Source organism: Callithrix jacchus, chromosome 2, assembly GCF_049354715.1.
Source record: "Callithrix jacchus isolate 240 chromosome 2, calJac240_pri, whole genome shotgun sequence".
In the NCBI taxonomy this organism is placed as follows: Eukaryota; Metazoa; Chordata; class Mammalia; order Primates; family Cebidae; genus Callithrix; species Callithrix jacchus.
In genome coordinates this window covers 162,112,501-162,320,822 of record NC_133503.1, presented here as the reverse complement: position 1 = coordinate 162,320,822, position 208,322 = coordinate 162,112,501, and the positions used below count along the sequence as shown (strand labels likewise).

The following is a 208,322-nucleotide window of genomic DNA, read 5'->3' as shown; positions in this document are numbered from 1 at the left end:
GCCACTGTGCATGGCCAAAACAAGGATTATTTATTTTCCAAGAGTTCTGACCACAAGGTAGAGATCAAGGGCAAAGGTGGCACATCAAAGTGTTAAAATTATCATTTCAGTTTTCACATTTGGCAAGACCTTTCAAGACATTTGGGGTGCGGATATAGTTCATTTTTCTTTTCCCAAAGGTATAGAAGCTTATCACTGCTCAGAATGCCAATAAATTTGATTGCAAAAGTAGATGAAAACTATCCACTGGTGATAAACCGTATGTTGAATAACGCTTTGTAGTTGCAAAGCACTTAATGCAGAACATAAAAACAGCTATTAACAACTGATGTAAATTTGCTTCAAGTCTGAAGCTTATAAACTGGATATTTAGTCCTCCAGTGTTCTCTATATCTACTGGAGTTTTAAGATAAGTCTACAGCTACCAAGTTGGACAGTAGAGTGTGCAACGATGATCACATAGAAATAAATCCAAAATGCACTGAATGTTGAGAGGCTCTTCTATCTTCTCCAGTTTCAACAGCAATTCTCAGACGTCAATTGGGTGTCCAACAATTCTGACATTACCCACATTTAGAGCAAGTTAAGTGCTCAGTATCACAAAATTGCCCTCACTGCAGACACCAGCCACAAATGCGATCTACAGGCTGCCTGCACCTCTGCCCAGCCAACCATAAATTTAGGGTTCTTACAGCATTTTCATGCCCCCAAGTTCAATAATGCATTGAAACAACTCAGAACTCAGGAAAGCACTATACTTAGGAATATGGTGTTTATAAAGTGTGCAAATCAAGAACAGTTAAATGGAAGAGATGCACAGGGTAAGGTGGGAGGAGGGGGTTGTGGAGGAGAATGGCAGAGGTTTCTGTGCCCTCTCTTGGCATTCCATTTTCCCAGCATGTTCATGTGTTAACTTGCAAGCTCCCTTCCTGAGATTTCATACCCTAGACTGATTATTGGCAACCGGACTCAATCTCCAGCCATTTCTCTCCCTGGAGTTCTCAAGTGGGGCCAGTAGTTGTAGCCCTTTAATATGGTTGGTTCTGGTAACCCACACCCATCTTGAAGCTATCTAGGGACACTCTGCCAATAATCACCTCATTAGCATAAACTGGTAAGGTGAAAAGGGGCTTGGATGAATAACAAGAGACGTTCAGGAAATTCCAAGAATTTTTGGAACTGTGTGCAAGGAACCAGGGAGAAAAACCCAAATCTATATTATACAGACACACACATATTTTTTATTTTTGTTTTTGGGACAGGGTCTCATTCTGTCTCCCAGGCTGGAATGCAGTGGCATAATATTAGCTCACTGCAACCTCTACCTCCCAGGTTTAAGTGATTATCCTGCCTCAGCCTCCTCAGTAGCTGGGATTACAGGTGTGTGCCACCACATCCGGCTAATTTTTTGTATCTTTAGTAGAGACAAGATTTCACCATGTTGACCAGGCTGGTCTTGAACTCTTGATCTCAAGTGATCCACCTGCCTCGGCCTACCAAAGTACTGGAATTACAGGCATGAGCCACCACGCCTAACCTATTTTTTTTTATTATACCACACCTACTATCTGAGATTAGAAGGAAAACTAAACTGAATACATTAGCAATACATTTAAAAGCTAGAAATCTTTTGGCTATGTACAAAACCAGAAGACTTGCAGTCTTACCAGTTTAAAAAGGCTACAATCCTCAGATAATACTGAATGTAGGAACATTTTCACAGGAATTTGAATGCTTCTGCTCCCACTAGGTTGAACTTGGAATTAAAGATTTCATGATTAGAAGGGTCCATGAAAGCTCTCTAGACTATCCATTTCATAGTTTGAATAAGCCAATAGCCTTATAAAGGCAAAGAGTGAGGCCTAAATGTAGATAATCTTTACCAATCAAATGGATGCACATTTTCAATTTAACATGGGTTGATGGTTTTAAACAAGTGATCCAATGATCATTGAACTATTCACACAAAAATAGTGTTTTATAACTCTTGCATGCAAAATTACAAACAAATGCCTAACCTAGAAAGTTTAGCCTGATTTTGCTGGAGAAAACTTAATAGCGTTGAATTCATTAGATTAACTCTGACCTTTGTGTTAATTACATCAGGAGAGGGAGGTCTAGGCTGTTTTTCTTGTGTAATGGCTGAACTGTGCTATACCTCTTACAGGATTTGTCATAAACGATTCAAATAAGAAGTAGGAATTAAACCCTCGTCACCCCACCAGTTAATAAAATCCTTCGTAGTTAGACGCCTAGACATTTATTGCTTTAAAACTCGTAAATACAAAGGCTGTTATAATACTCCAAACTTCTTAAAACTCTACTCCCTGCCCTACAAATGTAATTTCATTAATTCTGTTGACAGGGTAAAGAAAGCAGCATGTGAATTTAATCTTTTTCTCTTTACTCCTCCTGCAACCCATTATGTCCCTATCAATACCACTTTTTTTTTTTTTTTTTTTTTTTTTGAGACAGGGTCTTGCTCTTTCAACCCAGACTTACAGTGGAATAGTAGGTACAATCTTGGCCAACTTATTGCAAACTTCACCTTCCAGGCTCAAGCAGTCCTTCCACTTTAGGCTCCTGAGCAGCTATGACTATAGGGGCGTGCTACCATGCCCAGCTAATTTTTACATTTTTTGTAGAAATAGTCTTTCTATGTTGCCCAGGCTGATTTTAGTCTTCTGGGCTCAAGCGATCTGCCTGCTTCAGCCTCCCAAAGTGCTGGGATTACAGGCGGGAAGCCCGTGCCCAGCCAAATATGACTCTTAACCACTCAACTGAAGCAATATCCTCACTTTTATATTTGTACCAAAATGCTGTCTGGGAAAGAAAAAATTTATTGTTAACATAATAGCTATCCTTTATGATTTTGAATACATTTAGTTATCTCAATGACTTTATGAAGTTACTGTATTATTAGCTATCATTTTATAAACAGAGGAAAGGAAGAGGAGAAGCTGAGAAATAGCTTGTTGGAAGTGGAGCCAGTATTTGAACTAAGAAAGCCTGACTTCACAAACTACACTCTTGGTCACTAAAATAACTCTCCCTAAGATTTCTTTGTGGTTGACCACACTGGATTGCACAAAGCATAGGATAATCAGCTATCTTCTTCTCTGGAATCCATACCAGCTCTTGCTGAAGTTAGAAGTGGAGGGGACAAGAGATCACAAAATCCAGCAAGATACATGCAGCAAATTGCCTTTTAGTATCTTCTCGCCGAGACTACATCATCTAGGAAATGGTTCTCTAACTTTAGCAAACATCAGAATCTGATAGTGAGTTTCCAGGTTCTTGGCATCTTTAACAAAGAATTGGACAAAATGCAGAAACAAAGCAAGGAAAGAATGAACCAACAAAAGCAGAGATTTCTTGAAAATGAAAGTATGTCCCACAGTGTGGAAGCAGACCCAAACATAGGGGCTCAAGGGATCTGTTACAGAATTTTGGGGGAGTTTAAATACCCTCTAGAGGATTTCATTGGTTACTTGATGTACAGCCTGTGTAAATGAAGAGGATGAAATAGTTACAAAGTAATTTATTCAGCATATGCTCTATGGGGAGGATATTTCCTGTCATAGCTGACCTGTGAATTAGCCTTATGTTCCCTGCCTCTAGACCTTATTTTCCTGCCTCATCTCCCCACAGAGAGAATATATTCCACATAAATCTCTATGGGAGACGGAGGGACCAAGGGTCTTTTTTCTGTCACTGTTTCATGCTGGCTTGGGGTGTAGTCCCTAGCTATTGGGGATAACAGAACTCTTACCTGGCTCTGTCTAGTGGAGGCAGGGCAGCTTCTTTTTTTTTTTTTTTTTTTTTTTGAGAAGGAGTTTCGCTCTTGTTACCCAGGGGAGTGCAATGGCGCGATCTCGGCTTACCGCAACCTCTGCCTCCTGGGTTCAGGCAATTCTCCTGCCTCAGGATCCTGAGTAGCTGAGATTACAGGCACGCGCCACCACGCCCAGCTAATGTTTTTGTATTTTTAGTAGAGACGGGGTTTCACCATGTTGACCAGGATGGTCTCGATCTCTTGACCTCGTGATCCACCCACCTCGGCCTCCCAAAGTGCTGGGATTACAGGCTTGAGCCACCGCGCCCGGCGGCAGCTTCTTGATGGACAGGTTTCTTCACCTGGAACTGGCTGGAACCTTTGTTTCATGACCATTTGAAGCTTGATAGTCTATAGGCAAGAGGAAATGAGTTTAAGATTTAATGGGAACTTCAGGGGTGGATGCCTATGTTGTCAGGAATGTTTTGTTATAGAGATTTGCAGGAGAAAAAAACAAAACCGGGCTTGTTCTAGAATCTATGTGTTTCCTTAGCACAAGCAACTCCATTTTGGTTGGGTTTGGTCTGTTGGGTCATAGTGCATAAGCTTAGTCCAAAAACCAATGGCCTCCCAGAACTCGTTTAAAAAAACTCCTTTTTGGGCAGGTTCTCATCTAGGTGACAGTGTTACCAAAACTTAGGGTTTTAGTGCCATTCTCAGTTATCATAATATTGGGTTTCTAGTTTCAGCACATTATTTATAGGTTATGGTGTCTTCCTGGTTGCACACTTCTTTCTTTCCTTTTCTTGAGACAGTGTCTTGTTCTGTCATCAAGGCTGGAGTGCAATGGTGTGATCTTGGCTCACTACAACCTCCGCCTCCTGGGTTCCAGCAATTCTCCTGCCTCAGCCTCCCATGTAGCTGAAATTAGTTGCTCCCCACCATACCTGGCTAATTTTTGTATTTTTAGTAGAGACAGTTTTTGCCATGTTGGCCAAGCTGGTCACAAACTCCTGACCTCAGGTGATCCACCTGCCTCGGCCTCCCAAAGTGCTGGGATTACAGGCGTGAGCCACCGCACCCAGTCAGTTGCATATGTTTCAGCTCCTGTCATTCCAGTTGAAGAGAGACCATATGACATTCTAGAGATGGCTGCATGCAAGCATTTACAACCTTAGAATACAGTGCACCAGAGAGACTGTTATTATGACTGTTGGGAGGATGATACCAAGAGTTCGGAGTATGCTCCTTATCTGAGGTTTTCATAAACCAAACCTCCTAAAATCAAATAGATCAGGCCGGGAGCGGTGGTCATAAAAAAAACAAACAAATAAATAAATAGACAATGTAAGTAAACTCCATGGTCTAAGTAAAATCACTCATTAGAATCCATCACTTATCAGTGTTTTGTGCCTATTTGAAATGACAACTGGTATTCAGTAGGATATAAGTCTAATGTTAAATAAGCATGGACTCATGGAGAACCAGGACAGACACCTTGTTCCTGAATCCTTAAAGCTTTTACTATTAAAAGTTCTGGGTCAGGCGCTGTAGCTCACGCCTGTAATCCCAGCACTTTGGGAGGCCGAGGCAGGCAGATCACTTCAGGTCAGCAGTTCGAAACCAGCCTGACCAACGTGAAGAAACCCCATCTCTACTAAAAACACAAAAAAGTAGCCGGACGTGGTGGCGCATGCCTGTAATCCCAGCTACTCAGGAGGCTGAGGCAGGAGATCGCAGATGCTGTGGTGAGCCAAGATCACACCATTGCACTCCAGCCTGGGCAACAAGAGCAAAACAAAAAGTGTTGCATTCCATGACTCACCATGGGAAAGATAAAATGAACCAAACTGAATACATTGGTAGAGTGACCTTTTTTGTTATTTTCTGAAATAGAATTTCACTCTTGTTGCCCAGGCTGGAGTGCAATGGCACAATCTTGGCTCACCGCAACCTCTGCCTCCTGGGTTCAAGTGATTCTCCTGCCTCAGCCTCCTGAGTAGCTGGGAGTACAGGCCACCACACCTAGCTAATTTTTGTATTTTTAGTAGAGATGGGGTTTCACCATGTTGGCCAGGCTGATCTTGAACTCCTGACCTCAGATGATCCTCCTGCCTCAACCTCCTGAAGTGTTTGAACCAGGGAGGCAGAGGTTGCCGTGAACTGAGATCATGCTGCTGCACTCCAGCCAGGGTAACAGAGCAAGACTCCGTCTCAAAATAAATAAATAATAAAAACAGGATCACCAAGCTAATTTTAATTCTTTCAGTTTACTCTTTATCGGATTTAACAGAAATAAGAAGGAAAGTAGAATAAATTGCTAAACCTCAGGAAAAAGGTTTTTACCACAAGAAATATTAGTTCTTACAAGTTTCCTATAAAGTTAAGGAAAAAGGGATTTTGATAATACTAATTGTTGTAAATAAGTGATGCAATTTTAAACTTCAATTCACCCCCCGCTGTAAAAGATGCTGAAATTGGCACTCTCAGACTTCTACTTCTTGATTTAATTATATTTACATGCTCATAAAATCAGTGTGCAGGTTAAACAGCTGATTAGATATAGTGCAAGAGAGAATTCATGAACAGACGATAGATCTGAAGAAATTACCTAGAATGTAACACAGAATCTAAAAATCTAGAGAATATGAGAAAAGACATGAAATAGAATGAGAAGGTCTTGCCAGGCGCGGTGGCTCAAGCCTGTAATCGCAGCACTTTGGGAAGCCGAGGCAGGCGGATCACGAGGTCAAGAGATCGAGACCATCCTGGCCAATGTGGTGAAACCCCGTCTCTACTAAAAATACAAAAATTAGCTGGGTGTGGTGGCATGGGCCTGTAGTCCCAGTTCCTCCAGAGGCTGAAGCAGGAGAATTGCTTGAACCTGTGAGGCAGAGGTTGCAGTGAGCAGAGATTGCACCACTGCACTGCAGCCTGGCACCTAGTGACAGAGTAAAACTGTGTCTCCAAAAAGAAAAGAAAAGAAATAGAATGAGAAGGTCTGACACACATAATATCCAATAGGGGTTCCTGAAAGAAAGATAAAAGTTAAGAAGTGTCCTGTTATGGACTAAATTTTTGTATCTCCCAATTCATATGTTGAAATCCTAACTCGAAAGGTGATAGTATTAGCCTAAAGTCTTAACCTTTTAAGCTACTAGAACCTACTGCATGCTTTCTGGGATGTGATTGTGAGGACCTATGCAACAGATAGCCGCTGTCAAACTGGGCGTTTGAGGATCTTGGTTTCTAGGCAATTTCTGTATAGAATTTTATTCTGTGTATTATTATGTTCATGAATTCAAGGGGTCTTTTATATTTTTTAAAAATATGTAGCGTTTTACCCTGCATTTTATTGCTTTAGAAAGAAAATAGACTAATGGCATGTACTATTTTAAAGATTACTCTTTAAAAAAACAAAACAAAACAAAACAAAGCCCTCTTGTTTAGAGGGGATGTCTCTTTAAAAACAAATTTTCTCAAGAGAACCCTTGTTCCACATAAGTAGATGACCACTCTCAGAAGCCAAGAGAGCAATTGTTTCAGGTTCTTTTAATTTTCTTTCCAATCTCAACAGTCAGTGCATGGAGCTGTCCAAGGTTTTTATTTCTTGCCCTTCCTGTTCCTGACCCCTTTAATCATCACACAAACAGGTGGCAGAGAGAAAGTAATAAAGAACACCAACTCTGAAGTCAAACGAACTGGGTTAGAGTCCAGAGCCAGCATTTGACAGCTGTGTGACCTTGAGCAAATCCTATAACCTTTCTGGGCTTCAGTTTCTTCATCTATCAAAACAAGGATGACAGGAACAGTACCTAACTCATAGGTTATTGTGAGGATTTAATCCGTTACTCTTTGTAAAATGTTTATTACAATGCCTGGTAAATCGCAAAAAAGGAATTTTGGAGTTCCCTAATTTCTACCGTAAAAGAACTTTAGACATGGGTTATTTTGCTACTCAACACCTTTGCTCTTGTAAATATTGCTCTGGCAATCAATACAGGATGGGGAGCAGGAGGAAGTAGAAAGAAAGCTCACAGAACTATGACTTAGGGTGTCTAGTCCTGGCTCTGCCATTAATCAGCGGTGTGATTAATAAGTTAACGGACTCCTGTGAACTCAGTTTTTTTTTTCCTTTGCTCAGTAAAAGGAAGGGCTTAAACTTCAGTAAATAACCTGTATGTTTTAGTATTTTCTGACTCCCATTTCCAACTCTACATTCAATCTAGTGATGGCATTTCTAGTTTGTAAACTAGAAAAATAAGCTTTAGCATCTGAGGATCATAGCTAAGAGTATCTCCGTAGCAGGAGATTAGGGACCCACTGACAAAGTGGCACCAAGAGAACCTGATGTATGCCAGGAATCCGGGCATGAGCACTTCTTTCTGCAGAACCTAACCCTGCTCCACCCACCCGGAGGAGCTGTGACGGTGGTTTGCTGGAAACCCCCTTTCTGTTGGGAGGATTACTGGGTCACAGTCTTCCAAGGACATGGAAGCCCTTGCTGGAGCGCTGAAACCGCTCAGCACGAGGAGTACATTGGTGCGAGCTGTGTCAGTCCGCTTTTGCCGTGTCGCCGCTCCCATTCAGGCTCTAGAAGGGATCCTCTTTGCGTCAGGCCCACCCGTCTCCCGGAGCCACTGCACTGGGTGTCCCTGCGCCGCGCGTCCCCTCTCTCTCGCCCCTCCCTCCTGGCTGCCATAGGAAATCAGCCTACGAGGTCCAGGCCGGCGTCCGGGTGCCCTACCGGCCTCCTGTCCCTCCTTCCCGGGGCCAGCCCCCTGCTCCGGATTGGTCCTTCGGGAAACGTTGCGGGGCGTCTCCGTCCCCGCTGCGGAGCAGGGGCCGAAGCCAAGCGGGAGGGCGGGGTTTGCCCTGGGCCGCTGTCGGTCAGGTCCGCCGCCCCTGACAGCTCTGGAAGCCTCAGGCGCGACAGGGGTGCCCTCACCTCGGGACATCCACTCACCGACCGCGCCTGCTCCAGCGGAAACCACTGCGCTCGCCTTGCCCGGCGCCGCGCAGAGAAGCCCGCGAGCTGGCCTCTCCTCGAAGGTAAGTGAGGGGACGCAGGGCTTGCAGCCAGCACCCCACCGCGCCACCCTTCCTCTGCTAGGCTGCAGACCTGGGTGGCTGGAGAGGAGGCGCCTCTCCTCCCCGCGACCCAAAGCAGAAAGGGAGTCCTGCCGCGGGGTGCCTGCGAAGTGGGGTCAGGAGGTTAGTTGCTTTCTGGGGCGCTTCCCCCACCCCCTGCCCGCCACCAGCCCAGGCCGATCCACGCTAGAGGCGAGGGCATTGGAGCCAGGGCCAGGGCGAGGGCTTGCTCGCGCGCGTGTGCCCGTGTCATGTGCGGTGCCCGTGTCATGTGCGGCGCCCGTGTCTATGTGTGCGCGTGTGTGCACCCGTGTCCCTGTATGGTGTGGACACTCCTGTCTGCGTGCACGTCCACACGTGAGCCAAAGAGGGCAGCTTAGCGCGTTGCGCTGCGCACAGCGGGTGCGCTGGACCAAGCCCAAAGGCACCAGCCCAAATCTAGATAGCTTGTTACAAGGGCAGAGGACCTGCGTGACCTCCCCACGCGCGCCGGCCGGTGCTGGCGATGGAGGGAACCGACATCTAACGCCGGTGGCCCAGGGGAACAAAACGGCCCATTGCACCCCACGCCGCGACTCTCCCCACCGAAATGTGCTTCTATTGGAAGACCCCACAAAATCAGGAAGAGCTTCTTTTCCTCTTCCTGGATATCCCTCCAGGAATATTAGAAGCTCCAGTACTTCTTGATACGACCAGGAAGAGATCGCAACTGGGTCTTTAAAATATCGATTCCTACCAGCTTCTGCGTGCCTGACACATCTGGGCAGATGGAAAGGTCAAGGCAATAAAGGTGCTTTTATCCCTAATATGGGCAGCGAAGATTCTGCTATCGGCACTTTTTTCCTTTCCGTTTTTTCCCCCTCCTTCCCTTCTTTTTCCTGTTCTCCCTCCCTCCTTTTCTCCTCCTTTCCCCTTCTTTTCTCCCCCTCCCTCCCTTTCTCCCTTTCCGTCTCTCTCTTTCCCCCTTCTCTCCCCTGTTTTCGTCCTCCTGAGTATAGTAGACAAGAGGGCTCTCTGTCTCCCCACCCTCCCCCACCCCATTCCTCACCCCGTTTCGAAACAAGAGCGAATGAATCACCTTCTAAGCTCTCACCCGTGCAGTTCAGACAAGTTTGGAAATTACACAAATCGCGTTTGCAATCGAGGCCGCGGGAATCCAAAAGGGAAACAAAACCAGACCAAAAAAATGGATTCCAAGTCAAGATTTCAAATGGGGATCTAAGGTGAATATTTGTTTATGGTAATAAGATTTTTTTAATGTTTGAAAAATATGTATCACACAAGCTGGCATCATCAGTATTAAATGCGATTTACAGAACCGCTTCAAAAGATGGTTTCTGTTAGTGTTGCAACAGGACTTCTAAGTCTGGTTGTCATGGTTACTGAAGAAGTCGCCCTGCACTATTGAGAGACTGGCTAGAACCAGGAACTGTTCTTCAGAGGACTTTCTCATGTACCCTAGTGTCACTATGGTAATAATTGAGTTTGTGAAAATGTACTTACTTATTCCCTTAAAGTACTAAAATCCAAGGCATGCTGTTGTTTTTTTTTTTTATATTTTCAGAGTTTGCACTCTGTGCAACGCAGTTTCCTTCTCAGACAAATGAGAGTAAACACTGCCCTCCAGCATGTTAAATGGCCCCAAATAGTCATGCAGCCCAGCTCTCTTCCCACAGCTCACTGCACGAACAGAGGACAGAGGAGGGTGTTAGATGTTCCAGGAATCCTGGCCTGAGTCCAGATCGCCTTCTCCATTTAGCATTTAAATTTGAAATCCTAATGAGCTTTCTAATTAGGAGATGAGGAATGTGGGTGGGGGTCCTGGGAGAGGCTAGTGGGGAAAAAGCTGAGTCCAACTCCCCATGGACCTGTATTTGGTGTGCAATTGAATTTGCCTAGTAAACCCTCATGGGTTTATTTTTGGCTGGACCACTGTTAAGTGGTAAGCCTGGAAAAACCTTCAGAGAAGCCTCCTTCTGTGTTAGGAAAAAATATGGATTGGATATTTGGTTTGAGGTGTGTGCTTTTTTTCTACTTACATTTAAAATAAAGACGGGTTTATATGAAATCTAAATTCCTCAGTAAAAACTACAGTTAGGTCATACAGCCCGTTATATTCTTGGTTTAACCCTAGATTTTTAGTTGAGAAGGCTTAATTTGGGGCAAGTAGTGGTACCATTTCAAATACTTTTATCAGCAAATGTTGGTTTCGTTAAAGAATCGTAATTCATTACATATCCACAATTTCCGAGCTTTGAATTCTAACATTGATAGCATGTGATTGGACAGTTTGAAGCCCTTGAACTTACAGTTTTGTTTTACTTTTCTTTTGTTTTTAGAGACTGGGTCTCGCTCTGTTGCCCAGGCATATCTCAAACTCCCGGGCTTAAGGGATCTTCCCACCTCAGCCTCCTGAGGAACTGGGACTACAGGCGCTTGCCAGACTTATTATATATTTAAAAAAAAAAAAAAGAAAAGATTTTTGTCTTAGTAGGTTAATGTTTTTAGTCTCGTATATAGTTCCATTTTGAGAAACTTAAAAATTAAAATATAACCTTAAATCCAACTTCATTCTTTGAATCCAATCACTGCATGTCTCTAGGGTTAAAAAGCTTTAATTCATTGGTTGATTTTCTTTTATTTGATGAAAGAACAGACTGTTCATAAAATTGGTTTCATTCTGTATTTTGTCATTTCATATTGTCATTCTAGAAAAAGGTCTCTAGAATTGAAGTTTTAATTTTCAGGAGAAGAAGAAAATATTCAAATTGCTTATGAAGATAATAGTCTAAAACTTGAATTAACCACAACATAGTTCTTAAATTACTTTCTCTCAAGAACTTCAAGGTTAGCTTAGCCATTATTATACAGCATCCTGAGAAATAGTAGCTAGTTTTACAGATGGATAAGTTGTGTTCAAAAGCCAAGTGATGGCTTGGTGCCACGGCTCAGGCCTGTAATCCTAATACTTTGGGAGGCTGAGGCAGAAGGACTGCTTGAGCTCCGGGGTTCAAGACCAACCTGGGCAACATGGTGAGACTCTGTCTCTATGAAAAAATTTTAAAATTAGCTGAGTATGGTGGTGCATGCCTATAGCTCCAGCTACTGGGTAGGCTGAGGTAACAGGATTGCTTGAGCCTGGGAGGTTCAAGGCTGCAGTGAGCTGTGATTATGCCACTATATTCCATCATGGGAGACAGAACAAGACTCTGACTCAAAAAAAAAAAGTGATTTCAGCTAACCACTTGGAAAATTGAGACAAACATCTAAGTGCCTGACAAGTCTATGAATATGAGCATTAATTAGCCAAGACTTAGAGAAATTCAGAGTGTGGATAGTGGGAAGAATTTAAGATGAGAGAGCAAAATAAAACTGTTAAGGGGAAAAAATTGTGAGGAGAAAGCAGATTAATAGAATGACAGTAAAAAACATCAAGTGAAAGGGGGTTGCACAGAAGAAGAACCAAGTTGCAGAGTAGGAAACTAAAAAGAACGTCACTCTTCATCTTCCACAGAGAACATTGATGCTTTTCCAGAAATCAGTAAGTGCCCTATTTAGCAAAATTCTGGACTTAGAGAATCCTTGGGAGGCCTGAGCAGCAGACCTTAGTTCATTATGGCTCCCTGCCGCCCATCCCAGTGGTGTGGGCTTAGGCAGATTTCTTTTCCGGTCTGCTGAACTAGCTGCTCATTAGACCTTTCTCCCTAATCCTTAGGCCACCACCAAGCTTTCTGCATCTCTATTTGTTGGAATCATTTAGTTGGGATAATATATGGATAGACTTGATTACATAACTGCATCTGAAATTTTTCTTTTTGCTTTAAAAAATTGTTTAAATATACATAATGCATTCACCTAATTTTATGAGAACATATTATAAGCTTATAACTAAAACAACAGCTCCATTCTCTGGATACAAACAATCATTTGGACTCTTGACTGTTTTTGTTGTTGTTATTTTCTTTGAGACAGAGTCCCACTCTGTTCCCCAGGCTGGAGTGCAGTGGCACAATCTCGGCTCACCACAAACTCCGCCTCCCGGGTTCAATCTATTCTCCTTGCCTCAGCCTCCTGAGTAGCTGGGATTACAGGTGTGTGCCACCATGCCTGGCTAATTTTTGAATTTTTAGTAGACACAGGGTTCCACTATGCTGGCCAGGCTGGAACTCTTGGCTGTTTGATCACTTACCTCCTTATGTCTGAATAATTAGCTTATGTTGCTGGTTCTTTTTCTTTCTTTCTTTTTTTTTTTTTTCTCTCTTGAGACAGGGTCTTCTTTTGTTGCACAGACTGAGGTCAGACGGGCCTGGGCTTGAAATTAAACTTAGATGTTAATTGCCTGTATGGCTTTGGACAAGTTACCAAATCCTTCTGAACCTTAATTTCTTCATCTGAAAAATGAGGATAAAAGCAGGCACCTTTTAGAGCTGTTATAAAGATTTTTTAAAATATGTATAAAGTAGTTGAAATAAAATAATAATGACTATTCTTCTAAGATAGGAATGTTTTGGGCTGCCATTAACTAAAGAATCTTCCACTTAACTAGATGTTTATTTTTCTTGCCAAAGAAGAGGTCTAGATGAGCAATTAATAGCTTTGCTTTAGCTGCCATCAGAGACCTATTTTATTCCCATCTTTCTGTTCTGCTATCCTTCCTTTTGCCCTCATATTTATCACTTCGTAGTCTCTAGGTGGCTACTACTCCTCTGTAAGTTCCACACAGGAAGAAAAGGAAAGGAGCTGCTCTAGCTGCAACTATCCCCTTTCAACAGGAAAGCACTAATTATCAGAAACGCCACACTAAGGTCTTACTGGACAAAACTGTGTCTCAGAGCTATCCCTATCTTTGAGGTTGAAGGGGAAACTGGGCTCACCAGCTACTATAACAGAAGGCAAGGAAAACAGAAGAGAGTTAGTAGTGATGTTGAGTGAGCCAGCCTGCAGTGATGTCTGCCACACCATCACTTATTGATAGGGTGGCCATATGTCCCAGTTTGTCCGTGCAACCCTGGTTTACACATGTTGTCCTAGTGTGATTATTAATAGCACCCCATTCTATGTTCACCCTACTTATTGAGCACTTGCTATTTATTGTAGGCTCTCATTAAGTAGTGGTTATGAATAAGAGAGCTAGAACACAACCATAAAATACACAACAAGCCAAGTTTACATGCAGTAAATGCCTGTTTAGTTTAGACAGGAGGTACACTGAGTTTACAAGGGAAAGAAATGAGTGTGAATTGATAAACAGTTGAGGTCAGCTGGTCGGGATGGAGAGAAAATATACTGGGAAGGTGTAACACCAAGGCAAGGGAAGTAACTGGGTTGGACAGTTACTTCCAGTTTAAAAAATGGAAAAGTGGCCCGGCGTGGTGGCTCACGCCTGCAATCCCAGCACTTTGGGAGGCCAAGACAGGTGGATCACGAGGTCAGGAGTTCAAGACCAGCCTGGCCAAGATGGTGAAAGCTTGTCTCTACTAAAAACTACAAAAATTAGCTGGGCACAGGGGCAGTCGCCTGTAATCCCAGGTACTCGGGAGGCTGAGGCAGGAGAATTGCTTGAACTTGGGGGCACACGTTGCAGGGAGCTGAGATCATGCCACTGCACTCCAGCCTGGGTGACAGAGTGAAGTCTCTGTCTCAAAAAAAAAGAAAAAAAGAAATGGTTCTAGTCTGTTCCTGCCACTAACTAGTAAGTCTCTTTACCCCTCTGGGTCTGTTTATTCCAATACAAAATGTGAGATTAAATAATCCTACAGGCCCCTCCCAGTGGCCCAGTGGTCCCCTACAAGTCCCCTAGTGTGCGTGGGTAATCTAGGGAAACTGCATCAAACAGTCTGCTTGGAGCCTCAGGTTAATTTGGTTTAACGAAATGGTAAGAAGTAAGATTGCGGAGGAAAACTGAGATAAGACTGTGCAGTGCCTCACATCCAGTTAAATAGATTGCCATTTGTTTTTGCCATTTTCTAAGCAGCGTGGCAGGAAGGTCAGTGTGAAAACAGGTGTGCTGGATGAGTGGGAAGGAGGAAAGACTGACAAGGGATAAAAAGATTTGTTTCGTTCTGAATTTAGGGCTATTTTACAATGTTCAATGAACTCACAACATACCTGGTTCAAATTGCAGAGCAGTAGTCCCTAGAAAGCCTCATTCCCATGCTCAGCTTACCTGCTGCTGGCTCCATGTCCTGAGATTTTCAGAGGCTCCTCATCATCTGGACACATTCTATTGCTAGTTGCTCTTCAACTCCAGCCTTTCCATGCCTATTTTGCTTCTGCTGGAATGTTTGTTGGCAGCCTTTAGTTCTGCTCCTAACCACTTTCCACCATCCCCCCAACCCCACCACCTCACCATAGCTCCTTCTAGGCTCCACTCAACTCCCAAGGAGAGCAATTCTTCCTGCTCTAGGATTAAATTTATGCTACTGTTATTAACATTTTAGAATATCTACAGTGTTAAATCAAGTTCAGCCTAAAGCTGCCTCTGTACATATTTTAAGTTTGGCTTAGAAGTTTCTCTGTACATTGTAAACTATAACCTAAATGCAGTTGCTAACGGACTGTAGCCTACTCTTGTGCCAATCACCGAGTTTTGGCCAATGAAAGGTGGCCAACTGTTCAAACCGTGTTCAAATAAGGCAAACGCTGAGCTGTGACAAATCTGGCTGTTTCTGTACCTCACTTTCATTTTCTGTGCATCGCTTTTCTTTTTCTGTCCATAAGTCTTCTTCCACCATGTGTCTGTACTAGAGCCTCTGAGCCTACTCTGGCTTGGGAGGCTGCCCAATTCATGAATAATTATTTGCTCAGTTAAACTTAATTTGGCCAAGGTTTTTCTTTTAACAATAGTCATAGAGTATATTAATCTATGGTGCTTCTTTATTGAACTATGGTGACATTACCAGAGTTAGTCTCAACTTTCCATAAAAAATCCCTCCTTTGGCCAGTCACAGTGGCTCACACCCGTAACCTCAGCTCTTTGGGAGGCCAAGGCGGGCAGATCACCTGAAGTCAGGAGTTTGAGAACAGCCTGACTAACATCGAGAAACCCCATCTCTACTAAAAATACAAAATTAGCCAGGCATGGTGATGCATGCCTGTAATCCCAGCTACTTGGGAGGCTAAGGCAGGAGAATCCCTTGAACCCGGGAGGCAGAGGTTGCAGTGAGCCAAGATTGCGCTATTGCACTCTAGCCTGGGCAACAAGAGTGAAACTCCATCTCAAAAAAAAAAAAAAAAAAAATAGCCTTCTGTGGCTGTTCTGAATGACTCATGTGTGACAGTTTTGCTCATACTTCTTGTAGAAGGTATGAAAATATTTGCAGTACCAAGGTTTAGAGATGAGAGCAGGTGTACCAATCTACAGCTTGAAATTGAAGCAGATCTGTCTATATGTATGTGTTACAGAACACGAGACTAAATATACCATCTTAAGCATATCCACACATGGCTGGGTGCAGTGGCTCACACCTGTAATCCCAGCACTTTGGGGCCGAGGCAGGTGGATCGCCTGAGGTCAGAAGTTTGAGACCAGCCTGGGCAACATGGTGAAACCCCATCTCTACTAAAAATACAAAAAGTTAGCCAGGCATGGTGGCAGTTGCCTGTAATCCCAGCTACTTGGGAAGCTGAGGCAGGAGAACTGCTTGAACTCAGGAGGCGGAGGTTGCAGTGAACCAAGATCAGTCCACTGCACTCCAGCCTGGGTGACAGAGCAAGACTGTCTCAAAAAAAAAAAAAAAAAAAAAAGCATTATCTACATACAAAAAAAAAGCAGTTGAGATTTTATTTATTTTTTGTTTTTGTTTTTTGTTTTTTGTTTTGAGACGGAGTTTCGCTCTTGTTACCCAGGCTGGAGTGCAATGGCGAGATCTTGGCTCACCACAACCTCCGCCTCCTGGGTTCAAGCAATTCCCCTGCCTCAGCCTCCCGAGTAGCTGGTACTACAGGTGCGCATCACCATGCCCAGCTAATTTTTGTATTTTTAGTAGAGACGGGGTTTCACCATGTTGACCAGGATGGTCTCGATCTCTTGACCTCGTGATCCACCCGCCTTGGCCTCCCAAAGTGCTGGGATTATAGGCGTGAGCCACCGCGCCTGGCTGTCGATTTTATTTATTTAGTTATTTATTTAGTTAGTTTTTGAGACAGGGCCATACTCTTTTGCCCAGGCTGGAGAGCAGTGGCACATTCATAGCCCACTGCAACCTCTAATTCCCAGGCTCAAGTGATCCTACCATCTCAGCCTCCTGAGTACCTGACACAACAAGCACATGCCACCATGCCTGGCTAATTTTTTACATTATTTGTAGGAATGGAGTTGCTCTATGTTGCCCAGGCTGGTCTCTAACTCTTGAGCCAAGCAGTCCTCCTGCCTCGGCTTCCCAGAGTGTTGGGATTACAGGCAGGAGCCTCTGTGCCCAGCCTAGCAGTTGAGATTTTAATTGATATTAATTACATTTATTTAGGGGAGAGTTTATATCTTTATGATTATTAAACGTGCTATGTTTTTCCCATCAGATTCTCATGTTCTTTAGTAAGCTTTCATAATTGTCTCTATTTATGTCTTAGCTCCTTTTTAAAAATTTTCTTTGATAACTTTTTTTTATAATAGGGATGAGGTTTTGCCATCTTGCACAGGCTGGTCTCAAACTCTTGGGCTCAAGTGATCTGTTCACCTTGGTCTCCAAAACTGCTGGGACTATAGGCATGAGCCACTGTTCCCAGACTTATTTATTCTTAGATACTTTATGAATATTATTGCTACTTGTGTAAGTGGGACATGTTTTAGTACTACATTTTCTTATTACCAGATTTTTATTGGTGAAGACAAGTGTTATGGAATTTGCACATTAATCTGGTCTCCAGTAGTATTTGTTGAACTCACTGATTAGTTGTGGTAGTTTATGAGCAGTTTACAAATCTCCTGTGTTTCCTATGTTCAAAATCTTAGTCTGAAAATAAGAACAATATTATTTATTTCTTTTCAATATTTAGTTCTTGTCTTCTTTGATTGGCTAGAGGCTACAATAAATATTGAATAGAAGCAGTGTTAGCAGGCATTCTAGATTTCTTCCTGACTTTATAAAGAAGGTATTTAATTTTGCACAATTTATTTTTGGGGATTTTTGTTTTAAGATGGAGTCTTGCTCTATTATCCAAGCTAGAGTTCAATGCCATGATCATAGCTCACTGCAGCCTCAAATTCCTGGCTTCGAGATATCTTCCTGCCTTGGCGTCCCAAAGTGCTGGGCTTACAGGTGTGAGTAACTGTGCCTAGCCAATATTTCAGTATTTTAAAAGGTGTTTGCAGCAAAGCATGGTAGCTTCCACCTATAATCCCAGCACTTTGAGAGACTGAGGTGGGAGGACTGGTTGAACTCAGGAGTTCAAAACCAGCCTGGGCAACACAGCAAGACCCTATCTCTAAAAAGTAAAAAAAAAAAAAAATTAGAAGGCGAGGTGATGCATGCCTGGAGTTCTAGCTACTTGGCTGAGGCAGGAGTATTGCTTGAGCCCAGGAGTTTGAAGTTATAATGAGCTATGATTGTGCTACTGCACTCCAACTTCGGGGACAGAGTGAGACCTTGTCACTATAACATCCACCTCCTGAGTTTAAGCAATTCCCTGCCTCAGCCTCCTGAGTAACGGGGATTACAGGCACCTACCACCACACCCAGCTAATTTTTGTATTTTTGGTACAGATGGGGTTTCATGATCGTGGCAAGGCTGGTCTTGAACTCCTGATCTTGTGATCCATCCACCTTGGTCTTCCAAAGTGCTGGGATTACAGGTGTGAACCACCGCACCCGGCCACCTTCCTTCTATTATTAAGCCACATTCTTGGAAGAAATTCTACTTGGTCATACTTTTTTCTGAGATGGAGTCTCGTTCTATTGACCAGGCTGGAGTACAGTGGCACTATCTCCACTCACTGCAATCTCCACCTTCCGGGTTCAAGTGATTCTCCTGCCTCAGCCTCCTGAGTAGCTGGGACTATAGGCACGCACCATCACGCCCGGCTAATGTGCTAATGTTTGTATTTTTATTAAGATGAGGTTTCACCATGTTGGCCAGGATGGTCTCCATCCCTTGAGCTTAACTTTCCACAGGTGTTCTCTTTCAAGATGATCAGAGTTGTGGTTCTAACTTAAGATATGGCTTGTTTCTTCTATGGTGTAAATAGACACACACACACACACACACACACAAAATATACACCAAGTATTGTTATGTGTTTTTATGTATTTGTAACTTTTTGAGATATTTGGACTCATTTAACAATAATTATACTAATCATGAACCATTTTGGACTTTAGCTGTATAGGTTGCAATCCAGTCACGCAGGATTATATAGAGTTCCATCAAGTCAGTTTGGGTACTTACAATGGGGATAACAAGTCAACTACAAAGTTGGGAATAAAGAGTGATATAGGCCAGGTATGGTGACTCACACCTGTAATCTCAGCACTTTAAGAGTCTGAGGTGGGCGGATCACCTGAGGTCAGGAGTTTGAGACCAACATGGTCAAATCTCATCTCTACTAAAAACACATAAATTAGCTGGGCATAGTGGCAGGCGCCTGTAATCCCAGCTACATGGTAGACTGAAGCAGGAGAATCTCTTGAACCTGGGAGGCAGAGGTTGCAGTGAGCTGAGATCCCGCCACTGTACTACAGCCTGGGTGACAAGAACAAAATTCTGTCTCAAAAAAAATATATGCCATTTATGTATTTACTATCATTGATAGTTCCAATGGCTTTTGTTTTTTGTGGCCCAGGCTGGAGTGCAATGGTTCAATCTCAGTTCGCTGCAACCTCTGCCTCCCAGGGATTCAAGTGATTCTCCTGCCCCAGCCTCCCAAGGAGAATTACAGGCATGCACCACTATTCTGGGCCAATTTTTGTATTTTTAGTAGAGACAGAGTTTTACCATGTTGGCCAGACTGATCTTGAACTCCTGATCTCAAGTGATTTGCCCACCTCGGCTTCCCTAAATTCTGGGATTACAGGCATGAGCCACCACGCCCAGTTCGATAGTTCCAAGAGTTAATTCAAAAAACAAGGCACAGGCTGGGCACCGTGGCTCAAGCCTGTAATCCCAGCACTTTGGGAGGCTGAGGTGGGTTGATCACCTGAGGTCAGGAATTCAAGACCAGCCTGGCCAACTTGGTGAAACACCATCTCTACTAAAAAATTCAAAAAAATTAGTTGGGCATGGTGGTGGGCACCTGTAATCCCAGCAACTCAGGAGGCTGAGGAACGAGAACCGCTCGAATCCAGGATAAGCCAAGATGGTGCCACTGCACTCCAGCCTGGGCAACAGAGAGGGACTCATCTCAAAAAAAAAGTAAGGTGCAGCTGAGTGTGGTGGCTCATGCCTGTAATCCCAGCACTTTGGGAGGTTGAGGCAGGTGGATCACTTGAGCCCAGGAGTTTAAGACCAACCTGGGCAACGTGGCAAAACCAAATATACAAAAATTAGCAGGGTGAGGTGGTACTTGCCTGTAGTCCCAGCTACTTGGGAGACTGAGGTGGGAGGCTCTCTGGAGCCCGGGTGGTCGAGGCTGCAGTGAGCTGTGATTGTACCACTGCACTCCAGCCTAGGTGACAGAGGGAGACCCTGCCTCAAAAAAACACAAAAAACAAAACAAAAAACAAGGCATGTCAAAGAATGTTCCTTTCTAATTCTGTTGCCTGCTCTTGCTACTACCACTGACTCAGGCCATCCCAGGCTGATGCTGGACTTCATGGCAGTGCCCTGTTTCACGGTGTTATGTTCCGCTGCACATTAGAAGGAGGCAGCAAGTGGAATGGGGTGAACCTAAACCCCAGACCAGCCTTGTCACTCACTAGCTCTCTGAGTTTGGACAAACACCTTATCCTCTTTAGTAATCTCATTAAGGCAGTGAGAATTTTAATATCTGTCTTACAGAGTTTGTGTGGTGGTTAAATTAGTCGCATATGTGGATGCAGCGCTGTTGTGAACTGACCCGCCCCACGTTGGGCGCCAGCTGTTGGGAACTGACTCGCCCCACGTTGGGCGCCAGCTGTTGCGAACTGACTCGCCCCACGTTGGGCGCCAGCTGTTGTGAACTGAACGCGAGCCCGGGAATCTTGTCCAGCGAGAGGGTCCCAAACCTGGAAGAGAGCGCGCACCGGAAAAAAAGGAGACAGAAAAGGCGAGGTCTGAGGGCTACATGCGCTATTCTCATGCAGCAATTTTATTTCTGCAATGTGTTTCATTATATACTTTTCTGAAGTTAAAGTTGTTTACACCAGATTAACGTACTTAAGTTACAGTAAGCAAGTTACGCCCAGTAAGTAAGTTAAGCTCAGTAAGTTGGCTACGCCCAGTAAGTAGGTTACGCCCAATAGGTCAAGGTAAGTAAATTACAGTCACGCCCTGTAAGCTATGGTAAATAAGTTACAGTTACGCCCTGTAAGTTATGGTAAGTAAGTTACCAAGTGTAAATATTTAAGTTAATATATTGCAATGAAGGTAACACGGGTCCAAAATGAACACAATGAGACAATAAACCATAAGAAGCCGAAAGTAGACACAATGCCTCCCAAGTCCTCATATCCATAAAGTAATGTCTGTTAATTATTTTGGATAACATATAGTTCCTCTCTCGGTTCCTACTTTCCCTCAGCTCGACTCCCCCAACAGGGGATCTGTGTCCAGGCTCAAGCTCACCGTATGGCGAGGCCCATTTCCCAGGGGCCTCACGCGGGAGCGATCTTCACAGATTCCCTCACAGCACAATGTCTGGTATATCTTAAGTGCTTAAAAAAGGAGCGTTCAGTATACTTTTCCTGTTACACCAAATAAAATGCTAGCAACACCACTCTAACACCAACTAAAAGAATGGCTACTTCCAGCTGGGTGTGGTGGCTCATGCTTATTTGTGAGGCCAAGATGAGGGGGATCACTTGAGCCCAGGAGTTAAGACCAGCCTGGGTAACATAGCAAGACTCTATTTCCACAAAAAATAAACATTTAAAAAATGGCTACTTTCAAATGTCCTTCAAAAGGTGCTAATACTTTGTGGTTTACATGATATCACCATTCGTAAATTATGATTTGCTTGCTGTTTGCTTGTTTTTGCTACTAATATTTATTTGGTGCCTACCGTATCCTAGGTTGCACTACATGCTAGGGGATATTGAAGATACGAAGATAAGTAGATATGAAGCAGAAGGTCAGTCTTAGAGAGGCTAAACATGATGAGAATACAAACTTATATTCTGTCAGTTCAAAGAGTGAGCAGAGTTCAGTGGAAATACTGAGATGGCGCAATTAATTCTAGGTAAGTAGAGAAAAGAAAATACCACCTGGCCGGGTGGCTCAATGTCTGTAGACCCAGCACTTGGGAGGCCCAGGAGTTCAAGACCAGCCCGTGCAACATATTGAGACCTTGTCTCTACTAAGTTTAAAAAAAATTAGGCGGGATGGGTGGTGCATTCCTGTAGTCCCAGCTACTTGGAAGGCTAAGGGAGGATTGCTTGAGCCCAGGGATTGAGGCTGCAGTGAGCCATGATTGTGCTGCTGTACTCCAGCATGCGTGACAGAGTGAGACCCTGTCTCAGAAAAAAAAAAAAGATTGGAGGAGAAAAAAGAAAATCCAAGAAAGTAAAATAGGAGGGTCTTGAAGGCTGAATAAGATAAGAGCAAGTGTGTTCCAGTTAGGGAAAAGTGGGTATAGAAAGCCACATGGCATGAAAGGACATTTTATGATAGGTGTTAAAAAAAATGTGCCCTTTGAATGAAGAGACCTTCCAAATAGGCACCCTGGCTATGTATTCACCTGGGTGCACGTGGGCTACGGCTGATAAGGGCATTAGCGAAGGGCAGTGGGATAAGAGTTGGTTTTATAAGTTTGGGTAGTTTTTTGCGGGGAGAGGGTGTTGCAAAGTAAGTTCAGTTGCAGTGGTGGGCTTGGGTGAGAGGTATTTACATTATCCTAAGAACAGTTAAGATGGCAGGGTTAGGCCAGGCGTGGTGGCTGAAGCCTGTAATCCCAGAACTTTGGGAGGTCGAGGCGGGTGGATCACGAGGTCAAGAGATTGAGACCATCCTGGTCAACATGGTGAAACCCTGTCTCTACTAAAAATACAAAAAAAAAAATTAGCTGGGCATGGTGGCGTGTGCCTGTAATCCCAGCTACTCAGGAGGCTGAGGCAGGAGAATTGCCTGAACCCAGGAGGCGGAGGTTGTGGTGAGCCGAGATCTCACCATTGCACTCCAGCCTGGGTAACAAGAGCGAAACTCGGTCTCAAAAAAAAAGATGGGAGGGTTGGGTGAGAGGTATTTACATTATCATACGAACAGTTAAGGTGGCATGGTTGGGCGAGGCGAGGGGCTTGTCCGAGTAAGCTCCCCTGGGTGATTAGGAACAATGGCAAACGCAGGCCAGTGGTGGGAGACTTCAGCCGAGGCAAGCAGAACTTAAGACTTTTAGGCTCCAGGCTTGCATATGGAGAACTGACAATAGGGGATATAAAACTTAGGAATAAATTGTATAATTGAAGCAGATCTCAGAACTTTCTTTCGAGGCTGGATATTTAACTGCAAGTCTTTGATCTTTTGGGGGAAGGGACTAGAGATAGTTGGAATCCTGGGTAAACACTGACCTTTTAGGGTCCTAGAGGTGAGATTTAATTCACTGGTAGTTAGTGTTGGTTTTGGCTCCCCTGGGGAAATGTAAACATGAAGAAGGCAAGGAGCAGGAACTCAGGCAAAGGCAAGTGCATGGGTGTGCACATTTCCAGAACTATTTGGAGAAATTCAGAAGTGCCAAGATGGTTTTGAAAATAGAACAGGAATTATGTCTCATGCTTTAAAATAAAGCAAATTCTGCTGGAGGCTACTAACCTAAAAATAAAAACAGAGGGAAAATGGAGCCTCTTACTGTTGGTGTGATCATTTTAACCTCGGCAGCCTTCCAAGGGAAAACCATAATCAGGTTGTTTTTATTGTATTCGGGCTGGAGAAAATGCTGGTTTGTAAACATCGTGTTGCCTCCAACTCAATAGCCTAAGGAATGTCTACCCGCATTTGAGGTATGCGTCACTGGGAGCTTAAGAGTGTTGTACAAACGCAATGGGGCATCTCATCAAACCCACAAGGTTCAGAAATGTTCCAGCTAGAGAGGCTCTGGTTTAGAGGCACACGGAGCAAACCTGCCTTTGTTTCAGGAGAAAACACTGGAAAGGGTTTTGCCTTTTTCCTTTGGTTGCTTTTACATTTTTGTCTTTTCTTTTTCTTCACAGAATAGTTGTTTGTGGTTATTTTTTTTTTTAGCCAAAAAAGGATGTTTATGAGAGAAGCATCTATTTCTGTATCTTCTGGTTATCTATACTGACTTTATTTATTATTATTTTATTTTATTTCTTTTGTTTTTTGAGACGGAGTCTCGCTCTGTCGCCCAGGCTGGAGTGTAGTGGCATGATGTCAGCTCACTGCAATCTTTGCCTCCCGGGTTCAAGTGATCCTCCCACCACAGCCTCTGGAGTAGCTAGGATTATCATCCCCACCACGACCAGCTAATTTTTGTATTTTTAGTAGAGATGGGGTTTTACTATGTTAGCCAGGCTGGTCTCGAACTCTTGACATCAAGTGATCCATTCGCCTCGGCCTCCCAAAGTGCTAGGATTACAGGCGTAAGTCACTGCACCTGGCCTCATGCTGTCTGCAAAAACATCTGAACAATTCAAGTCAATTCAGCCAGTGGTTACACACTCTTCCTGGGTGCCCATAATTTAAAATGAATAAGACCGAGGACCTGCCCCACAGAAATGCACATTATGGTGGGAAGGACAAGTATATACACGGTAACTGAATCACCAGACAGGATTTGAAGGTGTTGTAAATACCAGAGGAAGAGCTGAATTCTGTTTAGGGTATCAGAAAGAGAAGAGGCCAGGAGAGTAGGGGAGGTGAAGGGAGGAGAGCAGAGGGGAGGGGAGGGGAATGGAAAATTTAAGTTGAATTTGAATAATAGGTAGAATTTCAACCATTAGATGTTGTGATAAGAAATGGAATGAAAAAATCTCTTGTAAAACAAGAATTTAAAATAAATTTTCCGCTCAGCAACAAAGTAAAACCAGTTTTTATTTATTTATTCATCGATTCCATAAACATGTATTGAGCATCTATGAGGTGCCAGGCACTGTTTAGAGGTAGAGATGCAGAAAACATCATCCCTGCCCTCAGTGAAGAGAGATGTGCACATAAAAACTTATGCCACAGAGAGTCAATTATCAGCACAAAATACTCTGGGAGCACCAGCACTGTGGAGTGGAGGGAGTCAGAGACTTCACAGAGGGACAGCGATTTGGAGGATCAGTGGGAAACGAGTTGAGGAAAACGTGTGCAGGGGGAATGTCATATACAAAGACAGGGAAGCATGAAACTGCATGGGATTGTAGCGGAGCGAAGGGGAAAGTTCCCTTCACCCTCTGCAGGTTCACTGAAAAGTCACTGACATGAAGGAGATTAATAGGAGAAAAGGCATGCAAATTTGTTTAATGTGTATAGAAAGAGCCTTTAGAATGAAGACCCACATCAGCAGTGAGTTACAGAAGCTTATCTATCATCACACCTTCATGTTACAGAAAGAATGGGAACTTGGAGCTGGGTGCGGTGGCTCACCCCCTGTAATCCCAGCACTTTTGGAGGCCAAGGCAGGTAGATCACTTGGGGTTGGGAGTTCGAGGTCAGCCTGGCTAACGTGATGAAACACTGTCTCTACAAAAAATACAAAAATTAGCTGGGCCTGATGTTGGGCACCTATAATCCCAGGTACTCAGGAGACTGAGGCAGGAGAATTGCTTGAACCCAGGAGGCAAATGTTGCAGTGAGCCAATTGTACTCTGGACTGATAAAGCGAGAACCTTTCTCAAAAAAAAAAAAAAAAAGACAAAGAAAAAAAAAGAATGAATGAATGAATGAATGGGGACTTTGATCCCGGCAAGAGATTATGTGAGGGAACAAAGGAATTCTGCGGAGGGGCGATGAACCAATAGGGAACAGAGATTAACCTGTAAATAGGTCTCTTTGACAGTGAAAGGGTGGTCTGATCAGGTGTGGTTACATTCTTTTTTTTTTTTTTTTTAAGTTTTTAGTTTATTAATAAGTTTCTCGTGAAAAATCCACAACAGCCATAGATAACATCGTTGCAGCACCTGTACTCCTTCGGCTTTTTGCCAGCACCAACATTGGCCTTTGAAGTCCCCCTGACTCTCTTCATTCTGTTCTTGCGTTCCTTTCGTTGCTTTCTTGAGGTCTTTTTCTTCTCATACAGGCCATGTCCTGCAAGTCTATGTTTGGGTTCATTTTTCTTTGCATAATCCAGGGAATCATAAATCATGCCAAAGCCAGTTGTCTTGCCACCACCAAAATGAATTCTGAATCCAAATACAAAGATGACATCCGGTGTGGTCTTGTACATTTTGGCTAGTTTTTCCCGAATTTCTGTCTTAGGCACTGTTGCCTTCCCGGGGTGAAGGATATCAATGACTATTTGTTTCCTCTGAAGCAGTCGGTTGGTCATGAACTTTCTAGTGCGGATAGTTACTGTGTCATTCATGATGGCGGCCTATCCTTAGACAGCCGGGGAGGAAAAAAGAGGTACATTCTTAGTCTTGCAGTGGGGGAAGAAAAAACAATTGTTCTCCTTGGTGGGGCTGAATCTTAGGTAGATAGGAACTTCAGCTTTCCCAAAGAAGTTGTCTGTCTAAGATCCACATCCACCAAGGTCTTTGGGAATGACCTTGGGGACCAGCGGGAATGTCAGTGAGAGCTTGCAGTTTCTTTGGTTCAGCATGTCAGTGTACTGTATTTTGGAATATTGGCTGCTAAGCCCCAACAGGATGTTTGTGAGATCTCAAGTATTTGGAAATATCTCAAATATAGGGTATATGGAGGGGAGCAGGTGGGAACAGAGGAGATGAGAAATGAGACTAGAAATAAAGCCAAGAACTAGATCTTGAATGCTTTCTAGACCATGCAGTGGAACTCTAATTCTCTCCTATAAGCAGGGCAGTACTATGGTAAAGTCTGCATTTTGGAATAATCACACAAAGTGGTTTCCTGGAGAATAAAATTGAGCTGGATTAGATGGAAAGTAGGAAAGCATGCTAGAAGGTTCTTTTATCCACTTAGGATGGGATTAAGACCCTTAGAGGCTATCGCCCTTCATCAAGCCACACATGCAACTCAAAATTCAAGGAAAACCAATCATATAAAACTAACAAAACCCAAATTTGTGTTTTTCTTAGAATGATTACCTAGATGCATTGAGAAATACAGATATTGAATATAAAAGTATTTTAAGACTTTTATTCCCCGCTTCTTGGATGCTGCTGGTCTGCTGGTGCCTTAAAGCATGTGCATCTCTACCTACTGTGGAATCCCAGGATGGAAATGTAAAAAGATTGGGTGGTGTGGAAGTGGGAGGATCAACAGTATTGGGTGAAGGGATGGTAGAGGCCAGGGATGGCACCTAGATTTCCTACTTGGCCAACAGATCACACATCATTTCTGGGTTTCTGTTCCTTATCTTTCCCAACACATGGCAGAGGCCTCCTTTCAGATAGGAACGGTCCCAACCTGTTCCTGTTGCAGAGGCAGTCTATCCTTTGAGCTTAGTCCAGGCTCCAATAGGGATTTTAAAATATCCTCATGTGAGGACCAAAAAAAAAAAAATCCCTCCACAGTCTTTAAAATGCTCAGGATCAGAGTCAGCCTGTAACATACCATGGTTTCAGCACCCTTGTCGTAAGGCTCCGAGAAGCAACCCTGGGTCAGGATAGCAGGGCGCCACAGGCTCCCTCATTCCTTCCTCCCATCTGTAGTCCTCCTTTTAGTGGCTCCTTTGTACAAAGATAACCCAGTCCCCTCAGTCACTCTGGGACTGTGGCTCAGTGACAAAAGGAGAGGATGCAGCCTGATAGAGACACCAGTTCTACCCCTCTGGAAACAAGGCCCTAGGCAGCAACTAAACATGTCACTGGAATTGCTCCTGTGTTCTAGAGCACCAAGGACTCTGTTGGGAAACACATTCTTATCACGCACTTGGGTCTAGTGTTCATTGCACTGTTTCAAGATCCTAAAAGCCCTAACTTCAAGAGAAACAAACAAAAGCAAATTTAGAATGTGTACCAGATATATTCTCAATTGTAGCTTCGGCTTCCCCTCCATGTTTGTCCAGGAGCAGAGTAGGGTACGAGTTCCCATCTATGCCATTTACCGTTTTTCATCAATGTTTGAGCATCCATTTCTGCCAGAGGTTGTATTCTATAGGCAATTGGTAACTATGTCACCATTTTAACTACTTATTTGGTGCTTGATATCATTTCTTCCTAAGTCATCCTATTTCTGGATTCAAAACTTTGAAAAAAATTTACATTTTTAAGTTTTTTCTTTCTTTTTTTTTTTTTTGAGATAGAGTCTCATTCATTGTCGCCTAAGCTAGAGCACAGTGGCACGATTTTGACTCACTGCAATCTCCGCTTCCTGGGTTCAAGTGATTCTTGTGCGTCAGTCTCCCAAGTAGTTGGGATTATAGGTGTACACCAGCACGTCCAGCTAATTATTATTATTATTTTTTTTTGAGATGGAGTCTCACTCTGTTGTCCAGGCTGGAGTACAGTGGCATGATCTCGGCTCACTGTAACCTCCACCTCCCAGGTTCAAGCAGTTCTCCTGCCTTAGCCTCCTGAGTAGTTGGGATTACAGGCACCTGCCACCATGCCTAGCTAATTTTTGCATTTTCAGTAGAGATGGGGTTTTGCCATGTTGGCAAGGCTTGTCTTAAACTCCTGACCTCAAGTGATCTGCCCGTCTCAGCCTCCTACAGTGCTGGGATTATACGTAGGAGCCACCATGCCCGGCCCTTTCTTTTTTCCTTCCTTCCTTCCTTGCTTCCTTCCTTCCTTCCTTCCTTGCTTCCTTCCTTCCTTCCTTCCTTCCTTCCTTCCTTCCTTCCTTCCTTCCTTCCTTCCTTCTTTCTTCTCTTTCTTTCTTCTGTCTTCTCTGTCTTGCTCTTTCTCCTTCCCTCCCTCCCCGACTCCCTTCCTTCCTTCCTTCCTTCCTTCCTTCCTTCCTTCCTTCCTTCCTTCCTTCCTTCCTTCCTTCCTTCCTTCCTTCTTTTCTTTCTTTTCTTTTTTTTTAAACCTTGTTACCCAGGCTGGTCTTGAACACCTGGCCTTAGGCCATCCTCCCACCTCGGCCTCCCAAAGTGCTGGCATTACAGGTATGAGCCACACACCCTGCCAAAAATATCTCAGTTTTGGAATGCTGGACTCGACCATCCCAGGCAGCTGAGCCAGTTTACTGTATCAGGGAGGATTAACTCACTTTTACATACATGGTTATCAGAGACAGGCCATATTCCCAGATCACAGTGGAGATAGATGCATATTTTTAGCCCTCAAACCAAGAAAATCTGTTGTAATTATAAGTAGGCAAAACAATGTTATCATCAACAATCAAAACACACCCAGAAGTACAAATGGTAAACTTTGAAAGAACTTGAATTCTCTACTGCCACTCGGATTTCATGTCCCTCCTTCCTGGCAACGATTGGGCTTTCATGTGTGCAGAACTTTTCTTGAACTTTGCAAATATCTTTCCTTTTCTATGAATAGATGTCCAATTACATGAATAGGAACTATTATGAAGCTCTCAGAAACGTGCCCATTTTGTGGACCTCATGGTTATTTAACTTATACCCTCCTTATCTTCACAGTTATAAATAATTCTTAAATTTCAGGCTAAAATCATACAGAGGTGGGGGAAGGTATGAACTGAGAATCAGAAACCTTCTCCATGCATAATTCTGAATCTTTTTATGTTCAGGCTGTGGTCTTCTTTGTAGTTTTCTGCATTTAAATAATGCCTAGTCTCTAGAGCTCAAGCTTTGCTCATGAGCTGCCCTGTGAGATGTCAGGTCCTCATTATCTGCTTTCACTTACCTCCTTGGGGAAATTTTTTCAGTCAGAAATACCGGGTCAATTAGCAAGCACTATGGAACAGTGTGTAATTCTCAGAACTGGCTCAGAAAGCCCTCTGGGTCCCTGGTGAGCAACATTTAAATGCCTCTCCAATATTGTGTAATCACTTCTTCAATCAGCCGCACATCAGTTGCCCACTCTGGGGAGGGAAGCATGCCTAATTACATTTGCCTTTCTCTTCATCACTCATAAAGGATGAAGGTCTTCTGTGCAGATGCCTCCTGGGCCCAGCAGTTGTTGGAATACAGCAAAAGGCCCATCCATTTTTCTTTTCTTTGAGATGGAGTCTAGCTCTGTCACCCAGGCTGTAGTGTAGTGGCGCAATCTTGGCTCACTGCAACCTCTGCCTCCTGGGCTCAGGTGCCTCTCTTACCTCATCCTCCTGCATAGCTGGGATTACAGTCATGCGCCACCCTGCCCAGCTCATTTTTGTATTTTTAATAGAGTTGGTGTATCGCCATGTTGGCAAGGCTGGTCTCGAATCCCTGACCTTAAGTGATCTGCCCTCCTGGACCTCCCAAAGTGCTGGGATTACAGGCATGAGCCACCATGCCTGGCCTCATCTTTTCCTCTTAACAAGCAGTTTATTTTGCTTTCCCAAGCCAAGTAGACCTGCATGATCTTTGACTTGATGATTCTTATTCTTTAATGGATTTACGTTATTACTTACTAGGCTCCCTTCAGATGTAGGGCTAGTTTGGATTTGACAAATTTTCTCTTCATGTAAAGTTCATAACGACTGCTGATACCTACATGATTTATGATTTTCCTGGCTCTCCAGGAAATATATTACTAGGGAGGCAGGCACTCCCCAGAAGCTTTTCTGTTTCCCATCATGATGAATATTCATTTAATTTAAAAAAAGCAACTCATTCTTTTGGTCTTGGCATACATATAGGTATATACCGATAAAGAAATGTAAATACCCTTTATTGATTTTTTCTTTCCTCAGTAGCATTTAAAAATATAGAGATGCTATTGTTTTGACTAAAGAGCCTTTTTCTGAAGCCCCCAGGCATGGTTTTCTGTGAGGTGAGTTGAGGAAATGGAAACTGGTGAGTCTGACTCTGTTTGCTCAGGGATGGTACTAAGTGAGCCCCGTAGGAATTTTGAACTGTCATTCATGACAATTAAGGAAAGAAAAGCTGTATCAGGAGAGAAATCAGATGCAATGATCATGAACACAAAAGGGCTGCCTTTTTTCTCTAAGATGCAGGATGGGGGTTTAAATGTAACATCTTGAGATGAGTGCATTTGATTTCTTTGGTAGTGCAATAAAGAAGGGTATCAGAGATTCGGAAGAGGTGAGCAAGAAGTATTTTGGTAATTGCGGACAAGTCATGTAACTTTCTTTCCCTTTGTCTCCTAATCCATAAAGCGAGAAAGTAGGAGGAGAGAAGCACTGAGCTATCTTGATTTCTTGCCTTCCACGATTGTATAAGTCTTTATATTTTGGACAGTTTGGGCAAGGACAAATAGGCAGGATCTAAATAAAAGTATGAAAATGGTGATAGCTGTTGAGAACGTAAGCTGGCTGGAAAATGTGGGCAGAGATGGGAATGACAGAAAGAGAACATAAATGGTCTGGAATCAGAAAGTTACATTTAATCCAAAAATGTGGTCAAGGTAGGAAAAGGATTTTGGGGGCAGCTGAGTGGATGGTTTCCAGGAAGTGAATATTTTCTAATGTGACATTTTAATTCCTTTAGTTATTTTAACAGCTTTATTGAGATATAATTCAAATACCATACAATTCACTCATTTAAAGTATACAACTCAATGGTTTTACATATTCAGAGAGTTGTGCATACACCACCACGATCAATTTTAGAACATTTTTATTACCCTAAAAAGAAACCCTGCTTTGCTTAGCCAGCTTTGCCACTCTCTCCCGTCATACTCCAGTCAACCATGAATCTACTTTCTGTCTGTATAGATTTGCCTCTTTGGAACATTTCATGTAAATGGAATCATACAGTCTGGTTCTTTGTGACTGGTTTATTTCACTTAATGTAATGTTTCAAGGGTCATCCATGTTGTAGCATGTATCAGTACTTCATTTCTGTTTATTGCTGAATGATATCCTATTGTACGGATATAGTACAGTTATTTATCCATTCATCAGTTGAGGAACATTGGATCATTTCCACTTTTTGGCTATTACAAATAAAGCTTCAATGAGCACTCATGTACAAGTTTTTTTGTGGACATGCAAAAGAAAAAAAAAGTTCTGCATAAAAAAAGACCAGCAGCATATCAGGGTTCCAGTTTCTCCACATCCTTGCCAACATTTGTTATTATCCATCTCTTTCATTCTAGCTGTTCTAGCAGGTGTGAAATGGTGTCTCATTGGGGTTTTGCATTCCCTGATGGATAATGATGTTGATCATCCTTTAATGTGCTTATTGGCCACTTGTATGTCTCCTTTGGAGAAATGTCTCTTCAGATCTTCTGTCTATTTTTTTGAGATGGGGTTTTGCTCTTGTTGCCCAGGCTGGAGTGCAATGGTGCGATCTCAGGTCACTGCAAGCTCTGCCTCCCAGGTTCAAGTGATTCTCCTGCCCCAGTCTCCGGCCCCAAGTAGCTGAGACTACAGGCATGTGCCACCATGCCCAGCTAATTTTTTATATTTTTAGTAGAGTCAAGATTTCTCTGTGTTAGCCAGGATGGTCTCTATCCCACAACCTTAGGTGATCCTCCTTCCTCCGCTTCCCAAAGTGCTCGGATTACAGGCGTGAGCCACCATGCCCAGCTTTTTTCTTTTTTGAGACTGTTTTGCTCTGTCGCACAAGCTGGAGTGCAGTGGCACTATCTCAGCTCACTGCAACCTCTGCCACCTGGGTTCAAGAAATTTTCCTGCCTTAGCCTCCCGAGTACCTGGGATTACAGGTATGTGCCACCGTGCCTGGCTAATTTTTGCTTTTTTTTTTTTTTTATTAAGACGGAGTTTCACCATGTTGGTCAGGCTGGTCTTGAACTCCCAACCTCAGGTGATCTGCCCACCTTGGCCTCCAAAGTGCTTAGATTACAGGCGTGAACCACCATACCCAGCCAAGTTTTGCATTTTAAGTAGAGACAGCATTTCACCATTTGGCCAAGCTGGTCTCAAACTCCTGACCTCAGATGATCTGCCCCCTCTAACCTCCCAAAGTGTGAGATTACAGGTGTGAGCCAGCATGCCCGGCCCTCTGTCTCCTTTTTTTTTTGTTTTGTTTTGTTTTTTTTTGAGACTGAGGCTGTTTGCACAGGCTGGAGTGCAGTGGCTTAATTTGGGCTCACTCCAACCTCTGCCTCCCAGGTTCATGCGATTCTCCTGCCTCAGCCTCCCAAATAGCTGGGATTATAGGCACCCACCATAACGCCCAGCAAATTTTTGTATTTTTTGTTTTGTTTTGTTTTGAGACAGAGTCTCCATCTGTCAGCCAGGCTGGAGTGCAGTGGCAAGATCTTCACTGCAACCTTCATCTCCCAGGCTGAAGCAATTCTCCTGCCTCAGCCTCGTCAGTAGCTGGGATTACAGTCATGTGCCACCACACTTGGCTAATTTTTGTATTTTTAATAGAGACGGGGTTTCACCATGTTGGCCAGGGTGGTCTCAAACTCCTGACCTCAGGTGATCCACCCACCTTGGCCTTCCAAAGTGTTGGGATTACAGGCATGAGCCACTGCTCCCAGCTTCCTCTGTCTATTATTTAATTGGGTTATGTATTAGTCTGCTTTGTATTACTATAAAGGGATACCTGAGACTGGATAATTTATAAAGAGGCTTATCTGGCTCACAGTTCTGCCAGCTGTACAAGAAGCATGGCACCAGCATCTGCTCAGCTTTCGGTGAGGCCTCAGGAAGTTTGCATTCATGGTGGAAGGTGAGAGGAGCCAATGTGGCACATGGCGAGAGAGGGAATGAAAGAGAGAGGAGGAAGTGCCATGCTCTTTAAAACAACCAGCAATCCGTGCACAAATAGAGCAAACTCACCCACTACCACAGAGGACAGCATGAAGCAACTCATTAGGGATACTTCCCCATGACCCAAACATCTTCCATTAGGCCTCACCTTCAAAATTGAGGATCAAATTTTTCTTCTTCTTTTTTTTTTTTTTTCTGAGACAGAGTCTCATTCTGTCTCCCAGACCTCAGTGCAGTGGTATAGTCATGTTCACTGCAGCCTCAGCTTTCCAACTCCAGAGATCCTGCCACCTCAGTGCCACACACCATGAACTGGGATACAGGAATGATATGGTTTGGCTGTGTCTCCACCCAAATCTCATCTTGAATTGTAGTTCCCATAGTCTCCATATGTCATGGGAGGAACCAGATGGAGATAATTGAATCATGGGGACAGTTTTCCCCATCCTGTTCTTATGATAGTGAATGAGTTCTCATGAGATCTGATGGTTTTATAAGGGGTTTTCCCCCTTTGGCTTGGCACTTTTCCTTGCTGCCTCCATGTGAAGGAGGACATATTTGCTTCCCCTTCTGCCATGACTGTAAGTTTCCTGAGGCCTCCTCAAACCTCTGGAAGAGTGCTGGGAAAGAGTCATTAAACCTCTTTCCTTTATAAATTACCCAGTCTCAGGAATGTCTTTATCAGCACCGTGAGAACGGACAAATAAAAGGCATGAACCACCACACCTGGCTAATTTAAAAAAATTTATTTGTAGTGACAGTGTCTCATTATGATGCACAGGTTGGTCTCAAACTCCTGGGCTCAAGTGATCCTCCCACCTCAGCATCCCAAAGTGCTGGGGTTGCAGGTGTGAGACACCAAGCTTGGCCTGGGGATCATATTTCAACATGAGATTTGGAGGGGACAAATATCCTAATGATATCAGGTGATATTAAAACAATTATTGAGTTGTGTTAATTATAGACTCCATATACAAATACAAGTCACTTATTAGAAACACAATTTACAAAAACGTTTCCTGTTCTGTAAATTATCTTTACACTTTCTTGATTATGTCTTTTTTTTCCCTTTTTTTTTTTTTGAGATGGAGTCCCACTTTGTTGCCCAGGCTAGAGTGCAATGGTGAGGTCTCAGCTTACTGTAACCTCCACCTCCCGGGTTCAAGTGATTCTGCTGCCTCAGCCTCCCAAGTAGTTGAGACTACAGGTACATGCCACCACACCCAGCTAATTTTTGTATTTTTAGTAGAGATGGGGTTTCACTATGTTGGCCAGGCTGATCTTAAATTCCTGACCTTGTGATCCGCCCGCCTCAGCCTCCCAAAGTATTGGGATTACAGGCATGAGCCACCATGCCCGGCTGATTGTGTCCTTTGATACATAAGATTTTAAAATTTTGATAATGCCCAGTTTATCTATTTTTTCTTTTATTGCTTATATTTTTGGTTTCATATCTAAGCAACAGTTGCCTAATTTAAGGTTGTGAAGATTTATGCCTATGTTTTTGTCTAGTAATTTTATATCTTTAGCTCTTACAGTTAGGTCTGTGATCCATCTTGAATTAAATTTTCTTTATTGTGTAAGGTAAAGGTCTAACTTTATTCTTCTGTATGTGTCTCTCTCTCTCTCTCTCTTTTTTTTTTTTGAGACAGAGTCTTGCTCTGTCACCCAGGCTATAGTGTAGTGGCATGATCTTGGGTCACTGCAAGCTGCACCTCCTGGGTTCAAGTGATTCTCCTGCCTCAGCCCCCTGAGTAGCTGAGACTACAGGCACATGCCACCACACTCGGCTAATTCTTGTATTTTAGTAGAGACAGGGTTTTACCATGTTGGCCAGCCTGGTCTCAAACTCCTGACCTCATGATCTGCCTGTCTTGGCCTCCCAAAGTGCTGGGATTATAGGTGTGAGCCACCGCGCCTGGCCGGAATATCTCTTTAATTATTTTGTAGTTATATATTTTTATTTATTTTCTTAATAGCTTCTCTATAGCATACAATATACATTTTAACTTAATCAAAACCTAGTTTAGATTTATACTAACTTTATTTCAGTGGGATCCAGAAACTTTATTCTTTTGTAGCTCCATTTCCTCTTTTCCTTTGTTGTGCAATTATTCTTATATGTATTACCTCTGTATAGACTAAAAACACGACACACAATTATAATGATTACTTTATATAACATTAAGTGTTTGAAGAAGCCGAGAGAAGACAGTAAGCTTGGGGGGTCATGACAGAAGAAGGCAGTAAGCATAGGGCGGTCATGATAAGCCGTGAGAGTGCAGAGATGCCCTCTGCTCTGACTTAATGATATCCCTTCTCCTGGATGTCATCCCACAGTGTTTGCCACATATTGGTGCTCACTTGATACACAAATGAATGAATAATGATACCATATAGACATTAATAAAAGAACTCCCAGTGAGTCCCAATAAGGTGTGGAGATAAATAAGGAAGAAATTAACAGAATACTGTTAAGTAAGTTATGCTGTTGGGGCAGAGAGAAAAGAATATCTTTCTGATTTGTCAAAAGAAAAACCTTAGGCTGGGAGCAGTGGCTCATGCCTGTAATCCCAGCACTTTTAGAGGATGAGGCAGGCAGATCACTTGATGTCAGGAGTTCAAGACCAGCCTGGCCAACATGGTGAAACCTGAGCCAGGCGTGGTAGTACATGCCTGTAATTCCAGCTACTCAGGAGGCTGAGACAGGAGAATTCTCTTCAACCTTGGAGGTGGAGGTTGCAGTGAGCAAAGATCACACCACTGCACTCTAGCCTGAGTGACGAGTGAGACTGTCTCAAAAAAAAAAAAAAAAAAAAGAAACAGGAAAAAAGAAAGAAAAGAAAAATCTTAGACAAATTAAATTTAAAGAGTTTAATTGAGCAAAGACCGATTCTCCAATTGGGCAGCCCCAGAACCAGAACACATTCAGAGAGGCTCCAGGGTAGCTGTGTGGTCAAAGACTAATGAACAGAAAAAAAAAGTGATGCATAGAAAACGGAAGTGAGATGCAGAAACAGCCAGATTGCTTATAGCTCAGCGTGTGCCCTATTTGAACACAGTTTGAACAGTTGGCTGCCTTTGATTGGTTGAAACTTGATGATTGGCATAGACTAGGTTAATCTGTTTATGCATTTCACTAGGTTACAGTTCACTATGTACAGAGAAACCTTTAGCCTAAAGTAGGCCCCTTTAGGCTAAACTTAACAGATTCAAGTAGCTCCTTGAGGACAGTAACTATGTCTTATGCATTTTATGCCCAGCATAGTGCTTGGCATGTAGTAGATGTTCAGTAAATGCTGAATAAACAGATGAAGTATTCTGTGGTTAGTGCAGATCTTGGAGGATGCGGCAAGAGAGTTTCAGTCCCTTTGCTTCCCAAATGGACAGACATTACCTCTGGCTCTTCTCAGTGTCTACTATGGCTTTACACTGGTGCTGCTTCTGGTGTCCTGAGGCCATCTATTTTGTTTGTGAAAAAGTTCTGGCCTTGCCTTATGTCCCACATACCTCAGGAGATTGTCAGATCCCTTTGTGAATTCTGAGCAGGATGTCCAATCACTGAAGAATGCAAAGTACGATCTTATGGTTTAGGGCAGAGCAGAGGGAAGAAAGGATGAATTTATCATAATCAAATTGGTCGGTTGCCAGGTGGGCAGTGAGAAGAGAGAGAAGAAAACTATTAGTGACAGACTAAGGCAACTGAGAGAAAACCTGTGGAAGTCTACATTTATTTACTCATTGCTTTGGGCTGGGTGTGGTGGCTCACACCTGTAATCCTAGCACTTTGGGAGGCCACAGTGGGAGGATTGCTTGAGTCTTGAAGAGTTAAAGTCAAGACTGGGCAACATAGGGGAACCCTTTGTCTCTACAAAAAATGAAGAAAAAAAAAATTCGCTGAGCATAGTGGTGAATGCCTTTAGTCCCAGGTACTTGGGAGGCTGAGACCGAAGGATCACTTTAGCCCAGGAGTTCAAGGCTGCAGTGAACTATGATCTTGCTACTGCACTCCAACCTGAGTGACAGAATGACCCTGTCTTAAAAAAAAAGAAAAAAGAAAGCCTGTACCAGGCTAGAGATGGCATATAACAAAGTGTTCAACTTACCTTAAACCAAGTATTAAATCCTGGACATTAAAAAATGTCAGATTGTTATGAAATCATTCAGGAAATAACTATATAGCACACACTGTGGTGCTTAAGAACCCTAAGGCTGGGGCCTCCCTGCCTGGGCTTGAATCCCAGCTGGGTAGTCACCTGATAGCATCTTCCTGTGCTGACTAAAGTTCTCTGTTCTGTAAAACTGATATATTAGCACCCACCTTCTAGAATTCTTGTAAGGATTAAATAGTTAACACATAAGATATCCAGAATAATGCCTACCACATAAAATGTGTTATATAAGAGCTAGCTATTACTGATATAATAAATATTATTAAGAGCCAGAATAGTTCATTGAGATTGTCCTCTAAATTTCCATACTGCCTTGCTACCTAGACATCTTCATAGTAGCAGCCACGTACGTATGCATCTATCATACATCTTGAGCTATTAAGAACCAACAACTCTCTTCTTATTTATGTTACTTTCTTTTTGTTAAGTGATTACCATGGCAAAGAGCTGTTTTCTGCCTTTGAAAAACCAGATGCACTCCAGAGGTTACTAGAACAGAGAAGAAAATCTGATAGGTGGGAAACCTTTGAGCCCCTAGATAGATAATTCAGAGGGCAGGAAAGCAGCTGCTTTTGTTTCAAATTAGGTTGATATAAATGAATTCCTGCCTGAGATTACAACACTTTGGCAGATCAATGGGCTTAGGAATCAAAGGCTTCAAAGCTGAGGTTTCTAATGTAAATGTATGGACCTTTCAAAACGCTAATTAAAGACTGTCCCTACTTGGTTTTATTGTGCAAAAACAGCAGCATAATGAAAGATTCTTTTTGAGGCTTAAAAAAAAATCCATTGATTAGAAAGCTACAGTAGAAAGGTTGAATGTATTCCTTTATTTTCATCACTGAATACAAGAACATATGTCCTGTCCCCTCACCCCCACACCCCAATCTAAGTGTCCCATAATCCAATTGCTTGGACCCTGGTACAATTCATTTGTACAATTAAGATTTGTTTTACTGTAGAACTACAGGGTCTCTCCAGTCAACTTCCATAGTAGAAACACAGAATGTACAGTTGTCCCCTCAGTAACTGAGAAATTGGTTTGCTGACCTAAAAGGAAGAAACTGAGACAAAATTAATATAAGAGGAGGGTTCATTTGGGTTGAGCTTAAGGATTACAACTCGAGAGCACAGATTCAAGTTGCCCTGAAAATATATTCCGATTAAAAGCAATTACCAGTGCTTTTTTTTTTTCTTTGAGACGGAGTCTCACCTTGTAGCCCAAGCTGGAGTGCAGTGGTGCAATCTCCGTTCACTGCAACCTCCTCCTCAAGCAATTCGCTGCCTCAGCCTTCCAAATAGCTGGGATTATAGGTGCCTGCCACCATGCCCAGATAATTTTTGTATTTTTAGTAGAGACAGGGTTTCACCATCTTGGCCACATTGGTCTTGAACTTCTGACCTCGTGATCCACCCGTCTCAGCCTCCCAAAGTGTTGGGATTACAGGCGTGAACCACTGCGCCCGGCCACTAGTGGATTTTTAAAAGGGGGACAGATACAAAAAGAGTGGGCTGATACAAAGTTGTTTGCCAGGAATTCTCATTCATTTACAGAAATAACACTATCAGTGATTGACTATACATTCTTTTTTTTTTGAGAGGGAGTTTTGCTCTTGTTACCCAGACTGGAGTGCAATGGCGCGATCTCGGCTCACCGCAACCTCTGCCTCAGGCAATTCTCCTGCCTCAGCCTCCCGAGTAGCTGGGACTACAGGCGCCTGCCACCATGCCCAGCTAATTTTTGTATTTTTAGTAGAGACGGGGTTTCACCTTGTTGACCAGGATGGTCTCGATCTCTTGACCTCGTGATCCACCCGCCTCGGCCTCCCAAAGTGCTGGGACTATAGGCGTGAGCCACCGCGCCCGGCCTGACTATACATTCTTAAGCTACAGTGTCAAGGTTATAGTGGCAAGTTTGGAATTATTAGTTAATTTATAGCTACTTGTAGCAATAGCAAGCAGTGTCAAGAGATGATTGCATATTGCACTACTGCATTCCAGCCTGGGCAACAGAGTGAGACCCTCTTTCCAAAAAAAAAAAAAAAAAAAAAGAGATATATACATAGCTCAAAAAGGCATGATTGCTGTCTTATTTTAATATCTGTCTGGACCTAATAATGAAACAAACATGCATTCCTTAGATAAAAGTTATTTTCTTTTTTTAAAAAGTGGAACAGTTTTAATTAAGTTACCCGTTAAGCACCAAAAGTGCAGTTTCACGAAAAGGCTCATGTTTTACGTGTTTAAATTGTTTTTTATTTTCTTTACTTGAAGGTTTTGAAGGTGGGACCTACTCCTGAATCATTCTAGTGGTTGAATAAAGTACATATTCTGGAGTGCTATTCACAGTGAACTTATGGCTTGTCAAAATAACTTTACTAGCAATAGGTGGTTTTGTTGGAGGATCTTCAGTCATACAGTGAAGCCAACAAAGCCACTCAAGAGGCACCAGGCTTCCACCCATAGCCCAGGATGTGCTTCTGCCATTAATTTCAGTAGCATATATAACCTCTCTGTGGTGGCCAGAAAACCACTTGTTGTCTTCATAGCATTTGTTTCCTTATTTGTCTTCCCACACAAATATGCCAACCCTCATGTCATTTGCCCTGAAAAAAATTATTAGGTAGCTGTGGAGGCTGCCATGGCTGCTGACCTGCAAAAGTTATTTTTTTCCTTCAGGTTCCAGGAACCCCCTCAGATACCAAAATCTATGGATGTTCAAGTCTTTTATATAAAATGGGTGGTATTTGCATGTAACCTACATTTGTCCTCCCATATACTTTAAATCATCTCCAGATTACTTCTTTTATATAAAATGGTATGGTATTTGGTTTGCATATAACTTGCATTTATCCTCCCATATACTTTAAATCATATCTATATTACTTATAATACCAAATACAATGTCGAGACATGGCTTCATTTGTGTGGATTCATGTAGTAATTGACAAGCAGTTTTGCATTTTGAAACTGTGGAATTATTTTTCCTGAATATTTTCAATCAGACATTGGTTGAATCAGTGGACGTGAAGCCACAGATATGGAGGGTCAACTGGTGTATGAGGATCAATTTCTATTTTTTTCTTTAATTTAATTTATTATTTATTTATTCATTTTTTTTTTTTTGGAGACAGAGTCTCACTCTTGCCCAGGCTGGAGTGCAATGGCTCGATCTTGGCTCACTGTAACCTTCGCCTCCCGGGTTCAAGAGATTCTCTTGCCTCAGTCTCTGAAGTAGCTGGGAATCCAGGCATCTGCTAATTTTTGTATTTATAGTAGAGATGGAGTTTCACCATGTTGGCCAGGCTGGTCTCAAATTCCCAACCTCATGTGATCCACCCACCTTGGCCTCCCAAAATCCTGGGATTACAGGTGAGCCACTTTGCCTGGCCCTTATTATTTATTTATTTATTTTTGAGACAAAGTTTCACTCTTGTTGCCCAGGCTGGAGTGCAGTGGTGTGATCTCAGTTCACTGCAACCTCCGCCTCCCAGGTTCAAATCATTCTCCTGCCTCAGCCTCCCCAGTAGCTGGGATTATAGGTGTCTGCCACCACATCTGGCTAATTTTTTGTATTTTTAGTAGTGATGGGATTTTGCTATATTGGCCAGGCTGGTCTCAAATTGCTGACCTCAGGTGATCCACCCACCTCAGCCTCCCAAAGTAAAACTTTAGAAGGGTTTTACTTTGCTGGGATTACAGGTGTGAGCCACCACACCCGCCCTATTATTTATTTTGAGACAGGGTCTTGCTCTGTTGCCCAGGCTGGAGTGCAGTGGCACAATCTTGACTCATTGTAGCCTCAGCCTCCTGGGCTCAAGCAATCCTCCCACCTCAGCCTTCCAAGTAGCTGGGACTACAAGGGTGTGCTACCACTCTTGATGATCTTTTTTTTTTTTGTAAAGATGAGGTCTCACTATGTTGCTCAGCCTGCTCAAACTCCTGGACTCAAGCCATCCTCCCATCTCAGCCTCCCGAAGTGCTAGAATTGCAGGCATGAGCCACTGTGCCTGACTGGGATCAATCTCTAGACTATTTTATTTCATTTGTTTGAGACACAGTCTCACTCTGTCTCTCAGGCTGAAGTGCAGTGGCACAATCTTGGCTCACTGCAACCTCCGCCTCCTGGGTTCAAGAGATTCTTCTGTCTCAGCCTCCCGATTAGCAGGATTGTAGGTGTACACCACCACGCCCAGATAATTTTTGTATTTTTAGTAGAGACAGGGTTTCACCATGTTGGCCAGGTCTTGAACTCCGGACCTCAGGTGATCTGCCTGCCTTGGCCTCCCAAAGTGCTGGGATTACAGGCGTGAGCCACTGCGCCCAGCCTCTCTAGACTTCATTTTGACCTATAGATCAATTTGTCTGTCTTTACATACTGTCTTGATTACCATAGCTCCTGGAAATATAGGCTAAATAAGTCAAAAAGGGTCACCACCCTTAATAAGCTGACAATTTGACAAGAGTGGTGGGAAGGGAAGAGGAAGGGAGGGGAGGGAAGCCATTTACCAATATGGGGAAAACTGTGAGAGGAGCAAGTCTGGAGAAGAAAATCAGAGGATTAGTTCTCCTACTTTAAAGTAAGTATGAAAGACTATTCCCCAAAGGATAGTAATTTTTACTAAAGAGGAGCTAGATGGAGGACATGCTGAAGGTAAAGTCATCTTCTGAGTGTCAAGTATAATGCACTTAGCATGGTGCCTGTGATGGTGGGTAGAGTGGGTGGATAAACCCCTCAGTGCATGGACCCTGCCCTCAAGGACAGATTGTGAGGAGACTTAACTCACACAAATGAGCTAGATATAATATGAAGTCAAGGACCAGATTATGGGATACAGATCTCAAGTGCCACAGGATAGTAGCAGAGGGAAATGTGAGTGTGGTCTGGAGCAGTCCAAGAAGGCTTCTAGAAGGCAGTGGGAACAGGAGCCATCTTCTCAGGATGGGAAAGACTTGGACAGAGTGGAAAAGGGTCAAGATTGTGAGAATAAGCAGATTCCATTTGGGGCACAGATAATCCATGCCTGAATGGAAGAGTTGCTGGGAGATTTTAAAAGAATTGGTTCACTGAGTACGGTGGTTCACATCTGTAATCCCAGTACTCTGGAAGGCTGAGGCAGGTGAATCACCTGAGGTTGGGAGTTTGAGACCAGCCTAACCAACATGGTGAAACCCTGTCTCTACTAAAAATACAAAATTAGCCAGGTGTGGTGGTGCGTGCCTGTAATCCCAGCTACTCAGGAGACTGAGGCAGGAGAATCACTTGAACTCAGGAGGTGGAGGTTGTGGTGAGCTGAATATCGTGCCATTTCACTCCAGCCTGGTGACAGAGTGAAATTCTGCCTCAAAATAAATAAATAAATAAATAAAATAAAAATAAAAGAATTGGTTCTTGACATATAGTAGGCACTTGATAATTGATAGCTAACAATATTTCTTTCTTTTTTTTTTTTTGAGACGGAGTTTCACCTTGTCGCCCAGGCTGGAGTGCAATGATGTGATCTTGGCTCACTGCAACCTCTGCCTCCTGGGTTCAAATGATTCTCCTTCCTCAGCCTTCCGAGTAGCTGTGATTACAGGTGTGCACCACCACACTTAGCTAATTTTGTATTTATAGTAGAGATGGGATTCCGCCATGTTAGTCAAGCTGGTCTTGAACTCCTGACCTCAAGTGATTCACCCACCTTGGCCTCCCAAAGTGCTGGGATTATAGGTGTGAGCCACTGTGCCCAGCCACAATATTTCTTTCTTTCTTTCTTCTTTTTTTTTTTTTTTTGGAGATAGAGTTTTACTCTTGTTACCCAGGCTGGAGTGCAATGGCGCAATCTCGGCTCACCGCAACCTCCGCCTCCTGGGTTCAGGCAATTCTCCTGCCTCAGCCTCCTGAGTAGCTGGGATTACAGGCATGCGCCACTGTGCCCAGCTAATTTTTTGTATTTTTAGTAGAGACGGGGTTTCATCATGTTGACCAGGATGGTCTCGATCTCTTGACCTCATGATCCACCCGCCTCAGCCTCCCAAAGTGCTGGGATTACAGGCTTGAGTCCGCACCTGGCCACAATATTTCTTATATTAGGGAAATAGCTAGACATAAAACTATGTAAAACTCTTCTGAATCCAGCCCCAACTTCCACATCCCTATGTCTCCCACTCCTTTGCTACCCTTTGCCCTTTTCCTTTCCTGGGTTGTCCTCTAACACTTCTAGTAGAACACCTTCAAATATGACTTTTTAAGTTGTTTGAGGAGAAAAGGGGAATTGGGCTATGCTATTTCAACAAGTCCATCTGGGTTTATGGGTTTTATTAATGTTATCCAAGTGGATACTACAAAGGTCCAGAAGGGGGCAATGTGACACTTGGACTTAAGAGTTTTTTCACAAATGTTTTGGAATTCACCCCATATTGTCTAATCCAGGATCTCAGAAGGGCAGGGCTGGAATGATCTGTAAACATCATAAGGTCCAACACTCTCACCTGTCAGTAAAGATACTGAATCCAGAGAGCAGAAGGGACTGGCTCAAGGTCACAAAGGCATTTCGTGGGAAAGCTGAGACTGTAAACTTGTTTTGACCCTGAGTCTATATCATTCCATGACCTCACTTGGTTGTTCAGTTTGGGGGAGTATCCCTCAGAAGCAGAGTTTTTCAAACTTGTGTTATTTACTGATAACTTTTTTTAAAGATGGAATCTTGCTCTGTTGCCAGGCTGGATTTGGAGTGCAGTGGTTCTATCCCGGCAACCTCCGCCTCTTGGGTTCAAGCGATTTTCCTGCCTCAGCCTCCCGAATGGCTGAGACTACAGGTGTGCACCACCATGCACAGCTAATTTTTGAATTTTAGTAGAGATGGGGTTTCACCATGTTGGCCAGGATGGTCTTGATTTCTTGACCTCGTGATCTGCCAAAGTGCTGGGATTATAGGCGTGAGCCACCATGCTCTGCCTTACTGATAACTTTTAAAGGAATAAAATCCTCATAACTCCTTGGTTGAGACCTATTTTATTATAAATAAATATAAACAAAATTTTACATTAAAGATACTGAACATGTACAAATATAAAACTCCAATTTAAATATATTTTCTTAGCCAAGTTCTGTGGCTCACTCCTGTAATCCCAGTGCTTTGGGAGGCCAAGGTGGGCAGATCACTTGAGCCCTGGAGTTCAAGACCAACATGGCAAAACCCTGTCTGTGCAAAAAAAAACAAAAATCAGCTAGATGTGGCAGGGCACATCCGTGGTCCCAGTTCCTTGGGAGGCTGAGGTGGGAGGATCTCTTGAGACCAGGAGGCAGATGTTGCAGTGAACCGAGATCATTCCACTGTACTGCAGCTTGAGTGACAGAGTGAGACCCCGTCTAAAAAACAATTAATTAATTAACTTTACTTTCCTTAAAACTTGTATACATATAAAGCAAAACAAATTTTACCAAGTTAAGTACAAACAAAACTTCAAACTGATGAAATTTAGATTAACAGTATTACATGAAAAGTATAGATGGTATTGTTTTGTCTGAGTTAATTTGCTATCACAAGTGAATGTAGCACTTTTTTAAAACAATGACATACTTACTTGCATCACTTAGTTTCTTTAACATGATGATTCCTCAATAAAGATTTTTGGGTTGGGCATGATGGCTCATGCCTGTAATCCCAGCACTTTTGGAGGGCGAGCTGGGAGGATCACCTGAGGTTAGGAGTTCGAGACTAGCTTGGCCAACATGGTGAAACCCCGTCTCTACTAAAAATACCAAAACTAGCCCGGCATGGTGACGGTTGCCTGCAATCCCGGCTACTCAGGAGACTGAGGCAGGAGAATCTCTTGAACCAGAGGCAGAGGTTGCAATGAGCCGAGATTGCGCCATTGCACTACAGCCTGAGTGACAAGAGTGAAACTCCATTTCAAAAAAAAAAAAGATTTTTGAATTTAATTTGCATGAAGGTATAAATAATTTGAAATATTTTGATGTATCAGAAAACTAAAATCAGGAATATCTGTCATTGGTCTAGCGTACTTTATAACTACCTATTTAAACCTCTATAAACTATACAGACATAGACAAGATAGATAAAATCAGTCTCTATCTATACATATTTATGAATATCAACCTATATTTCTATCTTTTTAAAATTTTAGTCTTTTTTTTTTTTTTTTTTTTTTTTTTGAGACAGAGTCTTGCTCTCTTACCCAGGCTGGAGTGCAGTGGTGAGATCTCAGCTCACCATGACCTCCGCCTCCTGGGTTCAAGCGATTCTCTTGCCTCAGCCTCCTGAGTAGCTGGGACTACAGGCATACACTACCATGCCAGGCTAATTTTTGCATTTTTAATAGAGATAGGATTTCACTATGTTGCCCAGGCTGCTCTTGAACTCCTGACCTCATGTTACACCCACTTTTTCCTCCCAAAGTGCTGGGATTGTAGGTGTTAGCCACCCTGCCTGGCCTAATTTCAGACTTTTTTTTTTGAGACAGAGTCTTGCTATGTTGCCCAGGCTGGAATGCAGTGGCGAGATCTCAGCTCACCACAACCTCTGCCTCCCAGGTTCAAGTGATTCTCCTGCCTCAGCCTCCCAAGTAGCTGGGATTACAGGCACCCACCACCATGCCTGGCTAATTTTTTGTATTTTTAGTAGAGACGGGGTTTCACTATGTTGGCGAGGCTAGTCTCAAACTTCTGACCTCGTGATCCACCTGCCTCAGCCTCCCAAAGTGCTGGGATTACAGGCATGAGCCACCGTGCCTGGCATTCTTTTTTGTTTTTTTTAAAGAATGAGGACCTCCTCTGAAATAGATACCTATAGGTAGACAAATATTGATTATATATAAACTTCAAGTTACAAAACTAATTATGCATGTTATAAAACATTCAAACCCAGAAACTAATGGAGTAAGAAATGAAAACCCTCTTGTACAAACATTAGGTTGCCATAACCAAGCTCAAAACTATAAAGGCTTAAAGAAGATGTAATCTTATTTTTCTCACATCATCATATGCAAGGTAGCAATCCTGGGTTGATCTGGTGACTGTGCAGTGACAGGTGTAGGCTCCTTCTCTGTGGCTCTGCAATTCTCAGCACATGGCTTCCATCTTGATTGAAGGTGGCTATTTCCATTTACCCCACTGTGTCCACATTCTAGCTAGCAAGAAGATGGGAAGAAGGAAGGGGAGGGAGGTCATGCTTCTTTTTTTTAAGGTCACAATATGGAAGTCACAGTTATCACTTCTTTTTTATTTATTTATTTATTTAATTTTATTTTTAAAGACAGGGTTTCACCATGTTGGTCAGGCTGTTCTTGAACTCCCGACCTCAGGTGATCCGCCTGCTTTGGCCTCCAAAGTGATTGGATTACAGGCATGAGCCACCACGCCCAGCCACATTTATCACTTCTGCTCACAGTCCATGACCAGAACTCAGGTACATGGCCAAACTAAACTAAAGGAAAAACTGGGAAATACAGTCCTCAGTTGAATGGCAATGTGCCCGGTTAAAACTTCTGTTATAGAACAGTGGTTTTCAAATTTGGCTGCACAACAGAAGCACCTGGAAAACTTAAGAACAAACAAATAGGCACCTCCCACCCCACAAGCTAATTAAATCACAATATTTGTAGGGGGGCGCAGGGCCTAGACTTCTGCATTTTTCCAATGCTCCCTGGTGATTTTCATGAGATCAAGGCTGAGAACCACTGCATAGAAGAAAGAACAGATGAAGGGGGGATAGCTAACAACCCCTACCACACTCATTTTCACTGCTCCCTAATTCTGTACCACGCGCTTCCTCCCCCATTGTTACCCACTAGTTCAATCTGCATTTTACCAGAGCTTTTTTTGTGCATGTACAAATGCACACTACATGCATATGCACATGGCCTGTCCTGACACCCAGTAGTGTCTCCAGCACTTCTGTATCGGTGTGTCTTGGAATAGTAATGTTACTAGACGAGGCATAAGCCTCTGTATTTGTATGACACTTTACACTAATCAAAAAATATATTATTTTCTTGGCTGGGTACTGTGGATCTATCATTGCAGGACTTTGAGAGACTGAGGCAGGGGGTATCACTTGAGGTCAGGAGTTCAATACCAGCCTGGGAGACATAGTGACACCCCATCTCTACAAAAAATAAAAAATTAGCTGGGCATGTCCATGCAAGCTGTTGTCTTAGCTACTCAGGACGCTGAGTTGGGAGGATTGCTTGAGTCCAGGAGTTCAAGGCCACAGTGAACCATGATCTCATTACTGTAGTCCAGCTTGAGTGACAGAGTGAAACTCTATTTCTCTCTTTATCTATCTGTATTTACAGATATATAATTTTCTTAGCTATTGCAAAGAATGAGGACTAATGAAGAATTTGTGGTGGTGTGAGAGCTAAAGCCATCTCTTTAGCTCTCTGACTCAGCCCCTGAGTCTGTAAAAGCATTCATGTTTTAAAGCATAGATCAGTAATTGTATATGAGGGCATACATTGCTACATACAAATTAACTGATCAGACCACAACTTTTCAATGTTTAGAATAGAATAAGCTTCCCTGTAAAAGCGGCACCTGTGTGACATTTTCACTTTAGTATTTCTCTCTTTCTTCTTCGCCCTCTCCTTTAACAGAATCCACACCAACCTCCTCGTAATCTTTCTTAAGGGCAGTCATGTCCTCATGGGCTTAGAAAACTCTACATCCTCCCTTCCCTCACCTACGTACCAGTGAACACCTGTGCACGCTTGGCATACATCAAGTCAAACATGTGGTCCAGGCGAGCCCAGGCCTAAGCAATGGCTGTGGTATCGGTCAGCATGCACAGAGCTCTCTGTATCTTGGTCAGGTCTCCACCAGTCACCACAGTGGGAGGGGTGGTAGTTAATGCCAACCTTGAAGGCAGGGGGGCACCAAATGACAAACTGGGCAGTACAGTTGCTCTTGATGGTGGCAATGGCAGCATTGACATCTTTGGGAACCACGTCACCATGGTACAAAAGGCAGCAAGCCATGTCTTTACCATGGCAAGGCTCACCTTTCATCATCTGCATGGCAGGCTCAAAGCAAGCACTGGCAGTCTCTGCTACAGAAAGCTGTTTCATTGTAGGCTTTCTCAGCAGAAATGATGGGGCATATGTGTCCAGAGGGAGATGGATGCAGGGATAGGGCACCAAGTTGGTTTGGAATTCTGTCAGATCAACATTTAGGGCTCCATCAAATCTCAGGGAAGCAGTAGTGGAGGACAGAATTTGACGTATCAACCTCTTCAGTACAGATTGGGTGTTCGATATCAAGGTTCTATGACAGATGTCATAGATGGCCTTATTGTCTACCCTGAAGACACAATCAGAGTGCTCCAGGGTGTGGGTGGTGAGGATGGAGTTGTAGGGCTCAACTACAGCTGTGGAAACCTGGGGCACTGAGTAAATTTAGAATTCCAGCTTGGACTTTTTGCCATAATCAACTGAAAGTTGTTTCATGAGCAGGGAGGTGAACCCAGAACCAGTTCCTGCACCAAAGCTGTGGAAAACCAAGAAGCCCGAGAGAACTGTGCACTGGTCAGCCAGTTTACAGATTTGGTCCAACACGAGGTCAGTGATCTCCTGGCCAATGGTGCAGTGCCTTCAGGCATAGTTATTGGCAGCATCTTCCTTGTCTGTGGTGAGATGCTCAGGGTGGAAGAGCTGGTGGTAGGTGCCAGTGCAAACTTCATCAATTACAGTGGGTTCCAGGTCTACAAACACTGCCCTGGGCACAAGCTTGCTAGAACCATTCTTACTGAAGAAGGTGTTGAAAGAGTCATCTCCTCCCGAGTAGTCTTGTCACTTGGCATCTAGCCGTTAGGCTGTATGCCATGTTCCAGGCAGTAGGGATCCCAGCGGGCATTGCCAACCTGAACACCAGCCTGACCGATGTGATGGAGATGCACTCACACATGGTTGCTGCTTTGCAGCTGCCCAGCAGATGGTGGGGAATGAGGAGGAGAGGTTGTGGCTTCTCATAGTGTGACTCTTAGGTGGTCGATGTAAGAGTATCTGCCTATTATTTTCTTTCCTTCTTCTAAGGCGAGAGTGACACTTAAAAAAAAAACCACTTAATTTTCCTCCTGTCCTTAACAACTTCCACCTCTCACTTGCCTCCAGTGCTGGGTAAATATTTAAAAATTATCAGATGGGTTGCTTATTCTGTGTGAAGGGATCACTTACCAGGTATGAGAGGCTCTTAATAAAGGTTTCAAATCCACTTAAAGATTTTATGATGATAAAACTATAAGCTTTTGTTTCACAACACTCTTCTCCTTCCCCATGACCATAGCCTTGCTGCCTGTTACCGTGATAGATTTTCTTGAGTCTTGCTCAAATATGAAAGGTTTTTCTAACATCCCTTAAGGGCGTCACTCAAGTGTTCTCTGCTTCTTAGCACACTACATTAGAGCTGAAGAAAGTTATAAGGCAGCAAAAGAGCAGTTTCTGCTTTGACTTACAAATATTTTTAATTCCCTAAAAATAAACCATAAGCTGCAAATGGGCATGAGTGTTCCCGCACCATTTCCTAAATTAGTTATTTCTGAGCAGATGAAGAATACATTTTGTTTTGCTGCTCAGGGCCACCTTCTTGTGATTCAGTGCATGATTCCATTCAGTATCTTAATGCTGTTCCTTTTGTTTGGAGGCAGGCATAGGTCCTCAGAGAAGATGGGAATATTTATGTTTTGGAAATGAATTATAAATGAGATTAAATTTTTACAGGGAAGGACCTGAGTTTCTGCAGTGTTTCTATTGGGACATGACTTCATTCTCTTCCTCAGATGTTTGAAATTCATGGTTTCACATGTTGTAATGTTTACTTCAATACACAATTTTCACTTTCATAGAGCTAACAGTCAAGAAATCAAGGGCAACTGCCTTAACTCCAGATGGCCTTAGTTTTGGTTTTGGTTTTTGTATCTGTGAAAAGTAAAAGACAACACCTCATTTTACAGAGTTGTCATGTGTCATTCATTCATTCAGTCAATCATGCATGCATTAAATGAGCGCTGTTGCCTGTTGTAAATGCCTAGCATTTTATTACAAATGTTATATCTTTTGATGTGGCATTTTTTTTTTTTAAAGATGGAGCTTCCCTCTTCTTGCCCAGGCGGGAGTGCAATGGTGTGGTATCAGCTCACTGCAACCTCTGCCTCCCGAGTTCAAGCAATTCTCCTGCCTCAGCCTCCCGAGTAGCTGGAATTACAGGCACGTGCCACAACAGCCGACTAATTTTGTATTTTTAGTAAAGATGGGGTTTCTCCATGTTGGTCTCAAACTCCCAATCTCAGGTGATCCGCCCACCTCAGCCTCCCAAAGTGCTGGGATACAGGTGTGAGCCACTGTGCATGGTTGATGTGGCAAATTTTAACAATTATTTTTTAAAATGTATTAGAAACAATTTTAGATATACTCAAAAATGGGATACAGAATATTACAACCCACCATGTACTCACCACCTAGCAGAAAAAATTCCCAGCTCATGGTTAATCTTGTTTAACTTAAATTCTCTTGGCTGGGCATGGTGGCTCATGCCTATATTCCCAGCATTTTGGGAAGCCAAGGTGGGTAAATCAGCTGAGGTCGGGAGTTGAAAACAAGCCTGTCTAACATGGGGATGGGGATTTATTTTTATTCTGTTTTATTTTGACCCAGTCTTGCTCTGTCACCCAGGCTGGAGTGCAGTGGCGTGATCTCCGCTCACTGCAACCTTCGCCTCCCGGGTTCAAGCGATTCTCCTGCATCAGCCTCCTGAGTAGCAGGAATTACAGGCACCTGTCATCATACTCAGCTAATTTTTGTATTTTTAGTAGAGACAGGGCATTGCCATGTTGGCCAGGTTGGTCTCAGACTCCTGACTTCACGTGATTTGCCCACCTTGGCCTCCCAAAGTTCTGGGATTACAGGCGTGAGCCACCATGCCTGGTCTCCTGATTATTTTAAAGCAAAGACCAGACATATTATTTTATTTGACAATCATTTTTAAGGATTTATCTTTGCTCCCATTCAAAGCTTGGTGAAACCTTATAACCCTTTTAAATTGCATTTATAACATGTTTAATTTCCTTTTTAAAAACTTTGATAACAAAAATGCTTTCAGAATATTAGTAATTCTTACAAATATAATGATTTAAACATATAGAGAGCCCAGGCATGGTGGCTCACGCCTGTAATCCCAGCACTTTGGGAGGCTGAGGTGAGTAGATCATGAGGTCAGGAGTTTGAGACCAGCCTGGCCAATATGGTGATACAAAAATCAGCCAGGTGTGATGGCATGCACCTGTAGTCTCAGCGACTCAGGAGACTGAGGCAAGAGAATCACTTGAACCTGGTCACAGTGAGCTGAGATTGTGGCACTGGACTCCAGCCTGGTAGACAGAGTGAGACTCTGTCTCAAAAACAAACAAACCAAAAATATACATATATATAGACAAGGGTGAACCTTATGTGCTTTTAAATACATTTAATTCAATGCTATTTATTTATTTATTTTGAGACGGATTCTTGCACTGTCACACGGGCTGGAGTGCAATGGCATCATCTTAGCACACTGCAACCTCCACCTCCTGGGTTCAATGATTCTCCTGCTTCAGCCTCCCAAGTAGCTGGGCCTACAGGCATGTGCCACCACGCCCAGCTAATTTTTGTATATTAGTAGAGACCGGGTTTCACCATGTTGGCCATGATGGTCTCAATCTCTTTACCTCATGATCTGCCTGCCTCAGCCTCCCAAAGTGCTGGGATTACAGGTGTGAGCCACCGTGTGCAGCCACATTTCTGTTTTTAACACAAAATCTTCCCAAGGTTAAGAGATACTTGGTCATTAAGCTATTGTGTCATCTCAGACCCCACAGATGGGTAGCTCCCCTGCTCATCTGCTGCACTGGTAGATTAAACTCAAACTATCTCTTCTGTTTCATTCTATATTGAATTATTTTCATAATTTCCCTGATGGGATCTAAATTCTTACAGATATTTGACAGCTTTGTCCACCTCTGAGGTTAGCATAATAAGAAAAATATCAATGACAAGAATGTATTCAGTAAGGATGAATTAGATGGTTACATAAACTTGGGGAACACTGAGTTAAACAGACATTTATTTGCGTGTAGTGGTTTTAAAATGACAAGACTCAAAGGTACTAATGCAAATATCTAAGAGGAGTATAATGTGCAGCAGTTCCAGATGTATTTGACTATGTACCTATGAACTGTTCCTTCCCCTCTTCCTTTTGGAAAATTCTCCCATGAAACCTAGAACAGAGCCTATAAACTGCCAAGCTGGAGGCCAAATCCAGCCTGACACTTCAGTTTCACTTGGCCAGTGTTGTAAAAATATTTAATCCCTCCTTTAAAAATGGAGAGTTGAAGGGCATGGTTGCTCATGCCTGTAATCCCAGCTACTTTGGGAGGCCAAGGTGGGTGGATTACTTGAGCCCAGGAGTTGTAGACAAGCCGGGGCAACATGGTGAAACCCTTTCTTTACAATAATACAAGCATTAACTGGGCATGGTGGTGTGTACCAGTAGTCCCAGTTACTCGGGAGGCTGAGGTGGGAAAATCACCTGAGCCCTGGGATGTCAAGTCTGCAGTGAGCTGTGATTGCCCCACTGTACTCCAGCTTGGGCGACAGAGTGAAATCCTGTGTCAAACAAAAACCAAGAAACAAAACAAAACACTAAAAAACATAAACATTAAAAAAAAATTGAGTTGCCAGTCATGATGGGTGGATTGCACCTGTAATCACAGCTACAGGGAAGCTGAGGCAGAAGAATATCTTGAGGCCAAGAGATCAAGACCAGCCTGGGCAACACAGCGACACCCTGCCTCTAAATTAAAAAAACAAACAAACAAAAAATAAAAAACTGAGCGTGTACCAAAAAAATCTTGATTGCCAGTTTCTTTTAAAAAATTAAAAGACTTGGCAAAAGTAAGCCTGCATTCTGGCATGCCTGCCCTGACTGGAGCTGAGGAAGGGCTGCCTCACCACGCCAGGCATAGGCATTGTACTAGGTCACTGACAGAACTCCTGCACTGTCCTCCTAGGCATTTGAGTCTGAGGCATTGATGGCAAAGGGAACTTAAGTGTGTTGGAAGTATATACGGGAAGAGCTGATGGAAACTCATCAGACTGGATGGACTGTTCCTGGATGCTGGGTGTGAACTGGATCAGGGGAGACCTGGGCTGAGTGGCCTCCCTCTGAGACCAAGTAGGAGAGAGGTGGTGTCACAGAGCAGAACTACTGTTCTAGGAATCAACCCACACTCACTACTTTTCTATTTGCTTTGGAATTTCCCCACTGCACCTCATGGTGATCTTGACCTGTGTATTGAGAAATAAAGAGCTGAGCTAAAAGCTAAGATGGTGGAAATGATTTCTAAATGGTAAAATAGATTTTCAAATGAGATGAATTTGCTAATTATTCTCCCTGAGGGTGTACCTGCCCGAGAAGAATTATAACTAGGGACTGGCTTCACTGAATCTTGTTGCCACACATAGAGAAAACCCAGATTTTCCTTTAAGCAAACCAATCCTGGCCTTGTCAACCAAATGAAGAGGTTGCCTCGGAGGCTTGCCCAGAAGTTTTGTAAGTTAAACTCAGAAAGAGAGAACAAAGGTGAGATGGTTTTCATTGATACTATTTTCACAGTGAGTTACAAGTCAAGGAAATGAGTAACCAAATAAGCTCTGTTTTCTTTGATCTTATTTAATGATTGCTATATAGCAACAGCAGGCTAATAATTAAGGAACATTCTGCCCCCTTCAGAGGCTTTGATCTGCAGTGATATGACTATATTTCTGTCTGGTTGAGTTTCTAAGCTCTCATTAATGTCCGTAAAAATTGGTCAAAATCAAAAGGGCAAAAGGCAAAAGAACAACAACCAAAAACTCACTAACATCTGAAATTTCATTTTCAATTAGGTATGTGATCACTTTCATTATTTGCTTAGTTTTCAACATGATGAAGCTTGGCGTTTTGGACTCTACTAGAAAGTAGTCAAAAACACGTGCCATTTAGAGCAACCCCACAACCTGTGCTCAGAACTCCTATTTTCTAGATTTCTAAGGAAAATCTCTAGGAAAAAAATTATGCAAAATAAAAATGTGCATTTAAATACTCATAGATACACACACCCAAACAGGATTTATCTTTTCTTTTAGATTTTTCCTTCTACTTTTTTATTCTATTAGAAGTCATGAGAACTCAGAGTTTTTCTGACTATGCTATTTTTTAATTTCTGAGATTTGCTGGCAATTCAGGTACAATAGAAACCATATGTTTTACTTTACTGGGAGCAAAATAGTATAAGTGGAAATTCTTTTTTTTTGCGCCCCTCCCCAGAAATTCTAATAATTAGATGTTAGACTTTCTGAATTGATTACCCAGTTTTTGTGTCTTCTATATTACTTATCTCTTCTAGATTTTTCTTTCGCAATTCTTCAATTGAATTCTTTAATTTCCAGGATAGCTCTTTCTTGTGTGAATTGTCTTTAAATTTTGTTTTGTTTTGTTTTTACGAGACAGAGTCTCGCTCTGTTGCCCAGGCTGGGGTATGGTGGTGGTACCATCTCAGCTCACTGCTACCTCTGCCTCCCACATTCTAGTAATTCTCTGCCTCAGCCTCCTGAGTAGCTGGGATTACAGGCACCTGATACCACGCCTGACTAATTTTTGTATTTTTAGTAGAGATGGGGTTTCACCATGTTGGGCAGGCTGGTCTTGAACTCCTGACCTCATGATCCACCCGCCTCGGCCTCCCAAAGTGTTGGGATTACAGGTGTGAGACATTGCGCCTGACCTTTTTTTTTTTTTTGCATTTTGTTCTGGTTTTATGGATTCAATACCTTATCTTTTGTCTTCTGCTTCCTCGTGGTGCTCTGTTTCCTTCAAGTTCCTTTTAGTTGTAGAGGTCATTGTTTAGGTTGAGCATGGTTTCTTTCTTTGATTTTGGAGTCTTTCTTCAGGTGCCTCCATACTTCTTGACTGAACATTCATTCTAAGTGGAAGGCACTGAAACCTGGTTGGAAGTTCCCTGCGAGTGCATGAAACTGGCACCTGGAGGATTGTGCTGTAGATGGCTGGGTGGCTTTTCTGATGGAGAACTTTCAAATGTAGGTTTCAGAAAGTCTTTTCTCTTGAGCTAGTCTATTCAAAAGAGGAATAGCCAACCTAGAGGTTTATATGCTTGTTTTCCTCCATTCTGGAAACAGAGTGCAGGGAGAAGAAGGAAATGAGGGATTCTACAACCCAGACTTTTAGCTAATCCTCTCCTGTGCCTTGTGTTCCTGAGCTAGGGGTCGGGTAGAGAAAGTAACAACCTGTCTTTGAGGAGGGAAAGGCTGGTGCAAGGGGTGGGGGGCAGGGGGTGGGTCTCACTGCTCTACCTTCAAACAATTTCCATGATTTTTATCCTGCTTTCTTCCCCCAACCTTTGAGGTACTTGATTTCTTATAGTTTGAAGCCATTTTTGAGCACTCAGAAAGGTGAATCGAGGTTGCAGTTTTCTTCACTGTCTTTGGCAGGTTGCTTACCACCAACTTTCTTTCCATCTCCCAAAAATGTGTTGACATTTTTCAGCTGCCAACTCCTCTCTTATTCTTTTTTCTTTTCTTTTCTTTTTTTTTTTTTTTGAGATGGAGTTTTACACTTGTTGCTCAGGCTGGAGTGCAATGGAGCAATTTGGCTCACTACAACCTCCGCCTGCCGGGTTCAATCAATTCTCCTGCCTCAGCCTCCCAAGTAGCTGGGATTGCAGGCATGCACTACACACTCGTCTAATTTTTTGTATTTTCAGTAGAGACAGGGTTTCGCCATGTTGGTCAGGCTGGTCTTGAGCTCCTGACCTCAGGTGATCCGCTTGCCTTAGCCTCCCAAAGTGCTGGGATTACAGGTGTGAACCACTGCACCTGGTGCCCTCCTGGTGCTTATGTAGTTGTGGTTCAAGTATGTCAGTGACAAGGACAGCACAGTAATGAGGACACAGAATCAGCAAGTTCTTCACAGAGTCTGTTAGACTGCATTCTTTTTTTATTTGGTGAGATGGAGTGTTGCTCTGTTGCCCAGGCTGGAGTGCAATGGCATGGTCTTGGCTCACTGCAACCTCCGCTTCCTGGGTTCAAGCGATTCTCCTGACTCAGCCTCCCGAGTAGCTGGGAATATAGGTGCCCACCACCATAACTGGTTAATTTTTGTATTTTTAGTAGAGATGGGGTTTCACCATGTTGGCCAGGTTGGTCTCGAACTCCTGACCTTGTGATTCTCCCGCCTTGGCCTCCCAAAGTGCTGGGATTACAGGTGTGAGCTATCGTGGCTGGCCTCAAGCACTGCATTCTATTGAAAAACTTTATTTTCTTTTTCCTTAGGTTAAGCTAAAGTTTCTTGCAGAATTGCTACTTCATTCTAGTCTCTTATAGGCTGCATGGTGTTTTTCTGCCATGAATCTGGGGAGATCTAGTGCCACTTGACCTTCACAGAGATTCTTAACCAGATGGGTTTCAGAATGTCGTCTTAAATTTGGATGCAAATTGTACGAGTGAGGGTTTGTTTTTTTTTTTCCTGACGATAGGGTCATAGGTTTTGTTAGCCTTCAAAGGAGTTTGTGACCCCAGGATAATTAAGAATCAGTGATTTTTGCTGAGTACTGTGGTTCACACCTGTAATCCCAGCACTTTGGGAGGTGGAGGTGGGTAAAGAAAAGGAAGAAGAATTAGTGACTTAGATTTTCCTCACTTTAATTTGTGTGTGTGTGTATTTCCTCACTTTAATTAAGAACCTTTACCTTTTTCATTTGGTTTTGTTTTTTTAAGACAGAGTCCGGCTTTGTCACCCAGGCTGGAGTATAGTGGCTTGATTTTGGCTTACTGCAACCTCCAGGTCCTGGGCTCAAGCCATCCTCCCACCTCAGGCTCTCGAGTATCTGAGACTACAGGTGCACACCACTGCACCCTGCTAAAGGGAATTTTATCTTAAAAATGTTTTTAGGCAGGCACAGTGGCTCATGCCTGTAATCCTAGCACTTTGGGAGGCTGTCACAGGCAGATCACAAGGTCAGTAGTTCGAGACCAGCCTGGCCAGCAAGGTGAAACCCCATCTCTACTAAAAGTACCTGAGCATGGTGGTGCCCGCCTGTAGTCCCAGCTACCCGGGAGCCTGAGGCAGGAGAACTGCTTTAAAAAAATAAAAAAAAAAAAGTTTTTAAAAACATTCTAATCAGTCTCTAACCTAGAGATGTGCTTAGTTACTGATACCTGGCCCCTGTTAAGCCTCTGTTCTTCATCCTTCTTCCAGATTCCTTTCTCCCTATCCAGAAATAGGAGCAGTACTGGGCATCAACCCCCTCTTTACTTCCCTTAAGTATGTTTATTTGGCAACCCCATACTTAACCTTAAGTATAGAGTTAGGAAACCTTATTTATACCTAATTGTAATAATGTGATATTATTGAACAGAGTTAGAAATCCATACTTCCAAGTATGGATTCTCTCATGTTTTCAGTCAGATTTTCAATTTGGAATGTTCAAGTCCAAAAATCAAGTTTAACACACATTTATTTAGCAAACACTTTTTTTTTTTTTTTTTTTGAGATGGAGTCTCACTCTGTCACCAGGCTGGAGTGCAGTGGTACGATCTCGGCTCAATGCAACCTCCGCCTCCTGGGTTCAAGTGATTTTCTTGCCTCTGCCTCCTGAGTAGCTGGGACTACAGGCACCTGCCACCACATCTGGCTAATTTTTGTATTTTTAGTAAAGATGGGATTTCACCATGTTGGCCAGGATGGCCTCGATCTTTTGACCTTGTGACCCGCCCACCTCAGCCTAAGTGCTGGGGTTACAGTCATGAGCCACCACGCCAGGCCAGTAAACACTTTCTGTATGTAAAACCTTCCACTCTGTTTTGAGGGAAAGAGGAAGGGAGCAGGACATATACACATGAGTCAAACCCAGTTCCCACCTTCATTGAGATGGGACATTTTGGAAAATGCAAGAAGTGCTGTGGGGATTCAGAGAGGAAGAGAGTATTTCTTACTGGAGGGTGCAGAAAAAAACATCCAGAAGACATCATAATTGGGCAGCACTTCTTATCACTGGCAATGCTGTAAACCTTCCTTTTCCACATCTTAAAAATAAGATGCTGGGCCTGGACGCTGACACCTGCTCAGAAAAACTCAAAAAGTAAACATAGGAGGAAAAATCAGCCTTTGTCATAGAATGAGACATAGAAAGAAAGAGTGGAAACAACTAGCATAAGACAAGTTGTATAAGAACATAAAGTAGTAAAGGAGATAAAATATTATTATTTGAATAAATATGAGAAATTTTGAAAACCAGTAGTAATCCAGAATCTTTGTCATCATTGCTATCATATTATTTTTAAAATTTGGTTTTAAAGCAATACAAGGCAATATGTGTATTTTCCTAAACTTTAAGGAATAGAAAAATTGTTTTGCTGGAAATATGTACAGACTGTATGGGCTTTTCTAAAATATAGGTTGAGGGGTGTGTGTATATACTTTTTTCTTCTTACTAAATCACATGTAATCAAGTATCTACCACTGACATGAGGCATAACTTAAATTTGTGGAGTACTTTTAGATCAGTGCTTACAAAGCAGTTTCACATTCATTATAAATCCTGTACAGTACATTAGCATAGGCTAATAATTTTCTTACTATCTATTCTTAGGTTGAACCAGCCAAATTTTCAAGACAGCTCACGGCTTAGAGGAAGGCTCATCTAAATAAAGGCCGGCTAAAGTGACATCACAGGGATTTAATCCTTCTCTGGCTGCCTGTGTGACCAGAAGGCTGATTTGCAAGTTTCTTCTTTCCTGGGGTCCAGATTAATAGGTCTCCAGGGCTCTGCGGCCTGGCAGCAAGAGAAGCACGAAATGAAGGTCAGAAATGAGTTTCAGCAGCAGGGACTTGGGGGCCTCCCAGGGGCTTTTACACACCAGAGTGCAAGATTTTCTGGCCATCAAGGGGAATAGCAAACAGAAGCCTTTGTCCTGGGGCACAGCCACCTACCACAAAGCATCAGACTCCACATGTGGCCAGAAAGTTCCTGGAGTCCCATCAGGGCAGTGGGTATGTAACGTGTGCCTAATTGCACAGCTAGAGCTTACAAGTTCAATGTGAGGGAAAGTGGGATATGTCTTGAGTGAGGCGGGCAGCTACTGGCTGGGCTGGGCAGTCTTGGCTACCAGGTTCACTGCCCTCCTCTCACTGAAGCTGACAGGGAGGCTGCTCAGCTCTCAGGAAAACTCTCTTGAACTCTGGGCACCTGCTGTCCTCAGTTGGCATCTCCCACCCTGAGCCTCTTCTGCTCCTGCACAACCTGCCCTTGATTGGTGGCTCTTTGCTGAGATGGAGACGTGAGTCCCCGTGGACGATGACTGCAGTGTACACGAATGGAGGTGGCCTGGTGAACCCCCGCTATGCCCGGTGGGATCGGCGCGACAGCGTAGAAAGTGGCTGTCAGACCGAGAGCAGCAAGGAGGGCGAGGAGGGACAGCCCCGCCAGCTGACGCCCTTCGAGAAACTGACACAGGACATGTCCCAGGATGAGAAGGTGGTGAAGGAGATCACGCTGGGGAAACGGATAGGCTTCTACCGAATTCGAGGCGAAATCGGAAGTGGAAACTTCTCCCAAGTGAAGCTCGGGATTCACTCCCTAACCAAAGGTAGGATCTGATTTCCCAAAGGTCATCCCTGGCAGTATTGGGACCTGGCATAGGAGCAGGGTTAGGTGGCCAGGGCCGAGGAAGCAAGTTAAGTGATCTCAGTGGAGCCCCTGAAAGGGCCAGATCCCATGCCAGCTGCCTTCTGTGGTCTTCTCAGTTAATTTTCACAGTAACCTTATGAGGTCAATATTTTTTTCCATTTTGCAGATAGACAAAGTGAGATCCAAAGAAGGTAAATGTGTCTTGAGCAGTTCAATCTTAGATGTTTTTGACTCCAACATCCCTTTCCCTATACCATGCAGATGAAACCCACTCAAACATGAGAAGAATCTGTCCTCTCCAGTGAGCCCTTTAAGAAGAGGAGTTTGGCTTGGAACCAAGCCACCTCATCTCCCAAGCCCATATTTATAGCTTCCATTTATATCTGTGTCTCAGTGACAATGGCACAGTGTGGCACAGAGCCGCACAGAAGACCTCCTGATGGCCACTGTCTCTGGATAGCAGGGTCCAGTTTTCCTTCCATTCAGAGGCTGCTACTTCTGTCATATTTGAGAGAAAGGGCTTTGATCTCAGGACCTTTTCTGTTCAGTCCTTGCTCCACCCTGTCCTTGCTCTCATTGTTTGGCTCCTCACCCTACATTTGCTTGGCTACCGGTCAATTTGGGATTCTGGACTAGCAGTGCCCAGCACTTTGGCCTCAAGGAGAAATCATATGGAGAGCCCAGCACCCCTCTGCTGCTCCGACTCCATTGTGGGCACTTCCCCAAGGTACTTCTAACTTAGCAGAAGTCTGGGGATTATCATAAGGGACTTACAAGATAGAAACAGAACACTTGCGACTTGGCATAATTGACCGAGTCCTAAAAACCCATGGACTCTACCATCTCCTGAGAGTCCCTGACTGACATTTTCTCTGCTTGGACTCGGCCAGCCACCATGTCTCCAAGACCTCTCTTTCCTTTCATTAGAGTTGTCTTTTACTTCCTTATGTTCTCCAATCCCGATCCCATGCCCCTCCAATCCCTGTGCTAGGCCTTCGTAGAAAAATCTCCACACACATGTGTGCATACATGTACTCCCCCCACACTCCCACGTCACTTGAGTTTCACTTCTTCTATACTCTTGCTCTGCAGCCTGTGTATCTGGGTTCATGTCTTCACATCTTAGCTACTCTACTTACTCATCTGGGTAAATTAAAGTACTTGTCTGAGCCTTAGATACTTCATTTCTAAAATGCAGCTAGTAACAGTGCTTACTTCATAGGGTATGATAAAGGTTAATACTTGCTCAACAAATGTTAGTTAGTGGCCTTATTTTGCAGTTGCTTAATGAGCCTTGCCTTTGTACAACCCAAGATCAACTAAAGTATCTTTATCAGAAGTTCATTCCTGCCCATCCCAATACACAAATTGAGATCAGTTAGGCTGCCATTCATTACAGCCGTAATTTTCAACTGACTGCACAGTAGAATCACCTGGGAAGGTTTAAAAGAGAATTAGTGCCCAGAACCCACCCTCAGAGCTTCTTATGTGATTGATCTAGAGTGGGACTGGGCATGGGTAGTATTTAAAAACTCTCCAGATTTTTTTTTTTGAGTCAAGAGTCGCACTCTGTTGCACGGGCTGGAGTGCAGTGGTAAGATCTTGGCTCACTGCAACCTCTGCCTCCTGGGTTCAAGCAATTCTCCTGCTTCAGCCTCCTGAGTAGCTGGGATTATAGATGGGCACCACCACACCCGGCTATTTTTTTGTATTTTTAATAGAGATGGGGTTTCACCATGTTGACCAGGCTGATCTCGAATGTCTGACCTCGCGATCCACCTGCCTAAACCTCCCAAAGTGCTGGGATTACACATGTGAGCCACCATGCCTGGCCCTAGGTGATTCTAATTGACATGTAACACTAAGATATATGTCCCTACAGCAACGTGTACATACCGCAGACAGCTTTTAAAATAGTGCTTTTTCTGGTGTGTGCCACAAGTGGATAATCCAGGTACCATTTGTACTTTAAAATCAGTTATGAAATACTGTGTCAGGTTTTCATGCTACATTTAACTTTCAAATTTCATTTCACTTGAGATAACATTCATTTATTATTCATTTAGGTGAACAATAGAAGCACTATATTAGGCCTTGGGGGATATAAAGATGAAATAGATACAGCCTTCATCCTCAAAGATAAGGGAAGAGAAGACATGTACAAATAAGTATAATACAAACCAGAATTTGAAAAACATAGAAGAGGAAAGCTATGTGCTTAAAGGAAGAAAAGAGACTCTTCCACCTTAGGAACACTGTGGAAGGCTTTAAGTGAAGATTGAATTTCAGCTACACCTAAAGGAGGGATAAGATTTTGGATAGGTGGTGAGTATAGGAAGAGAAGGGTTGGGGGTTAGAGGAGAACATGAACAAAAGCATTAATATGGGGAAATGGCATATAGTACAGTTACCCTAACAATAGGAGAAGTAGGGTAAAGGGCTGGGAACCTTAGCTGATGATGAATCATAGGGGACTTTGAACATTATCCAAGGATTTTGGATTGTTTTCCTTTTTTTTTTTGAAACAGAGTTTTTCACTCTTGTTGCCCGGGCTGGAGTGCAGTGGCACGATCTCAGCTCACTGCAACCTCTGTCTCCCGGGTTCACGAGATTCTCCTGCCTCAGCCTCCTGAGTAGCTGGGATTAGAGGTGTGCACCACCACGCCCAGCTAATTTTTGTATTTTTAGTAGAGACAGGGTTTTACCACGTTGGCCAGTCTGGTCTCAAACTCCTGACCTCAAGTGATCTACCTGCCTTGGCCTCCCAAAGTGCTGGGATTACAGGCGTGAGCCACTGTGCCTGGTCCAGGATTTTGGATTGTTTTTCTCGCAATGAAGACTCTTTAAAATTTTTGTTATTAGAATTGGGCTTTTGGAAGATTAACCCTATAGTGATGAGGATGAAGGTTGAAAAGCAAGAGATGCAGGAGACAGGGAGCTATCCGGAATCCATGGTGATGGTCCAGCCACAGGGAAGAATATCCTGAGCTAGGTGGATGGCAGTGAAAATAGAAAAGAAGAGCTGGTGACGCCAAAGAGAAGAATCTGGAGGACTGGTGTGTTAATCAGTGTTTTCCAGAGAAACAGCACCAATAGAAGAGAGAGAGAGAGAGACAGAGAGAGAGAGAGAGACATGCAAGGAATTGGCTCACACAACTATGGAGACTGCCCCAAGATTCACAGTCAGCAAGCTGGAGGCCCAGGAGAGTCAATGGTGTAAATTCCAGTCTGAAAACCAACAGGCTCATGACCCAAGAAGAGCCACGTTCAGCTTGAGTCTGAAGGCCAAGAAAGACCAGTGTCCCAGGTAAAGGCAGTCAGGCAGAAGCAGTTCCCGTTTACTCAGTCTTTTTGTTCTATTCAGGTCTTCAACCGAGAAAACACCCACACAGACACACCCAGAATAATGTTTAACCAAATGTCTGGGCACTACGTGGTCCAGTTAAGTTGACACATAAAATTAACCATCACAGTTGGTAACTGATTGGATGTAGCACTGAAGATGGAAGGATGGAAGAAGGCAATGACCTTGCTTTAGTTGACTGTGTGAACCAAAACAAGGGTGATGCCTTTAATAAGAATAGGGAAATATGGAGAAAGAGCAGATGTGGGAGGAAAAATGATGAGTGAAAACACTGACATCCAGAAGGAGCTGTCTACTGGGCAGTTGCATGCACCAGGCATGGGCATGGGCATGAGGTCAGACCAGAGTTTGCATCGATTGTGGAAATGGATGCAGTCACTGAGGGGGACTGTGGAGAAGGGTGATGAGCAACTCTTTTCACATGAATAACTAGTTCTACATCCTAGTTGACATTTTATATGTGGAGTAGTTTTAAATATGCTAATGGGACCATTCACTGTTGTTCCATGAACACCATATTTTTTCCATGTCATTAAATATAGATATTTTTCAATATCGATATATATGTTTATATATCTATATCTATTTATTATCTATACTCTCATCTTTGAAAGAGGATGTATTGTTTCACATATAGCTGCAGCATAAATTCTTTAACTTAGCTACTATTAATTAACATTTGGATCATTTCTAAAGTTTCGCTGTTAATGAGAATGCTACAGAGATTACCCTTTTCCATATTTCTTTGCATATGTTTATGATTTCTCTCAGCATACATTCCTAGAAGTTAGCTGTCTTGGTCAGAGAGCATGCATTGAAACGTTATAGCCAGCTAGGTACAGTGGCTCATGCAGGCATTCCCAGCACTTTGGGAGGCTAAGGCAAGTGGATGACGAGGTCAGGAGTTAGAGAGCAGCCTGGCCAACATAGTGAAACCCCATCTCTACTAGAAATACAAAAATTAGCTGGGCATGGTGGCCTGTAGTCCCAGCTACTTGGAAGGCTGAGGCAGGAGAATCACTCGAACTCAGGAGGTGGGGGTTGTGGTAAGCTGAGATCATGCCACTGCATTCCAGCCTGGGCAACAGAGCGAGATTCTGTCTCAAAAAAAAAAAAAAAAAAAAAGGAAGAAAAGAAAAAGAAAAATGTTAACACACAGCACCAGATTGAAAGAGCAGCTTTTGAATCCTAACTCATAGAGTAGATTTATCTGTAACTCAAATCTCATAGGGACCAATGTTGCTTTTCAGCGGCCTAGAGCCAGCGTGAAAGACAAAAGATAAAACACCAGGGTAATGAAAGGCAAAAAATTGCGACAGAAGACGTGATTTGGAAGGTTACAAGGGAAGTTGGATAAAGCCAAAAAAGGAGAGGAATTCAGAAAAGAGTTTCCAATGCTGCAGAAGGGTCACAGAGCTAATCTGAGCGAAGGCTACTGCATTAGGCCAACTTTAAGCAGTTTCATACGAGTGTGGGTTCAGATTCCAATAGAAAGGAAGCAGTATAGAACAGTAGGAAAAGTGTGGATTCGGGGACCAGACAAATCCATCTGAAACACTCATTCAGTTACTTACTAGGCTTCCGACTTTAGGCATATTAATCTCTTTTACTTTTATTTATTTATTATTTATTTAAAGCCTACAGCACCCGGTATTCCCAGGCGGTCTCCCATCCAAGTACTAACCAGGCCCGACCCTGCTTAGTTTCCAAGATCAGACGAGATCGGGCACGTTCAGGGTGGTATGGCCATAGACAGGCATATTAATCTCTTTAGTCCTCAGTTGCCTCAGCTATAAAAGAGTGATAATGATTTTTAGATCTGTTGGGGAAATTGGCAATAATATATGTGAAGTACATGACATAGTAGCCACTCACAATGGTAGCTGTCATTGCTATTACTTTACTTTTTACTTAAACTTATTTCAAAAGAGTATTTAATAACAAAAAAGTATCGCTTGCTATGAATAGAAGGTGATGGTAAAGATAAAACAAATTAAAACAAGGAAAATTACCCAGTAAGAGAAAGTAATTTTAAAAACATGCTAATAGTCAATCTCAGACTTTCTCTTTGCCTTAGTTAGGAGAATTAAAGGACAGCTGAAGTGGGAATCATGTTTTATGCTGTGATTCAGTGCTATTTAAGGCTGTTTCCATGTGCTAAAATCATTTCAGCCTCATGAGTCTTAAAGGTTCCACTTTGGGAAGCAGTGACGTCATCTAGTCCTCACATGTTTCACAGATGAGGAAATGAAGGCTCAGAAGAGGCTGGCCCGAGGTTTAGAACCTGTTTACAGGAACTCACATAGAAGGAGGTGTATTGAGTACAGGGGAATTCTGTGGACCCACAGCAGGGAAGTAGGGCCGGATGTTAAGATGTTATTCATTCCATCTTCACTTTCTCTGGTGCTGTGTGCTTTCTAATTTCTGCTTTCCTTGATGAATCCATTCTATATTTATACCTCTTTCTGCAAAATGGTTTTCCACCCTTAATTATCGGAAGGCACATCATGGCCAAAATGGTTGTTGCCAGGCCCACATCTACAAAAACTCTCTGGTTTATTGACCATCTCCATCCCACGTGTTTCATTCTGTTTCAGTTCCAATTTTAAAGAGAAAGAATACACTTGCTTACTAGCCAGCTGACAATGAGCTACCTCTGAGTCAAGGGCCTGCCCATGTCAGTGAGCTGTAGCTCTTGAGTCACATGGGCCACTATTCTCTCAGCCGAGCCAAAGGTTCAAAGAAGTTTCTCTGAGAAGACAGACATATCTACCATAGAGACATTAGCTGGCTAAGCAGAGAAGTTTATACAAGCCAGGAGCAAGACAGTGCCCAGTTCTGTAGACAGGATATTATGTGAAAGGACAGAAGAAAAAAGGTGGAATAACTGAGTGTGGTGGCTCATGTGTGTAATTCCAGCAATTTGGGAGGTCGAGGGTGGTGGATCATCCTAGGTCAGGAGTTCAAGATCAGCCTGGCCAACATGGCTAAATCCCATCTCTACTAAAAATACAAAAATTAGCCAGGCATGGTGGCGTGCACTTGTAGTACCAGCTACTTGGGAGGCTGAGGCAGGAGAATCACTTGAATTTGGGAGGCAGAGGTTGCAGTGAGCCGAGATCATGCCACTGCACTCCAGCCCAGGCAACAGAGTGAGATTCCATCTCAGAAACAAAAAAATTGGTGTTTACATCCTGGCTTACTTCTTGGGTTCCATAGACTTCTTATCTCTTGTATTACAACATTAACTTCATACTTGTCCCCAAGTTTCAGAGAGCATGGCATTTTTCTGCTGCGCTGGTGGGTGCCTTGTGTGGCCTCATTGACATGCCCTCCTACACCTAACCTGCTGCAGAGTAGCTCTGTTGTCAAAGAGACAGTCTCACCCGCTGGTTCTGAGACAGTATGTGCAAAAAGAAGCCAAAAAATTGATAGTGGTTTGTACAAATATAGCCCCTACACCAAACCAACTTGCCCAGAATTGTTATCAGGTTTTCTAGGAATATAAGGACAGTTTGAATAAGTTAATAGAGGAGATTCCCAGGAAAACAGAGACTTTCAGTGCCAGAAGCAGCTCCCAGGACAGTAGTCTAAAAAGTTAAAAAATAAATAAATACAAAGCACCAACTGCTCTGGATCTCTAGAAGGGAGGCTCCAATATGGGCCCCTGCTGGCTGGGGTTTATTTTTATAGCTCACAGTTTGGAATTCCCTTGGGCTCTCCAAGCTGATAGGGAAGGTTGAGAATCATCATGAGCCACCTTTTAGGCTGATTAGAAATTTCTCTTAAGAGATGACACACTTGGCTTCTGAATATTTTATGTCCCATCTATTGCCACAAACAAAGAAGAGGCAGCAGATATGGGCGGTTTTTTCTGTTGGTGCCCTTCTGACTTCTTCCTCCTGTTACTCTACTCTCGTGTTTCTAGGATCTTTTCTTCCTCCCACTTTATTTATCTATTAATTCATTCTTTCCTTCCTTCGTTTTTTTTTTTTTTTTTGCTCCGTTGCCCAGGCTAGAGTGCAGTGGTACAATCAAAGCCTATTGTTGCCTTGAACCCCTTGGCTCAAGCAGTTTACCCATCTCAGCCTAGGATTCCAGGTGTGAGCTACCGCAACTGGCCTTCCTCCTTTACATAAATATATATATATATCTATATATTTATGTGGTGTGTGTGTGTGTGTATGTGCATGTAAGTATGTATATATGTGTGTAAGCAGATATTTTGTTCTGGACCTTTTAGGGATGAGTAAGGACTTCTTGCCTGATAAAGAACTTGGAGAAGTTAAATGGAGACAGACAGGAAACAATTGACAAGTGCTGTCTAGAGTAAGGCAGCAAGGATGTGCTTACCTGTGCCTGGTGAATCCAGGAAGGGTCTATGGAGCAGGAAAGGCTTGTGATGGGTCTTGAGATTTGAGGAGCAATTTTACAGGAGGAAAGGGAATGAGAGCTCCAGAAAGAGGGATAGGATGTAAAGTACATGGAAGCATGAACCAGTGTGGGGAGTATGTGGAGATTTAAAAGTAAGTCAAGCAAAGCTAGAGCATGAGGTGCACCCACAGAATCGTGTGAAAGAGACAAGGTGGATGATGCAGGCAGAGGCTTGATAATGGGGCATCTTCTTGCATATCTGGATTTTGTCATTTAGGTGTCAAGAAGCTATTGAAGAGTTGTGGTTTTTTTTTTTTGTTTGTTTGTTTGTTTTGAGACGGAATCTTGCCCTATCACCCATGCTGGAGTGCAATGATGCGATCTTGGCTTACTACAACCTTCACCTTCTGGGTTCAAGCAATTATTCTGCTTCAGCCGCTTGAGTATCTGGGATTACAGGCACCACCATGCCCTGCTAATTTTTTTGTTTGTTTCTTTAATAGAGACGGGGTTTCACCATGTTGGCGAGGCTGGTCTCAAACTCACTCTTGACCTTGTGATCCACCCACCTCGATCTCCCAAAGTGCTGGGATTACAGGCATGAGCCACCCGTGCCGAGCCTTGTTTTACTTTTTCTAGAGACTAAGTCTCAACTATGGTTGTCCAGGCTATTCAAGAACTTCGGGGAGGCCGGGTGTGGTGGCTCACGGTTGTAATCCTAGCACTTTGGGAGGCCGAGGTGGGTGGATCACCTGAGGTCAGGAGTTCAAAACCAGCCTCACCATCATGATGCAAACCCATCTTTAAAAAAAAAAAAAAGAACTTCTGGGCTCAAGCAATCCTCCTGCGTCAGTTTCCTAAGTAGTGTGGGGGACAGACATGCACCACTGCACCCGACTGCTCACTGGTTTTAAAAAAGTTATTCCCCCCTCTCGAATACATTCATTAAAATAGCAATTTGAAATTGTATTTTCTTAATTTAAAAATGGTTACTTAGTGGCTTTGGGGAATTCATCCTAAAAATAAATCATATATTGGAAATACTATGACCAAATAAATGTTTATTGTCATGTTATTTACAGTGTTGAGAACTAGTAATAACTTATGGGATCCAATGATGTAGGAATGGTCAAGTGAAGCACAAACGCTGGATAGAAGATTCCATAGCCATGGGAGATCATGGTTGTGAAGACTCTGTGGTAACATGGAAGGTGAGCCGAACACGAGAGTAAGTGAAAAGCCAGGTGCAAATTGAGTGCACGCTGTGATGATCAGACTTACTCTGGATTCTTCAGTGAGATTATTCACTCAACAAATACTCCTTGAGTACCTCCTATGCAACAGCCACTATTCTAGGGACTGGTGATACAGCAGTGAACAAAATAGACAGCAATCTCTGTCCTTATGGAACTTACATTCTAGTGAGAGAGAAGGTAGACAGAAATAAATGTGTAAAATATTCACTGTGTTATATAGTGATAAGTGATAAGAAAGAAAAGAGAGCAGGAGGGGAGATAGAAAGCATTGAGGATGACAGTTTTTAGATAAGTTGGCCAGGACAGCCTTGCTGAGGAGGTGATAATTAAACTGAAAGAAATGAGGGAAATGGCTATGCATGGGGGAACTCCATCAAGCAGAGGGAATAGCAGGCGTAAGGGTGCCCAGACGGGAGATTCCTACGGTACTCCTGACTCAGCTGAGGGGAAAGGGCAGAGAGTAATGGATCAGATTGTGGAGGACACAGTTTGTAAAAATGAGGAGTTTGGCTTTTCCTGGGAGTGGAACAGGAGCTATCAGAGGGAACTGGGGAGTGACATGATCTGGCTTATGCTTTAACAGGATCACTCTGGCAGCTCTGTTGAAAATAGACTGCAGAAGGCAGAAAAAGGAGAGATCAGTTAGGAGCCTATTGTATTAATCCAGGCAAGAGATAAAGGTGGTTTGGACTAGGAAGGTGGCAGTGGAATGCTGAGAAGTGGCTGGAGCTTGGCTGTATTTAAAAGGTTAAAGATAGCAAGATTTGCTAACAGATTGAAAGTGGAGGCAGGAGGTGGTGGCTTATGCCTGTAATCCCAGCACTTTGGGAGACTGAGATGGGCAGATCTCCTGAGGTTGGGAGTTCAAGACCAGCCTGACCGACATGGGGAAACCCTCTCTCTATTAAAAATACAAAATTAGCCAGGTGTGGTGGCGCATGCCTGTAATTCCAGCTACTTGGGGTACTGAGGCAGGAGAATCTCTTGAACCTGGGAGGCAGAGGTTGTGGTGAGCCAAGATTGCACGCCATTGCCCTATAGCCTGGGTGACAAGAGCGAAACTTCATCTCAAAAAAAAAAAGAAAAAGAAAAAGAAAGTGGAATATAAAAGAGAAGAGTCAAGTATTGAGAGGCTAGCACAAGAACAGTTTACATTGACTGAAATGGGGAAGCTTGTAGGAGAAGCTGGTTTGGGTCAGGAGAAATCAAGAGCTTAGTCTTGAACATGTTATGTTTGACATGCCTATTACACATCTATGTCACTAAAGAGCAGACGCTGTGAGTGCCTCCCCCGTGTCCCCTTGGGCCTGACCATTTCAGTGCTTGCAGGACTGACCTTCAGCTGCTAGTCTCTGTCTCTTTGGCTCTGTGCGTTCTCTAGCCACTGGAGCCTACTCTGCATGCATGGTAGCCCAGAAGTACAGAATGCGCTTCCTGGTGGGGTGGCCAGTAACCACTGACTGGCAAGAGCTGATGTAAAAATACTTCAGCCCTCTCACTCTCCTCACAATAAAATTAAGGCCTGATAGTGCTTAGCAGCATTCACTGGACACCTGGTTAATAACACCCTTCCTGCGCTGCCTTTCTTGTCTCACTTCCTCATCCTTCTACTAGGGTTTTCTAGGATCACTTCCCTCATAAACTGCTTGCACTTGAACCTCTGCCTCAGAGTTTGCCTCTGGCCAAACCCAAATTAAGACCACACCCAAGGGGGTAGGGTATTTATGCATCTGGACTCACCAAGGAAGTAATTGTAGAGAAGAGGTCTAAGAACTAAGCCTTCAGGTCTTCAGCATTGAAAACGAGGCTAGCGAGGTGAAGAGATGAAAAGGACACAGCTAAGGAGCCTTAGATGAAATGGTAAGAAGTAGGAAAGCCAGGCGTGTGTGTTTTCCTAGAAACCAAGTGATAAAGGTATTTTTAAAAGGAAGATTGACGCCTGAGAAAGAACTACTCACTGATTTTAGCAATTTGGAGGCCACTGGTGACCCTGAGGAGGGCGTTTTTAGTAGCATTTTCTCTTGAGTTCAGGAGAGGCTAATGTGGGGGAGAACTGGAGACAGTAAAGTGACCAACTCTTTAAGCAGTTTTACTATAAAGAGAATGTGGGTGATTTTTTCCAGTTCTGTGAAGAAGGTCATTGGTAGCGTGATGGGGATAGCGTTGCATCTGTACATTACTTTGGGCAGTATGCCCATTTTCACGATACTGATTCTTCCTAACCATGAGCATGGAATGTTTCTCCATCTGTTTGTGTCCTCTCTTATTTCGTTGAGCAGTGGTTTGTAGTTCTCCTTGAAGAGGTCCTTTACATTCCTTGTTAGTTGTATTCCTAGGTATTTTATTCTCTTTGTAGCAAGTGTGAATGGCAGTTCATTCTTTTTTTTTTTTTTTTTTGAGACAGAGTTTCGCTCTTGTTACCCAGGCTGGAGTGCAATGACGCGATCTCTGCTCACTGCAACCTCCGCCTCCTGGGTTCAGGCAATTCTCCTGCCTCAGCCTCCTGAGTAGCTGGGATTACAGGCACGCGCCACTATACCCAGCTAATTATTTGTATTTTTAGTATAGACGGGGTTTCACCATGTTGACCAGGATGGTCTCGATCTGTTGACCTCGTGATCCACCCACCTCGGCCTCCCAAAGTGCTGGGATAACAGGCTTGAGCCACCGCGCCCGGTGGCAGTTCATTCTTGATTTGGCTCTCTTTAAGTCTGTTATTGGTGTATAGGAATGCTTGTGATTTTTGCACATTGATTTTCTATCCTGAGACTTTGCTGAAGTTGCTTATAAGTTTCAGGAGATTTTGGGCTGAGACGATAGGATCTTCTAAATATACAATCATGTCGTCTGCAAATAGAGACAATTTGACTTCCTCCTTTCCTAATTGAATACCCTTTATTTTTTTTTTCTTGCCTGATTGCTCTGGCTAGAACTTCCAATACTATATTGAATAGGAGTGGTGAGAGAGGGCATCCTGTCTAGTGCCAGATTTCAAAGGGAATGTTTCCAGTTTTTGCCTATTCAGTATGATATTGGCTATGGATTTGTCATAAATAGCTTTTATTATTTTGAGATACGTTCCATCAGTACCGAGTTTATTGAGGGTTTTTAGCATAAAGCACTGTTGAATTTTGTAAAAGGCCTTCTCTGCATCTATTGAGATAATCATGTGGTTTTTGTCTTTGGTTCTGTTTATGTGGTGAATTACATTTATAGACTTGGTATGTTGAACCAACCTTGCATCCCCGGGATGAATCCTACTTGATCATGGTGGATAAGCTTTTTGATGTGCTGTTGCAATCAGCTTGCCAGTATTTTATTGAAGATTTTTGCATCTATGTTCATCATGGATATTGGCCTGAAGTTTTCTTTTCTTGTTGAGTCTCTGCCAGGTTTTGGTATCAGGATGATGTTGGTCTCATAAAATGATTTGGGAAGGATTCCCTCTTTTTGTATTGCTTGGAATATTTTCGGAAGGAATGGTACCAGCTCCTCTTTGAATGTCTGGTAGAATTCAGCTGTGAACCCATCTGGACCTGGGCTTTTTTTGGGCGGTAGGCTATTAATTGCTGCCTCAACTTCAGCCCTTGTTATTGGTCTGTTCAGGGTTTCGACTTCTTCCTGGTTTAGGCTTGGGAAGATGCAAGTGTCCAGGGATTTATCCATTTCTTCCAGGTTTACTAGTTTATGTGCATAGAGTTGTTTGTAATAATCTCTGATGATGGTTTGTATTTCTATGGAATCTGTGGTGATATCCCCTTTGTCGTTTTTTATTGCATCTATTTGATTATTCTCTCTTTTCTTTTTATTAATCTGGCTAGTGATCTATTTTGTTGATCTTTTTGAAAAACCAGCTCCTGGATTTATTGGTTTTTTGAAGGGTTTTTTTGTGTTTCTATCTCCTTCAGTTCTGCTCTGATCTTAGTTATTTCTTGTCTTCTGCTAGCTTTTGAGTTTTTTTTTTTATTTTGCTCCTCTAGCTCTTTCAATTTTGACAAACCGGACAAAAACAAGCAGTGGGGAAGGATTCCCTGATTAATAAATGGTGTTGGGAAAACTGGCTAGCCATGTGCAGAAAGCAGAAACTGGACCCCTTTCTGACACCTTACACTAAAATTAACTCCAGGTGGATTAAAGACTTAAACATAAGACCTAACACCATAAAAACCCTAGAAGTAAACCTAGGCAAAACCATTCAGGACATAGGCATAGACAAGCACTTCATGACTAAAACACCAAAAGCACTGGCAACAAAAGCCAAAACAGACAAATGGGAGCTAATCAAACTCCACAGCTTCTGCACAGCAAAAGAAACAGTCATTAGAGTGAATCGGCAACCAACAGAATGGAAAAAATTTTTGCAGTTTACCCATCTGACGAAGGGCTGATATCCAGAATTTACAAAGAACTAAACAGATTTACAAGAAAAAAAAACAAGGAAGCCCATTCAAAAGTGGGCGAAGGATATGACCAGTTACTTTACAAAAGAAGACATACATGGGGCCTACAAACATGAAAAAATGCTCATGATCACTGGTTATTAGAGAAATGCAAATCAAAACTATTGAGATACCATCTCACAGCAGTTAGAATGGTGATCATTAAAAAACCTGGAGACAACAGATGCTGGAGAGGATGTGGAGAAATAGGAACACTTTTACACTGTTGATGGGAGTGTACATTAGTTCAACAATTGTGGAAGAAAAAATGTGGTGATTCCTCAAGGACCTAGAAATAGAAATTCCATTTGACCCAGCAATCCCATTACTGGGTATATATCCAAAGGATTATAAATCATTCTATTATAAGGACACATGCACACGAATGTTCATTGCAGGACTATTTACAATAGCAAAGACTTGGAACCAACCCAAATGCCCATTGATGATAGACTGGACAGGGAAAATGTGGCACATATACACCATGGAATACTATGCAGCCATAAAAAACTATGAGTTCGTGTCCTTTGTAGGGACATGGATGAACCTGGGAACCATCACTCTCAGCAAACTGACACAAGAACAGAAAATCAAACACTGCATGTTCTCACTCATAGGTGGGTGCTGAACAATGAGGACACATGGACACAGGGAGGGGAATATCACACACTGGGGTCTGTTGGGTGGAAGTAGGAGAGGGACAGTGGGGGATGGGGAGTTGGGGAGGGATAACATGGGGAGAAATGCCAGATATAGGTGATGGGGAGGAAGGCAGCAAACCAGACTACTATGTGTGTACCTATGCAACAATCTTACATGTTCTTCACATGTATCCCAAAACCTAAAATGCAATAATATATATATGTGTGTGTGTGTAATATATTGTGTGTGTGTGTGTGTGTGTGTGTAATATGTATAAGAATGGGGGAAAGAGGCCTAATGCTAGAGGGGGAAGTGGAGTCAAGAGAGGCTTATTTTGTGAATCTTTTTTTTTTTTTTAGATGGAGTCTTGCTCTGTTGCCAGGCTGGAGTGCAGTGGCATGATCTCTGCTCGCTGCAAACTCCACCTCCCTGGTTCGAGCTGATGCAGGCAGGGGCTTGATCATGGAGAATCTTCCTCAGCCTCCCAAGTAGCTGGGACTACAGGCGTGTGACACCATGCCTAGCTAATGTTTTGTATTTTTAGTAGACACTGGGTTTCACCATGTTGGCCAGGATTGTCTTGATCTCTTGACCTCATCATTCACCCACCTCATCCTCTGAAAGTACTGGGATTACAGGTGTGAGTTACTGTGCTTGGCCTGTAATTTTTTTATGTAACTTTTTTTTTTTTTTAAGCCTGCCATGGTGGCACATGCCTATAGTCCACAGCTACTTGGGAGACTGAGCTGGAGCATTGCTTGAGCCTAGGACTTCAAGTCTAGCTAGCTTGGGCAACATAGCAAGACCCTGTCTTTAAAAATGAAACCAAAACCAAAGAACACACACACAAATAACCTATTTATGTTTAAAATATATCATACAAAAAAGTGTAAAACCGTAAGTATTCATTTCAATGAATTTTCCACACTGAAAAGACCCACGTAAGCACCACCAACATCAAGACAGAGAACATTTCTGGTACTCAGAGTGCTCCCCTCCACTAGCTCATCCTTCATTCTATTCACTACATCCTCAAGTGTAACCAGTATTGTTGCTTCTAATACTGTAGATTGCTTTTGACTGTTTTAAACTTTACATAAATGGAATCATCCAGTATGTATTCTTTTGTCTTACTTCAATTGTCCAATATTAAGTCTGTGAATACCATCCATACTAGTTTATGTGGTTTAGATGTTTCATGCTCATTGGTGCATATGCAGTAATTCATTGTATGAATGTACCACAGTTTATTTATCCATTCAACTGTTGATGATGTGACTAGTTTCCAGTTTGGGGCTATTATGAATAATATTGCCGTGAACATTCTAGTAAAAGCTTTTTTGTAAACTTTTTTTTTTTGAGGCAGGGTGTTGCTTTGTCCAGGATGGAGTGCAGTGGCACAATCACAGCTCACTGCAACCTTGACTTTCTGTATTCAAGCGATCCTCCCACCTCAGCCTCTGGAGTAGCTGGAACCACAGGGGCATGCCAACGTGCTTGGCTAATTTTTTTTAATGTTTTATAGATATGGGGTCCTGCTATGTTGCCCAGACTGGTCTCAAACTCCTGGGCTCAAGCAGTCCTCTTGCCTCGGCCTCCCAAAGTGTTGGTATTACAGGTGTGAGCCCCTGAGTCTGGCCTGTATGTATCTTTACTGGGGACATTTTTACTTATACATTTTTTCAATGACTTTTGGGGTACAAGTAATTTTTGGTTACAAGGATGAACTGTATATGGGTGAAGTCTGAGATTTCAGTGCACTTGAGTAGTGTACGTTGTACCCAATATGTAGTTTTTTTTTTTTTTCGGTCACTCAAAAACTTTAATGCTCAGCTTTCACAAACATAATCAAGTCTATCAAATTTCCAGATTTACAGCAAAATGTAGGAGCTAAAATAAAAAAGGTGTGCATTCTTCATTCTTCAGTTTTTCCTATACTTTTTTTGTTTTTGGCCTATCCTTCAAAACTGAGCACTGGGTATTTTTAACATAAGCCATGTCATATGTACAGTTTAACTCTGTTTCAGGAACAAACAAAATCCATGATTTTTCAGTAACTCATAGTGTATTCATAAAATGAAAAGCTCTCTATCAAAATACACTTTTCACTGAGAAAAAGAAACAAAATAGACAAATGGATCTACACAAAGTAAACGTTAACTCTGGTAGATTTCAGTGCAGTTCATAACAAGCATATTTGCCCTTATTCCCCCAGAGCTGCTCAACTACCAAGAATTTAAAAAATATTTGTAACTAACATTTTATTATGTTGATATTTGTTTCTCATTCCACGTCCTCAGCTAAGCTCTGAGCACTTACAATTCTCTAATTGTTGGGAGCTTAGTCAGAAGCACCTGGAACACTGGTGGTGGAAGAGTTTGCTGTAAGTAACTGCTGTGGCTGTCCACACACAGCAGTTGCATTCGTCAGATGGTCTACTTCCTTCTCATATTCACCTTGGGCTAGTAATTCTTCACCAAGTTGTATTTCTTCAAGGAAGAATTTCTGAACAGCTTCAGCATCTTTAAGGTCAGGTAACTTGGAAAGCCCAGCTCTCTCCTTGGCAAGCTTCTGTCTGTTTCTTTCTTTGTCCTCGAAGCCTGTTCTTTCTTTTTCTTTTTACTTTCTTTTTTTTTTTTTTTTGAGACGGAATTTCGCTCTTGTTACCCAGGCTGTAGTGCAATGGCGCAATCTCGGCTCACCGCAACCTCCGCCTCCTGGGTTCAGGCAATTCTCCTGCCTCAGCCTCCTGAGTAGCTGAAATTACAGGCACACGCCACCATGCCCAGCTAATTTTTTGTATTTTTAGTAGAGACGGGGTTTCACCATGTTGACCAGGATGGTCTCTATCTCTTGACCTCATGATCCACCCGCCGCGGCCTCCCAAAGTGCTGGGATTACAGGCGTAAGCCACCGCGCCTGGCCAACAGGCGCGCTGGATTCCCGGCTGCCACGGTGGAGCCTGTTCTTAAAGTTGGGGTCACTTCGTCTTTTGCGTCGAAGTAGATGCAGTACCCGATAAAAAGGGCCCACATACACCGGCGGCAATGGCATTGTTCCAACCCACCATGTTCTCGGCAACGCGGAGCGTGAGCGATGGCTGCAGGGACCGCTAAGGAGCAGTGGGCCACAAACCCTCAGAGTGGAGGGCGCAGCTCACACCTGCCGCCCGCAGGCCAGGGACTTGGAAAGCCCAATATGTAGTTTTTAATCCCTAACCCCCTTCCACCCTACCCCTTCTACGTCTCCAAAGTCCATGCCTTTTCATACCCATAGCTTAACTCTCATTTATAAGTAAGAGCAAACAGTATTTGATTTTCCTTTCCTGAGTTACTTCACTTAGAATAATGGCCTCCAGCTTTATCCAAATTGCTGCAGAACATATTATTTCATTGTTTTCATGGCTGAGTAGTCTTCTATGGTGTATATACCACATTTTCTTTATCTGCTCATTGGTTGGTTGGCACTTAGGTTGGTTCCATATCTTTGCAATTGTGAATTGTGCTGCAAGAAACATATGTATGGAGGTGTTTTTTGATATAATTACTTCTTTTCCTTTGGGGAGATACCCAATAATGCGATTACTGGCAGATTTAGATTTAGATTTACTTTTATATTTTAGATTTAGCAATCTCCATTCTGTTTTCTGTACAGGTTGTACTAATTTACATTCCCACCAGCAGTGTATAAATGTCCCCTTTTCACCACATTCATACCGATATCTGCTGTTTTTTGACTTTTTAATAATGACTATTCTGGCTGGGGTAAGGTGGTATCTCACTGTGGTTTTAATTGCATTTTTGTGATGATTAGTGATGTTGAGCATTTTTACACGTATTTGTTGGCCATTTGTGTGTCTTCTTTTGAGAAATATGTTATCCATATCATTTACCTACTTTTTGATAAAGATCTTTGTTTCTAATTTGTTTGAGTTCCTTGTAATTAGTTCTTTGTCAGATGCATAGTTTGCAAATATTTTCTCCCATTCTGTGGGTTGTCTGTTTGCTCTGATGATTATTTTTTCTGCTGTACACAAACTTTTCAGTTTAATGAGGTCCCATTTATTTATTTTTGTTTTTGTTGCATTTGTTTTGGGGGTCTTAGTCATAAATTCTTTACCTAAGTTAATGTCCAGAAGAATTTTTTTCTGTGTTTTCTTCTGAACTTTTTGTGGTTTCAGGTCTTAGATTTAAATCTTTAAAAAAAAATTGAGTTGATTTTTGTGTAAGGTGAAAGATAGGGATCCATTTGTTTTCTCCTACATGTGGCTATTCAGTTTTCCCAGCAACATTTATTAAATAGGGTGCGATTTCCCCAATTTATGTTTTTGTATGCTTTGTTGAAGATCAGTGAGTTGTTAGGTAAAAAGAAGGAATAAAACCTAGGAGTCTTTTGAAGGAATCTTTAGAGTTTTCTATATATGATCATATCATCATCAAACAGAGATAGTTTGACTTCCCCTCTTCCAATTTAGATGCCGTTTATGTCCTTCTCTTGCCTGATTGCTCTGGCTAGGACTTCCAGTAAGTACTATGTTGAATAGAAGTGATGAAAGTGGACATTCTTGTCTTGTTCCAGTTCTCGGGGGAATGCTTTTAGCTTTTCTTCATTCTGTATGATGTTGGCTTTGGGTTTGTGATATATGGCTTTTATTGTTTTGAGGTATGTTTCTTCTATGCCTAGTTTGTTGTCACTGTTTTTGTCATAAGACAATGCCGGTTTTGTCATGACATTGTTTTTGTCATGCTGGGTTTTACTGAATTCTCTTTCTGCATCTTTTAAGATAATCATATGGTTTTGTTTTTAATTCTGCTTATGTGATTTATCATATTTATTGACTTGCATTTGTTAAACCATCACTTTATCTCTGGGACAAAACCCATTTGATGTAATGTATTATCTTTTTGATTTGCTATTGGATTCTGTTTGCTAGTATTTTGTTGACTTTTGCATCTAGTTCATCAGGAATATTGATCTGTAGTTTTCTCTTTTCGTTATGTCTTTTCCTGTGTTTGGCACAGGGTGGTAACTGGCTTCATAGAATGAGTTTGGGAGGATCCTCTCTTTCTCAATCTTTTTGCATAGTTTCAGTAGGATTGGTTCCAATTCTTCTTTGACTGTCTGGTAGAATTTAGCTGGGACTCCATCTGGCCCTGAGCTTTTTTGTTGGTGGCAATTTTAATCAGTAAATTTTACTTATTCAATTTCATTGTTTGTTATTTTGTTGGCTCGGGATTTCTATTTCTTCCTGATTTAATCTGGGAGGGTTGTAAATTTCCAAGAATTTATCCATTCATTTCCTCTATGTTTATTAGTTTGTATGAATAGAGGTGTTCATAGTAATTTCCAATGACATTTTGTATTTCTGTGGCATTGGTTGTAATGTCTCCATGTTCGTTTCTAATTGAACTTATTCAAATCTTCTCTCTCCTTTTCTTAGTTAATCTAGTTAATGGTCCTTCAATTTTGTTTATGTTTTCAAAGAACGAACTTTTTGTTTCACTAATTTTGTGTAATACTTTTATTTCAATTTCATTTATTTCTGCTCTGGTCTTCATTTCTTTTCTTCTCTAGCTTTGGGTTTATTTTGTTCTCGTTTCTTTAGTTCCTTGAGGTATGATGTTATGGTGTCAATTTGTGATCTTTCAGACTTTTTGATGTAGGCATTTACTGCTATAAACTTTTCTCTTAGCACCACTTTGCTGTATCTCAGAAGTTTTGACAACTGTGTCACTATTACCCATTTCAAATAATTTTTCAATTTTCATCTTGATTTCATTATTAACCCAAAAATCACTCAGAAGCAGATTGTTTAATTTCCATGTATTTGTATCATTTTGGAGTTATGACTCCTTTTGTGAATAACAAAAGTGAATTTCTTTTGGAGTTGGCTTCTAGTTTTGTCCTCCTGTGGTCTGAGAAGACACTTGATAAGACTTGATTTTTAAAAATTTATTGAGATTTGTTTTGTAGCCAATCATATGGTCTATCTTGGAATATATTCCACGTACTGATGAGAAGAAAGCATATTCTGTAGTTCTTGGGTAGGATGTTCTGTAAATTTCTGTTAAGTCTATTTGTTCTAGAGTATTGTTTAAGTCCATTGTTTCTTTGTTGACTTTCTGCCTTGATCTTTCTAGTGCTGTCAGTGGGGTGTTGAAGTACCCCACTATTATTGTGTTGCTCATTGTCTCTTTTCTTAGGTCTCTTTTCTTAGTAATTGTTTTATGAATTTTGGAGCTCCATAGTTAGGTACACATATATTTAGGATTATAATATTCTCTTTTCAGATTAATCCTTTCATCATTATATAATTGTAATCACCTGACAGGTTTTTTCTGACCACTGCACATGCAAAATTAATTCATGGTATTGTGGTAAAGAAAGAGTTTAATTGATGCAAGACCAGTCATACCATGTATTCATACCAGGATGGAGTTATTACTCAAATCAATCTCATGAAAGGCTTGTAGCTTAGGGGTTTTTCAAAGGCAGTTTGGGGGAAGCACTGGGGCTGACCAGACCAGGTGCTTGCTGTTGATTATTTGGGTTGGAGATAAAATCATAGGGAGTGGAAGCTGAGTCACTTCTGTGGAGCCGTAGGAGTGGTTGGTGGGTCCATATGGGTCCAAGTGGAGCATTCAGTGCCAGACATGCAAAAAACTTGAAAAGATATCTCAAAAGGCTAAGTCAGACATGCAAAAAATCTGAAAAGATATCTCAAAAGGCTAATCTTAGATTCTACAATAGTGATGTTATCTGCATGAGTAATTGAGGGAGTTGCGTATCTTGTGACCTCTGGAATAAGAGCTGGCAATAATTTATATCCACATCTTAGCAGAATTCAGGCTCTTCTCCTCCTCCTAAGTCTTGTGGTCTCTTGTTAGCTTTACAAAGGTGGCTGAGTTTTGGGAGAGATTATTATCATTTAAACTATAAACTGAAGGTCTCCCAAAGCTAGCCCAGCCTAAGCTCAGGAATAGTTAAGGCAGCTTGAAGGCTAAAGGCAAGAGGGAGGTTGGCTAGATCAGATATCCCCCTCTGTCATAATTCTCTTAGTGATATAATTTTTGCAAAGGTGGTTTTTATAATAACCTTCTTGGGTTTTTTTTCTGTTGTTGCTTTAAAGTCTGTTTTATTTGACATAAGAATAGCTACTCCTACTTACATTTGGTTTCCATATACACATAATATTTTTCCCACCCCTTTACCTTGAGTTTATGTGAATCCTTGTGCATTAGGTGAGTCTCTTGAAGACAGCAGATATTTGGTTTGTGATATTTTATCCACTCTGCCAATCTCTATGTTTTAATTGGAGCATATATGCCATTTATGTTCAATATTAACATTGGGATGTAAGGTACTATTCTAGTCATCATGTTGATGATTACCTGAATCCGTGTGTGTGTGTGTGTGTGTGTGTTATTGTTTAATAGGCCCTGTGAGTTTTATGCTTTCAAGAGGTTCTATTCTGGTGCATGTCAACTTTTCCTTTCAAGATTTAGAACTCCTTTTAGGATTTCACGTATGGTTGGCCTGGTAGTGACAAATGCCTTCATCATTTGCTTTTCTGGAAAAGACTTTCTTTCCTCCTTCATTTATGAAACTTAGTTTTTCTGGATACAAAATTCTTGACTGACTACTTTAAGGAGGCTAAAGATTGGACCCCAATCCCTTCTGACTTGTAAGGTTTCTGCCAAGGGGAGGATTTTTATCAATGGCATAAATGTGTGATGATGGAAACAATTCTGTGGGAAGAGAAAATCAATGATGCAGTAGAGAAGAAAAAACATTTTTGGAGGGCTGTTCTTTTTTTTTTTTTTGAGATAGAGTCTTGTTCTGTCACCCAGGCTGGAGTGCAATGGTGTGCTCTTGGCTCACTGCAACCTCTGCCTCCCAGGTTCAAGTTATTCTTGTGCCTCAGTCTCCCAAGTAGCTGAGATTACAGGTGCCCGCCACCAAGCCCAGCTAAGTTTTGTATTGTTTTTAGTAGAGACGGAGTTTTACAATTTTGGCCAGGATGGTCTTAAACTCCTGACCTTGTGATCTACTGGAGGGCTGTTCTTTAGTATATGAGAGTTGATGGAATCTATTCAACATGTAAAAGAGTCGTAGGTAGGCCTCAGATAGGAGTAAGGATTGTTTATTCAAAGTAAAAGGAAGGAAGACAGATTCAGGTAAGTTGGAATACATGGTGGGAAGGACTTGAGGAAATTCTCCTTTATTTCTTACTTATTCAATAAAGTAGGAAGCAAGATTAGCAGCTATGAATGAGGAGTGGAAGAAGGCATTAGAGATGTGATGACAGAAAAGAAGCCATTAAAGAATTATACGAAAGTGTATGAGGCTTATTGGGCTAAGGAAAGTATGTCTGCCAGGCGCTTTAAAGGCCCACCTGAGGTTAATGATCAGAAATTCCAAGTGAGACAAGTCATTATGTTCAACAGCATGGGTACAGGCAGAGAGTAGTGGAGAGCTGGATTTAACCAGGGTCGTGGTATAGCAAAGTGAACACAACAACCTGGGAGAGAGACAGGGGAACTTAGGGAGTGCCAAAGCTGTGATAACATTAATAGAGATCTTCCTCCAGTGAATGTTACCAGCCTCCCAGATGCTCAACTGAGAATCCTTGACCTTTTCCTCATCCCCTAACAGCCAAACAACAAATCCTACTGATTTCACCTCCTATATATCTCCTCCTTCCCTCATTGAATTAAGCTACTGTAATTTGTCTTCATGCTTATATCATTTCCCTCACAGCTGCCAGAGATGATATTTCAGAAATTGCAAGCCTGATCATCTAACTCCCTGCTTACAAGCTTTCAGGGGCTTCTTACTGCCCTTAATGTGAAATGACTTACAAGATCTTGGCTATGGCTAACTCTCTAGCCTCTTTTTTTGGCTTATATTTTTCCTTCTTTTGCATATGCCAGCCCTACTCTCTTCTTTCAAGTCTTCTAAGGCATTCGTCTCTGAGGGCGCATACAACCCCAGAGGATGCCCAAAATGATTCACTGGGATGAGCGAAAAAGTGTTAGAACCTTCTTTTATATTTATTTGTGATTATATTTTTAATTTCTATGGATTATATATATTGAAAATGTGTAAATCAGTAGTACATAGATACACTTTATAAATATATATATATACATATATTAGAGTAGTGTTAAAAAATGTTGTATTATGCACATTGCAGTTGTAAGAATATGTACAAAGAGACCACATGTACCAGTTACCCAGTTTCCCACAAACTTGCATCTTGCAAAAACTATAGTCATAACATTGATATTTTGATCTAATTCGCTGATATTCCCAGTTCTTGTATTCATGTGTGCATGTGTGTATTTTAGCTCTATGGAATGCTATCATGTAAATTAGTGATTATGTTCACCATCACAGTCAAGATACAGGACAAGTCCATCATCATAAGGGACCCTCAAGTGGCTCTTCTGTGGCCACCCCCTCACCCCCATACCCTGTCCCTGACTCCTGCCAGCCACTAATCTGTTCTCTATTTCTATAATTTTGTCATTTCAAGAAAATTATATATAAGAAATACAGCAGTAACCTTTTAGGATTGGTATTTTTCACTCACCATACTTCTCTGGCAGTTCATCTAAGTTGTTGTATCGATAGTTGGTTCATTTTTATTTCTGAGTGGTATTCCCCATATGGAGGTACCACAAGTTGTTTAACCGTTCATCAGCTGAGGACATGTGGATTATTTCCAGTTTGGGGCTGTTATCAATAAAGCAACTAATGTTGTTGGATATTTAAAAAATGTTTTATTCACAAAGGAAGTCAATCAAAAAAGCTTGTAGACCATAACCCTAAGGTTTCAGGTCTTTCCTATCTCAAGATCTCCTGTCCTACCCATCCCTACTTTTAGAACCTCTCCCTACTTTTCTCTAGCTAACTCTTTGATTCCAGAGAAAGTGTTAAAAGTCCTCCCTAACCCCTAGACCAGGAGTACATCCCCTCATTTTATGCCCCCAGTATCCCGGCTCTTTTCCCCCTAAGCTCACTGTACCTGATATTTTCTATCTGCCCCTCCAGATCTACTCTTCATCCTTCTTCATTCTGCTCTCAGCCCGACTACATCAAGTCTCCTTAGTTCTTTAGGTTCCAGTTGACTTGGATCTCTATGGAGCCCTTACAGGGGAAGGAAGGAGAGAGAGGGCCTGATCTTTATTCCCCCAGCCTCTCGCTGTAAGGCTGACTCAGGCCACTTGTGTATTTAGGAAGGCCTCAGCTTCTCTCTACATAACAATATCTTCCTAGGTTTTAATATCTGCCCCCATCCCTTTGTCCTCTTGGTCCTATAGATGTATTTTGCTTGGTTTAATCTGGGTTTTAAAATTTGAATTCGTTGTTGATGCTTAATAATTGGAAGATTTTGCATAAAGTTTTAGATCTCTGGCTTCTCTTGAAAAGAAATCAGAATATTTGAAAACATTGAGCCCGCATTCCAAATAGTAACCATTGTGTGGCCTTGAATAGAGCCACCCCTTCCACTGGGGCAGCCTCTCTTTTTTTGAGACGGAGTCTTACTCTGTCGCCTAGGCTGGTGTGCAGTGGTGAGGTCTCCACTCACTGCAACCTCTGCCTCCTGGGTTCAAGCAGTTCTCCTGCCTCAGCCTCTCAGAAAGTTGAAATTACAGGCATGCATCAACATGCCCAGCTAATTTTTTGTATTTTTAGTAGAGACAAGGTTTCACTATGTTAGCCACAATGGTCTCGATCTCCTGACCTTGTGATCCGTCCCCTTCAGCCTCCCAAAGTGCTGGGATTTCAGGCATGAGCCACTGCACCCGACCTGCAGCTACTTTTAAGGACTCACCATCCCCACTGTCTCCCTGTTACATACACTAATCCTGCTTTGCTATTACCACCCTTGCCTTGGGAGTCCTGCTTTAAAGAACGTGTTGCCCACTAGGTGGGACCTGTGTCAGACTCCTCATCAGATTTGGAAAAAGGGCATGCTGTCTACTTCTGTCTACTTCTACTGTCTACTTCTGTCTACTTCTCTATCTTTCCCCTTGGACCACCTAAAGCATCTTCTCTCTGGGGTTTCGATCATCCCCTCCTAGACCCCACCTGCTCCCAGGCTTGCTGTTCCTCTCTGCGCTTCCCACACTGCTGCCAGAGTGCTCTTCTTAAATGGGACTCAGATTACAATTCTCTCACTTAAAACCTTGCTATGTTTTCTCATTGTCCTATAGACAAAGGCTGCATTTCTAAAGCAAACTCCTGGCTTATTGGACCTTTACCTACTACCCCAGGCTAATCTGGGCCACTCCTCTTCATTCTGCTTTTCCAGAACAGTGGGATCCTCAAGCATCCACCTTACGTCCCACCTGGGCAGCACACTTGCCGAGCCCCTGGGCCAAGTATGAGGCCTCTCTGCTCACTTCCTGGTCACAACTTAAGTGCCCTTACCCAGATAGATAGTGCCTTTCCATTCTCTATCTGTATCCCTTTCTAATAGGTGCTATACTTGTTAGAAGGGATCTTTTTTCCCAGTCTCTTTCATTGGACTGTGAGAACAGCACTTGTCTTTTTCACTGCCTGGTGTATAGTAGGTGCTCAGTGAACATTCATTGAAAGAGCAGATTTAGAGATCTAGCTCTTCATGGAATAGCAGTTTCTACCACTTAATGACAATGTGGAATACCAGGGCTCTGAAGTGTTTAGTATGATCATGCGTTTATGTTATGAAGCCTGCCTGTACCATGACTGCACATGAGGTTAAGTCATCAAGGCTCCTAGGGCAGAGAATTTAAGGAAGCATTTTCCCTTATAATGCCTCTCCTGCCACACTCTAGACCTGGCTCTGGGAGGGAAGCCTTTGCTAAGAACCACAAAAGAAAAAGAGAAAAAGAAAATTCGGATGGTGCTAAAGGGAGGATTGTGATGGCAGCCTGACACCCATCACCTGATTCTTGAACATTCACTGTGGGTAGAATGATGTGTGGTGGCCACAGGGAGGAGGGGCAGCAAAGTGATGATACCTTAACTGACGCCTGAGTCAGTGATGCGAGAACTGAGGAGAAGCAGTAGGTTCTTCACAGGAAATTGAAGGGTGGAATTCATTATTCTAGCCCTTAAAACAACAGCTCACCCAACAGGCTGCCCAAAACCAGGTTTCTGTTTCAGACAAAAAAGTGAAGGGACTCTTAATCCTAAAGACTAAAAAGTAGAAAAGAAAGGAAGAAGAGAGCCCCAAAGATTGCCTTTGAAGGTTATTTTGCTGGGGTCGATTGCCAGCTGAGATTATTCAAGCCCCAGAGCAAACATTCTGCTCCCGCTCCCTTAGAGCTTCCCTCCCCGCTCTCAGTATTGTCTCCCTGTCTCCCGCAAGGAAGGGCTGGCTGCAGCAGACACAGGTGAACCCTTTTTCCATTCTAGAAGCCCCAGTGGGCGGGCCTACTTTAATATACCAATAACGCTTTGATTTTAAACTAGCTGCATCTATTTTCGTGCCAATAATCACCGTGCCAAAGTTCTTCAAAGCAGTTATTTTGTAAGTAGGTCAAACAGGTACTCTGGGATCCTGGTCTGTCTGTCTGTTTACTTGCCTGGTAACTTCTTTGTTATCTAATTCAAAATCTGGTACAGTTTGAACAAAAATATGAATGATGTCTCACTTTGGAGTCAAGATGAATTCATTTTCTAACATTAATCATTTTCGTTACACAATAAATCTATATTCATGATTGTTGGAAATAGATGCTTGGTGCCACGAAGAAAAATTAGCACTGAGACAAAGGATCTTTCAGCAACACAGTTTTTACTTCCTGGACTGCAGGAAGTAGCCATCTTGCCCCAAGAGTACAATGAACAAAAGAAAACAGACAAATTTATCCCTTACGCATTTGAGGTCATCCTTACTGCTGTGTCTGATCTCTGTTGGTTGGAGCCATACCTCACAATCTAAACTAAAACTTGATTCGCTAATAACTTAAAACGTTTTTAAACAGGTAAAAGCAATAGAGAGCTGGGACATGCCTGTGAGCATGTCCAGCACAGATATCTTGGTTAAAATACAAGGACATAGAATGTACTACGTGCCTGTAAGCGTGGCATGTCTAACAGCTACATAGGATAGGGCTGAACAAAGCTAATAATAAGTTATTAGCACACTTACTCTTTAAGAAGAAAGAAAACTTTACAGAGGAACTTTTCTACTTCCCACAATGATAAAACATAGAAAACACAAATAAGCAAAACTAAATTTAAAGGAAAACCATCTGTGATCTGCCAATTAGAAAATCTTTATTTATTTTTTATTTTGGTGAATATGCTGCCATAGTTTTTTCTATGCAAATGTGTATTTGTATTTTTCCTCACTTGGATATTGAACATCTTTTCATATTAATAAATAAGTTAGCATCATTATTTTTATAGCTTCATGGTGTGCTATTATAAAATCAGATGTACCACACTTAAGCTATTCCCAGTATCACAGAAGTCTTGTTATGCATGCATCCTTGTACATGCATCAGATTCTTTAAGCCAAAGGTGAAATGGTTGGATCACAGGGTGCAACTAATTTTAACCATTTCAATACATAATAGCAAAGTACAGTCCAGAACCACTGTACCAATTACTGCTCCCACCGGCAGCACGTTGCAGTGTTGATTTCCTCCTGCCGTCACCAGCACACTGTCAATACTGGGCACTGGTGCATCATGTACATGGCATTGTGTGCCAGGCACTGAGAAAGTCAAATAAACAGTTCATGTTGGGAATGGGGCAAGAGAGGGAGATAAACAAGGGAGTTGGCATTTACAGACCAGTTAGCTGAGACTGCAGTACACTGAAACTCCAAATGCATAGAATCTGAACATCATGTTCATCCTAGGACAAGTATTACAGAGACTTCCTGAAGAGGTTCATTCTGAGGCTCACCTTGAAGGATCATCAGGGGTTAATGATGAGTATATTAAGCTATTCTTGCATTTTTATAAAGAAATGTCTGAAATTGAGTAATGTTTTTTTCCAAGATGGAGTCTTGCTTTGTCATTCAGGCTGGAGTGCAGTGGCACGACCTAGGCTCACAGCAACCTCCGCCTTTTCCAGGTTCAAACAATTCTCCAGCCTCAGCCTCCCAAGTAGCTTGGATTACAGGCTCCCATGACGGCGCCTGGCTAATTTTTGTATTTTTAGCAGAGATGGAGTTTCATCATGTTGGCCAGGCTGGTCTTGAACTCCTGACCTTGTGATCCGCTTGCCTCAGCCTCCCAAAGTGCTGGGATACAGGCATGAGCCACTGTGCCTGGCTGAAATTGAGTAATTTGTAAGAAAAAAAGGTTTTGTTAGCTCATGGTTCTGCAGGTTGTACAGGAAGCATGGTGGCATCTACTTCTGCAGAGGCCACAGAAAGTTCCAATCATGGTGGAAGATGGAAGGCACATGCACTTTGAAAACAGGAGCAAGAGTTGGGGGAGCATGCCACAAGATCTGGTTACTTTTAAAAGACCAGATCTCATGTGAACTGAGAGCGAGAGCTCACTTATTACTAAGGAGATGGCCCAAGCCGTTCATGAGACATCAGCCCCCATGACCCAAACACCTTCCACTAGACCCCTCCTCCAACATTGGGGATTACATTTTAATGAGATTTGGGTGGGGAAAAATATCCAAACTATATCAATGAGTGAAGAACAAGAGTAAAGAATGGAGAAGGAGTGATGGAGGAAATGATCCAGGTAGAGAAAAGTTTCCAGGCATGAATGTTCAGCACCTTTTTAGGGAACAACGAAAAGTTCTCTGATGGTTGGACTAAAGTGTGCATGGGGCTTTGGGAGTGGTGGATAGGAATGGTGGACAGTGGGGCTGATGAGATGGGCAGGGTCTCATCAAGAAGTATTCTCTAGGCTTAGCAAAGGAGCTCTAACTTTATCTGGAAACTTTTTTGGGGAGGCAGGATGTGGCATCAAAACCTGTGTGTAGGCCGGGCGCGGTGGCTCAAGCCTGTAATCCCAGCACTTTGGGAGGCCGAGACAGGTGGATCACGAGGTCAAGAGATTGAGACCATCCTGGTCAACATGGTGAAATCCCGTCTCTACTAAAAATACAACAACAAAAAAAAATTAGCTGGGCATGGTGGCATGTGCCTGTAATCCCAGCTACTCAGGAGGTTGAGGCAGGAGAATTGCCTGAACCCAGGAGGTGGAGGTTGTGGTGAGCCAAGATTGTGCCATTGCACTCCAGCCTGGGTAACAAGAGTGAAACTCTGTCTCAAAAAAAAAAAAACCTGTGTGTAGAAGACTCGCACTGATCCAAGGGAAGGGCACTGATGCTGAGCTCAAGCATTGCTTTGTCGTTCCCTGATGAGCTCTGTGAGCTTGGGAATAGCCACTTGACCTCTGTGTCTAGTAAAGGAAAGGAGCGGATTCAGGTCCTCTCCAGCTCTATCTATTCTCCTGTGAATTCTGGCACATCCTTTGACTTTTTTTCCTTCCAGAAAAGGTGGCCATTAAGATCCTGGACAAGACTAAGTTAGACCAGAAAACCCAGAGGCTACTATCCCGTGAAATCTCCAGTATGGAAAAGCTGCACCATCCCAACATCATCCGCCTTTACGAAGTTGTGGAGACCCTATCCAAGCTGCACTTGGTGATGGAGTATGCAGGGGGTGGGGAGCTCTTCGGGAAAATTAGCACTGAGGGGAAGCTCTCTGAACCAGAAAGCAAGCTCATCTTCTCCCAGATTGTGTCTGCCGTGAAGCACATGGTGAGCAGGGGTAACGAGTAAGAACCTTGCTCCCATTCCACCCACACTGAGAGCACAGGGCTTTCGGTTACCAACCATTAGGTGTCCCAGAGGGCTTTTGTCCCACAAAGCAGATAGTAGTTCCTTTTGAGAGCTGGAAGTCTGGCAGGGATGCTCCTTGCCTGTGAAGCAACATCCACAGACATCCAGTTACATGGCAACCTCCTAGCTTCTAGCTTCTGCAGATGTTGGCGGGAATCACTGGGAGCCGCTGATGAACATCACCCACTCCCTGGCATACCCATTTCTCCAACCTCATCTTCCACTATCTGGGTGGCTGGCTCCTCACCGCTTCTTGGTTTTGCTTTCCTTCTTCTGTCTAGGATGCCTTCATATGACATCTCACTCACATTCTAAATCCTATCCATACGTCATGTCCAGCTCAGTTCTCTCTCTCTCTCTCTCTCTCTCTCTCTCTCTCTCTCTCTCTCTCTCTCTCTCTGTGTGTGTGTGTGTGAGAGAGAGAGAGAGAGAGAGGAGAAGGAGGGAGGGCAGGAGGGAGAGAGAGACAGAGAAAGATCAGTTACACTGATCTTTTGCTTTCAATAAGACCCCCCTAGCTCTTACTACCTCTGTGCCCAGTAGATTAACACTAGTTGTGCCATTCTTTCTTTCTGTCTTTCCCCCCCTTTTTTTTTGGAGACAGAATCTTGCTCTGTCATCCAGGATGGAGTACAGTGGTGTGATACTGTAACATCCACCTCCCTGGTTCAAGCGATTCTCCTGCCTCAGCCTCCCAAATAGCTGGGATTACAGGCATGCACCACCACATCTGGCTAATATTGTATTTTTAATGGAGATGCAGTTTCACCATGTTGGCCAGGCTGGTCTTGAACTCCTGACCTCAGGTGATCCACCCTCCTCAGCCTCTCAAAATGGGATTAAGTGGGATTACAGGTGTGAGCCACTGCACCTGGTCAGTTGTCTCATTCTTATTTTAGTTCTTTGGTTACTTCTTCAGATAAATCTGGACTCCTAAAGCACACTTTATAGTTCCCCCAAGCACTGGCTGTTTTGCTGCCTCCCTATTTTGGGCCATATTCTTGGGCACACAGGAGGAATTTGACTTGCAGACCTGACCACCAAAACTTTTGGTCAACCACTCTTCTTACTCAGATCCCGGGGTCTGTCAGAAAAAAAGACTTAGTTGAATGGGTCTGTCAGAAAAAAGACACTTGTCTATTAGATGAGAGGCTGTTTCTAATTCACTTCTCAGCCTTCACGGTTGTGGGAGAGTTGGGATCAGTGAGCCACAGTAAATCCCATTATATGCCAGACACTGAAAAAATCAAACAAAATAGCCCATGATGGGAATGGGGCAAAAGAGAGATAAGGGAGTCAAAGAATTTGCTAGGGAATTTGGGACCAGAGGGCTCAAAACAGCACTAGGGAAGGAGAGAAAGAAGAAAAGGAAGTGAGCCAGAGAGAAGGACTTGACTGTAGTGGTGGTGGGTGTTTCAGACCTGTGGTTTATGACCAGTCATCATTTAAGTGGCTCTGGGCTGTGGTGAGCTTTCCCAGGGCCAGAGAATAAGCCAGACCCATACTAAGTGATAAAGCAGATGGGCGAAGAGTTGTCCACATTCTACTTGGAAAATAAGCTGGTGGGAGAACAGAAGAGAATCCAACAATAGAGGGTATAGGCATTAGTCTTCAGCAGCTCCATGCTCTGCCATTTCTCCAACTCTCTGGTCTCTGCGGGCAGGAAGTGTGTTTCATAGCCATAGACCCACATCTTATGGAGTTTGTTTATATGCCAAGACAGTGCTGAGCACTGATCTCACCATATATAGTTAGCATCTCGTATAGTTCTCACCACAGCCTTATTTTACGAAGAAGGAAACTGACACAGTACCCAACTGGTATAGTTGAACCTAGAATTGACCAGACTGTCCAGTCCAAAGCCTGGATTCTTACCTAGGAGGGCCATCAGGAAAGATGATAAACACAAAGCCATTTTCCAAGAGCCCTTGGGACTGAACAGGTGAAGGGTCCTCTGAAGATTGTCTGGATTCAGGATGCAAGGATGGAGCATCTGCCCCCAATCCACAGTGTGATCGGTGGCTAGATCCTTGCCAAATGCAACCGCCTCCCTTCTGCTGAATTCTATAAAGATGAAGGAGTCCACCCCAAAAAGCATAGCTGGAAAGTCAGGGGAGGGCTCCAGGCCTTCCCAGTCTTGGCCCAGTCAAATGATCCATCAGCCAGAAAAACCCATATATTATCTCAACAGCTAAGGATTACTGCTTCATCTTATTTCAGAATGTGTAGTTTCACAAGATGTGGGTTAATTTCCGGTGTTAATTTCTGAGTCCACATGTGTGGAACAGATTCCAACCCTTACCACATAGCATAGAAACTTTGGTCTACTTGGCGAGGTGTGGACATTACATTGGGCTGAAGGTTATGACAGGGCTTGCCGTTACGACTTCAGTTGATCCTCACTGAATTTCTGATATTCCACCATCAGTATCTCACTGTTTCAGAGCAACTGATACATTTTTTTATTTGGCATTTTACTGTAAAAATGACTTTTCTCTATGTCTTCTTCTGCAGCATGAAAACCAAATTATTCATAGAGATCTGAAAGCAGAAAATGTATTCTATACCAGTAATACTTGTGTGAAGGTGGGCGATTTTGGATTCAGCACAGTAAGTAAAAAAGGTGAAATGCTCAACACTTTCTGTGGGTCTCCTCCCTACGCTGCGCCTGAACTCTTCCGGGATGAGCACTACCTCGGCGTTTACGTGGATATCTGGGCCTTGGGGGTGCTTTTGTACTTCATGGTGACTGGCACCATGCCATTTCGGGCAGAAACTGTGGCCAAACTAAAAAAGAGCATCCTGGAAGGCACGTACAGTGTACCGCCTCATGTGTCAGAGCCCTGCCACCGACTTATCCGAGGAGTCCTTCAGCAGATCCCCACGGAGAGATACGGGATTGACTGCATCATGAATGATGAATGGTTGCAAGGGGTGCCGTACCCTACACCTTTGGAACCTTTCCAACTGGATCCCAAACATTTGTCGGAAACCAGCACTCTCAAGGAAGAAGAAAATGAGGTCAAAAGCACTTTAGAACATTTGGGCATTACAGAAGAGCACATTCGAAATAACCAAGGGAAAGACGCTCGCAGCTCAATCACAGGGGTCTACAGAATCATTTTGCACAGAGTCCAAAGGAAGAAGGCTTTGGAAAGTGTCCCTGTCATGATGCTACCGGACCCTAAAGAAAGAGACCTCAAAAAAGGGTCCCGTGTCTACAGAGGGATAAGACATACATCCAAATTTTGCTCGATTTTATAAATTACACCAGACTACTGGTAATTTACCGAGACCATTGTTGCTGCTTTTAATTTTTTTTCAAGGACAACTTGAATGGAGACATTTTTGTAATTTTTAAATAAATTTAAATTTGAGATATGCATTTTTTTTCCTCCAAAAAGTCTATTGGCTCAAATTCTGGCTTGATTTGGGATCTTGTTTTATTACCAAATTTCAGCATTCATTCATTTAATCAAGAAATATTTATCCAGTGCCTCCTGTGTGCCAGGCACTGTTTAAGGTGCTGGGGAAACAGCAAGACATGAAATAGGCAAGGTCCCTTCTCTCATATGCAGGACATTCTAGTCCAGGACAAAGGTACTAACAACTATGTTTTTTAAAAAAGAAAAAGATCAGTGATAGATGCTATGTAGAGAATTCAAAAAGGGTGATCTGATATTAGAGGCTTGCTACTTTGGATTAGTCATTAAGGAAGGACACTTTGAGTACATATCAGTTTGAGATCTGAATGAAAAGCAGGAGTGACTCTTGCAAAATGCCAGAGCATTCCAGGTAGTTGGGGGTTTCAGACTCAGTTCTCCCCAAAACAGAGCCTAAGACAAAGGCTTCCATGTAGAGTAGTTTATTTGGGAAGTGATCCCAGAGCACAGGAGAGAAGGACTGGGGAAACATGGAAAGCTAATACACAGACATATTAGCAAGTTGGACAGTGCTACAGTTTCTGGTGCTCAGTTTTGCAGGATCCTCAATGGAGCCTGATGAAACACATCTCAGGTGTCTGCCTTCGGTATGAAAGGGGAAAGCATTTAACCATAAGCTCTTGCTCACTACTGATCCAGGGTAGCCCTTAGTGTCATCTACTCTCCAGGTCCAGATTGGGCTGTGTGAGTGCCAAGTGCGTTCCCTGTGCTTCCCTTGCCTTTGTGTCAGAGAAGTCTTGGAGCAGGAGGGAGAAGGTACACCACCAGTATGACACCTCCTTTTTTTGCCTGCTTGTCCACTGGCATGGGGAGCCCAAAGTGACCATGTGACACTTGTAGATTCCAGTTCACTGGAACCCTTATCAAGTCCCCTGAAAAAAGCATTTCTGATCCCTTGGGAACCAAAACTTTTAATCTAGCCTAGATTGTATAAAAAAATAATAGCTATTGATCAAGTGAGTCACTGATTGTGATGGTGACAGAAGTCAATCTACTTCCACTTCGTGGTTTCCAGACATGTGTGTTTTAATGATAGGGACATATATCAGTCCTTATTAAAGCACATTACCAAATCCTGGAGGACAGCACCCCAACCCTGCAGGCTGCTGTCGCATCTCTAGTGTCTTAGCTGAGCTATTCCATTGTTCTACTTATGCTGGCTGCTTCTGGTGTTGAGGTATATGGTAAGATGAGGGGATCTTGTGGTCATGTGCGTGCCCATGCACCACCTCCTTTATCAAAAAAGTCATCCTTGAGGCAATGCTCGAGATATCGTGACAGTGAATCAGGTATTCTCTATGTCTTAGTGTGCTTATACAGAAAGACACATTGCAGGTCGAAAAGGCAAACCCATACCCTGAGATGTCAATTCCAATAAGGATAAATCACTCCTGGGTCCATCTGAATTCATGACTCCATGGATCGCCTGGCTCATCCATTAACAGCTCTGTTTGCTTAGTCCTCAGTATCTCATAATCAGATTCTCAGCCTCCACTAGGGCCCAGTACACGTCAGGAGTCTGAACAGTTTTCTGTTGCAAGAAGCATGGCGTTACTCCAGGATCCTACAGAGCTGTGCTGTTACCTCCTGTTGGGGCTTGCCAGAGGCCCCACACAATATTTCTATTTTATTGATGGATTGATTTATTGAGACAGAGTCTCACTCTGTTGCCAAGCTGGAGTGCAGTGGCATGATCTCGGCTCACTTCAACCTCTGCCTCCTGGGTTCAAGCGATTCTTCTGCCTCAGCCTCCCGAGTAGCTGAGACTACAGGCATATACCACCATGCCCAGCTAGTTTTTGTATTTTTAGTAGATATGGGTTTCATCATGTTGGCCAGGATGATCTCGATCTCTTGACCTCATGACTTGCCTGCCTTGGCCTCCCAAAGTGCTGGGATTACAGGTGTGAGCCACCATGCCTGGCCCCCACATGATATTTTTAACTGCCACAAACATGGCCTGAGTAGCAATTTTCTCAAAAGCCTAAAACTACTGTAATCTTTCTTTTATGGGATCCACTTGAAACTGGCAGCCCTAATAAACGGGTTGGGGAAATACACCAAATAAATAGTCCAAAGTCCAGAGGGACCTACCAAATCCTATGCCTCTATCTTAGTGTTAAGAGGTGGAAGGTACAAGAAATTGTTCCTTACTATAGAAGAAATATCTAGACATGCTCCTACTCTCTGGTCTTCTACACTCTTCATTAATGTGGCATGCCCTGGATTCTTCACGGAGTCTATCATCCACACTCTGGAACTGATAGCCAATCCACCTAGCATGCTGTCACAGTATAGTGGGCCAGCATGATGTCCTATAGATTGTCAAAATGATCAAGGTCCTTTTGGATTGTACTGTGATATAGAGAAGGAGATTTAAGATTGTTTTGGGGTAACAGAGTAAGTGAGAAATGTTGTCCATCCCAGAGGAATGTGAACTGCTTTTGGTCCTCCTTTCTGATGGAAATTGAGAAGAATGAAGTTGCTAAATCGACAGTTGCATATCAAATGCCAGGGGCTTCCAATAGATGCCACATCCAACATGGCAGCTACAAGTGAGCCTAGCAGTAGTCCACCATCATTCTCCATTATCCATCTGCTCTTCTTCAGGAGTCGGATGGTAACTTAAACAAGATTATAATGGAGCCCATTACCCTTGTATCCCTAAAATTTTTTGATGGTGACACTGATGGCTGCCATTCCACATGTGGATTGCTCATGATTTATTAACATGGCCAGGGAGAGGTTTCCATGTGGCTCTTCCTCCTATAATGGCTGTTACTTCACAGGTCTAAGACCTCCACAGGCATCTAAGTATATTGATCCCAAATATATACTTGGAGATTGGGAAAATAATTCCAAGGTGGGACCTATTATGTGATAGACTTTGGCCAGAACTCTCCATCTACATACAAAGCCGTAATGGTATCCAGTTCTGAAAAGTTCCGGGTATGTACATCATATATGCGTGTGAAAGCAAGGCCTTTCCTCAAGACCAGTCCTCCTTTTCATCATGCACTAGGTCGGTAAATTGACTTAGATCTGGAAAGTGATGAAGAGACCGTGATTTTCCCATTGTGACAGGCTACCTTAGCTTTATGCTCACCAATTTTCCTTGTTTTTTCTTTTTTTGGTCATATAAGTCAAGTAACACGCTAGTCAGCTGTCTCCCAAAACACCATGATTTATTAACCATTGTCACAAAGCCCTGCAGATCAAGGGAGCCTGATTTCCACCCCAGCCTGTCTATTATATTGCGTCCACCTTGCCTCTGACATTCAAGTAATAATACATGATCTCCACCATTCTAGTCTCATCATCCCCACTGATAATATCATGCCCAATTCCATAGCAGCGTTTCCTACCACCAACCGCTGCCTGTAGTGGGCAGCCATCACTGAGCTTTTCTTAGGTGCTGCTACAACCCTAACCAGTGCATTCCTTTTGAAAATATTTTTTTTTCTATTGATACACACTTGTACATATTTATGGGGTACATGTGATTTTTGATACATGTATAAAAGGTATAATGACCAAATCAGGGTATTTAAGATACCACATCACCTCAAACATTTATCATTTTTTGGCATTAGGAACACAACTTTTCCAGCTATTTTGAAATATACAGTAAGTTATTGTTAACTAGTCACCCTGCTGTGCTATCAAACAGTATAACTCATTTCTTCTAACTGTAAGTTTATACCCATTAACTAATCTGTCTTTTTTTTTTTTTGAGTTGGAGTCTCACTCTTGTCGCCCAGGCTGCAGTGCAATGGCATGAGCTCGGCTTACTGCAACCTCTGCCTCCCGGGTTCAAGTGATCCTCCTGTCTCAGCCTCCATCACGCCCAGCTAATTTTTGTATTTTTAGTAGAGACGGGGTTTCACCATGTTGGCCAGGCTGGTCTTGGACTTCTGACCTCAGGTAATCCACCTGCCTCAGCCTCCCAAAGTGCTGGGATTACAGGCGTGAACCACCATGCCCAGACACCCACCTGTCTTTATCCTCCACCCTGACACCCTTCTCAGCTTATTAAGCACTTTTCTACTCACTACCACCATGAGATTGACTTTTTATCTTTGTCCTTCTGTGCCTGACTTCACTTAGTCTAATGACCTCCAGTTCCACCCATGATGCTGCAAATGATATGATTTCATTCTTTTTTATGGCTGAATATTCCACTGTGTTTATATATTTTCTTTATCCATCCATCTGTTGATGGACACTTATATTGGTCCCATCTGCTATTGTGAATAGTGCTGCAATACACATGGGAGTACAGGTATTGCTTGGATATACTGACTTCCTTTCCTTTGGATAAATACTAGTAGGTGGATTGCTGAATCCTGTGGTGGTTGTATTTTTAGTTTTTCGAGCAACCTCTATACTTGTCTCCCATAATGGCTGTACTAATTTGCATTCCCACCAACCATATATAAGAATTCCCTTTTCTCTAGAAAAATACAAAAATAAAACACAAAATTCCCTTTTCTCTGCATTCTCACTAGCATTTGTTATTTTTTGATAATAGTCATTCTAACTTGGGGTAAGAGGATATCTTATTGTGGTTTTGATTTGCATTTCCCTGATAAATTAGTGATGTTGAACATTTTTCCACTTGGCCATTTGTATGTCTTCTTCTGAGAAATGTCTTTTCAGATCCTTTTCCCACTTTTTGATGGGATTTTTTTTCTGTTGAGTTCCCTGTGTATTCTGGATGTTAGTCCCTTGTTGGATGAATAGTTTGCAAACCAGTGCATCTTATATTCCGTTAGCAAAGCCAATGTTTTCCTGAGGAATGTCGTTAGACGGTTGTTCAGTCTCACGTAATGAATCCATTCTAACATTCATACCTCCTGGAACTTTCCAACCCTTTCTTCAATACTCTACCGAGGTAATTCTACCATCTTCACCTCATTTACTGTGTGCCATAATCATATACAAGCCTCGGCAGCCATCCCGACAGAATATTATGACCAAACTCAAGTGTTTTTCATTTCTATGCCTTGGATAAATGTTCTTACAGTAATCCTTTCTTATCCCGCCTTATATTCTTCCCTCGACTTCCACCTCTGGCCCAACACCCTCAAGATCATTCACACACATTTTCCCCTGGTTCCTGACAGTATATATCAGGTTCTGCAGTTCCTTCAGCATCCACACTATTTTCCCCCAGACAGGGTGTTGTATTTCTCCACTCAGGCTCTATTGAGAAGTCACCTTGGTTCTTGGTTTGGAGAATAATAAGAGTTTTGGAAGAGAATGTGGAGGTGAAAATCTGCCTCACTAGAAGCCGTTGCAGGGCCTTCAGGCAAGGAAGCATGAGCTGTTTCTGCCAGCCCCACATTAGGAAAATCCAGATTTGCAATATTTTCAGGCTCATGCACTGTATTACTAACTTAGGTCTCAGTGTCTCATTCTCTTCTTATCACAGCTAAACTTTCATAAAAATTGTCAAGACTTAGTATTTTCCAACCTTACAACTAGATCCTGGGCCTATTTCAGGTAGTTTCCTCTCCAATGCAGGAGAAAAGGTTCTCCTTCAACTTTGCTTTAAATTGACAGATGGCTGACTTGAGTCTTATTTTTTTGTTTTCCAGGCTTCTGAAGCAGTAATAAAAGTTAACCAAGTCCACAATCATTATCACTGTCCCTATACTGTTCAAGTGCCACAGGTACTACAAGATCCAATGCTTCATCTTCTACCGGTACCGACAGATGACAGTGTCAGTAGTGACTGTGCTGCTCCTGCATGCCACAGGCTATCACCACTCTCCTTACCAACACTGCACCAGGGGTCTCCTGATGTCATCACAAATTATCACATACTTAGTGGCTTAAAACAATACAAATGTATTATCTTACAGCTCTGTGAGATAGAAGTCTGACATGAGTCTCCATGGACTAAAATCAAAGTGTTTCCAAGCCAGGACTGCGCTCCTTTCTGGAGGCTCCAGGGGAAGAATCCATTTCCTTGCCTTGTTGACTTTCTAGAGACTGCCTGCATTCCTTAGCTCATGGTCATCTTCCTTCATCTTCAAAGCCAGCAACATTGCATTTCTTTGACCAACCTTCTGTAGTCACTCTCCCTTGACCACCAGCCAAGAAAGGTTCTCTACTTTTAAAGACCCACATAAGGTTGGGCCTACATAGACAATCCAGGATAATCTACCCATCTTGAGGTTCTTAACCTTAATCACATCTGCTTCTGACATTTAAGGTAGCATATTCAGATTTCAGGAATGGAAAATTTTAGTATGGATTTGGGGTGGGGCATCATTCTGCAATGAGATTTTTGTCATTTGGTGAGTGAACCAGCTCCAATCTCCCATTCTGAGTGTCTGCTTTCTAGGGCCATTCTGGATATGAATGGTTTTAGTTTGGATTCCCCAAAACACAGAGCCTGAGAAAAAAGCTTAAATGAAAGTAATTTATTTAGGAAATGACCCCAGGATGCAAGAGAGATGCATAGGAGTGAAACAAAAGAGGAAAACCAATATAAGAATGTTATTGCCAAACCCACCACAGAAATCTCCTCCTCTTTTGAGAAGACTTACGAAATGAATTTCAGAACTGTCTGCCCAGGGGATGAAAGGAGTAATCAGTTATCTACCAGCAACTTTCCACCTAGGTTAAGGATGGCCCCATGGGCACTTAACTCCCCTGGACTTCTGGGTTGTGAAATTTTGAGTACCAAGCAAGTTCTGCAGATATTTCACAACAGGGAGGATGAAGTGAAAGGTATACAGATAGAATCCAAAGAGAGGTACTATCATATTCTCTGAGAACCTGGTCAAAGAATTCATGGAATTAGTTGCCACAGCAGTGACTAGGGTAGAAGGTAGGGCAGAGAAGATCTGAAGTGGGGCCCAAAGTTTATGATGCATAGATCAAAGGCTTTAAGGCCAGAATAAACTTAGCATGCTTGAAGAATGCAAGAGAAGGGAGGGTGGGTGAAGACATATTAAGTCTTGGTGAGCATGGTACTGAGTTGAAGCAGGCAGAGATCACATCCCACAGGAGTCTGCAAGGCTGAATAAGGAATATGACACACAGAGTGAATAGTGCTTACTACTGAATAAAGTCATGCATTCTTTTTTATTATGAAAAGATAAAGCAGCCATATAGAAACCATCTGAGGATTTCTAGTCATAATCTTCAGCATCAAATTATTGCTTTTATGAGATTATTTGGGGAGATTAAAAAAAAAAATCACAGATCAACTATTTTCTCCCACCACCAGTAAAGAAAAAATGAGAAACCTATGACTTAAGAGCAGTTGCTAGAAATTTTAAAAAGAGTTTTTTTTTTTTTTTTTGAGACAGAGTTTCACTCTTGTCATCCAGGCTGCAGTGCAATGGCTCTATCTTGGCTCACTGCAACCTTCACCTCACGGGTTCAAGTGATTCTGCTGCCTCAGCCTCCTAAGTAGCTGGGATCACAGGCATGCACCACCACGCCCAGCTAATTTTTGTATTTTTAGTGGAGACGCGGTTTCGCCATATTGGTCAGGCTGGTGTCGAACTGACCTCAGGTGATCCACCCGCCTCGGCCTCCCAACATGCTGGGATTATAGGCATGAGCCACTGCGTCCAGCCAGTGTTAACTTTTGTGTAAGATTACACAGCTTTAAATTATTTAAAGATCTTGTTACCCTTGCTCTACTGACTTTCAATGCAGTGTTTCCTTCAGGACGCTCCAAGGAGCAGACAAGATAAAGTGTTTCAACTGTGTCACAAGAGGACAGAAAGTGGCTGTTTGCCTCTGTTTGAGTCTTGTGTCAATCTCAAACTTACTCATTAGTATCCATAAAAACTTGGGGGAAAAAATTAAGTACACAAACAGAGGAAACACACATTCCATAAAGGAGAGGGGGAAGGACTGAACTCTTAAAGCCATACTAAATAGTATCCTAGAATTTGCAAGCAGAAGTGACCTTAGAAAACACTAGCCTGTAAATGACCCAGACTAAGTTTCAAAGCCAGACATGACATGATGATAAAATGTGAGCTGATCAGTATTAGAAAATATATATATTTGGCTTATTTCCAAATTCATAGAACCCTAAGAGTTGATCGTGCTCTTAGAGATTGTCTAATCCAAAATTACTGCCAATGCAGGAATTCTCTCTGTAAAACCCCTGGGGATCACTAGCAACATGGGACTTTCAGGCTGGAGGCTTTAGCTGGTACTGGGCAGTTCTATGCCCACCACAAAATTTGCTTTTCTTTGATTGTCAGCCCTTAGTCTTTTTTTTTTTTTTTTTTTAAAGGAAAACAGTAACTTATTTCATAAATATTTGTAGCAAGGCTTATACATGCTTGGCACCCAATTTGAGAGTTAATTTCTTTGTTTCAAGTGTAAGAATAATTATCAGTGTAAATTCCTCCATTCTAGATGAACAGCCCCCTAAAGACAAGACCATATATCTTGTACATTTTTAAATTTCTGGCTTAAACAGAGTGCCTTGCCTATATTAGGATTTCAAATGTTTGTGAAATGATAAATGAGTGAATGAACTGAAATGAAATTAATGCTCATATTTAAAAACAGAATATTAGCTGATTTCTTGCCTAAGTTGTTAGTTTAAGAGTGAAAAAGAATACTCAAGTATCTGAAATATTTCTCTAAAACTTTATTTCAAAGTTATTCACCTCACCGTTAATAAGGTGTATGATTAATGCTCTGTGCCAGTATTAGCGGGCCTGCCCATTGCCGGCAATGGACTTTGAGAAAACCCATTTCCTGGCACCCAAAAGTTAAATTACTCTTTTCAAAACATACCGATCTCCCCAACACTTGTAAAAGTATTGCATGCACCATTTCCCCACCATTCTTTAAATCAGAACTTACATTATTAATCTACATCAGTGAACGTTAGAATGAAGTCATTTTAACAAATTATGACTGTACAAATCAAAATACTACTAGTTCATATTAGACAAGAGTATCTTACAAACACTACATTACATATTACCTTGCAATTGGAAACATTACTTTTCATATTTGTGTATGTTTATTTTAGATAACTGAAACTTCACAGAATTTAATAGCAAATAAAGTTTAAAAAATTTAGTTCTGTACATTAGCTCCAACTATCTCTATTTTACAATCTATAAGGCTCATGTCATAGTTCAGCACCAAAAATCTACACAAAACTGTTTAACCAATCTTCTTATCCATCCTGTGTGATAGTTTTGTTTGTTGTTGTTTTTTTTTTTAAAGTAAAAGTCCTACTTTCAGACCTTGAAGTGGAATCCCTCTAGGCAGACTACAAAACTTGGGTTGTATCTTCTTACTTTCATTGAACAGATACAAAAAAAAACCAGAATGTGTCACACCATTAATTTAGGTTGTCAGTCTATATGTTGAATTTATAACACTGAAGCATCAGAAGTAACCTAACAATGCCCTGCCCCTATTCTTCCCCTCCATTTTAAAAAGGCAACCAGAAAAATGTTTCATTTATTCTTTAAAATAAGGTGCAAAGAAGGATTACAACAACAAACTTCCTCATCCACACCTCCAATTACATCTCACTGTTTAGCATAATCTACCAGGAACTGACTCAGGGGCACACCTAGAGCTATATTCACAGCTCCTGCATGTACCATGTCTGCTATACCAGAGGCCTGCTCAATGGCAGGGTCTCTCTGTTCAGAGGTTATTACAATAACTTCTGTCACTGCTGGCCTGGACTTAAAAAACATTCCAGATTCCAGAGCCAGTGTTTTATTGTCCCAACTCTTTTCTTCCTCTTCAGGATTTATCAATTTTAGAAAAAGGGCAGGTTTGTCTTGCTATTTTCAAAGGTTTGTGCATATCACATTTTAAGACCACATTCCCCCAAGCTAGAAATGTTTTTCAAAAAACCACAGGTACTTTCTGTAATCTTGTTGCTCAAAGTACAAAATTCTTACATGTTAAAAAAATTTTTAATTGGAGATTAGTACCTCTGCTTTCTTCTGACAGAAGTACATGATTCATTATACCATGTTTAAAAATCAAACATCATGCATACGAATGGCCAGAGAGGTATGAAGTTTTACAGAGCCCTTAACATCATTCGAGTACATTTGGCATTGGCCAGACTACAATAGGAAGCATGTCAGCAAACTGAGCAAAGAGACTTTCCAAAGTACACGACAGTCATCCAGGCTCCATGTCAGTCACAGAAAAATTTATGTAACGTGTAATCCTTTAAAATTATCCCCAGATATTCCATTCCTCTAACCGTTCCCATACTCCCACCCCATCCCCACCCCCACCCTGAAGTCTTGCACCTCACAGAATATCTTAATGTTCCCCATTACTAATGACAGCTGCTTCAGGTTCTGCTGCTGTGGCAGGGAGTCTTGGCACTTTCTTGGCAGGGCTTGGAATATGCTAAAACGAAAGGAAAAAAGGTGTTGGCTCTTAGGATTCTTCGCCCCCTGCCCTGAGAATCATGGTACCAATTAAAGTTTCTGTAAAAAAACTTAATAAAGGACAATTCTGGAGAAGTTTATACTAAATATATATTCTATATAATTTCTCATGAAGGGAACTAAATGTCTGTCTTCTACCTTATAGTGAATTTAGTTTACAATTATCCATACGGAGGAGAGAGGAAGCCTGCCACAAAACCCACCACATACAGTATTTTACTTGTTACATCTTGTATTTGCAACTCAAACGCTGGTGGTTTGACTTGCTACCTATTTGTATAATAGCAAAAAGCAAGATTATGCATTTATCAAACTTGTAATAAGTAGATAAATAAGTAGTTTCAAGGTTATAAAGTCCTTAGTTTATAACGTGGCTTCAACACTTACTAGCTATTATAACCCTGGACAAGTAATATAACTTCTTGGAGGCTCGTCTCTAAAGGGGGACAGTATCATTTATAAACTTCAAGGAGGTTGTGGTGAGGATTAAATGAGAAAATGTAAGTCAAGTGCCTAGCATGTAACAGGAATTCAAATCATAGCTATGACTGTCACTCCTTGACAATGTGAGACAGATTCTGACGATGATCTGGGATGAGATGTGAAAGGATCCTTGTCTCTACTCCATCTCTCACCAAGACGCATACCACAAATGAACCTTCTCTCTACATCAGTCTTCCTTTAAACTCTGGTATCATTAATAAAACCTGGTATTTACTGTATATTCTTAAAATACTAACAATTCAAATGCAAAGCACTTTATACAATTGGAAATAGCACAGCTAGAATCTACTCCTAGAGCCCTTACTATGAATTACTCTGCTTTTCTGACATTTCTTTAAGTTGCTAAATCCCAGTAGGTTTCCCAAACCTTGAGATACGGAGATAGGAACTCTTTTATTTACCTCAGTTGCTGTGTTTGAATGCACAAGTCCTACTCCTTCATCCAAAGTGTCGTCATTTGGAGTGGGACGCCGAGCGTAAGTTCTTCTGTGCTTTTCATCCACCCTAACTAAGTACCACGTTCCTTCAAAGAGTGAATCTATTGAACCCTGGGGAATATAGTTGACTAAAAGAAAGGGAGAATATCTATAATTAGTTATAATATGCAACTCATCTGGCGATAAAACTAAAGATAAGTTTCATATATTCCTACAATTTTCACTGACATCAGATTAGTACTCAGTAAAGTCTTGATACCCTTAACTTATATGTAGCATCCTTAATAATATCAGCCCACCAAAGAAGCTTTTGGGTTAACATTTTTACCCAGATGATGGGTGTCCTCTCTGAGCTTCATGTTTTCAGCAAAGACATCTGGTGCCACACAAGTTCTTGAATCAAGCCTTGATTTAAGATCACATAAACTTGCCGTTATTTTATCAAGAGCAGACCCTAAAATAGGAAATAATTCCAATATTAAAAGACTTAAAATTTAAAAAAAGCATGCCTGAAAGAAGCCTAAGTAAAATGTTGCCAAATGAGACAAAACAACTTTTCATTTTTGTTAAAACTACTGGTACTGATCAGTTAAAAGATAAGATGGTACCTATTTGACAAACTTCCTATGATCTCAGACTAGAGATCTATTATTGAGTATCTGCCATAGACAAGTTAAGAAACAGGGAGAATTTGAAACTGTAAATAACTTGTCTACAATTAATCCATGGTATAATTATTTTATTATTTGTTATAGAATTGGGGTCTCACTACATTGCCCAGGCTGGTCTTGAACATCTGGCCTCAAGCAATCCTCCTATCTCAGCCTCCTGAAGTGTTGGGTTTATAGGTGTGAGCCATTGTACCTGGCCCATGGTATAATTTTAAAAAGTAATGTCGAGTTTTCATCAGTTTTTCTCTACATTTTTGCTCTTTCCTGCTCAGGGAAAGCACAAAAGTGGCCTTAAATATAGCCAAGACCATAAGCCTATAAAAATTGGATAACTTAGTCCTATCCTTTATTCAGATAAGGTAGATTTAGCTGGGACTACAGGCCTGTACCACCTCATCCGACTCATTTTTTGTATTTTCAGTAGAGACGGGGTTTCACCATGTTGGCCAAACTGGTCTTGAACTCCTGACCTCAGGTGATCTGCCTGTGTTGGCCTCCCAAAGTGCTGGGATTATAGGTGTGAGCCACTGTGCCTGGCCTCAGTTCTCAATACATTCTTGTTGAAAGATTCAGCACTTACCTGGTGTAGCATCTTGTGTAACTTTAAGAGAGTAGAGAGTGGCAGCCAAACCAGAACCATAAGAAAACACTCCAATTCTCTTCCCTGCTAATTGCTGAGGTGAGTACCTATGTAGGGTGTAAAAATAGTTAAGACGTTTAATTGATCCAAAACTACAATGTGTGGCAAGCTATGCTAGTAGGAATAAAAATTCAGGCTGTAGGTTAAGGTAGAATCTAACTTAAAGATCTTAAGGATCTAACTCAAAGTGTTAATATTACAGTAGAGAATCTAACTTAGTTTTAATATTACAGCATGTGAGTTTTCATCCTGGGAATGACAGAGCTTGTGAAAATTATGCCACAAAACAAGTTATTTTGTCAACCAGGGATTTATGGTTTAAGAATTAAAAAGAACATGAAAACAGGAGCTAGGAAAGCCAGTATGAAATTAACAAATACTTCTGGAAGAACTGTAGCCTCAACCCATACATCTTTCAAGTCAATGGACAATAGAAGATTTGAGAGCCTCAAGATAAAATTTTCTGTGATCTACCACCAACATGCTTGACACCAGATTTGGTCTTAGAAATCTAACATCTCCCTAACAAGGGGAGTTAAGTAGTAGGTGAAATTTATACTTACTGTGCTAGAACAGATGCAAGGGAACCATATACTGAAGATGTGTACATATTTCCATTTTGATTTGATACAAGCAAAGATGCCTTTGTTTTCTGATTGAAGAGTTCAGAACTAGCCTTCATAAATGCCTTCTCCACATCTCTATCAAAGTAGGTGTCTTCTAATTTAACATCCCTGAAAGATTTATTTTACAGTTTTATAGTGTTCAAAGCCTATGTTTTTATTATACTAAACAGCAGGCCTAATTAGTATTCAAAGCTGTAAGTGTATATAATTGCTTTCCCATTTATTAAAGCCAAGTAGCAGCATTTTAATTGCTATGGAAATCATAACACTTGTACATATATGGTTCTTTTTCTCAAATGTTTCAGAATCAAGTTAAGACTGCTTGATTTGAATAGGTTAATAGACCCACCGTAGTTTTGTCACTGAATAGAATACTATTTTAATTCCATAATAATGTCTATTTAATTAGAAAAGTCATGATATTATAAAACCCAAGCCTTAAAAGTCAAGTATAATTTTATCAGATAGAGAAGGGACACACGAGACACAGGGAGAAACAGAATGAATTGAACATGCATAGCATGCTAGGGATCCTAAAGTGAGAAAAACACAGGTGGAGTACAAAAGCCGACTTCAGCTGTGGCAGTGTGCAGGATGGAAAAGGGTATGGGGGCAGGGGCACTGAGAGAGGCAAGGAGAGCAGTTAAGAGGCTGCTGTAGTGAATATAGGTCCTTTGCAGTCGTTTTATCATGACAACATGAATGGAGCTAAAAGAAAGAAATCAGAACATCTGAGTCAAAATGATTAAAGAATTTGTGCAGGTAAGCTACCACCTCTCTGGACTCAGATTCTTCACTGATGAGACATATAGATTAGACCAGACAACGTCTAAGATTCTTGACTCTCAATTTCTCAGGTCTGTACAAATAAGAGCTTAACAGATATTAAAAATACTCTAATATAGAAGGGAGAAACTCATAATAGCTCTTCTTACCCAAAGGCTTCCAGGCCACTATAGATAGTGTTTTTATCTCTATTTTGGTCATTAAGGAAGTCATTCAGCAACATCCGAGCTAGAGATTTCTGAACCAGCTTGCAATATGGTGAGTGAAAGATCATGAAGCCAAAATCATTCAAGGTAAAATCTTTATCATTTCCCTCTGAAAGATAAGTTCAAGGAAACTATGAAATTCATATAAGCCATGAAATTTTAAAGTTTGACTTCAGAATAAGGCGAGGAAATTGGAAAATTTGACTTTAGAATATGGCTAGTTTAAACAGCAACCACAAATATACTGTATAATGAAACCTCTCTATACCCTAAAATGTACATTTAAAAAGACATTCAAAGATGAAACAATATATACTACTATGTCACTAATTTTCAAATTTAAGAGTCATACACATTAGCAGGTTATGTAATCAATTTAGTGGGTCAGGACTAGTATTTTTTTTTTTTTAAGAGTATTTTAAAAAACAAAAGAAAGTAGAAAAATAGCAAACTGCATAACCTGCAGCATGGGTAAGTAAGGTCATGCCATTTTTGTTTCAGTCTGGCATACACATACAATGTAACATGTACTTCTTTACTGTGGGTCCTAATAAAAAAGTTAGAAAATCCCTGTTCTGTTAATACATACTGCAAGAATGCTTCTTATCCAGAGCCACTAAATTCACTGACATTTCTTATTGAATATGATTTTTAACCCTTTCTCACAACCCCTAAAAAGCAAAGTTGGACTATAGAAAAAGTGTGCTTTATGTAATAATGTGTTATGATAGCATTGACTCAAATACTGTACTTTCAGTGCCTCATCAACATTTCCAGATTAATGATGACAGGAAAAAAGCAAATACAAATTCACAGGTCAAGTGCAAAGAGATAATGGTTTGGGGAAGATCACTTCAGTAATTTATTTTCATTAGTTTTCCCTAAATCACAGCTGTACGCCAAAACCTTGTTAAAATACCTCTCTCAAAAGATGAACAAAATTCAAGTTACCTTCTTTCACTCCACTTTGATTTTCTTACAATGGGTAAACTGACTTAGGTATTTTTGCAGAGATATACCTCATTTCCAAAGTTTACCTCTTTAAGTAAACTACACTTCCCCAGAAACTATGGGAAAATGCTGTTTTGTGAACGAGGAAAAGGACATTAAATGAAGAATGTCCACAAAGTAGTTGCTCACCAAAGATAACTAGTACATTACACTGCTCTCGACAGATACAAAAACCAAGGAAAATGGGCAAAACTCACCTTTCTGCCATTGGGCACGGATCTTTTTGCAGTAGACAGAATAGCAACGGTCTAGTGCACTGAGGTAGCACTGTATGGAGAGCTTTCCATCCACTATAGGATATTCAGATAGCATATCAGGCTTGTAAAAATCATAGGCATGTTGCATATGTGTCCCACGAAGTCCTATTAGAACCAAAAAGGAAGATATCTATATATTTCTGCTTATTGATGTCTGTATGTTAGTAAGTATACTGCATTATCTAAGGACCTTCCTTAATTATCTGATCAAGTCTCACCACTTACAGAAAAAAAAAATCACAAGATGAAGCCAATATGTGAAATGATATATAACAGTATCCATGGACAGTCCTAAGACTCCTTTGGTATACAACTTTCTATGCCAGTTTCATAAGTCTAACACAGATCACAGTTACTCTACTACACTGAAGACAAATTAAACTTGCCAGTGACTATGAACAAGTTACTATTTATCACTTAAACCCTACATTAACCCACTTGTCTGTAAAGTGGGGATGACACCACCTACCTCATACAATTGCTGTAAAGATTAAATATGGGCCAGGCGCGGTAGCTCACACTAGTAATTCCAGCACTTTGGGAGGCTGAGGTGGGTGGATCATCTGATGTCAGGAGTTCAAGACCAGCCTGGCTAACATGGTGAAAATGTTAGCCCATTTCTACTAAAAATACAAAAAACTATCCAGGCATGGTGGCATGTGCCTGTAATCCCAGCTACTTGGGAGGCTGAGAATGTAGTTAGCTGAGATTGCACCATTGCACTCCAGCTTGGGCAACAAGAGCGAAATTCCGTCTCAAGAAGAGAAAAAGATTAAATACGATAACATACACAAAGTTCTTAGCAGGTGGTAGTACCTCCATTTAATGAACACTCAGTAAGTGATAGCTCCTATTCCTATTTTCAAATTTCTTAGCATATTGTGCTAATAATTAAAAAGAAAAAAAAACAACCCACTTTTCCAAGCACGTACCTCGTTCAAAAATTAAAGGAGCATTTGGCCCAATTAGCAGAGCTACTGCTCCAACTCCACCTGTAGGTCTAGCATTTCCTGTGGCGTATACAGCAATATCTCCCGCAACTACCAGGGCGTACCGTCCTGAAAAATACTTTTTGTTATTTCACAAGAAGGTAGTCAACACTATAATCATACATGGAAATTGATGTCTGTTATATTTTCCCCAGAATATGCTTTTCCCATATTTGACAAAGAAAGAAAATGCTCTGAATTTTTAAAAAATTCATCTGCCAAGGCTCTGTCATCCATCTGACTACATCTGACTACCTTTTGAATAGACCATACATTTGTCCTACAAAATAACCAATTCACAATTCAGATAATGACAGAGAGGTTTAATATCTTTCTCAATCTATCTGACAAGCATAAATAACAAAAGTTTGCATATTGCATTAGTTAAAGCATCATTTGGGTCTATTTAACCTCAGAAAAAAATTTTGAGGGCAGGGGGAATAGGCATGTAACATACCATCCCAAGAGCTGGACTCAATCCAGTTAACAGCATTGAAGACAGCAGCTGTGCCTCCATAGCATGCATTAGTTGTATCAATTCCTTCTATATCTGTATTCCCAGACTCTTCAAACAGCTGCATCAAATTAGTCTTCACTGACTTTGATTTGTCGATGATTGTCTCTGTTCCAACTTCCAGCCGCCCAATGCAATCATAGGAAAGGTTATTTCTCTCCATAAGATTCTGAACCACAGTCATGCAAAGAGAGTTGATATCTTCTCTATCTGTGCAGAAGCCCATCTTGGCCTGGCCCAAGCCAATGGTATACTTGCCAGCATCTACACCATCATATTTTTCCAACTCTGCTTGATCAACATATTGAGAAGGAAAATAGATCTCAAGGGCAACAATTCCCACATCTTTTGGCCAGCAAGCTTCTGCATTCAAAGGAAGCGACCCAGGCATGGTGAAAGAGCTTTAGAAAGGAAAAACAGAATAACACTGCTTTAGGTTTTAAGTTGCTGGTTTTCAAGTTTGAAATTGAGAAATAGATATTAAGAGTTTAGCAATCACCTGAAATATCAGTTTAGTTTCTTTAAGTTTAGTATTTAGGGCAGTCAACTGTATACATGTGAAGTAGCATTTATTGTATGAATGGAATATTATCATTTAAAATTATAGCCTTTTAGAAAGGCTTTCATTTTATTCAAAATTGGGCACCTCTAGATTTAAAACATGATTATTAGAAGTAAACAACACTCAAATAAGATTTTCTATATTGTAAAGAACTATAAAATACAATGACATTTTGAAATATGGCTGACAAATCAGAATTACCTAACCAGTCAAAAGTTTAAATAAATCAGTCATTTATTCATCATTAACCAGCCCCTCTTTTTTTAAAAACAGACTAAAAAGTTGTGTCTAGTCTTACTTAGCAATAGTAACAAAAATTGCTAGCTACTCAAGACCACTGTTGGGCACTTAACCTATCAGAGCTTCAGCTTCTTTAACAGGTTGTATCAGTCAGGAAAAGAAAAATTACTCCAAATATTTCAAACAAAGGGGAGTTTAATACAGGGAAATAGTTACAAACTTGTTGGCTGGCCTGGAAGAACTAAGGGGGAAAGGTGGTTGTTTAGATTTCATGAGCCTACACTCCTGCTGAAGATGCTACAGTACTAGCACTTCTTGCTGCTGAGCTGGAATCCAGAGACCCAAAGTCCCACTGTTGCTGCTGCCACTGACAAGAACGAGAGATACCTTCTTCCCATCTTCTAATCTTTCTTGAGTACTTCCATCAGCCTTCTAACCAGAATCCAGATAGCATAAGAACAAATGAACTGTAGTTGCCAGGCCTTGAAGAGTCGCACAGCTCCTCGGTTTTAGAGAAAGAATACCAAAACCTAAAAGTCTACAACTCAATTTCCTTTTTAGGTATGACATAATTGGATGGTGCTACTTAGATGGCAGAATTTCATCGACCCAAAGGTCTTGGTTTATGAGTTACCTGGGCCAAACTGATTCATGAACATTCTGTATCACTTGTTTGTCAACCCACCACTAATTTGATACCTAAAAATGAAAGTCAATTCCTATATTTATGTCATTTGTCCTCTGCCACTCTGCAACTAAAGGTCTTAATGGACCCGGTGCAGTGAATCATGGCTGTAATCCTAGCACTTTCGGAGGCCAGGCAGGAGGATCACTTGAGCCCAGGAGTTCAAGACCTGCGTAAGGCAACATAGAAAGACCCTACCTCTTAAAAAAATTTTTTTTTGAGATGGAGTTTCACCCTTGTTGCCCAGTCTGGAGTGCAATGGCGCAGTCTTGGCTCACAGCAACCTCTGCCTCCCAGATTCAAGTGATTCTCCTGACTCAGCCTCCAGAGTAGTTGGGATTACAGGCGTGTGCCATCATACCCAGCTAATTTTGTATTTTTAGTAAAGACAAGATTGGTCAGGATGGTCTTGAACTCCCAACATCAGGTGATCTGACTGCCTCGGCCTCCCAAAGTGCTGGGATTACGGGCGTGAGCCACAACACCCTGCCAAAAAAAAAATTTTTTTTTTTTTTTTTTGAGACGGAGTTTTGCTGTTGTTACCTTGGAGTGCAAGGGCAGGATCTTGGCTCACCGCAACCTCCGTCTCCTGGGTTCAAGTAATTCTCCTGCCTCAGCCTCCCGAGTAGCTGGGACTACAGGCGTGCACCACCATGCCCAGCTAATTTTTGTATTTTTAGTAGAGATGGGGTTTCACCTTGTTGACCAGGATGGTCTCGATCTCTTGACCTCATGATCCACCTGCCCCGGCCTCCCAAAGTGCTGGGATTATAGGTGTAAGCCACCGCGCCCAGCCAAAAAAAGTTTTTTTAAATGAGCTGAGCATAGTGGTTCATGCCTGTAGTCCCAGTTACCAGGGAGGCTGAGGCAGTAGGATCACTTGAGCCCAGAAGTACAAGGCTGTAGTGAGCTGTGACTGCACCACTGCACTCCAGCCTGGGTGACAGTGAGACTGTGTCTGTAGAAATTTAAAAAAAAAAAAGCCTTAAGGGATACCAGCTGTATCTTCCTTCTAAACAGAAGAATCATTTTTTTTTTCCATTCATTCAAACAATGCCAATGTTACATGTTAAACATTTGGGATGTTTAATGGGAGACTTCCTTATCTCTCAAATACTCACTATTTTATGGGATGAGAGAAAAAACACATGATAATAAACAAGTAACAACACTGAGAGCCACATTATATTATGGAGAACCACCTAACCCAGCCTGGTGGTAGAGCAAGGAGTGTAAAGGAAAGCATCCTGGTTACAGGGGCCTGACTTGAGCCCCACAAATGGATAGGAGTAACTAGTAAAGCACTGAAGAAACAGAGGGCAGTGGATTTTCAACAGAGTGAACAGCATGAAGAAAGACAGATTACAAGGAATGATAAAAAGCTTTACTTGTTTATTGGAATAAAAAATAAGCCCCTGTGAGTGGGGCAAATAATAGGTTAGGAGAAGTAGGTAAGGGTTGGGTCATGAAGGTTTTGGTATGCTGATGCAGGAGGCTTCAAATTTATCACGAAGATAGTAAGAAGCCATCCGAGAGTTTAAAAAAGAAATAATATGGTGACATTAGTTGTCAGGTCAGTGTTTTTCCAACTCCAGAATCAAATTAGTGGATGGCAAGCACACATTTTAAAAAATGAAACAGAAAAGAATACACAATATAAGATTGCATGGCACAGGGTAAATGTAAGATTTTTCTTTTCTTTTTTTTTTTTTTTGAGACGGAGTTTCGCTCTTGTTACCCAGGCTGGAGTGCAATGGCGCGATCTCGGCTCACCGCAATCTCCGCCTCCTGGGTTCAGGCAATTCTGCCTCAGCCTCCCGAGTATCTGGGACTACAGGCACGCACCACCATGCCCAGCTAATTTTTTGTATCTTTAGTAGAGACGGGGTTTCACTATGTTGACCAGGATGGTCTCCATCTGTTGACCTCGTGATCCACCCGCCTTGGCCTCCCAGAGTGCTGGGATTACAGGCTTGAGCCACCGCGCCCGGCCCAGATTTTTCTTGAATCAACCTCTTAATTATTCATACTTATATAAAGTATACCTAAGTTGCAATACCAAGTATATTTTTTACTGGGGGCCAGAGTCAAAAAGTTTGACAGCCACTGTTTTATTATCACTAATGCTGTTTTACAGTCACTGGTACTGTGAATGGATGAATTAGGTAGCTGACATGGCAGTCCAGATAAGACACAGGTCATAAACTAGAGCAATTACTTACTACATGTGGAATGAAGAGGAAGAGCTTCCAAAAACATTGAAAAAGCAAAAGAACTGGCAGAAACTGTAATTGACTAGGTATTAGGGAAAGAAGAAAACATAAAGAATGACTTCCCGATTTCTCTCCTCAAGTGTTTTATGACTTGACAAGCACACTGTTAGATACATGAAGTGAACAGAGACCATCTCCACTTTGCTCTACCCCTACTTCTTCCACACAAAACCTGTTTCCTTTATGTCATTTTCCCTGGTAAGTGGAGTTCAGCCAAACCAGCACTCAGAACCACCACCAAGGAAGTGAAGAGATCAGGCCCAGACAAGTTGCCTTTGGTCCTGTCATTTCACCAACACCTACATACATTTTTCCAGTTAGGTCTACCTATCTACTTCCTTCCTATATGGGACTTAAGACATGATTCTTAACTTTTATGTGTACAATCTATAGCAGAAAACAAAGAGAACTACTCCGAAGTCAACAATCAAGGATAAATGCTAAATACTACCCATCTTTCCCCATCTCACAACTACTTACCTACATAACCTTTCCTCTACTCTTTACTCTCAAATTATTATGTTCTTTATCCAAAAACATTAAGTACTTTCTTCAGCAATCCAATGTGTGCTTCTGTTTATTGAAATCCTTTATAGCCCTACATCACATAGGTCACATATTACCCATGAAAACTTTCTAAATTTCCTTTTGCATTTCTTGCCTATCCTTCTACATCATCATACTTTGTCAATAAAAAGTCACTTTTTGGGGTAACATTTCAGAAACTGGGATTCCTCTTACACTTCCTGTTAGACAGAAGCCAATTTTGATGCTGTCACTGCTTACACATGGGAAAATAACAAAAATTGCTAGCATCAACATTTGCAGATGACAGTAAACAGCCTGAAAAAAAAATTCCCAGAAATACTACTGAAGCAATCTTTCAACCTCCTAGGAACCAAATGAACTGAGAAGGGAATAGATGGTGGTGAATCCCTAAGCAGGAGTTAAAGTAGGTTGGCTTTGCATAGTCGCAAAGCTCAAGGCCAGCACCAAAACCTTCCCATTCTTATTTGGACTCTTGAAAGGAATGCTATATCATCAATTCTCTTGGTGGCACAGAGGATGTTTTATGGAAAATTACAAGTATTACAAACAATTCAGAAGGTAGACTCTAAGTATGTGGAATTTAGCAATTCCTTATGTGTTTTTTCACTTATATTTTCCATCTTATTGAATGTGCAAGTGATACATTACAAAAATCTATGTCTAACTCTAAAAGAGCTCTTTAAAAAATTCTAACTAATCAAAAAAGCACTGTATCTTAATTTAACTGACAATGAAGCATATTAAATTTATTACATCCTAGATTCTTTAGATAGTATGAATTACAGCATTCAGTGTTTCAACTATGTTACTTCCCAAATACCTGCCTGTGTTATGGACTGAATGTCTGTGTCCTCCAACTAAATTCATATGTTGAAGCCCTAACTCTCAATGTGATGGCATTTGGAGATGGGGTCTTCGGAAAATAATTAGGTTTATTCATGAGGGTGGGGCCTTCATGATGGGATTAGCGCCCTCAGAATAAGATACCACAAGAGCTTGCTCACACTCTCGTACTTTCTCTGTGCCATGTGAGGACACAGCCACCTGCAATCCAGAAGAGCCTTCATCAGGAACCAACCATGCTGATACCCTGACTTCCAGACTCAAGACCTATGAGAACATAAATGTTTGTTGTTTAAACCACCCAGTCTATGGTATTTTGATGTGGCACCTAAGCAGATTAGTCTGGTCACCTCAACTAAGTGCAAGTTCCATAAGGTCTCCTCATGTCTTAAACTACTGTATGGCCCATTTTACCAGGCACAGCATATATACCGCTGCTAGTCAATTCCACAACGGAAGGAAAAAATCCCTAAACACAACAATCTACTTCCCAATTATATCTTCTTAACTCCTAAATTACTGGCCATATTTCTGTACTCAGTACAGGAAAAACAATGTCATCACCAACATTCAGGGACAGGAGCATAAAGACAGACTAAGGGAGGCTCATTCTTGTTAAAACCTAAAGCTGGGAAGGATAAAGATAAGGCTCTCTTAACATTCCTACTCCCTTCATCTTCAACCCCTTTCCTGTATCTCCAACTCAAATGGAAGACTACTGCTTTTCTGGATATGAGGTACTTGAAATGCTCTACTCATCCATCCTCATTCTGAGCCTCAACAAACTCTCCCCATCAATTTTTTCATAAAGTTGGTGCCCACTTTGCTGAAGCTGAAATGAAAATATAAAAGGGCTAATATGCCACTAGGCATGGATTCTAAGTTTATAGTAAAATAAGATACTAGATAGTCCACAAGAGATTACAACTACTGTTAACAGAAAAAGGCTAGTCCATAGGCTTATCTGCTCCTACATATGATCGCTCAAGTCACCAACGTAGGAGTAACCACCTTCCCAGACTTTCCCGCAAGGCTACCCTTCAGATTCTTTTTAACTCTTGAAACTGCTGTAAGCGTGCTGAAGACAGTATGGTCTTCCTTGCCTAGTTCAGGGGCTTTTAACACTATTGGAAATAAAACGAATAGGTATATATCTTTCTGAAGGTATAAATCAGTTTACAATATACTTGTGCTCACTAATAAGTTTAGTTTAGTAGCAACTAAATTTAAGAGCATCACATAGCAACACTGGCAACATATTTAATCATCTTTATAATGCTTGTACAATTCTCTATAAAAAGCTATAATGCAAGGCTTCAATTTCAGAATTAATCCATATTTGTCACACTCTGACCAGCTCTGATCAATTCTTTGTATTACAGCACTTCTAAAATAAGGTACAACTCTATTACTCCTAAATATCCTATGTTAAATACATGACGTGTTTCATTTGAAAACAAACAAAAAATGTAGGTTAACTAAAATCCACATACATCAAACATAAAGTGAATTCTAATTCTGACCTTGGTAGAAAAAAAATAAAAACATTTTTACATTGTCCAACTCAATATTATTCATCCTCTGAGGATTTCTGACAGCCAATTTGTTTCTGACAGCCAATTATATTCTTGGTAAAAAGCCATCTAATCTTTAATACTGAGCCTTTGGTTCAAATTGAGAAAGAGAGTGATTAAGTAGACAGGAAAATTAATACAGAGAAGTAATTGCTTTCATGACATTTAGAAGAACAGAAAGTTAATAGAGTTTCTGGTCTCAAATGTTACTTTTTTTTTCCTTTTTTGAGACGGAGTTTTGTTCTTGTTGCCCAGGCTGGAGTGCAATGGTGGGATCTCGGATCACTGCTACCTCTGTCACTGGGTTCAAGCAATTCTCCTGCCTCTGACTCCCAAGTAGCTGGGATTACAGGTGTGTGTCACCATGCCCAGCTGATTTTGTATTTTTAATAGAGATGGAGTTTCGCCATGTCGGTTAGGCTGGTCTCGAACTCCTGACCTCAAGTGATCCCAAAGCACTGGGATTACAAGCATGAGCCAGTGCGCCTGGCAATGTTACTTTTAACTTTCCTATTAAGCATGTGCTCGTACATTGTCCTTTAAAACGCTCTCTGAAATAGGCTAGATATAAGAAAAAAAGACTAGGTAAAGGTCTGAGGTGCTCACATTATGGTATTCATTCTTTATCCTGTCAGAGAATAGAATATTCCAGTTAATTCACTATTTTAAGAATAAAGAGATAAGTAAATCACCAAAACTTTCTAAGTAGAATTTTAAAAACCTGATGGTTAAAAAAAATTACGTTTTAAATTTTTTACAGATAATGCATCTTATTATTTTTCAGAGTACTATATGCATAAGTCTAAGGAGAATAATGAAGATTCTGTATATAATAAGATACATACATTTTATTTTTAAATTCCATCCTTAAAAAAGGAAATATTCTGTATATAACAAAATACATACATTTTATTTTTAAATTCCATCCTTAAAAAAGGAGAGAAAAGGCAACTTTTACCAGAGAACTTTGTAAACCTTTCAAGTCTTCCAACAAAGTAGTACTAACAGAGGACTCAAGTCAAATACATTTCACTAAAGTGAGGGCTCACGCCCTCTGGTGGACAAATGAAACTCCATACCCCACTTCCAGAGTCAGTAAAGCAAGGTAAGGAATTGTTAATGTTCTTTGAATGCTTCCTGCCTAGAACACAAAAAGGACCAATATAATTAATCTGAGAATAAATCTGGAAATGAAAGAGAATTGGAAAGGGGGAAAATGGGGAGGGAAACTAGGTGAGGATACTGGTGCAAGGGAAGTCCTAACCTAGCTCCTCAATGGCTGTGTTGGGGAAGGACTACAGCATCACTCCCTCCTAACTGAGCTCTGCCTCTGCTCTCTCCTCTGTCATATGCCAACAGTTATCTTTCCAAACTGCATGTCTAACCATTGTCAAGATGCTGCAGGTTGAGCATTCCTAATGCAAAAATGCAAAATCTGAAATGCTCCAAAATCTGAAACTCTCTGAACACCACACCAACATGATGCTCAAAGGAAACGCTCATTGGAGCATTTTTGGATTTAGGATTTTCAGATTAGGGGTGGTCAACTGGTATGTTTCCTTAAATATTCCAAGATCCAGAAAAATCCAAAATCTTTAACACTGCCGGTCCCAAGCATTTCAGATAAGGGAAACTCAATTTATATTTCATATTCTGCCAAGCTTCTCCTCTACTGTTTAGGCTTAGCCTCTCTGCATTAAACAAGGAGTTTCTGCAGAGCAGGAACTGTGCTTTGTTCATTTTTGTGTTCCTGGTACCCAGCCCACTAATTGGCATATGGTAGATGCTAATGTTGAATAAATAAAGTTGTACTAGACTTCTAATCTAAATCATAGTCTTGAAATACAAAAAAAAAAAAGCAGTATCGTAAGAGAAGTACTCCCTGGCAATATAAGAAAGCAATGGCTGCAAATAATTAGATTGCTAGTTGAAACACATTTGCAATTACTGTCCATTCTCACATAAGTTTTTTTTTGAGACATAGTCCCACTCTATTGCCTCAGGTGGAGTGCAGTGGCACAATATCAGCTCACTACAACCCCTGACTCCTGGGTTCAAGTGATTCTCTTGCCTCAGCCTTGGGAACAGCTGGGATTATAGGCACCAGCTACCATGTCTGGCTACTTTTTTTGTATTTTTAGTAGAGATGGGGTTTTGCCATGTTGGCCAGGATGGCCTCAAACCCCTGACCTCAGGTGATCCGCTCGCCTTGACCTCCCAAAGTGCTGGGATTACAGGCATGAGCCACTGTGCCTGGCCCATTCTCATTCATCATTAATTTTAAACATTCATCTACAGCCCAGATAAATATCTTTTGAGGCTGTAATTTAAAAAGCACTATTGGCCGACATGCTTACTGCTGTTTGTTTCTGATTAAGTGGTTCATAGTTACATTTTATTATATGTACTTTTTCTCTTATGAGTGAACACTAATTTCTAAAATTCATTTCTAGATTTTAAACATTTGTCTAATAAACACAAAATTAGTCTCCTGAAGCATTATGGCATTAACAAAATTTTAAAGATAAGGTAGAACCCTAAAAGGGCCTTTAAGAACATAGGGCACAAAAAAATTGTTATTGCTCCAGGATAACAAATTTCCTCCTTCCATTAGAGAGGAAAATTCCTTAAGCAGCATGACAGGATGCCATACCTGTGTGAAGGATAGAGAAGTGCAGTCTCCAGGTCTGTCACTGTTTCCTCCTTCGGGCACTAGGAATTTCAAATAAGAACTTCTTTTAAAGTTATAAATCATTACCCAAATTCAAATACTAATGAGTCCGATTCAAAGTGAGTTAAAATAAGCAATTCCTTATCCAATTATATTATGCAGAACAGAATTTGACATTTGCTTAGAAAAAAAATCATACCTGAAGCTTATAGGACATTTTCCCCCTTATTTTATTAGCCCTTATAGTGGTAGGTTCAGTCCTGGTAATAAACAAATGTAAGAAAGCCCACTATCATGTGAAAAGAAACCAAAGAAAACCTCAAGAAAATAAGAAGCCCATGTCACCAATTCAGGCTTTAAACCAAAGTTTTCAAGAATAGGGGAAAAGGAATATAAACAAGTTGTAATGAGTTAGCAAATTTCTAGAGTAAAGAGATCTATGCATTCAAGAGTTGGCACTGCACTTAAGAGATTGTGGCTTTGGCAGCAATTTTGGGCCTCAGTTTCCTCATCTATGAAGTTTCCTCAAAATGAAGTTAATATATTTGCCCTCCCCAGACCATTGTGAAGGATTGCTGAGATGATAAAATGTGAAAACACTTTGTAACATAAAGCACCAATACATTGACTATTACCTTAGTTCTTATAAGTGTTTTTCAAAGAAAATAAAGATATTTTTTCAAGCAAGATCTAATCATTTTCACTTATTTTCAACACTGCCACTTTCACCCTCCCAACCTTTTAGAAAGTTATTTCCCCCTTAGTGCTTATGTTAAAAAAATAAGCATTTAGACAAAGGAGCATTAAACGTTATTATGTAAATTAAGTAGAAATAATTTGCAAAGGTGACTGGAACATATTCTTCAGTCCATCTGTTTTCAAAGACTGATTGTTACTTGAGACAATAGCTTCTATGCTTAACACAGCATATACCATTTCCTCTGCTCTCTAATTATTGGCAAATTTAGCATCTGTCCTTAACAGATTCATTGGGGACTACATTCAGAGGTTATTAATATTTAGTAAAGCTTTACTATTTTGTTTACATAATTCCATAATTTAAGAGCTCTTCACAGCTGTGGCACCTTTTACTTCATTAACTAAGTTTACTACCCACCTATCCCTCCCCAAAATAAATAAATCTTGGGTGGGGCACAGTGGCTCACGCCTGTAATCCCAGCACTTTGGGAGGCTGAGGGAGGTGTATCATGAGATCAAGAGATCGAGACCATCCTGGCCAACATGGTGAAACCCCGTCTCTACTAAAAATAGAAAAATTAGCTGGGCATGGTGGCACGTGCCTGTAGTCCCAGCTACTCAGGAGGCTGAGGCAGGAGAATTGCTTGAACCCGGGAGGTGGAGGTTGCAGTGAGCTGAGATAGTGCCACTGCACTCCAGCCTGACACCTGGCGACTGAGCGAGACTCTGTCTAAAAAAAAAAAAGAAAGAAATCTTGAGTTTTTTAGGCAAAGATTACTACAATATTCCAAAAAATACTCTAATTACAGCACAATACATATTTTGAGAAAATAACCTATGTTTTGTTTTTCATTATCTCAAATTATGCTTCCGTCCTCTGCAAATTAAGCAGACCACAGAGACCAGTTCTTTTCGGTGGGGGAAAAACATGATTCCTTCTCCATGTTAAGACTATTTAAATAATACTATTTCTTCTTGATGTTCATGTATGTATATGCGTTTGACACTACTTACGTCAAAGAAATTTCCCTTGAACTGTCTATGTTCTCTCAATTTTTTTTTTTTTTTGGGGGGACAGGGTATCCCTCTGTTACTCAGGCTGGAATGCAGTGGCATAGTCACTGCTCACTGTAACCTCGATCTCCCAGGTTCAGGTGATCCTCCTGCCTCAGCGCCCCTAAGTAGCTGGGACTACAGGCGCATGCCATGATACACTGCTGGTTTTTTTCATTTTTTGTAGAGACAGGGTTTTGTCATGTTGCCCAGGCTGGTCTCCAACTCCTGGGCTAAAGCAATACACCCACTTTGGCTCCCAAAGTGCTGAGATTATAGGCATGAGCCACCTTGTCTGAGCTCCTCTTTTTATTTTGATTACTTGGATTGGAAAGGGAGGTTGGGTAGGAGAGACACAGAAAGCAAAAAAGAAATAAATAGAAGATTCAGAAAGGACTGCTGTGTCTCTTAAAGATAACATGATCCAAGACCATATGATCACTTGTGAAAGAGACTCTCAGGAGAAAGGTCTGGAGACCGGGAAAAGAAATGAAGGCAGTAAATGGCAATTTGAGGAGGAACCAATCAGAGTGGATTTAGGTTTTCTGTAGTCTTCTGCAGTTCTAGGGGATTGGGGGTGAGGTGGGTTTCTCTATTCTGACTAAACCAGTATTGCCAAAGTCTCAAGCATATCACAAGCTTATTTCTAACAGGTCTTTTCAGAGTAAGTGACAGAAGGAATCACAAGGGTCAGGAAGCAGGTAATGAATGGTAAGTAGCCGGGCAGGTTACCACAAAGCAGGTTTGCAGACTCCTAGGATGTAATATAGGCATTTTAAGTTTGGCAAAGACTAAAACACAAGAATGGCAAGACTGCCTAGGGCAAATCAGGTTTATGCAATGATGGTTTCTTCAGGAGTTAACTCAGAGCTCTGAATACTTTCTTCAGAGCTCCCTCCTTAGCCTTGATTCAAACAAGTGGTTGGAAAGTTCATTAAATGTAAGTAGTTACCTGTTGGTCTTTCTCACTATTACAGGAGATAAATCTAGGAAACTAAGAATAAGTTGGCAACCTTTCTTCCTTAGGAGTAAGCAAGTAAAAACTACTGTTAAGAAAGACTTGCCCAAACCTGTACACTCTGGTATAGTTCTCCAAGTAAAAAGCCTGGACATCCCTGCCTCCTCCCAGAGTTACTGGTCTATCAGAGATTCTACTCATCTTCAAGGCCCTGTTCTAAGTCACCTCTTTCTGGAAGGTTTCCAAGATAATTCACACAGAAAATAAGTTTTCTAATCAGGGACCTGCACGTCTACATAAGTAGGTCATTCACATCTAAGTGATGTGAATAGCCTACTCTCTATGGAAAACAAGTTATGGGCAGTCTTCTTATCCATACAGGATTCCTACACTTCTACTGGGAGAGGGGCTGTATTTTGATTTTCTGAAATCCCTTTAAGACCTTGAAGTAAAGGGTACTCAACTGCCATATTTTTCAGTGGCTGAATTTGGAGTTATAACTACTAGAGGACAAATCTTTTAGATTTAATACTTGTAGCAGCCCTCAGTAGTAAGTGCTTTCTGCTATTACTTTCTAAATTTATTTTTTAAATTTATTACTGCTCCTTGCAGAGCAGGGCTACCCTATAGGCCGTGTGTCCAGGGTAGCCTGCTATCACTTTTGAGATGAGCTGCAGCACCATAGTGTCCAGGAGTTTAAAGAAATTGGCTCTCTACTGCTACTGTTCAAGGTAAATGGTAGGTTCCAATTGTTCCCAGATCCCAAGCTGAAAAATGTAAGAAGGCCAAATGGAATCAGAAGAAATAAATGTGTTGGTCTTACATTCATTTCCATATGCACCCACACACAACTACAAACTATGCAAAGATGAAGACAAGACTTTAAGCTTTGAAAGATTAGCCTCTCCTCTACTGATATAATGACACTCAGTAGACAGACATTAATGAACATCAACACACGCCACGCATTAGGGTGAAGAGATTAAGAATCAAGACCTAGCCAGGTGAGGTGGCTCACACCTGTAATCCCAGCACTTTGGGAGACTGAATCAGACAGATCATTTGAGGTCAGGAGATCGAGACCAGTCTGACCAACATGGTGATACCCTGTCTCTACTAAAAACACAAAAAAATTAGTTAGGCATGGTGTCACATGCCTGTAGTGCCAACCTACTGGGGAGGCTGAGGCAGGAGAATCATTTTAACTTGGGAGGTGGAGGTTGTAGTGAGCTGAGATCACGCTGCTACACTCCAGCCTGAGCAACAGGGCGAGACTGTCTCAAAAAAAAAAAAAAGAAAAAGAAAAGGATCTAGTCCTATTATTAGGACTGAGGACATGTGTCTCAGCCTTTTAAATCTATACCATCTTCTTGAAAAAGATAAAAATATCACACATCCTTCTATGATATTAGGTTCTACAGTAATCCAATATAAAATTATAAGACTATATTCCTTTCTAAATGAAATTAGAGATTCTGATATGTAGCAAAACAAATTTCTCCAACCACGTCTCCTCATACCCAATTCCACTGGATTATGGAAAACCTAAACAGGTTTCAAATTATTCTAGAGGACCCAGGAAACCCATGTCACAACACTATCTGGGGCTTTTGCATTTCTTCTGAGAAAAGCTATCTAAAATGTAAGTCAAAAATCTCAAAATCAACCCACATTTAAAAGAAACAAGATGTAAAAACAATCTGAAGGAATCTTTAAGAAGAAAAACAAAAATTAAAGCAAGGCCCAAATGATGTGGCCTATAGCTCCCAACATAAAATATCCTTTTACCCTTCCCTCCCCCCAGCATAGGACACACCTTCCAAGTGCTGGGGTTACTGATTATACTAAAATTGAGCTGAACTGAGAATTGAATAAAGGGCACACTTACACACTGAGGTGAGAAATATCTACAAAGGCAGACATAAAGCAAGCCTTTCTCTCTTCCCATAAGGTATGCTATCACTGCCCCCTTCTCCACACAAAAATAACTGAAATTTAAAAATAAAGTTTAAAGAACACAAGCTCTTTAGGTGTCTCAGGTGCAAAGAACCACTGACAGGGATAATGTTAAGGACTTTCAGCTGCCTCTCATCTAATAGTCTCTGTGCAATAAAGTCCAAAACCCATCTCAGAAGGAAAAAGCTGTTAACTCTAGCAGCACTTCTATTTGTCTTAATTTTATTGTTTATCTTGTCATTGTTTTTCACGATTCATGCCTGAAACTGAGCAAATGTTAGTTAGCAGCAGCCAGAACACATCATCCTACTGCAGCAGGTCGGCAAGAGAATCCTGGGGAGGGTGGGGGGCTGCAGCAGAGGTGAGCAGTGAAAGCAGCTACTGATGCATTAAAGCTAAGGGCATAGGGACAAGCATGACAAACAGGAACAACCTCCTCCAGAGTGGATCAGAATAGTCATTTCTGTACTGCTGGTCAAGACCAGATGCGCGTTTTCAGATTCCATATACTTGCTTTGAAATATCCTTAGCTTAACTCAAAACCTACTTGTGTGAGGACTCTAAGTGCCTGTCCATTACATTATATCACCCAAGGCTGGTCCCGAAGCTATTAGCAAGAGGGAGGTGCGGGATTTCAGAACGCCAAGGAAGCCTAAATTTAAAAACGAAGACATAAAAAAAAAAAATATGGAGGCAGGAAGGCGGGAGCCAGTGATCTATGAGATCTGAAGCAACTACAGACTAATCCCCGGTACTCTCTCAGCCAGGTCTAAATCACAGTTGTGAACGCTATTTTTTTTTTTTTTTTTTTTTTTTTTGCACCTGAACTGAGGAAGAAAAGTAATGCTACCCACTTCCCTTCTTTCCATCAACTCTATATGTGGCAGCAGGACACACCCCCTGCCAACCTACCAGCCTCCGCCAAAGATCTTACCCATCCTTTGGCATCCACCCTTAACTAAGGCTCTTGAAACGCCCTGGCAGCCCAAATCTTCCATCTCCCTCCTGAAACCCCTCACTCCCCTCTTGGCGGTCACAGCTGCCTCTCTGGCACCTGCAACTCCTATGTCGTTAGAACACCTCGCCCTCAACTCTCTCTCGCGTTCTCCCCTTCGCGACTCGCCTGTGTCCTCGGCCCTTCTCAGATCCGCCACAGTTGGCCTCAGGTCCTTGGCGAGGGAGCCCCCGCCTGGCCCCGCTCACAGTGCCCCATTCTCCCTGCAAGGTCCACGCCTCGGTTCTGACCCACAGCCCGAGCTCCTTCGGGCCTAGTCAAGGACACCGCCTCCTTCTGGCCCATACCCCGCCGGGGGCGCCGCCGCAACCCAGCTTTCCTCTCACGCGCGGGACACTCACCAAACGTGACCGAGCGGCAGCAGAGGAAAGGGAGCGAGCCACGAAAAGACAGTCCCCAGCACCTCCCCTCCGCTACCAGCTTTATAGCCACCAACCCACCCTGACTCCGGCACCGCCGGTAGTCGCTGGGAGGCGGGACAGTGGCTCCAGCAGCCAATCGCGGCCGATAGAGTTGCCCGGTAGCGCCCGCCCTCCAGTCCGGCTTCTACCAATCAAAAGGAAATTAGAGGCGGTGACTAGCTAGGATTTTCCCTCGTGGCTGGAAGGGCGGGGGTAAGGGGTGGGGACAAAGTATCAGGGCCGAGGAAGTGGTGTGAGACACTGACGTATGGTGGCACGAGAGCCCACCTGCCAATGACGGAGCGGCGAGAGACGGCGAGAGCCAACGGGAGCGGAGTGAGAGGTTCTCCGACCAATTGGGGCTAGGTGAGAGGAGATGGGGGCCAATGGGGACTCCGCGTCCCACCACTGGAGAGATGGTCAAGTGTGGGAGGCGAGTTGGTCCCTGCTTGGGAGTCTGTCAGGTTGCCTAGCAACCAGAGCTAGGGTTCTCTTAAAAATTTCAGAAATACTGTACTTGATCTGAATTCAATCTTAACGTTTTCTAGCAAAGTGTGCCTAGATTACAAATTGGAGCAGAATACTTCACCCAGAACTTGTATATGTGTAAATATTTTAAATACCCAATTTGTAAATACTCAAATATTGTCTCCTTTATTCAAAACTACCTTGGCTTTAACAACAACAACAACAACAAATAAAAAACAAAAACTGCTCTTGAAACAATGCTTTCTAAAGAAACCTAAAACAAGATAGTTTCAGGACTAGGTATCAGTGAGGAGCGCGCAGAGCCTTGCCTGTGAAGGGAAGTTGATACTGAATTCAAGGATTTTTGCCAGGCCATGCACTCTAAGGAAAGGGACTGCATTTGGCCCTTTCCCCAGTATATCTTCTGAGATTGATATGTGGTAGGTGCTATATTGATAAAAGGCTGTGGAAAGAAGGAAGGGGCTGCATAGTTGTCTGCATAGTAAATCCATCAGACAAGGACTGCCTAGCTCCCCAAGAAAACAGAGAGGGGCGATTCAAGCTAGAGGAAATCACTGAAACACTATTTGGGGGAATCCAAATGAGAACACTTGTGGCTTTGCAATAAACTGCCTCTGTCTGGTAGAGAGAGAGAGAAGCCATAATACTTTGCTTTGGTGGGGGACCATGAGTGAAGTTCAGAGTTGTTTGTTAACAGGAGCCATCTCACTTTCATTAACAGAAACGCTATTGATAAAGGGTCATTGATAATTCTGTGATTCACACAATTATTGTTATGGGAGTTTTTTTTTAACCACTATAGATACTAATCTAGTAAGACTCATTCTCAGTAGCAAAGTGGCACAATATATTGGCAATGGAACCATTGTGAAGTGGTGGCATAAGGGGAAGAGGACCATTCAGTAATGATTACCATTCCACAGTATTGCCCATGGCATTCATTCTGTAATGCATGTCATTTCATACCTACATAAAGTAACTAGATGATAAACCAAAAGGGAGAGACATTGACTGATTGTGATCAACAGCAATTTGGGGTGGGGTAAGAAATTAAAATTCTTGGCATATTGGAATATGCTGAAAGGCAGTAAGGACAAACCCAAGAAAGAAGATAAGTTTTGTGCTTAGAAAGGAATCACAAATAATTCCAACTCCAGGAGTACACAATAGGAAATGATTAGCCAGATAGTCATGACAATGACCATCTTATACAACTGGAAATTTTCACAAGGCACAGACTGTCTTTTTGATCCAATTAATCTTCAATTAAGCAAAGTGAGCATCATTATTGATGACTGGGAAGCCAAGCAATGGAGAAAGAAATGGGTTAGTATTAGATATAGAAGATCTCAATTGAATTAAAAAAAAGTCACTGGATTCTATGAAATATTAATATATAATAGATTATAACAGACTACACAAATGTCAGCTATGGCTCATGCAATTTAGGACAAAGTATGCATACATTTATTATACAAGGGACTGCTAGTGTTTTGAGCCATGATTTCACACAAGCACAGTGAAGCCACTGTCATACTTGAATGTGCATTTTGAGACATGTTAAATATATGTTTTATGTATTGTTTCTAAATTTAATGCCAAATATATTATTGGGCAAGCACTGTAGATGCTATACTTCAAAGGTAAAGTAAAATGTGTTGTACTGCCCTACTCTGAAAGAAAAACAAAACCTACATAAGAGGCAGGAAGATATTATAATGATAACCTTTAGTATTATAAATTCTTCTGTTGAATATTCACTTTTTACCTACTCTGTGGAGGGCTTATGTGTGACCTCTGCTGTCCGGTAAGATAAGAACTAGCTACATGCAGCTACTGAACAATTGAAAGGTGACTAGCCCAAAGTGAAATATGCTGTCAATGTAAAATACACACGAGATTTTAAAGACTTGATAAAAAGTATCTTGTTAATAATTTTTATATTGATTACATTATAATGATAATATTTTAGCTATACTGAGTTAAATATTTTGTTAAAATTAAATTTATCTGTTTCTTGTGAGTTTTTTAATATGGCTATTAGAAAATGTGAAATTTTACATGTAACTCACATTTATGACTCCTTTTTGTGCTAGAAAATAGGATTGGGTAATTGGAAGATATAAACTGTCCTCAGAGTGCATAAAGAGTGGAGGAGAGGGAGAAGAGGAAAAAATTATAGTAAGGGGCTGGGTTTCAAACTACAACTCAAAAGCAAAAAGTAAAAAGGCACCAATCTTGGTTTTTTTTGTAAGGAGTCTACACTTACAACCTCTATCTCACTGGATAATGATGGGAAGGAGGGGGTGGTGTGGGAAGATTCTCAAATTTGCTAATTAAAGGTATTTCCATCTTTCTGGTTTAGACAGCCTTATTTTGCCTAAATATTCAGTTGATTTAAAATTTAACTCCCCATCAGGGCTGTTTCTCCTCCAGCCTTCTACTTGGCAGGATGACATCTGGGTTTTTTGTTTGTTTGTTTGTTTGTTTTTTCAGATGGAGTCTCCCTCTGTCGCCAGGCCAGATTACAGTGGTATGATCTCGGCTCACTGGAACCTCAGCCTCCTGGGTTCAAGCAATTTTCCTGCCTCAGCCTCCCAGGTAGCTGGGACTACAGGCGCATACCACCATGCCCAGTTAATTTTTGTATTTTTAGTAGATACGAGGGTTCCATGTTGGCCAGGATGGTCTCGATCTCTTGACCTCGTGATCTGCCCACCTCAGCCTCCCAAAGTGCTAAGATTGCAGGTGTGAGCCACCGCACCGACGTCTGGGTTTTATGGAAGTTACTAGATTGATATTATATCAGAAGAGGGGGCTCGGCCCTACATGTAGGTTTTCGTACTGGCTCTCTGCTGACCAGGCCCCTGTTTTGGCTTTCTCTATGCTGTACAATCCTAAGATGCACCACAGCTTTCATCTGATGCTCTCATCTGCCCTATTACAGCCCTCAGCTACTGGCTCACTGGACCCCCTTTGCAGCAAAAGTTTTCAATCCTGCCAACCAGAATTTCAGCTGTCTCCTGACAATTAGCAGTTACAATATAGTTCAGGTGCTATATAGAGAAACATGCCCAAAGGATAATGGAGTTCAAAGATGTATCTAATTCAGCCTGGTGGTAAAGAAAGGCTTCCCCGAGCAGATTTGTAAATCTTTATTGAACATTACAATGTGCCAGGCACTGTTCTAGGTTCAGACTATCTGTGGTGAAAAAGAAAGACACAATTTCTGATCCAGTGAAGCTTAGTGATGGAAGACAGAACATTATGTAAGAAAAATAATAAATGAGCTGAGGTTTCTTCGGGTAGTGATGACCCTATGAATAAAATAATGCAGCTAATGACATAGCATATGACTGTGGGGTGGGTATGTGCACGAGGTGGTTAGGAAAGATCTCTCTGAAATAGTGACATGTAAGCTGAGACTTGAAGGATGAGAAGCAGCCAGTCTGTGAAGCTCTGGGAGCCGAATGATGCAAGAGGAGGGAACAGCAAGGATAAAGTCCCTGAGACAGGAACAGGTTTGGACTGTTTGAAGAACAGGAAACAAAGATCCATGTGTCGAGCTGAGTTTTCAAGGACTAACAGGAGTTATCTGGGTTGTGGACCAAAGGGCAGGAAGAAGAGGACAGGGACAGGAAGTCGTTTTAGAGAAGGGGATCTGTACACTGCACCAAGTGGGAACTGAAACTTTAATCAAGAGTAATAAAGTGGCCAGGCACAATGGCTCATGCTTGTAATCCCTGCAGTTTCGGAGGCTGATGTGGGAGGACCACTTTCACTGGAGACCAGGAGTTTGAGACCAGCCTGGGATGTGAGACCCCGTTTCTTTAAAAAAGAAAAAGAGTAATAAAGTTGAAGCTGTGGTAACAGTGCAATCTCCCTTGTCCTAGAGTAGGTTGTAATTTTTTTTTCCGTACCATTGGGAAATAAAGGAATGAGTTCAATGGAGTGTTCTTCCCTCACTAGGATCCTAAGCTCCTTAGTTACCTGCTAACTTGTAAATATTTGAATAATAGCTACCATTTTATTGAGCATCTACTATTTTGTAGGTGTTGTAATAGGTGTCTTAGGAATATTATCCTACCCACCAACCTCCAAGAAGATATAATTCCAAGTTTACAATTGAAGAACTGAACCTCAGAGAGTTTAAGTAATTTGCCCACAGTAAATGGCAAAGCTGGGGTTCAAACCCAGATCTGTGCCAAAACTCATGTTCTTTTCACCATTCTATGTATCATAAAAAGCACAGCTGTGTCCAGAGATTAGAAAGGCAAGATGGGTAGCTTCGTCTGAGAGACCTCAGAGGATGGAACTCATTTGTTTGAAGAATTGAACATGCTCAAGGATTTAGTGCTTGCCTTTGTGGGCTCAGAAACAAACTCATATCAACCAAGCTTATGATGCTTATTATGATTTGATCAGAATGCCAATTTAAAATATGATCACCTGGAAAAGTACAGACAAATAAAACATGTAATCAAAAATGTAGAGTGTTGATTCACAAACAGGTTTTTAAAAAGCACTTTTTAGTGACTATGGGGGAAGATGGCGCTATAGAAGCAACTCAGGATTGCAGCTCTCAGTGAAGACGCAGAGGGTGAGTTCACGCCGCATTTCCACACGGATCTTTGTTGCCCACAGAACAGGGAAATTCCCAGGTGTAGAAGAGACACGGGACGCCAGCACAGCTGTCTCAGCTGATGCGGTTGTTTCGGTGGGCGCTGCAGCGCAGCAGCACACCGCACAAAACACACTGGTCTGGGTGCCCTGTGAAACCGGCAATTTGAGATCTGGGAGGGCAGATTAGCATATTCGTCTGATTAAATGGGACTTGGACAGTGAGCCAGGCCAGGAGATTCCCAGGAAACGAACTGTGAGCTGGTGCAATGGGTCGCTGCACAGGAAATCACACAGATCCCCATGCCCTTTCAGCAGGCGACTGAAACACCTGGGAGAGAGTCAACCGTTCAACTTAAAAAAAAAAAAAGGGCTCTGAGGCAGGGAGCCAGGTGATCAGGCTCAACGGGTCCCACCCCCATAGGGACAAACAAAACGGCAATTCGAAATGCTTGGGGTTGAGAGTTTCACGGCGGGCACAGCTGAACCCAGGACAGTGCAGCTCAGTGGTGGAGGGGCATCTGCCATTACTGAGACATTCTGCCCCTACTGAGGTACTCTCCCATTACTGACGCAGCCTGCTGTTGCCGAGGCAATCTGCCATAACAGAGATACTCTGCCAACAGGGTGGAGCCCATGACAACAGGCAGAGCTCGTGTCAGCAGGGCGGAGCCCATGGCAGCAGGGCAGACCCCACGGCAGCAGGGCAGAGCCTCGGCAGGCAAATATCTTTGGCTTAAGTCTAGTATTTGCTCACGTAACTTGACACTGCTTTGATGTCTTGGTTGTTGAAAAGTATAGTGCAGTAACATCAATCCCCAAATGAGTCCAAATACAAGCAACAGTAAACTCAATTTCTGGGACATATTTTTTCTTGAGATTTTAAAAAACATTTCTAAAGAAGCAAGCAGACTTGACTGAAAAGTGGTAACCTGAGGCAAGCCACAAAACAATCAAGATTTGAAAGAAAAAATAAAGATAACTTGCCAAGATGGCCGACCACTAACAGCTCAGGATTGTAGCTCCCAGTGAAAGCCCAGAGAACGAGACGACGCCACACTTTTAGACGAATTTTCATCACTCACCGATCAGCCGATTCCCAGTGGATGAGCCCCACGGGTCGCCAGCACGACTCTTGTGGCTGCCGCAGCGGTTTTGCCGGCGTCTCGGCGCAGCAGCTCTTCATGCAGAGCCAACGGGACTGCTTCCCCTACTGACCGGAGTTTGGAGCTCCGGGAAGTCAGAGCCGCTTGTTGCGGACTCAAGAGGGAAGCCAGACCAGAGATTCCCGGGCAGAAGAGCACCATCAGTCTTATCGCTGCTATTTAGGCTGCCACAGTGGGTTGCTCGGATCCCAACACTGGGAATAAATAAGTCGGACGTCGACTCAGAAAACTAATTAGAAAGGCGGTTCATCTACAATGAAGGGAAAAAAACAGCCTAAGAAGGCCGAGTATACTCAAAATCAGAACCCATCAGCAACGGAACAAGCCCTGATGGAAAAGGACTCATCAGCAACCGAACAAGCCCTGATGGAAAAGGACTCATCAGTAACGGAACAAGCCCTGATGGAAAAGGACTGTGTTCCATTATCTGAAGTAGGCTTTAAAAGGTGGATGATAAGAAACTTCTGGGAGTTAAAGGAACTTGTTCTAACCCAATGTAAAGAAACTAAGAACTTGGAAAAAAGGTTCGATGAAATGTTGAAAAGAATAGACAATATAGAGAGGAATACAAATGAACTTATGGAGTTGAAAAATACAACACGAGAACTTAGTGAAGTATGTACAAGCTTAAACAGCCGAATGGATCAAGCAGAAGAAAGGGTATCAGAGGTCAAAGATCAACTTAATGAAACAAAACAACAAGACAAGAATAGAGAAAAAAGGATAAAAAGGAATGAGCAAAGTCTCCAAGCAATATGGGACTATGTGAAAAGACCTAATATACGCTTGATTGGTGTACCTGAATGTGATGGAGAGAATGAATTCAAGCTGGAAAATACTCTACAGGACATTATCCAGGAAAATTTTCCTAATTTAGCAAAGCAGGACACCATTCAACCCCAGGCAATACAGAGAACACCACAAAGATATTCCTCAAGAAGACCAACCCCAAGGCACATAATCGTTAGATTCACCAAGATCGAAACGAAGGAGAAAATATTAAGGGCAGCCAGAGAGAAAGATCAAGTTACCCATAAAGGTAAGCCTATTAGGCTTACAGCAGATCTCTCAACGGAAACCCTACAAGCTAGAGGAGAGTGGGGGCCAATATTCAATATACTTGAAAAACAGAACTTTCAGCCCAGAATTTCATATCCTGCCAATTTAAGCTTTACATTTGAAGGAAAAATAAAATCTTTTAGGAACAAGCAAGTACTCAGAGATTTTATTACCACCAGGCCTGCTTTACAAGAACTTCTAAAAGAAGCACTATACACAGAAAGGAACAACCAGTATGACCCTTTCTAAAAATACACCAAAAAGTAAAGAGCATTAACATAAAGAAGAATTTTTATCAACAAAAGGACAAAATAGCCAGTTAATAGCAAATGGCAGCAACCCTAAATTTAAATCGACCAAATCTCCCAATCAAAAGATACAGACAAAATCTAACGGTATATCCAAAGATATACATAGACTCAAAATAAAGGGTTGGAAAAAAAAAACGTACCAACCAAATGGAGAGCAAAAATAAATAAATAAAAAGCAGGAGTTGCAATTTTCACATTTGACAAAATAGATTTCAAAGCTACAAGGATACAAGGATAAAAGGATTAATGTAATAATAAGAGATCTTAACACCCAGATACATAAGACCCATAATGAGATTTAGATTCAACGAGACAGAAAATTGATAACGATATCCGGGACTGGAACTAAGATCCAGAACAAATAAACTCAATAGAGCTCTCCATTTTAAACACACAAAATAAACATTATCCACAAATCTAACCATATATCTAAAGATATACAAAGACTCAAAACAAGGGGATGGAAAAAAACTCACCAATCAAATGGAGAGCAAAAATAAATAAATAAAAAGCAGGAGTTGCAATTCTCACACTTAATAAAATAGATTTCAAAGCTACAAGGATGCAAGAGTAAAAGGATTAATGCAACAATAAGAGATCTTAACACCCAGATACATAAGACACATAATGAGATTTAGATTCAATGAGACAACAAATTGATAAAGATATCCAGGACTTGAACTCAGAGCCAGAAGAAATAAACACAATAGAAGTCTCCATTTTAAACACATAAAATATGCATTAACCACTTTAAACACTCAAAATATTGATCGGCCATTATTGAAACCCATTTTAGGAATGAAGTAATATTCCTTTTTCCCCTCTTTTTCTTTTTTTCCCCTTCTTCTTTTTCCCTCAAAAAAAAAAAAAAAAAAAAGAAAAAAGAAAAAACTCCTCAATAAACTGCCTCCTAGCTGGGCAGGACAGTGCAACAGATACTCATAAATAAAGCCCTACCTCCCCGAGACAGAGCATCTGAGGGAAAAAAGGGGTTTTATGAGTTCTGCTGCAGCAGACTTAAACATATTTGCCTAACAGCCCTGAATGAACACCGGAGCTCACAGCTCAGCACTTGAGCTCCTATAAAGTACAGACCGCCTCCTCAAGCAGCTCCCTGACCCCCATATACCCAAAGAGTCACCTCAAAAAGGACTGATCAGACTGACATTTGGCGGGCATCATTGTGGGACACAGATAGCAGAAGAAGAAACTGGTAGCATCCCTCACTCTTCTGCAGCTGCTACAGGTGTACCTCAGGCAAGCAGGGCCTGGAGTGGACCTCAGCAGTCTTACAGCAGAGGGGCTAGACTGTTAGAAAGAAAACTAACAGTCTTCTGTAAGAAGAAACAGAAATACTTCATCATCAACAATCTGGGCCTCCACTCAGAGACCCAATCGAAAAATCAGCAACTACTCAGATGACAGGTGGATAAATCCACAAAGATGGGAGGAAACCCACGCAAAAGGAGGAAAACACCCGAAACCAGAACACCTCACCTCCTACAAAGGACCAAAACTCCTCACCAGCAAGGGAACAAAGCTGGACGGAAAATGAGTGTGATGAAATGACGGAATCAGACCTCAGAAGGTGGGCAATGAGAAACTTCTGTGAGCTAAAAGAACATGTTCTAAATCAATGCAAAGAAACTAAGAACCTTGAAAAAAGATTTGAAAATAGATTTGAGGAAATTATAACAAGAATGAACAACTTAGAGATGAATATGAATAAATTGAAGGAGCTGAAAAACACAGCATGAGAACTTCACAAAGCATGCACAAGTTTCAACAGCTGAATTGACCAAGCAGAAGAAAGAATATCAGAAGTCGAAGACCAACTCAATGAAATAAAACAAGAAGCCAAGATTAGAGAAAAAAGGGCAAAAAGGAATGAACAAAGTCTCCAAGAAAAGTGGGACTATGTGAAGAGACCTAATATATGTTTCTGAATGTGATGAAGAGAATGAATCCAAGCTGGAAAATACTCTTCAGGATATTATCCAGGAAAATTTCCCCAACCTAGTAAGACAAGCCAATATCCAAGTCCAGGAAATACAGAGAACACCACAAAGATACTCCACAAGAAGAGCAACCCCAAGGCACATAATCCTCAGATTCACCAAGGTTGAAATGAAGGAGAAAATGCTAAGGGCAGCCAGAGAGAAAGGTCGGGTTACCCACAAAGGGAAACCCATCAGACTCACAGCAGATCTTTCGGCAGAAACTCTACAAGCCAGAAGAGAGTGGGGCCAATATTCAACATCCTTAAAGAAAAGAACTTTCAACCCAGAATTTCATATCCAGCCAAACTAAGCTTCATAAGTGAAGGAAAAATAAAATCCTTTGTGAACAAGCAAGTACTCAGAGATTTTGTCACCACCAGGCCTGCTTTACAAGAGCTCCTGAAAGAGGCACTACACATAGAAAGGAACAACCAGTACCAGCCATTCCAAAAACATACCAAATGCTAAAGAGCATCAACAAAATGAAGATTCTGCATCAACTAATGGGCAAAACAACCAGCTAGCATCAAAATGGCAGTATCAAATTCACACATAATATTAATCCTAAATGTAAATGGGCTAAATGCACCAATCAAAAGACACAGACTGGCGAATTGGATAAAGAGCCAAAACCCATCAGTGTGCTGTATCCAGGAAACCCATCTCACATGCAAGGATACACAAAGGCTCAAAATAAAGGGATGGAGGAAGATTTACCAAGCAAATGGAGAGCAAAAACAAGCAGCAGTTGCAATTCTCATCTCCGATAAAATAGACTTTAAAGCAACAAAGATCAAAAGGATCGATACAACAAGAAGAGCTAATGATCCTAAATATATAGGGACCCAATACAGGAGCACCCAGATATATAAGGCAAGTTCTCAATGACTTACAAAGAGACTTAGACTACCACACAATAATAGTGGGAGACTTTAACACTCCACTGTCAATATTAGACAGATCAACCAGACAGAAAATTAACAAGCATACCCAGGGCTTGAACTCAGACTTGGAACAAGCAAACCTGATAGACATTTACAGAACTCTCTACCCCAAATCCACAGAATATACATTCTTCTCAGCACCACATCACACCTACTCTAAAACTGACCACATAATTGGAAGTAAAGCACTCCTCAGCAAATGCAAAACAACTGAAATCATAACAAACAGCCTCTCAGACCATAGTGCAATCAAGTTAGAACTCAGAATTCAGAAACTAACTCAGAACTGCACAGCTTCATGGAAACTGAACAACTGGCTATTGAATGTTGATTGGATAAACAATGAAATGAAGGCAGAAATAAAGAAGTTCTTCAAAACCAACGAGAGTGAAGACACAACATCCCAGAATCTCTGGGACACATTTAAAGCAGCATCAGAGGAAACTATATCGCAATAAGTGCCCATATGAGAAGGGTGGAGAGATCCAAAATTGACAACCTATCATCAAAATTGAAAGAGCTAGAGAAGCAAGATCAAAAAAACCCAAAATCTAGCAGAAGACAAGAAATACCTAAAATCAGAGCAGAACTGAAGGAGATAGAGACACGAAAAACCCTTCAAAAAATCAATAAATCCAAGAGCTGTTTTTCTGAAAAGATCAACAAAATAGACCACTAGCCAGACTGATAAAAAAGAAAAGAGAGCACAACCAAATAGATGCAATAAAAAACGATAAAGGGGAAATCACCACAGATTCCACAGAAATTCAAACCATCATCAGAGAATATTACAAACAACTCTATGCACATAAACTAGTAAACCTGGAAGAAATGGATAAATCCTGGACACCTGTGTCCTACCAAGCCTAAACCAGGAGAAACCCGAAGCTATGAACAGACCAATAACAAGGTCTGAAGTCGAGGCAGCAATTAAGAGCCTACCACACAAAAAAAGCCCAGGTCCAGACGGGTTCACAGCCAAATTCTACCAGACACACAAAGAGGAGCTGGTACCATTCCTTCTAAAACTATTTCAAACAATCCAAAAAGAGGGAATCCTTCCCAAATCATTTTACGAGACCAACATCATTCTGATACCAAAACCCGGCAGAGACCCAACAAGAAAAGAAAACTTCAGGCCAATATCCATGATGAACATAGATGCAAAAACCTTCAATAAAATATTGGCAAGCCGATTGCAACAGCACATCAAAAAGCTTATCCATCATGATCAAGTAGGATTCATCCCGGGGATGCAAGGCTGGTTCAACATACACAAGTCTATAAATGTAATTCACCACATAAACAGAACCAAAAACAAAAACCACATGATTATCTCAATTGACGCAGAGAAGGCCTTTGACAAAATTCAACAGCCCTTTATGCTAAAAACCCTCAACAAACTCTGTATCGATGGAACGTATCTCAAAATAATAAAAGCTACTTATGACAAACCAACAGCCAATATCATACTGAATGGGCAAAAACTGGAAGCATTACCTTTGAAATCCAGCACTAGACAAGGATGCCCTCTCTCACCACTTCTATTCAATATAGTACTGGAAGTTCTAGCCAGAGCAATCAGGCAAGAAAAAGAAATAAAGGGTATTCAAATAGGAAAGGAGGAAGCCAAATTGTCTCTATTTGCAGAGACATGATAGTATATCTTGAAGACCCCATTGTCTCAGCCCAAAAACTCCTGAAACTGATAAGCAACTTCAGCAAAGTCTCAGGATATAAAATCAATCTGCAAAAATTACAAGCATTCCTATATACCAATAACAGACTTAAAGAGAGCCAAATCAAGAACGAACTGCCATTCACAATTGCTACAAAGAGAATAAAATACCTAGGATTACAACTTACAATGAACATAAGGGACCTCTTCAAGGAAAACTACAAACCACTGCTCAACGGAATAAGAGAGGACACAAACAGATGGGAGAAACATTCCATGTTCATGGTTATGAAGAATCAATATCATGAAAATGGTTATACTGCCCAAAGTAATTTACAGAATCAATGCTATCCCCATCAAGCTACCATTGACTTTCTTCACAGAACTGGAAAAAAGCACCTTGAACTTCATATGGTACCAAAAGAGAGCCCGCATAGCCAAGTCAGTCCTAAGCAAAAAGAACACAGTGGGAGGCATCACACTACTGGACTTCAAACTATACTACAAGGCTACAGTAATCAAAACAGCATGGTACTGGTACCAAAACAGAGATATAGACCAATGGAACAAAACGGAGGCATCGGAGGCAACACAACATATCTACAACCATACAATCATTGATAAACCTGACAAAAACAAGCAATGGGGAAAGGATTCCCTGTTTAATAAATGGTGTTGGGAAAACTGGCTAGCCATGTGCAGAAAGTAGAAACTGGACCCCTTCCTGACACCTTACACTAAAATTAACTCCAGATGGATTAAAGACTTAAACATAAGACCTGGCACCATAAAAACCCTAGAAGAAAATCTAGGCAAAACCATTCAGGACATAGGAGTAGGCAAGGACTTCATGACCAAAACACCAAAAGCATTGGCAACAAAAGCCAAAATACACAAATGGGACCTAATGAAACTCCACAGCTTCTGCACGGCAAAAGAAACAGTCACTAGAGTGAATCGGCAATCAACAGAATGGGAAAAAATGTTTGCAGTTTACCCATCTGACAAAGGGCTGATATCCAGAATTTACAAAGAACTCAAACAGATTTACAAGAAAAAAACACACAAACCCATCCAAAAATGGGCAAAGGATATGAACAGACACTTTACAAAAGAAGACATACATGAGGCCAACAAACATATGAAAAAATACTCATCATCACTGGTCATTAGAGAGATGCAAATCAAAACCACATTGAGATACCATCTCATGCCAGTTAGAATGGTGATCATTAAAAAATCTGGAGACAACAGATGCTGGAGAGGATGTGGAGAAATAGGAACACTTTTACACTGTTGGTGGGAGTGTAAATTAGTTCAACCATTGTGGAAGACAGTGTGGCAATTCCTCAAGGACCTAGAAATAGAAATTCCATTTGACCCAGCAATCCCATTACTGGGTATATATCCAAAGGACTATACATCATTCTACTATAAGGACACATGCACATGAATGTTCATTGCAGCACTGTTTACAATAGCAAAGACCTGGAACCAACCCAAATGCCCATCGATGATAGACTGGTCTGGGAAAATGTGGCACATATATACCATGGAATATTATGCAGCAATAAAAAAAGATGAGTTCGTGTCATTTGTAGGGACATGGATGAATCTGGAGAACATCATTCTCAGCAAACTGACACAAGAACAGAAAATGAAACACTGCATATTCTCACTCATAGGCGGGTGATGAACAATGAGAACACATAGACACAGGGAAGGGAGTACTACACACTGGGGTCTATTGGGGGGAATAGGGGAGGGCCAGCAGGGGGTGGGAACTGGGGAGGGATAGCATGGGGAGAAATGCCAAATGTGGGTGAGGGGGCGGAAGGCAGCAAAACACACTGCCATGTGTGTACCTATGCAACTATCTTACATGTTCTGCACAGGTACCCCAAAACGTAAAACGCAATAAAAAATAAAATAATAATTAAAAAATAAAAGTACTTTTTAAAAATATTATTGACACATGCAGGTATGTTCTAAGATTAATAACATGTTCCTGTATATGGGACAAAGTGCAGGGGTTCTAACTGGCGGTTTCCAACTAGCAAACTAAATGCTACTATGCAAAAATCATTTAAAAATACTAAGTTTTTATATCCCAACCTAACCTTGCTCTCAAAATGAGAGTCACAATCTGTAGCAAATATTAAGATAAATGGTAACTAAGGGGCAACATGCCAAGAACTGTCGACACTGTTACCAAAGCTGAATACTAAAGAAAAAGTGGGGGAAAAAATGGAAAGTTTGGTTGCCATTTTGAATATTGGCTTGAGGCTCAGTTTCTGAGCTGAGAAAAGGATTCTAAATCATTGCACCCACATATTGAATACTTATAGTTTAAAAAGGTAGTAATGGCCAGGCATGGTGGCTCACACCTATAATCCCAGCAGTTTGGGAGGCCGAGGCGGGTAGATCATTTGAGGTCTGGAGTTCAAGACCAGTCTGACCAACATGGTGAAACCCCATCTCTGCTAAAAATACAAAAATTAGCCGGACGTGGTGGTGCATGCCTGTAGTCCCTTGGGAGGCGGAGGTTACAGTGAGCTGAGATTGCGCCTCTGTACTTCAGGCTGGGTGAGAGAGCAAGACTGTCTCAAAAAAAAAAAAAAGTAGTAAAACGTATGTATAGTAAATATGAAAACTTTAATATTTCTTGATTTAGATGTTTGTTTCTTGGTTCTCCTAGTTTAAATGAAGAAAAACATTTATTGCTGTATTAACTTTTAGTTTTGTGGACTTTAATTCTTTAAAAGTAGAACTTTGTGTTTCATCTCTCTGCTGAACATAAGTGCTACAGAATACAAAATTGTGGGTTTAGGCATGACCTGTTTTTCTTTGTTTTTGTTTTTTTTGTTTCAGAGGGAGTCTTGCTCTGTCGGCCAGGCTGGAGTGCAGCACGATCTCAGCTCACTGCAACCTCTGCCTCTTGGGTTGAAGACATTCTCTTGCCTCAGCCTCCTGAATAGCTGGGATTACAAGCACCTGCCATTACACCCAGCTAATTTTTTTTTTTTTTTTGTAGAGACCTCAAATGATCTGCCCCCTTTGGCCTCCCAGAGTGCTAGTATTACGGGCTGAGCCACTGCACCTGGCTGGCATGACCTGTTTTAGTCTGTGCAAACATGTGGCTACTTGTACTAAAGTGACAAATAGTTGTAGTGCGCCTTTGCTTTTTTTTCTCTTGACTTCTTAGTATGTGGATCTCTTTTCTACATTCAGAGAATTCCCTGTGAACATTTCTTGATGTCGTCCTTCCACAATAAGAAGATGGGAGCAACAGATAATCACTTTCCCAGATCACCAAACAGTGATAAAGAAAGCATATGACCTGGGTTCAGCCAGTCAGATGCATCTAAGTGGGACTTTTAATCTGAAGCTAGTGTTGGAAAGAAGCAAGGAAAGTGGACAGTTCTTTCTGACAATGGCTGCCACGGATGCACTGTCTGTTCTCTAGGGGCAAAGGCCAAGAGACTCCCAGCAGCACCAACTCTCCTGCACCATGGGCTCCATCTCTGAGCTCACCTGCATCTACTCAGCCCCTATTCTGCATGATGAGGTGACCATCATGGAAGATAAGATGAATGCCACCATTAAAGTAGCTGGTGTAAATGTTGAACCTTTCTGGCCTGGTTTGTTTGCAGAGGCCCTGGACAATGGAGAGGCCGGTGGACCTGCTCTAGCACCTGGTGCTGCACCAACAGGAAGTCCTGCTCCCTCTACCACTGCAGCCCAAGCTGAAGAGAAGGAAGTAGAACCAAAGAAAGAAGAATCCGAGGAGTCTGATGATGCATGGGCTTTGGTCTTTTTAGACTGAACCTCTTTTTTAACATGTTCAATAAATAGCCAGACTCTTAAAACACACACACACACACACACACACACACACACACACTTTGTAATGTTATATCATAACCCATATGGACACTGGGAGATTATGAACATGGAATTTTAACTGATATGTGTTATAATCCAACTATGCCTATATCTTTTTTTTAATCCATTCTTGTGAAATCCAGAAAAGTAATATGAAAATGGCATGGACCTTGTTGAAGGGGGTGGCACATGGAGAACATCATTGTCAATACTCCTGGCTTTTCCATACCCACTTACTCCCTCCTCCTCCAAGAGGAAAGACTGATTTACCTAATTTAAGGGTTGGAAGAAGAAACCAGGAAGTTGTGGCCCAGCTGGTTCCCCTCCCTCTTGGGAGCCACCTCCAGCCTACATGAGCTCTGTTGCCCTTACCATGCAGTAAGCTTGCAGTACCAGCCCTGCCCTTCTGAAAGAGGCCTGTCCTGGTGCACCCTTGCCTGTGCCTGGGAGGGTGAGTCTGCAATTCAGAGGTTCAGCTTTAGGAAACCTACTAATACTGTACACACCTGGACCATGTCCTTTGCTTTGACTCTTAGCAGTAATATAGGCAAACTTTAGTCTCACTCAGCAGTCGTTTGAGAACTTGACAGGGAGAAGAGGACAGTTTTTAAATGTAGCACTGGCAGACTCAAACAGATTCATGCAAAGTATTTCCATTTGTACTTTCAAAGTAAAATTCTAAGGCTGGGTGCTGTGGCTCATGCGTGTAATCCCAGCACTTTGAGAGGCTGAGGCAGGTGGATTGCTTGAGGGCAGGAGTTCAAGACCAGCCTGCTAACATGGTGAAACCTCTTCTCTACTAAAAATACAAAAATTAGCCAGGTATGGTGGGCATGCACCTATAGTCCCAGCTATTGGGAGGCTGAGGCAGGAGAATCGCTTGAACCTGGGAGGAGGAAGGTTGCAGTGAGCCAAGATTGCACCACTGCACTCCAGCTAAGGTGACAGAGATTCTGTCTCAAAAAACAAAAACAAAAACAAACAAACAAAAAAACCAAAGTAAAATTCTAAAAGTTTGATATGTATCTAGTTTGCTTATTTTTTTTCCTTCTTGTCTTATTCTGAATCCAATCAGGAAAGAGGAAACACAGAAATTTAAATAGGAAAGGTTTAATATAAACAATTATGCATTAAATGATGAGATTGGTATATCTGGATTGACTAGTCAAGAGAGAATTCTAAAGAATACAGGAATAGCAGATAAAAAGGAGCAGCCACTATCCCTAGGTCCCTTAGGTGAGATGGAGCATCCAAGGAAAAGCCCCTGCATTGGGCTGAGAGCCAGACTTTGTTGGAGAGAGCTTGGCTGTGGCTCACGGAATGGCACAGAAGTCCCTATAGTGGCATGTCCTCTGGAATTTGCTGGAAATTTATCCTCCAGGGTGCTGGGTCAAATTGTTGGAACTCACCAGACACACTGGGTTACAAAGCTGCTCAAGACTGGGGGCTGGTGTTGGGAAGGGGCGTGCTGCTGACCTCTGGGGTCTACTGCTTCATCCCACACCCCACACACTCAACTCTTGCAGGAGCCTGCTGAGAGGAACACAGGGAATCAGAAAGCAAAACCCCTTTTTGCCTCTTACAATGTCTTTCTAGAATCCCTCCACTTAACATCATGCCAGCTGGCAAAGGAAAAACCTTTGAAGGTCCCAGAACTGTTTTCACAGGGCAGGCAAATTCACAGAGTGAATTTGGAGCTGAGAGGAAACAAACTCGTAACCAATACCCCGGGATCTTGATTTGGCTGTATTTTACAGTGATATTAAGTTAATTGTATCTTTTGACACTATTATCCACTTTTGAAAATTCAGGGTTATCCAGCACTAAAGTAGTGCTTTGAGTCTGTGCTTACTCAAAGGCCTCTTCTGAGAATCTGGAGTTGAATTTTTGTATTTTCTGTTGTTCCCATAAGGAATGTTGAGAGCTTTTTTCTTTTCCAATAGCTGGTTATGTACTCAGACGATATTGAAAAGTTCTGCTAGATTTTTCAATCACTCTTTTATTTCCTTCCCAAGAAAATCTTGCTCCTGTTGCTTCTTCTCTTAGACTTTCTATTTTTATGGATGTGTGATTTTTTACACAGTCTATTTACTACCATTTCAGTTAAATTTTCACAAGGGAGCAAATGTCAAAGTATATTCAATTCATATTTTTACTTGGAAGTCTCTGTCCTGGTTTTAGGTGGTTTGTCTGCTAAAGGAGGTAGCCCATCCACGTTCATCCTAAGAGGCTGTTATTAGTCCATGCTGCCCCCAACTTCATAGAGCATATGTCACATTCCTAAGGGTCCCATTGAAGCCCCATCTCATTTGAGGTAAGGAAATCAAAGCATACTTTTCTCCAAAGAAACTTTCCTCACTAAATTGTGTGAGCACTCCTTTTTTCAACTTGTTCAGTGTTCAATCAGAGAAACTGAACCAACAGGAGATACATAGTAGAAGATTTACTACAAGCAATTGACTTACACAATTGTGGGGACTGGCTAGGCAGATCTGGAAGGCAAGTCATCAGGAACAGCAAGCTGGAGCTTCGAGCAGCAGCTTCAGCTGCTCGTGGAATTGCTTTTTCTTCAGGGAAGTCTCAGCTTTGCTTTTTAAGCTTTTCAACTGGTTGAAACCAGCCCATCCAGATTATCTAGATAATATCTCTAATGTCAACTGCTATGGACTCTACCAAATGCCTTCTCAGCAACACCAAATTAGTGTTTGATTGAATAACTGGGAACTGTAGAGTATCCTAGATAAGTTGAGCCTAAAACTGACCATCACACTCTTATTATGGGTTGGGTGTTATTAGAATTGTGAATCCAAACCAGTGCTTGAGTATTTCTTTTGAACATCTGCATCTCCAGCATTTCTTACAGCAACAAATAATATTTTTCCAAAAAGTGACCCAGAAGTTGGAAGAAGCTCTTCACAAATATGGTATTGTTTAATGACTGGACATTGGATTGTGACTTTTTTCAGTTCAGGGATAATTTCTACAGCAGAAGGAAAACTGCTATCAAAGAGCTATTGCTAATTATCAGTAGTGATACAAGGATGGTTTTGTGTTCAACTAAAACCCAGCTGAATTTATAATTATGTAGGAAATAAACAGTTAATATGGTTATATAACAGAAACAGTATCAAACATTGTAACTGAATTATGTATGCCTACATTACCATTGTAACTTTTAGAATAATGATTATACTATTTGTCTTATTGCTTTTTGAAGTATGGGTATTTCAGTGTACATTTTATAGATCTCCAAACCCAGGAAAGGTCTCAAAGAAGCTGGCTGGATAAAAGCCTGCTGTGGATGCCTTTTTACTCTCATAGATTGGGACGACCTAAATTTAACCTATTCTCTGCTTACAAACTCCAACTAGAGCAGCTATGTGACTTTGTGCCTTTAGACATTTCTCCTGGTCCCTTCCCGACCTTTTTAAAGTAAGCCACAGCTTTTCTGATTGAAAGAGTGAAAGGCCAGTGCATATAATGACAAACTGATGATAACCTCATATTTGCAGTAGGGGGTAGGGTGGGATGGGGTGTAAGGATCAGCTGCCATAAATTTGCACAACAAGTATTATCTCCCGATAAGATGCTGGCGAATGCAGGGGAGTGCGACTCATTGCTCACCTTTGGATATGAAGTCTATTAGGGAAGAAATGGTGCCACTATTCCCTTAGATGCAACAGTAGCATAGCCTCTTCACCCAGGCATCCCAAAACCTTGGCATGACGATTTCAGCAAACATGTCTCACCACATGAGAAGGAGGAGTCTAAGTCAGGAATAAAAGTATGGAATCATTGACAACACACACTCAGCTTCAGTTCTTAGAAGGGTTTTGTTTTTGTTTTTAGCTTGAAGATTTTCTTTTAATATTCAGTTTTTTTTCCTTAAAAAATGGATCTACACTGTTAACTGATTGAGACTCCACTGTGATTCACTTGTTTACTTAAAAACTTTTCAGGCCAGGCACGGTGGCTCACGCCTGTAATCCCAGCACTTTGGGAGGCTGAAGCGGGTGGATCGCGAGGTCAAGAGATTGAGATCATCCTGGTCAACATGGTGAAACCCCGTCTCTACTAAAAATACAAAAAATTAGCTGGGCATTGTGATGCGTGCCTGTAATCCCAGCTACTCAGGAGGCTGAGGCAGGAGAATTGCCTGACCCCAGGAGGCAGAGGTTGCAGTGAGCCAAGATCGTGCTATTGCACTCCAGCCTGGGTAACAAGAGCGAAACTCTGTCTCAAAAAAAAAAAAAAAAAAGTCAGGGATGTCTGTAAATTTCAGTGCTATATGTCATGAAAAGTAGTGTTGATTGATCTAAGGATGAACCAGAAATAATTTTTGCTATACCAAATACTGAAGGAAAAAAGATAATTGATTTATACTGTGTGGTTTTTTTTAAAGCATTGATAAGTCCTTCAGGATATTTAACTTTACATTTATTTTAAATATATTCTTTTATTATTATAAGGGTAATACAGATGGCTGATAAATACCAAAAATATTCAAAACAGCTTAATGTAAAAAACACAAAGAGATTCTGGCTTGCAGTGCCACAATCTCAATGTTTTCATAATTGCTGAGCTAACTAATGTGACTGAGTTTACAGATTTAAAAAGTGTCACTGTTAAAGTATCTACTGTTTTTATGAAGTCAAACTTATGCTGCCTCAGAAATCTCTGGGTACTGAAATGGTAACAGGAAGTGAAGCGGTCACTTTGAAATATCAGTGAGTCACAAAGAGTAAAGAGAAGGATCAGTTTGTAGGTTCTTATAAAAATAAAGGGTTAATGAAATAATACTCAACAGGAAATTTACTCTCTAAAAAGTAGTTTCATATGGGTATCAGATTATCATATTTTGGTATTTAGTCAAAATTTTGTACCTTTGGTTACTTAGAGCCAGATTTAACGTCATAAACATTATGTGGCTTTGTCTTTACTATAGATATGTGGAACTGTAACCAAATATATTGTTCTCTAAAACTTGTTGATTGCAATATAAATAAAACCCATATGTATATCTAAATGTTAATTTTCTAGAAGTTTGGAAATTATAACTATGGCATTTAAGTTTGAGTCTGTATTAGACAAATAAGCACCATGCTTTTCAAATGACTTAAAGATTTACTTTTATTTGCCTCTTAAAAAAAAAAAAAGAAAATCCGTATCTGATTCTGACGCTCACTTTGGAACTTTATACCTGTCATACTGGGTTAATTTCCATATATACCCTCTTGGTGATCAGCATAAGAGAGCATTTCAGACTAATGGGCTCCTGTTGTAGAGTTTCCTGAAGTTCCCAGCTTACCCTCCTCTTGCTCCATTACTCACTGCTCAGGATATCTCTTGACCTTCCTTGTTCTTTTTTTTTTTTTGAGACGGAGTTTCACTCTTGTTACCCAGGCTGGAGTGCAATGGCGTGATCTCGGCTCACCGCAACCTCCGCCCCCTGGGTTCAGGCAATTCTCCTGCCTCAGCCTCCTGAGTAGCTGGGATTACAGGCATGCACCACCGTGCCCAGCTAATTTTTTGTAATTTTTAGTAGAGACGAGGTTTCACCATGTTGACCAGGATGGTCTGGATCTGTTGACCTCATGATCCACCCGCCTCGGCCTCCCAAAGTGCTGGGATTACAGGCTTGAGACCTTCCTTGTTCTTAAACTGGCTGCAAGTTCTATAGTTACAGCTTAACCCCTATGCATGTCTCATATCACTTGGCTCACACATTTAACCATTCTTTTGGCGATGTTTACATTGTACTGCTTCAGCCCCACATTCACATAGACCACTTTGGATTTCCCAATGTGTTCCCACCCCATTCAACATGGGGTTTCACCATGTTGGCCAGTCTGATGTTGAACTCCTGACTTCAGGTGATCCACCTGCCTCGGCCTCCCAAAGTGCTGGGATTACAGCACTGGGTAAAGGGTGGCTCTACCTTCTCACCATTCTGAACTGGAGAACACCAAGCCAGGTAAAGTTCCACATCTTCTCTGCCAGTGGCACAAACCAGGCATTTCTCATTACTTAGGGAATTAAATACCAAAGCTAGAGTCATTCAAAGTCTTTTGTCCATAGTGTTCTGGCCTATTGCAGAATTTTCTTACCAAACCAAATTATTTGCTCTTCCTCAACTTAATCTCTATATTCCCACATTTCTGACTTGGTTTTTGCTTTTCCTCTCTCTAGAATGCCTGGCAACCCCATCTCTACCCACCAAAGTCTCACCCATCCTTCAAAACCGACTACAAATGATATTCCGCCCATGAAATCTTTCTTGATATCTTTGACTGGATGTCGTGTTGCCTTTCTCACCACCTTATACCTCTTATGGCACATAGATAACTCTTGCTTACATTTTAGTCATTCCATCAAATCTTGATTGGAAATTCCTTGGGGACAGGTGCTATTCTTGCTCATGTTTCTATTGTCTTCAGCATCTAGCACAATGCCTTGACCAAAGTAGATGCTAAAATATTTTCTGAAATAAAGGTTGTTGATCTGGGTAATTATTTCCCTAAAAATTATGTGTGATAAACTGTGCATATGATCTCTAAAGCAGGACCATGGCTTTGAGCCTACCCTTTTAACCTTACCTTTTCTGGCTCTCATCCTCTTCATCTTTAAAATGAGAGATTTTTTCCAAGTACTTGCTACATTCTTAAGTTCTATGATTTTTCGATACCTAAAATAAGAATACACCTTGTTTTCACAGTTTCAAAGTAATTTTACTCTGAGGAAGAGACATGGTATTTTACCCAACTGTTTGAATTGCTGAGATGATAATAGGTGGGCCTGCTGGGACTGCCCTACTCTACCCTGCCCTATCTTGCCTTGCCTGAGGAAGCTTGCCTACAAGGATGATTGCAGGTGACATGTGAACAAATGAAGAGAAAGAAGATAATTAAAGGGACTGAGCATGGTAGCTCATGCTTGTAATCCCAGCGCTTTGGGAGGCTGAGGCAAGTGGATTGCCTGGGGCCAGAAGTTCAAGACCAGCCTGGGAAACACGGTGAAACGCTGTATCTACTAAAATACAAAAATTTTAAAAAATATAAAAATTAAAAATAAAAACACAAAAATTAGCCAGGCATGATGGCATGTGCTATGGTCCTCACTAGGATCACCTGAGCCCAGGAGGTGGAGTTTGCAGTGAGCCAGGATCAACTGAGTCTAGAAGGTGGAGGTCACAGTGAGCCATGATCATGCCACTGTACTCCAGCCTGGCTGACAAAGCCAGACCCTGCCTAAAAAAAAAAAAAAAAAAAAAAAAAATTGAAGGCACTGTTTTGAAAAGAATTGGTGAACTGGAATTTCTAGGCCTTGAAGAAAGAGAGGGAGAATGTATCAATGAGTGAAATCAAAACAAAATAGACTTCTGGGGGGAATGTGAGAATTGGATTAAGATAAGTACTCTTGTGATTTTTAAAAATAAACTTTTAATTTTAGAGTAGTTCTAGGTTTACAGAAAAACTGTGACCGTTATATGGAGTTCCCACATACTCCACACCCAGTTTCCCCAGTTGTTAATGTCTCATATATGGTACATTTGTCGTGACTAATGAACCTATACTGACACATTATCATTAGCTAAATTCTATGCTTTATTCAGATTTCCTCTGTTTTTACCCAGTGTTTCCTTTCTGTTCAAGATCCCATCCAGGATAACACATAACACATGTCACCTTAGGCTGTGGCGATTTCTCAGACTTTCCTTGTATTTGATGACCTTGGCAGTTTTGAGAAATGCTAGTCAACTATTTTGTAGAACGTTCCTCAGTTGGGGTTTGTCTAATGTTTCTCTCATGGTAAGACTGGGGTGATGGGTTTTCTGGAGGAAGAGCACAGAGGTTAAAGTGCCATTCTCATTAAATCATACCAAGGGTACATACATCAACATGACTTATTGCGGTTGATATTAACCTTGATCATCTGTCTGAGGCAATGTTTACCAGGCTTTTTCACTATAAAGTTAACTCTTTTTCCTCTTTCTATACTGTGCACTTTAAAAGGGAATCACTATGCTTAGCCCATCCTTATAGGGTAGTATACCTCTGAGTCATTTCTTTATTTAGAGACAGGGGTCTGTCACCCAGGCTGCAGTGTAGCGGTATGATCAAGGCTCACTGCAGCCCTGAACTCCTAGGCTCAAGTGATCCTCCTGCCTCAGCCCCACCCTTCCCCCCAATACCCCACATAGCTAGGACTATGGGTACGTGTTATCACACCCAGCTATTTTTCTTTTTTTTTGAGATGGAGTCTTTGTTGCCCAGGCTGGAGTGTAGTGACATGATCTCAGCTCAGTACAATCTCTGCCTCCTGGGTTCAAGTGATTCTCCTGCCTCAGCCTCCTCAGCCTCCCAAGCAGCTGAGATTACAGGCATCTGTCCACCATACCTGGCTAATTTTTTGCATTTTTAGTAGAGATGGGTTTTCACCATGTTGACCAGGCAGGTCTTGAACTCCTGACTTCAGGTGATCCACCTGCCTCAGCCTACCAAAGTGCTGAGATTACAGACATGAACCACTGTGCCTGGTTTATTTTTTTTTTTTCTTTTTAGAGAAGGATCTCTAAAAATCAAGCAAATTCATGTGGATCATTAATAGCTGAGGTAGTGACAGGCTGCAATTACAGGTGTGAGCCACCATGCCCAGCTGACTTTATTTTGTAATATCCCCCAGATTTATCTTGTTTTTTTCATAATCTCATTGTCACTCTGGCCCTATCACCTCTCCTTCACTCTTCCATTCTGGGATGTAGCAGGATTTTTCTTGTGACAGATGAATTCCTACAAAAAAAGCATACATTTCTCTCTACATCCCTTCTATAGAAATATGACATTAGTCATCTCCTACTGTAAAACAAACCAGCCCGAAGCCCAATGATTTATAACAGCAATCATTTGTTTGCTCACCTCTGTAGGTTAGCTGGGAGTTAGCTGATTCAGAGTGAGTTCAGCCAAATGCCTCTGTTCAACATATGGGTCAGGCCAGTTTAGATCTGTGCTGAGGTGTTTTCATTCTAGGACCCAAAATGGAGGGAGTTGCTACCCCGTGTGGAGGGTTCTTATGGCAGTGAAAGAGTGCGAGAGGGCAAGCACCACTGCACAAACAGTCTTCGAGCCCCCGTTGCATCACATCTGTTAACATGCCAAAGTCAGTCATGTGGTCAAGTCCAAAGTCAAGGCTAGAAGAAATACACTGTTTTTGTTGGAGGAACTGCAAAGTCCCATGGCAAAGGGTGTGCATACAGTGAAGGACAAGGAATTGGGGCCAATGATTCAGTATACAACAGACTGTCGTAAAAGGCTCCAATTTCAGTGCAGGGAAGAACCAGGAGCGTGAAGTCAGTGAGGAAAGCATAAGAGTTGTCATTGATCTTCTGCCATGGCATTGGTGAAGTAGGCTTGGTAGAAAGTGAAGCAGAAGGGGAAAACAACAAAAGCAAAAACATGATGACGCTCCCAAATTCTCCTTATTTCCAAAAGCTGTGGCTATACTTTATCTTTTACTCCTGTGTTCTTTCTCTCACTCTCTCCCACCCAGGTCTCTGATGTTCCTGACCGAAGAGGAAAAAAAAAAAAAGGGAAGGGGAGTGTAGGCTACAACATTTTCTCAAATTTCTCCCAAATCCAATCCAAATCAATGTAACAGAAGCTAATCATAACTCACGTGACTGCAAGACAGGGGCATGTTATTTTGATGCTCAATTAAGGTATCTTGTAATGTCACCAACCTAATTGTCAAAAATTTCCTTTCTTCAGTGTGACACTCCCACCTCCACCCTGGGCCCAAGGATATTGTCCCAACTGTGCTAAGGGACAGTCCTTGTTTCTGCTGTCCTGCCACTACCCCAGCTATTAAGGACCCACATAAACTTGCTGCTTTTAGAGGCACAGATGTCTTCTGTTCTATTAGTGATAGCCCCCAATGTCACCACCCAGGCCTTGTGAAGTTACAGCTCTCCTCTCAGCAATTCATTCTGAAGCACAATACAGGCCCTTCCCCAACTTCCACAGCATGCCTGAGGCAAAGCCGTAGTATTTAATAGGTGCTCATGTGTCAAAAGCCAAATTACAAAAAATTTAGTTGAAATATCTTAATTGGCTTTTGTTTGCAATTCAGGCAACACCTCATCATATAAAGTAGAATGAGTGTTGCCATGAGCTGTACAGAGGAAATTGGTTTTATAGACAGAAAACCTCATAAAAAAGCAAAAACAGAGAACAAAAAGCAGATTGGTCATTTCAAAATTACTTTCCTTGTAAAGGTTAAAGCAGAGGGACTTCCTTATGTCAGCTAAAACTGGCCTATTTGAAGACTTGGCTATCTTTCTTTCTTCTAGTTTGTTGGAAGGTCAGGTAAACAACTTAGTTTCCATTTGGTGGTGGGAACTTCAGCACAGGTAACTTCATTTTGGTTAAATGTGTTGGACCTAGTATAGGAGATCAGTCCAAACTATTGGTCTCCAATAAATTTTATCCAGCAAATGCTGGGAGTTAGGTCTTCACCAAAACAGAACTAATAGTTACTGAGCAACTTTTATGTCAAGCAATGTGCCTTATATTAAATTCTCAAAACCTTTTAAGCCAATTAAAAAAATCTCTATTTACAGATAAACACACCAATGTTTATTACAAGGATTTCCATTAAGGTCTGTCTGACCAAAATAGTCCCATACCTTTTTGACTAACATCATTTTTGCAAAGTTTCGACAGCAATTGAGGTCTAGCATAACTGACTCTGTCTTGCTTCTAGGGCTCACAGGCTGGCTGTCCTTCCTCATTCCTGGGCAAAGGCCAAGCTAACCATAGGAGGAATTTAGTTTATAGTTTAACTTTAAAGCCAGAAGAATAATAACCCCTTCCTAAAACTGATCCCCTCCTTGTTCAAGGACTGAAACCACATTTGTAAGACTAATGAGAGACCATGAGATTAGGATTATGAAAGGGGCCTGAATTCTGCTAAAATGTAGCTAAATGATAACCAGCCATTTGTTCCCCTAGATTGTTTTTCTATAATACCTTACTGGTCAGAAGTCATGTGGCCAGAGGTCACAAGATTTGTGACTTCCTCAATTGCTCCTATACATAACATCACTATTGTAAGACCTACAACTGGTCTTTTGAAATTTGTTCAGACTTTTGCATTCTGGCAACTGAGTGACCCTCCCCCCCAGCCACCAGACCCCCTCAGTCAGTCCCATGGCCTCAACTAGAGGTAGATTCAATACATGAGGACCATTTTTCACATCCCTATGACTTCATCCCCAACTAATCAGCAGCATTGCGGGGAGGACTCAAGATGGCGCTGTGAGAACAACCCAGGATTGGAGCTCTCGTTGAATCCGCAGAGAGGTGAGTCGGAGCTGCATTTCCAGACTGATCTTTGTTGCCCACAGAACGGGGAAATTCCCAAGTATAAAAAAGATGCGGGACGCCAGGCAGTACCTCTGCCTGGCGAAGCCGGCAGCCGGGGTGGTGGCGGCAGGCCCTACCCAGTGCTCCCCACAGGGCGCGCTTGTCCGGGTTCCCTGTTGAACCGGCAACCTGAGACTTGAGAGGGCTGCACTTGAGACTGAATGAGACTTGGACAGTGGGCCAGCCCAGGGGATTGCAGGGACAGAGCGTTTGGAGTAGCCCAGTGGGACGAACAAAACCGCGATTTCAAATGATCCCCGTGCAGATGGTCCGAGACGCTCTGTGGGGGAGGGGCATCCACCATTACCGAGGCAACCCGCCCCAACTGAGATACACGCCCACTGCTGACGCAGCCTGCAGTTGCCGAGGCAACCCGCCACAACAGAGAGACTCTGCCGCAGGGCGTGGTGGAGACCACAGCAGAACAGCAGAGCCTGCAGCAACAGGGCGAACCACACAACAGCAGGGCGGAGCCTCGGCAGGCAAACAGTGGCTAGTCTGCCTCCTAGCTGGGCAGGACACCTCAACGGACATCCAAAAATAAAGCCCAAACCCCCCAACACAGAGCATTTGAGAAAAAAAGGGTTTTTTTTAATGAGCTCTGTTGCAACAGAATCAAACATAGCAGCCTAACAGCCCTGAATGAACAACAGAGCTCGCAGCTCAGCAATTGAGCTCCTATAAAGTACAGATTGTCTCCTCAAGCAGCTCCCTGACCCCTTTATATCCAAAAGACTGACATTTGGCAGGCATCATCCTGGGACAAAGATAGCAGAAAAAGAAACTGGTAGCATCCCTCACTGTGCCACAGCTGCTAGAGGTGCACCCCAGACAAGCAGGGCCTGGAGTGGACCTCAGCAGTCTTACAGCGAAGGGGCTAGACTGGTAGAAGGAAAACCAAGTAACAGAAATACTTCATCATCAACAATCTGGGTGTCCACTCAGAGACCCAATAGAAAAGTCAGCAACTACGCAGATGACAAGCGGATAAATCCACAAAGCTGGGAAGAAACCAGCGCAAAAAGGAGGAAAACACCCGAAACCAGAACACCTCGCCTCCTAGAAAGGCCCAAAACTCCTCACCAGCAAGGGAACAAAGCTGGACGGAGAATGACTGTGATGAAATGACGGAATTAGACTTCAGAAGGTGGATAATGAGAAATTTTTGTGAGCTAAAAGAACATGTATTAAATCAATGCAAAGAAACTAAGGAACTTGAAAAAAGATATGAGGAAATGATAACAAGAATGGATAACTTAGAGAGGAATATTAATGAATTAAAGGAGCTGAAAAACACAATAGGAGAACTTCGCAAAGCATGCACAAGTTTCAATAGTCGAATTGACCAAGCAGAAGAAAGAATATCTGAAGTCGAAGACCAACTCAATGAAATAAAATGAGAAACCAAGATTAGAGAAAAAAGCGCAAAAGGAATGAACAAAGTCTCCAAGAAATGCAGGACTATGTGAAAAGACCTAACCTACATTTGATAGGTGTACCAGAAGGGGACGAAGAGAATGAATCCAAGCTGGAAAATACTCTTCAGGACATCATCCAGGAAAATTTCCCCCACCTAGCAAGACAGGCCAACACTCAAATGCAGGAAATACAAAGAACACCACAAAGATATTCCGCAAGAAGAGCAACCCCAAGGCACATAATCGTCAGATTCAACAAGGTTGAAATGAAGGAGAAAATGCTAAGGGCAGCCAGAGAGAAAGGTCGGGTCACCCACAAAGGGAAGCCCATCAGACTCACAGCAGATCTCTCGGCAGAAACACTACAAGCCAGAAGAGAGTGGGGGCCAATATTCAACATTCTTAAAGAAAAGAACTTTCAACCCAGAATTTCATGTCCAGCCAAACTGAGCTTCAGAAGTGAAGGAAAAATAAAATCCTTTGCGAACAAGCAAGTACTCAGAGATTTTGTCACCACCAGGCCTGCTTTACAAGAGCTCCTAAAAGAGGCGCTACACATAGAAAGGAACAACCAGTACCAGCCATTCCAAAATCACACTAAATGCTAAAGAGCATCAACATAATGAAGAATCTACAACAACTAACAGGCAAAACAGCCAGCTAGCATCAAAATGGCAGTATCAAATTCACACATAACAATATTAACCCTAAATGTAAATGGATTAAATTCACCAATCAAAAGACACAGACTGGCAAATTGGATAAAAAGCCAAAACCCATCAGTGTGCTGTATCCAGGAAACCCATCTCACATGCAAGGATACACAAAGGCTCAAAATAAAGGGATGGAGGAAGATTTACCAAGCAAATGGAGAGCAAAAAAAAGCAGGAGTTGCAATTCTCATCTCTGATAAAATAGACTTTAAAGCAACAAAGATCAAAAGAGATGAAGAAGGCCATTACATAATGGTAAAAGGATCGATACAACAAGAAGAGCTAACGATCCTAATCATATATGGACCCAATGCAGGAGCACCCAGATACATAAGGCAAGTTCTTAATGACTTACAAAGAGACTTAGACTCCCACACAATAATAGTGGGAGACTTTAACACTCCACTGTCAATATTAGACAGATCAACCAGACAGAAAATCAATAAGGATATCCAGGGCTTGAACTCAGACCTGGAGCAAGCAAACCTGATAGACATTTACAGAACTCTCCACCCCAAATCCACAGAATACACATTCTTCTCAGCACCATATCACACCTACTCTAAAATTGACCACATAATTGGAAGTAAAGCTGGTACCATTCCTTCTAAAACTATTTCAAACAATCCAAAAAGAGGGAATCCTTCCCAAATCATTTTACGAGACCAACATCATTCTGATACCAAAACCCGGCAGAGACCCAACAAGAAAAGAAAACTTCAGGCCAATATCCATGATGAACATAGATGCAAAAACCTTCAATAAAATATTGGCAAGCCGATTGCAACAGCAAATCAAAAAACTTATTCATCATGATCAAGTAGGATTCATCCCGGGGATGCAAGGCTGGTTCAACATACACAAGTCTATAAACGTAATTCACCACATAAACAGAACCAAAAACAAAAACCACATGATTATTTCAATTGACGCAGAGAAGGCCTTTGACAAAATTCAACAGCCCTTTATGCTAAAAACCCTCAATAAACTCGGAATCGATGGAACGTATCTCAAAGTAATAAAAGCTATTTATGACAAACCAACAGCCAATATCATACTGAATGGGCAAAAACTGGAAGCATTCCCTTTGAAATCTGGCACTAGACAAGGATGCCCTCTTTCACCACTCCTATTCAATATAGTACCGGAAGTTCTAGCCAGAGCAATCAGACAAGAAAAAGAAATAAAGAGTATTTTAATAGGAAAGGTGGAAGCCAAATTGTCTCTATTTGCAGACGACATGATAGTATACCTAGAAGACCCCATCGCCTCAGCCCAAAAACTCCTGAAACTGATAAGCAACTTCAGCAAAGTCTCAGGATATAAAATCAATGTGCAAAAATCACAAGCATTCGTCTACACCAATTACAGACTTAAAGAAAGCCAAATCAAGAACGAACTGCCATTCACAATTGCTACAAAAAGAATAAAATACCTTGGAATACAACTCACAAGGAACGTAAGGGACCTCTTCAAGGAGAACTACAAACCACTGCTCAACGAAATCAGAGAGGACACAAACAGATGGAGAAACATTCCATGTTCATGGTTAGGAAGAATTAACATCGTGAAAATGGCTATACTGCCCAAAGTAATTTACAGAATCAACGCTATCCCCATCAAGCTACCATTGACTTTCTTCACAGAACTGGAAAAAACCACCATGAACTTCATATGGAACCAAAAGAGAGCCCGCATAGCCAAGTCAATTCTAAGCAAAAAGAACACAGCGGGGGGCATCACACTACCGGATTTCAAACTATACTACAAGGCTACAGTAATCAAAACAGCATGGTACTCGTACCAAAACAGAGATATAGACCAATGGAACAAAACAGAGGCACCGGAGGCAACACAACATATCTACAACTATACAATCTTTGATAAACCTGACAAAAACAAGCAATGGGGAAAGGATTCCCTGTTTAACAAATGGTGTTGGGAAAACTGGCTGGCCATGTGTAGAAAGCAGAAACTGGACCTTTTCCTGACACCTTACACTAAAATTAACTCCAGATGGATTAAAGACTTAAACATAAGACCTGGCACCATAAAAACCCTAGAAGGAAATCTAGGCAAAACTATCCAGGACATAGGAGTAGGCAAGGACTTCATGAACAAAACACCAAAAGCATTGGCAAGAAAAGCCAAAATACACAAATGGGACCTAATCAAACTCCACAGCTTCTGCACGGCAAAAGAAACAGTCACTAGAGTGGATCGGCAACCAACAGAATGGGAAAAAATGTTTGCAGTTTACCCATCTGACAAAGGGCTGATATCCAGCATTGACAAAGAACTCAAACAGATTTACAGGAAAAAAACAAACAAGCCCATTCAAAAGTGGGCAAAGGATATGAACAGACACTTTACAAAAGAAGACATATATGAGGCCAACAGTCATATGAAAAAATGCTCATCATCACTGGTCATCAGAGAGATGCAAATCAAAACCACATTGAGATACCATCTCACGCCAGTTAGAATGGCGATCATTAAAAAATCTGGAGACAACAGGTGCTGGAGAGGATGTGGAGAAAAAGGAACACTTTTACACTGTTGGTGGGAGTGTAAATTAGTTCAACCATTGTGGAAGACAGTGTGGCGATTCCTCAAGGCCTTAGAAATAGAAATTCCATTTGACCCAGCAATCCCATTACTGGGTATATATCCAAAAGACTATAAATCGTTCTACTATAAGGACACATGTACACGAATGTTCATTGCAGCACTGTTTACAATAGCGAAGACCTGGAATCTACCCAAATGCCCATTGATAATAGACTGGATTGGAAAAATGTGGCACATATACACCATGGAATATTATGCAGCAATCAGAAACGATGAGTTTGTGTCATTTGTAGGGACATGGATGAATTTGGAGAACATCATCCTCAGCAAACTGACACAAGAACAGAAAATGAAACACCGCATATTCTCACTCATAGGCGGGTGATGAAAAATGAGAACACATGGACGAAGAAAGGGGAGTACTAAACACTGGGGTCTATTGGGGGCAAAAGGGGAGGGCCAGTGGGAGGGGGAGGTGGGGAGAGATAGCCTGGGGAGAAATGCCAAATGTGGGTGAAGGGGAGAAGGAAAGAAAAGCACACTGCCATGTATGTTCCTATGCAACTGTCTTGCATGCTCTGCTCATGTACCCCAAAACCTAAAATCCAATAAAAAATTAAAAAAAAAATCAGCAGCATTCATGACCCTAGTCCCCTGTCCACCAAATTATCCATAAAAACCAGGGACTCAGGGTTCTCATGGCGGCTGTTTTGAGTAATAATGAACTCCTGCCATCTCACCCGGCTGGCCTTGTGTAAATTAGACCCTTTACTGCAATAATGCTGTCTCAGTGAATTGGTTTATCTAATTCACTGACAAACAAAAAGAACCCATTGGACAATTGCACTACTAGGTATTGCTGCACAAATGAAAACTCACATGTCTACATTAGCTTTAAGAAATAATATTCTCAGGCCGGGCGCAGTGGCTCATGCCTGTAATCCTAATCTCAGCACTTTGGGAGGCTGAGGAGAGTGGATCACGAGGTTGGGAGTTCAAGACCAGTTTGGCCAAGATGGTGAAACCCTGTCTCTATTTAAAATTACAAAAAAATTAGCTGGACACAGTGGCATGTGCCTATAATGCCAGCTACTTGGGAGGCTGAGGCAGGAGAATCACTCGAACCCAGGAGGTGGAGGTTGCAGTGAGCCCTGATTGTGCCACTGGACTCCAGCGTCTCTCTGGGTGACAGAGTGAGATTCTATCTCAAAAAAAAAAAAAAGAAATAATATTCTTGTTTGGTCGCTGGACCCATGTAGAAAAAATAAAATAATAATACTATTAATATTCATTTTTATCACATGATTTTTTTGAGAAAAAAATTTTTTTAAATTTTAGGTTCAAGTGCAGGTTTGTTATATAAGTAAACTCGTGTCATGGGGGTTTGTTGTACAGATTATTTTATCACCCAGGTACTAAGCCTCATACACAATAATTGTTTTATCTGCTCCTTTCCTTCTATCCACTCTCCACCGTCAGGTAGACCCCCATGTCTGTTGTTTCCTTCTTTGTGTCTATGCATTTTCATCATTTAGCTCCCATTTATAACTGAGAATATATGGTGTTTGGTTTTCAATCCCTTCCTATGTGGATTTGTTTGCTAAAGATAATGGCCTCCAGCTTCATCCATGTTCCTGCAAAGGACATGATCTTCATGGCTGCATAGTATTCCATGGTGTATATGTACTAAATGCAAAATGATTTGCATTTTTCTAATGATTAGTGATATTGAGCTTTTATTCATATATCTATTGGCCACATGTATGTTTTCTTTTGAAAAGTGTCTGTTCCTGCCTTTTGCCCACTTTTAAATGTATTTTTTTTTGTAAATTTGTTTAGATTTCTTACAGATTCTAGATATGAGAACTTTTCTTCCTTCAACTTTTACTTTAAGTTCAGGGTACATGTGCAGTATGTGCAGGTTTGTTACATAAGTGAACATGTGCCATGGTATTTTGATGCATAGATCATCCCATCAAATAGATCCTAATAGAAGAAGGATCCATTAGCTATTCTTCTTGATGCTCTCCCTCCCCCCACACCTCCTGACAGGACCCAGTGTGTGTTGTTCCTCCCCATGTGCTCTCATCATTCAGTTTCCACTTATAAGTAAGAACATACAGTGTTTTGGTTTTCTGTTCCTGGGTTAGTTTGCTGAGAATAATGGCATCCAACTCCATCTATGTCCCTGCAAAGGACATGATCTCATTCCTTTTTAGGCCGCATGGTATTCCATGGTATATATGTACCACATCTTCTTTATCCAGTTTATCACTGATGGTCATTTAGGTTGATTCCATGTCTTTGATATTGTGAATGGGGCTGCAATGAACATATACATGTATGTATCTTTATAACAGAATGACTTATATTCCTTTGGGTATATACCCAGTAATGGGATCACTGGGTCAAATGATATTTCTGCCTCTAGGTCTTTGAGGAATCACCACACTGTCTTCTACAATGGTTAAACTAATTTACACCCATTAGCAGTATAAAAGTGTTCCTTTTTCTATATTTGTTGTTTTTTTTTACTTTTTAATAACAGCCATTCTGACTGCTGTGTGATGGTATTTCACTGTGGTTTTGATTTGCATTTCAATATGAGACCTTTGTCAGATACATAGTTTGCAAATATTTTCTCCCATTCTGTAGGTTGTCTATTTACTCTGTTGATAGCTTCTTTTCCTGTGCAGTAGCTCTTCAGTTTAATTAGACCCTATTTATCAATTTTTGTTTTTGTTGCAAATGCTTTTGGCATCTTCATCATGAAATCTTTGCCAGTTCTTATGTCCAGAATGACACTGCCTAGGTTATCTTCCAGGGTTTTTATAGTTTTGGGTTTTACATTTAAGTCTCAATTCATCTAGAGTTGATATTTGTATATGGTGTAAAGAAGGGGTCCCATTTCAATCTTCTGCATATGGCTAGCCAGTTATCCCAGCACCATTTATTGAATAGGGAGTCCCTTATTGCTTGTTTTTGTCGACTTTGTTTAAGATCAGATGGATGTAGGTGTGTGGCCTTATTTCTGGGCTCCCTATTCTGTTCCATTGAGCTATGTGTCTTTTTTTGTACCAGTACTATGTTGTTTTGGTTACTGTAGCCCTGTAGTATAGTTCAGTGTCAGGTAAAGTGGTGCCTACAGCTTTGTTCTTTTTGCTTAGGATTGCTTTGGCTATTTAGGCTCTTATTCAGTTCCATATGAATTTTAAAATAGTTTTTTCTAGTCCTGTAAAGAATGTTATTTGTAGTTTGATAGGAATAGCATTGAATCTGTAAATTGCTTTGGGAGCATGACTATTTTAATAAAATTTATTCTTACTATTCACTATCTTGCAATGTTTTGCACTTGTTTTTGTCATCTCTGATTTCTTTGAAGCAGTGTTTTGTAATTCACATTGTAGAGATCTTTCATCTCCCTTGTTAGCTGTATTCCCATGTATTTTTTTGTGGCAATTATGAATGGGATTACACTCCTGATTTGGCCCACAGCTTGGCTATTTTTGGTGTATCGGAATGATACTGATTTCTGTATGTTGATTTTGTGTCCTGAAACTGCTGAAGTTGTTTATCAGCATAAGGAGCTTTTGGGCCAAAACTATCGGGTTTTCTAGATATAGAATCATGTAATCTGCAGAAACTTTTCTACTTCATTTACAGTTTAATTCCATTTATAAAAATATTATTTACCCCATAGTTTTCAGGTATGTATAGTTTATAAGAAACAGATTCACATATAGTTACTAAGTTGTATGTGTGTTTTCAATAATAATTGCTAACTCTATGAAAATGTGTGCAAGACTATTAAAACTAATATTTTACTTTAATTATTTACATAGCAGTCATTGTGAGTATGTTTGCTCCAGAAACAAATAATATTTGCTGTGTCTTCACTACCTCTGAATTTCTTATGCAGCAATATGGAGAAATTGTCCTGATTTTAACATTTGATTTGGAGACTAGAAATGCTGAGTTTCTCCTTTTACACCTGAAAAGTAACTTAAGCCTATTTTGGAATGAGAAGCTATTTCTAAAGTAAAAGATTGATATATGTGTACTAAGTGGTTCATCCAACTAAAATAAGATTTGTTCAGGCATGTCCTTTCAGGGAATCAGAACCTTGCAGTTGTCATCTGCAATCTACGTGATTCAGATACCTGAAATGCTAATCTTATGCAACCGGTACGACTTGTTCTACTTACTTGGGGTGCACATACACTAACTTTTATTTTTCCAGACAATTCATTGACAATCAATTTACCTTTATTTACAAGAACTAGAGTATTTCCTTTTCAAGGTCTCTTTATGTCCTCCACCTGAATAGTCCAAGAATTCAGTCCAAAGCAGGGCACTTTTGTTTTCCAGATATGAGGTAGAGAAAGATTTGAGTCTACCAGTGTGGTTGCTATGGTTGCTGTGGTTGCTACCACAGTGTTTTATTACTGAATTCCAGATCCTGAATTTGCCATCTTTTATGATGAAGTATTCACCGAGCACCTTCTACATACAAGACAGTAGGCTAGGCACCAGGAATAGAACAGGGAACACACTAGATATGGCTCTGCTGTCACGAGGCTTTTCTAATACCATGGTTCAGTAGATGATGATGTCCTTACTGGACACACAGCCAGGTTCATGTGCTCCAAGACTGGGCTCCACAGTTGCAGCTGTCCTGAAAGACACATAGGCTCAGATTTCATACCCTGAATGGCAAGGTCTTGGGAATTTTGGCTCTTAACCACTCACTGAAGTAGAAAGAATCCACCTCCATGCCCATGCACTGAGCCCCTTGTGTCAAGCCCAAGTGACCAACTGAGAATGCACTTGCCCTTCAGGTGAGTTTACCTTTGTGGTAGTTGGTGCTTTGCCTGCTAGCAGACTTTAGGGGGTTACCCTGACAGATTCCCTATCTCCAATTTCAGCAGCTCAGATTAGAGTGTTGGTACCTCTTTCCCCAAAAGCTCTGGCTCTCTCATGTAACCTACATACCTCTTTTCCAGAATTTTCATAGATTAGTGGAAGAAACTGCTGCTAACCCATAAAAGGGAGAGGAACACCTTATTGCAATCTTGGGTTTACAAAGAAAATAGAAGCCACTCAAGAAAGCCTTCACAGAGCAATTGAGACTTGTGAATCACCATCCCCAGTTGACTCCCTGACTCTGTTTAGAGAAAAAGAAAAAGTGGCTAAGGTAATTGAAACAATAGCCTGCCATCAGATTTGGGGAGAGGGCCAGGGATAAAACTCTCTGCTCAATTCCAGCAAAATCTTATTTATAGACCTTATTTTCTCTTTTTGCTATTTTAAAAGTGAAAGCAAGTTTATTAGCAGAGTAACGAAATAAAGAATGGCTACTCCATAGGCAGAGTGGACTACAAACCTTATTTTCTGATAAACACTGTGATTTTTTAAAAAAACTAGAGCAACACAGAGCAAAGTGATAATGTTGGAGGAAAAAAAGAAAGGACACTAATTTTCTACAAAAGCAAAACTATATGTGTGTGTGTGTGCGTACACGTACACATATGTGTATGTATGTCTATTGTGTAGAGTGTTTTATATGTTTATGCCACTGTATTTTTTTTAGTATGCTAAGTACTCTGATTTGATCATTATACAGCATATATATCAAAACATCAAATTGTACCCCATAAATTTGTATAATTACAATGTGTTGATAAAATCAAGAAAGTTAAAAAAAATCTATTTATGTAAAGATATTATAGGTTTCTGACAGCCTTATGGTATATTAATGTCAAAATAATTTTATCATAGAATGTAATTATTTCAGTTTTTAAAAAACACAATGTTAATTTTCTGTCTTGTTGATCTAATATTGACAGTGGGGTGTTAAAGTCTCCCACTATTATTGTGTGGGAGTCCAAGTCTCCTTGTAGGTCTCTAAGAACTTGCTTTATGAATCTGGGTGCTACTGTATTGGGTGCATATATATTTAGGATAGTCAGCTCTTCTTGTTGCATTGATCCCTTTACCATTATGTAATGCCCTTCTTTATCTTTCTTGATCTTTGTTGGTTCAAAGTCTGTTTTATCAGAGACGAGGATTGCAACCCCAGTTTTTTTTTTTTGTTTGCTTTCCATTTGCTTGGTAAATCCTCCTCCACCCCTTTATTTTGAGCCTATGTGTGTCTTTGTATGTGAGATGGGTCTCCTAAATACAGCACACCAATGGGTCTTGACTCTTTATCCAATTTGCCAGTCTGTGCCTTTTAATTGGGGCATTTAGCTTGTTTACATTTAAGGTTAATATTGTTATGTGTGAATTTGATCCTGTCATTATGACACAAGTTGGTTATTTTGCCCATTAGTTGATTCTTCATAGTGTCAATGGGCTTTTAAATGAAAAAAAAAAAAAGAATAATCAGACAAATTCAGATTGTGGAAAAGATTGTGGTCTAGATTCTTTTTTTAAAGTCCATGCTTTTGGAAGAAGGAAAAAAAGGCAAAGGAACTTTCTTAGATTGAAAGATATTAAAGAAAAATAATAATTATTTGCAATATTAATATATATGTCAACATTGATTACTGGATTAAAAAAACTACATAAAATGCTCTTGAAATAGCTGGGAAAATTAGAATATGGAATTTATTGGATGAAACTGTTAATTTTTTAGGTATTAAACTGACAATGTGATTCTGTAGGAAAATGTCTTTATTTTAGGGTATGTCAAGTTACAACACCAAAAACAAATTAGGGTGAAGTGAAGTGTCATGATGTTTGCAACTTATTATCAAATGGTTTAGCAAACAAGATATATTTAAAAATGTATAGTATTTTATATAGAAACACAAGGAGCAGAGAGAAAGCAAATATGACATACTATTAACAATGATTAATCTAGGTGAAAGATATATAAATGTTCATTGTACCATTCTTTTAACTTCTCTATAAGTTTGGAAAACTATAATTAAAAAGTTGGAGAAGTTATATCTATATGCTCTTCTTAAAATATTATATGAAGATAAGCAGTATTATTATTATTATTTTTAGAATCAGAGTCTAACTCTGTCACCCAGGCCGCTCACTGCAACTTCAAACTCTCCCAGACTCAAGTGATCCTCCCACCTCAGCCTCCCAAGTGGCTGGGATTATAGGCAAGTACCACCATGCTGGGGTAATTGGTTTTGTTTGTTTTTTTTTTTTTTTGGAGAGATGCGGTCTAGCTATGTTGCCCAGATTGGTCTCAAACTCCTGACTCAGCCTCCCAAAGTGCTGGGATTACAGGTATGAACCACTGTACCCAGCCAGTAGTATCTTTTCATTTCATTTTCCAGTTGAGTATATTATTGGCTACATTTGCATACCCCACAATTATTCGTTTTTTAAAAGCCAATATTTTGTTTTGTTCTGTTGTCTGACAATAAGAATTCAGATGATAAACTTACAACCAATCACTGCCAAGTCCACTTGAGGAATTGTCTCTGCAGATTCATTTGTAGACTCTCTAATAAGGAGTTTTACGGCCATATGTTTCATGTTTCCCCTGATGAGCCCGGTTACTGTTCCTCTTGCTGTGGTGCTTCTTCCTGTGGCAAACATTTCCTTTACCATTTTTCTTGGCCGCTTGCACTTTCATCCACTGCTTAACAGTATGGTTGTGCGGGCTGACACAGATTCTTCTGCGCTTGACATGAAGGCTGTTAGAAAGGGAAGCAAAAGGAAGTAAGTCACTGATAGAAAATACATATAAATAACTTCTCAGAGGCTTACAGGCAGTTCCCACTTTGGGACGCTGTACTCCTAGAGATGAAATTCAGACTAAATTTCTGAATTCAGTGTAGAAATGAAGCGAATTCTAAGCTGAGCACTTCAAGTTTCAATTTTGACTTTACAAACACTGCTGCCTGTGGGTCCTCAGATATTAGCAGAATATTAAAAGAAAGAAGAGGAGAAGAAGGAATTGGATAAGGAGAAGGAGGATAAAAGAAAGGAGAAAAAGGAGGAAGAAGAAAAGGAGGAAAAGAGACAATAATAAAAACCAAGTAAAAACAGTTCTCTCCCTTGACTTCAAGCTTCACCCAACAAAACCAGTTCATCCTCACAGTCCATCCCAAACACATCCTTAAGGTTGGTTTGAGGTTTCTCTGATCTGTAAGATTTCTGTAGATTCTCTCAGCTAAATGCCGTCCGTTTTCCCCTCTGATTCTCCATGGTGAGAGTTACCTCTATTCTGGCACTTAGTTTATTCTGACTTTTACCTGAGTACTTGTCTCATCTCTCCTACTGGAGTTATGCTCCTTGAAGGAGGAATAGTCTAGAAGTGTCTTGAAAAGGCCTTTTCATAGCAGGAACTTAGTAATCCATCATAGTATGAAGTAAAAATTGTTCAAAATAAGGAGAGTTTTGTTGAAAATGTTCTAGGCATTTTAATATAATATAGATATATACCACAGTTCAGAATGTGCTTTCATATTTTCATTTTTCTTCTTTTTGGTGAGACAGAGTTTTGCTCTTGTCACCCAGGCCCCAAAGTGCTGTGTTTACAGAAATGAACCACCACGCTCATTTTCATTTTTCTATATGAAGTTTTCACAGTGGGCTAGGAGAATGCTAGGGCAGCATCCACAGTTTCTGGTAACTAGAAGAATTTTTTATTGAAAAAGATATTGTGACTTCTAATTTTCCCATGAGGAGTCATCATCTCTCATCAAACATTACAAATCCTGCTGGCTCTACATATACAATATTTCTGTGTCCAGATAAATTGAAACTCCTGACCCTGTTATTCAGGGAAAAAACAGGGGGTGTAAAGAGTAGGCTGCCATTTTTCTATATGACTCAAGTAGAATCATTATCAACTAATGTAGGGACTCTTGAAATGGGAGAAAAGTGGGGAGAATGGGGGGAAAGTTACAAATGAGCTTTAACATAATAAAGCCAGCATGTGGGGAATACTAATGTGAATGAAGTGGAGCATCTTAATAACAGAACAATATATTCCCTATGTGTATTAGATAGGAGCCTTCAAAAAAAAAAACAACACCTAATTCTCACTATGGTCAGTGGTTTGCCATCATAGGAGAAAACATGGTTGTAGCACTGCTGCATAGGAAAAATAACAACAATAACAACAACAAAAAACTGGCATTGATGCTCCTACTCTTTCTAAAGGACTAAAACTCTTGCCTATCCCTGTGATGTCAGAAAGAAATTGAGCAGATAAAGATTTCAGTGACATGCAGGCTGTGTAGGGGTGGCTCACGCCTGTGATCCCAACACATTGGGAGGCTGAGGCGCGCAGATCACCCGAGCTCGGGTGTTAGAGACCAGCCTGGCTAACATGGTGAAACCTTGTCTCTACTAAAAATACAAAAATTAGCTGGGCATGGTGGTGTCCACCTGCAATTCCAGCTACTTGGGAGGCTGAGGTAGAAGAATCGCTTGAACCTGGGAGGCGAAGGTTGCAGTGAGCGGAGATCGTGACACTGCACTCCAGTCTGGGCGACAAGAGCAAAACTCCATTTCAAAAAAAAGATTTCAGTGACATGCAGATAAGCCTATAAGTTACATAGGAAAGACCTAGGACTCAAGTCCATCATAAAAATAAGAGAGATGGGATTTAGGGAGGGGTGTTGGCACTGGGGCTGAAGGAGAGACCCCGATGGGAGAGATATAGACAGAGGATTTAGAGAGGTGGAGGACCATAGGAAAACAGGCAACAAGTAGCATGTGGGCTTTTTCAAAGACTTGCTGGTGAAGCAACCTCTCAATGTAATTCAAGGGGGGAAAAAATCAGCTACCAGAACACATCTCCCAAATCTGAGATCCTATGATGTTTTAAAATCCTAAAGTTTAAAAATTTCATAAACCTCTACTTGGATCCCACATATTTTCTACCAGCATAGAAAGAGATGAAGTAATGTTGGAAAGGCGGCCTATTCCACATTCTCTTCCCTACTCTTTACATCCATATTCTGATGGGCACCAATCCCCAATCATGAGGTTGTAAGTGGAGAGTTTTGACTGTAAGAAATCATGAGGCCAATTCCGATTTTTTTTTTCCTTAACTCACAGGAAGGGAGCTGGAGATAGTCTGATGGACATAAAGGGGCGGCCCTGCCATAGAGATTTACCTTTAATATCCCCCAAACTTTATTTCTTTACCCATTCCTCTACACACAACAATGCCTCACAACCACATCTGAAAAACTACTCAGGTCTTCCAGATAATTCTATTTAAAAACCTCAAATTTTCTCACAACAGAAAATGTCTGTTTGATCAAGAATCCTCAGCCCTCTGCCCAAGATAAATAACTTTTTATTGTATTTATGTTCAGAAACATCCAGAAGCTCATAAAATGAAATCAGTGTAGAGGAGTTTGAACAAGAAAGCTGCTGTCTCAGGCATCAAAAATTACAATGATCATTTATAAGGTACGAAACAAAGGACCTATTTCTAGGCAGAAAAGAAAAAGAAGCCTAGTGGATTTACAGTAAGTTTATATATATTAATTAATTAATTGTTATTAGTAATACATGCTACTTGGGAATTATATTTCCAGTGTTATCAATGCTTTCTGCGTCTTAAATACTTTCTCAATCCTTAAAGTCTTTTTGCCCAGTCAGGGTTAAGGGACTATATTTTAGATAAGTAAAAACATGCTCCATACTAACGTAATCTGAAAACAAGAGAATCTTTATCTATTTATGCTGAACATCAGGAAACACAATAGAGAGGATCTGTAATTTGTGGTTAAAAAATACTACAGAGTTGAATTGATTTTATTTGATATTAGGTCATAGCAACTCTGTTTCTTAGCACAGGAAGGTCAATTCACAAATTCTTCTTGAATAAAGTAAATATTTTTAGATCTAAGTGATTGGCTTCCTAGTTCCTCTTCAATTAAAATTGGGTCGCTTTTAAAATGAAGACTCAAGTTTCTGATTATATTTTACTTTGTCACAGTGAAACATCAGTTCTGTTCTATGCCTTTCAGATCTCTGATACCTGCTTATCCCAAAGAAATGTCCCTGAAAATACCGTTACCAATAGCTTCCCTGGATAACCTCCAGAAACTTCCTCTGTTTTTTTTTCTCCAAGCCTTTCTGTGAGTCCTACTGGAGCCCTTACAAGTTTCAAGCTTCAAGTCTGAGCTGATATATGCCAGCGAGGTGGAAGGAATTGAGAGGAGTTGAAAATGTGGAGTTTCTCAGAGCAACTGGAGCAGGTTCAGACAGATTTAGTTTAGCTGTGTCCACCCGACACAAATATCCAGTTGTTTCTAACTACCTAGAGCATTGTCTATCCATGAATTGTCTATGAATGTTTTACTCTCTATTACCAACAATATTCTTTGAGATTAAATAAAAAACTGGTAGAATCTTGGCCAGACATATACCAAGGAGTTTTCCAAAGAAGTTGGGAACTTGGAGCACCCCTCAGAAGGCACCTCATTGGTATGTAGTCCCTGGAATGCCAGGGGTGATGCTGGTTCCTAAAGACTAAACCACCTGAGCCAAATGGAGCCAGGTGGTAACTTGAACTGAGGAGATGCTGAGAAAATTCTCAGTCCTCTCCCTTCTCCCACAAAGACACTCATGCCTTAATACAAGTTTGGATCAAGAATTGTTTCCTCCCCTACATCTGACCCTGAGCGTGATCTTTAAACTTTAATCTCAGAACATTTGAGAATCGTATAAAATTTACGGACCTTCTAAAAATGCTCACATGTTCATACACAAAAATTTCAGGAAGTTTACAGCCCCTAACCTGATGAAAGTCTTTCAACAGACCTCTTACAAACTTCCTCTGAACTTTTAAGAACCCTTGTCTTAGAGCCGTTTTTCCTCAAAATTGAATAAGGGATAAATCCCTCTGAAAGGGCGGCGGGGGGGATACATCTCAAGTTCCAGAGACCATCTCAAATCATTAAGCTGATCTGCAGAACCCAGCTGGATAAAGAGTCCCCTGGAGACTCTAGGCAGGCAGAACCCATTTTGTCACCACTGCACCCTAGCACGTAGGACAGTGCTTAGTGCATAATCATTAATTCATAAATATTTGTTGAATTTACTGAAAGAACAAGGTTTCTGAGTGACTCAGGAGCTCAGGCATAAGCAATGGGCTTATTTATAGCCCAAAGAGCATGGAATGGCTCACTAGCCTCACCTGGAGCCACAAATGGTGTTAAAACCGGCATGCCAGGGAGATGTCTGATACTCAGATGCAGTGGAGTTTAGGGAGGGCATTTTATGGTTAATCCCACCACTCCTTTAGAATGACATTGGAGACATACAGTGTTCTGAACCAGGAGACCTGGGTTCATATCCCGTTTCTGACATTCACAATCTGTACACAGGTGAACTGGGTAATCTCAGTCACAGCTATCTCCTGTGTGTGATAGGGAGATCATTTATGTCTTCCTCACAGCACTGTTGTCAGAATCTAGATTTGCTAAATACCAATGCAGTTCAGATGTTAGAGCCTCCACAGAGATGTTAAGTACATATACAAACAAAACTTTTAATAACTGAGCCAGGGGCAGGGGTGGAAGGCTTCACCATGAGCCAACACCACGGAATCAAAAGCACAGATTGGATTGGCATTTGTGACTGGATTGCATATAGCACTTTTGACAGATATTTCCATGCTTCTTTTTGAACCTTTTTTTGTTTCGTTTTTCTTTGTCTTTTTGTTTTTGTGGTGGCGGTGGCTTTTTGAGACAGGGTCTTCCTCTGTCACCCAGGTTGGAGTGCAGTGGCACAATCATGGCTCACTGCAGCCTCAAACTGGGCTCAAATGATCCTCCAGCCTCAGCCTCCCAAGTAGCTGGGACTATAGGATACATGCCACCATGCCTTGCTAGTTTTAAAGTTTTTTTGTAGAGATAGGGGTCTTGCCATGTTGCCCAGGCTGGTCTTGAACACTTAGGCTCAAGCGATACCCCTGTCTTGGCCTCCCAAAGTGCTGGGATTACAGGCATAAGCTGCCACACCTGGTCTACCTTTTTGAAACCTATAATATCCTCCTGATCAATTCAGAAAGTAGAAATGACAGCAACCCATATACTGGAAAAGGTTAAAAGCCGTGAAATATAACAGAGTCATCTTTTTGGGGGGATTTTGTTTTGCTTAGGAAAGTCATGGACACTTTTTGGTGACTGGGGGAATTTAGTCCTAAGCACAGCACCATAGGGTGGACGTAGATAGTGCACTGGTGTGGGGCTCAGGACATCCCTACACAGAGAGACTATGAATTTACTCCAGGGAGCCTGAAGCTAAAGGACAGAATATTTACTCTTCCCTCCCTTGTTTGGATGATTATTTTTATGTTGAAAACAAGCAAAGCCTTTCAACCTATTACTTGTTGGTCAGGGAAATAATGACTGCGCAGGTTCAGACCTCCCTGCTGAAGAGAACTCACATGACAGCAGCCAAGTCACAGTCCCCATCAGCTCTCTGGATGCGACACATATTCACTCTTTCCAGAAGCCTTCTGGAAATATGATGTGAAACCTCTGTACAACAGCTGGAGGGAATGGGAAGTATGGCTAAAAGAAGAAAAGAAAGAAAATGTTAAATCTTACAGTTTATAGAACACAGGCATGTTTCTCATATAAAGATTTCAGAGAAACAGAATGTTAATCCACACAAACAAGGGGCAAACGTAGCTTTGTGAATACAGACTTCAGGCAGGACATGCCCCCACTTTCTGGAATTTAAGCTGTATTTGTGAGAGAGAAAATGTAAATTTAGGCAAATGCAAAAAAAATTAAAGAGATGAAAAAAGTTGCAGACAAGGATTGTGGTGTTACTGCAGACTGATCAGAGATGAAAGGAGTGAGGTCAACATGGTGTTTCATGCATTTTGGAACTGGAAAAGCATCATTTGTTCAGCAAATGTTTATTGATTGCTCATTCTGTGACAGGCCCTGAGCTCTGCATTCAAATGTTGAAATAAACAAGGCCTAATCTGTCCTTGTGATTCTTAATAGTCCAGTGGGAGGTAGGCCAGAAACAAATAATCCCAGCACAGCAAGGTAAGTATTAAAGAGATATGTTCAAAGTGCTATGGGATTATACAGGAAAGAAGCCAGATTCAACAGGCCACGTTGTATGATTCCCTCTATATGAAAGATCCAGGATGGGCAAATCCATAAGGACAGAAAGTAGATTAGTGGTTGCCAGTGGCTGGGGGATAAGGAATGGAGAGGGAGGAATGAAAGGAGAGGACGGGGAGTGACTGCTAACAGGTACAAATATCTCTTTTTGTAGTGATGAAAATGTGCTGGAATTAAATATTGGTGATTGCATAATTCTGTGGATATATTGAAGACCACTGAATTTTATGCTTTAAAATGGAGACTTTTATTGTGTGTGAATACTGGTTGTTCCTACATTTATTAATGCATTTATTTCCTAAAACTGTTTCTTTCTTTAGCTACGCTGTGCTGCCTATTATCCAGGTCAAACTCCTAATATCCCGAACAAGGTATTGCGTTTGTCCACGTATCCACCCACCCATTCACCCATCTCACTATATGTGAATCACTATGCCAGACCCTGAAAGTAGACAGATGAAAGGTTACTAGCCTCAAAGATCAGTTGTGACTAAAGCAACACTAATGGGAAGCGTACTTTCGGAAACATGGTAGCAATTAAGAATCACAAGAAAATCTGTGTGTTTAGGAATTTGAGTTATCTAAGTGCTGATATTAATTCAAACAGTTTTAAACCAGAAAAGTACCGGGGTTGTATATGTACTTATTAAACTGGATTGCATTTCTCAAATATTAATATAAATGTAGGATGGACTCAGCTGGAGATCACTTGATCTAAGTCAGATAAACTATCAAAAGGCAAGAAGCAGGCCAGCATTTATTACATGTTAGTAGGTGCAACCAGTACCCTCCAGAGGAAGCAGAAAATATAAGAGGCCAGAAAATAACTTTGGAGAGGACACGGGAAATTAGGCAACGGAGAACGTAAACTGGGTAATTCCGAATAAAACAACTGTGAAATTCTGTTAGATAACGTCGCCCCCTAGAGGTCCCCTCCTGCATCCTCCTGTAAGAATATTGCCATTTTTGAAGAACCATCAGTCACTTCCCACCATTTCAATTATGACCGCAGAATTTCCATACAGGAGAGATTTCAGTGTGTCAGGCTGTAAAAGAGGACTATATGACATTTCTTCAACATTTGCATAGTTTTTCTTCAGATGATACTGAACACTGGTTGTTGGAGAGGTAGTTGGGGAGGCAAGCTGATAAGAGATCGAGGAGGCCAAAACCTGTCTGCAAAGACCACTTTGGTCAGAAATATAATGGGAAATAACCAGCTTATGTTCCAGAATTGGAATTCACACAAACACAAACCCGTATGGTGAAGAAGGGGTTCCCCTGAAGAGAAATATGTGCTTATTACTGCAAATAAGAGAAGCTTTGCAGAGTGGGCTTGATAAAGCAGTGAAGTTCAGAGGTATGAATGAGCAAGGATCTGAGGTATACTGCAAGGCTTTGCCTGATCCACCCCCAACTGCTTCCCTAACCCCTCCTGGAGATACTCCTTCTGCTTTAGGAAGGATATAGCCCAACAGATCCACCCAAAATTTCTCTGAAAAGTGATTTGTGAGATCAACAGATGTGTCTCCCAGCTGGCCTGAGAACAGGCAGTAAGGTCAGTTCTCTGGAGGAAGTGCGCAACCACCAGTGTGGGTTTCAAATGGATCCAGAGCAGATGCCCAGCAGAGGAACCGCAAAACTGGGAGTAAAGGTTCCAGTTATGAGAGGGATCATCCCTCCTACACTATCAGACCACTTTCCCCCAGACTCTTAGAAGGAAAGTATCCTTCTCCCAGACCCACTATTTCAGAATTGTCAAGAATATTTGGATTGAGAAATCCTGCAGCAACTTTTTAATTACTACCAGGCATGAAAGTGGGGACCCAGAATACCACAATTTCTGCTCACTAGACAGTGAAGTCAAGAGTATAGGAGTTCCATGGGTAGAATCTAATGTGTCTATTCATTGAACTGAAATCAGTATTTAAATCATATTTAAATCAGTTTGTTCTGACATTTTTGAGATTGTATCAACTTTTGCTCCATTAAAAATAATGATGTGCCTCTGTAGAGTGAGTGTGAAACAAACTAGGGAGAAGACATTTCTAACATTTGGGAAAATGTGGCAAGGGCTATGTGATAAACAGAATGAGATCTGGAACACTGAAAGGCAGAAGAGATAAATTATGACATAGAGACTTGGGTCCATCTTTATCAGGGAGGTGGCATTTGAAAAATGGATAGAATGTGAATAGGGCAGTAAATATAGAGGAGACAGTGGGTGTAAAGATACAAATGTGGAAAAGGCAGATTCATGCAAATTTGGTGGGAATTTATAATTTATGAAAGCAAGCTGTAGGAGGATGACATGAAAAGTATTTTGAGACCAGGAAGCTTTATATTTTATACCAATAACACAAGTTCAGTAACCTCTTTCTATGGAAACTTTAAAAATCAAGACATGAAAATTCACCTAAACTAATACTTCTGTGGAAATGTAGATGTGAATGACTTTACTATTATTCTCCATTCCTTGTGAAACATTTCAACAGGAGAAGAGAACGTACCAAGAATAATAAAGGACACCTATATACTCATCACCCAAATGCTATTAATGCTAAACCTTTTTCACATTTACCTTCAGTCTTATTTTTAAGTAACTGTTTCCGGTACTTTACTGTTACACTCAAGGCTACAACAAACATCCTAATGATAACAGACATTTATTGAGTACTTACTCTGTGCCAGGCACTAGTATAACTGCCACGTGTGAATTAATTTATATAATCTACACAGCAAGTATATGCAGAAGAAAGTATATTAATCACCATTTTATAAATGGGTAATAATATACAGAAAAACTACATAACTTCCTGAGATCAAAAGGCCAAGAAAGAAATGGTGGGGCTGGAATTTGAATACATACATTGCAGCACTTTTTAGACCTTAAGTTATACTTTATTTGCTTTTCTAGCTGTCTCCTTGGGGATTGAGTGAGAATTTCTCTACAGCAGTGGTTCTCAAACTTTAATTTGCATCAGAATCAAATCCATCTCTTGCGTCAGGTTTCTGACTCAGTAAATCTGAGAGGAGGCTTTAACATTTGCATATCTTACTATTTATTTATTTATGAGATGGAGTCATGTTCTGTTGCCCAGGCTGGAGTGCAGTGGCGCTATCTTGGCTCATTGCAACCTCCGCCTTCTGGGTTCAAGTGATTCTCCTGCCTCAGCTTCCCACGTAGCTGGGATTAAAGGCATGTACCACCACACCTGGCTAATTTTTGTATTTTTAGTAGAGACAGAGTTTCATCATGTTGAACAGGCTGGTCTTGAACTCCTAACCTCAAGTGATCTACCCACCTCACTTTGCTCCCAAAGTGCTGAGATTACAGGTGTGAGCCACTGTGCCAGGCCAATATTTGCATATCTGATAACTTCCCTGGTGATGCTGACACTGCTAATCCTGGAACACACTTGGAGAATCACTGTTCTTGGGGAACAAATTTACACATGGAATTGCTAGGTTGTAGCATATGCATCTTTAACTATATTTCATACTGTCAAATTGCTGTTCAAAATGATTATACAAATTTACACTCATACCTCCAGTTTGATGAGAGTTCCATTTCTGCACATCCTCAGCAACTTTTCATAATGTCACTTTAAAATGTTGCCAGTCTGATGGGAGTGAAATTGTACCTTAATGCGGTTTCGAGTTCCCTTATTGGTAAGTTATTAATCATTCATATTTTCTCTTTGAATTACCAAATCCCATTTTTGCCAGCTATTTTTTTTTACAGATTTTAAAAAATTGATAAGAACTCAAATTATAAAATATTTGGAATACTAATCTCTGGTCAGTAATTAGAAAATATTTTCTCCCCCTTGGTAGTGTATCTTTTAATTTTGAAGTATTTCTTTACAGTTTGCAATTTGTATCTTATTTAGCAAATCCTCCCATAGTCAGATGTCATAAAAATAACATTTTGTTTTAGAAAGCAAAGCTTTTTTACCCCTGTAATTTATTTTTTATAGATTATGAGTCAGAAAAAAAAATTTTGCATAAGAATACCCATTGTCTCAGAAATGTAGTGGTAAATGAAATGGTTTTCTCCATTTACAAATGGCAAAGAAACCACTTTTTAAAATGTATATATTTTTAATTTAAAAAGCCTTTTCAAAAGACAGCAGTCCTTCCATGTTGCCCAGGCTGGTCTCCAACTCCTGGACTCAAAGGATCCGCCACCCACATTGGCCTCCCAAAGTGTTAGAATTACAAGCATGAGCCACCACACCCATCCCTTTCTTCCATTTTTTTTTTTTTTTTTGAGACAGAGTACTGCTCTGTCACCCAGGTTGGAGTGCAGTGGTGTGATTTTGGCTCACTGCAACCTCCACCTCCTGGGTTCAAGTGATTTTCTTGCCTCAGCCTCCTGGGTAGCTGGGACTACAGGCCCCCGCCACCATGCCTGGCTAATTTTTGTATTTTTAGTAGAAGCTGGGTTTCACCATGTTGGCCAGACTGGTCTCCAACTCCTGACCTCAAATGATCAACTCACCTCGGCCTCCCAAAGTGCTGAGATTATAAGTGTGAGCCACAGTGCCCAGCTTCCTTTCCTCCATTCTTAAGATGAGTTTCTTTGAAGACCTAGTGTATCTGAATCTTTACTTTTGGATTAAGCTAAATCTCTACAAGGATTAAGCCCACTCTTTACTTTTTGTAATAATAGCTATATATCCAAGGTCAAGAGCCAAATAACCTCCAGATATATTTTTAAAAATACCTCTGGATTTAGCTCAGGGTCTCTCATAAGACGTGTAGAAACTGTCACAGGGTGCAACCCTGTTATTTTTTGAGATGAGGAGTTATTATTCTTTCTTCTGCTATGTTATGGAAAATTCTGTTCCAATTTCACAGTCACTTTTGTGCTGCCATACCTGCTTGTAAATATGTTAATGCTTACTCAATAGTATTTTTTTTCCTCCTCTGTTAGTACAGAGGAATCTTTCACTGGCAGAATTGTTCTCTTTCCACAACAGAACCACCTCATCTCACTGATATGTAGACATTCCTTAAATCTTCAAGTTTACACAAACACATAGGTCTGTTTCTGGGCTTCTTCTTCTGTCTCATGCTGTACTATTTATCTCTGCATCAATTCCACATGTCTCAACTAAGACACTTTTTAATAAATCTCAGAACTTGATACAAGTCTCCCCTCTCAACTTAGGCCTCAAAATTGTCTTAGTTGTTCTTGATCCTTCACCTTTCATATAAATTTTAGAATCAGTTTGCTTAGTTCTGCAAGAATCTCAGAAATTGTGGTTGAAATTTTACTAAGTTTACAACTAAGAGCTGAAAAATATTGTCTTCCTATTCATAAATATGAAATTATCCTCTAGCTATACAGGTTTTCTTGCTCCTCCAAGATCTTTTTGACTCAAATGGTAAGATAATGTTGTATATCTTAGACCTATTTTTAGGTACCTAATAGATTTTGTTGTATTGTGAATGGGCTTTTAAAACATACTTTTTTTCTAATTAATTTTTATGTATAAGAATTCTATTGATTATTTAATGTTGTCTTGTATCCAGCAACTTTGCTGAATTTTTTAATTTGTAATTGTTTGCAGTAGATACTCTTGATTTTATAGGTAAATAGTAATTTTAATCTCTTTCTTCTCAATTCCTGTGTAGGAAATAAAGGCTTTTCTCTTTTAAAATCTGTTACTTTGCTAAATGCCAAGAACAGTGCCTAGCCCATTGAAAGTTGTGGGAAGTAGAAAAGTTCCTTTTTAAAGTTTTCTTTCTTGTTAAAGAATAAGTGTGCTAATAACTTTGTAAGCCCTATCCTATGTAGCTGTTAAATATGCCATGCTTACAGGCACGTAGTACATTCTACGTTCTTGTACTTTAACCAAGATATCTGTGCTGGACATGCCTTGCTGGACATGCTCACAGGCATGTCCCACCTTTCCATTGCTTTTACCTGTTTACAAAAGTTTTAAGTTATTAGCCAATTGGGTTTTAGTTTAAATTGCAAGGTCTGGCTCCAACCAACAGAGATCAGACACAGCAGTAAGGATGACCCCAAATGCATAAGGGATAAATTTCTGTGTTTTCCTTTGTTCATAGTAGTCTTGTGGCACAATGGCTAGTGAGCATACCCTTCCTGTGGTCCAGGAAGTAAAAATTGCGTTGCTGAAAAATCCTTTGTCACAGTGCTAATTTTTCTTTGTGGCACCAAGCATCTATTTCCAACAAAAGTTCAGTACATAATTTTAAATTGCTGTGATGAATTACTCTATTTTATTCCTTGCCCTCCTGGGATAAACCATACTTAGTCATAATATATTAACTTTTGTATCTTGCATATGATTTGCTATTTATTAAGATTTTTCCACCTCTGTTCATAAATTAATCTATACTTTTATACCCTGGTATCATCCTTCCATGTTCTGGGTAAAAAGAGTATGTTAATGTCAACAATGCATTGGGTGGTGTTCTCTGTTCTTCCATCCTTTGAAAGAGTTTACATAAGATAAAGATTTTCTGTTTCTCCAATTTTTGGTAAAACCTCAAAAACTATCTAGGCCTGGTATCTGAGGAAAGATGTTTAAGTTGGATTTGTTACTGGCTTACTTGTATATATATTTGATATATCAATTTTCTAAGAAATTGTTTATTTTATCCACAATTTTTACTTTATTCTCACAAAGTTTCATAGCTTTATCTTACTGTATCTGCAGTCATGACTCCTTTTTAAAATTCTTGGTGTTTGAAGAGAAGGTTGCTGTGCAAAGTAACAGTTTAAAAATTTGGGCCAAGTGTGGTGGCTAACACTTGTAATTCCAGTACTTTGGGAGACTAAGGTGAGAGGATTGCTTGAAGCCAGGAGTTTGAGACCAGCCTGGGCAACAGAGTGAGACCCTGTCTCTACACAAAATCTAAAAGATTAGCCAGGCATGGTGGCCCACCTACTTGGGAGGCTGAGGCAGGAGGATCGCTTGAGCCCAGGAGTTGGAGGCTTTGATCCTGCCATTTCATTACAGGAAAGGGGTGGCCCAATCCAGACCCTTAAAGAAGGTTCTTGGATCTTGCACAAGAACGAATTTAGGACAAGTCTGCAGTGCAAAGTGAAAGCATTATTAAGAAAGCAAAGGAATAAAAGAATGACTACTTCATACAGCAGCCCTGAGGGCAGCTGGTTGCCCATTTTTATGGTTATTTCTTGATCATATGCTAAACAAAAGGTGGACTATACATGCCTTTCCTTTTTAGACCATATAGGGCAACTTCCTGACATTGCAATGGCATTTGTAAACTGTCATGGCACTGATGTGAGAGGGAAAACTCCCTCCCCATCCCATCCTCACAGGCCTCCACCTCCTCCCTTCAGATGGGAAGGAGGGTGAAAAAGAGAAAAAAATAAAATACCAAAGAGCTGACTCCCTTTTTGGTTCCCAGTGTCTCTGTTATCTGTAAGCCTTAAAAGAGTTGCAAATGAATGTTATCCCTACGGCTGGAGCCCAGCAGAGGGTCATGCCCCTATGTTTGCATGGCCCAGGCTCCCTCCTGGAAACACCTCTGCCAACTAATAATTTACTGCCTTTGTTTTGTCTCTGTAAGCCCCCTCCCCTGCCTGTTCTCGCTTGCGCTGCATATGAACTAACAATTCAATGAAGCCAAAAGATTGTAAGGTCAGACATCCAGCCAATTGACAATGACATAGTTTCACCTCAGTTTCCCCTTTAGCCTTGTAAGCCTACAAAAGGGGAAAGAAGCTGCTTCTCGGGGAGCTCGTGAATAAGGCTGTAGCCCCCTGCAGCTCCCAGCTGAATAAAAAGCCACTTCTTTCCTCAGTCCCGTGTTAGAGAGGTTTCTCGCTGTTCCTGCCTCAATGGGAGTGTAGTAGTGAAGGCAACCAGGGGTTACTCTTGTGGCCATTTTGATTTGGGGACTTAGCTGGCTTCTTCACTGCAACCTGTTTTATTAGCAAGGTCTTTATGACCTGTATTTTGTGCTGACCTATCTCATCCTGTGACTTAGAATGCCTTAACCTAAGGAATACAGCCCAGTAGGTTTCAACCTCATTTTACCTAGCTTCTATTTTAAGATGGAGTTGCTCTGGTTCACAAGCCTCTTGACAATTGCATTGCAGCCTGCGCAACAGAGAGACACCTTGTCTCTCTAACAATAAATAAATGTTTGGATCTAAATAATAAAATATATTTATGAACTTACAAATATAAGGTGCTTAGAAACAAAGCATTAAACTCACGGGTTAAAGAGGAAACCACAAAATCTTATTCTGAAAAACAGTAAAAGTACTATTTATTATAACCAGTGGGATACAGTTAAATTTATCTCTAAATTTGTTTAAAACACACATACGAAAAAAACGTGTGTTCAACTAAAAAACCCAGGAAAGGAAAATCAGAGGAAACAAAGCGTGCGAAAAAACATAAAGAAAAGCACATTATGGTGCTTTGCGGCTGTCGCTACTCCTATCTGTAATTGTGGCGGCCTTGGAGCAGGAGAGACTGAAGTGGAAAACCGCCTGAGGGAGCCGAAGCAGAGATGAAGTACAAAGTGACAGAAACCAGAAATGGCGTGGGCCGTCGTTTACCTGGGCGACGTCCAGCGGCCCTTCCGGCCTCTGCGCTGGAGAAACCTGTTTGGCGCCACTGACCCGGTGGGGAGGCTTCTTTAAGCCAGTGGACGGTTCCTGTGGGCGGCGCGTCAGGGTGGGGAGAGCACTGCGTGAAGAAGGTGCCTGAGTATAACAAGGGTTACACCAAGGGTAGGGTGGCGGCCGCATGCCCAGATGCCCACATCGCCCGCAAGGGCACGCCTGAACCTGGGGGAGACAGCCAGGGAGCCCAGGACCCGCCGCCGGCTGTGCTTCACAAATCTTCAGGAGAATACTAGTTGTAGTAAGCCCTCACTAGTTTTTATGATTGATCTATCCGTTTTTGATGTGGGTATGTTAAAATCTCCCACTGTTATTGGGATTATGCCATTTGTTTTTTTCTCACAGTTCTGTTCACTTTTGTGCTATATCACTTGGGGATATGTTTGCAGTCGCCCAGCCCAGGTACCCTCCTGGTCCACAGCCAGGATTAGAATGAGGCATGAGCCTCAGGTGCAGAATTTAAGGGACCGCCAAAAGAACTCTGTAATGAAAATAAGCAATATTTGGATGCAATATTTTTTAAAATAGAAACTAATGCAAAAAGTCTATGATTAGTAAATTGCTGCAATTTTAAATGAAAGCAAAATCTGACCGCATTTTCACGACTCAATCTCCTCTCTTGCGTCACAGGAGTCTGGGCCCTAGAGGAAGCTTTTTGGTGAAGTGAACTTTTTTATCTTTTGGTAAGATTCCTCTATAGCTTTTTGCTTAAATCATATTTTTCTGTTACTGACATTGCTACACTAATCTTTTGGTTTGTATTCTTTAAATTTATTTTTCTTTTTTTTTTGCGTTTTTAAATCTTCCTTTTTCTTTGCTTCTATATTTTCCATATTTCCTTTATTAATATTTTTCTGCTAAAAATTTAGTCTGAGTTAGGTCCAGAAAAAGCTCCTTTGGGAAAATTTCTACAATATCTAGTACCAACATGTTTCTTTTTGAATTAAGTATGTTATTTTACTAATGAAAGTGATTGTCACATCAGTAAAATTCTAGAATTTATAAGGTGCTGCCTATATTGTATCAGTCTTTGTCACAGACATTGAGTGTACAAGAATTAGGCTTAGTATCTGCCCTCAGGGAGCCTACAATTAGCAGTTAGTAGACTTTTTTTTTTCCCTTTAGACAGGATCTTGTTGTGTCACCCAAGCTGGAGTGCTGGAGTGCAGTGGTCCAAACACAGCTGATTGCAAACTTCACCTCCTGGGCTCAAGTGATCCTCTTGCCTTAGCCTCCCATGTGGCTGGGACCACCAGTGCACACCACCATGCCCAGCTAATTTCAATGAGACAATGTTAGAAAAATGTCTGCTCAGCCTGGGCACAAAGTGAGATTCTGCCTCTACAATAAAGACATGGCTGGGCCTGGTGGCTCACACCTGCAATCCCAGAACTTTGGGAGGCCAAGGCGAGTGGATCACCTGAGGTCAGGAGTTCAAGACCAGCGTGGCCAACATGATGAAGCCCCATCTCTACTAAAAAATACAAAAATCAGTGGGCATGGTGGTGAGCGGCTGTAATATCAGCTGCTTGGGAGGCTGAGGCAGGAGAATTACTTGAACCCAAGAGACAGGTTTCAGTGAGCCGATGCGGTGCCACTGCACTCCAGCCTGGGAGACAGAGTGAGACAGACATTTTTCTAACATTGTCTCATTGGACCTCTTTGCTGCATTTAACACTTATCCATTCCTTCCTTGAACATTTCCATATTCCTACTTACTAGTCTCTCCAGTTTTCTAAATATTGAGAACTTACTTTCTCTCCCTCTTGAATACATCCTCCTTTGGCCTCTCTTCAATAGTTAGCATTCTCAAAGTTCCATCCTTAACCTACTGCTCTTTTCTTTCCACATCTCATGTTTTAAAATGTTTACTATGTCAGTAACTTTAAAATGTTTTTTACCTCTACCCAAGTATTCTGATGTAGATTGACCTGCTGTTGAACATGCACTTGGATATCTCACAGGCACCCCGAACTCAGCAGAGTGCCAACTGAAGACGTCATCTGCCACTTTAAATCTATTACTGTTTTCCTTTTCTCATATCATTTAATCACTTTGTAGTGTTATCCAAGCCAAAAAACCATGTGTAATTCCATCTTTCTTCTGCACTCCCACAGCCAGTCAAAATCTTGTAGATTGTATTTTCCTGAACATTTTCAGATCTCCTCTTCATCCTTGTTAATACTCTTAGTTCAGGACCTCATTAATTGGCTTCTGGACTGCTGAGCCTCTCAGTTGTCTACTTTCTTCCAATGTTGTCATTTGAATCTGAGTCCCACAGTACCTTGTGCCTTCCTATATCTTAGTCTTTACCATGTATGAAATTAAGAGTTAATATGACTGTCTTTTTATTGTAAGCTCCGACAGGGCATCTTTGTAACCCCCACCACATTGCACATTATCTGATCTTAGTGCTAAATAAGTTTCTTGGACTGAACTAAGTTCTGATCTTATCAGTGTTTCATTTTTATCCTGTTTTAAGGCTTTTAATGTCAAAAATATTTTTTGCTTTTTTTCTATGAATAAGATTATCAATTTTTGGTCAAGGTCTTATGTCCCAAATTACCTACAATTGCACAGTGCTTTTCATAGGTACCATCCCAGTGCATTGAAGTAACTAGGGGTCAGTCAATATGATAAATCATTTGTTTGCTATATGTAATATTTTAAAGATGTTTTTAGTAACTGATTAAAGCCATTCCCATTTGTCTTATTATGGTGTTCTTTTTTTTTGAAATGGTCTTGCTCTGTTGCCCAGACCATGCTGGAGTACAATGGTGCGATCATGGCTCACTGCAGCCTTGAATGCCAAGGCTCAAGCAATCCTCCTGCCTTAGCCTCCCAAGCAGCTGGGACTGCAGGTGCATACCAGCATGTCTGGCTAATGTAAAAAAACATTTATTTTTTGCAGTGCTAGGATTATAGGCATGAGCCACTGCACCCAGCCTTATTCTGATGTTATATCTATTAGTTTTGAATTGTTGTCATTATTGTTCCCAGTATTAAGTGTATGGATGATTTTCCAGGAATGTGAGTCCCTGTTTTGCTTCTGTCTATGATCCAGTTTTGGTCACTAGAGGGCTGTATCGATCTGTCAGTGCTCAAGAACTGTAGGCACTACACATCGAATTTGTGATACAAAAATTAGATTCTTTTTTGTTTTTTTGTTTTTTTAGAACAAGTTCTCACTGTATTGCCCAGGCAGATCTCGAACTCCTAAACTCAAGCTATCCTCCCACCTTTGTCTCCCTAAGTGCTGGGATTACAAGTGTGAGCCACTGTGCCTGGCAGATTTTGGGTTTTAAGGAAAGGATCCTGCTATTGTAGAGAGGTGAACAGCTTCCTCTCTTACTTGGACATGTTATATGGGTTCTCACTATTCAAAGTGTGGTTTCCAGAGCCACAACAATGGCATCACCTGGGAGCTGATTAGAAATGCAGTTTGAAAAGCACTGGTACTATATAGAGAGCACAGCAAAATAGAAACAGTAAAGAAAGGTATGTGCCATTATTGGAGAAAGGATTTGCAAACGAAAGGTAAAAACGATATAAAAGATTCACTTAGCTGCTAGCAATGTCTCAAGACTATGAGTGCAATTTAAGAAGGGCAACACATAATGTTCAGAATATGGTTAAAACACATCTCTCCATTCTCACGGACCTCACACCTTAATGTAGCCAGATCATGCTGTGGAGGCCAACAGATGGCCACTGTTGTCACTTAGGGAGCAGAAAGAACTCACCAGTCCATGATATATGAAACTGCTATGCCCAAATAAAGTCCTCCCAGATACTTTTTGGAACTCTGGGATTATGTTTGGGGGCTTGGAGAGTGGATGAGGATTTTTCTTTGCTTTAACGTGGTATAGACACTAGAGTGTGGTCAGGGGACCACTTGAAGGGGTTTGGATAATTGTGTGCTATGAAAACATCCTGAGAGACTTTGTAGCAGAGTACTTAAGCATGTGGAGACTACTAGGTTTAAATTCGGCTTCTGCTACTTACTAGCTGACCTTGGGTGAATTAATTCTCTATGTCTCAATCCTTTTATGTATAATATAGGGGTGGTACTAGCACCTACCTCAGGGTTATTGTGAAGATTGCATGAATTTGTACATTTAAGTGCTTAGAACAGGAGTGACAAATAGCCCTCAGTAAATGGAAACAAAAAAGATATATGTGGGACAATATGCAAAATACAGTCCCTGGCTCATAGTAAGTATATGGGTGCCCATTAAGTGTTTGTGAAATGCACCACTTTATTTATTTTCCCTTCATTTCAAACTCATCCTTAATTGCCTGTTCTATGAAATTGAGATGTGCCCTTAAATATTTTATCCATGGCTAGCTGGCACATTGTTAAACTTATCTGTAGAAGATATTGAAGAGATATTGCAGGAAGATGGGGGTTTTCCTTCCTGGCTCCAGTATTCTCTCAGCAGGTTCCTGTAGACCCAGCTCCTGCCAGTGCTATGATTTCTCCAACACCAGGCTCCCGCAGGGCATGACAACTAGCAGCACCCCTGCAGGCAGGTTTGTAGCCCAGTGCCTCCAGTGAGATGCTTCCCTGTGAAGTATTTTCCCCTGCAAACTAGAAGGCAGATATCCGGCATGTTCTGCCAGTACAGACTAGGTGACTTTTCTGCCATTTGGTGAGCCATGGCTGGATCTCAGCTGGACAGGGTAGGGGTGCAGGAACGCTTCCTCGAGTGATCTGTTTTAGCCCTTGGAATATCTGCTACTCCTACATTCCTTAAAATTCTCTTTCTTTCTAGCCTATCTCTTGTTATAGTTAATAATTTGTTCATATTAAACTTTCAAATTATCTGGTTTCTGTCTCCTAATAGTACCCTGATTGATATTAATAATGAATGAATAAAGAACATTAGCATTCCCAATTGTTCTGGAAAGTTTAAATGTTTTGTATAAGATGAATGATGCGGATTTTCAGAAATAACTTTTTGTGTTGAATAGCTATACTGTTATCTATGATGAAGTGAAAAAATATGTATTAAGACAATATGTAGATTGTGGTCCTGTTTCTGTTTTAAAAAATTGGTGTGGGTTCCTATTTCTAAATGCTGAGAGCAAAGTCTGGAAGGATATGCAGAACCCTCTGGAGAGGGGAGAAGGGTTAAAGGAATGATGAAGAGGGACTTTCTTTTTTTAATTCTATTTTTATATTTAAAAATATATACTAAATATTTGTAACTTTAATAATGTTAGGATAAATTCTTTAATTTTTGTGACTTTTCGGTAATTTTTGTTTTCGTAAATTTTTACTTTTTTTTTTTTTTTGAGATGAAGGTCTCACTCTGTCACCAAGGCTGGAGTACAGTGGTGCAATCATGGCTCACTGTAGCCTCAAATTCCCAGGCTCAAGCAGTCTTTCTGCCTCAGCCTCCCAAAGTGCTGGGATTACAGGAGGGGAGGCCAAGACAGGAGAATCGCTTGAGGCCAAGAATTTGAGACCAGTCTGGGCAACATAGTGAGACCCTATCTCTACAAAAAATTTTTTTTTTATTAGCCAGGTGTGGTGCATGCACCTATAGTCTCACCTACACCTGCAGAGAAACTGAAGGAAGGCAGATTACTGGGCAGATTATGTCAGACCCCTTAAGGACCATTCTTGGTGAAATGGAGAGTCCTAATTGTGCAGAACAACATTGAGTAACAAATCTATGTTCGTGGTACCTTCCCTAGCCAGTGTCTTATGATTAAAACAAAAGATAAAAGTTTTAGGATGCAAACAGCACATCTCTAGCAATTACTGGTGTGACTCAGTAACCATCGTACTCTCAGAAAGGTTGTCAGTGGGAAGACAATTTGGGACTCACTGAAGCAAAACCTCCTAACTTGAATCTGTTGGGCACAAGTGAGCCTTAATCTTAATGTACAATAAAAACAGCCGGGCCCACAAAGCCCTAGATTGTGGGTTTAAATAATCTGGCTCAGGGCCACTGAAACAGGATGATAGACATGTTTATGGATTCAGTATTGAGTTCTGTGAACCAGCAGCCACGTCAGCAGATGTGGAGTGTGCCCTACCTTTGGGCAGAATCCAAGGTTTTCAATTATGGATAAAGTCACCTGCTTTCTGATTTATGCAAAACACTTTGGGAATGTCAGTTACTGAGCCATCACATTAAGATAGCCATTTAAGACACCATTAAGATAAGGGAACAGCTTTCTGCCTGAAGAAAACAAAATATATTTCCCAAAGTTCCAAATTGGCACAGGCCATTTCCCTATTTCCGTTGCCAAGGCCACGTGTCCTCAGCACTGTTGCATGTTTTCTACCTTCCTCCCTTTCTACCTGGTCTCCCACCCCCTCCCTGGAGCCAGAATCACTTAAGTGCCTCCCACAGGGCACCTCGCTTACATGGACACTTGAGTGGAAGTTTGCTAAGAATACCTGTGGCGTTACCCCTCTGTTCCACAACTGTTCTTAGGCTTACTTGTGTATTTTTACCCAGTATCACTTATTTTTAAATGGTAGAAAGTTGGAGTTTCTCAGGCAATGTGATTTTTGTGTGGCCCAAACTGCCTTAGGTAAAGCACTGAGACTAAGCCAACAGGCTATTGCTGGGTCTCTCAGCTCCCTTTCCTTATTATTGCCGACAGCCGTATCTTTTCACACCTCTGCCTTTTGCAGTCCCACCCTACCTTCTCTACCAAGACTCGGTCTCATGTGAAGTTGGGTCCTGTGTATGCAGAGCCTTCCTCATTACCCTCTGCCTTCTCCACCTGCCATTCCCTCCCTTCTTTTCTGTAGGAGAGCTGCTGCTCTAGGGACAGGTGGGAGTAGGTCAGGAAGCTGCAAGGGAGGCACACATTTAGAAGTTTTATGTAAACAATTTGAGTTGGTGGAATCACCAAAGCTAGGAGTAAAGCCTTAGGCAGACCTTTGAGAAATAGTGAAAATGAATTTTAACATCACAATGGTGAATTTTCTGACAAATGTTACAGAAACATAATGTGGCAAACTTTTGTCTTTATCTTGATAAGATAGACAGATCAGTAGAAGTTGAGAAGAGAGGGTCCAGGTTTTTTCTGCTGCTTATTTATATAAGCCCAGTACATTAATGGACTATACTGGAGTCCCTAAGCAAATGCCTGCAGGGACCAGGCAGTTAATGCAGCAAACTTCAGAAGCTCGTCTGCTTTAGCCCGTTCTTGTCACGGTGTGGTGGAATCCTTGTTGCCAGATCTGATTTTTCAAGAGAAGCTTTAAAATCCAGTTTGTATGTGTGTATGTATAAGTATGTACGTGAGAAAGCTTTCAGTTTTAAAATATTGGCTCAAATTTTTAAAAAGCAGACCAAGAAGACTTATATTCCACCTCTGCTCTAGACTTAGAGAATCTGTTCAGGGTAAAGCTTAAAGAAAAGATGACAATGGGAAAGAGTCATTGGTCAAGTATTAAGTACTGATACTTTGGGTTTCCTAAATAAAGTGAGTGCTACTTTAGAAGAGATTCCCTCTAGTTCAAATGTAGTTACAATCTCCATATACATGCTAGCAACTCACAATTTAAATGACCTTTTACACAATTTATATGGTTCAATCTCCCTCATCCTGCTTTTCTTCTTTCTTTTTCCTTCTTTCTTTCCTTTCTTCCTTTCCTTCCCCCAACCCTGTCTCTCCTCTTTTTTTAAGAGATGGGGTTTCACTATGTTGCCCAGGCTGGAAAGCAGTGGCAATTCACAGTGCAGCCATAGCTCACGGTAATCCTGAATTCCTGGCCTGAAGCTATCCTCCTGCCTAGCCTCCTGAGTAGCTGGGAATACAGGCATGCACCACTGTGCTCAGCTCTGCTCCCCTTTCTAAAGATCAGACTGAAGTTTCAGTTTTCTGTATCCATGGGGCGGATTTTTCTCAGGAAATTTACAACTTACCTAACTTGAACGCAGCTGGTCAAGTCTGTCTTTCCCTCCGGGAATGTGCACACTTGTGTTCAGACAGTTTAGCAGGCTGGGGTGAGGAGGAAGACAGATGAATAGCAAGGGCTTTACTCCAGCCTCTAGCTGGGGATTTTCTAAGATACTGTTGTCAGAAAAGGAAACACAGTTTGAAGTTGCACCTATATGGAGGGACCTCATCCTACAGGTGGCAAAAAGTGCTGGTATGCCTATTAAAATGAGGTACCTTCCTGAAACGTCTTGGAGATCTAGAATTTAAACCTATGTCATTCTCTTATAGAGAATCAGAAATCAATTGGAAACTCCTGCTTGAAGAGATAGATATTCCTGCCCACCTCAAGCCTTCCAGCACAGATTTGGGAGATATCCCCCTTCCAGTGGAGGCCTAAGTAGCCAGTGCCCCCACTCACCTTCTGAGGCACGTAGGGCCACACAGACAGCCACGGCCATGACGGTGAGTCCTGTGTGCTGCATTCCTGCCTGTCCTACTGGCACTGACAGCAACACAAGTGAGGCTGTTCGATCAGGAAATGAGGCTAAAAGTGTACTTGGGCACAGAGAAAGTGTAGAGGAAAAGTAACCAGGTGGCCCCACCCTGGGAGGTGTTCAGGGTATCTATTTCTCATGTTTCTTTCCTTAAGACCAGGCTCCTCCCCAACTTATCAAGCTCCTGAGTTCACCCTGCCTGGCAATCAGGGAATGTTAGCAGAGATCTGGCAGCTGGCAGGGTCACTGTGAGTTGGGGTGTGCATCAGAATCATTTGGGAAACATAAAAAAAAAAAAATCAATCTACATGACTTTCCTTTTTCTCTGATCTGTAAACCGGAACTCTGGGGTAGGAAACCAGTCATTTGAATTTTGTAAAAGCTCCGTAGGTGATTCTGATGGACACTTCTATTGAGACCCATTGTATAATCAGTCAGTATTTAAGTAGCTTATGGAAACCATAAGTTTCTAAGGACAAGGGTGACAAGTCATAAAAAATTATCTTTGTGGAAAGATATGGAATATTAAACCCCACTCTGGTCTTGGTTCATAGCCAATTTGTTTCCAGTGAAGCTTTTTTTTTCCCACTTGTTGCCCAGGCTGGAGTTCAATAGCGCAATCTCAGCTCATGCAACTTCTACCTCCTGGGTTCAAGAAATTCTCCTGCCTCAGCCTCCCAAGTAGCTGAGATTACAGGCATGCGCCACCACGCCTGGCTAATTTTGTATTTTTAGTAAAGATGGGTTTTCTCCATGTTGCTGGTCTTGAACTCCTGACCTCAGGTGATCTGCCTGCCTTGGCCTCCCAAAGTGCTGGGGTTACAGGTGTGAGCCACTGCATCCAGCCAGTGAAGCTTTTTATAGTAGCTTATTTAGGAGAAAGATAAGACAGGAAGAAGGGCAATGCCTTGTAGAAAAGAGCCCAAGAGCAGGCGTGAAGAGGCATAAGTGCTAGTCCAGCTTTGCTGCCAATCAACTTTGTGAATAAAACCATGGGGTAGCGTGAAGACAATTGGATTCTAATTGCTCCTCATCTATTAATAAGTTGTATAACCTCAGGCTATGTACTCAGTTTTTCTATCAATAACAAGTCAGACTAGATGACCTCCAAAGTCATGCCATGCTTCCTCTAAAATGGTGTGGTCTTATGCAGTAGCCACTAGTCCACATGTGGCTCTTGAGCACCTGAAATGTGACTAGTCTAAACTCAGATGTACTATAGGTATAAAATTCACAGTGGATTTCAAAGACTAAGTACAGAAAAATGTATAAAATATCTTATTAATAATGTTTATATTGATTATTGATTACATGATAATATTTTGGACATTTGGGGTTAAATAAATTATTGAAATTAATTTCACCTGTTTCTTTTTATATTTTAAAATTATTGTTGTGGTTTGAATATGTTTTACTCTTCCAAAGCTCATGTTGAAAATTAATCCCTCATAGTGCTGGGAAATAGGACCTAATGGGCAATGTTTAAGTCATGAGGGCTCCACCCTCATGAATAGATGAATGCTACTATAAAAAGGGCTTATGGGAATGGGTTGGTTCCTTCGGCTCTTCTGTCGGGTGAGTACACAATGCTCCTTCTCTCCAAAAGATGCAGCAACGAGGCATCATCTTGGAATGAGAGACTGAAATCATTGGTGCTTCGATCTTGGACATCCCAGCCTCCATAATTGTAAGAGAATAAATTTCTGTTCTTTATAAATTGCTCAGTATCAGGTTGTGTTGTTATGACATATATGTTGGCTTTCATCCATGGTTCCTGGCTTATAATTCCCATAACCCTTGTTACAGTCTTTTGTTATATAATAATGTTGGGGCACTTTAGGCCTCAGGAAACAGAATCTCTCTCTGACCTTCTCCTGTTTTTCTTTCACTTCCCCAAGGTAGGACTCTAATCTGATTTTGAGTCATAAGATCCTCATTCCAGAGAGTTCTGTCCCAAACTCCAGAGGAAGGAATGCTACACAGGCCAAGAAAAGACTGAACAGGCAGGCCTTACTGGGTTTAAATCATGTGGTTCTTGTCTAATCACATTTATACTTGGTTGTTAATCATGCCAAGGTAATGAAGCCTCCATAAAACCCCAAAAGGACAGAGCTGAAGATGTGAAGGTTTCTAGAGGGTAGCATGCCCAGGGAGGGCATGGAAGCTCTGCATCTCTTCCCCCATACCTTGGCTTCAAGAGATCCTCCTGCCTTGGTCTCCCAAAGTGCTGGGATTACAGGCATAAGCCACCATGTCTGGCCTTCATCTGTATCTTTTGTACTATCCCTTATAGAACCATTAAATGTGTTTCCCTGAGTTCTGTGAGCCTCTCCAGCCAATTAGTTCAACCCATAGAGGGTCTGTAGGAACCCCAACTTGGAGCCAGTTGGTCAGAAGTTCCAGAGGTCTGGACTTGTGACTGGTGGGAAGTAAAGGGTGGTCTCATGGGACTGAGCCCTCAACCTGTGGGGTCTGACACTATCTTTTGGTAGATAGTGTCAGAACTGAATTGGAGGACACCTAGCTGGTGTCCACTGCTTGGTGTATGGGGAAACCCCCTACATATTTGGTCATAGAAGTCTTCTGTGTTGATGACTTTTGTGGTGTGAGAGCAGAGGAAGTACAGTTTGAGAGTTTTTTTTTCTCAAACAGAGATATTCTGTTATAGCAGCATAAAATAGACTAAGACAATTATATATGTAATTTAAACCCAGAATATTTTAAATTACATGGGAAGATCACATATTTTCATTGGGTTTTGCTGCTTTAGAAGATCAAGAACAGGTGTCCAAATTGACCCCAGCTATCAAGTTATATTTAACCACGCTCCAATTCACTATCAAGAACCAGAGTTATCATAAGGAATGGGAGCTTTGGAGAGCAACAGACTAGCAAAGATAGTGATCCCTTGAATGAGAAGACCCACAGCAGCATTCCTGCCTTTCCACTAAGCAAAGGGACCTTGCCACAAGTCTTGGTAAAATAGTACAGAGAACTAACCTGTGGAGGTGACAAAGACCTGTGAAATTACATACACCAGTCATAACCACAGCAGCCCCTCTGGACCAAGGCTGTGTTCTCTGAAGATTAGTCAAGAGGCTAAGTGTGGTGGCTCACACCTGTAACCCCAGCACTATGGGAGGCCAAGCCTGAAGGATTGCTTGAGCCCAGGAGATCGAGACCAGCTTGAGCAACATAGGGACACTTCATCTATACTATTTTTTTTTTTTTAAATAAGCCAGGCAGTGGTATGTGCCTGTAGTCCCAATTACTTGGGAGGCTGAGGTGGGAGGATCTCTTGAGCACAGGAGGTTGAGGTTACAGCAAGCTATGATCATGACACTGTATAGCAGCCTGGGTGACACAGCAAGACCTTGTCACTAGAAAAAAAAGTTGGGAAACCTGGGCAAAAATTATAGTCTGAAAAAACCATGAAGATTTGCAAACCCAACACGAGCACCTAAACATTCACCAGCTTGCCAGGCAACTGAAATTCCCACCCAGAGTCCCTCCTGAGGATGACTTTCTTGCAGGAGAAAATAGCCTCTGTTCAGATGAAATGAAGGGTGATGATTGGCTAATAAGAGTAGGAGTGATTTTTAATCCAGTGAGACAAAATTCACACAGAATTATTGGGGCACTGACAAGGAAGGCTGGACTGAATTTGAATGAGCCTGAAATTAGGCCCCCTGTACTCACTCGTGGACCTTTATTTGCTTTTGTATTTGACAAGACAGCTTCTCTTTCACTGTGTGCATGTTTCTCCTGCTAGGAAATGTCACTTTGGCCCTGCCAGCAGGAAGGCGTAGAGTATAGATTCCAGGGACTTGGAAAGCAGAGACTCTTCCTTGGGTTGTTAGCATTCTCCCTTTCATCCCAGGGATGAAATACTTTCCTAGGGGCACTGGAACGGGTTGGTGGGTTGGGTGTTAATTACTAGAAGATAACATGTAGAACCAAAACCATTAAAACACTCATGAAATGACCACCACTGGAATTACAACCTTAGGGGAGGGTATTATGTTACTCTGATACTGAAAAGCAAACCTAACATCTGCCAATAGGAACCTGTAAACCACTAAAAACTCATGCCATGTCGTTTTTACTACGTTTTTATACTAAGATATGAATAAGAGGAATGCTGGGCACATCCGTTTTGTTTGGAGTGAGAGAAAAACCGAACCATGGGATTTTTGTCTGGAGAGAGCACAGGACAAGTTATAATTATGGGGCATGTGTGTTTGTGTTTGAGAAGGGTGCTCACTAGGCAGACATGAATCACCCACAAGCTAGGAAGGAGCCTCAAAAGGGTGGATGAACAACTTTGATTACCTAAATATTTTTCTGTGTGCACGGGGACTCTACAAAAGCAAATGAGGAGACAGAAATGTGTACCATTAGGGCCCAGAGGATAGTGGAGCCATAGGATAAAACAGTTGAGGACCTAAAACTATGTCTGGCTTTGTGTTTTCCATTTATGAAATGGTAGTGGCTAAGAATATCTAGATGTAACCTTTTAGGAAAAAACTTTAAAAAAATTACTAAGAAGAACCAGATAGTTTTTACTTTAAAAATAAGTAAATTGTAAATCTCAAATGATCATAAAAACACCTGCTGCCAACCCTGCACTGGGTAAAATGACCTGCTTGGGTTAGGAGGATGAAGATTTCCAAACAGTAGCTTTCAGAAAATAAAATTTAGTCACTGAAGCATCCTTGAATATTTGTGTTGGAAAATTAGTATATGGATGGAATACATACACACACACACACACACACACACACACACACACACACACACACACATATATATATATGGTACAATCTTGGCTCACAGCAACCTCTGCCTCCCAGATTCAAGAGCTTCTCTGGCCTCAGCCTCCCAAGGAGCTGGACCCACAGGTGCCCACCACTACACTCCGCTAATTTTCGTATTTTTAGGAGAGATGGGGTTTCACCATATCGGCCAGGCTAGTCTCAAACTCCTGACCTCAAGTGATCTGCCCCCCTCAGCCTCCCAGAGTGCTGGGATTACAGGAGTGAGCCACTGCTTTCAGTCTGGATGGAATATTTTGAAAATTATATCAACATTTAAATATCTTAGGATAATTTACAATGTAGTGGACACCTTTGATAAATCCTTTGGAATTGAGAATAATCACCTTTTAGCCTGTGTAATAGTTGAGTTCTGATTTGTAGATAATAGATTTGCTAGAGTAGGGCAGAGCCAAACGGAAGTCTCACATTAAAAACTGGGCTCCAGATACTTTATGGCAGGCTGCTGAGTTACAAATTTTAAAAATAGTATGTTCCCTTTTGATTATAAAATTATACTAGGGCCATTGTAGAAAATTTGGAACATGTAAAAAACTATAAAGAAGTAAACATTTTAAATATAAAAAAATAGCTTTCTTTATCTGTTGGCATATATTCTTCCAGGCTTCTTTCTGTGCATGTCTAGTAATTTATTCATTGACTAAACCTTGATAAAGAAACTATTTACTATATGAAAAACACTGTGCTAGACATTGAGGACAAATGGTGAGCAAAAGGGACGTGGTCTCTCTGCAGGGAGGACACACAATTAGGCAAGCCACAGTGATCAGGTCTGGTCAGTGCAAACACAGGGGAAGCACAGTGCTTAGGGCACTGTAGCAGAGGCACTTCACCTAGTCTGGGAATGAATCAGCTCCAAAACAATGTTTTTTTTTTTTCAGATAGAGTCTCGTTCTGTTACCCAGGCTGGAGTGCAGTGGTGCAGTCTCTGCTCACTGCAACCTCCGCCTCCTGAGTTCAAGCGATTTTCCTGTCTCAGCTTCCTGAGTTGCTCCTAGGCGAGTGCTACCACAGCTAGCTAATTTTCATATTTTTAGTAGAGACAGGGTATCACCATGTTGGCCAGGCTGGTCTCTATCTCTTGACCTCAGGTGATCTGCCACCTCGGCCTCCCAAAGTGCTGGTATTACAGATGTAAGCCACCATTCCCAGCCTAAAACATGATTTTTTCTGCTGCCTAGTTTAGTATTTCTTTACACAGAGGTATTGTACTTTACTGAACCAACCAACTGTTCTTCATGCTGAACATTAAGATTGTGGTTTGTTTATTTTTTGATACAGGGTCTTGCTCTGTCACCATTCTGGGGTGCAGAGGCACAATCTTGATTAACCACAGCCTTGACCCCCTGGGGTCAGATGATCCTCTCACCTCAACCTCCTTAGTAGCGGGGACTGTAAGCACACACCACCATGCCCAACTAATTTTTGTAGAGACGGGTTTTTGCCGTGTTGCCCAGGCTGGTCTCAAACTCTTGGGCCCAAGTGATCCACCCGCCTTGGCTTCCCAAAATGTTGGGGTTACCGACATGAGTCAGGGCACTGGACCAAGATTGTGGATTTTTTTCCCCACTATTATAAATAACTTCTGCAATGAATCATATTCAAACCTTTATAATCCTTTAGAATGCATTAAACGATTCCTTTGGAAAAGTAGAATTGCAAAGTAAAAAGGAATCCTTATTTGAAAGGTTTTTGATATATATTCAGGCTGTTAAGCTGAAAAATTTATCTAATTTTAATTTTTTCTCTCCAACACTTTGCACCTCTTCCCAGCATCTTGTAATGATGGCCTATCACATGTGTTACAATGGCTCTGGAGAGCACATGACAGGGCTCTTTCAACCTCAGGAAGACATTGTTAGAGATACTTTTTCCCAAGTCAGGATTTAAGGACTTTTTTGGACAGAGATTTCAAAGCCCTCAGTGCACCTTCTGTAAATAGGAAAAGGTATCCCTCCCTGGATGGACAAAGCCTCCAGACCCACAGCTTCACAAGCAGAAGGTGCTTGCAGAAACAAGGCCCCTTTTCTTATTAAAAAAAAAAAAAGTGGGGGAGGGGAATGGATACCTCTTGGAGCAGTTGCAACTGGGACGTGTGAGTTGGCAAGCAAAGCCCATCCTGCATATCCCCCCACTCCTCCTCCCTCAGCAGGTAGCCTTCTGCAAAGTGCACAACCATCTGCAGCCCTTTTTGTTTTTTCTCGAGACTCTGATCTTGTTGCCCTTGCCACAGCCTTTCATCTAGAACACGCTTCCTCATTCTTTAAGCCACAGCTCTAGTGACACTCTGTGCGTCTTTCTGCTGCCCATCCTTGTTTCCCCATGACCGGGTGGGTGACCTTCTGCTCTCACCAACCTTCTAGGCTGGGACTTGAGAGCAGGACACCCCTCCAGTTGGCTTTGCCTCCTCCAGTGCGCCTCAGGGCACAGAAGGTGCTGCATTCCCATTACTGAAAAGAATACCTGTTGAATCACTGTTACTGTATTACCTTAGGTTTAGAAACTTTTGTTCTGACTAAAAATATATGTGTTCTTTGTAAAATATATATATATAATTAGATTTTACACTATATATTTTATGAAGATATAAAAATAGTCTATAACCAGGTACCCAATTCATATTATAAACATCATATAATCATTTACATATTATAATAATTTACAACCAAAAATCCAAGTAAATGTTAACTCTTCTTTATCATTGGGATGTACATCCTTTCATATTTTAAAAATTTGTTTGAAGCGTATTTTATTTTTACAAAAATAGAGTCATATAACACTTCCTGTTTTGTGACTTTTTTTCAGTTAATAAATCAGGAGTCATCACCCACGGCCATATCCATAGATTGGTATGGGTTTTTTCTTTCAGTGGTTTCATAGTATTCAATCACATGGTTTTGTCATAGTTTATTTACTTGATTCTCCCAGTTGCTGGATATTTTGTTGATTTTGTCCCTTTCCTGGTGATTACTAATGTTATGGAAATGCTATGATAGTCATATGCCTTTTGTTCATCCATCTCAATATTTTCTTAAACAAATTCTTTTTTTTTTTTCCCAAGTCAGAGCCTTGCTCTGTTGCTTAAGTTGGAGTGCAATGGTGCAATCTTGGCTCACTGCAACTTCTGCTTCCCTGGGTTCAAGCAAGTCTCCTGCCTCAACCTCCGAGTAGCTGGGATTACAGGCGGGTGCCACCACAGCCAGCTAATTTTTGTACTTTCAGTAGAGATGGGGTTTCACCATGTTGGCCAGGCTGGTTTCAAACTCCTGACTTCGTGATCTGCCCCCCTCAGTCTCCCAAAGTGCTGGGATTACAGGTGTGAGCTGTTGCACCCGGCTGTTCTTAAATAAATTCTTAGGGCCAGGCATGGTGGCTCTTGCCTGTAATCCTAGCACTTTGGAATATGAGGAGGGCGGATCACTTGAGCCCAGGAGTTCAAGACCAGCCTGGGCAACATGGGGAAACACTGTCTCTACAAAAAATAAAAATAATTAGTCTGGCATGGTAGTGTGTGCCTGTACTTCCAGCTACTTGGGAGGCTAAGGTGGGAGGATTGCTTGAGTCCAAGAGGTTGAGGTTGCAGTGAGCAGAGATTGCAACACTGCACTCCAGCCTGGGTGACAGAGTGAGACTCTGCCTTGAAAAAAAAATTCTTAAAAGAGAAAATTGTCAAAAGGTATGACCATTTAAATCACTTTTTCATATATAGTGCCAAATTAGTTCACAGTGTTGAAAATATCTCTGTATATGCCTCTCTCCTCCAATAGTGTGGGCTCAGGGAAGGCAGGATCTCCAGTGCCTTTGCTCAGTGCTTGGCAAATAGTAGATGCCTAGTGTTCACTGAATGAATAATGAGTTGGATAACTCAAATGAGAAGGCCTTCATTACATAAGTAAAATCTTGCCAGCATGGTCACAGAAGTCTACAATTGGTACTCTTGGCCTTTTCTGGATATCTGTAGCCTAAATGGTAATAATATTTTAAACTTTCATTTCTCAGAAGAGATTGCTTTATATACCACACTGAAAATAATAAATTACTCTTGGAGGATAATTAGTTGTAAAAATGTATCACCAGAAGATTTATAGTTTTGAAACAAGGGCCAAGGGGAGTGAGAGAGAGAGAGAGAGAGAGAGAGAGAGAGGGAGAGAGACTCTGAATTTCAGAAATCTGTATTTAGAAACAAAATGGATCATTTTCCAGCTGAGATGGCTTTTAGGAGAGCCAGGTTTGGTCCCTTTCAGTGCTGTGGTTTTATGATTTACACTCTGTAACTAAATGTGTGAGGAGGTATGCCAAAGTAAACAGAGAGGAAAGAATGCAGGACTAGTCATTAGGAACAAAGTTTGAACCTAGGGTCAAGGTAGGGAATTTCCCTTGCACTGACTGTCTTATTCCTGGTTAACACTATAGTTTCCTTTCTGATTTCAATTTAGAACTTTTTTTTTTTGCATTCATGCTTTCCAGATATATGAATACAAATTGGTGCCCATATCACCATCATCAGCTTTCTTATGATACTAAAGCACAGAAGTTAGGTGACCTGCTAAGGTCAGTCAATAATTTGGCAGCCGTAGAGAAGAATGGTACCTTAAGCTAACAGTAATAAAAACACCCCCAGAGAAATCAGAAAAAGGAGAGTAGTGATCATTAATGTTTCTGGATGTTAAAATATATTATAAATTTACTGTGATTAAGTTAGTGTTTCACTGATACATAAATCCAGAAGATAAAAATTTTCATGCCAATTTAATATATTGCAAAGTTAATGTTTTACATCAGGGAAAACTGTGGATTATTCAATGAATGATTTTGAAATAAATAACTGTGGAAAAAAGATAAAATTAAATATTTAAGGCTCTCTGCTCCTCCTGTTCGACAAACAGCCGCATCTTGTCTCCCGTCGCCAGCCACATCCCCGAGACACATGGGGAAGATGAAGGTCGGAGTCGACAGATTTGGTCGTATTGGGCGCCTGGTCACCAGGGCTGCTTTTAATTCTGGTAAAGTGGATATTGTCGCCATCAATGATCCCTTCATTGACCTCAACTACATGGTCTACATATTCTAGTATGATTTCACCCATGGCAAATTCCATGGCACTGTCAAGGCTGAGAACGGGAAGCTTGTCATCAATGGAAATCCCAACACTATCTTCCAGGAGCGAGATCCCTCCAAAATCAAGTGGGGCGATGCTGGCGCTGAATATGTGGTGGAGTCCACTGGCGTCTTCACCACCATGGAGAAGGCTGGGGCTCACTTGCAGTGGGGAGCCAAAAGGGTCATCATATCTGCCCCCTCTGCTGATGCCCCCATGTTCGTGATGGGTGTGAACCATGAGAAGTATGAAAACAGCCTCAAGGTTGTCAGCAATGCCTCCTGCACCACCAACTGCTTAGCGCCCCTGGCCAAGGTCATCCATGACAACTTTGGTATCGTGGAAGGACTCGACCACTGTCCACACCATCACTGCCACCCAGAAGACCATGGACGGCCCCTCCGGGAAACTGTGGCATGATGGCCATGGGGCTCTCCAGAACATCATCCCTGCCTCTACTGGCGCTGCCAAGGCCATGGGCAAGGTCATCCCTGAGCTGAATGGGAAGCTCACTGGCATGGCCTTCTGTGTCCCCACCGCCAACGTGTCAGTGGTGGACCTGACCTGCCGTCTGGAAAAACCTACCAAATATGATGACATCAAGAAGGTGGTGAAGCAGGTGTCAGAGGGCCCCCTCAAGGGCATCCTGGGCTACACTGAGCACCAGGTAGTGTCCTCTGACTTCAACAGGGACACCCATTCTTCCACCTTCGATGCTGGGGCTGGCATTGCCCTCAACGACCACTTCGTCAAGCTCATTTCCTGGTATGACAATGAATTTGGCTACAGCAATAGGGTGGTGGACCTTATGTCCCACAAGGCCTCCAAGGAGTGAGACCCCTGGACCACCAGCCCCAGTGAGAGCACGAGAAAGAGAGGCCCTTACTGCTAGGGAGTCCCTGCCACACTGAGTCCCCCACCACACTGAATTGCCCCTCCTCACAGTTTCCATGCAGACCCCTTAAAGAGGGAGGGGCCTAGGGAGCCCCACCTTGTCGTGTACCATCAATAAAGTCCCCTGTGCTCATCCAAAAAAGAAAACATTTAAATTCCATATTAAATATTTAAAGTGAAGCATTAAAATGTAAAACCACCCAAAGGAAATATGGAAGAGGTTTTTTTCTTTTTAAGTTTTAGAGCAGAAGGTCTTTCTAAGCATAAAACAAGACTCAGAAGCCATTAAAAAAAAAAAAAAGACCTTATAAAAAAAGTGAAATTTCATGATGGCTAAATAAAACTCATTAAAAGACAAACGGTGAAAAAAGTATGCCGGAGGGATGGTATTTGTAAGGCAGAGGACAAAAGGCTCTTGTATTGAGAGGTCTTGTATAACAATAAGGAAGAAGCCAATGGCTCAACAGAAAAATAGGCTGTGGATGGCTGGTGCGGTGGCTGACGCCTGTAATCCCAGCACTTAGGGAGGTCCAGGCAGGTTGATCACCTGAGGTTAGGAGTTTGAGATCAGCCTGGCCAACATGGTGAATCCCCATCTCTACTAAAAATAAAAAAATTAGTGGGATGCGATGGCACGTTCCTGTAGTCCCATCTATTGGGGAGGTTGAGGCAGGAGAACTGCTTGAACCCAAGAGGCAGAGGTGGCAGTGAGCCAAGATCGTGTCATTGCACTCTAGCCTGGGTGACAAAGCGAGTCTCCATCTCAAAAATAATAATAATAATAATAAAAATAATAAAAGAAAATAGACTGTGGATAGGGATGGGTAGTTCACAAATATAAACATTTTTAAAATGTGCAACATTATTCAAAGTTACTTAAACACAAATAAAAACAAGTAAGAGTGAAGATACATTTTTACCTGCCTAACTGGCAAAGATGGAAGTGATTCATATTACCTGGTGTTAACAAGTGTTCAATAATACATGATTAGTAGGAGTATAAACTGGTGCAAATTCTTAGGATATATTTGTCAATACCTATTAATTTAAAATATATACCTTGACTTAAGAGTTTCACTACTGGAATTTATGCTACAAATGCAAATACATATGGAAAAATGTAAGTATAAGAATCTCATTGTAGCCTTAGCTCAATAGGAAAATATTAAAACAATCTGTCTATCTGGTGAACTAGGAAAAATGATGGCCCATCTGCACACTGGTCTTCAATGCAACAATAAAAAATAATGTAAGGAAAGAGCTCTGGGCTGGGCATGGTTACTCACGCCTGTAATCCCAGCACTTTGGGAGGCTGAGGAGGGTGGATCACCTGAGTTCAGGAGTTCAAGACCAGCCTGGCCAACATGGTGAAACCCCGTCTCTACTAAAAATGCAAAAAATTTTCTGGGTGTGGTGGCAGGCGCCTGTAATCCCAGCTACTAGGGAGGCTGAGGCAAAAGAATCGCTTGAACTCAGGAGGCTGAGGTTACAGTGAGCCGAGATAGTGCCATTGCACTCCAGCCTGGGCAAAAAGAGCAAAACTCTGTCTCAAAAAAAAAAAAAAATTCAAATCTGGTCTTTAAGTGAAGAGAACAAGGTGCAAAACAGTAATGGAAAATATCTATCTCCCTGTTTGTATATATATAAATTCATATGGACAACACATAGATGGATATAAATGCTTACACATGCACACATGCTTGTGGAATGATAAAGCACAAGTTCTTGTTTTTTAGATGGAGTCTTGCTCTATCATCCAAACTGGAGCGCAGTGGTGCAGTCTTGGCTCACTGCAACCTCCACCTCCCAGGCTCAAGTGATTCTTGTGCCTCCGAATCCCCTGAGAAACTGGGATTACAGGTGTGTGCCACCATCGCCTGTTAATTTTTGTATTTTTAGTAGAGACAAGGTTTCACCATGTTGGCCAGGCTGGTCTCGAACTCCTGACCTTGGGTGATCTGCCCACCCCAGCTCCCAAAGTGCTGAGATTACAGGTGTGAGCCACTATGCCTGGCCAAGCTCAAGTTCCTATTAGTGGTTGCCTCTGAGGAGGGTGAAGGTCTGGGATGGTAGCAAAAAAATCTCCTTTTCATTGTACATTCTTTATTATGGTTTGAATTTTTACTACTTGCATTAGTTGCATATTGTTGCATAACAAATTAGTACAAACTTAGTGGCTTAAAACAACACCCATTTATTATATCATAGTATGGACCAGGAGTCAGGTATGGCTCAATGGGTCCTCTGCTCAGGGTCTCATGAGGCTGCGATTAAAGTGTCGGCTGGAACTACAGTTTCATCTGAGGTTTGGGGTGCCTTTCAAGCTCATGTAGTAGTTGGCCTTGTTCATTTCTTCACAGCTGTTGAGCTTATAGCAGCTTTCTTCTTCAACACCAGCAGGACAGAGAGTCTCTGATCTCTAGATCCTCTTTTAAAGATCTCACTTCATCAGGTTAGGCTCCACTCAGAATAACATCCTTGTGAATTCACTTAAAATCAACTTTAGGGACTTTATATCTGCAAAATTCTCTCACTTTTGCTATGTTCTATCAACTAGAAGCAAATCAGAGCTTCCATCTTGATTCAAGATGATGGAATAATACAGTGGCGTGGATACCAGGGAGCAGGAGTCACAAGGGCCTTTTTAGTATTCTGCTTACCACATTAGTATTACCCATAATAACCATCACCCAAACCACCACAACATATGGAATACTTACATAGCGCTTATTTTCTAGTGGACACTGTTTCAAACATTCTGCTGGTATTAAGTCACTTAATGATCAGAACAATCCTACGAAGTAGGTATTCTTACTACCTCCATTCCAGGGATGAGTTTAAATAATTTGCCCAAGGTCATAGAGGTTATAAGTGCTGAAGCAAGCACTAGAACCCAGCTAGTCTATGTCCACAGTTCTGTGTTCTTTATTGTATTATGTACACATTTTTCAAATACAGTGGTTAAAACAAAACAAAACAAAACATTTTCCCAGCCTGGGCAACAAAGTGAGACCCGGTCTCTACAAAAAAAAATCAAAAACATTAGCAGGGTGTGGTGGCACACCCCTGTGGTCCCAACTACATGGGAGGCTAAGGTGGGAAGATTGCTTGATCCCAGGAGGCTGAGCTTGCAGTGAGCCTTGTTCATGCCACTATACTCCAACCTGGGTGACAGAGCGACACTCTTGTCTCAAAAAAAATTTTTTTAAGTTTTTCAGTTACTAAAGTTCTATAACAAATATGTCAAACTTGTGGCTTAACCACCACAGCATTTATTTTGCTCATGAATTTGTTCTTTAAATAGGTTAAGACTTGGCAGGCATGACTCATGTCTGCCCCAGTCACCATCAGCTTGGGGGTGAGAAGGCTGGGAGCTGGAATCATCTGGAGGACTCACCTTATTCCCATGTCTGGCAGTTGATGCTGGCTATCAACCGGAAACCTTAATTCCTGTCCACATGGACCCCTCCATGTGGCTAGTCTGACTACCTCACAGCACAGTGGCTGGGTTCCAAAGGCAAGTATCCAATGAATGAGAGAGAGAGCCAGATGGAAGCTACATTGCCTTTTCTGTTCTGTCTTGGAAATTAAGTTCTCTTCTGTTGCATTTGATTTGTCAGAGCAGTCACAAAATTCTATCCAAGTTTAAGGAGAAAGAAAACAGACTTCACCTCTTGACCAAGAGTGGCAAGGTTTTGTAAGAGCATGAGGACCTGAAATATTGCTGTCAAGCTGCCACAAAAGGGTTGATTAATTTATTCCACTCTCTCACAGCTAGCCTGTACCCAAACCATCCCAATAATTTATCCATCCTTTTCTTTAAAAGCATCAAGAAAAAGACTCCCACAACCTTAAGTCATAAAACATCAGTATTGCCCATTTTTCTTTTTCCTGCTTTAGTATTCCTAAAGCACTTTTCTCCTTCCACTTCCTTTAGGGCAAAGGTCCCCAACCTTTTGGCACCAGGGATTGGTTTTGCAGAAGACAAGTTTTTCCATGGATGAGAGAGAGTGTGTGGAGGGAGGGTTCTGGGATGAAACTGTTCCACCTCAGATCATCAGGCATTAGATTCTCATAAGGAGGGTGCAGCCTAGATCCTTTGCATGTGCAATTCACAATAAGGCTTGAGCTCCTACGAGAATTGAATGCTGCCACTGATCTGACAGGAGGCGAAGCTCAGGTCATAATGCTTGCTTGTCTGCCACTCACCTCCTGCTGTGCAACTGAGTTTCTAACAGGCCATGGAATGGCAGTGGTCCATGGCCTCGGAGTTGGGAACCCCTGCTTTAAAGTGAAGAAAAAATTAAATTTTAAGCTCAGATATTGTTGGCTTCAAATCTAGATAATTGTTTTCCTTCTTTGGGCTCTAAGATTCTCCAGGGAAGAATTTTGAGTTAGGAATGTCTAGGACACTTCAGCTCATCTTCCAAAAAAGTGGGGGAAGGGTGAAATAGATACAGCCATTCAATCATTCATCCATTTAGCAAAAATTGTTGAGTCCCCACCGTGTGCTGAGTACAGTCCTAGGGAGTGTATCCATCCTAGAGATGGAGACAATGTCTCTGCCCTCGAGGTGATTTTCTAACATGGGACAAGTCAAACACAACCACTCTTATAGGTCTTCAGCTGAGTCTTTGTCTTGTCTAGGACTGATGCCTCCTACTGCTGGAGGTCTCAAAAATAATGTAAGTATTTAATGTTAATTATTAAAATCAATAATGCAGTTCCCAAACTATGTGCTGAGGCAACCCAGGATGCTGAAACAAACTCACAGTGAGATATTTTAAATTTTTGAGAGAAACAGAGACATTTGTTAAACACAGCACAATAATACCATTAGGTTTTTCAAGTCTAACTAAATCAGAGAAACTGGTATTTCTTTGGAAATAGTGGTGTAGTTAAAAAATTACTGAGACATTAACGACATCAATTGTAAGCTGAGAACGTGTGGGAACCTCTAGGATGCCTCATCCACCAATTTTCCTGATATTTCCTTGTTTTTTTCCAAAGTGAACACGTACTATTTGAGTCATTCTTTTCTTTGTGAGAATGCCTTAACCTGCCTGGGCCTCTTGCAGGGCCCGCTGCCTGGGCCATCAGAGTCCTCTCCACATGGACACCATTTCCAAACTCTCCCCACTGCTAATCCCTCCCTGCAGCCTCCTCCCCATAGCCAACCTGGCTTCAGTTCCTTCACCCCAGGCTCTGGCATCCCTCTGTGGAAATAATCAAGTATTAATCCTTATCAGTGCCATATGGGGACTTGCAGAATTTGCATCCTGGTCCCTTCCTCTTCTGCCCAGTTATTGCTACTCAACAAAAGGGAATAGTGAGGGAAACACTGTGAAGTTCTTCCCTTCTGGGCTATGGTTGGTTCAGCATCCCAAAATTAATTTCCTTTTGAACCCCCAGTGAGGTGAGAAGGTCCAATCCCTTTCACTAACATATCTTTGAACTGGTTTCTTATTAACTAATATCCTGGTGCTACTATACTAAGATGGTGTTTGCCTTGACTGAGCATACCACACTATCTGATAATAAGTAGTGCATGTCACATGTGTTCTAATTACAAGGCTTCTCCCCTGGCCTTTGTGGTGGGGGTGTGGGGTGGGGGTGGGGGTTGAAGTAGCTGAATAAGGAAAGGACAGGAAAAGCATTTAGCTCATGCTTCCACATTAACGTGATAACCACACAGCAGAAGGATGCAGAAGAATGTACTCAAGTGGGAGCCCTGGTTCCATTTTAGAGTCAGATTGAGAGGGTCTAAGATATTTTACAGAACAGGTAGTCTCTCTTAAGTAACAGCTACCCAGATATTTAAGTGGTGGAGGAAAAGCTCCTCAGTGAACAGCATGTGCACAGGCCCAAAGGGGAGCCACAGCATGTTCAGTGCTAAGCACTGCATACAGTTCAGTTCTCCACGCAGAAGCTGGATTTCATCCCAAAAGGCTATAATCTAGGGGACAGGGAACATGTCCCTGGTTTGCTTCAGGTATGAATAACTTTTGTTTAGATATTATTTTTAGTGTGTTTTTTTTTTGAGACAGAGTCTCTCTCTGTCACCCGGGCTCGAGTGCAGTGGCCCTATCTGGGCTCACCGCAAACTCCACCTCCCAAGTTCAAGCGATTTTCTTTCCTTAGCCTCCTGAGAAGCTGGGACTACAGGGGCCCACCACCTGTCTTTTTGTATTTTTATGCTCTGCTAATTTTTGTATTTTTAATAGAGATGGGGTTTTACCATGTTGGCCAGGCTGGTCTTGAACTCCTGACCTTGTGTTCCACCCACCTTGGCTTTCCAAAGTGCTGGGATTATAGCTGTGAGCCACAGCACCCAGCCTTTAGTGTTTTATTATTAGATTGTAAATAGCCCACATTAAGAGACAGCCCACATTATACTGAGTCTGTATAGAGGCTTCATAGCTGCTATACCTCTATCTGAAATTCTTGATGGGAAGTGTATGTGGCTACATGACACAAATTAAAATCTGGGAGCTTTTGGATTCAGCACCCAGTTATTGCCTCTAGGAAGAAAGGCAAACCTGATCATGCCATCCTCAGGCTTAAACCTTTCAATGATTCTGCATTGCCTCAAGATAAGTTCCAAGTCCTTGAAAGGTATACAAGGTTCTCCAGGACCTAGTTCTGGTTAGCTTACTGACTTCAACAATGGTCACTCTCCCACATCAAACACTGCTCCTGCATTTCCTACAACCCCACTGACCAGCTGCCACTCAAGGCTTTTGTAAACACTGTTCCCTCTGCCTTCAGGGAGCTTCTCTCCAGTTCTCCATCACCTTCTTCACTTTAGCCTTAAGACCTCTTGCTCAGCTGTTGGTTCTCAGGGAGCTTCTCTGTCCACCCTAGGGAAACCTCCAAGACCCTGTGCTTGACCTGACTGCAGCACTTACCGCCGTATACTGAAATGTCCCCTCTCCCTGTCCATCTCTCAACTAGCCTAGGAGATCTTTTAAGATGGGGCCTGTTTTTTCCACCATTAGAATGTTAGTTTTTAAATACAAGGTCTGGTACATAGTAGGAACACATTAAACATTTGTTCAATTGCTGACTGAAGCAGTATTCTGTGAGGGTAAGTATTGAATTCATTTTCCTCAAAAGGGCTATGAACGTTTAACTGATAAGACTTTTTTTTTTTTTTTTTTAGATGGAGTCTTGCTCTGTCACACAGGCTGGAGTGCAGTGGCACAATCTAGGCTCACTGCAGCCTCTGCCTCCGAGGTTCAAGTGATTCTCCTGCCTCAGCCTCCAGAGTAGCAGGGATTACAGGCATGTGTCACCACACCCAGCTAATTTTTGCATTTTTAGTAGAGATGGGGTTTTACCATGTTGGCCATGCTGGTCTCAAGCTTCTGACCTCAAGTGATCTGCCCACTTTGGCCTCCCAAAGTGCTGGGATTACAGGTGTGAGCCACCACACCTAGCCCTGATAAGACTTTAATGAATTTAAATTATTTTTTCATGGAGAATACAGAAAGCGCTTTTCTAAAGATGCAGTAGTTCTATATG

At 41.5% G+C, this 208,322-nt stretch overlaps 3 protein-coding genes, 1 non-coding gene and 4 pseudogenes across 11 annotated transcripts; 3 read left to right on the top strand and 5 right to left on the bottom strand.

Annotated features, from left to right (window-relative positions):
• The first annotated feature begins 8,640 nt into the window (after window positions 1-8,640).
• On the top strand, window positions 8,641-93,977 carry NIM1K (NIM1 serine/threonine protein kinase). 2 transcript variants are annotated; one of them, XM_008992103.5, is made up of 4 exons: window positions 8,641-8,827; window positions 59,643-60,639; window positions 90,225-90,493; window positions 93,089-93,977. In XM_008992103.5, exons 2-4 carry the CDS (start codon window positions 60,348-60,350, stop codon window positions 93,836-93,838), a joined length of 1,311 nt encoding a protein of 436 aa, XP_008990351.4. In that variant the 5' UTR covers window positions 8,641-8,827; window positions 59,643-60,347; the 3' UTR covers window positions 93,839-93,977. The 2 variants fall into 2 exon arrangements, with proteins under 2 accessions (XP_008990351.4, XP_002745055.4); XM_002745009.6 differs by having other exon boundaries at window positions 8,641-10,089.
• LOC118151561 (small ribosomal subunit protein eS24 pseudogene) lies at window positions 25,966-26,497 on the bottom strand (annotated as a pseudogene). The gene has a single exon (XR_013532316.1). The product of XR_013532316.1 is annotated as a small ribosomal subunit protein eS24 pseudogene (transcript).
• LOC100394453 (tubulin alpha-1A chain-like) lies at window positions 48,524-49,860 on the bottom strand (annotated as a pseudogene).
• On the bottom strand, window positions 65,680-65,798 carry LOC118151690 (5S ribosomal RNA). The gene has a single exon (XR_004740129.1). It is a non-coding gene; the product is annotated as a 5S ribosomal RNA (ribosomal RNA).
• Window positions 93,978-102,637: 8,660 nt separating the features above from the next.
• On the bottom strand, window positions 102,638-126,561 carry HMGCS1 (3-hydroxy-3-methylglutaryl-CoA synthase 1). 5 transcript variants are annotated; one of them, XM_078365521.1, is made up of 12 exons: window positions 126,505-126,561; window positions 121,784-121,911; window positions 120,465-120,523; window positions 111,029-111,486; window positions 110,515-110,640; window positions 109,523-109,687; window positions 108,258-108,423; window positions 107,260-107,430; window positions 106,637-106,743; window positions 105,714-105,839; window positions 105,350-105,513; window positions 102,638-104,403 (listed from the first exon to the last, which is right to left on the bottom strand). In XM_078365521.1, exons 4-12 carry the CDS (start codon window positions 111,474-111,476, stop codon window positions 104,314-104,316), a joined length of 1,563 nt encoding a protein of 520 aa, XP_078221647.1. In that variant the 5' UTR covers window positions 111,477-111,486; window positions 120,465-120,523; window positions 121,784-121,911; window positions 126,505-126,561; the 3' UTR covers window positions 102,638-104,313. The 5 variants fall into 5 exon arrangements, with proteins under 5 accessions (XP_078221647.1, XP_035147496.1, XP_002745054.1 ...); XM_035291605.3 differs by lacking the exon at window positions 121,784-121,911 and having other exon boundaries at window positions 126,272-126,561; XM_002745008.6 differs by lacking the exon at window positions 121,784-121,911.
• Window positions 126,562-141,621: 15,060 nt separating this feature from the next.
• LOC100400482 (large ribosomal subunit protein P1 pseudogene) lies at window positions 141,622-142,686 on the top strand (annotated as a pseudogene).
• A 20,400-nt stretch (window positions 142,687-163,086) lies between these two features.
• Window positions 163,087-190,031, bottom strand: CCL28 (C-C motif chemokine ligand 28). Of its 2 annotated transcripts, XR_618044.5 has the most exons (4): window positions 189,896-190,031; window positions 172,226-172,352; window positions 166,248-166,499; window positions 163,087-163,513 (listed from the first exon to the last, which is right to left on the bottom strand). XR_618044.5 is itself a non-coding variant. In XM_002745020.6 (3 exons), exons 1-3 carry the CDS (start codon window positions 189,957-189,959, stop codon window positions 166,307-166,309), a joined length of 384 nt encoding a protein of 127 aa, XP_002745066.1. In that variant the 5' UTR covers window positions 189,960-190,031; the 3' UTR covers window positions 165,496-166,306. The 2 variants fall into 2 exon arrangements, 1 of the variants encoding a protein (XP_002745066.1); XM_002745020.6 differs by lacking the exon at window positions 163,087-163,513 and having other exon boundaries at window positions 165,496-166,499.
• A 9,631-nt stretch (window positions 190,032-199,662) lies between these two features.
• Window positions 199,663-200,979, top strand: LOC100392756 (glyceraldehyde-3-phosphate dehydrogenase pseudogene; annotated as a pseudogene).
• Window positions 200,980-208,322: the final 7,343 nt, after the last annotated feature.

Coding starts and splice junctions, on each gene's coding strand:
- NIM1K (XM_008992103.5), top strand. CDS start 60,348: ATGACTGCAGTGTACACGAATGGAGGTGGCCTGGTGAACCCCCGCTAT. Junction 60,640..90,224: donor GATTCACTCCCTAACCAAAG/GTAGGATCTGAT, acceptor TTTTCCTTCCAG/AAAAGGTGGCCATTAAGATC. Junction 90,494..93,088: donor TGTCTGCCGTGAAGCACATG/GTGAGCAGGGGT, acceptor CTTCTTCTGCAG/CATGAAAACCAAATTATTCA.
- HMGCS1 (XM_035291605.3), bottom strand. CDS start 111,476: ATGCCTGGGTCGCTTCCTTTGAATGCAGAAGCTTGCTGGCCAAAAGAT. Junction 105,840..106,636: donor TACACAAGATGCTACACCAG/GTAAGTGCTGAA, acceptor TTCCTATTTTAG/GGTCTGCTCTTGATAAAATA. Junction 104,404..105,349: donor ATTCAAACACAGCAACTGAG/GTAAATAAAAGA, acceptor CTTTCGTTTTAG/CATATTCCAAGCCCTGCCAA.
- CCL28 (XM_002745020.6), bottom strand. CDS start 189,959: ATGCAGCACACAGGACTCACCGTCATGGCCGTGGCTGTCTGTGTGGCC. Junction 172,353..189,895: donor GGCCCTACGTGCCTCAGAAG/GTGAGTGGGGGC, acceptor TTCTTCTTTTAG/CCATACTTCCCATTCCCTCC. Junction 166,500..172,225: donor TGTGACTTGGCTGCTGTCAT/GTGAGTTCTCTT, acceptor CCTTTCTAACAG/CCTTCATGTCAAGCGCAGAA.